The 230,477-nt window shown below is 38.8% G+C and overlaps 1 protein-coding gene and 1 pseudogene across 4 annotated transcripts; one reads left to right on the top strand and one right to left on the bottom strand.

Moving 5' to 3' along the window:
• Positions 1-13,559: 13,559 nt before the first annotated feature.
• Positions 13,560-216,910, top strand: LOC127633782 (protein TANC2-like). 4 transcript variants are annotated; one of them, XM_052113089.1, is made up of 28 exons: positions 13,560-13,808; positions 73,796-73,898; positions 106,095-106,166; positions 109,431-109,622; positions 161,391-161,539; positions 163,731-163,893; positions 164,331-164,573; positions 176,263-176,388; positions 182,088-182,123; positions 185,981-186,262; positions 187,878-188,002; positions 194,675-194,906; positions 195,253-195,422; positions 195,664-196,271; positions 196,428-196,536; positions 196,639-196,761; positions 197,748-197,984; positions 199,811-200,272; positions 200,906-200,999; positions 201,690-201,823; positions 201,907-202,030; positions 205,595-205,770; positions 205,951-206,083; positions 207,303-207,335; positions 210,635-210,726; positions 210,811-210,957; positions 212,483-212,583; positions 212,665-216,910. In XM_052113089.1, the coding sequence occupies exons 2-28, from the start codon at positions 73,829-73,831 to the stop codon at positions 214,709-214,711; spliced, it is 6,480 nt and encodes a 2,159-aa protein (XP_051969049.1). In that variant the 5' UTR covers positions 13,560-13,808; positions 73,796-73,828; the 3' UTR covers positions 214,712-216,910. The 4 variants fall into 4 exon arrangements, with proteins under 4 accessions (XP_051969049.1, XP_051969051.1, XP_051969050.1 ...); XM_052113091.1 differs by lacking the exon at positions 182,088-182,123 and having other exon boundaries at positions 13,561-13,808; XM_052113090.1 differs by lacking the exon at positions 207,303-207,335 and having other exon boundaries at positions 13,561-13,808.
• Positions 216,911-218,168: 1,258 nt separating this feature from the next.
• LOC127633328 (glucose-6-phosphatase 3-like) lies at positions 218,169-223,302 on the bottom strand (annotated as a pseudogene).
• Between the last annotated feature and the right edge of the window lie 7,175 nt (positions 223,303-230,477).

The raw sequence follows: 230,477 nt of genomic DNA, 5'->3' as shown, positions 1-230,477 counted from the left end.
TAAATACTGGAGATGCCTTTGGAAGATGGAGACAGCTTAAAGACCAGAAATCCTTTAAAACAGATGCTGAGTTTGCTAATTTGCATGTCAACATTCTGGCAACCCACATGAAATTCGAGTCTGGGGTGGGGCAGTCAACTCTCCAATATTTTGAATTTGGACTGCAGTACCCATTTCAAAGGCTTGTTGTCAATCTTACATATAGCACCTTTAAGTGAGTTGTGTTTCAGCACTGCTCTTCTGCGTGGCTTGATCACATTATTTGAGGTTACCAGGACATCGACTGTGATCACGACTGGGAATCTTAATGTTCTATTTTCATGTTGATATTATGTTATTCTATTAAACATTTAAAACCGAAATAATACTTGCCTTGATAAAGATAAACAACAGTCATTACAGTGAGACACTTACAATGGAAGTGCATGGGGACAATTTTTGTAGGGTTTAAACACAGAAATGTGAAGCTTATAATGTTATAAAAGCACTTACATGAATTCTTCTGTTATAACTGAGCTGAAAAGTTATTTAAATTGTCATTTTTACAGTCGTATTAGGGTTGACATTACATTGTCATTGCAACGAAGTTGTAAAACTGGCTATAACTTTTTACACAGAAATGGTAAATCAATTATTTTATCACACTAATATCAAGTTTACACGCATATTGTTTTTGTCTTGTGACTACACTTTTGAAACAGTGAGTGTTTTAACGCCCATTCACTTGCATTGTAAGTGCCTCACAACTTACCCAGATTTTTTATTAAAAAAAATACAATAAAATAGTAGGGACAAGTCAAAAAATAATTTTTGTGGTTATCAATATTATGCCTCAAATGCTGTCGATTGAGCTTAACTTAAATTGAACCTGGAATATTTATTTAATATGATTATTCAATTGTTTTATAATTGTAATAATCTACTTTTATTTCATGGCTATTTTATATATATATGTATCAAGCTTTTGACACTTTTGGGGGACTTGTTCACAACTATTTCACAATGTGCAAATATGAATTGATGCTCAAGAAGACCACACACAACTATATGCATACTATATTTATGTAATTATCTGTAATGTAGATTCTGAAGAGCAGAACTAAATAAAAAAAAAAACTTTTATCTCTTATATTTGTATAAATTATGAAAGTGGTGGGAACATTTATGAGACAAAAGGGAATTCAAACTTATCTTTTCAACTATATATACTGTTTATTAAACCTCTGAGGAATGGGTTATCAGCTGTCTTCCTATTCTTCAGCTTTCTATCTTGTTTCTGAACGGCAATCTAAATCGAGGCAATCTAAACCGAGTGAATCTGTGATTTGGCTTGCCTTAATGTTTCAGTTTAGCTCTGTCTGGCCCATCACTGGAAGTAAAGATTAAGAACATTAAATAAAGGCTACCAAATTTAAAAACTATTGGCAGATTATAATTTCAATACATTATAAAATCAGCACAATCCGATATCTTTCAACCTCTAGTTTGTATATATTTATATAATGGTACGGTATTCATTTTATTTGTTCAGGTCTTGAAAAAGGTCTTAAAAAGTCTTTAATTTGACTTTAAAACTCTGCAGCAACCCTGTTGTAACAGGCTGAATATTGAGGAGTCAGACGCTCATTTTCACAAAATAAATACCAACAGAACTCGGAGGTTGATTCCAGCTGTTCAGTGATTTCTTTCTTCTCAAATTGCATAATTTCAATGCAAATCAATATTTTATGTCCATTTATTTATATGAAAAGTTGCCATGTAATAAGCGGGATAATGTACAGTCAGCCTTTTTTTATTTGATGATAACAACCGGCTGACTGTACATTACCCCGTACTTAATATTTGTATTGTACTACACTTATCAAATTAAGAAGTGAAACTTGTGATATGGCTGATATGAGTTCAATGGAAGACATTTTATTTGATTTTATATTATATTGTGCAGCCTCAGTTGATAATGCAAGTAAAAACTGTAATACTACAATAGTACATATGCACTGCACACAATAACACTAAAAAATAAAACGAGGATTTGATAATGATGGGAATTAAATTTACTTTATTGAACATGAAAATAATATGCATAAATAGGCAATATAAAAATTACAATAATACTTTCAATTAATAATTTCTTTACCAGTAAAATTAAAATAGATTGATGCTTACACACTAAACAAATTAATATGTTACAATTAATAAATTTCTGTGCTATGAAATTGGTACATTTGAAACAACTTGTGATGATTATACTGTACATTTAATGGGGAAATACCTTGTAGTAACTTGCACCTTTAGTGGCTTTAAAACAGACTTGTAAACAGACACAACACACACACTTAGGGAACCTGGAAACTACAGCAATAAAATACTCAGAAGTCATGAATATTAGTTAACAATATATATCCTTCAACAACCCTTCCAAGCATAATAGCAGGTAAACTAATTTGCCAAACAGTTAACAGATAAACATCCATCCAGACGGCAGAGATGCTGTCCTGACTGTGTGACCGTGACTAACTGAACAGCGTAGTTTCACCAGCCGGAACACGTGACAGCCGGTACTTCTTTTCTGTGGTTATGGACCCAAAAGCTCATCAATTGAGGTAAGGTAAGCCGCTTGCCTTGTGCTCAATCAATGATGGTGTTTTGTTCATTTTTAACCTGAAAAATCTTCCGTAGTACATCTATGTCTCTAGTAAAGGTGAAGTGTGTAATTTCTGCACCACCAGTGGCACCAAATGAAATTGCATTCTGTTTGTTTTAGTGGCCTATCTGGCCCGACATAACAAAATTGCTCAACCAATAGTGTAAGTTTGGGGAAGCTATGTCTAAAACTTATCTGAAAATAGTTATTATGCCTGCAGGTCTTTTTGGTGCCTCTACTGGTGCAGAAATGGCATACTTCACCTTTAAAAATGACAACAATGAAATCATCAAACTGGAACAGGTTTTAAATTCACCAGATTCCTAATAAGCTGTCCTTTTATTTGAATTTCTTTGCTAAATGAGAGAAACCTCTTAACTCTGTGTAATATATCAAGCAAAGGAGGGAAGATAACAAGTCTTTGGCTGAAAATGTGTCCTGTCTGCTGGCCCGTAGCTCTCATTTTGTGGACTAAGACTTAGTAGAGTTTCTTAAACAATTGAACTCATTTTGAAATGTATTACATATTATAAAGTGGAAGCTTTTCTGGATTTAGAAATGCAATGGATACAACTGTTTAACTGTTCTAAAACTATTTTTATCAGCTAATTGGAAAAAAAAGTTACTATAAATCTTTTTCACAGATCTGCCATTATATTGTCTGTATTGAAGTGCTTCAGACAGTCCTGTTGGATCTATTTCAGACTCTCAGAACACTGGCAAGGGAAACTGTGTGTGTTGATCATACAGGCTTGGAATGACAAGAGTGTGAGTAAATAGTGACTGAATTTGTGTTCATTTCTATTCTTTTAATTACAGACATTGAGAGAGGAAAGCATAACGCATGAAGACATTTTGAGCAGTCAAATATCGAGTCTATTGTAGCAGCCATCTCTATTTATTTTTTACAGACTTGGGTAATCTTTAGAAAAACTTTATCGATCTTTTCCTTTTATTTAATTATTTAAATCAGTCTTAAACATAATTGTAAGCTTAAAAAGTGGATAAGCTAGTCTTATTTTTAGTTTCGTACCATAATTAACTAAGAAAGTTTTGCAATGTTTGCACTATAGGATCATCAACCTTTGCTCAAAAGAAAGAAAAATAACTAACATAACTATTTTAAGCATCATAGCATCTCACATATCCTCTACCAGATTATTGACCATGAATACAATTACATGCACTGTTGTGAGCATCTTGTTGGCTCAGTTTTTAATCATGTCAGTGCAAATGTGTCTATTGCCATCCTGTATCATGGGGTGAAAGCACATGCCAAGACTCCATCACTTCCATGTGGTCACCATAGCAACCTGAGCCTTTTAACAGTATCTGGGGAATTCCGTTTTTGCATGGCTCCCTTGCCAAGTAAGCATGTCAGCCCTTCAGCCACTTGCCTTTTGCTACAATTCAGCAACCAGTTGCTATGCAGCTATTGTTGCCATGCTTGTGTAGAGGGATTTATGGGTACTGAGCCCCTCTGTGATGCCACCCCACCCCCAAAGTAACTCAAAATTGTTTGATCATGGCAAAGTCTGCGAAGAGAATCGTGCAACACTTGATCAAATAACACATGCATTGAATATAGTATCACTCTGTGAATTGTGTGGGCTTCCACCCACTGAAGGTGAACAGTGTGCTATGATAGGGTTATTTCCTCTGTTAAAGCAACTAATTCTGCTGTTCAGATCTATGGGTTGGTGTCAAAGTAATTTCCATGTATTTCACTGACTTTCTGCAAAAACTCTCTTTTATTGGAAAATAAGTCAAATAATGACAGTTCTGCAAACTGCAGCATTGTATAATGGGACATTATACAATGCAACATGGCGGGACAAAAGTGATGGATGTTTTTATGTAGCTGTTTGATGATGACTGGAATGGAACCAAACTTTGGTTTTTAATGATCTTCTCTTTGGCAAGATGTCTGATTCATAAATGGGAATGTTCTAAAATGGTCTTTAGAAAATTATAGACAGTGGGATGTTTAAAAGAAAAAGAAAGGTTTTAGAGAAAGAATACTCCATTAGGACCATACTTGACTAAGCACAGTTGTTGAGTTTGTAAAGGGAGGGTTTGTGGGCAGGTGGCTCTCTGTAGTATCTTCTTGGCAGAGCTCAAAATCACAAGGGTAACGTGCGCCTCTCAGATTTGTGAGCCACGTGTATTTTGAATGCAACTTCCAAAATATTTTTTGGATAGCACTTTTTGTTAAAATACATATTGTGCCAAAAATTTAAAAATAGAAAAATAGTGCCATACAAAGACAAAGACCCCAGTGAGCAAGCCAAAGGCAACAGAGACAAGGAAAGATTCCTAAGATGTGTATTAAGATGAGAAACAAACCTTGGGAGGAACCAAGACTCCTCAGGCTAACATCAGAGGTTTTGTGACACAATTTCTTTGGGTAATTTTCCTAATTTTAAGAACTTTGATGGACAATTCAATCTTAATGAATAATTATTTATAATTACATACGTTAAAAATTATTATATTTAATTGTTTTTATTTGCCTTGAGAGAGATTAGAGATTACAGGTGTTTGTGTAAAGAGGAATAATTAATGGGATATTGTTAATATATCTGGTTGACCAAATTGCAAAGTTGCAGTAATAAAATCTTTGATATTATTATATTGTATTATAATGGTTCTGATCACCATACTGAGTATATTTATTCTTTGATGGGGTCTATTATATCCATCTGAGAATGGAAATATCTATATATTTGTTAAATGCACTAGCTTTTGTTTGATACCAGATTACATTACCATCTGAATATAAAGGATGACATGTTAATTTCTTCTATTGTGAGCCTAGTAATATAGTATATATAAAACAACCTGGTCTCTTAGAATCATGTTTCTATACCTACATTTTTGTTAAATGATTTTTACTCATACATATCCCAACAGTTTCCTGTGGAATTGAACAATTTGCATTACAACAACATAGACTTTTGTTCCCTTTTGCATAAATCACGATTAAAGCGGCATATTATTGTCATGTATATGGTGTCTTTTCTGATAAGAACTCTTATTTGTAAGTCTTGTGTTTTCTGTTTCCTGTGTTCCTGTTTCTTGTCATTCCCTTGGCCTAATTTTTCTAGTTTTTCATTAATGTCATGTGTATCTAAGTCCTCATGTTTCCTGATTTCCTTGTCTGGTCTTGTCCTGTCATGGCTGTGAGTTTGGTTTAGTTTCTTGTTTCGTTGTGTCTTGACAATCTTTGTTAATTTAAAAACTACATTTGGATCCTACCCCTTGAATCTCTGAGTACCCTTGTTACAGAAGACCAGACCTAAAATTTGGATTCAGCAGCGGAACTCTTGTATCCTTAAGTAGGATTATGACACTATAGAGCAGTGGTTCCCAACCCTGTCCCTGGAGGCCCCCCAACACTACACATTTTGTATATCTCCCTAATCAAACACATATGATTCAACTTATCTTAGGCCGGATTCACGAAAATGTTCTAAAGAAAAAAATTAAGAAAGTTCTTGGGATAAATTATAAGATGTTTGTAAGAAGTGCAATTCTTGAAAAATGAGTAAGACGTTCTCAACTATTTTCTTCAAAATGTTTTTTTCTGAAAACTACACTAACTTTTGGCCCTCTGGCAGTTAAAAAATTAAACCGCAAGGATATTTGCGAAGGACATTATTTTGGTTGTGCTCTGGCTCTGCTCCTCTGCACGAATGACTGTCAAGTCAACCTTTATTTATAGAGCACAACAGAAGGTGACCCAAAGTGCTTTACAGATCAGACAAACAAAATATATAAAAACAGGTTGATTTAAAGTTAAATATAAAACAATAAAATAAATAAAAACATTTAAATACAACATCATGTATCAGTCCATTTCAAACTATTCAATGATCAAAAGCCACAGAATAAAAATATGTTTTTAAAAAAAGATTTAAAAATGGCTAATGATGAAGCTGACCTCACATGGAAAGGGAGACTATTCCATAGATTAGGACTTATCACAGAAAAGCACAGTCACTCTTAGATCTATAGCGGCAAAGAGGTACCCTCAATAGAAATTGATCAGAAGACCTGAGCGCTCTGGTGGGGGAGTAAGGGTATAGAAGGTCACTGACATATTGGGGCGCGAGACCAGATAGTGCCTTGTAGATAAAAATCTGAATTTTAAAATTGACCCTGAATTTCACTGGAAGCAAGTGTGGAGATGCTAAAACCTGGGAAATATTATAACTTTTTCTTGACCCTGTTAAAAGCCTAGCTGCCAAGTTTTGAACTAGCTGTAGGCGAGATAACGCCATTTGGGGCAGACCAAATTTACAATTAGTTGCAATAGTCTAATCTTGATGAAATAAGTGAGTGGATCACAATTTCCAAGTCTATATGGGAAAGAAAATGTTTTATTTTAGCAATAGATCTCAGGTGAAAAAAGCTACCCTTGACAACAGCACTGATCTGCTTGTTGAAAAGTAATGATGAGTCTAAAATCACTCCAAGACTCCTTACATGATCTTGTACATTCAACGAGAGAGGACCTAACTGGGCAACCAGGCCAGGTAAGGAGGACAGGAAGGAACTTAAAATCAGAACTTCGGTTTCATCAGAACTTTCATTTAAATGTAAGAAATTGTTTGCCAGCCAATGTTTAATATTTCTGAAGCAATTTAAAGATATTAAATGTGGTTCGAGGCACCGGTGTACACGTGGATACAGGACATCTTATCAGAGCGAATGGACAAATAAATAATGAAAAAAGGAAAAGACGGATATCCTGAAAACATGAAATCTGAGCAGGTAAGTGCCATATCTTACACTGTTGTTTTGACTTATTGGAAAAATGTATGTTTTAAAATAAATGACGTTACAAAATTTTGGCAACGTTGGTTAACATTAGACATAACGATTGCTTTCTGATAAGGACAAACTTTGTAAAGTTTTCATAACTGCAGGATATTCTGGCCAAATAGACAACGGTAGTTAATAATTTATAGATTGTTGTAGAGCGGAGGAGGGTGGGGCCGGAATGATGCATGCCCGGAATGCAATCAGCCTGATGAGGCGAGCGAGGGATAAAGGTGACCGGAGCAACAGCGAGAGAGAGAGAGAACGGTTCGCTGCACCGTCGCTTGGTCCTCAATCAATCCTCCACCCTCTCAGGCAGACGACAGCCGCTCCTCCCCGTGCAATTGGGGACACGGCTCCGCCCCTGGCTGCGGCCCTACCATTCCAGGCAGTCGGGGAGTCGATTCCCTCCTCCCCTTGAGGACAGCGGTCTTCCCTCTACCTCCACCGCGTTTCCAGTGGATGGCAGGGCACTCCTCTGCCCCTGGCAGCGGCTCCATGGCTCCAGGCGGTCGAGGAGTCCAGTCCCCACTCGCCTCTCGGACGGTGGCCATTTCCCGCATCCAGGCAGTCAGACTACTCCGTCCCTCATCCTTCCCTGGTTTCGGCACCAATGTAAAGGGGTTACAAGGGAAAGGAGGAGGCAAGAACCGGCTTGATAATATAAATGATAATTTAATAATAAACTGAACCAAAAAGACACAAACGTACACAGGTGTTGGACAGCTGCCCGTAACTCTCTCTTGAACTGCTGTCACTCCGGTCACCTTTATCCCTCGCACGCCTCATCAGGCTGATTGGGGTCCAGTCGTACATCATTCCGGCCCGACCTCACCCTCCTCTGCTCTACAATTGTCATTGTTACCAACCAGTGGCCAACATAATTTCAAGACTCACATGTCCTAGGCAAGCCTAGGACTAAAGGATTTATTTAAATAAATTATTGCCATAAATAAAAATACACACGTGTGCTAGCAAATGAAAAGTTCTGCACCAATTACAGTATAATTATTGTATTTCACTACACACACATAGATTTGTGTGATTAAACCATTTGAATAAAATATCTTACCTGATGAGTAAGAAAACAGTTATCTCTGTGTCATTTTTAAATCCTTTCAGATCTCAGAGTTGTCGCCACCTCTGAAAAGCCAAGTAGATATTGATTCAGGTTTTATTACGGACTCTGTCAGTTTCCCTTTTTGTTTATAGACTCTACTCTGTTCTGGGATTCTTTGTTTTTACAAAGTGATGCCCTGGAGGTTCGCCATTTTGAATGATCCATGGTCAATATTTCTAGTTTTTTTATTTTTTATTTTTTTATTTAGATGCTTCTTAATTTTTTTCTTAAGATAAGAAATTTCTTAAGGGAATACAAAGTATTCTTAACTTTTTTCTTAAGTTAAAAATAAAGAAGAAAATGGTAGTTAAGGACGTTTTGTGAATCTGGCCCCAGCACCTTAGTAGAGACTCCAAGACCTGAACTGAGTGTGTCAAGATAGGGGAGATGTACAGTGTTGGGGGCCTCCAGGAACAGGGTTGAGAACTACTGCTATAGAGTTTTTCTGTGCCTTTGCAAGTTTTGTGAACTGGGGGGATTTCGAGTCAAAGGATTTCTTCTGAATGGATCTCAATGAGCCCATTAAATCTTGTCTGCCAGGAGGCAGATGTAGTTTTACACTGGAGCTATACATTGATCATGCAATTCAGTTAAGCTTCTCCCCCTAAAGAGTGGGGAACCACACCCCACTCCCTTTGTGGCTCCTAGTGCTCCTTTGCTGGAGGCAACACCATCTGAGCTGGAAAAGTAGGAGGGGAAAAAAGGAATTGGCTCCGGTAAGGACCATGGGGGAGCCTTCCTCACTCTCCATGGTTGATGCCCTAAGATCTCTATGGCGAAGGCCCCTTTACACCCTGCTGTGGTGGTCTCGGAGGTCCCTATGACAGGGTCTCCTTCGTGTCCTTATACGGTGGTCTCAGAGGTCCCTTTACTCCCTGCTCTGGTGGTCCAAGCTTTGGGAGTCCTGGTGGTCCCAGCCTCTGTGGTACTCTGCTTTGGTGGTCCTGGTGGTCCCAGCCTTAGTGGTCCCATATTCAGTGGTCCCAGAGGTTCCTGGTTCGGTGGTTCCAGGAACAGTGGTCCAAGAGTTTCCTAGTTCAGTGAAATTGCCTTTGTCAGAGTCCTCCAGTGACTTAAACTTGTCAGAGTCCCCTGGTCCGTGGTGAGTCTCCAGATTTGCCAGCTCCACCCTGGCCTCCTGGCTGTCCGCCAGCTCCCCTGTGGTCTCCTGGCTGTCCGCCGGCTCCGTCCAAGAGTCCTGTTTGTCTGCCAGTTTCGCCCTAGCCTCCTGGCCATTTGCCAGCACCTCCCTGGTCTCCTGGCCATCTGCCGGCTCTACCCTGGTTGTCCGCTGGCTCTGCCCTGGTCTCTTGATTGCCAGCTCCACCCTGGTCCCCTGGTTCGTTCACCGGCTCCACACTGTTCTCTGCCCTATTTTGATCCCCCATGGTCTCTGCCCTCTCGTGATCACCCATGGTCTCCATCCTCTCCTGATCCCCGATTAGCCATGTTTATGTGCAACCAAAGAATCAGTTTATAATCTGACTGATAGCTTAATCGGATTGAAAAGCCTTTATGTAAACACAAAAATGAGCTGATTCAGCTGGATCCAAATGTATTTTCCATCCGATTGAAAGGGGTGGTGTAGATCTAATGTAATCTGTTTAAAAGAAAAATATTAGCCATATAAACATTTAAATCCAACTACTTTCTCTATCATATTCTAAAATACCTTACGCTCATGTGCAGAGCACTGGTGCATATGTGTGTTTATACATGATACTCTTCATGGGAACCTAATTTAAACAAAGCAAAGTATACACGCGCAAGACAACGCACATTATTAAGGGTATGCAGACTCACACTGAATATTCTGCATGGCACCTTTCGTGACATCACAAATAAAAGAACATGCATCATTCTCAATAGGGATAGGGCTATTTATATCGTACAAGAGTAAAACTCTTATTCTGACAGTTATTTAACACTGCAAGCTTCCCTTCTCTTGCTATTTTAAATAGCCTACTTTTTTCTTGAATGATTAAATGCTCCGTTCCACCTTCATTATTTCTTTGTGATTTTTGCGTAGCATCCTATCCGCAGCTGTTGCTTGAAGTCCATATAATTTAGTTTCCATTCCACATCTGTAAACTCCTTTAAGGACAACAAGGACAACTCTCACCCACCTGTCTTTACTTCTTACTTGCATCAAAAGATGCTTGGGGTTATATTACAGGAGGAATGGGCATGAGGCAAATGGTTAAGCCATACAGGGTAGACCTGTTTGTTTGCCCAGTAGTGTGAGTAACATAATAAGAAAGCATTTCTGGCATATTTTTTTAGACATCTCAACAAAGCTAAAATGCCAATTACGGACTTTGGTCTGTTATTGCTCTGTTATACAGTATATGGTTTCTGAACTGTTATAAACTCTTTATTTTGCAGTCTTGTGTTAATTGTCACTCCCTTGCTCAGGTGTTTCTAGTTTGGCATTAGTTTCATGTGTATTTAAGTTCTCATGTTTCCTGTGTTCCTAGTCTTGTCCATTCATGGCTGTGTTGTCGGTGAGAGTTGTGTAGTTTCTTGTTTCGTTGTGTCTTGACAGGCTTGGTTTAATAAACACTGATTTTGATCCTATCCCTTTGGTCTCTGAGTGCCTTCATTAAAATGATCAGTTCATAAACACTTTTCACCCTGTTCCTCACAAAACTATGTATTATGCAGCCTGGTCTCATGAAATTTACTTGAGCATTGTAATGTTTTTGCAAACTTGAAATCACTTTCTTCATTAAACGTTTGGCTACAGTTTCCAAGTGAAATGTCCAGCTGGGGCGCCAAAACCGAGCTAAATGAGGTTGTAATCAGACAAGATTTTTAAGGTGAATTTTAGATGGAGGTTTAAATAGAAAACTACCTCCCTAACCTAAAACTTGATCCGAAAGATAAATGAGTTTAACAAAACTGTTAAACCATTTTTATCAATTGTCAAATCATGAGTTAAAGTAAAAGTGTTTTGATATCATAATGTTGCGGGGGTGAGTAATAGAGTGAAAAATATGTTATATTAAAGTCATAATCAGCAGTTGTACTCGTGATTTGTGTGACAATGAATACAACGCACTGTTGTTGGAGCGCCTCTAGTGTTAATTTAATCTGGAAACTGCAGCGAAATATAAAAGTCAGTTTAAGTAACGTTCATTCTGTGATATCTAATCACTTTTACAATGCATGACTTCAACATTTTCTGTACACAACCAGCTACATTTACAAACTTGTTTGCGTGTGATCAAACGAAGTTAACACGTGAGCCGAAAGTGTCATAGAAGCACCACAAAATGACATGATTGCTTCAGCAATTGTGTTTTTCAAGGTTTAGGTTTAGGGTAGAATTAGGGTAGTTTTGTTCATTTACATCTCGATAGAGCATTAACATAAAACCTAATCTGTTTTTCATCTCACATTTGCTTTTTCTGACTTTATTGGTTAGGTTTAGGGAGTTTGGTTCATTAACAACTCGATGGAGAGCATTACCTTAAAATCTGCCTGGGACAAAATTTGACTTGCTTTTAGCACCTCTCAGTGAACATTTTACCACGTAACTTCAGTGAGGAACCACATACAATAATTTCCCAAAATGTTGCACAATCATGTATTTTTCATGAGATCAGGCTGTATTAAACAGTTGATGCTGATCATGGAACAGTTTGCTATTCCTGTTAAATAATTAAATAGTTACTTAGCAAGAGAATTAGGTTAGGCAGCATGCTTGTGGCCTGGCTCATACCATTATTCTAAACACGCACAGATGCGTGGCCAGTGACAGTAAGCTGATTACCTTATTTGCTCCATAACAATGTGAGAATCCCTAGACAAGAAGGGTGAAAAGTAAACTAGTATTTAATGAGAGAGGTGTAATGGGCCTCAAGGGGAAATGAAAGAACAGATGGATTGAATGAATAATGTAATTTTATAATCTTCTCTTCAAGTCAACAATGGGTTTTCTGACAGCTGATGTCATTTAAACCTCTAGTCCTCCAGGACCCTAAAAGAATGGAAAGCAGCACATTTGGGGAAAGAAATCAAAAGACATTGTCTGTGTTACTCTGAATGATAGAAAACTGTTATCTTTTTGATGGACTACAAAGACTCAAATTTGTATTACTATGTACCTGATTCTGTCCAGCTGTCCTATAGAGATAACAAACCCCTATGATTTTATTTCTTCCATTTAATACAAGGGAAGAAGTTACTAGAATGACTCGGCTCCTTTTTTTCCATACAAAAATGGAGACCAGGGGTTGTCCACTCCAAAAAATGGTATCAAGAAGTAGTCCATACAACTTGTTTAATATATTCGAAATGGAAAAATAAGTTGTTATTCACTCAAAACCTTGACGTGGTCACCACTTACTTTCATTAAATGAAACAGAGCTTGGACATTTTGCTATATTTGAGTCCTTTTGTGGTCCTCAGATGAAAGAAAGGCATGCAGATTTCGAAACCCATGATGAGAAGTTTCATTTTGGGGATAACTATTCCTTTAAAATGACAAAGATTACAATTTATTCATTATTGTAATCATTATCTGAATAACACACTATTCCCACTGTCATCTTTTGCTTGCTCACTGGGGGTTTGCAAGGCACTATATTCTTTCAAGCCGCTTGTGAAACAAAATGCAATAGGTCAAGTGCTATCCAGATAGAAAACTGATATAACACAAGAGATTGTTGCAAAATTTGGACCTAGCGGGATTTTACTTCACAAGAGGAGTTGAAACAATAACAGGTGGGTGCTTTTGTGCCTGGACACTGTAATTACATCAGTTCATCTGTCTCTACAGGGCTCTTAAGGTCAGAAACGATCCTTTGATTGACGTCGACCTTGCGCCCCCCTCTTGCATGATAAAGAGCGACTCGGACAATAGTCCCTCCCATAGTTATGAATAAAACATGATATTAGAGTTGGTCAAGAGGCAGAGGCTGTGCGCTGCTGTCTGTGCAGCGATTAAGATTCAGTATGCTAATAAAACAATTGAATCGTTTTCAAATTGCAGTAGAATCACGTTGATTCTCGACCAGTCCTCTGAGCACTCTTATAACAAATTACTGGCGTTTATTGATATGTAAGAGCGGATGAACCGGCCAATTCAGCACAAGTATGTGCGGAAGGGAAGGGGGCTGTCATGAGAAAAACACCCACAAATCTCACGCAGGTTACGCGGAAACCGGTGCCGACGCGGCTGAAGGAAGGTGGGACGGAAAGTAAAAGATAAACGAGGTACGTCTTCGCCTTTGGTATGTGTGTGTGTGTGTGTGTGTGTGTGTGTGTATACTGTGCCAGACAGTGGTTGTGTTCGCACTCGTTCACTATTTCCTATATAGTGAATGACAGTGAGTGCTCTAAATCAGCAATGAGTAAATGAAACGAGTGACGTATACACCGAGCGTCGAAGAGAGTGATAGAGCTGTCGCAGAAACGACTTCATCACATAATAACTTTTATTTTACATGTAGGCCTACATTACTTTGCAAAATAAAAAAAAATATATGTGTTATTCTTAAATAGGATGGTAGATTAATACAATAAATCTTCATTGTGTTTGTTTTTTACAAATGTTAATGAATAAAAAATGACATACGTTTAGTAAAATAGCTACATAATGCATACATTAAAGATACTGTAATATAACAAATAAAATCAATTAAGTCCGATCCTACCTGGGTAACGTTTCTGGGCGCCGAGATGGGAACATAGCACTTTTATGTGACCATAAAACAGCACTTAAGTTATCCTAGGTGAAAACCTATTTGAATCATCCACTAAATTATCATTGCCACCGTGTGCAGTCTCCTGATTTACAATAATATCACCTCAGTGAATTATTTAGTGAAGATGAATTCTTTATCTTAATGGCATAATAAAACACCATAACATTATCTACATAAATAAATTATACATTTTAAAATTTGTTATAATATAATTTAATATATTTTCTTGTTATTTTAATCAAATATTATTTTTCAAAAAGTAAAACAATACAGTCAGAATGAAATAAAACATTAGAGTAATGAAGCTGTAGACTGGCGTCTCTCGCTCGTGCTCTTTCTCTCTCCCGCATGCACTCCCTCTCCTGCACGTCAGTCCTCCCCGTGGTGGATTATGGGCAATAAACCGTTGTCGAGTGTATATCCGATGTACACTCAAAGCCGGAGTGCATTGTGGGTAAGATTGATGAACGAATGTAGGGAACAAATAGTAAACGAGTTAACTCAGAATTCGGATGCTACTACAAAATGGCCGACACCCAATATAGTGCACTATATAGTGGATAGGGGCGATTTCGGACACATTAAGTGTGTCAATAGCCAGCATGTTCCCTAAACAAGGCCAGCAGGAAAAACATCTGTCATTCACCGATTCTCAGGGTGCGACTCCGATTCGGAACGCACTTAGCATTAGTGTTTATAAAAATGTACTATGGTAACCATATTTACTGCAGTTACCATTACTGAAAACCACAATGAACTAATATGGGATCAGTTTGAAGAATCCTTCAGATTTTTTATTGTTTTGGAAACTGGAAACTGGACTTGGGGGGGACTACTCAAGTTTGGACTTGATTCCGAGTCACAAATCCAATTTTAATGGACTTGGACTTGGATGCATTTTTACTCGGACTTGAGCCTTTCGGACTTGGGATTTTTTTCAGGGTCTGGCTAAGTCCATGGCATTTGTGATGCAATGAAAAACAAACAAACAAACAAACAATAAAAATATAACATAGGGTGACCATATGTCCTCTTTTTCCCAGACCCATGCTCTCTTTCAGACCTGAAAAAAGCATCCAGACGGGATTTGAAAAATTGCTTCTAAATGTCAGAGATTTGGTTTTGTCTTCATGATGATGAAGACTCTCTAAAGTTAGTACTATCATACATTCAGTGTATTTGATACTGCACATCAGCTTTCATGCATATATGTTCTTACGTGTGATTATTCTGGCTGAGAGCATCAGCGCATACTCTTTCTAAGTAAATTTTTTACTCTCTTGCCCGTGCTGTATGTGTGTGCGGGAAAGAGATTGCCATTCACCAGACGTGCTCTGCCGCCCTCATCCAGAAATATCAATAATGTAAGTAGACTTTAAAAAGTAAGTTCCCCAACTCAGCAAATTATTAAATAGAACAAATGTTTTATCAGACTCAATATGCAACTAATACGCAAATTCATTTCTAACTGAAAATGTTGACTAAATCGAGACATATCAAATTTACTACATATCAGGCACATTTAAACTAATATTACGGATGAAAATAGACCATGATGGAAATTGTACAACTCAGTGCATTGCATATTGCACATTGCACATCACAATGAAGAACACAAGTGAGGGGGGATAAGTCTCTATTCACCTATTATCCATACTAAATATAATGTGAAAATATTGAAAAGTCAGCCCAAGGTGAGTTTGATCTTTACTGTAGGGAAGTAGGCTACACCTGGACACAGCAGGAGGACTGAAAAGTGTGAAGTGTAGTTGTTAAAGGGGGGATTAAAATGGGAAAGGAGGTGGCGGGAACCTGACGAACCATCAAAGTAATATTTTAATGAAAACTTAAACAAAAAAATATTTATATACAACAGTACTACTGTGATGATGAGGGTGGGGCCTGGCCGTGAGTGCGCAAACCCGGCCCTCAATCGGGCTAATCAGCCGGGGAGGGATAAAGACGAGCCAGATGCAGCAGTTCGGGAGCGAGAGAGCCACACTCAGCTGCCGTGTGTGTGTTTATGTTTGTGTCTTTTGTTCAGCTGAGTGTGGCTCTCTCGCTCCCGAACTGCTGCATCTGGCTTGTCTTTATCCCTCCCCGGCTGATTAGCCCGATTGAGGGCCGGGTTTGCGCACTCACGGCCAGGCCCCACCCTCATCATCACAGTAGTACTGTTGTATATAAATATTTTTTTAATGGCTAATCTGATCTTTTCTGTTTTTTATTTTATGTTGTTGTAATGAATTTTATGGGCATTATTACATTTTTTAATATTACCATTTATTAAATTTATTAAACACATTAAATGTATTTCACCCATAATTTTAGATAAAACTAAACTAAATTGAAATTCTAAATATTAATAACCCTGGTTGTAATGACTAACACATCTTTCACTTTCTTTAGTATATGTTTAAGTGGAGGGGAAAAAGCAACAAATAATTGAAATATTCAACAGAACACAATAAGAAATGTGTTAAAGGACATTTTTGTCTTCATACACCTAAAGCATGTGCTTTCATTCTGAAACCAATTTGAAATTTGTTCAGCAGGATACTAATCATTTGTTTTTTGCATTTAAATTGACATAGTTTTTCTTAGTAGTGAAGGTTAAAATAAGCTTAAAATATTAATGTTGAGTTACGGTTACAAATTTAATTCAGTTTCTTGAACAGATTTATTCGAACTCGTACTTGACTCGGCCTGTTATTGACTCTATCTTGAGTCTGACTCCGCCCTTTTTGGACTCAGACTTGACTCAGACTCGATTGTTTAAAGACTTGGAATTGACTCAGACACAACATAGGTGGACTCGAACCCAACACTAGTGGAAACTAATACTACGTTTGCAATTAAATGTTTACAGCATATTGTAGTAGGATAAAACCGTAGTGTAGTTGACGTTTTGGTGGAGGTTTAGATTAATTTACAGATTTTGCTGTTTCGGAAGGTAATTGGTACTTTATTTCACCAAAGTGGCATTCAACTGATCACAAAGTACAGTCAGGACATTACTGATGTAAAAAACTGCACCATCACTATTTGAAAAAAGTCATTTCTGATCAAATCTAAACAGACTCCATTTCCAGCATACATCACTCCAACACTAAATTGCTAATTTGGTACTAGAAAATCACTTGCCATTCACAGTTTAAAGTTATTTTGTTTGTTAAATGAAGCGTAACATTGTCTTTGTGTTGGTTTTTGAGTTGCCACAGTACACAATGGACTGGCATGTCAATATTATGTCAAAAATTGCAAAAAATAAACCAATTTCTCTAGAAACTCGTCAGTCAATCGATGCTTGAAATTGCCAAAAAACTGAAGATTTCATAAAAAGGTGTACACTACAGTCTTCAAAGACAAAGAACAACTGTCTCTAACAAGGACAGAAAGAGATGTGGAAGGTCAGATGTTCAACTAAACAAGAGGATAAGTACATCAGAGTCTCTAGTTTTAGAAATAGATGCCTCACATGTCCTCAGCTGACAGCTTCATTGAATTCTACCCGCTCAACACCAGTTTCATGTACAACAGTAAAGAGAAGACTCAGGGGTGCAAGCCAGGAAGAACTGCAAAGAAAAAGTCACTTTTGAAACAGAAAATTAAAAAGGAAAGATTAGATTTGGCAAAGAAACACAGACATTGGACAACAGATAATTGGAAAAGAGTGTTATGGATCTTAACCCCATCGAGCTTTTGTGGGATCAGCTAGACTGTAAGATGCATGAGAAGTGCCCGACAAGACAGTCACATCTATGGCAAGTGCTACAGGAAGCGTGGGGTGAAATGTCAGTATTTAAAAAAAAAAAAAAAAGAAAAGCAGAAATTGAGATTACAGTGAGGCACTTACTATGTAATTGAATGGGAGCCAGTTTTTGAATGTTAAAATACTCACTTTTTCAAAAGTATAGACACAAGAAATAAACAATATTCATGTTAACATGATTTTAGTGTGATAAAATCACTTAATATCCTTTACTGTGTAAAGTTATAGTACATTTTATAACTTGTCAACAAACCCTAAAACAACCATATAAATGACAATTGAAACAACTTTACAGCTCAAATAGATAAGTTTTAACAGAAAAAATTAAGGTGACTGCTTTAATAAAATTAGAAGTTTAAAATGTTTGCCTCTAAACCCTCCAAAAATTGGCCACATTCACTTCCTTATTCACTTAACTTTTATTGAACCCAGAATATTCCTTGAAGGGCTGTTCAGGCCAAACGCATTCTTGTGCTAAAAAAAACTAAAAACCAGCGCCCCAATTAGAAAAGAACGCAGATGTCTCAAGATGGTTTTAAAAAGTTGCAAAGAAGAATCAGAGAATACAGATAACATTGGATATGAGAAACCTGGTTTTGACCGTAGGATTGAGAGCATTTAAATGTGTGGTAACATTTAGTCTGTGAGAGAAAGAATTTATAATGTGTACTCCAGGTTCTCAATTTTATATTGAACATCAAGTGGCAACCCAGAGCAGTATCAAAATTGTTAATTATACAAAAGTAAAAATACAAAACGTCCTTAATTTAAACACAGTTATGTATTTATAATGCCATAAGTACCATAAATGTACTCATAAAGCCATTAACCGCATATGCAAAAAAAAAAGTGCATAACGTCTTGACCCCTGATTGTCAATAGATTAATTCTCTCAGTGGCCAATAAGTCACAGCTCAAAATACATTGTGGCACAAACCATGTTCAAAACATGGTCATTGCTATTCCGTATTTAATGTAGACTAGGTCATATCTTCCTTTAACGTGCATTGTTTTTTAATGGTTTTCAAGTATGAGGGCATGACACACAATGTTGGCATCTGCCTTATTCCGCTAGTTCCTACCATGTGACCTGATAAATTTGTTCCTAAATACTATAATACTATATATAGCATATCTCCCTTTTCTGACACACTCAATTCAGGTCTTGGAGTCTCCACTAACAAGCTGATAGGTTGAATCAGGTGTGTTTGATAAGGGAGATATTAAAAATGTCTAGGCAAGGAGGTGGCGGGAACTGGCAGAACAGTTAACGTAAACTTTAATGACAAAATGTAACTTAAAACAACATAAAACACATAGATGCGCACACACAGCGGCCACTTGTGTCTCTCTCTCGAACTGGCATCTCCGGCCCACCTTTATCTCTCTCTCCCAATAATTATGTGACTCAGGGCCGGCCGTGCACCCTCGTGGCAAAGGCCACGCCCTCCTCTTTGTCACGCTCATCCCCCGCCCAAATCTGGCCAGGGCGCAATCCGGACTGGCTTACCCCCCCAGCTCTGGAGGGGAGACGTGGCCCTTCTGGCCATTCCACCAGCCGATGGTCCACCCCGGCTCCTGGGAACCTGGGGAGAGACGAGAGGAGGGAGAGCGAAAACGAAAGGGCAAATGGGAGGGACACGGAGAAGGAAAGGGCGAGCGGGAGGCACACAGAGAGAGAGGAGTGAGGTAGAAAAACTTGCTCGCCGGTCCTGACACGTCGTCACCTGATCCTCAGCCACTCCTCCTCACTCTACGACAACAGGTGGAAAAATACCACTGCAAATTTGATCAAAATTACAATTGTAAATTTAAAAATAATAATAATAATTGAAAAATGAACCATGATCTGTAAATAGTTTAACACAAAACTCATAAATATTTGTGAAGAAGGAGAGCGATGTGAAAGGCGAGCCACGAGACCGCGTCAGCCGCCCCTCCAGTGCTTAACTTGGCATGGTTTCGCACCCCCACTCAATCCCTCTCCAGAAACCCCCGGATAAGGGCCGAGTGGGCCAGTTGAAATTATTCCTCCCCACCCCTTTTCCTCTTACACGTACTACCTCACCACATATCACAATTGTTCCCTATTCCTAATGTCTCACTTCTGCACACCCAACTTTTCATCTTTCCTTCTTAACTATTGGCTGAAGCGCCCTTTTTCTACTTCCTCTGCCATTTCCTTCAGAGACCTCTTCAGCGGTGATCCAAAGATACCAATGTCTTTCAACAGGTGCTGCATTGATGTTCCCATAAACCCTCGACACCCAACCTCCACGGGGTAAGTAGCCATCCTCCATCCATTTTCCCTGCACTCAGTGGCCAGATCAGCACAATTTAGCTTCTTCCTGTCACTTAAGGGATTCTCCCTCTTCCCATGGGACAGTAAGTTCAATAATTATGACTTTCCTTGCTGATGCCATCATATCACTATTTCCAGCCACAGAAGGTAATGACAATATCAGATGGAAATTCATCACCAATCACTTCCATGTGCCGGATTGATCTTGAATCCCTCTGTGCCATGCCTTGCGCGGCAACTTCCTTTTTGAACAAACTCAATGTGCTTCCTCTGAGGAGCATGATGGCCTTTGCTTGCCTTTATTCTACACACCTCTAGGATCTCTGCCTGCTTTTGCTGGACCTGATCATGCTGCCACCTGTCCTTGTACCAAGGCGGTTTTGCATCCAGCCAATATGCGTTTCAGATTTGACTCATAGGGCACAATTCTCCTCTTTACCATACCACAAAGACAAATTTCCAGGGCTTGGAAGGGTGTCATAGTAGGATCTTATTAGAAAACATTGCCTGGCCTGTGGTATCTTAAACAGCGCAGCCTATTCTTAAAAACTATTAGATGTACCCTCCCATTCGGTCTAGCCCTTGCTGCTTCTCGCTGACTGCTCAGATCAAATACCCTTCTTCTTCCATCCTAGTTCTGTCACTACCATCACACCTATGTTTTTTAGAGGCAGCTCAGTTTGGAAGCCATCCCCCATCCAAGGCCCACTCTTCCTGATTGGGTTCTTTCAACAATCTCTTGTTGCTTCAGTCTTGAAACTGCGCTGTTTACAGCCTCCTCTGCCTTCCAAGCATGGCCTGTTTGGACCCGAGTTTGATAAGCCCTCACAGGCTGGTCTGTTGTTTCCTTTAGTTCTAAGAACAACCTGATCTACATGACATCCGTTGCAGGTATCCCTGTTCTTCTATTCTTTTTTTTTCTCTTCTATTTGCAAAAATAATGTTTGGGAGTTTAACACTGAACTCTTTGCTGACGTGTACATGGCTGGATGGCTGAGGTTAATATGATATTTTTATTAATTAATGTCTGGTCTGGGCTGAATGTAGTTATGGGAAGGGGTGGGATGAGCCCACCCAATCAAACATTTGGGAAACACGGTTTTAACAAAATTATTTAAGTTTTTACGACTTGTGCATTGGTTAAAAGCATATGAGGGTGGGCTGTGTCTTGCAAACATTCAGGGTGGGCTGTAGACCATCCAACCAATCACAAAACAGCACCAGAAATGTTTCTATATTTGTCATTGGCCGAAAGTAACAAGAGAGAACTACTGCAAACCAGAGAGTCAAAGTCTGAGACGTCACGTGAGTGAGGTTGGTAATGAGAGATATTTTTGTGCAGTGCATATGTTTTTAGTGCTCATAAAGAGACCTGGTGGCAGAGGCAGACTGGCAATCGGGAGAAACTGGGACTTTTTTCAAAGGGCCAGCCGGAAAACAGGGCCGAACGTGCTGCGATAAGCTGAAATGGGCCGCCTCGTTATGCAGAATGGGCCGCAACATGGTGCTGCGATATGCCGAAGGGGGCAGCGATATGCAAAAAAGGACAGAGGCACATGACCTTTATTCTTGATGGAAGTTTTTCCAGACTTTTTATGGATTGCGCATTCCTTTTATCAAAACATGTGAATCTGTACTGTCCAGCCTGTAAGCCTTATTTATGGTTGTTAAAGTTGTCCGAGTGTCTGAAGTGGATGTTAGCCAATGAGAACATGCATTTCTTCGCAAGTTTTCAGGCTAATATACAGATTAAAATATACTTAAGAGGAAAGGGTTATGATCAGAATGAGATTTATTGCCAAGCATGCTTACACATTCAAGGAATTTGTCTTGGTGACAGGAGCTTCCAGTGCACAAACAATACAAAACAGCAACAAGACAGATAATGGCAAAAAATGATTAAAGAAAATTGAATTACAAAAAACAATAAAAAAAACGAATAATAATAATAATAAATCAATAAAAATTTAATAGACAATAATGTATATAGAATACACAATAAGACTAATATATTATATATACACTCACCTAAAGGGTTATTAGGAACACCTGTTAAATTTCTCATTAATGCAATTATCTAATCAACCAATCACATGGCAGTTGTTTCAATGCATTTAGGGGTGTGGTCCTGGTCAAGACAATCTCCTGAACTCCAAACTGAATGTCAGAATGGGAAAGAAAGGTGATTTAAGCTATTTTGAGCGTGGCATGGTTGTTGGTGCCAGACGGGCCAGTCTGAGTATTTCACAATCTGCTCAGTTACTGGGAATTTCAAACACAACCATTTCTAGGGTTTACAAAGAATGGTGTGAAAAGGGAAAAACATCCAGTATGCGGCAGTCCTGTGGGCGAAAATGCCTTGTTGATGCTAGAGGTCAGAGGAGAATGGGCCGACTGATTCAAGCTGATAGAAGAGCAACTTTGCCTGAAATAAACACTTGTTACAACCGAGGTATGCAGCAAAGCATTTGTGAAGCCACAACACGCACAACCTTGAGGCGGATGGGCTACAACAGCAGAAGACCCCACCGGGTACCACTCATCTCCACTACAAATAGGAAAAAGAGGGTACAATTTGCAAGAGCTCACCAAAATTGGACAGTTGAAGACTGGAAAAATGTTGCCTGGTCTGATGAGTCTCGATTTCTGTTGAGACATTCAGATGGTAGAGTCAGAATTTGGCGTAAACAGAATGAGAACATGGATCCATCATGCCTTGTTACCACTGTGCAGGCTGGTGGTGGTGGTGTAATGGTGTGGGGGATGTTTTCTTGGCACACTTTAGGCCCCTCAGTGCCAATTGGGCATCGTTTAAATGCCACGGCCTACCTGAGCATTGTTTCTGACCATGTCCATCCCTTTATGGCCACCATGTACCCATCCTCTGATGGCTACTTCCAGCAGGATAATGCACCATGTCACAAAGCTCGAATCATTTCAAATTGGTTTCTTGAACATGACAATGAGTTTACTGTACTAAAATGGCCCCCACAGTCACCAGATCTCAACCCAATAGAGCATCTTTGGGATGTGGTGGAATGGGAGCTTCGTGCCCTGGATGTGCATCCCACAAATCTCCATCAACTGCAAGATGCTATCCTATCAATATGGGCCAACATTTCTAAAGAATGCTTTCAGCACCTTGTTGAATCAATGCCACGTAGAATTAAGGCAGTTCTGAAGGCGAAAGGGGGTCAAACACAGTATTAGTATGGTGTTCCTAATAATCCTTTAGGTGAGTGTATATATATACATGCATAAATTCCAATCTCTTTCAAAAAACAACTGCAGATTATACTGTCTGTTATGTATGGAATAATGCAGTGTTATCAAGTGTTTATTTACACATGTAAAAAAAGAAATGAGCGTGTTTATTTATTTATAAATTTTCTTTTTTTTTTTTTTAAATTAGAAAAGAACATAAACACCTAATTTTGTGACTTGAGAAATGTGGCAAGGAGTGTTGAAGCTCCGTGTTTCACAACATATTTTCTGCATGGACAAATAAAATTACATGAGGTGAATGGATTGTCCATATTTTAATTCAGGAATGTAATATAGGATTTCAGGCTTCCTAATGCTACCAGTTCTGTTGCATTTTGCCAAGTTTTCCAATCAGTTTCTTCTATTAATCCCAGATGCAGACGAGCTATTTCTCAAGTTCTAAATCATCTTCTGATATTTCCTACCATTGTAATTATGTGAAATTAAACAGTAAGATGGCCAATTCCAATGAATTACCTCAATACTCTCTCCATTTTACACACATGTGGGGATATCTGGGAGGCAAACACGTTGCAATATACTATAGGCTACATAAAATTATGTAGGGAAATATCTCAAGGGCAGATTTATTTTGCGCTAAACCAAATCTTATATGAGAAAATGTTTTTTTGTTTTTAAGAATGAGGTCATGACGCACATAATTTTATCGGCAAAAGGCCATTTGAATGGAAACTAGTAGGAGGCAGCAATTTTCTACTAACTGTTTAAAGCATTTTCACCTTTTCAATAACAGAACAGCACAAAAAGTGGGTGGAAACTTAGTTATTGCCAAGTATCTGACAGACCTTTTGTTGGTTTCAAAGTTTTGTTTGTGCATTTCTTTAATAAAGCTTTAAAATCCATAGCACTAAGGTACTTTCCGCACATGGAGCACGAGGAAGAATTTGTATGAATTAGCCTCCAACCCTGCGCCTGTATATCATTTTTTTATGTTTATTTATTTTTTACTCTTGCGCAATTGACGAATAACATGAATACAATTCTGTATCTTAAACACATAAAATAGATTTGAGGAACATCTGTTTTATTCTTTATATATGTATATTTAGCAGGAGTCACACACATCATCCCGCCTGCATCTGCAAAAATATCAATAGGCCTACCCTTTACTACCCTACAAAGGCCATACTCATTAACTAACATTGACAAAGAAACAACTAACAAACAGAATAGTCAAACAGAAAGAATTGTCATAATTTAATATAATATAATCACTTCTTTAAGCAGTTCCCATCTGTGTCAAATTGTATGTGCTTAATCTTTTATTTTATTGATCTCTCCATTTAATATATTTCTTTTGAAATTTCCACTCAAACCTTTCATTCACGGGGACTCTGATTTGTCTTTGTAATTTGCTTTAAGGCTGTAATTCTGAAAGTGTATGGCTTTATTGTGTTTCTTAGTAATGGAGGTAGTATACCAAGAATGTGTGAGGGCCCACTTCAGTCTTATAATTATATACAATGTTTATCAATTTATTTATTTCAATATATTTTTAATATGTGGTATAAGTGTAAAATATAATAAAATTTGGCCTTTTGATCTTAACAATTATGCCATGTTATGCCAATTAAAGACATCCAATTAGTAGTCTGAGACCCCCCCCATCCCAAATGCCCACCTATGATATCCCCTACCCTAGCATAGGTGGCAGGAGCCGGGCCTGTGTCTGTAAAGTGCTTATATGGGGTTACATAAGGCCAAAAGCTGTCATTTACAGCTATCTTGCAAACTTATAAATATGATATGATTTGGGGGAAGTTGCTTTAAAAACAAAATATTAATAATTTTTTTTAAGCCATTAAGATAAAAATAGCTATTTCTAATTTTTGTGTTTTAGACAGGGAAAATTTTGCACTGATAGTGAAAAAATCTGCACTGACCCAATCAGGCCAGTAAAAAAAATCCTTAGTGTTGAGCCGTAAATCAGCTTAACATGCCACATTGGGTAACCTCATCATGGTCGCAATTAGTGGTTCTTGCTCTCAGTGGGGCTCGTGGTAAATTGTGTGTGGATCACGGAGAGTAGCATGAGCCTTTACATGTGGAGTCTCCGCGGTGTCATGCACAACGAGTCGTGATAAGATGCGTGGATTGATTGTCTCAGAAGCGGAGGCAACTGAGACTTGTCCTCCACCACCTGGATTGAGGGGAGTAACCGCACCACCACGAGGACCTACTAAGTAGTAGGAATTGGGCATTTAAAAAATTTAGTAAATCACTTTTATATTATCAGAAGTCAAAAACAGTAATAGATAGCTGCAATTACTTTTGCTTCAAAAAAGCTTGAAATAGACTTCAGAAGTGGTAAGAGGTGTGAGTGGTTAGACATGGGTAGGGTGTAATGAGGAACATTGTTTCCTCTCCGAATGCCTGGAACACTCTATAACCTCTGACCTTTTGCTGCAACAGAGCTAACAACATTTACTGCGACCTTGTGTAGGGTGCAGGTCAATCAATTGACGAATCAAACACACACAAAGACAATTCCAATGGTATCTCAGCCCTTCTAATGCCTCCTACGCACAACACGACTTTCAAAGACATCGGATCGTGGTACCGTTCATATTACATGACGAATCCGTGACAGGGGTGAACACATTACAAAACATTTCACTATTGACGAATCCCCGACGACTCTGCCTGAACTCAAGATTACGTTTCACAACAGAATACATGCGAGAAGTGATGCAAGATACAAAAACAAATGCATGATCATATGTTAGGCATTTCAGAATATGATGTGTATGTTTTTAATCGCCTCAAGTCATCATATATTTTATTGGATACAATATGAAAAAGTTCCTCCTACTGTAAAATCGAACTACTTGCTTACCTGACTGTCCAAAAGAATTGGCAATTTCTCTCCAACTCTTCTCTTTCTCAACCCGGTTGTGGTACAGATCAGATGAAATATCAAATAGGTGCTGGTGCTTCTGCCAATGTTCAACATTTTTTTCCTCCATTTCTTCGGTCCAATGAGACTTTCTTGAATCCGCAGCCATGCTAGTTGATGTTCTGTTGCAGGTACATCAGGATTCCTCCCACTGAAACTGCCCGTGCCCCGGTTCTTGCTCTCTCATTGGCTGTAGGTCAACGCTACAGTTGTATTCAGTCAAAATATATTTCACATTGCGTGATTTGTAATCGCAGACGGGTCCAGATATTTAACATTCTAGATATCTCGCTTCTCTCAAATCACGTCTTTGATAGTTCATTCATTGTGATCGTCGCTCACGGGAGTGAGCTCCGATCTGCCCACGATTTCAGGCTTTTGTCGGCGAGCGAAAATTGGGCTTAAAATTGTGTAGTGTAAACTCTGCATAAGTTTTAGTGCCTTCCTAGCTCTCCTGGGCATACAGTATAGATAGACACAACCTACAAATGCATAATCTTTAAACAGAGGGCTTTGAAATGTAAACTAAATATAGTTGGTCTACTCATGTAAACAATGTTTGTGGTCAGTATAAAGAAATACTAGCAGTCATGTCTCGATGCGGTTCTGCTTTCCAATTATCCAGCCCACATTTGCTGTTTGTAAGCATGGACAAGAGCCATGGAGTTCTAAAAATACACTGTACAACACTAGCCCTTTATAACACACACTCACCTGGCCACACCTGGTCTTTCTCAGCAATACTAATACTGTAAATCCTGTTGTTTATTGTTCTGTAATAGTCTGCTCCATGCAATTCAATTACTGTGCATGTCGAGTCCATTTTGATGGCCACTTTGATATTTCCTTGAAATATTTTAATGCTTTTTCCAGGCATTGCAATTGCCAGATTTTTTTTAAACCTGAGTACAAATAAAAGCCAAAACCTCCTGTGGCTTCGCAGGGGGAGGAGGGGCTCCTAGCTGAACACCTGGATCGGTCAGGGCCGCTGAGAGGGGTGGAGGAGACCCCTGCCAGCCGCTAAAATGCGGCGTGGTCAGAGAACCACTGACCGCGAGCGGGGAAGGTGCTCCTGGCCATCCGCCTGGAGTGGGAGTACCGCTGCCAGGGGTCGGAGGTCTGCCTCTGATCCGCCCGGGGAGGCCCGGCTGTCGTCATCTAGAGGGTGGTTGTCCCCCAGATATCGAAGGGGGTGTACGTCATGCCGGGGGCACCCCAGCCTGAGAGAATGAGGGAGAAATGTGATAGGGCAGAGGGCATGCCGGGCCGTGATTCCACACACCCTGCCCTGTGCCCCTAATTAGGTTGATTAAGCCCAAGAGGGATAAAGGCGACCGGAGACGGCAGTGCGACAGAGAGAGTGTTATGGGCAGCTGCCTGACAGCTGTGTGTGTTTGTTTTTTTTTGCTTAAGTTTATTATTAAAATATTATTTATACTATTAAGCTGGTTCTCGCCTCCACCTTTCCATTGAACGGTGTTACAGTTCTTTAAGGGTATTTCCCACAGGTCGTGTTCTGTTTTTAAATAGATTTTCTATGTAAACATGTGCTATATAGACATCTTCAAATGTTGCAACACTTTTCATTATGTTTTTCAGACCTGAGATTCCTGCGTTTTTCCATTCTGTTGATATCCGTATATCTTTTTTAAAATGCATAATGCATAATACATTCTGCGAGAACGGCCTCATATAGTGCAAAATGTCAAAGCATGCTGCCAGCCCTCTAATTATATCACCGCCGTTATCTAAACAAACGACAACAAAAAATATGTGTGGATACTTATATTGTAAAATAGGGATAAACTAGATGACCTCACTAATCGAGTTGGCCAACGTGATCCTCCCTACTTTTAATTTTTTCAGACAGCGAGCTGTTATTTATTTGATTTTTTTAAGATATCCCAGAGCAGTCTTAGAAAGATGGTTTCTTTGATTTTTAGGGTGTGATTGAAGATAAGGGTTAGTCCCCACGAAGAGGATGTGTGTTTTAATCCATTTTTCATATATCACACATTATGGTGAACTAACATGTGGAAGGAATAGAAAAGGGACTTATTGATTTGTCAGGGTGAAGGTGTTAGGAGACAAAAGGAGCCGACATTCCTTTTCTCTTAGGGTCAGGGTTGCTTCTTCTCTCTGTGGGAGCCAACAAATAGAAAAGCTTCAAGAATGTTGCCTCACAATAACTAATGAGCTCCTAATTGATCTCTTGCTGAAGTCCCCTTTGAGTCACTGGGAAGGAGAGAGAAAGTAAGAAAATATTTTATTTTAACTTCTGCGGCCTTTGCCAGGGTTCCATATACACCCCATGTTTGCTATAATCTCTGGCTGATTTTATATAATCCTTTTTATTACATGGCTACCAAATAAAAGCATTACCAGTCAAAAGTTTCTACACACTTGACAAAATTATCTTGTCTTGAGTAAATGTAAATATTAATTTCTGTCATTTGATTTAAATTTTTTTATCAAATTAATTACAGGCCGTTGCGATTAGTTAATTGAATTAATCGCATATATAAATATTTTCTGGTAAAAGCCCTCAAATAGCAATATTACATAATGATAAAACAATTATAGTTATATTTAAGAACAATAAATATATATTAAAGATGTAATAATTAAAAAGCAGTACACTGTGGCATATGAATAAATCATTCATAATACAAAACAAAAAGTGGCTTCAGAAGGCAGTATATTGTTTATTTCCATGTTATTTTCAGTTTTTAAATGCATTATTTTAATATAATAAATCACACTAATATATATATATATATATATATATATATATATATATATATATATATATATATATATATATATACACACACACACACAGACACACTGATCTGCCACAACATAAAAACTACCTGCTTTATTTTGTGTAAGTCCCCATCGTGCCGCCAAAACAGCCCCAACCCTAATTTCAGAGTAGCATTCAGAGATGATATTCTTCTCACCACAATTGTACAGATCAGTTATCTGAGTTACAGTAGACTTTGTGTGTGAATATATATATATATATATATTCACATATATATATATAAAATGATATAAATATTGATAACATCTAAACTTATGTATTTGTTTATGAAGGAGTTGAAATTAAAAGTTAATAAAGTTTAGACATGTCATTATTTTTGGTCACTACATATTTCCTATGTTTCACTGTTATTCTAACATATGGAAAATATTAGTAATAAAGACTGTGTAGTTGTGTCCAAACTTTTGATTGGTAGTGTAAATGCACATGAAATATTAATCTGAGTTCAAATATTTTTTTGAGAAGAAAGAGACCACCTAATGATATCAGAGACGTGAAACTAGCACAGCAGGAAATAGATTGCTTGGTAGGAACAACAATCATTTAAAGAGTTTAGTGGGCATTATACAAAATAATAATAATAATAATAATTGACCGCAGAGTGCCCCAACTGACCAATCTGTATCAAGTGTTCTAGAGGGCCATATCATAATATGTAGTAGCCTAATTCACAGATATCAAATCTCTGTTACCTCTGTCAACTGCAATATGGCGACTCCCAATAAAATCAGTAAAACTAAAAAACAAATTTATTGTAATAACAAGTGAAAATATATGCCTGATATCCAACAATGTCCTTGATTGTTCTGATTTTTGTTTCTTCCATGGTGATTGCGACCACACACACACACACACACACACACACACACACACACACACACACACACACACACACACACACACACACACACACGGAATAGATCCAGGTCTCCCCTAGGTAGCAGGACTGATTCATGCATATTTTAAATGTGAATATAGTCATTATCATCACTGGCTGACTATCTGTTTGAAGTCTTCGCATTTGGTTTCTAGTTATATGACACAAATTTACAGGCTCTCGTCCAGTGTTGATAGTGAAATTACAGTGCTTGTCAGTGTCATGGTAAAATTACAGTACCGACTGTGTTTGTACACATTGTTGATGGCCGAATAAATAGAACATTAGAGTGGTTATGTAAAATAGGAAAACAATATGTTTTAGAGCATGTGGATGGCTGAAACTTGTGTATATTAGGGTACACACACACATAGAGTAAAATGCAGCTGTTTATTGCAGTGTAGTGAGGTAAGACTCATTGTGAGCTTAACACTTATCCACCTACAGAACTGCCGTCATCTCTGATGGGCTGATGGGTTTTATATCAGTCCATGAGTCACTCAATCTCTGAGAAACACTGCAACCAACCCCTTCCAAATAGCACTGCACACAACAGATTATCTGATTCAAAGCCTCATTGTAGCTCTTTAAAGTATAATGGATATGGTCTATTTTCTAGGATTGCCTGAAATCTCCATGATATCTCCTCCTTTAAAGGGACAGTTCACTATGTTGTCATAATTTGTTCACTTTTATGTTGTTCCAAATTTCAGTCCTGTTGGCTGAATTCAATAATTGCAGTATATAGGGACCTGTGTGTGGTCCAATTGCAAAGTAATACATTACTTTAATTGAATTACTTTTTAGTTACAAAGTAGTGTCACACATTACATTCTAAATTCTTGCAATCAGATTACATTTACTGACCACATTTACAAGCACTTAAGAAAATGTTTTATTCCAGGGTTTTTGCAGAAAGCAGCATTCTGTTACTTCATGTAAACTAGACTGCCGGTTTCCATATGCCGTTTAAGGGATTAAGAGAAAGCAGTTTAACACAACTGGGTTTCTCCTGGAGAACGCAGTTTAACGTTTCCATGTAAATACATAAGCGGTGTTCTAGCCAGTTTTTGAGGAGTTTTCATGTGCATGGAACAGACAAAGGATAACAAACGTCATAGAATGGAGCCCAACAGCAAGTCAACAGAGTGGAAAGAATTCAGTACAGTGGGAAAATCACATATACTATAAACCAGTGTTTCTCAACTGATGAGTCACGACCCAAAAGTGAGTTGCAGGTCTATTCATGCTTGGTCACGGACAGCAGGGAAAGAATGATGCCATGGTTCTCCCATTGAAGATTTTTGTGATAGAGATTATTTAATGATATTATAATATTTAATGATTATTTAATAACAATCTCACATTTAGCTAAAGGCTTCTCATTTGCACTGCAATATTTTCGCGGTGCGATTAAAACATTCATGCGAGTGTAACTCGGGCTAATGATCTGCTTTGCTCTCTGACATCAACTGGGCTTCCCTCGATATTTTGGCGCGCATATCTCAAAACTGATGTGACCCATTTAAATTATATTGAGACTTCTAGTTTAAAGTGTTATGGAGGAAGTCAAGTCAAACCTCTCAAACAGTAGGCAGCCCTGACATGCCAAACAGCCCTGAGGAGGAAAAGAGCAACACTGTGCTATGTGCTTAAAAAAAAAATTATTTACACATCATCACCTTTACAAAACTGTTTCACAATTTTACATGAGTAAACATACTGTTATATTTTGACAAAATATTATAATTTCAAATGAAATAATCTGTAGGTAGAATCTATTAGACCTCATTTTAATATCAACAGTGGCAGTTGTAGTTAAAGTTTCAAAAAGTGTTTCTACTTGTATTTATTTACATCAATATTATAATTTATTATTATTATTATTAGCTTACTGTTATTTAAGACTAGCTACACTGACATATCCATGATAATGAGGAGCCTTTCCTCCTGTGATATTCTTTTTGAATGATGTTTGAAATTAGGAAACAAATGGGATAATAATGGGCTCATAGCCTATAAATAAATATTGTCTTCAATTTTGAAGGGGGGGGGGGTCCTGTAGCTTTTGTTGTTGACATGAACAACAAAAATAATGTCATTGATGCATGCCCTTATACTTGAAAACCATGAACAAACTATGCAAGATAAATGGAAATGCATACATTTTCTGAAAGATTTTCTGCGAGGTGCTCGAGCCTCTGCAGTTAATAGAGCGTATGTCTAGCTACACAGCATCTCGTTCCTTCTCAGGGAATCAAGCTTATGCACATAACCTAGACCTTGCCTTTCATAGAAACTGTGTTCCGTATGAATGCTATAGGAAGGATATACATTCATGCCATGCGCACAGTGGCAGCCAGCTGTCTAAGCCTGTGTGGCAAGCATACAGTGTTGCACAAGTTAGCTAAAGCATCTGAATTAAATAAATTATGGATTACTCCTGTTCCAACAGAGAGAACCTGGGAAGCACGAGTCAAACCAAATCAATAAAGTTATCAATCAATCCATCAAACCCTCATCTACATTATAAAATCTAACAAATGTATGCAGAGTGGACCACCTTGTGCCATAAAAATGTCCTCCAAGGACGCACCTCTAGCCAAACTGGGGAAAGCATATGTAACCTTTCATGCTCCTCTGACTCATATGGGGGAGGAGAGAAAGACTGTAAATGAATGGTCTGCAAGCAAAATTACGTAGAAATGACCCTGAGCAAATAACCCAAACAAGGTCTTAACACAACCATTGAACACCCTGAAATCAAAATCCAGCAAAATCCATACACAAGGGATTGATCGACAGGGCATGCAAATCACAGACTCTCATAAACGATGCCAATGCCACTAGCAGGGCCACTTTAAGTGTCAAAAACATACAAAAATAACTGTTGTCATGGGCTTAAACGGGGCACCCGAGAGCACCCCTAACACAATAGATAAATCCCATAAAGGGACGCGGACAGGATGAAAAGGTCTAAGCCTGTTTTCCCCACGCATAATACGAGAGACAAGAGACTATCTACCAACAAAGACTCCATTGATTAGCGCATGTTCAGCCGCTATAGCGACAACATAGATTTTAGGCGTTGACAGGGTAACCATGGCCCCAACACGCTCCTGCAAATGTCCAGTACTGTACTGATAGGGTAGTGAACTGGATTTTCACTTCATGCTGTACACCAAGAAGCGGGAAAAAAATGCCACTTATTGCAAAATGTTCTCGCAAGGAGAACATGTCCCATTCTGAATATCGCTAGATTCTGGCATATTGACTACACAAGCTGGAGACATGCACGCCTGCATCGCCCGCGAGTCTAGCTCGATACTTAGAGACATAATCTGTTGTCTTGGCAACAGGATGCTCTTGTCTTGGTTCACTTGCAGCCCTAGATCTAACACCAACCAACCAGCCTCAAGGGTGTCAGAGCTACATCCATGCATTTCGTGTGGTGCCAGAGTTAGTCCGTATGGAAGGAGGCAAAATTGGTTTGCTTTGCCCCCAAACGCGAATCGAAGAAAGCACCTGTGCTTCGATGAAATCTGAATATGGAAATAAGCATCCTTCAATCTACTGCCAGAAACCAGTCCACCTGCTGTACTTGTGAGACTACTTGCTTCTGCGCCAACATTCTGAGTTGACATTTCATTAGAGTGAAAATCAAAGTCTCAAATCCAGAATGGGATGCAAGCCGCCATGATATATCCATGATCTAACCATGATCTATTGTTTGAATTACCCATTCCAAAACATTTTTCAACTGCTGCCAAGTCACCAGACGGGAAGACAGAGGAATTAATGCATGGTTCTCTCCTGTAGCGTAATGAGTAACCACTAGATGGCACTCTTGGCTTACTTTGGCAACTGTTCTACAATCAGCAGCACATCAGAAGGAGGCCCCTGTGCCTTCGCTACTGTGGCTGATTGAATGAAAGTAAATAATGTTTTGCCTGTATTATATCCAGGCATGTATAAAAAAACACTCTGAAGTATCTAGCGCAGGGACACTCATGGAATAAAACATCTTCCCTGGCATGTTGAATGGGGAATATTGTAGGGAGAATTGCCTTTATTATATCTAGGCATGTATAAAAGTCACCCTGAAGTGTATATACAGCAGGAACATTCATTGATAAAACCTCTTCCCTGGCATTTTGAGCAGGGAAGAGTGTGTGAACATGGGGGGTATTGGGAACAAACTGGTCAGCCACAAAAACCCCAGCATTCCTATGGGTGGACAGCTTGTGACTGTGTGTTTGGTGTACACTAGTTGAACATCGAATTCTGTTATGCATGCCTCGAGACTCTTGGTCATGTAGACAGAGGCTGAATTCGAGATGCAATCTCTCAATGTTTGCTCCCCAGCGCAAGCTGCTGGAGGAAACTGAACTATATTCTGGTTATCGGGCTTTCGAGACATATACAACGGTGAACTTATCCGATACTGACCAAAGGGCAAACGGGAGAAATGGATATGTTTATATGGTCCAATTCCGTTCACTGAATGGTGGCTCACCTTTAGTTACATAGCAAGCCCCGTAAGGCTTGTGTGTAGACCTATATTTATTGTACTTTGAGTTATATTAAGGCGTGCCATGAGACCCTTGGTCATGTAGGCAGAGGCAAAACTCAAGCTGAAAATCTGTAATGCTCATTCGCCAGCACAAATTATAGTGGGGGAAGCTGAGCTAAATTGGTCTACTGAAAAACTGGTTAGACACTAAACCGGTCCTAGCATATACAATGGTGGAACAACATGTTTTAGACAAAGTGCTTTTGCACACTGGATAGAGAATTTAGTTGAGAAAGTTCAACATTAATTCACAATGTTATACACAGTGGGAGACAGACACAATTGGGGGATTGAGGTGTGAAGAATGGCAAACTTGTCTTGATAGTGAACTCCGCTTCATCAATAAATACTTTAGCGGGCTTTGGCTGGTCAGAATATGGTCCTCTGAACGTCACCGCTACGAAGCCCCAAGCACTCGTCTGTGAGACGCGATTCACGTGGGGGGAGCATTTGCTAACCTCGATTCATAGGAGGTGGCACAAAGTCTGTTGTCTATCACCCTTGAAAACATAAGCATCACCTTTTTTTCATTCCCCAGTGTGAGCCGCATGGGGAAATCGAGGGAAATTCCAAATGAATCTGGTGAACTCAAAAAGGCACTCCTTAACGTGATGTGCTGGTTGGACTGTAAAACCATTGTGTGTAGATCCAATAGCTCTGAAAAGAGTGACATTCATGCTGCCATTGTAAAATCGGGCAGAGATAGCAGTGCACATCTCTTCTCTTGCCAGAATGCCCACGTGATCCATGAAACGGGCAAAAGAAAGAGTCACCCAGCACACCCTGGATTCGAACTTGCGACGCAAGGGGTGATAGTTAGCATCAGGACTCGCTGAGCTACCCAGGCCACCAACAGGCAGAAATATTTGTTTTTAACTCTTAAATAAAATTATTAATAAACTATGTTAAAAGTGTTGATTCCAATACATCCAATTTGTAACTGAAAACTAGTTCGTGTATTACTGCATATTGCTGTGTCCATGTCTCTAGGTATCAGTATCAAGTACCAATACCAGTACCAAGTAGGCTTCCATTTTGGCAACATAAACACAAATTACAGATTTAACTTTAAGGTGCGTACACACTGCCAGCGACTTTGTCGCTGCAGGTCGCCAGTGGCTGGCGGTGAAGTCGCTAGTGGGTGTTCCCACTACTGGTTGCCTAGTAACGTATATAAATGACATTCACGGATGTCATTCCATTGCTGTTGACAGCGAATCTCTTTTCTTGCCACTAAAAACAAACATTTTGGGGGGAAAAGACTAAATATAAATGGAATCAGTACATAAAATGCTTTATATCAAAGATGAATGAGAAACAAGGCGTGCTGTTTGCCATAGCGGCTGTTTATCTGTGGCGAAAATGCAAATGCCGGTCTGTCTGGGTCCATAAAATCCCCGTAATCTCAGATACACCTTTCCATGCAGTATTTTTCTTAAAAATGTCCTTGTACGTGGGAAGAGACATATCATAGAGCACTGGAAAATTTCTAACAGCAAGAATTAGCCTTTCATCCATCTTTCCGTTACTGCAGGAGCTGAGAGAGAGAAGGATCACATGAGCTCTCCCGTCTTCTCGCCTATTGGCTGTCACTTCCTTTAGTCGCTCTTCATTTGAATAAAGTTGAACTTGTCTCAACTTTGTCGCGTCGCTGGACACGCCCACATCTAGTCGGCAACAGTCGTGACAGCTCGTGTCGCCGGAAGTCGCTGTACTCTCATTGAAAATGAATGGGATGGAGTCGCTGTCGCGTGCGATGGCGCTGGCACTGTGTACGCACCTTTAGTGCTAGAGTAAATGGGATCAATGATGATTTCATGTTTACTTTAACGATAAACAATTGTGTTTCTGATTTTCCTCATAACTGTTTGAGGAAAACTCTTAATAACAGAAAACTATGACTATTTGGTTAAATTCAGTTGCGTATGCATATTATTAATAATATTTTTTTTCTGCTAAACCTTGTTACATATTGTGTTTATAAATGTTGAAATGCATCTTGAGATCTTTTACACTTTTCACTGGTAATTTCTCAATAGTGCATATTTGTGAAACAGAAAGTAACCCTGTAAGATTTGGCTGAGATAAACTGAAAATAGAAAAAAACACCTTTATTTCTCTGGAGTGTGAAAGAAATGAGTCAAGGAACTAAAAGTACAGGACTTGTGATATTGCATCAGTCATGGAGAGAGAGAGAAAGAGAGAGGTTGTTTTGAAGTAATTGTGTTTTTTTAATGAATCTGGTAGTTTGGAGTGCGTTTCCTTTACAATGACGTAACTCACTGTTTAACCACCATAGTACGATGCGTCATTGGAGACATTAAAATGCTAGTCACTTTTATCTCTTAAACGGCTGCAATCACATTTGCATATCTTTTCAGAACGCTTTCTGCAAAACCCTGGAATAAGCCGTTTTCTTTAATGCATGAAAACAGTCAAAGTCTTGACAGAATGAAAGACACACTCAATGACCACTTTAATAGGTACACCTGTATACCTACTTATTCATGTGATTGTCAAATCAGCCATTGGTGCGGCAGCAGTGCAATGCATAAAATCATTCAGATATGGGTCAGGAGCTAATGTTCACATCAACCATCAGAATGGGGGAAAATGTGATCTCCGTGTTCTCGACCGTGACATGATTGTTGGTGCCTGGCGGGCTGTTTTGAGTATTTCTGTAACTGCTGATCTCCTGGGATTTTCCCCTCATTTAGGTCTCACTAAAATAGAAATGCGGTAACCAGCTTGGATTTTACAATGCAACACTTATCACCACCAGACTCTGAGTTGAAGAGGAAAAACCTCAATTGTTTGTCCTCAAATGGATGAAGGTCTTCTTTGTCCCAGACTGACTGTTAAAATTCAGCAGAACCCCAGGAAAAAGGGGCACTATCTCTAGACTAATTGGCTCAGTGATGGATACAGGTTTATGAGGGGCAACGGCTACAGCTGTAACTCAAAGGGTTACTAGGGAGAAACAGAGAAAATAATTCTCTTACCTTTGAACTTTAACCTCTGACCTTTAACCAAAGTTGTGATTAAATTAACTAGTAAATGGATTTACTACATCTGGTGCTGGTGTGTGCAGCTTAAATGGTTTGTTTGCCCAAACAGGAATATTTGGCCATTATTCACTCAATCTCATGCGGTTCCAAACTTGAATGATTTTCTTTCTTATGCAGAACACAAAAGGAGAAATATAAATGATACGGTCTATTTCTTCTGTGATGGTCACTATAAATGTATATACTATTGCTAGCGCTGCATAATAAACGTGATCTCATGAGAATTTTTAAGCAAACGCACATTCTCTTACATTTGCATAGACATTGAAACGTACAATATTGTTGGATTGACAGCATCTAAACTTCATCATTTTACATATTAATGCCTATAGAAACGTACAAATGTTTACAATTGATTAAAATTGAATAATTCATAGAATAAAGTTAATTAAATCAGATTAGTTAAATGCCATCACATTGATTTAATGCAGTTGACATAATATGACATTTTAATGGTTTCATTCAGTTCTGTGTGATTTCTGCTGCCCTATGCAACATTTTAAAGGATTATATCACTTTAACCAAGAATAATCTTTCAAATGTGAAAACGAATAAAACTCTGTAATCGTTTAATCATTTAGTAAGGATTTAATTTTAATTTTGTTTGCCATAGAACACAGAAGGAGTTTTCAGAATTAGCCCAAAAACTAAATAAACCACAAAAAGCACCATAAAACATCAAATTAATCCATATATTTGTTAGCTATAATCCAAATCTTCAGACTGCTTTCTTTTTTGTAAAGAAGCGACCCGATTCAAGCCTTTTATTCAACGATCTCCATCTCCATCTGCCGTCAACCTCGTGTAACCGTCAACCCGTGTTGGCTGGTTTAGTTTTCAAAATAAAAAATTTGCCGCCCCAAAAAGCATTACGACTAGCCATTTTATGGCAGTGATGTTGAATGCTCAAGTGTCTCCTGGCCTTTGCAACATGCCATATTCTGAGATGTACATATTTAAATGAGATATGACAGCACCGTTATGGAGAGCATCAGGAGAAGATTTACAGCGATTAATAATTTAGATATCACTCTCTATCTCACACAAAGCTATTGTACGCTGTCAGAGAGCACATTGGATGCAGTGCAAAAACCTCTCATGTCTATAATTGTTAGAGTCTCAGACACTATGAAAGACAAAAAAGACATCCATTTATGAAATCAACAAAAGCACTGAGCATTGAATCCAGAGAGGAGAGTATGAATATGAATGTGCTTGACTGTAGTGCTGCTTCAGTAAGAGTATATCTGGCGGTACCACTCATCTACGATAATAACCCAGCTTTAGCATATCTGTATGACTAAGGGATATCACTATGCTAGTGAAACGATAGAGAAAACACCCATCAACTCACAGAAAGGCATGTCTGCTACTTACTCAGCTACACAGATGTGCAGCAATCTGGGTTGTTTTATTCAGCAACGTCTGTTACCTTTGGAGAATTTGGCATATATTAATAAAGTGAGCCCTTTAACTAATATAATTTTTTATGGAAAACTTAATATTTCTGTATCTCTGAATAAAGGCATTCTCACGCCAACTCTGGTGTGCCTGAACTGACCCTTAGGATTAAACGGTCTGTTTCTTTGCTGCTGTGCCTTCAAAGGGATAGTTCATCCAAAAATGAAAATTCTCTCATCAGTTACTCACCCTCGTGCTATCACAGATGTGTATGACATTCTTTCTTCTGCTGAACACAAACAAAGGTTTTTAGATAAATATGTCAGCCTGTAGTTCCTCACAATGCAAGTGAATGGGGACCAAAATTTTGAAGCTCAAAAAGCACATAAGCCAGCATAAAAGTAATCCATAAGACTCCAGTGGTTAACTCTACAGTATATCTTCAGAAGCGACATGTGTCGGTGAGAAACAGATCAATATTTTAGTCCTTTTTACAATACATTCTCCTTGCCCATTTTGTGGCGATATGCATGAAGATTGTGCTTCAAACACAAATTTCTGAAAATATGGATTTTACCACTGGAGGAGGGCTTGGCGATATTTTAATAAAAAAATATTGTGATATCCCATTACCTTGCCAATCCCCACAGTTGAGGGATCTGTGAATATTATTGCTTTATTGATTTATATCTCCATTTCACTTTTACATCTGAAAGTCACATGTGGTGCCTGTTTAGTTTCACTTTCACATCTGGAAGTGAAAGTTATCATGAAGATTTAGAAAAAAAGGACTTTTTATACTATTCTGGGAGGAAGGGAACCGTCCTTGTAATCCGTCACTACCGCCTGGGCGTGGGTGTGTTTGTGCCACAGTAGCGCCGTGCCTGCCGTAATTGCACGGTGTCCGGCGATCGTGATAATGATGGCCGTAAACACCGGGTTTGTGAACCATTTTCTTTCAGAAAATGTGGGTACCGTAGCCCCTTGGCATGCGGCAAAATTAAAAGAAAAGGCAATAAAAGATACTCCTCCCGGCCCTCCACCAGGGAATGGAGTGGTCTTCTTGCCAGCTCCAGGTGCCTCCACGTCCCTGGTTTAGTCCCCTTTCATCCCCTAGAATACTTCCTTGGGTTCTTGGTGGCAGGCCATGAGACGTGGGGCATCTGTTTCCTGCAGGTGGCTCTATGCCAGGGATCTTGAGCCGGACCGATTCAGGATATGTTGAATAGCCTCCATCTGCTTCTTAACCGCTGAGAACTGCTGGTCAAAGTCCTCGACGGTGTCATCGAATAGGCCAACCTGGGAGATGACGTAAGCTTAGAGGCCCTGGATGGGAGTCTCGGACAGTTCTGCCAAGAGGCGCTGTTTTGCAGGCACAGGTGCACCGCAACAGCCTTATTCACCTGGGGAATCGCTGAGTACCCCCTGGCATCCCCACCATCAAGGGTAGTGAGAGCAGAGGAGCTTAGAGATAGTGTCTGGGCAGTAAAAGGTGCCTGCCATGACCTCGAGGGCTCCTCATACACCTCTGTGATTAAAAGTGGTGGGGCGCGACCGTGAGCGGCACTCCGAGCACAAGAACCAATCATCAAGCTGCGAAGGTTGTGCGTATGTCTGGGGAAGTGGCATGCAAATTCCACTCACCAATTTCCATTGGCCTTTTCTCAAAGATCAGAGGTGTTTGGGGCTCCCAAGGGCGACCCCTAGTGTCACTACATCAACACAACTTCGAGTGAGTGACAGATAGGGAACAATTATATCATTCTGAAGACATGGATTTAACCACTTGAGTCGTATGGATTACTTCTATGTTTCCTTTATGTGATTTTTGGAGCTACAAAGTTCTGATCACCATTTACTGCATTGTATGGACCTACAGAGATATTCTTCTAAAAATCTTGTTTTGTGTTCTGCTGAAGAAAGAATGACTTAAACATCTGGGATGACAAAAGGGTGAATAAATGATAAGACAGTTTTCATTTTTTAATGAACTATCCCTTTAAGGGACATTGTTAAAAAATAAACTTCAGCCACTCATTTCTTATTGGGATATTTCAGAAGGATATGCAGAGCGACAGGTCATACACACTGCCAGTAATGAAAGGTTTGGTAAACTTTCCCATATTTTACTCTTATAGTTCTTTTGGTTTTTAAGAATAATATATATTCCAGTTCCACCCTATTACTCGGTTTTTTGAGGTGTGCAAAATTGGTGAACATTTGAGAAATAGACATTTGAGAAAGTTCAGAATTAGTTGTTTTGCAGCTTATTTTCAAAAAAGGTCTTTGCAAATCACATGCAAAGACCTTTGCAAAGAGCTATTGATGTTAGTACATCAATAACTTTTTTTTCAAAAGATCAAGAATTTTATTTGAATTTGATTTCTCATAATTTGTCCAATCCCTTTAAATCTGGGAAATATCATAACTTTTTTGACAAAATTCAGACAAAAGCTGTCTACTTAATAATCATCCTAGTCAGTATACCACAGAGATCAGGCCAATCTGTATTCATTCTCTGTGAGCACTTTTATAGACTTGTTGAGCTTGGCGGTAAAACTTTCGTAGCCTCTGGCTAGTGTCACATTAGCCTTATCTTCAAAGACAAAAGCATTTTAAATGGGAAAGTCCCTTTGGAATCCTGAAACAAAGAAGCGCAGTAAAGTCTGCTGCATGACTGAGGAGACATTAATAGTGTCCATTTTAATGTGAATGGTTTGAGTCAAGTTTGAAGGGTCCTTTTGTGTGACTGTTGCATTCTGTCATTGTCCTCCACATTTGTTTTATATGTGTGTCTGTGCGCTGGCATTTGGAGTGGGTGTTGGATTTGACAGCCCCAGCGTTAAGAGAAAAGTGGATTGGATAGGACTGCTCACACAGACAGTGGGGGAGGGAAAGAGTAGAGAACGTTTTTGGTGTTTAAAATGACTAGAGAAAACGATAATGTTTTATACAGATGAGGAGTCATTTGAAACCTACACTATGATGTCAGACATGAAATAGATGGCATCATAAGCAGACTCATTCATTAACTGCCAGTGGTGAGTGAATTGAGAAAATTCATCAGCTCTTTGATGTACTGATATTTCTGTCAGTACAACTGTATTTTGCATTCAAATCTATTCATATTTAGCTGTTTTTCTTTAGTATCAAACATTGGAGGGCATTGTGTCACTTACGGCCTAATAAAAAGTCTTGCCCATTATGTTCTTGATTCCTCATTTTTTCGTTTTGGTGGTTTAATATGAGGAATATTCCACATGTGTGTTTGCTACCAAAACCCTTAGATATCCTAGAAAAACATATAGCTTTTGAATGTATATGCATCACTTATGTCCTTTACATCACATAAAAAGTTTTTGAATTACATTTCTTGTGAATTAATCCATGCAATATGACTAGTAAATCCATTTGATTTACTTGCCAAATACATTTTTTATTTGCATATGGTGGCTGACGAGTGTATTTTGAATTTGACAAATCATGTCACTTCTCCAAAGCAATTATGAATAATCAGTCAGTCACCTACTGCCCCCTTTGTGTGTCTCAAACTAGAGTTCTTTGAAGGTGAAGGCTTACCTTCCTAATCCATTGAACTCATGTAGGACACTGTGTTCCATATTAAGCCCCAGGAAAAGCGCTGCACTCTGTACCGTTCCCTGAACAGTGCAGACACAATGATTCACCCTTACCCCTCAGACTGGGTCTGGTTCCGCAGATGGAGCGGAGCAATGTGTCTTTCTAACCATAGTAGCTAGATGAGTCATGTTGTTGCGTTTTCCTTATTAGATCATATACTGCTGCAGACCCACACTGAACCTGCAGCTGCAGACTTCCAGAGATAGAACGGCCTGTGGCCCAACTACTGTAGGATCATGTGAGCCCAGGGGTGCCCATAAGGGGGAAAACAGGGGACTGCTTTCAGGGGCCCAGCCACTGAGGGGGGCCCAACTGAGATAGATCAACACCCCCGATAGTGCTACAACGTATGGAGATTGCGCACGCATTGCCCATGACAAATTCCGGCATTCCAACATATAACAGCACACGCGTCCCCATCCCTCACCCCATGCTCCGCTTGACTGAAGGGGGCCCATTAGATATAAGTTTTCAGGGGCCCAGTCGGGAGTTTGGGCAGCTTGAATGAGCCCCAGTGCAAAACACTAGATGCTTTATGCTCGGTCACAGGACAATTCTTTGCTGCAAGTTTGTGGAAAAAAGGGGAAAAAAGACAGATAGACAGAAGAAATTGTCTATGTTTTTGATTATTTCACAGCATTGGCAGAAATTTCCCCTGAATCACTGTAGTGCTGTATTATACCAAAATGCATAAGTAGTCATAATCTAAAGTCAGCCGGTAGTTATCTCAAAATAAACCTGACAGTGTGGTCATGTATTACATTGAAGAGGCTTATTTTCTAAAAATCACCATCTGCCTGTAGATTATCCCACTTATTTCATGGCTACATACCCAATAAATATGAATTCAATAATTAAATGGAGATGAAATAATGATTTGAGTTAAAATAACATTTTGCTAGAAGAAAGAGACCACTTAGTCTCCAAAAACAGCTATATATTTAATCTCCGGTTTACATCAGAATTCTAGTGTTTATATTGTAAAAATGACCACCTGACTGCTCAATATCCCTCTTATTAAAAGACTACTCATCAAATGAATAAATAAATGGTCATGAAATTGATTTAAGTTTAAATGAATTCGCTTTCTTACATCATCGAGGCTGTCTCGTTTCAGAAAATGGAGTAGGAACACTACGAATGCAACCTCCAAATGCAACCTTTCTTTCATTCAGAGGATGCATGAGGTGTATCCTTCACTGGCACTCGAAACCCACAGTTGTTTGCTTCAACTGAAATGAACATCGTTTGTATGAAAAAAATGACGCCAATTTGCCCAAAATATTTTCAAACACAAGTAATGTTAATTAATTTGAAGTACCTCAGTAGACGGGTGCAGAGTGTATAATATGTATACAGTCATTATAATAGTATATAATTAAAATAAAGTATTATAGACTAAAAGTACACCTGTAAAATATATTTCCTTTTCTCTCTACATCATTATAACTCTCCTAATATTTACCTCACACATTCCCTTCCAAAGGGACTTTTTTGTTCCCTTTTCTCTCAAAGTGCTTGCAGATGTTAAAGAGTGGCATGCTGTCATGGCAACCACGATAAGTTCTCTTTCCTTTTGATCTACTATGGCCATCTCGTTTAAACAAGGCTTGTTTAAAGTAGGACACTTGGTATACCGCTGCCTTCAAAGGACGCATCCTAGCTAGCACGCAGCCTTCGAAATACAGCTATATACAGTGTTGAGTAAACTGATTAACAATTATACAGTTAAACTTGTAATCAGTAGGATAATTTTTTTAGTTTACACTTTTCAGGTAATCAAATCTAATTTCATTAGATTAGAGTTTGGCTGGTCATGTGATTCTAGCATGGCCGCCGCCCCATAAGGGGATCCTCTCAATGTAAAATAAAACAGCTTTTATAAGGTTATGGATATGACTGGAGTCTTCATCATATGTTAGTGCCCATGTGTTTATACGTATGTTTCAACATAACATTCATTTATTTAGGAGTAAAAATTTTAATGAGGAAAAAAATTTAAAACAAGGAGTAAATACAAATGGTACTTTAAAAAGTTTAAACAAAACTAACCCTGTTACCCAAAATGAATGACAATGATAACATACCTGTATTTTTAATTTTAAGTGTCTAAAATTATTTATTAATTTGCGGCAGTAGGGGGCAGTCAGTGCAACTCCAGCTGTACAGGCAACATGCCTCATCAAATCAACATGATCACACAGGAAGTTGGCTTGCTGTTTCAGAAACTTCCAAAACTCCAGGATCGGTGACATTATGCATACCCACTGACAAGCTTAATTTCCCACTAGATATTTTTGCATCGGTTTCAGTGTGTTTACCTTCCCACGTGGCTCTACCGGCAGTGCGTTGCATCAGCAGCGTGATGCTGTGTCTCAATGTGCACACTATCCACCCTAAAAAGTGTATGAGATAAGAATTAGTATATATCAAATGGTAGTATGTTTAGCAAAAGGGTTCCAAAGTAGCCTGGATGGCCCACACATCCTTGCTCGACGGAAGAGGAGTTTGATGGTTTGCTTCAGAACTACAACTGTGAAATGTGAAAAACTACAAACATGGTGGTGACGATGGCGCTTCGTCAGTTCTTAAATGTTTTCACATCTTTAGCGTCACGTAGGTTTAATGGTTAAACGCTGTGAAAAGAAACTTAATTGACACTGTAGGATGTCCTAATGCTCCTCGTTAAATTGCGAACATTGACTGCTCCATTTACTCAATGAACAAAAAAGGGTTTAAGTGATTATCATTGTCAATGCCATAGCCTAGCGGACTGCACTCTTGACATGTGGTGCTGATGCATAGTGGGTCAACCGAGTTCAAGTCCTGGCTCATGAGGTCCTTTCCTGATCCCATTCCCAATCTTCTCCCTCTCATTTCCCTTCACCTCTCTACTTTCCCTATCCCAGTAAAAAGCAAAAAAGGCCATAAAAAAAATATTATAATCTTACATGCAAGCTTTCATGTCCATCTACTGTATTTGTATTGCTTAGCATAAGTGAAATTAAATAATGGATGAATGATAGTAAAAATGAAATGAGGAATGTGTATGTCATGGCAACTGTAACAGGATGATTGACAGGTCGGTGTGTGGTTTCAAGACACAATTTTATAATGTGAGTATGTCTCAATGCTTGCACACTCTCTAGCTGCACACTCAATTGTGCACTTTTCCAAACAAAAAAGTAGATACTCTAAGGGCGTAGTATTAGTAGGCCATTTGAGACTCAGGGTATCGCATCCACATTGAAACAAGAAAGTTATCGCTTTGCATAAGCGCACTTCCCCAAACATTTCATTTTTACTCCACTTATTGTATGGTAAGGTTTAGGTTTGTGTGTGGGACTACAGTTTATAAAATATGTATTTCTCTTCACAGTAATACATAAGTGTACAGTTGAAAAGAACTTGCTTAAAAATAGCTTGGCGACCTCTCCTGGGCGTAAATTTTGCTCACACATGCCTATACGGCCTACTACACTTCACACTTTTGCCACTTGGGGCAGTGTTTTAAATAATATACTGATATTTGCCAAAGAAAAGTTGACCTACTCTTTCCGATTTCACTGTGAGATCAGGCTGATCAAATCAACAAGAACAGGCAGCACTTTCTCCACAGATAATGTGCTTTTGTGCTCAAAGATAGCTGGAACGTACACAACAGAATGCAGGTATCTCAAGATGCGCTTTTCAAAATTTCAAATTACATTTACCTTTACACAGCTTCCAAAAAATACAGCCCTTCTGACCAGAAACTGAAAAAAGAGTGAAACGCAACCCACCGAGCAGGATTTACGCCAAAATAATTGTTGATAATGCAAAAAGCAGGTTAGCTCACCCCATTTTGGTTAGATTTTAGTGACCTGGCATAATTATTGTCAAACTTCTTTCACAATCTCTTATCTCTTCCAAATTCATTATTATTTTTCTCCTTCCCGTGTTCATTTTTACTCCATTCACATGGATCTGGCTCTTTGTCATGCTGGTGGTTGGCTGTTTGGGTTGAGTTGCTGGTGAGTGACTCTGTGTGTAATATCACACAACAGAAACTGTCTCAACACCCCACCTCCATTCATCATTTTGTGAACAGTCTGACTGTGTCACTGTGCCACTCCCATTATCAAATGTTCGGCAACACACATTTGGCCCACTCTGTAACAGATTGCTGTAGTTACTCAATGGGACCGACTGAATACTGTCATTGTTGGGTTATTAGTATTGAGTAGTCTGATGTCTGGAAATGGTGTGTGTGCGCCTACTGTGAGAATGTGAGGAATGACACTGCTTGCAGACAAACTATTACCAGCATGAAAATAAAGAACTTATCTAATTGTCTAAAAAGCTTCAATCAAAATATAATCATAAGAAGCTCTCTTTTCCTTCACAGTCAAATTTCTCTGACTCCCTCTTAACAGACTTGCAGAGTTAAGGGCCATTAACTTTAGTTTCTAGCAAGCTTTATCACAATTTTTTATCAAAATACATCCAAACTGAATGTTTGGTCAACGTGCACATTATTGACTTGACCAACATGGACAAAAGAGTGCAACAGTTTGGTTTTTGAAGTAAAAATCCTATTCATTTTCTCCATAGTTGAGTAGTTTTTAACGAGAACTTTTAACCTTTAACCTCATGCGACCCGGCGTCCACATGCGTGGACATTGTATTTGAGCTTCGCTATACATCAATGCATAATTTAAATTAATTTATACCTACTGTATACTGTTCATAGAACTCTAGACTGTCATTGAAGGCTTAAACTTCTGGCACACCGAGTCACATGACACAATGGCATGGTGTCGAGTTCTTTGAAGTGTTTCTATGGATGCAGAGCCAACAAAAGTGCCTCTGGTAAGAAACCAACCGTCTCACTTCACTGAAGCGGTTCATACGTCCATATGTCGTTGCTTTTTCAGAGATCTAAACTTAAAGTTCCATTAGTTCCAGGCATCCAGAGAGCATCCAGCCACTGAACAACATGGTCCACATTTTAATAATGACATTTTATGACAAATCGTGTTAATGTTAATAATAGTAATCATGTTGAAGTCAATATCAATGAAGAAACTCCTGCTGTTGTTTTGAATAAGGGTGCATTCCATTCAGAGGTGATCATCCCTTTTATACCCTAAAAGGTGTGAGGCTCAAAAGGAAGGGTCATTCAGAACTCCCTTTTTAAGTCATTTTTTTGGAAATTCTGTTTGGAGCGATCTTACAGCATGGCTATCATGAGTGTTCTCCCTTCAAAGTGCCCTTCGGAGGGTGATTTATCAGATGCAGTCTGAGTTCAACAACAAGCAGGAAACTTTCAAGGAACAAATAGATATTACTTCCTTAAACCGACTTGAAATGGTCTATACCTATAATCAGCAACTTTAAATCAATAGTTTTATATTTTTCCATCGTTTTTAATTCAATTATGTCATTCATAATGCTTCATGGGATTGTTGTTCATTCCCTCATGAAAGACGTTAAGAACGCAGTCTTATATCATTGTCTTTTTATACAATTTTCAAATTATTTTTTCTTCTACAAATAAAAGTTTCTAATGATTGACCTCGGAGCTGGTTCATTTGGTTAAACTGTTTAATGAAGGATTTCATGAAATCCCTATGAAAAAATGAATTGGAAAAATATTTCAGGAACCAAGGGACTGAAAAGTGGGTGGGCACTGTTGAGCACTATGCCAATTAGATTTCACCATGATTCTTGAATTGACACAATTCCAGCTCGGAAAGTCTGAGCTTATTGAAAATCCTGAGTTTCCCCAGTGGTAATTATGACATTTTCCAATAACACGTCCTGTGTGAACGCCCCCTCAATACTGTTACCCTTTTGGTTGCTCTCAAGAGACTTTTCAACCTTCAATAATTGGAGTAATCTCATCTATTGCTGGTGTACAAATACCAATATTACAAAATTAACATTTATCTTTCTCTGTCATGTAAATGAATATTTTCTGTGTTAATTCAACGCTGTTTCATAATACTTACATATATAAATTCAGTGGATCTGAGAATCTTTGTTGAAAGAGGTCTTTTTGCAGTTGCAGCCAAACCAAGGCAAGTTGCTCAAAATAAATGAGTGGCCAATAGGTAAATTAAAGATTTCTGTGAGGATTTTGTCAATTTTAAATGAGAGCAAAGCTTTTTCAGAGAGAAAACACTCTTTTGGTGTGGGAGGAGTAATGTATGCAGAATTGAAGCCTGAGGACAGGATTAAATGAGAGATCGGGGGAGTGAAAGAAAAAATAGATGAAGCAGAGACACATTTAACTGTGCAGGGGTGGAAACAGATGATTAATATGATGATTGATTATTAATTTCTGCATTTATACATGTAGACTCTGTTTACGCTGCTTGTAGGCAGAGGACATGAGAAATCGGTAGCAGGAAGAAAAGAGCTGAAGAATATGAATGTGACGGCAGCCGGGTGGAAGACGTTTGTGAGAGAAGTAGAGGAAGGGTGACAGATTTTCTAGGAACAACTTTAAAAAAATCTCCCTTTCACATAATACTGTTGAATAATGTATACTAAAAGTTTTAAATAAAAAGTTTTTTTTTTCCTGAAAAACTGCATTTTCTTTCAGTTCTATGTCACTGTTAAATAATGTAAAAAGTTGAACTTTTATTGAAAAGCAGTGGAAACATTAACTGCATACATTTGTTTAGTTGTCATGGCAAAATGGGGACAAAAAGTTCCAAACAAAAGTAAACAAAAATGTCCTTAAAATCAAACATTAGAGATATTATTGTCTCCTGTTTTATATCATCAGTTTGTTTTTCTATATGGTGGATGGCAAAACCATATTTAATTAGTCTGGGTCATATATATATATATATAGTTTACCTTGCATAATTGTCTTCATGGTTTTCAAAGATGAGGACGTTATGCAACCTGTCCATGTTTGACAGGTTTGACTTGCTTTTACGAAGCAACAGATCAATTTCCCATAAAATACTGAAAAGTGTGATTGGTCACAGCCTTAAAACTGCCATTTGTCTGTTGTTTTTCTCATCAGTGCAAAAGTAACTAGTCCTTGGTGTAAATTTCACTCCATGTTGCTATTATTCATTATCATCATTTTTGGGCCCAATTGAGTTTAATATGGACCAAATAAACAATGCATTAAGGGGGTTGTTTTTTACAGCACTGCTGTGAGAATATTTAATTAACTTAAATTGATTCATATTTTTTTATAAAAAAAATAAATATTATTAATAATTTAATTAATTTCTACCAAGCATTGTATAACACATATCTGTATGTAATGTCAGAATATTTGTCTTATTTTCAATTAAAACAAAATACTACGCTGAAGTCATACACCAACTCAGTATGTACATATATTTTTTTACATAAGTTAAAGTGAGTATACTTTCTGATTCAACTGAACTGCACACATCCATTTTTAGAGACTTTTCAGAATATAACTATTGTTATATTCAGCAATATATGAACGAATGTGCATCCTTAAATGCACGCTTTTCTTTTAGTGCGTTTACCTGAACCACTCAGACAATGACAATGGTATAACCCGTTTTAGGAGTGGCCAAAATTACTACTGAAATCAAACAGAGCTATAAAAGTGTATCTTAATACTATATTTAGAATGAAACTTCCCATGATTACCTTACAACACCATCTTGTTTTGATGTCCTTGAGGGGGGAATCAAGCCTTAATTAGGGAGGTCAACCCCTGTGGAACCCAGGTGCATTCCCATCATCAACTTGCATCATCAACGTGCACATGATGGAGTACACGATATGGGTTGCAATATTTGTGCTTTTTTGGTGTCATTATGCACACCAGAGTAAACGACACTTGCGCCTCGGTGCTTCGCATGTCGTAATTCATCAGATATTCAAGTCCACGAGAAGTCGACAGTGTGATTTCATGCAACTGATGATCTTGTTATTCTTACATAGGGAAAAAATTTATTTTACTTCCTGAACATGCGTGACCCGAGTACAGGCTGCTTTCTCACATATATGAACAAGTCCACCTCTTTCAGGTAGTCTCGTGTTTGTTACCATGGTCCGCTCCCTGGTCCACAAAACAGCTTTCACATTCCAAATTTCTCATGTGAACCGTGCTGTTTCATACTACACTTTTTTCTAATGACGTGGAAGTATATGCCCGTTAAACTCTTTCCCTTCATAAAGAGGAGTTGGCTTGAGGAATCTGAAAGAGACAATTGAAGAGGGAATTCTAATGACAGCCTTGCCACTACTTGTCTTTTTGCATGCACACACAGTTTTGGCAGAATGACTTGCGACAGTGTGTTAAGAGCACCAGAGCTGGTGTGGGGAATTTGACTGTGCTTTTCTGGAATAAATGCTGGCCTGCCTTTCTTCTGCAATGTCTGGGGGACATGGAATAAGAGCTGACAGCATCTGTAGGCCAACTGAGCCTTGCTACACAGGTGGCATACCACACTGATCATTAGTACATCGTAGAGCTGGCTGATACAGCTTTAAAATGAGTCTCTCATACAGACAGTGTAACCGTTTCTCACACATCTTTTGACACATCACAGGCATGGACTTGGCTGCTGCTGCGGGCATCGGCATTGTAGTTAAGCAGGGAGGCAGCCGTGGAACCACTTTGTTGGGGCTAATTTGCTCAGGGGGCTCATAATCAAAGGCACACATGAAAGAAACACTGATAGCTTTACTCATCAGCTCCAGCCCCAGACAGCTCACATTCTTTCCCTCGTTTAATACTTCATTTCTCACAGTGGAAGCATATATGGCAGACTCACATACAGTGCATTGCAGTATTCACAGCCTGAAGTAGTATTCTCACTTCTTGGAATTATAAATCCTATAGTAAAATTTGGTTCTTTGTGATGAATTTATTTCAAAACACGAAAACCCCTGATTAATACAATTTCCTTTTTTTTTTTTTTGTCGAATATTTTTTCTTAAAATATGCATAAAATCATGAGCACTCAAATGAGATGAGAACTCCGATATCAGTCATATCAGTAACCTTAAAAAGCTGTTTTATTCTACATGAGACAGGGGCGCCCTAATGTGGGCTGCCATTTTAGAATCACTTGATCAGCTGAATACTACTCGCTTAATCCCAGAAAATGTCTTGTTATTGGATACTTTCACTCTTGGTTTAAATTAATCATGGTTGATTGTGAATAGTGTTTTTTTTAATGGCATCTGAAACTACAAACTATTGATTTTGAATAATGCTGCATCCACACCACTAGGTGACACTGTCCAAGAAAACACAAGCAAAAAGTTACTGACTGCACCTTTAAAGGAATAGTTCACCTAGAAATGAACATTTTGTCATTATTAACACCCTCATTTAGTAGTTTTTGAAGAATTTTCACGCAGCTCTTTTCCATGCAACAACAGTTCAGAGTGACCACTCATGTTGAGCTCCAAAAACAGACAACAACACCACTGAAGTAGTCCATACAACTTGTGCACTGTAATACAAGTCTTCTGAAGCCATACAATGGCTGTATGATATATGAGCTAAGTTGTTATTCATTGAACATCTTCCTCTCCATGGCAGCTCAATAATTTAATTTTCCATTCCGTATATTCAAAGTGGTGGACCGGATTCCTTTATTATATAGCATCTTTTCGTCAAACCTGGTGTGATGCATTTGCGCACCTTTTTTGAATCTGAACGTGAATGTGAATACATTCACAGACATTCACAATAAGAGAAGATTATCAGTGAATAATGACTTACATTTTTGTCTTTTCTTCACACTAAATTTTAAACAGAAGTGAACTGTAAATGTATACCGGTCCACTGTTCCAGGCAGATTTGCTCCACATTGTTTGGGCTAGTTATTCTTGCAGTTTTTAAAAAGTGTTGCTGCATGTTTGGGAATAATTTTCCTGCTGAAAATTATTCAAATTTATATTTTTTATCACTTTAAATTGTAAATTATTTTTTTTACATCTCATATGAAAAATATAAGTTTTCCACCATCACAAGTGGGTCCTTTTTTATGCTTTTTTGGCAAACTTAAGATGTGCTTTCACAAGGCTCTTTTTGAGTAATGGCTTCATTTGTGCCCTCATGCCATACAGGCCAGTGTGCCATGTAGAGCACTTGACATGGTTGACCTTTACTCCATTTTCAGCTGCTGAAGTCTGTAGCTCCTTCAAAGTGATCATTGGCTTCTCTCACTGATCTCATATTTGTTTGCACAGAGAGTTTTGAGGAATGACCTTTTCTAGACAGAGACTGTCTGGTTGGTTTGATTTTGCTTCTGCTACATGATAATTGCACCATCAGTGGCACTTGGATGTAGTTTTGTACCCTTTTCCTTTGTTATCTTTACAACGCATCATCATGGATCAGTCCTGAAGTAGAAAACCTTACTAATTTGCTAATTGTTGTAAATTACACAAGTTAAAAAAAAAGTTACATTTACTTAACTTTTCAAAGCTAGTGTTCTTTACTTGATCAAGAAAAATTGTCTGTTGATTGTTACCATCATTGTTATGTGCATTCAAGTATGCATCTCTAAACCTTGTTTATATTGTCAGTAATGCAAGATGTTGTCTTACAGACTGCATAGCATGTATTAATCATTAAGCCGTTGTTTCGCTTTGTCTCTACTTCTTTTGAGTGTATGAATTTCACATCTGTCTTCATATTCACAAGCTAAGTAATGATCTTTTTAAAATATTTTTTTTTTTATAATTTGTTTTCCTGGAAATGTATTTATATGATCATACAGCCAATTACTAAATATGCTTTAAAAATGAACAACAACACAGAAAATGTAACCATGTTAAAGATGGTTTGATGCAGAGTAATTAGCAGATATATAGACGTTATGCAGATATTGAATCTGGCTTACGAACCGAAAGGTGTATACGACATGTGCATCTGAGTTTAATCCTTAGTTTTATTTTAGTTTAGTTTAAGGTTCAGGTGGCTTAATCCTTCTTGTTCTTTCCACCTCTCATTTGATTTTCTACAACTCATCCTGTTTTAGGTGGATGCTTATAAAGACAGTCTGAAGGGGGCAGTATAGACAAATCTACCAGAACACATCTCCCAACTCTCTTTCCTCATCCATCCTATCCTCCAGCCTATCAGTGCCTTCTTATCAAACTCAGGCTTGTCTGGCTTGTATGAAGGGTAGAGGCTTTCTACAACTGAAAACATGTAAACCCTCAAAGTAATTATGCAGAGTCAGAAACTAAATGTTTAGAAGCCACTTGGGCTTTGTCTTTAGTCTTAGATCAGAGAACACAGCTCTGCACAATAAAAAGTGAGGGAGAAAAGTGTGCCAAGCTAGCTATCAAGTTTTCAGTCCTCACCCTATCGCTTTCTCTTTTCGTCTTGCGTTCTCTCTCTCTCTCTCCTTTTTGCTATTTTCGTCCTCTCTGATGTTCCTGATATTGCAGTGCCAGACCAGGAACCAGCATCTTCAGTTCTGCCCTTTTGCTCACATCTCCATATTACATAACAGACTCTGCTCTGAAGGATAGATTAAAGAAATGGCTCAGAGGTGCATGACTACCTACCATCACTAAACTCACTGTTTCATCAACCGTCAAGATGTTGTTCGTCAAGCTCAGACAGATATCCATAGAAAAGAACAACGTGAAATCCGGTTGGAACTAGAGATGGGGAAATTAATTTGAGTAACAGTGATAATTTGGTTTAAAGTATCCTCCCCTGAGGAGGTATAGAGAAATTTGTGTTTCACTGATGTACTTTGTGATTTTAATCCTCTAAATCAATCACGGCAGTGTTTTTCTTACACAACCTTGGTAAAAATGATGGAGCAAATTACTGCAAACTCGGGGGACTTCTGATGAATTATAATGGTGTAAAAACGTGGTATTGCAGTTACTGTATATTTGCAATAGATCAAAACAATTTTGGTTTTCTCCACGCAATTAAAGCTGTTCAAAAGTTAAGACATTGTTGTTGACAGTAACAAATAGGTTTATTGCATTTTATTGAAAATGCACTAACACTGTTATTTTAACTCCCAATGTAAAATATATATCAATGTCAAATTTAATTTCAGCAAAGTCATACTGTACATTTGGTTGAACCAATGTTGCTATGTTGGGCTGGTCATCATTCTCACAATCTAAAAGACCAACATTTCAATTGCACAACAGAGCCACACTGTTTACAATTGTCAGGGAAATCAGCATACTTGTGTCTCTGCTCACAGAAAAACTAAAATCACACATCATCTTAACATGCTCAGCAGGATATGCTTTACATATACACACCTCATTTGACTTGCAGTTTCAGGAGGACATTAATTTATGTTGAAGAGGGTAGAAAAGACGTTAACGGTTCCATCAGGTGTATAAGCCACTAGCTTTTAGTCTGCTGTTTTCTTGTGCTCTCTCTTGTGTGAGACAGAGGTGAGGCCTGTCATCTGGGGGGTCTTTTAATGAGAGAGAACTTACGTAAGTAACACACTGAAACACTGAGGCTGCTGGAATAATCTTCAGTCCATGTGGGAAATGCTTAAGCGAAGAAGCAAAATTAAGTTGTTTTACAATATGAGGGGAAAAGCAATGAACTTGATAAGCTAACAGAATGATTATCCCTTTGAGTCGACATGGCCTTGTAATGACATTGTCAATGTAGCATTATTGAAGTGACATTTTCCAAAAAAAAAAAAATACATTTAAACCAGCCTAAGGTGGTTCACTGGTCTAAACTGGTTTAGCTGGTCTCACAGCCTGGGCAAAGTGGTGGTTCACTGGTCTAAACTGGTTTAGCTGGTCTCACGGCCTGGCCAAAGTGGTGTTTCGCTGGTCAGTCAGCTGGCCCCTCAGTCTAACCAGTTAATGAGAGCCCAAAATCCCTCTAAAACCTTCAAAACAGACTAGCCTCAACAATTTAGGCAGGCTGGGAGAGCTAGACCAGCTTAAACTTTGGTCTCACAGCCTGACCAATTGACAAGACCCCCAAACCCCTCTAAAACAAACCAGCCAAGCAGCTTTGCCTATGTGTTGGTAGGGGCGTGGTTGAGCGCCAGCTTGTGTATGGAGAGCGAGATCAGGAGATGAGAACGTTAACTTAGGATCATCACCTGGAAATGATTGTCTCTAACAGATGTTTGTTATTGCAGTGAGAGTTGGAGATGGATTTAGGAGCAAGCCAGATGCCAGTGAGGGGAGAGAGAGAGAGCTACCACACGCACCCAGAAAAGCGTGATTTTGAGTTTACAATTAAAAAACATTTGAGTTGTATTCGCTGTCCCCCAATTCCTCCTTTCCCCTAACTGCCAACAAGTAACACCGGTGCAGAAACCTGGGATCTAGGAGGAAGAATGCTGCCATGGATGCCTCACCTCTGGAGGATGTATTCAAGACCCTCGACATCATCCACCAGACACAACATCAGGTCCTCCTCGAGCTACGCACAGAACAGGAGCAGCGGTTTATTACGCTCCTCCAGGCCCAAGCGGAGGACCGGCTGGTGCTCCGGAGCTTGCTGCCCCAGCAGGGTGCTGCCACCATGACCCTGGACCCTCCATGTTTCGCTAGTCGAGATGGCTAGTCTTTGAGCGGATGGCAGGGGTCTGCAGATGGCCGAGCACCCAGTAGGCAGTCCGGTTAATACCATTATTGTCTGGGGAAGCCCAACTCGCTGTGCAGCAATTACCAATGGAGAACCTCCTGGAATACGGCGACTTGAGGAAAGCCATCCTGCAACGGTTCGGCTGGACACCCGAGCAACAATGCCAATGCTTCTCCTCACTGACCATTGACAAGCACGGCCGCCCATTTGTCTTTGCCCAGCAGCTCCGGGACACCTGCCGGAGGTGTTTGCTGGCTAAGCAAAGTGACGTCGGAGCTGTGATTGACCTGGTGGTACTGGAGCAGTTTATCGCTCGACTTCTGAGAAGTATGGCGGAGTGGGTCCAGTGCCACCACCTAGCATTGTTCCAAATGGCCATCCAGCTGGCAAATGACCACATGGCAGCGTATTCGGAAGCCGGCGATCCCCAAGATCCTTCTCTGTCTCTCTCTCTCCTGTCTCCCCTCCTTCCCCTTCTTTCTGTCCTGATCCTCCTTCCTGGAAACTGGGGGTGCCCCCTCCCAAACCGGCTCCTTGGCTTCAGGGACTGCACTACCCTCTGTATTCCCTTTTCTGCTGAACCCACTGTCACAGGAGTGGCCGTGGAGTCTGGGCCAGTCTGCTGGAGCTGTGTGAAGCCCAGGCATTTCCAGGACCAATGCCTGGTGATGGAGGTGGGGACATTGGTTCGGGTCCTGAATGCACTGCAGGCCACCTCCGATCGAGCTGTGATGAACCACATACCCGTGAGTATTAAAGGGGGTACATACCAGGCCTTGGTGGATTCGTATTGAAGTCAAACCTCCATCCATCAATGCCTGGTTCAAGTCGAGGCTTTGGGTGGTAGTCACAAGGTGAAGATAAGGTGTGTGCATGGGGATATCCATTATTATTCTGTAGTGACTGTGACGATTCAATTCAATTCGAGACAAAAGCATAGTGTCGAGGCTGCAGTTAGTCCCCACCTTGCCAATCCGCAAATTTTGGGCACGAATTGACCAGCGTTTACCACTTTATTAAGGGAAATATGTGCGGATGTGTCCTGTAATGAAGCATCTCTGTGTGGGATTTGTTATGCGCTGGCTGGGAAGGCTGGGCCAGGGCCGTCTACATCAGCTCCATGTAAGGATGATGTAAGGGAGAGAGATATCTCAGCTTCCCAAATGCTTAGAGGATTCCCTATCAGGGATTTCCCTCTGGAGCAGATGTGATATGAGACCCTTAGACACACCTTCGACCAAGTGAAAGTGATCGATGTTCAACATCTTCAGCCAGACATTGCGCTCGCATATCCATACTTTTCTATTATAAATGAACGGTTGTATCGAGTGACGCATGACGCTCAGACAAAAGAAGATACAATCCAGTTGCTGATACCGAAGAGCCGTCGGGAAATGCTATTCCAGATGGCTCATTAAAATCAGATTGTGGGCCACTTAGGGCAGGAAATGACACTGAACCATCTGATGGCCCGTTTCTATTGTCCGGGCATTTGTGGGGATGTTCGCAGGTGGTGTGCGGCATGCCGAAAATGTCAGCAGGGGGAATCTGCTGGCCACCCCAAGAGCGACTTTGCACACACTTCCTTTGATTGAGGTCCCATTCGAAAGAATTGGTATGGACCTCATCGGCCATTAGAGTGGATGGCACACGGGCATCACTTTGTGTTGGTTCTGGTGGACTACGCAACTCGATATCCTGAAGCAGTACTTCTACGCAACATTTCAGTTTGTAGTGTTATGGAGGCACTCTTCACAATCATCTCCCGAGTGGAGATTCTGAAAAAAATCCTCACTGATCAAGGCACTACTTTTATGTCACTTACACTACGTGAGCTGTTTGAATTATTGGGTATTAAATTGATTTGGACAAGCGTGTACCACCCGCAAACAGACGACTTGGTCGAACGGTTTATTCAAACCCTGAAAAAAATTATTCTTAAGTTCTATCACAGGAGAATTTGCTACAGGCTCAAGAACGTCAGTCCCAGCTGTATAATAGGGGAGCTCGGCTATGGGAATTTACACAGGGAGATAACATCCTTGTATTGCTACCCACATCAAGCTCTAAATTTCTCACAAAGTGGCAAGGGTCCTTTTGAGGTCACACGGCGAGTTGGGGAAGTCGATTATGAGGTTAAATTAATGGATAGGGGCAGAGCACGGCAAATTTCTTAACCACAACTTCTTAAAAACATGGAGGGTGGTGGTCCCCGTGGCTTTGTCGATGGTGGTACCGGAGAGGGAGGAGCTCGGGATGGAAATGAACTTAAAAGCCAATCGAGGCACCCCGGTCACTTGCGGGACCATGTCTCACCGTTGCAAGTCAAAGTCATAGCCCGGTTAAAGAGAATTCTCGGACGTGTTCCCATCCCTTCCTGGTTGTACAAAACTCATAAAACACCATATCGAAACAACCCCAGTGGAAGTAGTTCACAGTCATCCCTACCCGAGTACCCGAGCACAAAAAAAGTGGTTCGGCAAGAATTAAAGGCTTTGCTCGATATGGGAGTAATAGAAGAATTACACAGTGAACGGTCAATGCGGTGTCTAAATTTGACACATATTGACAAACTGCTCGACTGGTTGGGTGCGGCTCCCTTTTAATGCAACACTGGATTTAATGAAGGGTTATTGGCAGATTAACACCAATGTCCTGTGAGAAATGGTCTTCTCCACAGCGTTTGGCTTCAACCAATTCGTGACCCATCCGGTTTGTTTGGGGCCCCGGCTATGTTTCAACGCCTTATGGACCAAGTCCTCAGACCACACTCTGCATACACCGCTGCCTGGATGACATTATTATATACAGTAATTATTGGCAGCGTCACATGCAGTATCTGAGGGCGGCTCTGTGGTCGCTGAAATGGATGGGACCCTAAGAAGTGCGCAATTGGACGGGTGGAGGTACGGTATTTGGGGTTCCACTTGGGTCATGAGCAGGTGTGACCCCAAATTGATAAGACTGCAGCAGTTGCAGCCTGTCTGAGACCCAAGACCAAAAAAGGAGGTGAAGACAGTTCCTGGGGCTGGCTGGCTATCATTGAAGGTTTGTGCCTAATTATTCGGATGTCACCAGCCCGCTGACCGATCTCACTAAAAAGGGGGGCCCCAGACCCGGTCCATTTATCGGAGTTGTGCCAACAGGCTTTTATGCAGGCGAAAGCGGTGCTTTGTCGAAGGCTGTTGTTACATGCTCCTGATTTTGCTCTCCCATTTGTTGTACAGACCAACACGTCAGACAGGGGTTGGGTGCTGTGTTGTCCCAGGTGGTCAAGGGTGAGGAGCGCCCACTGCTGTACATCAGCCAGAAGCTTTCAGCGAGAGAGGCGAGGTACAGCACCGTTGAGAAGGAGTATTTGGCCATCAAGTGGGCAGTCCTCACCCTTCGGTACTACCTCCTGGGACAGGCTTTCACCCTCTGTTCCGACAACGCCCCGATCCAGTGGTTCATTGCATGAAGATTACCACCGCGGGGATAACCCGTTAGTAACTGGCTCTGCAGCCTTTTAAGTTCGAGGTGTTCCACAGGCCGGGTGCAAATGGCTTTTGCAGACTTCCTCTCCAGAAATGGTGGGATAGTTCTGAGCAGGCCAGATGGCCCTCTGGCCTGAGTTGGGCAGTGGGGGTATGTGGTGGTAGGGGTGTGGTTGAGCACCGGCTTGTGAATGGAGAGTGAGATCAGGAGATGAGAACAGTAAAGATCATCACCTGGCAATGATTGTCTCTAACAGTGTCTGTCATTGCAGTGATTTAAAAGGGAGCCAGATGCCATTGAGGGGAGAGAGAGAGCTACCACACATACCCAGAGACTATGCTGAACTGTTTCTGAGTTGTTGATGCTGAGAAGCGTAAATTTGAGTTTAAAATAAACATACTATTTGAGTTGGATTCGCCATCTCCCGCTTCCTCCTTTCCCCTAACTGCGAAATAGTTATAGCAAAGTTGGGAGACCAACTAATCACCGTAGGCTGGTTTATATTGCTGTTTTTAAACAGGGTGCAGATTGTAGCCAGAGTATTGGATTAGTCCTCATTTGAGTCATTGCTTTCAGATTAAAGCCATAAGACTTTAATGGCTGATATGCCGTGTTTCAGTCTATGCAATGCTGTTCAAGGTTGCAGTCAAGATTATAGCAGCTCAACAGTGTTGTTCTCTTTGTTTTGCTCATGATTTTTAAACATGCTGTAGCTTTGTATTGATCTATCTGATCTATCTCTGATTCCACATCCTCAATGCCTTAATATTTAGAGCTTAGCCCACATAGCTCACAAGTCAATTAAGGTATTTGGTAGAACATAGAATGTTTGTAGAATAGGTGCTTTTTTTCTTACACCTCATTATCGCAGAATAGAGAAGTTACATGTACCCCTCTTATACTCTACAGTATATAGCTACACTGAAAAGTTATTTATATATTTATACTTTAAATATCCAGTTAATAATTTTGACATGTTTCCTCAAATTTTTCACTAAATGAACATGATATTTAGTGTAATATTTGTGTAATAATGCATATTTATAATTGACAGTTGTTACCTATATATAAGGGCTGAAAGGAATAGTCAACATTATCGACAACATCGACAATACAAAATTGTTGACAAAAATTTTCTTTTCTAATATTCGTCTTATTTCATTAAACACAATAAAAAATATTTTAGTGAGCAAAATAAATGTAACACTTTACAATAATGTTCCATTTATAAACATTAGTTGACTACATTAGTTAAAGTGAACTAATAATGAACAGTACATACAAATGTTAATGCTAATTTCAATATATAGTAATACATTTTAAAAATTAAAAGTTGCATTTTGTAATATTAGTTAATGCACTATGAACTTAAATGAACTAACAATGAATAATAGTAAATAACATTAACAAATATTAATAAATGCTGTAAAAATACAGTATATTGTTAATTGTTTGTTTATGATACTTAAAGCATTAACTAATGTTAAGGAATGGAACCTGGATCATCCCGTTCAGAACTGTTTAAAGATAGATCTGTTTAATAACGTGTCTTTTGTCGTTCTCTACATTTTCCTGTTCATGCGTAGAGGACTTAGTCTAAGAAGACTTAGACTGTTACACTCCTTTTACAACCCAATAGGGTCCTTGGAGTATGAATTAATACACTAAACTGGACTGATGTGGTGGATTGCTGTAAAGATGAATGAAATTTCTCCATCTCCATGCTAATGTTGTTCCTGCCAGTGTTGATTACTTGTCCTTATTGTGGTAAAAGCCTGCTGCCCCAGGTCACAAAGTCATTTGCTCTTTCAGAACACCTGTCAAGAGCATAGCCTTTCGTCTCATTCTCTCTCTATCTTTCTAACTCTTTTCCGCTTCCTTTTCTCTCTCTCGTTCTCCTTCCTCGCTGTCTCCCCCATCACTTTCTCTGTTGCTGTGGCAGACACAGGGCACTGGCGGAATACTAATAGATTCGTATTGAGTCAATGAAGTAAATCCATATTTCCACTAACAATCATCTTTTCTCTCTGTACTTCTCAGCTGAAACTTTTAAAAACTGATATTTTTCTGATTGCTTGGGAAACATTTACTGTGTAAATTTAGATGATTCATTATTATTAAATATGATTCATTATTCAAATTTGGCATTAGAACTCTAAATCTATTTGCATAACAAAAATAAACTTTATTGTTTGGACGTGAATGTGATTAATAAGAGAAATGACTGGCATTGGCGGTGTTATTTGGCTCTTTAGATAAAATGGTCTTTGAGAATTTCAACACAGACTTACCCCTGGATTTCTCAATTCAGTTGATTTATTGTTAGTGCATTAAGCACCTTTGAAACTCTCTAACCTTTCCAAACATTCATTACTGTTCACAGCGGCAACTGAGATCCTGGCCATTCTCACTCCTGCTGTGTGTTCAATATTAATTAAACTCAATATGGTACTGTCACTGCTCCAACTAATGTATCTTACCAGAATATTGCACACCCTGCTGCGCTAAAAGAGATATCACTCTCAATTTAGTTTAGCCTAAAGCTTATCCTAAGTTTTGGACCAAATGCAATTGATAGTTGAGGCAACACATCCATGGACTTTTAACTGGTGGATAATACATATTTTTTTATTGTTTCTTTTTGTAAAAAGCTTGATTTATCTTCCTGACCTCTCTTGTTTTCAGTGACAGGTGTATCCAGTGCACCATGCTTGAGGGACTATGGGATTTGGTTTGATTTCCTTTTCTAAATAAGCTGTAAACCTTTAGGTTAAGAGCTGTTGGAAAAAAATTGTTTCAGCTATGCATCGCAATTCATACTCAAACGATTCTGAATCGATTCTAAAAAGAATATGCACAAACATGACTGTTTGCAGTCCAGCTGTATCAAACACATGACCATTTGTGCCCGAATTAAACTACGATCACGAAATTCTTTCACAAACCCACGCACATAGCAACGGGAGAGTTTATTCGTGATAAGAAGCCAACAAACAACATGAAAGATGAGCTCGCACCCATAATTGCACTGATTTGCACACAATGGGGGAAAACACCGAAGAAAATAATGATGAGGCAGCAGTTCGGGAAATGTTGGTGATGTTTTCATTTAATGAATGCATTTCTTTACTCTTGCGCGCCCTTCATTTCATTGGGTTTTGTCATTGCCGGTCACTCGTTTGTCAGGACAGTGTGCACATCTGATGATAAAGGTTTTATCTTCTACTCGCAGAGCAAACAGATAGAACAGTGCATACGGGACGCTTGAAACATTTCTGAAGCAACAACTGCGCTATTTAAAGCGCTTTACTATCACCTAACCTAATAGGTTAGTGCGGTAACTATTAAAACTATTTCTAGCTATTAAAACAGCACTGTTTTCTTAATATGAATTTTATTTTGTTGTTCTATTATTTTTAATTGCTTTAATTTTTGTTCAATTGTTTCTTATTTGATTGCAGACTATTGCCTTTTATTTAATTGCTTTATTTTGATCAATTATTACTTGAGAACTTGAAACAATACTTCATAAAAAAAAAAGTTTTATTTGTTATGATATCAAAATAGGGTTAGAGAATCATCAAATTTCTCTACCGACTATGTATATATTGTGTATGGTAGATATTGCTACAATTATAATGTATGATAGAGAGAACAAACAGACCCAAAAAGCAGATGAAAAGTTCAAAGTGTTTATTAACATCAAAGTAGTCACTGGGCTGTGGAATGTAGAAGATCCCGGCACTGGCTGCAGCAGAGGGAAGCGATCTCCGAAAGCATGCACACCATTGCTGCGTAAGGGGCAATCCGTGAAAAGTATGTTCTTAGGATGAGTGTGTGCATTGTGGAAGTCAGGAACAGATTCATACGCTCCTCCGTTGAAGCTTAGTGAGGTGCAGAACAACGCCCAGCTGAGATATTACTCCTGACATGTGGGCATAAATGAGGTATCCTCAGTGGAAGACCAGGTGACATGCAGCAAAAGTGGAAGGCAACCACAAACCTAACACACAGGCAACCAACAGATACACGAGACAGGACCAACTAGGCAGAAGAGTGAGGTTAGTACTCAACATCAAATAACAATCTCATAACATTGACCCACATTAAACATTCAACGTCTAACTACATTTAACAATCCAGCAATGGACATGACACATGAGGGGATTAATATAGGCATGAACAAATAAGGGGCAGGTGCTGCTCGCAGCTGAAAGTTGGCATGATCAGCGTTCCCATGGAAACAATCAGTGTTCCCATGAAAATGCTGATTCCGTGTGCCAGCGGCACCTGAAACACATGAGGGCAAAAACAGGGAACAATAATGCCACGGTCCTCATCAGACAAAACCCAGCCTGACAAGGTGACATCACTGGACGTCCGTGATATCACCGGCTCACACAAAGAACGTACATGTAACACGAGACAGACAGGGGACGATGATGCCACAGTCCTCGTCAGAAAGAAACCCAACCAACGACAATAATAACAATATGAATAAGTAGATCCTATTCCATAAAAGTGTGAGCATTCCTTTGTGACTCCATCAACAATCTTTTTTCAAAGTAACAAGGGAAAATGTATGTTTGCCAAGAAACGTCCTCTTTAATGTATGATGGCAAAAGAGTTGGAGAGAGTTTGCTCTGTGTGGTTCATGTCGGTCCAGTACACCTGTGCTGGGCTTGGCCTTTTGTAGGAATCTGTATTTTTGCACACATGAGAGAAGTTAATTAAGAAGTTAACTAAATCTATCCAGGCTGCTGTCAGAACTTCACCACATTGCAAAGGTGTTCTACTCCCATTTAATAGAACACTACTTTAAGAACAGATGAATCACATTTCTTTTCTTTCAAGCCTCACAGGCTGAACAATTCAATTTGACAGGGGCTTTTGTTATCACACATATGAAAACAGCGATGTTGGGCCTAATGTACTTAGTGGTAAACCACGTAAGGTCTTATCAGCTTAATAGAATTACATTATTACACTTATAAGCTGCCAGCTACCAGTCTTGCAAGGTTAGGTTTCTGTCTTTTAATAATTGCAATACTGACACTTTTCTTTTATTTAGCATTGAAATTTAGAGTTCTGCTCTCTCTCTCTTTCTCTCTCTCTCTGTATCGCCTTTAGTTTCTCTCTTTTATGTATGCAGTCATACCGTTAGGGTCATACTCCTTTTCTAAAGAACAACACACACTTCACTAAACACAAACAGAATATACAAACAATAAATAACAATAGAACACTAGAGAATATCATGCATAAGACCGTTCAAAATAGCTCCTTAAGGTAACAACAGCACATCTCATAGAGAAAGGAACGAGAGACAGAGGGGAGAAGGTTAAAAATGAACTAGTGTGTTAGGAGAACCCAAGAGCATAAAGAGCTTTTGTTTTGGTTATAAATACACCACTTCAATTCCCTAAATGTGTTTTTAAGTTTGACACAAGGGCCTAAATTGTGCCTCCTTTAATGTGCTTTATTTATGATGCTGGTTATGTGTATCTTAAAGCTGTCAATGGTAAAAACAACAAAACCAAATTCATTTTGAGACAGACAGCATTGAAAGCCCAAAGCTTCGCACCAGAGCGTCACATTACTCTTCAGATCCACAGTAAGCATCATTTGTGTCTCATTAATTGTGTCTTTCGAGCTTTTGAAACATAAAATGCAATTAGCTGATTACATGATGTGAGCACAGTCTGTATGTACAGATATGCAATCACAGCATTCACTAATGGTTTTCTGTTAGAGGGGAAATGTTTAATTGCATGTCTGGTGTTTTGGTTGGAGTCCGGGTGTAATATGTCATATCTACATTTGTTTATTGTGTCTATTCAGATAGAATTCATTTTCTAAATGATGTTTGAGGTGCGATTGTCAGCATAAGACACCTGTCATTTCATGTATTGATTGAGAAAGGACTGGAATCACGTTACTTCGTTTTTGCTAAGGTGGCAGTGTCTAATGTTAAGATGGGACGTTATTGAAGATCATGTGTTTTTAAAGTCTGTGCCTCACAAAACCCATTGAATTAAACAAGACTTAAATATGTGATACATTTGTAACTTTGTCATATCGCAACCCACCCATTAAAAGTCATCACTGTTAATAAATGTGAACATAAGCATTATTGTATATTCAATAAGAGACACTAAAAGGCAAGGCAAGTTTATTTATGTAGCTAATTTCATACACAGTGTCAATTGAATGTGCTTTACAAGATACAATTAATTTTAAATGATATTAAAAGGTGCAAATGATTAAAATGCATCAGTAAGTGCAGCACAGTGCTCAGTCAGTAAATGCACAGTTAAACAGATGTTTTCAGTCTGGATTTGAAAGTAGCTAATGGCTATTGAGCGGTTTATAAACAAGTTATAGTACTTTATTATCAATTTTAAATGTAAGTTGAGGAGGACTGGAGTAATATATTCTGATTTTTTGGTTCAGATGAGAATCCTGGCAGCGGCATTCTGAATGAGCTGCAGGTGTCTAAAGGTCTTTTGGGAAGGCCGGTGAGGAGTCCATTGCAGTAGTCCACCCTACTAGTGATGAATGCAAGTTTCTCTAAGTCTTGACTGGATACAAAACATCTAATTCTGGCTTTAATTATGATGACCTCTGTCTTGTCCTTGTTTAACTGAATGAAAGTTTGGCACATCCAACTGTTCGTTTCATCAGTGCACTGGCACAGTGAGTCTATGGGGCTGTAGTCATTTGGCGATAGGGCTAGATAGATCTGGGTGTTGGTATGCAATTTTGTTCTTTTTCATAATTTGGCTTAGTGGGAGCATATACAGGTTGAACAGGAGCGGTGCAAGAATTGAGCCTTGTTGGACTCCACAAGTCATGGATGTCCACTCCGATTCATAGTTGCCAATGTTCACATAGTAACCCCTACCTTCTAGATAATACCTGAATCAGCTGAGGACCATCCTAGAGAGCCGTAACCAGTTTTCAAATCTGTCTAGGAGAAAGTTGTGGCCAGCTGTGTCAAAAGCAGCATTGAGATATAATAATACCAGCACTGATATTTTGCCTGAATCAGTATTTAGCCGAATATCATTAAGGATCTTTATGAGTGCTGTCTATCTATGATGCGGTCAGAAACCAGACTGGACATTTTCCAAGTAGACATTCGAGATTAAGAATTTGTTCATCTGATTGAAAACAAACTTTCAATGATTTTGCCTATGAAAGGAAGATTTGAATTTGGTCTGGAGTCGTTCAATATTGAGTTATCTAGATTGTTCTTTTTAAGAAGTGGCTTGACAACTGCAGTTTTCAAGGACTTTGTAAACATGCCTGAAAGGAGGGACGCATTTACTTTTTTAAACAGATCTTTTTCCAGACAGTAAAACACATTTTTGAAAAATTATGTGGGCAGTGTATCAAGACAGCAGGTTGACGTTTTAAGATGCTGTACTATTTCTTCCAGGGTTTTCCCATTAATTGTCTCAAAATCAGACATAGTGACTTATTTCTTAAGTTTTTGTGGTGGGTGCTGTCTGACCTCAGTGCAACTTGAGGATGAGCTGGACACCATTCTAATATCATTGATCTTCATGAAAAAAGATGCAAACTTGTCACATTTTCTGTCAGACAGCATTTCACAGGCAACCTATGTTGGGGAGTGTGTCAGTCTCTCTGCAGTGGCAAAAAAGTGTGGGTGTTTTTTATATTGCTGTTAATAATATTTGAGAAGGTCTGCCTAGCTGTGCCTAATTCCAAATTGAAATCACGAAGGCTGTGTTTATAGATATTATAATGGACTTCAAGTTGTGTTTTCTCCAAGGTGCTTTATGCCTGCCAGTGATCGTCCTGACCATTAAAGGAGCAATGCCATCAATAGCATTTTTAACTTTTGAGATAAAGTTATCGAGGAGAACAGTGGCGGGCCGTGCATTAAAAGTCTAGGCCTTCAGTGTGATTCATGCCATTAAGAAAACACAGTTTCACAATGAATAAGACACCCTATGCCTTTGAGCGTCATACATTATGTCGCAGCTAACTAAATACTAAAACTAAATACAAATTGGCATTTTAAAAACACGTCCACGCAAGAAAGCCAGAACATGAAATGGCACTTATTGCTCAAGCAAGCCTAATTTAACTACAGCATGACTGTTTTGTGAAATGAACGTCTCCTGAACAGACATTCAAAAATCATAATTTTTCATATGAATCTACCAAGGAGGACTATAATACCTGGAAAATCTATCAAATAATATTTGCGATTTAAAAATTGCTTGCAATACATTTTGTTTCATCAGGGTACACGGTTATGCTACGTTCCATTCAAGTAGGATGAGGGATATTCCTACTTGATATCTCTGACCATAAATGCATTCCATTCCCCGATATTCCGAATATGACGTTTAAGGAAACAAAACTGCAATGCTCCCGTTAGCTTAGCAGGGGTTTGACTCTCATTAGAGATGTCTCCTAGCAACCCAACTGATAAACAATGCTGCAGCACTAGTATTTGTGCTACAGGTGTACGATTATCAAAAGAGCTCATAATGTTTTATACACCTGTTTCTGCAGTCGTTTGTTAAACAAGCTTTAATATCATGTAATGTGGAAACAAACTCATTTATCGATATTACTTAATAAAGTGAATGTTTATCACTTACTTTGTATATCTCCCTGAGTGTCGACATGTATGTGTAACATCATGACCCTGAAACCTTCAGAAACCCCAAAGAAAATGCACGTCGGGAAAATATAAACTTTTCAGCGATTGCCTATACATGATCATGAGCGACTGAAGCTCTGGCTTATCGCGTTGAACCTGGATATCAGTACACCCTGACATTCTCTTCAGTATTGGAGGGTGTGCAGTGAACATTTTACCCCTGAGGATTTCAGACCATTGAAAGAAACAAAGGGTTCATTCATCGGCTGTGCCTGTGTCACGCCTCCCTCGGGCCCTGCACCTCCCTCAGCGCTCCTCTCCTCATCACCCGATGTCTAATTCACCGCACCTGCACTCAGTTCACTCACTCATCACTGCCTGCATGAATAACTCACCTTCAAGCCACTTCACTGTCAAGTCTCACACAAAGGATTCTAGTTTGATCACACTGCAAAATATTTTTTTGCTGCTGTTTATTTGCTCTTGATCTTGGTCAAGATCTCTTTAGTGTTTACCCTGTTTTTTCACCTTTTACCTCTTCAGTTTGTGAAGCTTCTCTTCTGTGTGATATCACCTGTACCATTGATCTCAGTGTGTAAACCCTGTAAATCTTGTGAATCTCAGTAAACGCTCTCGCACTTGGTTTCACTAACTACAACTTGAGTGGCTTGAATTCCTGACAGTCATATAGCCTATATATTTCTGCTAAAGAAAAACACAAGTAGATAATACAATGGCATTGCTCCGAATTAAAGGAGAGATATTTACTGCAGTAATGTTTTTTTTATTATTATTATTTGGATTTTTACAATTATTTTTATTTTATATATATATATATATATATATATATATATATATATATATATATATATATATATATTGTTTTGAAATTCTTTTGGACTGTTTTGGTTTTTGAGCGGTGCTTGGTCCATGCAAGTTTCTCTTGTAAACCATGACGTGCTTCCTTCCTCCTCCTCGACCTTACCAAAAAGCTTATTTCATCCCTCTTATGAGCGCAAGTCACAGAGATGTACGGAAGCGAACCTTTGCTGTTAAAAAGTATATTATAAAAGTATAAAAGTATTGTTTTGTTTAAAAAAAATTATCAATGGATTGGGTTCAGAAGAACTTTATTTGTCGAGTCGTGTGAATTATTTTGATGCACCCTAAATATGAATTTTGGACCGTCAAATAATGGAGTACATTCACTTGCATTATTTAAAGGAGGAGGCCTGAAATGATATATTAAAAATCTTACATTCTGTTTTGATGTAGAAAGAAACTCGGATACATCTTGGATGGCCTGAGGGTGAGTAAATTAGCAGCAAATTTGGGGACTATTCCTTTAACATAAGCTACTGTCACAACTGGTTCCAACTTGTTCTGGAAACATTTGTGAGTGTTGCTGCTACCGTAGCGGGGACCCGACACATATCACTGAGAGCTGTTATCAGTTGTTTGTTGTTCACCGAGAGCAGAAGGACGATGTGTACCCTGGCGTTGTGGCAGTGGCCAGAGAGCTCTCTCAGAGGGAGGGTGAGCTGGGCCTGCAGGCTTTGGTGGTAGAGGGGCCCGCAGTTTTTTGGTTGCTATCAGAGCAATAGAGTGGAAGAGGTTTCTTTCAGCATGTTGACAAGAGGGAGACAAGTTGTAACAGAATATATATTTAAAAAAAAATGAATTTTAGTTTAAAATGTTCATTAAAATAACTTCAGTAGCAATCAATAGAAATAACTGTGTGATACACAAACATATACATATTTAAGTCAATTGAGACTGTGTATGAATAGCATTAGAATAGAACAGATTTTATAGAGATGAAAAAAGTAAAAAAATAGCTTGGCCCAAAATTTGAGGTCCATGCTAGGGTTGCAGTGGTATACCAGTTTCATGCTTTGCTGTTGCCACCCCTCATAGTCTGCATGCCACCACCTTGCATCCCATAAAAAATGTCAACATCCGCCCCTAGTTAGCATCTCCTCCACGTTGTGTGTTCACTATCAAAATCCTTCTAAACTTTCACAGCACCACAGACAGCACACATACATCGCAGATAGCATTTAATGTTCACCCTGGGTGCTGCAAATGAGACACAAAACCGAATTTATATAGAGAATCCCTAACATCCACTTAAAATCCTCATTAGTTGTGTAATAATATGTGATTATAATTTGAAGTGCTATTAAAATAGTAGGCTACAAATCTGAAAATGGCAATATATGCTGAACACTTATATGCTGAAAGTAAATGTTTTTACTGATATAAAAAGGTCACTTATCTAGAAATATGCAATATACTGTATAGGTCAATTTGACATAAATGGCAATTTTCATATATGTAAAATGTTTTTTAAAACCTTTTTGGAATTTAAATGTTTACATAAATGCTCAAATATATGAACTCTAATTGTGATTGTTCATATATGGCCATATACCAATAATAATTGCAACAGGCCTAATTATTGAATCCTCATTTGCATTTTTAGTGTACAGATTTATTGTCTATTTTAACCTTAGATAAGTTTTCTTGCATTACCTAACTGCACCGTAATTTGATGACCAGTGAATTTTATGATCCTTGCTCAGTAGGTTGTGTTTTGTCTTGTGGAGATATTCTTCTGTGTGAGAGTTTTTATGACTTGCATAGCCATCTCAGTGCTAGCAGCCTTTCAACAAGTATACTTACACATAAAATGAATTTGTCTTGGTGACAGAAGCTTCCAGTGCACAAACAATACAACAAGACAGAGATAATAGTAAATAGAATAAAAATAAAAAGCGAATAGAAAATATAAATTTAACAGTAATGAGGATGTGTGGTTCAGGTATCTTCAAACTCTTTATTTACTGAAATAAACACTAAATGTAGGGTTTAAACACTGGGCTCCTCTTATCGCTTTCCCCTGATTACTGCAACAAGAAACGGTTGTTAGACCTAATTATCACCCAGGGATGAATCCTTACCACTTCCCATCTCCACAGACGGACGCTCAACCACGCCCTTGCCACTATCAGTATATATGGAAATACATATATAATATGTGTGTGTGTGTGTGTGTACAAATACAAATCTGTTATATGCAGATCGTTCAAGGGAATGTAATGGCAGAGGAGGTAGGATATGTTGGATAAGTATAAATAGACTATGCTGTGTATTGCACATAATTATTGCTCAATGGGGCAGTTTGAACTGTTCATGCGGTGGATAGCCTGAGGGTAAAAAATGTTCTTGTGCCCGACTGGTGCTCAATGCTCTGTAGCGCTGGCCAGAAAGCAACCGTTCAAAAAGATAGTGGGCTGGGGTGAGTGGGGTCCGGATTTATTTTTCCGTCCCTTTTCCACACTCTGGAACTGTACAGTCTTAAAGAGAGGGCAGGGGGCAACCAATAATCCGTTCATCAGTCCGAACTGTCCTTTAAAGTCTTCTGATTTTGTAGCTGAAGTGATGAGAACAGACACAGTGACTGCTTAGTAGAACTGTATCAGCAGCGTCTGTGTCAGGTTGAACTTCCTCAACTGGTGAAGGACGTACAACCTCTGCTGGGGCTTTTTCACAATGGAGTCTATTTGGGTCTCCCACTTCAGGTCCTGTGAGATGGTAGAGCCCAAGAACCTGAATGACTCTACTGCTGCCACAGTGCTGTTCAGAATGGTGAGCGAGGTCAATGTTGGGGTGTTCCTCCTGAAGTCCACCTTCATCTCCAGTTCTGATCATACAGGTGCTGGATGTGAATTTCCCTAGTCTCACTATCTGCTGCATATCTTTCAGAAAGCTGGTGATCCACTGCATATGTCCCTGGCCTGTCCAGATTTGGCAGGATATGGTGCAATCTCATGTTGACTGCATCATCCACAGACCTGATTTCTTGATAAGCAAATTGAAAGGGATCCAGAATGGGTCCAGTGATGTCCTTCAGGTGGGCCACACCAACATTATGTTAGTCTCATTGTCATATGGCTCATATAGCTAAAAGTTTTTCGTTTCATGAAAGACTAATGTAACAGGGAGTGATGTTTCTACGAAAGAACATTTATTTAGGGGCTAGAGATCTCTGTTTGCTTTCCTAAATGTTGAGGGAAGTGGTTTCTGATTTCATGTCTTCACACATCACTTAATACACAAGTACTTAATGTCACCACAGAAGTGTCTGCAATGCAGATTGTGTGAAACACGCACAATTGAAATTAATTTACTACAGGCACACGACTAAACAAATGCTAATACATGGGGCCTCAATCCTAGCCAAAAAACCATTGGCCTCACTTGCAAATGCACTTGGTTAAAAACTTGTGATGACATCATCAAAACTGATGAGCAAAGTATTTGCTTATTTATTAATGTATTTTTAATGAGAAAAGCTTCATTATCTTCTGTCACATTGGTGGCATCTGTGCGATTTAATTGTATCAGGAACATTCTGTCACCATTTTAGCTTAACAATGACATAAGCAGACAGGCAACATCCTTCAACAAGGCAACATAACAGGCCGTCTACCTCACTGTCTGGGGTTTTCATTAGTCATCTTGGAAAGAGAGATAGAGACTGTAATAGGGAGTGCAGGAAGAGGCAGTCAGTTAGTTTGTATGCTAATGTTCCTTGTATATATGCACATAACCAAACAGAAAGCTCTTTCGACTTGTGGCGGATTGTTAATGACTATCTTATTGGGTAATATAAAAGTATATATGTCTCTATGCTGTACTTAACATCACAAGCATTACATTTCCAATTCATCCAGTCTAAACAAGCTCTAGAGTTTTGTTTTCTTTCTTTTTTCTCTGTACTTTGCCTGTTTCTGAATGAGATTACATGGGAGTAAGCAATAAGCCTGTGTAGTGCATTACACATAGAGGTCTTTGGGAAGTCTTATCCACCCCAAAAGCCATTGTCATGCCTCGGGTTGTACGTTTGTGTGCAAGTTATGCAAGGTCTTTTTTCAATACATGGTTAGAGCAAATTGTCAACAGCACTTTGAATTGTGCCTTAGAACATACATTTTCCAGGGCTTTTGATACACGTTTTGCTTTGTCAGCATTGCATTTCACACCCATTGACCAAATTAATAAAAGATGCTTTTGCTGGGAAGGTATTTGCTCCTCTCCAACGTCACCAATCTCTACTTTTGCAATACATAAATCTGAAGGTTTGAATAACTAAGCGAATTCTCTTATCTCCTCTGCAGGTGTTTGTTTAGACCCCACTGCCCGTTGCCGCCATGTTTAGAAACAGCTTGAAGATGCTGCTGACAGGGGGCAAGACCAACAAAAAGAATCGCAACAGCAGCGGTCAGTCTCACCTTTCATATTTAAATTCTCAGTGATATGTACTGTATATCTACTGTGTTATGGCCTAAACATGAATTTGCTCAATGCAGACTTGTTTACATAAGTCTTTTTCAAACCAACATGATTAAATGGGAAATAGAAAAGTTGCTTCCAAAAGTACATCTTCCGTGAAATAAGACCCATTGTGCAGAATTACTGACAAGCGGCATGCCAGAATCATACATTTTTGTTTCAGTTCATGCATGAACACCTTTTTCTGTAGCAACCTCAGAGACACGGGTTCTGGTCCAGTGGAAACCAGAAAGTAATTGCATTCAAATAATCAATGGTGAGCGTGATTCGAAGGTTGTATTCTTGTTCTAAAACTACATTTTTACCACACTGATGTTTAGATTAAGGGTTAGGGGTAGAGTTAAAGGAATGATCCGGGATCAGTTCAAGTTATGCTCAATCGACAGCATTTGTAGCATAATATTGATGACCACAAAAAAATACTAAAATTCTGGGTAACAGTGAGGCACTTACAATGGAATTGAATGAGGGCCAATTTCTTTGTTGAAATAATCTGTTTCAAACATATAGCCACAAGACGTAAACAATATGCATGTTAACTTGATTTTATTATGATAAAATCACTTACTAACTTTTTCTGTGTCGATGTACCTAAAATCTAAAACCTAAAATCCTAAAATGACTGTACACCGTAAAGTTGTCATTACTGTAAAAATCAAGTTTTCTTAATTAAGTATTACTTGAAATGTTAAGTTTTGGACTCATAACTCAAATATTTAAGTTAATTGAACTTATTTTTCTTAAAAATCCATAGACTTAAGATTTAACGTGTTAATAACAAACTATTGAGTACAAAATTGAGACTACGGGGGATACCCACAATCCCTTGCTGCTTGAATTATTTTTCCTTGGTCAGAGGGAACAGATTGGGGAATTTAAATAATTGTTATTAAGAATTCATAGATGTTTTAGCTCTTTTGTTGTATTATTTATGCTTTGTTGCAAAGAGATGTTTGGTGTAATGTTACCATTAGGGTGATCTGTGTCTCTTTGGTCAAGTTGGACCCTGGGCACACTATCTCAGTTCTCTTTGTGCATGTGCAGCTGAAGTGCATATATGCTTTACTGTAAAGAATTATTTAATAACTGACCTATCATCTTTATTTGAGCTGTGCTGTTGTTTTGATCTCAAATTGAATCAGTTCAATGGAAATGTACAACAGTAGAAACAATTTAAATTCAAATCTGAGTTACTGTAAGTCTACAGTACTTGCATGTAGTTAACTAAACATAAATAGTTAAGTTCACTCTACTTTAAAACCAAGTTAATTGAACTTAAATACTCAAGATTTGGGAGACCCCATTACTCAATGGAATTGAGGGAATGAGTTTACTCAATCAAATGAGTGCAATGAACTTATTAGGGTTTTCAGTATAAAAAACATTTTAAACAATTTTACATCTCAATTAATACATGAGTTTTAACAGAAGAATTAATGTAAGGGCTTTTATAAAATTATAAGCTTCACATGTCTTCTTCTAAACCTACCAAATATTGGCCCCATTCACTTTCCATTGTAAGTGCCTCACTGCAACTTAGATTTTTACTGTTTTTAAAGAAAAGGAGGGACGAGTCGAAATACATTTTTGTGGTAATCAACTGTGGCATGGGGGGCGTGGTCGTGTGTCGGTCTGCGGGAGAGAGAGAGAGAGAGAGCGGTAATTACAAACCAGGTGACAAGCCTTACCGCTCTCTCTCTCTCCCGCAGACCGACACACGACCACGCCCCCCATGCCACATCAACATTATGCCACAAATGCTGCGGATTGAGCTTAAGTTGCATTGAACCCGTAATATTTATTTAATGAAATATACATTTTGTTAACTGTATTACATAATTTACAACTAAACATACTGTACAGCTCACATTTGGTGCCACTCTGTGCACATTTCACCCTAGCTCATGTGCATATATGTTCAACTACACTTCCAGCATTGTCACTGAGGGACAGTGATTTGAATTTTGGTAAGCACAGACTGATTTCAGAAAGTTCTACCCCCTGTTGCCGAATTCACAGTGCGCATTCAAACGGGCATGCCTTGGACAAAGTGCTTTACAACATTTTTCTAACCAAAAGAGGATATTTGAATAAGCATGCAGTGTTGTTAAAGCAACTATGAACCTGTCTTTTCCATAGAGTAAATTATTTATTAACTATTCGGAAGTCAGTATCAAATGCAGTCCATCTAGGCTTGCACTCCAGAAGCATATAAGAACAAGAAACAGCCTAAAGCCTTTGTAATGCATCATGCCTCACTGATAGATCTTATTTCTCTTTGGAATAGTGTTGGACATACTGCCAATACAATATATGGGTTTCCTGATATAACTGACAAATCTGAATTAGGAATTCCTGGTCATGAAGCACAAATCAAGGGAAGAGTGGGGAAAAAACAAGGTTTCATAAAATGCTGTTCTGATGTTCCTGTAGACCCTTATTCTACCAGTCATATGAACTGTGTCTCAAAGCTCCCTGTGCAATTAGCCCAAATCACAGTAGAGTCAGCACAAAGCTTCTCGAATAAATGTGTACTTCAGCTGGAGATGACTTCATTATCTAGTGTGTCACAGAGATCAAACACCCATTTTGAGTTTTACATTGATGTTAAAGGAATAGTCCACCCAAAAATGAAAATGTGCCTATTACCCTCAGGCCATCCAAGATGTATCTGAGTTTCTTTATTCATCAAAGCAGAATTTAAGATCTTTAGGATTTCATTTCAGGCCTCTTTTAAACAATGCAAGTGAATGTACTCCATTTTTTGACAGTCCAAAATTCATATTTAGGGTGCATCAAAATAATCCACACGACTCCAGTCGACAAATAAAGTTCTTCTGAACCCAAATGATTGATTATTTTTAGAAACAAAACAATACTTAGATCCATACATCTCTGTGAGAGGGATGGCGTAAGCTTGTTGGTAAGGTCACGCATCAAGTGGAAGAGGAGGCAGGAAGGGCATCATTGTTTTGATTTGTATAATTGTATTGTTCAAAATGGTTGTTTGGTGTGTGTATCCTGGATGCTTCAACCTTCAGAAACCCCAAAGAAAATGCACGTCAGGAAAATATGAACTTTTCAGCGATTGCCTATACATGATCATGAGCGATTGAAGCTCTGGCTTATCGCGCTGAACCTGGATATCAGTACACCCCAACATTCTCTCAAATATTTGAGGGTGTGCATTGAAAATTTTACCCTTGAGGATTTCAGACCATCGAAAGAAACAAAGGGTCGATGTCTGAATTCATCGGCTGTGCCCGTGTTATTTTTCCAGCAAACTCCGTGTGTATGTGTGAAAACTTTGTCATTGTCACGCCTCCCTCGGGCTCTGCACCTCCCTTTTGTTTAAGTTTATCATTAAAATATTGTTTATATTGTCAAAATAAAAATAAAAAGACGCAAACACACACATGACGGACATGCCGTAAACGATCTCTTTCTCCCGCACCATCCTCCGCAGTTGGCCTTTATCCCTCTCGGAGGCTTGATTAGCCTGATAAGGGACCCGGCCCTTCTCCCTCTGCCCTGCCACAGACGCACTTCCTGCCTCCCCCTCCACGTGACGTGTGACCTTACCAAAAAGCTTATTTCATGCCTCTCATAAGTGCATGTCACAGAGATGTACGGGAGCAAACATTTGTAGTTTAAAAGTATAAAAGTATTGATTTGTTTCTAAAAATAATCAGTCGTTTTGGTTCAGAAGAACTTTATTTGTCGACTGGAGTCGTGTGGATTATTTTGAGACACCCTAAATATGATTTTTGGACCGTCAAAAAATGGAGTACATACTTTTACTTTTATGCATTTGGCAGACGCTTTTATCCAAAGCGACTTATTACAGGTACAATCCCCCCTGAGCAACCCTGAGTTATGTGCCTTGCTCAAGGACACAATGGTGGTGGCTGTGGGGATCGAACCAACAACCTTCTAATTAACAGTTGTGTGCATTAGCCCACTGCGCCACCATCACTCCATTCACTTGCATTATATAAAGGAGGAGGCCTGAAATGAAATATTAAATATTAAAAACATTAAAAATCTTACATTCTGTTTTGATGTAGAGAGAAACTCAGATACATCTTGGATGGCCTGAGGGTGAGTAATTACATTTTTATATTATTAATAGTTAGTTCATTTTTATTTTTGGGTGAATTATTCCTTTAACATATATTTGAAGGCTTTTCTCTTTAGGCTGAAGTAATAGTCAACGCATGTGGAATTTTTTTATGTTAAATCCAAGCCTTTATATGTCAGTGCCAACAGACCATACATGTTGCAGGATGAAACTAATGAGGTCAGTGGGCAGATTGGGCTTGCTGCCGCAGTTGGAAGGATTCAAACCTCCCCTGCTGTGCAACTTTGCTCATGGTAAAGGCATTATTGAGCATTATTCTAGAATCTTTTTACCCTTCCTTTTGGTTACATGAGTTTTGTGGTCATCTACTACCTAAGCTGTGTGCAAGTGTGTGTAAGTGTTTTTCAATATGTTGTGGTCTTGGCATACAGTACTGTAGCAGATTATCATTGCTCCAGAGGAGTAAGGTTTACCTAACAAGAGTAACTCAGTATTTTTGTGTTGTTTTCGGTGAAAATATATAAACAATCTTTAAAGGAATAGTTCACCCAAAAATGAAAACTCTCATAATTTACTCACTCTCATGCCATCCCAGATATGTAGGACTTTCTTTCTTCTGCAGAACACAAATGAAGATTTTCAGAAGGTTTTTTCAGCTCTGTAGGTCCATAAAATGAAGTGAATGGTGACCAAAACTTTGAATCTCCAAAAGTAACAAAGTCAGCATGAAACTAATCCACACAACTCCAGTGGTTTAATCCATGTCTTCAGAAGAGATATGATTGGTGTGGGTGAGAAACAGATAAATATTTAAGCTTTTTTTTTTATTACGCTCTCACTTCCACATTCTTCTTTAGTTTTTTGCATGCATATCACCATCTACTGGGCAGGGAGTAGAGTTTATTGTAAATAAGGACTCAAAAATGGATCTGTTTCTCACCCACACCTATTATATCACTTCAATGGATTTAACCACTGGTGTCTTATGGTTACTTTTATGCTGCCTTTGATTTCTTTTACGCTGCTGGTGATTTTTGGAAATTCAAAGTTCTGGTGACCACTGACTTGCATTGTATGGACCAACAGTGCTGAGATCTTGTTATAACTATTTGCCAATGGGGTAAGAAAAATGCAATATTTAGTTAATTTTTCTTACCTAATTGGCAAATCTTTTTTTTTTTTTTTTTTGTTTGTTTGTTTTAAACATAACCATCACTAAATTCATTAGATTTCTTTGAAAACAAGACTTAACATATTATTATTATTTTTTTTTTGTAAATGTATCTTTTTTAAGGATCTGTAGATATTTTCACTGGAATACAACACACAAATACTGAGAAAGAAAAATATTTTATTTGCAGTGAAGTAGAAGCTCAACAGCCAAACTACGCTTTGTCTTGGGACAGAGGAATAAGCAGTGTGTCTACCAGCCTGAAATGACTGAAAAGTTTTGAGATGAAATGTCCACTGTGTGGAGTTTTAAATCAACAAAAACACCCTCTATAACCTTAAACCTAAACCTTGCCGAAAGTGTCATAAAAAGCATATGTGAGATGAAATGCGCAATTGCAGAAGCAACCACTTCATTTATGTCAGTATTTTGCTTTGTGTTGTGTTTTGGCCTCTAGAGGTCCTAATGGTGCTCTCATGCCCAGCTTTCCACTTGTAATTAGTGTTATTAGGTTCACATGTGTTTCAATTAGCTTTGTGTATTTAAGTGACTCTGTCCCCAAGTTTCTTTGCTTGTTGTTTAGTTGTTGTGAAGCCAGTTGCCTGAGTAAGTGTTTTCTAAACTCTGTGACTTTTTGATTATCCCTGCCCTTGGAGTATACCTTTCTCTGTTTAATTTTTTGTGGACTTTCCCCTCTGGAGCTTTTTGTTTAAAGATCTTTGGTATTTTTGTATATTTTGTGGAATGCCCTTTTTGACTGGTTTTGTTTTTTGGAGAATTACTTTTTGCTGTTTTTTTTTTGCTCCAGCTATAGATTTTTTTGTTGTGAGTCTGACTCTCATGCCGGAGACCCGGGTTAAAGTCAAACATGAACTCAGAGATTCCCAGCACACAAGAGCTTTTCACTACCATAGCTCAGCATGAGTCCTCAGTCCAACATCATGAAGCAGCACTAGTCCAACAGGAGATGCTTCTTTGCAACGCTTTTCAGGAGACCCCAGTGCTTGTTGTGGGTTCCTCACTCAGTGTTCCCTCACCTTCATCATCCTTCCCTTCAGACAGGGCCAAGATTGCATATGTCAACACTCTCCTTTCTGGTAAGTCCCTCTTCTGGGCAACAGCTGTTTGGAAGGCCCAGTCTCCTTTCTGCTCAAGTTATTCTTCATTTAATGGACTGTAACAGGATTTACTCGCATTGACCCACCTTCTAACTCCGGATTGTTTCTCCCAATCACACTCACTTGGGGAAATCACAAGCATCAACTCAAGGCCTTGGTTGATTCAGGTGCAGCCGGGAACTTTATTGACTTCTCTCTTGCTAGGAGTCTCCAGATCCCCCTTGACTCACTCGCTACCCCTCTGAAGGGCAGTCTTCTGTAAAAATAAGGCCACTTCGTTACCACCACATCACCCTTATGATTGCGCAATTGACCTGCTTCCAGGTACTTGTCCTCCCAGAGGCCGCATCTTCTCCTTGTCTTCTCCCGAGCGTGCAGCCATGGACGGTTACATTGAGGATCCCCTCGGGCAGGGATCATTCGTCAGTACACTTCTCCTGCTGGTGATGTTTTTTTCTTTGTAGGTAAAATGGATGGGGGCCTTCGACCCTGCATAGATTACCGAGGCCTCAACAAGATCACTATCCGGAATCTTTACCCTTTGCCACTCATTTTGAGTTACTGCAGGGAGCTTCCATTTTCACCAAACTCGACTTGCACAACACTTACCATCTTGTGCGCATTAGACAAGGGGATGAGTTGGAGACCACCTTTAACAATCCCACCGGGCACTACGAGTACCTAGTTATGCCCTTCGGCCTCACCAACACTCCGCTCTGATAAATGATGTCCTTAGATACATACTCAATTGGTTTGTATTTATCTACCTGGATGATATTCTAATTTTTACATCACCTATGTCGAACCCGTGAGGTGTGACCCAAGTACAGTTCCTGGGATTCATCATTAAGCCTGGCCTTATTCAAATGGATCCCCAGAAGGTTAAATTAGTCATGGACTGGCCCATTCCCTCGTCTGTGAAGGAGGTGCAGCGATTTCTTGGTCTTGCCAACTTCTACCGCAAATTCATTTTAAACTTCAGCTATGTGGCAGCTCCCCTATCTGCTCTCACTAAAGGGAATAATGTTGGGTTTCGCTGGAATCCAGAAGCAGACTCTGCCTTCAAGGAACTTCTGCACCCATTCTTACTCTCCCAGACCCAGCCAAACTCTTCATTGTGGAAGTCGATGCTTCATATTCGGGCGTTCGAGCAGTACTTTCCCAGAGAGGGGAGGATAACAGTCTTCATCCATGTGCGTTCCTTTCACACCACCTTACACCAACAGAGAGGAATTACCATGTGGGAGACCGTGAGTTACAGGCTGTTAAATTGGCACTCGAAGAATGGAGACATTGACTTGAGGGGGCCAAACACCCATTTGAAGTACTCACTGACCACAAAAACCTAGAGTACATTCAGCAGTACTGAATGTACATTCGTCAACCCTTGTGGTAGCGCTTCTGGGTTCCTGCCAGAGACATCTTGGACCCCAAATTAATTCAGGACTTCCACATGCTTAAACCTGATCATCCTGTCAGTATTTTGCTTTGTGTTGCCTTGGTATTTTTGTATATTTTGTGGAATACCCTTTTTGACTAGTTTATTTTTTTGGAGAATTACTTTTTACTGTTTTTTTGCTCCAGCTGTGGATTTTTTTGCCTGAGTGGATCAAGGGTTGAGAGTCCGACTCACATGTCAGAGACCCGAGTTCAAGTCCCGGCTCTGACACATTTTGTGGTTCTTCAGTGTCATTTTTGCCTCATGTGGCGACTTGCATGCTCTGGGGGACTCATACCTCGGTCCTTGACATCGCTAGTGCAATGCTCTATCAGTTGAGCTACCGCACATTACATCACACTTGAACAAACTTGAAAATGTGAAGTAGTTGGTTATGTAATACAAATGCTAAAATGTATTGCCTTACAAGTCATGTGCTAGAGTAAAACGTTTCAATGTCATAAGATATTTTTGAGGAACAGGGTGAAAAGTGCATGTTTATGAACTGATAATCTACCATTTTAGTTGTGATTTGTGTGAAATGGAATAAAATGAATTGTTGTTGTAGCACTTCTAGTGTTCATTCCACCAGAAAATGTTTACAGTACATACAAGGGGCAATGTAAAAAACATTTTACAAAAATGCAAGTATAGTAACGTGATTCTACGAGACTACTGTAGGTTGGAGTCTAAAAGCGACATTATCCCTGCCCCCATGACCTCATCATCTTGAGTCAGTGACAGAAAAAAACACAATGGAGCTGTTACTGTGTTCATATGGGTGCATTTATATGGTATCAATGTAATGTAGCACAGCACAATTATAGAATTATTTATCTCTTTCTCTCTCTCTCTCTCTCCCTCTCTCTCTCGTGTGTGTGTGTGTGTGTGTGTGTGTGTGTGTGTGTGTGTGTGTGTATATATATATATATATATATATAAGTGTGGGTACTTTAGGGTCTCTTTCATCTGGTTTAGTGCTCTTGACCCATATAATGATGACGTTCAGCCATTCAAATGCCACTTCCAATCTGACCTACTTTTCTACAAATTTCACTTTATCTGCTCTTTAACACTCTCTAAATTCTCTTTAGCGCTTTCTTTCTATGTCTGTCTCTCATTGCCTGTTTCCATTTGTATCATCTTTATTAAAGGAATAATTTGTCAAAAAATTAAAAAAATTAAATTCAGTTTTTCAGTGAATTTCAGTGAACCTTTTTCAATCAAATCAAAACATTATCAACCCCTCCCCTCCAACCACCTATCTCCATTCTGGTATAGAGTGCCCAATTTTGCAATCCAATAATTTCCCATTTAAGGAAGTTAAATGTGTTGTGAAGTGTGTTTTATTTTCAATTTTAGAGGGTCTGTGTGTGATGTTCTGTAGATCAAGGACATTGCTGTCTGGCACCAGCTTTCACAGATCATTTTAGGTGGTAGTTGCATGACATCAGAGAGACTACTCACATGGCCATGATTTCATGCTTTAAACGTGTTGATGTTGACACTTTTATATATTGAATTTCCTCTTAGTATTTAACTTGAAAGATAGAGGTAGTTAGAAGCATCAATGACTCCAGCATTGTATCAAAGGAGTGATTCAGCCACATTCAAAAAAGATGGCAAGAAAGGAGGGACCTTTAATACATTGAAAAAAAAGGGTTGCTTCTGTGTCTGTTATCTACTGTTTGTTCATGTGTGTTTATGTATGCATGCACATACATTCAGACAACAGATTGTTCACTAGAGTGTTGAAAGTTTTCTTTCTGTCTTGACCCATCTTCAACATTCTTCGATTTGTTTTAAAGGCATCTGTTTTTCGGTAGTTTCAAAATAAAATATAATTTTAACATCAATATTATAGGTAAAAAATTATATGAATATATAAGGGAAGTGCTCTAATGCTGTAATAGCAAAGGCAGCTCTGTTATGCTTTTTAAAGCCCTAAAAATATAGGGCACTGTCAAAACATGTACTATAATACTCTATAAAAATATAAATTGTACCCTATTTTCAAAATTGACGTATTTTAATTTAATAACAAAATTCTATCAAATAAATTGTTTCTTTTTTCTATAAAGATTACAATTAAGATTATTGATGGAAAAATACTATATATATATATATATATATATATATATATATATATATATATATATATATATTCACACTCACCTAAAGGATTATTAGGAACACCTGTTCAATTTCTCATTAATGCAATTATCTAATCAACCAATCACATGGCAGTTGCTTCAATGCATTTAGGGGTGTGGTCCTGGTCAAGAAAATCTCTTGAACTCCAAACTGAATGTCAGAATGGGAAAGAAAGGTGATTTAAGCAATTTTGAGCTGGCATGGTTGTTGGTGCCAGACGGGCCGGTCTGAGTATTTCACAATCTGCTCAGTTACTGGGATTTTCACGCACAACCATTTCTAGGGTTTACAAAGAATGGTGTGAAAAGGGAAAAACATCCAGTATGCGGCAGTCCTGTGGGCGAAAATGCCTTGTTGATGCTAGAGGTCAGAGGAGAATGGGCCGACTGATTCAAGCTGATAGAAGAGCAACTTTGCCTGAAATAACCACTCGTTACAACCGAGGTATGCAGCAAAGCATTTGTGAAGCCACAACATGGCACAACCTTGAGGCGGTTGGGCTACAACAGCAGAAGACCCCACCGGGTACCACTCATCTTCACTACAAATAGGAAAAAGAGGCTACAATTTGCAAGAGCTCACCAAAATTGGACAGTTGAAGACTGGAAAAATGTTGCCTGGTCTGATGAGTCTCGATTTCTGTTGAGACATTCAGATGGTAGAGTCAGAATTTGGCGTAAACAAAATGAGAACATGGATCCATCATGCCTTGTTACCACTGTGCAGGCTGGTGGTGGTGGTGTAATGGTGTGGGGATGTTTTCTTGGCACACTTTAGGCCCCTTAGTGCCAATTGGGCATCGTTTAAATGCCACGGCCTACCTGAGCATTGTTTCTGACCATGTCCATCCCTTTATGGCCACCATGTACCCATCCTCTGATGGCTACTTCCAGCAGGATAATGCACCATGTCACAAAGCTTGAATCATTTCAAATTGGTTTCTTGAACATGACAATGAGTTCACTGTACTAAAATTGGCCCCCACAGTCACCAGATCTCAACCCAATAGAGCATCTTTGGGATGTGGTGGAACGGGAGCTTCGTGCCCAGGATGTGCATCCCACAAATCTCCATCAACTGCAAGATGCTATCCTATCAATATGGGCCAACATTTCTAAAGACTGCTTTCAGCACCTTGTTGAATCAATGCCACGTAGAATTAAGGCAGTTCTGAAGGTGAAAGGGGGTCAAACACAGTATTAGTATGGTGTTCCTAATAATCCTTTAGGTGAGTGTGTATATATATATACAGTATATCAAATCAAAAACTTTATTACAGACTCAAGGTCCAAATCTTACCCACAACAATACATGAATATACCATAACACACATGCATACATACCTACACTTAAAAACAAACAAAACAAAACAAAATAATAATAGAGAGTCATTGTTCTACCAACAGACAGTTATTCCAGTGCTTCCACATACGAGATTGGTAGCATGTAGTACTTAGCCGTATGTTAGTTAAGCCCATTATTATTTCATTTTGTGACCCATTAAGCCGGCACATGAATTTAAACATTAAGTTTCTTAAAACAGCAAGAAAGGTCCTCACTCTTGCAGCCACAAACATCTCACTTGCACTACACCATCTTGGTCTTGTGAGTAACATTCTCATTGCGTCGTTATATGCTACCTTCAATTTTAAAAGACTTGTCTTTCTATAATTTGACCACAAGTGAGCAGTATAGAACGGTGTGCAATACGCTTTAAAAAGAAATATCTTTACACCAACCGTACATGCCCTAAATTTACGTAAGAGAATATTGGCTTGTGCATACATCATACGACATTGCCTGTAGATATCTTCATCATCTGTCATTCTATCAGTGATAAAATGACCAAGGTATTTCACCTTATCACAGACACTAAGCTGATTGTTAGCCAATTTAAAATCAGGGTAGTTCAAACATTTATCCTCTTTAGTTCTACAGATCATGACGACACTCTTATTGGCGTTATATTTGATATCATGTTCCACACCATATGCCGAACAAATTTTAAGTAGCTGCTGTAATCCAGCACTACTTGGACTAAAAATCACAAGGTCATCTGCATACATCTTATGGTTCACTATTGAATTACCAATCATGCACCCAGTATTACAGGCCCTCAACTGCCTAGACAGATCATCCATATAGAGATTAAAGAGAGTAGGTGACAAAATACCCCCTTGTCTGACTCCATTGCCAACCCCAAATAAAGCTGAGACACTATTGCCCCATTTCACTTGCATAGTCTGGTGGGCATACCAGTAAGCCAAAATTCTCACAATATACTTGGGCACCCCTCTTTGCCTTAATTTGTTAAACAATTTACCATGATTTATACGATCAAATGCTTTAGAAGCATCAATAAAACACATAAGAACTGATGAGTTTTTATCTCTATATTTGTTCACAATTTCCTTCAGAGCATATATACACAAGTCAGTGCCATGTTTAGCTTTAAACCCAAACTGGTTATCTGTGGTGTTAATAAATTCATTTAATCTGTCCAACAGAATTCTTTCTAGCACCTTTGATAATATGCTCGCTAAAGCTATAGGCCTGTAGTTATCTAAACTACCTACATTCCCAGCTTTGTCCTTAATTACTGGAACTAATAGAACAGCCAACATTGAGTCTGGCAATACACTGTGCATCATAAAAACAGTAAAGGAAATGGCAAGCAAAGGAGCTATTCTTATATATATATATATATATATATATATATATATATATATATATATATATATATAAATACAATAATTAATGAATAAATATAATTAAATAAAATAAAAAAAAATAAAAAGATTGGTACTTTGGAATGGAGAAAAAGAAATTTTTTTAAACATTTAAAATACTGGCAATAATGTATGTTGGCCATGCATTCGTGTTTGCATTTTAGTTGTGTACCATTGGTTTCTGGCCTCATTTTTGTTGAAAATAAGTGTTGGGAAAGTTACTCAAATTACTTATTAATTCTCTAAAATTTTAATGAAATTAATTTACAGAAGTCATCACATAACTAATTATTTTAATTACTTTTAAGTTACTTTGTAAAACCCTTTTCACAGAAAAGCTTTTGTTTTTCTGCTTAACCAGTTAAAAATAATAATGTTTTAATGTTAAAAATGTTCCTCCTCGTCTATTGCCATAAGCCCTTCAAGGCCTCCAAGTAATGTACATAAAAGTAATATCCTTAATTGAAAGTAAGTAATCTGATTACAATAATTTAAAATGTAATTTGTCATACTACTGTACTTTTTGACTGTATTACATTTTGCATAATTATGTACATTAACATTGTTATCAGATTATACTCAACACTGTTCATTATTTTCATGGAACTATAACTGCTGTATAGCTTACGACTTGTGCATGGTCCAATATGTTGAATCAAAGCTTTCTCTTTAACAACTTCCTTAGTGTTGTTTTATTTTTTTTATACCTCCACATTATTCCCACCCACTCACATCTCTTGCTGAGGAATTGACAACAAAAGTAGTGAGAAGGAGAAAGAGAGAGCAAAAGAAAGAGATCATAAAGGTTAATGAGCATCTGCACAGTTTATCAGTCTTCTCTTTGGCTGTTGATTAAATCTCAGTGATATCGTCTCCTGTATGACAGTCTGTTTCTCTCTGCATTTCATTTGCATTTCTTATAGGTGCTTCATGCTTACTTTTAACTTTCCACCTACCTTCATCTTCAACCCCGACCTTCATCTCCCCTTTTGCCACAATCTTTGTCACCTTTCTGTGTCTGCTCCTCCTACACAGCAGGTAGAAGGTTTGTTTTCTCTGTTGAGAAATGCTGATGAAATATTGGTTGGAATGATGATGTTTGAGACTCTTTGTCTCTTTAGCTAACATTCTGTTACACTATTTTGTTTCTGAGTATATTTATTTTTCAGCAACATTAACTCTCTCTCTTGCTCTGTTTACATCTGATATTAAAATATGTTTCGGGCAATCTGATTCCAATTGAACAGTGGTTAAATTTAGGTGTAAACAGGGTCCAAAATGTTTTGTGATCTAATCACTCAAATCACATTCAGAGATAAGCTACAATATTTCCTGTCCTTTACAATTGTGGCTTGTGTGATAAGGGCCGAGTAAGGCAGACTGTCACTTATGTCAAACTGTGTGATACACATCTTAACTGTCAAATGTCACCAGTCCACGTCAGTTCTGTCATCCTCATTTGCACACAACATTTTTAAACCTCACAAACCATCAAAAATACAAAACCAAAGTCTCTTGAGTCAGTTGCAGTTGTGCAAAATATGAACAATTAAGTTCATAACATGAAGGGAATGCTAAATAACAAGATACTTATGTTTTCATTACGGTTCATTCTGAGCAGAAACTAAATTTTTTCATTCCATTCCGGTGTTCCGCAGCCTCCTTTCCAAATAGTAACCGTAAGAATGAAATTAATGAATGGTTAATAACGTTCTTTTTAAAATGATATTACTCTATACTAAGGGCGGGTGATATATCAGTGTGTTTCCAGCTCTTTCAAGAGAAACATGTCACCTGTTTTGAAAAACATTAAGCAAAAATTTGCAATTAAATATTTTCCCACATTGGGGATCTTTCAGCATTGAAATCATAAAAAGAAAAGTATATAGTAGCCTATATAAAATAATGTCTTTTCAATAAATGTAATATTCATTTTAAATATATCCCCCTAAATATTTTAAATATTAATTTGGCCACCTAAAGTCAATTAAATAGGCAAAATCTCTCTCCTGTATGCATGCACACACACAAAGTTCTCATGACAAAAAGTCAGCTTTTGCGGGCCGAATGATTTATAAGAGAGAAGACACATTTTTTTGGGAAACAGGAAGTAGTTTAATTCTGAAAACTTACTATAAAAAAACTATGTAGATTTTGGTTTCATGTAGAGAAAAAAAGTAACACATTAACCTGTTACAAGTAACCTGTTGGTTATAAAAATAATGTTTTCACTCAGGAACAATTGAAAAGAATTTCAATCTGATAATGGTAAAAAAACCAAAAAAGTACCCTTACATGTATTACATTTAGAATAAGTACACTGGTGGTACTTCCTGTAGCACTTGCCATAGATGTGGCTGTCTTGTCGGGCACTTTTCACGCACCTTACAGTCTAGCTGATCCCAGAAAAGCTCAATGGGGTTAAGATCCATAACACTCTTTTCCAATGATCTGTTGTCCAATGTCTGTTTCTTTGCACACTCTAAACTTTTCTTTTTGTTTTTCTGTTTCAAAAGTGGCTTTTTATTTGCAATTCTTCCCATAAGTCCTGCACCCCTGAGTCTTCTATTTACCGTTGTACATGAAACTGGTGTTGAGCGGGTAGAATTCAATGAAGCTGTCAGCTGAGGACATGTGAGACGTCTATTTCTCAAACTAGAGACTCTGATAGACATGCCAGTCTATTGCATAATGTGACAACTCAAAAACAAACACTAAGACAATGTTAAGCATCATTTATCAAACCAAATAGCTTTCAGCTGTCTTTGATATAATGGCAAGTGATTTTCTAGAACCAAATTAGCAATTTAGCATGATTCCTCGAGTATAAGTTGTTGGAGTGATGGCTGCTGAAAATGGGGCATGTCAAGGTTTGATCAAAAATGGCTTTTTTCAAATAGTGATGGTGCAGTTTTTTACATCAGTAATGTCCTGACTATACATTGTGATCAGTTGAATGCCACTTCTGAAACACCACTTCCAAGCTTTTGGCCAACAGTGTATCTGTAATGTTTGCGTCAAATTTATGTAATAAAGTTGAAGTTACATAAACTCACATCAGCCAATTGTATTGTAACAGTTTCAGTTGTGTATTAACAGTTTGGATCTGAGCTTCTCTAAATGACTCACTCCAATCTTCTTTAGATATTCCCTCATTACTATATTTCCTCCATGCCTCTAACCGAGGATCAGCAGAATCCTTGGAACCTGCTGCCAAGTTTTATAGTAGTGATATCAGACCCCTACAATAACAATCTTTAGAGATTTATTTTTCAAAATCGACAAAGATGGCATATAGAGTGCGATTCTGAGATGAAAATACAAAACATCTTGTAAATACCTAAAAAAAATATTATAGTTCTGGGTATATCAAATGTATTAACTAATTCTTTAAAAGACATAAATTTGCCCGACATTTTTAGACTTCTATTTTTTTAATACCCTTCTCTGCCCATAATTTAAACCCTGCATCCACTCGGCCTGGTATGAATTTATTATTTCCCCATAGGGCTATAACAAGATCGAGAGATTGTACTGGAAATGCCCAAATAACTCTGTGTTTCATGCCACACATTGATCATGATCAAAACAATAGGATTAGCTAAAGTTTTTTATAATGCAAAGCATAAAGATATAATTGTAAAGTTTGGTCTGATTTAACTTAACTCATTTCCATATCTAACCATGAAGGTGGGTTTTGATATGAAAAATAAAATATAATAGACCTTAGTTGGGGAGCCAAATAATACAATTGAAGGTTAGGGCACTGGAGTCCACCCCTGTCAAACAGTAGATAAATGAGATAATCAGATTCTAGATCATCTATTATTTCAAATGAATTTAGTGAACAGTTTTTGGAGTCTACGAAATAAGCCACTAGTAGGTGGCAAGGGGATATTTTGAATATATTTAATAATTTAGGCAATGTATTCATTTTTAAAATGATTATCCACCCTAATACAGAGATGGGTAAATAAGTCCACCGTTCAAATTAATTTGAGGTATTTTCAAGAACAGGATCATAATTTTTTGGAACAATAGCTTCCATCTGTGGGGTTATCTGAATGCCCAAATATGTAAAATATTTAGTTGTATTAAAAATACTAACATAATTACTGGGATTCTCTCTTTCTTCCTCATTCAGCACCATAATAGAAGACTTCGAACTGTTAATCCGATGTCCTGAAATTTTCTAGAATAACTAAATAAATTGAAGAGCAAGAATAGATGCATCCAGATATTTTCTGCAAACAGGGCTATTCTAGGTTCCATACTACCATTGGTTATACATTGAATATCCTTGTGACCTCTAACTGTGATTGCATATGGTTCAATGGCCAATTTAAAGAGAAGAGGGGAGAGAGGAGAACCTTGCCTGCAACCTCTAGCTACACAAAATTGTTTTGACATCATGCTATTGGTCAGAACTTCAGCAATGGGGTTCTTATACAGCAACCGAAACCACTCACAAAGTTCAAAATGATAGATGTCTCCTTGCTCAAATTTTACTCAAAATATTTGTGTCAGAATTTAAAAGACTTATAGGGTGTATGTTTTCACACTTGTTGTTAGTTGTTCCCTGATTGGAAGAAGTGTAATTAAAGATTATCTCATAGAAGTAGGAAGAATACCATTCTCAAAGGCTTCTATCATCATTTGTAAAGAGGTTTAATAAATGTATCTTTTTAAATTGTTTATATATATATATCTATGGGGAAACCATCTGGTTCAGACACTTTTCCCGTCTTCATTAAATCAATAGATTCCAATAGATCTTTTTCTAATTCATTTTTGCACACAGCAAGCCTAATTTATCCAATAATTTTTTCTGCATATATGTGCCTCATGAACATTCCAAGCTGTATAGTTCTTCATAATAACTCCTGAATAAATTGTTGATTTTCAGTGGATCTAATATGACATTACCTTTGGGACTGTTTTAATCTGCCACTCAAGCACTTTTGCTGCTTTCTCTCCCTGATTGTAAAAAAAAAAGTTTTTAACCTCAGTAATTTGGTAGCCATTCTATTGGCTGACACTCTATTATACCAAGAGCTAAGAAGCAAAAGTTGTTTATGTGTATCTGCGCAAACTCCATCCTTTTGAAAGATAATGTCTTCCAATTTTTTTATTTTGAGATCTAACATTTTCAACTCTTGCGGGGCGGGGCACCCCCCCCCCCCACCCCCACCCACGGTCAACAACTTTGGGGGCGTGTTGAAGCGGGTTTTGCGCAGGGCGCAAACAAGCTAGAACCACTACTGTGTTGAACGAAGTGTTCCACATCCTCCGGACTGTCGAGTGTCATGGTACGATCATCATGAGTAAGAAGCACATGAGCAGGGAAGATGATGCTATGCTGGTTGATTCCCTTTTCATGTAGATTTTGGCACACCGCATCATAACTTCTATGTTTTCCGGGACTTTGGCAGGTAAATCAGAATTAAATCAAAGATTGTGATCTTTGTACTCAATTGTTCCCATGGACCTAGCAGCCTTAAGCACCTGTTCCTTCTGCTTAAAATTGAGGAAATTCATAACAAGTGTTGTCGGATGCATTTTACCATCTTCCCTTCTGTTACCTGTCTGGGGAGTAGTAATCCGACGTGCTGTCTGGGATGATTCCATTTCCAAAACATCTGGTAATCAATTTTCCTGAAAAGAGCATGTATCCATTCCTTCTTCCTTCTCTGGAAGGCCGACTAATCTGAGATTATTTCTGCGGGTTTGGAGTCGCAACTTCTCACATCCACACCATAACTGGAAGGAAGTCTTGTCCAACAATATTAAGTGCTGTGAATGTTATAATATCACAACCTTGTGGTCTCCCAAAGCTATGACGGCAGACAACATTAAACTGAAGGACAACTCACTGTGAATTGGAAAGCACACAAGTTTGTCTTCTAATTTAAATGTTGGCTAATGTAATATATACATGCCTCAAAAATTTATTGAGAAAATAACATGCCGATCAATAATCAATGTACCAATATTTTATGACATTCCTAATAATTAATATGATATGGTAATATTGTAAGAAAAGCAAAGTATAGGCTGCTCCCCTGACCTTTTCTTTTCTTTTTTTTTTTTGCTGTTTATAGAGCCTCGGGCTGTCACAGAGGCAGATGTGATTTCCTCAAGACACCTTTTATGTGATATCTGTCAGGCAGTAGGAATTCCAAATCACTTGCAGCACCTTTAAATCTGCGAACATTTTTCTGCAAGGAATGGAGAGCTTTTTCGGTAAACTCTGGCAGACTGTAGTACAGTACCGGACATTTGTCAGCTACCGGCTTGGATGCGCTCTGTGTGAGCGTGTCTATGTATTTTTTTGATTGGGCTGACAATTCTTCCTTTCAGAGGTGTGTATCTGTGCTGTGCGCTTTCTGATCGCTCAGCTCAGTCTCTGACGCACACACAGACCTGCGTCACCACGAAGAACCCACAGAGTTTATGGTTTTCTCAAACAGACAGACTTTTAAGTTTCTATCTATCTATCTATCTGTCTGTCTGTCTGTCTGTCTGTCTGTCTGTTTCATGCTTCCATAAATGATCTGATTAGAATAGGTAGGGAGTTTTGCTTTATACTTTGATCTTGACACATTTTTTACTCTAAAAGAAGCACAGGTTAGGTGCAATATATAAATAAATGCATTTATTTCCCTCTGCTTCTTCCTTCACTTTGCAGTTTGGAGAAGTCCCGCTGTTGCCTCACACTGAAATAACATTGTGTAAGTCATGACAGTATAGTCTTTCTGCTGTCACACTGACTGAAGAGAGCACAGACTCTCAAGTTTGACATTGCTCATCTCTCTCTCTCTCTCTCTCTCTCTCTCTCTCTCTCTCTCTCTCTCTCTCTCTCTATCTCTCTCTCTCTCTCTCTCTCTCCTCACACTCAATGCTGGACTGAAATTTTGACCTTTATTGCTGATATAATCAGGGACTAAAAACAGATCAAGGAACTAAAACTGAAAATGAACTAAATATTTTGCAAAGCGGAACTGAAAATAAGAACAAAGTGATTTTCAATTGTTCTAGAGTGAAAACGTTATTTTTAAATGCTGGAAACCAGTTATAACCAGTTAAGTTTGTTCTTATCATTTTTAATGGAACCAAAAGTCTAAGGGTTTATCACAGTACATTTTTGGAACTGCACTTCATGCTGCCCGACAAAATGAAACACGTGCTTTGATCCTGAAGGAACACACTGCATCACTTATTTCTGTAATTAATTGCCCATTGTGGATGTTGCATTCTGTGAATGAAGACCTTTTTAACAACTATGTATAAGTTCTACATATACATGCCTGGCTAATCCAGATACAATGAAAATATTATTAGATATATATATATAAAATATATAAAAATTACATTTCTCAGTTGTTTCCAAGTCTTCACTAAATTTATTGCTAGGTATGATGCATTAATACAGATTTTATACTGCCAGGTTTTGACTGAATTTTGAATTATTCTTTACTGTTTATCCACTTATGATATCTATGCTGATAAATCCACCACACAGGAGAACATTTTATTTCTCATTTTTAGGCTCGTTTATCCAGACAGGTTGTGTTGCGAGATCTGGCAACACTGCAACTGGTATTTCACCCACCCCTTAGCGTAGAGTACTGTCATTTTAAAAAGAACATTATCAACCGTTCTTTTATTTTTTCCTAACCAGTTACCATTTGGAAAGGAGACTGTGGATCTTCTGAACTGGAATGAAAAACATTTTATTTTTAGTCCCTGGAAATAACACAAATGAGAATAATATAGAAGAGAAAGTAATATGGAAAATAATTATAGGGAAAACAAAGTAGCACTAGAATAACACAAACCTTGAGAAAACAATTGCAACTGTGAAAAGAAGTTCTCTTGAAGTTCTAAGCTTCCTATATCTTTGCTCTGACAAGGCCACTCATCCAAACCCATAAAACAAAACGTTGCTGTGATGAATTGAATCCCCACTGAGGGCCCATATTTCTCCCCTAGCCAAGGCAAGTTCAGCCATTCTAGATCATCTCTTATTGTCACTCTGGGTCAGATATTAACAAGGGCTTGAAGCAAAAATGACACTGAAAGTGACAAATGCCCCAGATATTAAAAATGTAGTGAATTCAACCATTATCTAACAATGTACATATTTCATAACATTTTATTCTAGGCCTATATTGTTTATAATGAGATTTTGCCTTGGCAACCACTAATAATTTGATGTACAGTCCGATATACAGTGTCTTCACCCTGTCTTGGATGAAATGGAGCCTCATTCAGCCTGTCAACCCACACTTCTCTCTCCTCTCCACCTCCATGTTATTGGCCTCTCCTCTGCTAGGAACAGATTGAAGAGCAACTCATATGTGTTAAGGGCCTATTGAATTTGCTGACACGTCCATCACTGTCTTGTCACTGATGCAAGCATCATGTCTGCCAGGAGTTTCAGAAGGTGGCAGATCTGAAACAATCTGTCTGATGTATGAGTCTGATGTGGGAGTCCTGCTCTGGTGTTGTCACTTTAGGTAGACTGGATCTTGGATTGTCATCTGTCGTGCTAGCCTGCTGAAACCTACATTGCATTTGAGATAGTAGAGCATCTTTCTTCATAATATTTCCAATAGTCCTCTCCGTAATGTCTGGTAACATTTTAAGCATAGTGGAAGGTTAAGTTATTGTCTTTTTAAAGGGGTGATGACATGCCATTTTTTAATTATCGTAATATGCTACTTGAGGTTGACTTGTAGTATTAGCAAAGTTTTTTAACACACACACACACACACACACACACACACACACACACACACACACACACACACACACACACACACACAAAAACCATCATATATTTGTCAAACATGATCATTTTCCACCCTCATTCTGACCCTCTGGCAGAAACACTCTGTTTCTCCTTTAAGATTTGACAGTAAATGCCCACTGTTCTGATTGGCTCTCTGCTCTTTTCTGGCCTGCTCTCTCCTTGTCATAACACTGCTCACCACTACTGGGTGGGGCTTCAGAGCTAACAAGGTGAAGTAGGTGTTGATGTGTTGTTGTAGAAGCGGTCAGATGCAAATTTCTACCACAGTGTGACATCACAATGTAGAGGAAGTGGAGAATGAGTCGTTTTCGGAAAGGACTGCCAACCTCATTCAATATGTAACTGATTAAATTAGGGCTCTCAATTTAACATGTAACTGATTAATTACGTAAAAAATAATACATTGAAGAGCACTTATTATGGTATTTCAAATATTACCTTTCATGTAGTGTGCTATATAGCTTTTTTGTGAATGTAAAAAAGTCTGCAAAGTTTCAGAAATCAAAGTGTACTACAAATGGAGTTATTGACTCCCAAAAGAAAGAACCGATTCTGAACACCTGAAATGAGTCATTCGTAATTCCAGACTTACTTCCTGTACTAACCTATGCAATTTGGTAACAAAAAACCCACCTCTGGTCTTCAATGGCTGCTCGCGAACAGCTTTGACCCGCCCTCAAACACTACACTAAGCGGTAGACCAATCACAACAGACTGGGACATCTGACCAATCAGAGCAGAGTAGGCTCTCTGAAAGGAGGAGTTTAGAATGAATGCTTTAGAACGGATCATTGAACAAGTCGCTTTTGACACTTGGAAAAAAATGGTAATGTTGCAATTTAAATTATGAGCAAATTAAAGTGTTTTTTGACCTTGGATGCATGTAAATCTATTGTATGAGACCTTTAAAACAAAATTAGGCACATTTAAAAACCATAATAGGTCCACTTTAAAAGATTAACACAATTAATCATGCTCCCTAATCTCTGTAATATGCCTTAATGATTTGCATTCTGCAGTCAACAGTGGCAGCCTAGAACTCCTTGAGCTGTCCAGGCAAAGCGCCTCATCAAACCAACGAGTGCAGGCAGCACAAAATGAATACGGAGCCTTTCACAGATGACATGCTTTTGTGTTCAAAGACAGTTGGGCAGAGCACAACAGAATGCAGGTTTCTTTAGACGTGTTTTTCAATCTGATGCATGTTCAAAGTATGCATACTACATAGTCATAGACAAACATTTTAAACTGCACAAACAGAACGTGTCCTGTGAGAGACTGAGAGACTGACAGAACTTGACTGTAGTCAAACTACTTTTTGAGTAGCTTGTAGATTTGGAAGTTACATGTTAAGTAGCTTCCCCAACTCTGACCATGTTTGTCATGCTCCAAAAAGGCATAAAATCCATAAACGCAATTTCACAAACTGAAAAGTATTTGTGCATAACAGAACTTTATCTATAGTGCAATAATTATTAGTTGAAATGAAGTTCTCTGTAATATTTTTAACCTCTGAAATTCCAAATTAATTATTCTAATGTAGCATTATTATGAAAACTTAAGAAATGTTGTTTGCATAAGTATTCAGCTGCTGTGTTGAAAAAGGTCTGAGATTGCACAGATGAAAAACACAGAACACAATTATAACAATTGTCTTCTAATTGGCTTCTGCCTGCATGTGTATAATTAAAATCTACAGCTTTTCCTGGATAAATCCCCCACTGTTAAGGGATTATTATTCAAGTTGTGAATATTAAGGGCAGCTGTGAAACTAAAGACAATTGAACACTAATTAGACCTAAAGCAAAACACGTGCATAAATTGGGTACACAACGATGTCCAATTATTTTGATGTTCCATTGGGCACTCCTGCTTCAGTTATTTTAGGAAGTAAGTTTATAGTCAATATCAAACCATTCAGACACTGAGTTCAGTTCTTTAAAACCCAAAAAACAAGTCTTGTGAAAAAACACGACGGCCCAGTGATCACTTTGAAGGAGCTACACAATTCTGTAATATATAATGGATAGTGTTTACCATATGAATTGGTCAAACATACCAAAAGCTCTGTTGAACAATGACTTTAACCTTATGTTACCATGTGTCCACCTGTGTGGACTTTGTATTTTTTTCACTATATGCAACACATCATTTAAATGAATTAAAACTGACTTAATACTATTCACAAGAATCTAAACTGCCTGTGTTGAACTTCTGACGCACCGCGTCACATGACACAACAGCGTGACATTGATTTCCAGAAAGCGCTACTACTTATGCAGTGGCACCAAAAGTGCCTCTGGTAAGAAACCTTTAAGTTTCTAGTCTCTAGTTTCATTTAATATGCTGCTTTAAAAAATTGGTTCATTTTTCATTCAGCGTGCTGATAAAAGGATGTCCACATATTCATGCCAAAGCCGAAATATTTTGCTTTCAGAGGCTTTATATGGAGTTAGGATGAAAATAAGGTGAATTTCTAACTGTCCTGAGACCAGTGCAGATAGACAGCACACTGAAAGTTAAGTCATTCACTAAATAGGGAGCAAGGGTGCATCCTATAACTTTCTATGCAGCCAAGTGCATTCACTCCTCAAATCCAACCAAAAGTTCAGTTTCAGGCTGCAGATGATGTTTGTACCGCTCAACATGTTTGGCAGACATGGGACAATGACAGAGTACATAGATTCAGAATTTTATAATGCAGAATTTAATTGTAGCATGGATGGCAGTGATTTGATGATGGTGGTCTTTACTTTTAATAAGAATGATAAATTCAGCTTTATAGAAAAATCAGCTGTTATGTCTATAACTTCTCAAAAACCTGAATAACCAACACTCCTGGACACAGAATAAATCTGATGATAGAAAATCTGACTTTCTATAGCTTGGTATTATAACAATTTTACAGCATTCTGAGATGATATTCTTCTCAGCACAATTGTACAGAGCGGTTATCTGAGTTACTGTAGACTTTGTCAGCTTGGACCAGTCTGGTCATTCTCTGTTGACCTCTCTCATCAACAAGGCGTTTCCATCTGCAGAACTACCACTCACTGGATGTTTTTTGGCACCATTCGTACTAAATTCTAGAGAGTGTTGTATGTGATAATCCTATGAGATCAGCAGTTACTGAAATACTCAAACCAGCCCGTCTGGCACCAACAAACTTTCATGCGGTTATCTAATCAACCAATCATGTGGCAGCAGTGCCGTGCATAGAATCATGCAGATACGGGACAGGAGCTTCAGTTAATGTTCACATCAACCATCAGAATGGGGAAAAATTTGATCTCAGTGATTTGGACTGTGGCATGATTGGTAGTGCCAGATCTCTGTAACTGCTGATCTCCTGGGATTTTCACACACTTCAGTCTCTAGAATTTACTAGAAAACTTTTTTTTTGCTTGTTTATTAGGTGCTACTAGTTACAAATCAAAAAGGGGAATGGGAAATGCACACAGCACGGGGGGTCTCAGGAAGTTAATGGCATAATGATACAACTTTTCATTTGTCAGATGCTGTTATCCGAAGCAACTTACAATGCAGTCGGGGTATACATTTTTCCAATTTATATGGTCCCTGGGAATCATAACCATGACCTTGTTGTTAGTGCCACATCCGCTATGCTCTATGAGTTGAGTTTCCGGAAAACAAATGAATTTAGCCATTATTTCAAAACGAACCATACGAAGCACAAAATAGTTTCCAAGTTCTGCTGAGGCAAAGCATTTATTAATGAATAGAGAAGCACTGCTCACACCTCGAAAGCGAGTGTTTCATTAACAGGGACTGAGAAAACTTATTAAAGTACAATGGATGGTGCACAATTCTGGGAAATACTGTACTGCAGAGGCATCTTGAGTCTGCTATGAAAATCAAGCTCCACTGAAAGTCAAACTTTTTCTTTCAGTTGGCAAATGAATTCAAACACAGTGCCAAATTAATATTTTATTGTGCAATATTATAGTTAAAGGTGTACACAGTAATGTTTTTATGTTGGTTTGGATTTACTCTGACAAATAGGGACGAGAATGCAGCATCATTCAAACGCAATAGTTTTCAGCTACCGATGCTATTTTAGAAATGAGAAATTCTCTATTCACAGTCAGCCATGAAATTAAGAGTGAGAGTGTCCAATAATAAACAAGTACTGAGATTAAGTCAGTAGAATTCGGCTGGTCATGTGATTCTAACATGGCAGTCCCCATGAGGGGACCCTCTCCATGTAGAGTAAAAACAGCTTTTATAAGATTACTGATATGACGGGAGTCTTCATCTCACATGAGCGGTCATTATTTTATGTATATGTTTCAACATTTTATTCAATTTCTTTAGAAGTAAAACAATTTTATTGAGGAAAAAATTACTGAGTGCACCTTTAATGTAATGTATAGACAGTTATCATTAATTGTTTTAAGTAAATATATCATTCTTTTGGTTGTGATCGATTTTTTTTTTAGCGAGTTGAGTCAACCACTAAATTACTCTTACAAAAAAAGCATATTTGTCACTAACTGCTAGTCACAGTGCAAAGATGTAACCAATAGAAATGATCACCGAACAAATCTCTTTGTGCACAGTTTCAGTGTTTAATCCAAGTTAATCAAAATCACAAACACAGACAAGCAGAGTGACACAAAAATAATGGTGCCTACTTCTACATAAAACAATTTCAGTTTCTCTAAATATACTTCCATAAATAGGAAAGCATTGAGTGGGAAGATTTGTGTGTGTAAATGTGCCAGGGTGGTAATTGACCGGTCATCCAACAACTGACTTGTCGATTAAGCTGCGTTCACACTGCCAGCGACACCATCCCATTAATTTTCAATGAGAGCACAGCGACTTCTGGCGACACGAGCTGTCGTGACCGTTGGTGACCAGATGTTGGCATGTCCAGCAATGTGACAAAGTTGAGACAAGTTTAACTTTATTCAAATGAAGAGCGACTTACAGGACCGACAGCCAATACGAGAGAAGACGGTAGGGCTCACGTGATCCTTCTCTCTCTCTCAGCTCCTGCAGTAATGGAAAGATCAGGGCACCCAACCTCTGCAGCAGCTCATCAAACTGGGTCCTGTCAAGCCTGAAGTACTACTGGAACCGGACTTCATCCAGCCGCAGCTCCTGCAACAGCCGGTGGTACTCACCATGCTGACCCTGAGATTGAATGGTTTTGTGGACCCAGACCGGCATTTGCATTTTCGACACAGATAAACAGCTGCTATGGCAAAGCACGCCTTGTTTCTCGTTCATCTTTGATATAAAGCATTTTATGTACTGATTCCATTTATATTTAGTCTTTTCCCTCCAAAATGTTTGTTTTTGACAAAGTCGCTAGCAGTGTGAACGTAGCTTTAGTGGGGTTGACTACTAACATTAATATTTTTAGTGGTGATGGTTTTAATGGGAGATGTAATTCTCAAATGAATTGAGACGCAACGTCTTACAGAGCATTTTTGCGTGATGATCGCTTTCTATGAATAACAGCCAGAACAGTAAAACAGAATGTATTTTCTCTTTAATGCTTTAGGTTAAGTCATTTTATGCCCGGTTGTTACAGCACAGCGAAACATCAACGATACTGTATATTTCAAGACGGTCAGTCCTCTGTCTGAGTAATGTTCCCGTATTTGTGAGGTGCTGATTCTGTCCGACACTGCTTCAATAAATATTTGCAGTAAAAAGTTTTAAGCTGCTGTATTGCGCCATCATCTTGCAGTTCTGCACTTTTGAATGTGCATTGAGCACTGACATGCACAGAACGGGGCTACTGGGGCGTAAGACCCAGCCCTTTCGTTTACGATTCTAAAGATGCCCTTGACAAATCTAAAGGTGCCCTTTTGGTGGAGGGGAGATTTAAGCCGAAGTACCTTTAAGAATGCGAGCTACAGCACAATCCCCTGCTGACAGGCTGAAGTGGGCAGCACAAAACCCCCCTCACCATGTATAAGTGCTACGCTTAGCATCCGTAAATCCACTGAAATGCATCTGATTGGGGTCAAGTAAACAACACAATGGAGCTTAATTAAAATGTACATTATTATTATTATTCTTAACACCGACTAGTCATTCAAACAAGCAACTGACTAGCTGATTTTGAAAATTGGATTGCACATCCCTATAGGGTGTGAGAGGGTGACTAATATGAATAAACCTATACAGTATTTGTGCTGTTGTCTTAGCAGATGGCTGTGTTATCACTTTATCAGTGGTGATTCATTCAAGTGCATCTGTTTACTTTAAAGTGAGTCTTCTACTCATAACACTTTTTGCTTGTATGTGGTCACACATATAGTACATTAGCGATGGGCAATATACATGTTTTTTTTGCGATAATCGGCTTAAAATGTTTTTTAACCCCCCCTGCCGAGGGTCGGTAAATATTTTAGCTTTATTGATTTTGCTTAAAAATTGTATTCATTTATTGAAACACGAAAAACATAGACAAAAGACACTTCTAAATTCAAATAGCTTTTTAAACGAAAAAGCAATAAAATAACGATGTGATCCAAAAAAATCTTATTTAACCCCTCCCCAAATCCAAACATTTACTGTCTCCAGTGGCTCCATTTGCCATCATGCAAGCATCCATCAGTAACAACAGGTGGAAAATTACTAATAGCCTACAGATTAAGAACTAAAGACAATTATAAATGTAAAGACAATAATAATCTAAATAAATAAGCCTATTGAATTCCCTTGTGTTCCCAAAATAATGCTGCCAAATCTGTGTTATCATCGAATTTGTGTTTGTATTGCGTTTTGGTAATAGTAAAGCAGCCAAAATAAAATAAAATAGAACTCAATTTTAGGCTCAAGGTGAACCTGTCTTGTATTTCTCTATGACTTAATCACTTTTGTCTTTGATTCTTTAATGCAAAGATACCTGTATATATTACTGAACCTGAAGAGTTGCGTTCACAATGAAGATGATCAGAGATAATTTGCAGCATTCTCACATATGACATTATTCTTGCAAACAGTTTTCAGACGAAGGAAACAGAGAAAAAGAGTGACATTTCTTTACATGCGTGTTTTCCACGAGACGCCTCTGAACAAACAGCAAAACAGACATAAGCACTGACGGATTTTCTTTTGCCCGTTCTTGAAAGTATAATAAAATGTGTTTCTTAAAGAAAGTGTCTTTGTGACTAACAGCATTTCTTGTTGTGTTACTCCGAGACATCTTTCAGGTCACCCACTTGTTGCAGGTAAATGAGCAAAATTACCTGCACGTGAAATACATTTAAATACATTTGGAAGAGGAGCTTGCGAACTGGATTCAGCCTCGTTGCATTTGGCAGGTCCTTACTATATATGGCCACCCTGGCCACTTTTTAATATATATGTCGACTTCCCAGATCCATGGTTTTGCTATTTCCCGATAATGTCGATCATCGTCTGTTTTTTTGACTGTGGCAATGGGCATCGGGATCTTTGTAAGACATTCTTGATATCCGATAACATCGTCCTACAGTACATGTCAACACACATATACAGAAACACACAAATAATTGGACAGCATGGAAGAACCTTAATATTCAATGATTTCAAAAGCTGTTTTTGAAAGAAGTAATTATCTGCACATTGCATGAGCGCTTTAAATCTGATAGCCTTGAGTAAGCATTAGAAATTATCTTGATTTTGCTGATACGTAATTAAACTCACTCAACCGAAGACATTACCCAAATCACTCCTGTGGCACTAACGTGTGATCAGACTGCATGTAATCAGTTCTACTGTAATGAAAGATAAAAGCAGTTAAAGATCTGCATTACATGTCAAGACCAAAACCCAGGGCATCCATTTAATAATGAGTGCATCATGTAACCACATTGAAATGATTATTCATGCAATATGCAGTGGGAATTATACAGTTCAAATTTAAATCCTTGCACTAAATCCCAAACCAGTCTTAGTCGTAATCGCTAACAAAAATGAAATTACAACATTTCCGCTAACTTAAATAAAACAGAAAAACTGAAAATAAACTAAAGTATATAATCACTCCAAACTACAAAAAAAAAAAAAGAATAAATAATGCCACAGATTCAATTTTGTTTCAGTTTTGTCAGTAGGATAGTATCTTCCAGTCGAAGTGGGTGGTTCTTGGCCAGAATAAGCTGCAATGTGGACCAGAATTTATGTCGATAAAGAAAAACCCACATATACCCCATGAACATCTGGGCCTTTTGAGTAGTGATTGTATTAATATGTTTATAATGTACTGTAGATGAATCAGCCCTGATTGTTTAAAATGTTGTGATTATTCTCGTCTTATTTCCTTGCGGTGATTAAAAGAAATGTATGTCTTCATCTCACCCGTACCATCCTGTGCTCTCTTCTTAATGGAAAATGGATTGTTGTGACAGTAAATTACTGTTTGATGTGCTGTAACAAGACAGCGATTTCCTTTGGAGAATGAGAGCAAACAATCACATAATGGCTGAAGCTAATTTAGCATCGGTTAATTGAAAGTCCTGTGTTGAGATACGTCCATGCCTTTCTGTAGTCTGCAGAGCATGTAAGCATCGCTCTGTGGTGGCTTAAAGAAGTTGTTCATTTGAGCTTCAAACTCTGGGCTGGATCCTAGGAAACAAGGTTGTTGTTGTTAGCCAAGCTGACACTGACCTACATTGCACGTGCATGCCATGGTACAGTGCTTGACCCTCAGGCATGTAATATTCATGTATCGATTAGTTTGATCTTTCCACCCTCTCTGATGGGCACTGATGTTATTTATTTATTTATTTTAAAAAAATCTTCATTATTTTAATTTCTCTGCTTAAAAACAAGGCTAAACCTGCCTAAGGTGTTTTGCTGGTTTTGGCTGATTTATCTGGCCTCCCAGCTTGGCCAAGCTTGTGTTTACCTGGTTAGGCTGGTCTGTTTGGATGGTTTTAAAGGCATTTTGCTACTTGACAGCTGGTCAGGCTAAGCAACCTGCTAAATGAGCTGATCACCAGTTTAGCTAGGATGGAAGACCAGACTAAACCTTTAGTAAACCTGGTTTAAGCTGGTCTATTTGATTTTCCTGCCTGGCCAAGCTGGTGTTTAGCTGGTTTCGGTGGTTGACCAGCTATACATTTGAAAAGTGCCCATAACCCCTCTAAAGCCATCAAAACCTAATCTAGCCTTAAGTGGTTTGCTGGTCTTAACTGGATTATCTAGTCTCCCAGACAGCTGGGAGACCAGCTGGCTGACCACTGAAACCAGTTAAACACCAGCCTGGGAATGATTAGAGACCAACTTAAACCAGAAAATGACTTAAAACCACAACAACAACAACACAAACCTACATTTTGCTGGACCTTTTTTAAGCTGTTCTAAATGGTCTCCCAAACTGGCGTTTAAATGGTTTCGATGATCGATAAGCTTGTCTCTAGTCTGAAACCTAAACCAGCCTAATGTGGTTTGCTGGTCTTAGCTGGATTACCATGTTTACCAGCCTGGCCAACTGATGTTTAGCTGGTCTGTTTTGATGGTTTTTAGAAGGGGTTTGTGCACTTGCCAGCTGGTCAGACTGGGAGACCAGCTAGAAAATGACTTTTTTTTTTTTTTTATGAAAATAAGGACATTAAATAAAGAAGAAGAAAAAAAACTAAAGTGGTTTGCTAGTCTTAGCTGGTTTGAGCTGGTCTCCCCTCTAAAACCATCACCAAACCACCACCAAACAGACCAGCTTGGCCAGGCTGGGAGACCAGCTAATCATCTTTTGGCTGGTTTAATATATATTCTGGTATATTCTGTATATTCAGCTGGGTTGTGATTCCTGTATAAAATAATCTACTTAAAAATACACCGGATATTCAAAACATGACAGTATCACCTTCCATTTCTGTTAATACAGAGAATAATGGATCATGAACAAGACCTGGCCAATGTTTTGGTTGTTCCACTTAATAAAAGCAGTACTCTTGTGAGATTCCCTGTATGATGTGCTGGCTTTGTGCTGCAACTGATCAAGATCTTTAAAGAGGTCTATTCTGCAGAGATGAAGCTAATGCCCATTGACGTACAATACTCCTGTCCTAATAGGCCAGACCGGCCTCTCCAGTCCCCTGGGGCCCAAAGTAATTGATCCTGCTATCAATAGCTCCATGCTAATCCATCAGTGAACAGCTCATGTACAGTAGGCTACTGTTCTCTCTACCTTCACGCTCTCTCTTTCTCCAATTATGTCTTCCTCTATGGCAAAACCACAAAAGTGGAGCAGTCTACAAGAGCTTGATTGTTTCCCTGCACAATGCTGTACTTCCAAAGATGTAGACCCATTGCAGTTTTGGAGCGTATCACTTCCTGCTCATGACATCAGTCTGCATAGGACTAACTTCAGGTTTTGATTTAGTTACGTTTGTTCACTGAGCGATTATGGGGAAGATGAAGAAATGGCGGTTTCCTTTAGTCCCACACTTTGCCACCTTGAGGGGCAAGATGCTCTCTCGGCGGAAGAGCGTCGAGGGTCTGTGCGCGAGCACTCTATTGGGGGTTTTGCACACTAGAACCTGGTTATTGGATGCCCACTTGGTGTACCTGCTGGAACAGACTCAAGCAGGTCCCACTCCACCTCCTCGTACTCACTCGCTCTGCTCTTTCTCTCGAACTTCCTCTACAGATGGAGGGAACGAGGACACCTCAGATCAACAGACCTCCATCCATGATCCCCTTCACACATTTACTGGACAAGGTAAGATATGGTTTAGCTCTGTCTGTATGTTTCCCATATCTTTCAGAATATATTCCAAGTCTCATACTAATTCATTGTCTTAAGAGTAATTATGTAAAACTTATGCATGTTAATTTATGTGCAATATAAATGGAGAAATTATGAAGACTATGCACATCTTTATCTAAATGAGCACAGCTGTCAAGCTCCAAAAAGGACAAAATGCAACAAATAGTATCCTGAAGTAGTGCGCTATATTCCAAGTCATAATTTAAGACTGTATTCACTTATAATCTTCACCTGCACTAAAACTCGATTCCCAAAAAACTTGGGGCCACAATACAACTTTGTACTTTAATAGCATGCTGTTGATTTTGTACTTGGGTTGACAAGTACAATTATTAGGAAGATTACCAATATTTTTTGCACTGAATCTGTTTAGGCACGTGTACTGGTACATTTTGCCTGCAGGAATTTTGTATTGGCTGTGCAATGATTCGTGCAGAGATCATTACATTCAAATACAGATGATAAACAAAATATAATTTTCAACCATATTACTTATGTCTGCTGTGTTCTTGTTTAAAGGTAATTTAGTCTGCAAATCAAGTAGTAACAATATTTTATTTGATGTAAATTTTAACCATTTAAAGGTTACTTATTTGTAATCTGTGGACGCATGAATTTTCAATTTAAGAAGTTTATTGCCTCAGTTGGTCATGTGACCCGCTTTTTGTAAAATAAAATAGCTTTTTTTTTTTCATTTTAATATATTTATTTTATCATTTTAAGTTGTTAAAAATGCAATTCATTTCTTAAGGTATGGAATATTTTTACAGTGAAAACATATACTTTAAAAAACTTTTGTGATTTTTCCTTTTTCTTTTTTTTCTCTTATTATTATTATAGCTTATATAGTTTTATTTGACAGCTTTAAAATCCATTGTTATAACATCATTTAATATGTGAACTGAAAACACTGTCTATTGTAATCATACCAGGAACAGTTTACCCAAAATTCCTATTATTTACTCCCTCATGCCATCCCAGATGCATTGTTCTTGATTGGCAGAATTTCGTGAAATGCACTGCTGAAAAAATACAAAGACAATACTTCTTTTAAGCACACATTGTAAGTGGAGTTTATATCAGTGCCTGAGTCTTCATTAAGTTATGATTTTTACATTATGTTTGTGAGGTAATAGTTTGATCGGTTGTTTTGCCAATTTAAGCAGATTACTAGATTTAATGGTGTTAAATATGTAAAGCTATTTTTAATATCAGCTCCTGTTTTTTAACTATGTTGTGTGCAGTCGACAAACTGTGGGAAAAAGATAAATCTGCTGTGTTCATTTTACTGACACTTTTTTATACATGAAAATTTACGGACGTCATTGAACTCATTATAATTATTATTAGACTATTATTGTTGTCTTTTGATAAAAGTCATGTTTAGCAGCTCACAAACTGTAGAGAAATGATAGATTTGCTTTGTTCTTATAATGCTTAAAACCTCTACCAAAATCTCTTTGTAGGTCTGCCCAGATGTGTATGACTTTCTTCTTCTGAACAGAAATGAAGATTTCAGCTCTGTAGGTCCATACAATGCAAGTGAATGCGTGAGTGACCAGAACTCAAAAAAGTATATAAAAGGCCACATAAAAGTAATCCATATGAATCCAGTGGTTAAATCCATGTTTTCACAAGCAATATGATAAGTGTGAGTGAGAATCAATATTTAAGTCATTTTTACTATAAATGTCCACTTTCACTTCAACATTCTTCTTTTGTTTTTGGCAACTCGCATTCCTTGTGCATATCGCCAGCTTCTAGTCGGGGAGGAGAATTTATATATATATTAGGGCTGTCAATCGATAAAAAATGTTAGCGAATTAATTACATGGTGTCCCGATTAATTAATCGCATTTAATCACATATACAAATATTTGCTGAGAAAGCCCCTCATATAACAATAATCCAATATATAATGATGAAATTATACATAGTTATCTTTAAATATTTCAAAATTAATATATATAAATAAAAAATATTCAGATAATTAAAATGTATTACATTCTTGTGGCAGAAGAGTAAATCATTGATAAGACAATTCAAAAAGCATCTTAAGAATACAATGTATTGTTTACTACCATATTATTGATCATAAGTCAATTATTGGCATACAGTTCACAGCAATCCATTTCACAAGAGAATTTGTCAATCAGCTGTTTAAGGACCCGTCAATTTACACCTGCGTCAGACATGCTTGTGTAGCGTCTTGGGTGCGTTGTGTTATAAACATAAATTTTTTAGGTCACTGTGTCAAGTTAAATATAGTTTTAATACTTAGAACAAATCTTGAGATCCTTTCAAGTGTTTTGAACGCAAGAACATAACGCATGTTTGTGTTCTTCTGTCTGCTGGATGGTTGTTTTCTTCACTGTATAAACTGCTTGTTGCTCATACAGCTGAAATTTCACTTACTGCCCTCTGGAGTAAACAGGTGGTACTACAAGCTTGCATTTCTCAGGAATCTTCCTTATTACAATCCGGGGGCATTGCAATTAATTGCGTAATTTATTTTAACACGTTATTTTTAATAAAATTAATCAGAATGGGAAAGAAAGGTGATTTAAGCAATTTTGAGCGTGGCATGGTTGTTGGTGCCAGACGGGCCGGTCTGAGTATTTCACAATCTGCTCAGTTACTGGGATTTTCACGCACAACCATTTCTAGGGTTTACAAAGAATGGTGTGAAAAGGAAAAACATCCAGTATGCGGCAGTCCTGTGGGCTGAAAATGCCTTGTTGATGCTAGAGGTCAGAGGAGAATGGGCCGACTGATTCAAGCTGATAGAAGAGCAACTTTGCCTGAAATAACCACTCATTACAACCGAGGTATGCAGCAAAGCATTTGTGAAGCCACAACACGCACAACCTTCAGGCGGATGGGCTACAACAGCAGAAGACCCAACCGGGTACCACTCATCTCCACTACAAATAGGAAAAAGAGGCTACAATTTGCACTGGAGTCTTTTATATATCTTTTATGCTGCCTTTATGTGCTTTTTGGGGTTTCACATTTCTGGCCACTATTCACTTGCATTGTGTGGACCAACAGAGCTGAAATATTCTTCTAAAAATCTTAATTTGTGTTCTGCAGATGAAAGAAAGTCAGACACATCTGGGGTGACATGATGGTGAGTAAATGATGAGAGAATTTTCATTTTTGAGTGAAATATTCCTTTAATTCCATATTTTGGACACGTGTCGTCCAATCATATAGGTGGCAGTATAGACAGTGACTGTGCCTTTGAGGGTGACTATGCTGTACCTCCCATCTCCATGGCTGAGGGGCTGCAGCACATCCATATGATGGAGGGGATGTCCCGTTCTCTCCCCTCATCCCCTTTACTTGCCCACCAGATCATCAGCTCAAGAATGCCTCCCATGAGGAAGGTCTTCAGCATGACCAGAGGTACATACGCAACACTGAACATAAACTATGATGTCACACAAAGTGACAGACTCACAGCCAATCAGAAGTCATTTGATGTACAATGTACAGTTAAGAGGAGCAGAATTGTGGACGATTGAGATTTCACAGTGGGCAGTGCGCAGTATGCCGCAAAACAGAAACCAAGCGGCCAACAAAATGTCCAATAGCTTGTTGTTGTCTCTCGGCTGGTAAGATTTACATGCAAAGTGGCATTCATACTGAAAGCACCATTCCCCCTTACAATCCCCTTAAGATCAATGATGTCATGTATTATTTAGAACTAATCATGCAGGTAAAATATTACATTTTCTACGTTGGATAAATAACAGATTTTAAATAAGGGCTTTTAACTGGTCAGAATCAGATTTCAACATGTTTTAGGTTGCCAGAGTTCTATAGGTGAAATCCGTCAGTTTGATCTGGACATTTGCACAGTTTGGAAATATTCTGCCAGGGAGACACTTTAGTCACGCAATCTGGCAACCTTGAGCATGCAAGCTCTCTCTCCACTGCAAAAAGATGCAGTTTTTCTGAAAACACTGACAAACAGGTACATCGGAGTTTAGCAATGGGTTGACTTGTCCTTCCTAGTGTCTGGCAAACAGATTTTGTTTTCTTCACAGCAAGAGCCGTAAAGTCTGGGATAGCTGTTGCTTTAGGGTTAGTCTGTCTGTTTTTATTTCAATATAATGTATGTAAATTTATTTTTCACATGAAACTTACGCCACTGAAGGTAATGCAAGTTTGAAAACGTTTCGCACACTTTCAAAAATGGCCAAGAAAACAGTTCAAGAAAATATTTTGTCTTTCTTTAAAGAGAAGGAAACAGAAGGTAAGATATTGCTATGACGAGTGTACAACATGTACATGTTTTTAATTTAAATCATTTTCTGCATTTTGCCCATAAAACGCTTTTGTCTGTATTCCATGGTCTAAATCACTGAGATAATTTTTTTCCACATTCTGATGGTTGATGTGAACATGAACTGAAGCTCCTGACCTGTATCTTCATGATTTTATGCACAGCACTGCTGCCACACGATTGGCTGATTAGATAATCACATGGAAGTTTGTTGGTGCCAGACGGGCTGATTATTTCTTTAACTGCTGATCTCATAGGATTATTATTATAATGTGGTGCAAAAAATAAAAAACATCTAGTGAGTGGCAGTTCTGTGGATGGAAATGCCTTGTTGATGAAAGAGGTCAACGGAGAATGGCCAGACTGGTTTGAACTGACAAAGTCTACGGTAACTCAGATAACTGCTCTGTACAATTGTGTTGAGAAGAATATCATCTTAGAAAGCAATTCTGTGATGCAGGTTGGCATTGTTTTGGCGGCATGAGGGGGACCTACACAATATTAGGCAGGTGGTTTTAATGTTGTGACTGATCGGTGTAATTATTCTGGCAACCATTTTTTTTGCAGTGTGGGGCTTCAAGTAAAAAATGTCATGAGGTGTCCAGAGACAAAAATAGAGTCAAAGCATCATTAAAAGATAAAATTCCTTCCTTGAAAAAATGTGTTTGAAAACTTTTTGGAAATTAATTATTGCATTGTTTTATACTCTCATGTATTCAAGGTGCAATTAAAGTATTATAGTAGTTTTTACTTGACAATTTTTAAGTTTTATTTATTTTTTTGTAGAAAATGCAATAGTTTTTCAAAAATGTATGACAAAAAGATTTCATTTCTGTGAACATGACAAGTGTTTTAAACAACATTTCAACATTTTGTCTCATTTTAACACCTTGAACTATTATTATATAATTATACAATTGACAATAATATAATTATATAATTATAAATATATGACAACACCAGCCTCCTTGAATTGTTTTTTTTTACAAACACCACTGGTGACAATAATTGCAAAAAGAGTGCAGACAGTGATCCTCCTATTCAGTGGGAACGCCTACTAGAAACCAACTGCGCAGAGACATGGCGACCTCTAAAATGTAATGGCTGGCAGTGTGAACACCCCCAAAGAGAAAGGTTTAATGGCTTTTTTGCTTTATCACCAGACAAAATTCATACTTAAAATGTTCCTAAGGGACTGGTTTCAAGATTGTTGTTTTAATTATGGTGCCATTATGCAAAGATGCAAAAATGCTGCTGTGCCAGTAAATAGCTGGTGTTGCATGTGTCCACTAGGGTGTGCCAGTCTCATATTCCTGTTGATGCTTAAAACACTTCATAGCAGCGTCAGAAATGAAGTTTTACATTAAGGGGGAATATTTGGCACCTGGATTTGATTTCAAGGTTTTTTGTCTTTTTTTTTATTTAAGTCATATTTTATTGTGACCATTTAAATCATTCAAAAACAGTCTTATCTGTTTTTGTGAAATAGGTTAATTTGTAGCATTTTTGCCTCAAGCAGATTCATTTGTTGAACAGATTTCATGTTGATGCTTTTTGTCTGTAATAAATATGGACATGTCCCGCTGTTCATCGTAGCCTCAGGTAGAGAAGGAAATACGGCTGTAGGATGGCAAACTTTCCTGACTAGCATTCAAAGCGTAAGACCTTCTCCTCTGAGTTCTGAAGGAGCAGATTGCTAGCGCCCAACCCCCAAGGAGAGAATAATACATTTGATTGGTCTGATTGTCTGTCACTCTACTAATACAAGTGAATAACTGAACCCTTTAGAATGTACTGTGAGGGGGACGCAGTAACGTAGAGTTACAGAGCAATAATGAGCTGTTTTGATTTGTTGCCAGGGACAGCTTACACTTACACTCTTACATCAAACAGGAACAGTGCAGAGATATTTATGGTAGTCTAAGTCTACATTACATATAAGTTGTTTTTGAAGTTGTATATTTATATATTTTAATGCATTTATTTATTTAATGCACATTCTACATTATTAAATAAACATGGGAAAGAATGTTTCATAATTTTAATAACATTTCCGTCTCTGTTTATGTGACCCCTTCTCTGAAGGTTTTGAAGGGGCTGACTGCACGCCACTGCTCTCCATGTAACTATTTTTTATGAATGTATGCAGTTGTGTGTGCGTTTGCTTGTGTTTGAGCCATTTAAGTTTAAATGCATTAAACTACTGTTAATAACTTTCAAAACAGCTTTATTTTCATTCCATTGCCCAGTTTGCACCATAAATCTGAATAATAAATCCATTGCGTTTTTTTATCATCAACTACCTTTTTTGTGCATTATTATATGGATTTTCCAACACACTCTCATGGCGAAATCATCAGGATTCATATGACTTTTCTAAATTTGGCTATTCGTTTGATATCGTGCAACTGCACTCGTTTGAATTCCAATGACTTTCACTACAGCCAATGGTAAATGGTCTGCACTTATATAGCGCCGACACTTCGGCATGTGTAGTCATGTGGGCCGGGATCCTGCGATTAGTGGCCGACCCGCTCTACCAACTGAGCCGACGTCGCTGGACATCGTTTCCATCTAATATGCGACAATTACATGCTTCTGTGGCATAATATTAATAAGTATTTCCTTAACGCCTCGTGCTCGGAACTCGCGTTTACTTCCGCATTAGACATCCGGGAATTTGCACATGATGAAGTCGTATGAGTTTATGTGAACAACATCATGCGAGACTATACGAAATAGCCAACTCGTAAATTATGTGTTAATTTTCATGAGATCGGTTTGGGATTTCCTTGTGTAGCCTTAACCTTCTCACCATGTGGGTGGCTTAAAGATGCATTCAGTAGTTTGGAGCCAATTTAAAATGTTTTACACATAAACTAATTAATTGTGTTTTTGTTAAGTTTGATCGAAATGGTGTACACTCACATGAGATAAAGACAGAACTCATAATAGTTTTCTATAAAAAGTGTTTTATTCTGCATGGTGCAGGTCACCCCCTTCAATGTGTTTCACCATGTTGAAATCCCATGACCCGTGTTGTTTCAATAAACATCAAAGAAGAGAATCCTCACACTCATTGGCTCCCGCCTGTGTAGATACTCTTGGCTATGCATAGAACATTGTAGTTTGATGACGCGAAGAGCGAAAAGAATCAGAATGAGTTTTATTGCTAAGTAGGAATTTGTCATGGTGACCGAACACAAAGAGACATACTTATTTACCATGCTTTACCAGCAGAGACAATGGGAGGTCCAGTAGCTGTACTGCTGAAGAAGCAATAAAAGGTCTGAAGCAACTTGCTTCAAGCAAGAAGACAGAAAGACCAGCAAAGGCAAAAAACTTGAGTAAAAATTGGTAACGGTAAGGCATCTACGTCTTCATTAGTTTAGTGCAAAGTAGCTTTTAAATTTGATCATCAAAAACAATTCTAATCTTTCCTTTTCCATAACATACTGTATTACTAGATAATTGAGGTTCATTTTTATGCTAAGCAGTTCTTTATAAAGATAATAACTGTCTTTAGAAATAATGTGAAATTTAGACAGTCTCCAAAGATTAGTGATATGAGGGACAATAAAAATCTGTCCTTAACAGTAGAGCATGTTCACTTGATTTCTGATGTTTGTTTTTATGTAAAGCAATTATATTATATGAGTAATAAATAACTTCAGAAATTACCTCAAACTCCGACATTTTCCAGATGCAAATATATTCCAAAGCTGAATGGGGTAGCAGAGACGATCGTGCTGATCCACATCGAATGATGGCAGTATAGCATCTAACACCACTGACACATTGGTACTGCTCTGGAAGAGCAGTGCTAATGCTAGCTAGAGAACTAATGAAAGCCTCTTTAATTGTATATTTTATATAAAGAACACCCCTACAATTTGCAATGTTTATCAAATAGGCATGTGTCTTACTGTTGGTCTAGAAACAAAAAGATTGTTCTTGTCCTGATTATGAATTCTTACAAAAGAAAGTGTATCCATTAATTTTCGTTTGCTGTGAATTAAAGTTCATTTGAGAATTTAGGCACCGAAAAAGACAGCAGTATTACTGAATCACTGAATGGTCAACAAGTCACTGAATGGTTCTTTGATTGCTCTTTATGATGTTAATATGTTTCACTGCTATGATTTAAGGTTCACTTTCATTCAGATTGGATGATAAGTTTCAGAATTTGGCTAGTTTACAGAAAACAAAATGGTAGCACCATCATTTGTTTAAAGCTGAAGGGGGGAAGGGAAAATGATAACACTCACACCCATACAGATGACATAACATCAAAAAGGGTATTTTTAGGCAGTGTTAAGCGGTGTCTTCACGGAGTCGCATGGCGCCATGAGAGGTTCAGAAGTGTGAACAGCGAGCTCTGCGCACTTCGCTAGTTTTAATACTTTTTGTGTCATAAACCGGTGAGATTCGATACACTCTGATTCTTAACTGTTCTAGGAAGACAATATGTCAAAGAATGCCAAATCCTCTGGCTCTGGAGACGTTAAAAGACTTACGAGCTGAAGCCCCTGAGCAGCAGGCTGAAAGTGATGGACAGTAAAGTGATGGAAATTCACCATCAATTGATGAACGTGTTGGCAATGCTGACGAAGGTCATTGCTGACTTGGAGGATCTTGCTGTAATACGTCAATTGATCACTGCCATGGAGATGAATTCACTGAGATGTTAACAAGAGTGGCGGATATCAAGAAACGGATCGATTATTTGGAGTCATCGGAGAGAGAAAATGAGCTGCTAAGTCACTAGTGACCAAGACAGATTGGAGCGTGTCTGGGAAAAGTTGGAACACATGGAGAATCGTAACTGGTGAAATAACACAGAAATTGTTGGAATTCCTAAGGATGAAGAAGGCAGAGATTTGGTGAAATTCCTAGATGGGCACTTCCTGAGTCCACTTAACATAACAGGCCATAAGCTGGAAATTGAGCAAGCTCACAGAGTTCCAGCTCAGAGATCCACGGAGGGAGACAGGCCCCGATCAATTCTGACCAAATTTCTGAGATTATCCGATAAAGATCTTGTGTTATGTGAGGCAAGGAGTAAATGAAGGCTTTCTCAGAAGAACCACAGCATTTTATTGTTCCCAGACTTTGCAAATTCGACAAGAGAGAAATGTGATCGATTCAAGGAATGAAAAAAAAACTCTTACATCAACGGAAGGTCGCTTTTGCACTGATTTTCCGGGCCAAATTCAGAATAGATACTAAGGATGGCTACGACATTGGAGTGAATAGGTTACATGTCGCACTCATGAAACAGCATGGAATGTGCCGGATCACTGAACATTCGTTTGACTGCTCGAGGAAACTGAATGTTTTTTTTGTGCTGGTTCCACTAGCAGCTGGAACTTGTTTTGTGGAGGAACACACCTTTTGGTCATGTGGATGAATTTACACATTCTTTGTGTTTATTCCACCTATTGGCTGGAATTTGTTTTATTGATTATTTTCTGTCTCACAAAATTTGTATAGAAGTACCGGACTTGAGTAATCCTACGGCAAAGTTGTTGCGGGGGCTCTCGTAGGCATACATGGACTGTTTGAATTTAGAGGGAAGGATGCCTGTTGGCGCAGTCGTTTTACTTTTTTCAGTTTTTTTTTTTTCTGGGGGATGTCCGGGGTTTGATTGTTGCACCTATGTAGGAATGTGGTCTTTCTAATTTTATTTTTGACACAATCTATTTTTTCTAAAATGTCAAAATGTGAAATTTTAATATGAGTGGATTGTCTCTCTCCACGTGGAATGTGAATGGGTTGGGGCACCCATAAAAAGTGTATTTTTTTCTTAAACGTGAGAAATATGATATAGTGTTTCTTCAGAAAAATGCTTCTTTCCCTGAAGGAAGCTGAAAAATTTGGGAATATATGGGGTGGACATGTTTTCTTTAGTGCTGGCTCAAGTAAGAGTAGGGGAGTTATTATACTGATAAATAAACATCTACAATTCAAATGTCTCAAACAGATTAAAGATAAATTATTAAGTAATTTTTGTTTTAGCAGAAATTCTGGGGCAAAGGTTGAATTTGGCTAATATTTATGTACCTAACACTGATGATCAGGGCTTTTTTAATTGATCTTGAAGGGATGTTGCAAGCCGCTGGCACCCCTCATGACATAACATTTGAGGAGACTTGAATCTTTTGATTGACTCAGTCCTTGATCATAGTGAAGCAAAAGTGTGCAAGCACCCTAGAGCAACAGTGACGCTTCACAGGATGTGGTCTTACAGATATTTGGAGACTTTTGAACACATCTGGTAGGGGACTATAAATTATTTTCATCAGTCTATAAGATTTATTCTAGAATAGTTTTTTTTTTTATATCTAAATCCCTTATTTCATCTATTGTTGAGTGCTCAATTGGAAACATATTAGACTCAGATCACACCCTGGTGAGTTTAGAGATGTTGCCACATACAGAGAAAAAGAAATGAAATAGTTGGTGTTTTACTTTTTGTAAAATCCTGAATTCAGATCATACAGAACAGATCATACAGAGGTGTGCCTCCAAAAAAAAAATCCAAAGTACGAGAACATGTGGATTTTGAAGGAATTATTGAGCTGAAGTGCCAAATGTTGTCTGATGGCCAGAGAGAGTCTTTTTCTACCATTCCCTCAGTGAAATCTGCAGGTGGGGATATATTTACCTCATCCGGTGATATTAATAATGCTTTTAAAGAATTCTATATTGATCTCTATAGTTCCACGTCTTCGTCTACTGATGAAGATATTAGAAAATGTGTGGAACCATTAGAACTCCCTAAACTGACGACTGAGCAAAAAATTATCTTTATTCTGTGTTAACATTGGAGGAGCTTGGCGAGGTAATTAAGGAGGCTCCGGGGCCAGACGGCTTTGCCACTGAATTTTTTAGATCTTATGCTACAGAACTGCCTAGCCACTTTTGCTAGAAGTTTATACAGAATCATTAAAGAATGGAAAGCATCTGCCAACCATGACACAAGCCCGGATCAGTCTGATTCCTAAAAAGGACAAAGATACAAGCGAGTGTAGGAGTTACCATCCAATTTCCCTGATACAGCTAGACATAAAAATATTGTCAAATATTTTGGCTGACCGATAAAGTTATGACATCTTTTATACATATAAATCAGGTGGGGTTTACTCTGGGCCGCAGATCTTCAGATAACAATAGGTGTTTCATCAATATCATGTGGTCAGTGGCGACTCCGGTCGCTGCCATCTCACATCTCACCGAAAAGGTTTTTGATATTGTAGAATGCGATTATCTTTTTAAGATTTTGTAAATATACGGGTTCGGGAATACTTTTACTGGATGGATTAAGTTACTTTATAGACACCCGGTAGCAGCGGGTGACTAATTTCAGATTATTTTACTCTGGATAGGGGCACCCGGTATGTTTGCCCTATTTCCCCATTATTGTTCTGTCTTGCCCTGGAACCATTAGCAGCCGCGATAAGAAAGGAATGACTTTCCATGGGTGGTGGCGGGAGGTATGGCACAATTTATTATTCATCTCCGCCCCTACTAGATCTGTGCCTTGCCTCCACAGAATTAATATTTCCTTTTCTAAGTTTCAATTGGTCTAAATCCGAAGCTTTGTCTCTGATAGCGTACAGCCCGATAACGGCTTTTCAGCCAGGTGCCTTTCAGTGGACCAAACAGGGCATTAAGTATTTGGGTATTTTATTCCCTGCAAATTTGTGTGATTTAGTTAATGTTGACCCTTTAATAAAAAGGTTTTCAAGTGATGTGGGCAGGTGTGCTTCATTACATTAATCTAAAATTGGGAAGGTTAATGTTATTAAAATGAATTGTATTCCAAAATTCAACTATCTGCTACAGTGTCTCCCTGTAGATGTCCCCCTCTCTTATTTCAAGCAATTTGATAGTATAGTGAAGTCCTTCATTTGGAATGGTAAACATCACAGATTACATTTCAGTAAGCTGCATAGGCCGATTGACAAAGGTGAGCTAGGCCTATCCAAGATTTCTTTGCCATTGCAAAGCCTTTCTATCACACTAACTGGAGAAGTTAAGTTACGCCCTATTATCTCGCATTTGCACTCAGTATGGACATAAGTGTCCAGAGTGATTCATTCAGACATTTATTTAAATGTTGCCTCGAGCATATGGCTGAACCCAAAATTATGTATTAATAAGTCCCCTTTCTGCTTGTCAGAGTGGATTGTGATGGGGGTTTCTACACTCTGTGACCTACATGAGAGTGGAGTGTTAAGATCTTTGAAAATGAATGCGTAATAGTGGGGATTACTTATTGGTTCTGTTTGAATACGTTTTGCTGTTCTTTGTTTAATATATGAATCAATAAAAAAACAATTATCACAAAAAGGGTATTTTTAGACTCTGAAAGGAATTGTTCATCTAAAAATGTAAAAATAAAATAAAAATAAATAATCATAATTTACCTCATTTTGTTCCAAACCTTTATTACTCTCTAAATTCCATAGAACACAAAGGGAAATGTGAAGTACACACTGACAGCCTCAGTCACCATTCGTTTTCATTATATGGAGAAAAAAAAAAGTGAATGATGACCAAAGCTGTAAGTGCAAAGAATGAGAGCATATGGGGTTGGAACAGCATCAAGGTGAGTAAATGATGGCAGATTTTTCATTTTTGGTTGAACTTTCCCGTTAAATGAAATTCCAGGAAGGCATATACTGTATGAGATGAATGGTAGAGAATCATCTAAGCCTTGTTTATGAGCAACAGAAAAGTAATTTTTACCAATTTGAGGGTGTAGTGGTACAGTCCCAGCATTAATTGCATTGTTTTCTTGGTGGCTGATTTTTAATTCCCCAGTGTAAGCAGCATAGCGAAGCTTCTCATCTAGTCAGACCTCTTCATGAGCGCTGTTTTATCCACTTTTTAAATGCATTTTCTGCATATTTATAAGAAACTAATCAGGTGTTGCTTTTGCTTTTAGCCTCTGCGCAGCTATTACAGAAAGAGAAGTGTACCATATGAACCAAATAAAGCAATTATTAAACAGTGATATCACTCAAAAGCTTTGAAATTAGATCTCCAGTAAAGATCAAAGAAAACCAAGCCCTATGTGATATGGCACTTTAAGATATCACCGCCTAAAGTCTCATGTTATAAAGGATGTATTTGGATCTTTTCCACTCTACTTTGGTCAACTTGGTCTAGAGATCCTTTTAAGCAGTTCAAAGGCTTCATGAAGTCTTTTTAAAATAATAAATTATGAAAAAATTACTAGTAAGATTTACTTGTAAAATTTGGGTTACTGTGAGGCACTTACAGTGGCCAATTTTTGAATGTTAAAATACTCACTGATTCAAAAGTATAGCCACAAGTCATAAAGGATCAATATTATTCCACAAATGCTCTAGACTGAGCTTGAAATTGTATTGAACCCAGAACATTCTTTAATAGAAGGAATCCACATACAATGAGATGAAGAGGTCGTTGTGTACACTCAGTGGGGTTTTGTTTGAAACAGCAGATATAGTTTACCTTGTGTAAATTATTATTTGAACATTTAGCTTTGTGCTAAGCTAAAATGCTATTTACATACATAAAAGTAACCCTCCCAACCCTGCTTGTGGCCCCCCTAGTTTGAAAACCACTGGTCCAGTGTGTCAGCATCTTTAGCTTGCTGTTGATTTCCCTGATTGTATCACAAGAATCATTCGTCCTGCATTTCAATCCTCACGTCCCCTCTTTTTCCAAATCCAAATTAGCTACCACAATCAATACCATTACTGCCGTACTTATAGATCCCATTCGAAAGAAGCTAAATTACATTTTCTCTCAATGGCCATTAATTGGCTTGATGAAATTACACCACCACCATCAACACATTTTCTGTCTGTGTCCTTCCACTTTTCCTCCTCAATCCATACCACAATTACACTGCTTAGCTCTTACAGCAAAGCTCAGGCTTTCTGTTCCCAGTAAATCTTTGTGAGAAACAGGTGGTTCTTTCTCCATCCATGAAGAAGGATTTCCTTTCATGCACCTGAAAGAAGAGGGTCTTGAGATGATTCCGTCATCATTTACTCACCCTCATGTTGTTCCAACCCATTTGACTGACTTTCTTTCTTATGTAGATTACAAAAGGAGAAATATAAATGAATATCCCTGTCCATCTTTTCACTACAATAGCACTGGATAGTGGATGGTATAAAAATGGACAGAAAAGTATCAAATGTAGTCCGTGCGACTTGCACCTCATATTCTAAGTCCACTGAAAGCATATAATAAGTATGTGCGTCGGCACAGCCATTGACCAGGAAAATCTAAATTGGCACTCCATGTCAAAAAGGTTGCCGACCCCTGATCTAGACGTTTATGAGCACTAAGAGAGAAGCTTGTTCACTGTGGAATGTATGTTCATTCAAGTTAGTGATAAACAACTACTTTTAGATCCCTTTTTAAGCTTTAAAGTGAGTCACTATAAACGGCCATTGTAAAGATGGACCAGGAAATGTATTAAAATGTCTACTTTTGTGTTCCACACAAGAAAAATAGTCAAGGAATTACATTGTTTGGTTTGGAAGAATTATTGAGTAAATTATAAGTTTTCATTTTGGGGTGACCATTACTAAAATCTTAAAAGTCTATAAAGGAAATTTCTATATCGAATACATATTTTTCTAGTTATGGTCTAAAATATTTATTGGCATGAGATTGCATTGAATTTCTGAGCCAATCTTTTTTCTTTTTTTTTTCTTTTCTTTTCAATAATCCATTATTATTAAGTCAAGAATTACAATAAATCTCAAATTACAGTCAATCAATTTCAAATGGGTATGAATAATTATGTATGAATGATTCTTTGGCTACTCTGTCTACATTTAAATGTTATACAGGGTTGGGAGGGTTACTTTTGAAATGTATTCAACTACAGATTACAGAATACATGCTGTAAAATGTCATTTGTAATATATTCCATTAGATTACTCAAGGTCAGTAACATATTCTAAATACTTGTTTTGACTATAAAAATATCTGCCAGTACAGTTAAACAAAATACACATGTTAAAAATACATTCTCTGAAAAACTGAAATATCTTATTCAGCATTGTTTCTAAAACAAGATAAATCAAATTGATCTTGTTTTAAAGATGTTTTTATATTTTTTACAGGAAAACAATAAAAAAAGTATTATCAAGAATGTGATTTTTGCCCTTATATCAAAGGAGTTACTGGAAAAATTGAAATTTATGATCTAACGTGAATTTTCTTGATAAAAAAATATGATCGTGTCTGGTAACATGTGCATGTAAAATGGCTTGAAATAGCATTTTAGCTTAGCGTAAAGCTGATAATTAACACAAGGTTTATTTCTATTTCTTCTGCTCCAAACTTACTTCAAACGTACTTCTCTGTCTGCTTGTATGAATGTAACGCATCATAAGAAAGTGTTTCACCGCTGTTCAAATGCACTTTGGATCATTTATATGTATAAATGTTTTCCATCTGAAAGGACAAAATATTAAATGAAACAAATGACAATAAAATGCAAAGTAATCTCTTCAGTAATCAAAATACTTTTTGAATGTAACTATATTCTAATTACCAATGATTTAAATTGTAACTGTAGTCGAATACAGTTACTTATATTTTGTATTTTAAAAACACAATCCCGTTGCATTTATTTCGTTACTCCCCAACCCTGTGTATATATAAATATAATCTCAGCAAAAAAAGAAACGTCCTCGCACTTTCAACTGCTTTTATTTTCAGCAAACTTAACATATGTAAATATTTGTATGAACATAAAAAGATTCAACAACTAAGACATAAACTGAACAAGTTTAACAGACATGTGACTAACAGAAATGGAATAATGTGTCAAAATCAAAAGTAACAGTCAGTATTTGGTGTGGCCACCAGCTGCATTAAGTACTTCAGTGCATCTCCTCCTCATGGACTGCACCAGATTTGCCAGTTCTTGCTGTGAGATTTTACCCCACTCTTCCACCAAGGCACTTGCAAGTTCCCGGAAATTTGTGGGGGGAATGGCACACCCTCCGATCCAACAGGTCCCAGACGTGCTCAATTGGATTGAGATTCGGGCTCTTCACTGGTCATGGCAGAACACTGACATACTGTACCTGTCTTGCAGGAAATCATGCACAGAACGAGCAGTATGGCTGGTGGCATTGTCATGCTGGAGGTTAGGATGAGCCCGCAGGAAGGGTACCACATGAGGGAGGAGGATGTCTTCCCTGTAATGCACAGCATTAAGATTACCTGCAATGACAACAAGCTCAGTCCGATGATGCTATGCCACATTGTCCCAGACCATGATGGACCCTCCACCTCCAAATCGATCCCGCTCCAGAGTACAGGCCTCGGTGTAATGCTCATTCCTTCAAAGATAAACGTGCGTCCGATCATCACCCCTGGTGAGACAAAACCATGACTCGTCAGTGAAGAGCACTTTTTGCCAGTCCTGTCTGGTCCAGCTAAGGTGGGTTTGTGCACATAGTCAACGTTATTGCCGGTGATGTCTGGTAAGGACCTGCCTTACAACAGGCCTACAAGCCCTCAGTCCAGCCTCTCTCAGCCTATTGCGGACAGTCTGAGCACTGATGGAGGGATTGTGTATTCTTAGTGTAACTCAGGCAGTTGTTGTTGCCATCCTGTACCTGTCCTGCAGGTGTGATATTTGGATGTACCGATCCTGTGCAGGTGTTGCTACACGTGGTCTGCCACTGCGAGGATGATCTGTCAAAGCTCTGTCTTAAGTGTCTCACAGTACGGACATTGCAATTTATTGCCCTGGCCACATCTGCAGTCCTCATGCCTCCATGCAGCATGCCTAAGGCACGTTCACGCAGATGAGCAGGGACCCTGGGCATCTTTCTTTTGGTGTTTTTCAGAGTCAGTAGAAAGATCTCTTTAGTGTCCTAAAAGTTTTTAATAACTGTGACATTAATTTCCTACTGTCTATAAGCTGATAGTGTCTTAATGACCGTTCCACAGGTGCATGTTCATTAATTGTTTATGGTTCATCGAACAAACATGGAAAACATTGTTTAAACCCTTTACAATAAAGATCTGTAAAGTTATTTGGATTTTTGCAAAATTCTCTTTAAAATACAGTGTCCTGAAAAAGGGACGTTTATATATATCCACTAATCAGTAGAAATCTTAATTATTATTTTTGTCTTGTTTAGCAGTAAAGATGTTTAAAAAAAAATTCAAACAAAATAACAAGTAAAATTAGTACAAAATTATGACTTGTTTTGAGAGAATATATCTTATGTTAACTTTATTTTGATTAGATCATTGGCAAATTGTAATTTTCTTGTTTTTAGCAGAAATCTAACACAATTTAATGACGTGCTGCTTAAAAATAAGTCTTATATTATCTCACTTTTCCTATCAAACAAATGTGTCCTTTTTTAAGGATGTTTAGATATTTATACAGGTAAACAAGCAAAAAATACTGATTAAGAACATCTTTTTTGCAGTGTAGAAATGTCATGGAAAAGTCATGGAAATGCATTGTTTGAAAAGTGTGGGACCTTGTCAGCAGGTCAGGGACCACTTCAGAAATGGTTGACTTGATAGTTCACCTTCTTCTCCTTCCATATCACTTCCCAATTACACCCCCTTCCTCCATCTCCCAGCCCTCCTAGGTTTTCCTACACACAGTCATTTGTTCAGCTAAATGTAAATGTGACATTTACAGTTTGAAATCGTACTCAGGTGAAGAGAGTTGAAGAGAAAATGGGCCCAAATGATAAAAAGATGGCCATAAAATAAGAGAGAGCTCAAAAAGGCAGAAGGGCACAGGCAGTGATGTAGTTTCCTGTTAGAAGGTAGTTGCACCATTTAAGTAATTGTAGGCGTAATGCAATGTATGGATTACTGTACATCTTTGATGCATGTGGGAATAACTGGAATTGCAGAAGCTGTTTTATCATTGATTCAAAGGTTGCTACAGCCAATGACACTCCCAGCTGATGGATGATGGGTCAGGATTAGGCTTGCCAACTGTCCCGTATTTGCCAGGACGTCCCGTATGTTTGCCAAATTGAAGGGGGACATTCAGCTTCCCCAAACATATTTGATTTCCTCTTCAGTTATAGATCAAATGACAGAACCAGTATGTGACGTGGAGGATGGTTAATCAGCCAACGAGAGGGATGAAGGCAGCCGGATGCGGCAGTTTGGGAGATAGAGAGGCATACGCATCTGCCGTGTGTGTGTTTATGTTTCTGTCTTTTGTTTAAGTTTACATGAAATATTACTTTGATGCTTCGTCCTGTTCCCTCCTCCTCCTTTCCCATTTTAACCCCATTACACAGTATTTTATATTGTTTTTTTGTTTTGTTATTTGATTTTTGCAAGGGTTTAAGTACATAGACAGCTCAGTGCACCATTCAGTATGTTCTCCATAGCATACAGTACATGTACAGTGAAGCGTTTATCATGCAGGACTGACGCTTGACATTCAGAGGACAGAGAGACATGGAGTGATATTAAACCCATAAATCTCTGTCCATTTAACCAGAACAAATATAGAGCAGCCAGTGAAATCAAGGTTGTCGAAAAAGTTTGAGAAATCCTGGTCAGATCACATGCTAGCATTCAAGGCATATTTGGAACAGTTTGTAGAAATCAATGATGCATTTCAACTTTTTGATTTTTAGTATTGTTTATTATTTAATACTGCACAACACTAGCAATGGCAAGGTTGTTGGTTTGATTTCTGGTGAGCACACATACTGATAAAATGTATATAGTACCTTGAATAAAGGCTGGGCAATATAGCTAGAAAATTATATCAATATATATTTATGGCAATTCTATTGAAGCTCTCTCACTTTTTTTTTTTTTAAGTGTGATTTTAAATGGCACATTTGTCATTTAATCAACTCATTGCTCAATTGCTCTGATGTTTATCAAGTTTGGATTAAGAAAAAGATTGCTACATTATAATTTCAAATAAAACATTGGTGAGATCATCAAGAGTCACTAATGATCTCTAGCTGTCATTAGATTACTAAAAACTCACCATGAGAAGAAGTGGCGGGAAGTGCTGGAGAAACAGCCTTAGTTTTTTTAAGTTGCCATTTAAATTTAAAAATTCTGATGTTTACTCCCTCATGTTGTTCCATACCTTTATGAATTCCTACCACGTTTGACACCTACCTTAATGGACCTTATATAATTTGACTCAGATGAAAACAACCGGTAGAAGGAATAGAGGTGATTTATAGTAGTACATGTACAGTTCATTCATTATGTTGTAATATATGATGTACTTCAGCGTCAATTGTTCAGTTGAACCAACAGCACACCTGTCCATCACAGCCTTGTTTTCACTCAAAGTTCAGGCATCCACCCTGACTAAAGGCCAGTTTATTATACTGCGTCGAACCTATGGTGTAAACTCTGCGTAGGTGGTTTGCATTTATAGTTCTACGTTGGTGTGTCTGCATCATTCTGTGAGTACACAGCCAAAATGCAAGCTGTATTGAGAGAAAATGCCTTTTTTCAGGCAGACAGAAAATAAATCATGCATATACTGCTTGCTTTTGGGTCATTTCAATAATAATAAATAAATAATTTGTCATACTTTGACGCTGTGTACTGGAAACATTTTTTTGGAATTAATTATTAACTACACGCTTGACCAACACAAAATGGGGTGTCGTTTTAAAGCGTTGAAGCTGGACTTTACCGTGCATATTGGCAATAAAACCATCTAAAAAAGGTGCTTTTTAGTGTTACATAATTATTATTTTTTTTAAATAAATATCATTATTTTACTGTACACAATGCTGTCAAACAAAAGGTCAGCATACAGACCGGAAAGTTCTCGAGCATAATACAACAAATATTATGTCACTTAATACATAATAAGAAAAAGACCAGAGAAAAATGGGCTTAGAGTCTCTGGTTACAAAGTGGACAAATAACTGCTGCTTTGGTCTGCATTGCACTTTGTTACATTTTTAAATAGGTGCATGTTAGGCTACGGCGTAGCAGAAATATAAATTGCCGTTAAGGTCCATGATAAGATGCAAAAATTTGGATATTTGACATCAAATCTAGCATCATATGGCTTGACATGATATATTTGAATGAAATGTGTGTGAATGTGATTTGAGAATAACGTGAAGTGTGAATATGAATAACGACTTCAATTTCGGTCTGTTTCTCATGCAAAGTCATTGTATGGCTTCTGAAGAGTCGTATGCACTTTTAGCATACCATTGTGTCGTGTTCGTGTCCCCTTTAAAAAAAAAAAAAGAACTCTTTGGACTTTCTGCTAAATGTCTTCATTGTGTTCTATGGAAGAAAGAAAGCCATGCGGATAAGTAAACGATGACAGAATTGACATTTTTCTATGAACTGTTCCTTTAAAAATGTGGCTCGAATTTCCTGCCATGTTTAAATATAGCGCAAAATTAAAAGTCATTCATGATTTGCACCCCTTCATAGAGCCAACAAGGATAATCAGTAGATGGATGAATTAAAAGAGCCCGAATTACATGAATATTAGGAAGTACAGACGGATAATTTGATGAATGGATTTGTAGATGAATAGATGGCATTTTCAAGGGAAACAAAAGGTCACGCCAGTGGATGGATCAGACCTGTGCACCGGCATCATCTAGAGCCCCAAGTTATAAACCAGCTACAATTACCACCCTCCATGCACACACCACTGGCCATCCCAAAGCTACAGTGTCCCTCTCTCTCTCGTTCTCTCACTCCCCCTCACCACTTTACAAGCCTCCTCCCCAGTGGTTACCATGACAACAGCAGCACTGCACCATTCATGGACTGTAGCGCCAGACACACACACTCTCTCTCTCTCTCTCTCTCTCTCTCGCTCTCTCGCGTCCTCTGCTCACGCTGATCACTGCTTTCCAGTTTTATCGAGGGGTTCTCCCATGCACACTTCAGCTAGATAAGATGGTCTAGAACATGCGCACAGAAGACAAGTATTCAACCTTCCTCTGGAAATGAAAAGAGCGGTGCATTGAGTGAGGCAGTGAGCATTTTCAACCTCCTTTACCATCTCGTGTGCTTATGTATTTATTTGAATGCAGTTGTTCCAAGCCAAACCGAGGAGAATGATTCTTCCCTGATGTTTTTCCACTACGCCACCACCGTTACTTCCTTTAACACCATACTTCCTTTGGATCTTGAGGGGTGAGAAGGCATCGTTTCTAAGAGGAGATACCCCTCGTGTATGTCCGAACTTTAGAGTGTGTGTGTGTGTGTGTGGGCACACAGTGAGGTGTTGTGGATGAGCTGGCCATCGTTAAGGCGCTCGCAGGGGCTGTTTGTGTCCGTGGACGGAGAGGGAGGACAGATCTACACCCGTCTGCCAGCCCAATGCGGGATTTGGGTTGAGCATGGTGAGCTATTGCTACCCCACCCTCTACATATCTCCTTACCTAACCTCTCTTTCTCTCTGCCTCTTTCTCAACCTCTCTCCTCCCACACACTTAAACACACATTCTCCCACTTTCTACCTGTCCTAAACTGGCTGCAATGTGGATATATAATGAAATGCATTAAGAGTGTATGAGTTAGGTTTTTGTTGGCAATATGGGCATCTTAGTTTTGTGTTCCCATTTCCATATTTATCTGTGTATTGGACGTGCCAATTTCATTCCCATTCCCACAGCCAGTTTTAATGTAAAAAATCGTACATTTTTGGGAAGCTATAGAATCTAGACTAGTCCAGACTTCTGTGTGTAATTTAGGGGATTCGGTTTAAACTGTCATCTGGTTCAAAAGGCTTTCTCGGAGATGGGTTGGGGTGTTTATGCTGCAGAAATGACAGGTTGCAACTAATGATGCTGGTTGGAAGACCTGTGGGAGGGTGATCCAATGTTCTCAATGTTCTTCTCAGCTTGAAGATGTTTACCAGTATGGACTTTTGTTCATTTATTTCCATTTGAGCCTTTACGTGGACTCGTGAGCGATTGGTTAGTTAGTTGAATTGTACCCTTGTACCCCTAGATTGTTTCCTTCCTCTATCTTTGTTGGTTTGAGTGTAGGAGGGTTGATATATATGTTAGCTTCTGATTCATAATGGTGTGTTTGGTCACAAAGTCTCAAGAAGGCGGCTCTATTGCTCACAATAAACAAATATTTGGTAAAGTGCAGCACAAATTGCTTCAACCTGAGACACTTCTGTCAAATGGTGATCTTTATTGGGGCTTCAGTTTCCAAGGTCATTACAAACATGACAGAAACATTGGTTGTAGGTGTTTGTAGCTTTATTATGAAGAATCTTGCTTGCTGGTTCTCAAACAGGGTGTGACCTAAGGGCACAATGATGACGGAGATAGACAATATCTTGCTCTTTCACCATTTTGCCCTTTGAATTGAACACTTTTCCCCAGGCTTACCAGTAATGACAGTCCCCAAATCCCCACAAATTAAAATGTCCTTATTTACTTGCCCTCATGTCGGGCTTTCTTTCTTCTGGGGAACTCAAAAGCTTAGGAAGTATTTGCACATTGTCCAAGCTGCTCTTTTCTGCAAAATGAAAATGAATGCTGATTATACTGACAATATCCAGAAATTAAAAAAGGCACCATAAAAGATTCCATACAGCTTGTGTGCTATATTCCAAATCTTCTGAAGTTATCCCATTCACGCTCCCGGTCAGTTTGAGCCTGTCAAAGCACATGCAGAACCAGTTGTTTTGGGGGTAAGTGCGAATGAGAGTTGACAGCAAGATTTGATTTCAAGGGTGAAATTTTCAGTAAATAACAAAAGGCGCTTTCCACCATTGGGCCGAACAGTTCTGAGCACTATGAGGAATGGTTTTAGTTGCATTTGCACTTGAACATGATTCACCATGGCCCAGATTTCTCGGCATGGTTAGCTGACTGTGCTTCACTGCGCTCAACCATACTGGTGAAATAGTTTTAGTTTGTGGTGACTTACGATTGTAAATTTGCCAAGGCCATGGTAACTAATTTCTTTCTACATGTAGGTATTCAACAAAGTTCGCTATGGGGAGGTTGATACAATGTAATTAAGAAAATAGTCGCCGCGTCGGAAACTGCATACTTTCACAGTATGTACTGTATTTGATGAAGCACACACTTATCTGCTGGCAAAATAGTATGTTCTTTTAGGTATGTATGCAAGTAGTATGAATTGGTTTCAAACATACTTCATCTGGGGACGTGGGCATTGTCTCATGACCAGAATATATGATGCAAGAACAACATCCGTGAAAACTGTCTGCTCTGGTTTTGTTAAAAAAGCACCATTTAAGCACAAGAAACAATTATTTTGGCATATATAGCACTTAAAGTTGCGAAGAGCCGTCTGGCTAGCGATTTACCCTCTGTTCTTTTAAATTCAGCATTTTGAATGTGACGTGGCCTTATCTCCAGTTAAGTGTTAAGTCGATTCGCACTTCAAAATCTCGCAGGAAATAGGAGGTCATTTCTCGCTTGCTACTTCATGATTACTGTGGATTTGGACATAATACTCCATTAGCATACTGTTTTTGGCATACTATATAATAGAGAAGTATGGATATTCCTACATGTATGTTTTGTATATCTTTGTGTTTATATGATCATATTCGAACTAATTCAAACTACTTTTTCTACATGTCTTTTTTCATCAGGGAGGAAATTTAAGCTAGCTAGTGGAACCTTTTTTGTCCTGTGGGACATAACTCTGTATTTCTTATGTCCTCGGCACAAAAACGATTAGAACAAGGATCCATTTCAATATCTCTCCTCTCCTTCCCTGTCCTCTGTTTTACCTTTAAAAATCCACTAGAATGTACAGCATTGTTATTGTAGTGCTGAAGTTGCCCTGGCAATGTATGAACAAAAATGAGTAGGTGGCTGCCATCCAACATTTGCAAACACGTTAATCTCAAAAAAAGAGTTTTCGAAAAGAAACAGAAGCTCTGTTCCAAAACCTAGCAAGCTTCCTTGCTGCCTAATACTTATGAGGCAGCATCTTAATCATCATGGAACTTCATAAGTGACCGATTTTGAATGCTATACGTCTACATAGGCAGCTACTCTGGAAGACTCAACTGGGATTTTCAGTTCAAGACTGACATGCACATATTGCTAACATAAATGAAAAATACTCTACTCAGCATAAAAATACACAACTCACAAACATATTGAGTAAAATAATAAATTTGTATTATTACATTGAACTATCTATATTGATACTTTTCAGTACTTAATAAAATTTTTTTTTATTTATTATCAACATTTCTGTCTTGGATTTAATTCTTCATTCATCTTGTTACAATACTTAATGGGATTGCCTAAAACAAAGCATTATTAAGATACCTGTCTTTTGGAAAAGCTTTTGCATTGGGAGCTTGCCTTTGATACAGCTCACTAGGTTTTGTAACAGAAGGATTGCCAAAAATTAAGCTTTTAAAAGAAAGCTCCATAGAATTTAAAATGTTCTCAGAGAAAAGGCTAAGAGAACCGAGAGAAGGAGAAGGTGGGAGAAGTGGACTGAAAAGATAGACTGAGTGGGAGCAAGAGAAGGACAGAGAGAAGGGAGGGAGGGAGGGAGAAAGAGAGAATTCTGCAGTGTGCCATTAATAGTCTTAATAATGATTTGCTTACAAAACAGAGCCGTGGGATTAACAGTGTGTTGGATCTTTTGCCACAGCTACTGATGCTACTGAGCTGAGCTTCCGTTCACTAGCGTACGTGTGTGTGTTCACGTTGATGATTTATAAAGATACAATTTGTACACGGCTCTAAATAATAAATGTAGTTGTATATCAGTATTATCAGTGGTGCTCGGCCGCTTCTGATTAAAGTGGCTGGGCAAAAGATATGATAACCCGAGTTGTGAGTCTGCAGTCTGAATGGAATGGAATGAAAAAAAGGAAGTACACTGTGAAATAATATTAAGCTAACATGTCTTTCTATTGCATTGTCCTCACTGGGTGCAGTTGAAGTCAGAAATTTACATACACTTAGGTTGTCAATAAAACTTTTAACCACTCCACAGATTTCATATTAGGAAACTATAATTTTAACAACTAATTTAGGACATCTACTTTGTGCATGACACGATTCATTTTTTCCAACAATTGTTTACAGACAGATTGTTTCACTTTTAATTGACTATATCACAATTCCAGTGGGTCAGAAGTTTACATATACTAAGTTAACTGTGTCTTTAAGCAGCTTGGAAAATTCCATAAAATGATGTCAAACATAATTTAGCTTCTTATAGGCAAATTTTAGTCAATTGGTGGTGTACCTGTGAAAATATTTAATGCCTGCCTTCAAACTTAATGCCTCTTTGCTTGACATCATTGGAAAATCAAAAGAAATCAGCAAAAACCGAGGGTCACGTGACGCCATGCGAGGAGCAGACGTATGAATGGCGAACTCTGCGCACTTTGCTAGTTTTAAAATTATTTTCATGTTATAATCTGGTGAGATTCGATACACCCAGCTTCATATTTGTTTTTTGAGGTAAACATGGCAAAGAATTCAGAATCCTCGGGCTCTGGAGACATTAAAAGACACTTACGTGCTCGTGCTGAAACCTCTGACGGGCCTGTGGACCAGGGACTCAATTTGGATTGTGCGGCAGGAGAAATCCTGCGTCAACTGTCCAACATGTCTGTGATGCTGACGAAGGTTGTTGCTGACTTGGAAGATCTCTCTGTAATACGTCAATTGATTACAAATATGGCGATGGAATCAAAATTCTCTGAGTTGTTTACAAGAGTGGCAGATGTTGAGAAGCGGATCGATTATCTCGAGTAATCAGAAAGGGAGTTATCTGCTAATCTGCTAGTGACCAAAATAGACGTGGGAAGCATTTTAGAAATGCTGGAAGATTTGGAAAATAGGAGCAGACAAAATAACATATGAATTGTTGGAATTCTTGAGCATGAAGTAGGAAGAGATATGATGAAATTCCTAGACAAGCTCTTCCCGAGTCTGCTCAACATAAAAGGCCATAAGCTGGAAATCGAGCGAGCGCACAGGGTCCCTGTTCACAGATATGCTGAGGGCGAGCCCACAGGGTCCCGGTTCGCAGATATGCTGAGGGCGAGCTCACAGGGTCCCGGTTCGCAGATATGCTGAGGGCGAGCCCAGAGGGTCCCGGTTCACGGATATGCTGAGGGCGAGCCCAGAGGGTCCCGGTTCACGGATATGCTGAGGGCGAGCCCACAGGGTCCCGGTTCGCAGATATGCTGAGGGCGAGAGGCCCCGATCAATTTTGGTTTGGTCCAGCTGTTTTGTGGAGTATTTTTGCAGGACATTGGAATTATTATGTAATCTGCTGCACTCATAAACTGCCAGCTCACTGAACACTTGTTTGTCTGTCTGAGGAAACTGAACGGCTTTATATTGGCTGAAATACATTTTTTGGAGGAACACACCTTCGAGACAGTTCTGTGAATGAATCTACATGTTCTTTGTGTTTATTCTGCCTATTGGCTGGGATATGTTTTACAAAGTATTTTCTGTTATGTCATTTTGCTTCACAAAATTTGTGCAGAAGCACTGGACTTGAGCAATCCGACAGCAAAGTTGTCACAGGGACTCGTAGGTGTACATGGACCTTTTGAGTTTAGAGGGATTGACTCGTGAATGGGTTGGGGCACCCCATCAAAAGAAGGAATGTTATTTCTTTTGTAAGCGTAAGAAATGTAATATAGTGTTTCTTCAAGAAACACATCTCTCCTCGCAGGAAGCTGAAAATTTTCGGAAGATATGGGGTGAGCATGGCTTCTTTAGTGCTGGCTCAAGTAATATCAGGGTAGTCATTAAAAACCGATTAAAGATAAATTAGGGAGAATCATTATTGTTTTAGCAAAAATTCAGAGGCAAGGTTGGTTTTGGCTAATATTTACGTGCCTAACGTTGATGATCAGGGCTTTTTTATAGATCTTGAAGGGATGTTGCAAGCCACTGGCACCCATCATGATATAATATTGGGAAGAGGCTTTAATCTTTTGATGGATTCAGTCCTTGATCATAGTGAAGCAAAAGTGTGCAAGCCCCCGAGAGCAACACTGACGCTTCACAGGATGTGTAAAAATCTTGGTCTTACAGATATTTGGAGACTTTTGAACCCATCTGGTGGGAACTATACTTTTTTTTTTTCATCAGTCCATGAGATTTATTCTAGAATAGATTTGTTTTTTATATCTAAGTCCCTCATTTCATCTGTTGTGGATTGCTCAGTTGGAAACATCTTAGCCTCAGATGACACCCTGGTGAGTTGTTGCCACATACGGAGAAAAAGATATCATATAGTTGGCACTTTATTGTATCCTTTTTGCAAAATCCTGATTTCCAGCAAATGTTAAAGACTGAAATCAATGTTTATATGTAGACCAACTGGTCCTCAGTATCTACTGTGGTTTTTGGTTATTTAGGGCAAGACAGTCATACTTTGAGTCAGGGGATAAAGCAGGGAAGCTTTTGGCTAGATTCATAAAACAGAGAGAGTCTTTTTCTACCATTTCCTCAGTGAAATCTGCTGGTGATGAACTTTTTACCTCGGCCATTGATATTAATAAAGCCTTTGAAGTGTTCTATATTGATCTTTATAGTTCTACGTCTTCGTCTGCTGATGAAGATATTAGAAAAATTGTGGAACCATTAGAGCTCCCTAAACTGACGACTGAGCAAAAACATTATCTTGATTCTGAGATAGATTTGGAGGAACTTGATGAGGTAATTAAGGCCATACCTACAGATGGTTTTGCTGCTGAATTTTTTAGATCTTATGCTACAGAATTGGCTTCACTTTTGTTAGATGTTTATATGGAATCATTAAAGAATGGAAAGTTTCCCCCAACCATGACACAAGCCCAGATCAGTCTGATTCTTAAAAAGGACAAAGATCCAAGCGAGTGTAAGAGTTATTATTAGCAATTATTAGTTATTATAGCAGTTTCCCTGATCCAGCTATATGTAAAGTTATAACATCTCTTATACATATAGATCAGGTGGGGTTTATTCGGGGCCACAGCTCTTCTGATAACATCAGGTGTCTCATCAATATTATGTGGTCAGTGGCGAATGATCAGACTCCATGCCATCTCACTTGACGTCGAAAAGGTGTTTGATATGGTAGAATAGGATAATCTTTTCAAGATTTTGGAAATATACGGGTTCGGAAATACTTTTATTAGATGAATTAAGTAACTATATAGACACCCTGTAGCGGCAGTTCAAACTAATGTATTAATTTCAGATTGTTTTACTCTGGATAGGGGCAACTGGCAGGGTTGCCCTCTTTCCCCACTATTGAACCATTAGCAGCCATGATAAGATAGAAGGATGATTTTCCAGGGGTGATGGCGGGAGTTGTGGCACAGAGGATGTTTTTTTATTCGTCTGCGACCCTACTAGATCTGTGCCTTGCCTCCACAGAATTATCAATTCCTTTTCTACTTTTTTGGGATACAGAGTTAATTGGTCTAAATCCGAAGCTATGGTTCTGACTGCATACTGCCCAATAACAGCTTTTTAGCTGGGTGCCTTTCAATGGCCCAAACATGGCATTAAGTATTTGGGTATTTTATTCCCTGCAAATTTATGTGATTTAGTTCATTTTGACCCTTTAATAAAAAAGGTTTTCGAGCAATGTGGGCAGGTGGGCTTCATTACATTTATATATGATTGGGAAGGTTAATGTGATTAAAATGAATTGTATTCCAAAATTAAACTACCTGCTACAGTGTCTCCCTGTAGACGATCCCCTCTCTTATTTCAAACAATTTGATAGCATAGTGAAGTCCTTCATTTGGAATGGTAAGCATCCCAGTTTACATTTCAATAAGTTACATAGGCCGAATGACAAAGGTGGGCTAGGCCTGCCCAAAATTTTGAGATTTCAGAGCCCCTCTCTGGTTTCATATTGAACAGGATGTCTGTGCCCCTATTTTGCCATTGCAAAGCCATTCTGAGAAGTACCAGAGAAGTAAAGTCACACCCCATTATCTCGCATTTGCATGTGGTTTGGACAAAAGTGTCCAGACTGTTTAATTCGGACATTTATTTAAATGTTACCTCAAGCATATGGCTGAACCCTAAATTACATATTAATAAGTCCCCTTTCTGTTGGCCAGAGTGGATTGGGTTACCACAATAGGTGACCTATATGAGAGTGGAGTACTGAGATCTTTTGATGATTTGGTTCAACATTCTAAGATTCCTAGATCCCAGTTCTTTTGGTATTTACAGCTTTGCCACCTACTCTGTACTATTTTTGGGAGTATTGCACACCCCCCTAAAATGGCAGATACTCTGGAAATGGTAATTACTGCTTTTGGGAAAGGTGATGAAGCATCTGTATATTACTCCCTGTTAATTCCGAGTCTGGGGGATGAAACTTTATCTTCTCTCAAGAGATTATGGGAGAAAGATTTAAAACTGGTATTGGAGGAGGGAGTGTGGGCTAGGATCCTAAAAATCATCAAGTCTGCATTTAGAGATGCAAAGGTCTGTCTGATGCAATTTAAGATTTTGCATCAGGTCTACTGGACCTCCTCTAGATTAAATAGGTTGGGTCTTAAAGAAACACCCACCTGCTGGTGGTGCCAATCAGAAGATGTGGAGAAAATATATGTATTTTGGGGATGTTTACAAATTTTGGTTGGGGGTTCAAAACTTTATGTGTGAGGTGTTGAACACTGAACTTTCATTTAGCCCCAGACTCTGTATCCTGGGTGATGGGATGACTCTTGAAATGTGGAGTGGTGGTGTAGTGGGCTAAAGCACATAACCATTAATCAAAAGGTCGCTGGTTCGATCCCCACAGCCACCACCATTGTGTCCTTGAGCAAGGCACTTAACTCCAGGTTGCTCCGGGGGGATTGTCCCTGTAGTAATGTTACCATTCCCTGTTGTCCGCCCCGCATTCCACATGTCACTGTAATCACTGTCATTGTTCTCACCTGTGTCTTGTTTGTAATTATCCTGCCTTGTGTGTGTATATAACCCTGCCCGTTCCTGCATTTCCTTGTCGTTCGTTGTTTCCACTGTTGTGATGTCCCTGATCTCTCCGTGTCCATTCCAGCCGTGTATTCCTGTGTTTATTCCAGCCGTGTATTCCTGTGTTCCAGTGTTTCGTGTTTTAGTTTCGTTTTACCCATCGTGGTTGTTTCTTTGTATCAGTCTGTTTATTTCCACTCCTGTTTAATAAACCCTGCACGTAGATCCCACCTCTGTGTCTGCCTCCCTGCAATCGTGACAGAACGAACGACCATAAATGGATCTAGCAGCGGTTTTCACCACACTGGCCCAGGCGAAGTTGCCTGTTCGCGAGTGCTCGCGGCTCTTCTCCACGGTCGCCATCCACACCGGGTTCGACGACGCTTCCCTCAAGCTCATCTACCGGGGCGTGTTATCATCAGCCCAGTTGCGGGAAGCGCCAGAATTCGGAGAGCACACGTGGAGGGAGTACGTGAGCCTCACCCTGAAGAAACTCGCGGCCGACGAACCACCCCTCGAGATTCCGGCTCTCGAGCCTGAGCCCATGAATACCCAGATCAATGAGCCAGCGCTGCCAACTTCGTCTGCCCGGAGGAGGAGGAGAAGACAGGCTTTCGCCTCCCGGCTTACGCCTATCACAGTGAGCGAACCAGTACCCACGCAGATCACTGTGAGCAAGCCAGCGCCCACGCCTTCCACGGTGAGCGAGCCAGCGCCCACGCCTTCCACGGTGAGCGAGCCAGAGCCCCCGCACATCACCGTGAGCGAGCCAGAGCCCCCGCACATCACCGTGAGCGAGCCAGAGCCCACGCACATCACCGTGAGCGAGCCAGAGCCCACGCACATCACCGTGAGCGAACCAGAGCCCACGCACAGCACGGTGAGCGAGCCTGAAGCCATGGTCGTCCTAGAGCCTAGAGCCGTCCTGTAGCCTCCGATGTCAGCGAGCCAGCGCCTGTAGCCTCCGATGTCAGCGAGCCAGCGCCTGTAGCCTCCGATGTCAGCGAGCCAACGCCTGTAGCCTCCGATGTCACCGAGCCAGCGCCAGTCGCCATGACCGTCCAAGAGCCAGTGCCAGTGGCCATGACCTTCCAAGAGCCAGTACCCCCCGAGCTTTCCAGAGCTCCGCCTCCCGAGCTTTCCAGAGCTCCGCCTCCCGAGCTTTCCAGAGCTCCGCCTCCCGAGCCTCCCGAGCTTTCCAGAGCTCCGCCTCCCGAGCTTCCTAGAGCTCCGCCTTCCGAGCCTCCCGAGCTTTCCAGAGCTCCGCCTCCCGAGCTTCCTAGAGCTCTGCCTTCCGGGCCTCCCGAGCTTTCCAGAGCTCCGCCTCCCGAGCTTTCCAGAGCTCCGCCTCCCGAGCTTTCCAGAGCTCCACCTCTCAAGCCTCTCGAGCCTCCCAGGGCTCCGCCCCCCAAGTCTCCAGAGCTTCCTACGGCTCTTCTTCCAGAGATTCTCGAGCCTCCAAAAGCTCTGCCCCTCAAGCCTCTCGAGCCTCCCAGGGCTCCGCCCCTCAAGCCTTTCGAGCCTCCCGGGGCTCCGCCTCTCAGGCCTCTCGAGCCTTCCAGGGCTCCGCCCCTCAAGCCTTTCGAGCCTACTAGGACTCCGCCCCCAAGCCTCTCGAGCCTCCCAGGGCTCCGCCTCTCAGGCCTCTCGAGCCTTCCAGGGCTCCGCCCCTCAAGACTTTCGAGCCTCCCAGGGCTCCGCCTCTCAGGCCTCTCGAGCCTTCCAGGGCTCCGCCCCTCAAGCCTTTCGAGCCTACTAGGGCTCCGCCCCCCAAGTCTCCAGAGCTTCCTACGGCTCTTCTTCCAGAGACTCTCGAGCCTCCAAAAGCTCTGCCCCTCAAGCCTCTCGAGCCTTCCAGGGCTCCACCTCTCAAGCCTCTCCAGCCTTCCACGGCTCCGCCTCCAGAGCCTCTTGAACCTCTTACGGCTCCGCCTCCCGAGCCTCCTTCGGCTCAGCCTCCTGCGGCTCTTCTCCCCGAGCCTCCCTCGGCTCTGCCTCTAGAGCCTCCTACGGCTCCACCTCCAGAGCCTCTTGAGCCTCCTACGGCTCCGCCTCCCGAGTCTCCTAAGGCTCCGCCTCTCGAGCCACCTGAACTTCCGACGGCTCTGCCCTCAGAGCCTCCCGAGCCTCCTACGGCTCCGCCTCCAGAGCCTCCTACGGCTCCGCCCCCAGAGACTCCCACGGCTCCGCCTCCAGAGCCTCCCACGGCTCCGCCTCCTGGGCCTCCTGAGCCATCCTCGGCTCCGCCTTCCTCAACCACGTCTTCTAGGTCTTCCAGGGCTCTGCCTCCAGAATCTCCCGAGCCTTCCACGGCTCCGCCTCCCGAGCCTCCTTCGGCTCAGCCTCCTGCGGCTCTTCTCGCCGAGCCTCCCTCGGCTCTGCCTCTAGAACCTCCTACGGCTCCGCCCTCAGAGCCTCCTACGGCTCCACCCTCAGAGCCTCCTACGGCTCCGCCTCCAGAGCCTCCTACGGCTCCGCCCCCAGAGACTCCAGAGCCTTCCTGGTCTCCGCCCCTAAAGCCTTCTAAGCCATCACCTCCCTCGGCTTCGCCTCCCGAGCCTCCCTCGGCTTCGCCTCACGCGGCTCCGCCGGCCTCCCCAGTGGCCATTCCTCCTCCCAGGCCCCCCGAACCGGTCCTTGCCCTGTGGCCTCTTCCCAGGCTCCCTGACCCGGTCCCTGTCCAGTGGCCTCCTCCCAGGCCTCCTGACCCGGTCCCTGTCCTGTGGCCTCTTCCCAGGCCACCTGACCCAGTCCCCGTCTGGTGTTCCCCTTGGACTGTCTGTCTGCCCCTTGTGTCCCCCTGGACTGCTCGCCTGCCCTCTGTGCCCCCCTGGACTGTTTGTCTGCCCCTTGTGCCCCTTGGACTGTCTGTCTGCCCCTTGTGCTCCCTTGGACTGCCCCTGTTGCCCCCTTTTGGTCTGCTAGCCCCCCTCCATCTCCTGGACGATTCTGTTTTTGTGTTTTTTTTTTGTTTTAGGATCGTCTGGAATCCGATCCTTTGAGGGGGGATTCTGTTACCATTCCCTGTTGTCCGCCCCGCATTCCACATGTCACTGTAATCATTGTCATTGTTCTCACCTGTGTCTTGTTTGTAATTATCCTGCCTTGTGTGTGTATATAACCCTGCCCGTTCCTGCATTTCCTTGTCGTTCGTTGTTTCCACTGTTGTGATGTCCCTGATCTCTCCGTGTCCGTTCCAGCCGTGTATTCCTGTGTTTATTCCAGCCGTGTATTCCTGTGTTCCAGTGTTTCGTGTTTTAGTTTCATTTTACCCATCGTGGTTGTTTCTTTGTATCAGTCTGTTTATTTCCACTCCTGTTTAATAAACCCTGCACGTAGATCCCACCTCTGTGTCTGCCTCCCTGCAATCGTGACAAGTAAATGCACTCTAAGTCGCTTTGGATAAAAGCGTCTGCCAAATGCATAAATGTAAATGTAAATGATATTGGGGACAGTTATTTAAAAAGTTGGGTCCTAGCCAGAGTCATGATTGGTAAGAAAATCATCCTCAGGGGATGGAAGTTGGCTGGGGCACCCTCATTTAGGGAATGGTGCAAGGAGATGGATGAGGTGGCGGCGTATGAAAAGATGTTTTTTTAGAAGGCTGGGGAAAAGGGATACATTCGACAGGAAGTGGGGGGGGGGGAGTGGCTGTGGAGAGGGATTTGTAGTTTAGTGTTTGTAGTAATGTGTTTTATTGATTTTGTTTGAATGTATATCTTGTTTTGTAATAAATTTTACCTCCCCCCACAATATAATTTTTTATGTTGTGTTTGTATGTTTTATCTTTTGAATCAATAAAATTGTTAATAACAAAAATAAATCAGCCAAGACCTCTACAAGATGATGGACCTCTACAAGTCTGGTTCATCCTTGGGAGCAATTTCTAAATGCCTGAAGGTATCATGTTCATCTGTACAAACAATAGTACACAAGTATAAACACTATGGGACCACGCAGCCATCATAGCGCTCAGGAAGGAGATGCATTGTCTCCTAGAGATGAATGTAGTTTGGTGCGAAAAGTAGAAATCAATCCCAGAACAACTGTTAAGGACCTTGTGAAGATGCTGGAGGAAACAGTTAGACAAGTATCTATATCCACAGTAAAACAAGTCCTATATTGACATAACCTGAAAGGCTGCTCAGCAAGAAAGAAGTCACTGCTCCAAAACTGCCATAAAAAAGCCAGACCACAGTTTGCAAGTGCACATGGGAACAAAGATCTTACTTTTTGGAGAAATGTCCTCTGGTCTGATGAAACAAAAATGTAACTGTTTGACCATCGTTATGCTTGAAAAAAAAGTCTCGCGAGCGGAAGAGCACCACCACAACCGTGAAGCATGGGTGTGGCAGCATCATGTTGTGGGGGTGCTTTACTAAAGGAGGGAATGGTGTAGTTCACAAAAATAGATGACATCATGAGGAAGGAAAATGATGTAGATATATTGAAGCAAAATCTCAAGACATTAGCCATGAATTTAAAGCTTGGTTGCAAATAGGTCTTCCAAATGGACAATGACACCAAGCATACCTCCAAAGTTGTGGCAAAATGGCTTAAGGACAATAACGTCAAGGTATTGGAGTGGCTATCACAAAGCCCTGACCTCACTGAAAAAGCTTGTTCGAGCAAGGAGACCTACAAACCTGACTCTGTTACACCAGTTCTGTCTGGAGCAATGGGCCAAAATTCCAGCAACTTATTGTGAGAAGCTTGTGGAAGGACACCCAAAACATCTGACCCAAGTTAAACAATTTAAAGGGAAGGCTATCAAATACTAACAAAGTTTATGTAAACTTCTGACCTACTGGGAATGTGATGAAAGAAAGAAAAGATGAAATAAATAATTATCTCTACTATTATTCTGACATTTCACATTCATAAAATAAAGTAGTGATCCTAACTGACCTAAGACAGGGAATGTTTTTTACAATTAAATATCAGGAATTGTGAAAAACTGAGTTTAAATGTATAACTTGGCTAAGGTTTATGTAAACGTCTGACTTAAACTGCACATGCAAAGGCAAACATTCAGCATGACTAGTGTAGGTCCATAAACAAACAAATTACTCCCATGAGCTGGTTCCTTTGTTCAAACCCACAAATGTGAGAATTATCAGTTTGTATCAGTCTAATAATTCCAGTTAGTAAATTAACATCTTACTTGCATGGAAAGCTGGCTTGTTGTTGCCAAGAGTTCTGTTAAACTAGAATCAGCCACATTATGCCAACTCACTGACCAGCAGTTTACCTTCCCTTGTTGCACGACCAGAAGCATGTTGCATCAGCAACGTGGAAGACCCGGGTTCGGTTCCCTTGTTGAAAACAGTAAATAGTTGCGTTTGCATAATCATTGATGAGCACGATTTGGAGGTTGCACTTTTCTCTCTAACATTACATTTTAATCCTCTGATAGTTAGGTTTAGGTTTGTGGGTTCAGTTTATAAAATATGCATTCAATTTTACTGTATTACAGACTGTACAGCTGTAAACAACTCACATTCGGTGCCCATCCATGGACATTTCACTTACAGCTTTAGCCACTGGGGGCAGTGTTTACAATTTTGGTAAGCACAGACCGATTTTAGCCAAAGAAATGTCAACCAACTGTTTACGATTTCACTCTGGGATCAGTCTGCTTACAAAGCTGCAAGCAATGTATACTTTTTTCATGTCAGACTCTAACTGAACCAATAACTGTTGTGCACTTAAGGTTTGTAAAACTTAAATCTGAATCATCACTTACTGGTTGTTCCTACAACAACATGTAATTAAAGATATACATTTGCAACAGAGCTTTTGAACATTAAAATAAGTAAATAAAGTAATTAAACAGTTTCAGATCTAACTTTACCTAACTAGTTTAATCCAACTATGTTTTAAATCTTAATATCAAATATTTAATGACAAAATATGGCAAAAACAATGTGTGTAGACCGTAATATAAGTCGTATGGACTATTTTTGTCCCTAAATTGAGCTTGACATTGGCATTCTGCAGAACATCTGCTTTTTGTGTGTCATTGAACAATTCTGTAGAAAACACTGTTATAAATATAAATTATATAATAATTTTTTCATCTGCTCTGTATCATTTGTAACGGTAGTTACTCTGAATCTTTAGAGTGTCCACTTGGTTATTACTGCCATCTTGGTGCATTAAACATTATAGTGAAGATCCGTTTACCAGCATGTTTAATTAACCAAGTCTCACCTTCATTATTTCCACCTCCTCATTACCTCCATGTTACATAGTAATAGCTGTTCTGTGTTTAATGAAAAAAAGGCTGATAGACAGGTGATTTGAAATGTACCTTTTTTGTCAATTAAAAAAGTTGAATGAGACTTCGATAACCCACAAAAAAAAAAAAAGAGCTGACTGAAATCACCAGTTTCAAAGTGTGATTGTAACCGTTTTATATCAGTTTCAAAATGATACAATAAGCACTTCTCAGGAAGAACTGGCCTCTTGATTTGCTGAAGAATCCAGGTTCATGGCATCAAATCTTTAAAAGATGTTCAGAATTTTGTCTGGATTTGGAGAGCTCACCACAGAGAAACTCCCCTCGCTTTCATGAAAGTTTCATCTACTGCTGGAATCATTCTTATCAGGGCTAAGTGAATAGGCTTGAAATAGTGAACATTATATATCTGCAGATCCAAAGTCTTTAAGAAGTTTGACTGATTGATGGGGCGATGTCCCATGGAATGTTAAAACAATAACATTCCATCTCAACCCTTTGCAAGGGTCAGTTCAGATTGAGTAGTTCACACTTAAATGAAGTAATCATTTACTCACCATCATGTCACTCAAAACAGACTTTCTTCTGTGAAATACAAAAAAAGATAAGTAGCTGAATGTCCGATCTGCTCTTTTTATTTATTTATTTTTTAACACAAAGTGGATGTCGACCAGAGGATGTCAAGTTCCAAAATGGAAAGATTTTAAACACCGAGACCAGCGAACAGCGAAAGCTACTGGGTTAGCGCACGTTGATGGGATAACTTTGTAAATGGAAATTTGACTGTTTTTCTGGAGAATGTGCACAAGGACCTGCTGGAGCTCCGTCCTCTCCCCGGTTACCATGGTGATCTAGGCCGCACATTCATGATCTAGCTGTGCTCACTGTGTGGAGCAGTGTGCTTAGTGTGCTGTTATTGTGTGTGTACATGCGTGCGCGTGTGTGTGTTTGGACAGCCCACAGGTGTGAGTGCTATTGCTCTTCCAGGTTTCATATTCACAGTGTTTGCAGTGTTTCGTGCTGCTGTACTGCATCACCATTACATGTTACTGTATATGACTATAAAGCAGCCAGTGTAAAGCATCTAGGGGGTACATTTTAAACAATGCAGCCAACCATGTCAATTGCTTTAGCTTTGTTTGTTGTTTAGTTTTTCACATTTAAATATCCAATGATACTCACAGTATGTCAGAAAAAAAATACAGTATGTGGGTATGTGGGTACAGTATGTGAGTTTTTTTATGAGTACTGTACCCAATATGAACATGCTAAAAACTACCTGATGTCATTGAAACAGGTTACTATACCTACATTTTCACAAACATATTTTTACGTGTACGTTTATGTACATATAAGGAACATGTACATTTTAAGTTCATTTTAAATGGTCCTGCAGTGTACAAATAGTATTCCAGGTAGTATATCAATTACTAAACCTTTGTCCCAAACAACACATTATACACTAAACAAAATATACTATGCACTCAACCATGTAGTGTATGAATTGTAGTATCGTTCCAATTAGAACACTTAATGGTTTTTACACGGAAGTGTTCACCGTTTAACAGCTGACAGACGTGTCGTTTCAAGTGGAAGTGATATGTTGCCGCTAGCTTTAGCGTATTAGCTAACCTCAGTTCTACACTTGAATCTTAGACAACGTACATATTTAAACTGGGGTGATGATAAAGCATTAAACTCACATTTGTAAGGTGCTTTATCCACTGAAGTTTTGCTAGCTGGTACATTCGTCATTATTTACAATTATCTTGTCAGACCAGCAGCACAGCCAGTTAACTCCGCCTCCACCTTCTGCTTTGTGTGGGAGTCGGTGTTGTTCTGTGAGCCGGACATTTACCGGATTCCATCTCTAAGATAATGTTACCTAGTGTTGCAGTCGGGGCCGACACATTTTCCCAGTGGGCCGACTCACTTTGGGGCCGATCAGGGGCGGACTGGCCATCGGGAGAACTGAGCGGGCCAATGGGTCGGCCGCGAAAAGGGCCAAATAAGCTAAAATGAGCCACCGCATTATACAGAACAGACCACAAAATGGCACCGTGATATGCAGAAAAGGCCAGTGAACACCACCCCCCCTCTCCAAATTTTTGACAAGGTGCTATGTAAAATCCCTGGCCGATTTCTCTTACCAGTCCAGCCATGGTTGCAGACTGTCTGTTGACGCTGTTGCATAGCAGAAGCACTGAGACAAGGCTCTCGGGAGTGCGCATAAACATCAGTTCCTTTGAATTTTCCCGGCCAAAGCGACCCGCTCCCTGTAAAGGTGCCCTTTTAAGCGGAGGTGCCTTTAAGAGAGTGGAGATTTAATCTTGTGTCTTTACTACAGCACAAAACACTGTAGTAACTTGGGTGTGAAAACATAAAGAAGGTAAAAACATATGAATTAAAAATGTCATAGTAGGCCTAGTAACAATAATTGCAGATATTTTAGCAGAAACGATGGTTAACATATTAAATATGTTAACATATGAAAAATTAACTGCTTCACATACACACATACTTTTTAACCATTGAGGAACTGCTTTTAGACTTGATCTGACAGAATTTTAAGAGTTTTCTCTCGAGTTGCGGGAGCTAACATCTTATTTTGTTAATAAGAGCGACCCATTATTTTGAGTTTGAAAATGATCACTAAAATGATCTGTTGAGCAACTCAGTATGTACAAGATGAATGCTCCATAAAAGATTAGTATCCAGTGTTGAATCTAACTGTAAAAATTTATGAATTTAGCATGTAATATTATATGAAGGCATTGGAAGAAATCTTACCATGCTAATGAAATTATCTGAAAATAATCAAATCACTGGCCTAAATATAATTTCTGCACATCAACACAATTTCATTATACACTTCCAAAAATAAGATTGTGATATTGTGCATATTACTGGGGTAATTCAGTGGCAGGCTCATTAACGTGATAACGGCAGGGCTGGATGCCCAGGCTTGAACAGCAAGCACATTAAATAGCAACACATCTTTTTAATATCCTTTCTGTCTTCTGCTCTATTCACAGTCAAGTCCAGTGGAAAGATGTAATTTTGAATAGCTCACCAAAGCCACAGTATTCAGTCCTTCCAAAAGAAAGATTAATCCTTAGATTTGTGTGGAGATGTGTGCATACACACACACACACACAGAGACAAACACACACACGTAGGCCTCAGTTAGCTCCATTGACATTTTTAACTGTGTTTTTGTTAGCTCATTAACACTAAGGATGAGCTAACTGTCATCTATCAGGGAATTCCAGGACAGAAATCTAACACATACACTGTTTTCATTTCTCAATATATATCCTCACATCACTAATTGCAAAACTTGCCTCAGTGTTTGTGCGCTACATTTCTGCCACTCTTGTATTGTTTTACTATGTTTATTTTAAGTTCTGAAGGACATCATTTAATTAAGTTTCTCATGAAGTGAAACCTTGTAGTTTGTTGTTTTGGAAATCTATTTAAAATATTTTTTTTTACAAATCAATTACAAATCTATTGAGGATGTGCAGATTACTAATAAGTGGTTAATAAATGTGTTCTCACTTCAAAATATATGGCTCAAGGTGCACATTTCATCTCTGTTCTTATGATTGACAGAAATCCATATGAGTGAATCTTTTGTTCTTGTCTTGTTCAATTGTGAGGATGTGGTTCAGAGGACTCATAGGAATTTAAAGGTCTCTCATTGAATCATCACAGGCTGTTATGTTTCTCAAGCAGATACAATGGACCCTTTTAACATTTCCGGGTAAATGCTTACAATGCTGTAAACTTCTATAGTGGTGAATGCATATATATGTGTAGCAGCTACAAATAGCGAAGCTATTAGCTTAACTACATTTCTGAGGCTACCGAAACTTCCACCTCACTAGTTTTGAAATCAAATAGCTTTTCAGTAGCGAGGCTATATTTTTGAACAGGGAGCGCAGTAGCGTTGACAAAGGCTACACCGCTACATCATGCCTAGTACCAGGGGCGTAGCAGTCATTTTAAATTGGGGGGGGGCAGACCCAACACTTACAGTGCAGTATTAATATATTACAGTATATATTCATAAGTATTATATGAATATATACATATTATTTACTTTTAATATTTTTTGTATTTTAAAGAATCAAGTATTGCAAAATATTGACTACGTTCACCAAAATTCGTTCAGATCCATTTAATGATTCAGCGACCATTTCTGGTGATGCTAGAAGGTGGTGACAAATGAGTGTCTTGTGTGAAATTAGTAGCAAATCTATAATTTCTCTACAGTTTGTGAGCTGCTAAACACGACTTATCAAAAGACAACAATAATAGTCTAATAATAATTATGTGTCAATAACGTCCGTACACTTTCATGTATAAAAAAGTGTGTCTACATATCTATTGACTTCAGTAAAATGAACACAGCAGATTTATCTTTGTTCCCACAGTTTGTCGACTGCACACCAACATAGAGGTAAAAAACAGGAGCTGATATTAATAGCTTTACATATTTAGACACATGGGCTGATATAAACTCCACTTACAATGTGTGCTTAAAAGAAGAATCGGAATGAGCTTTATTGCCAAGTATACTTACACATACAAGGAATTTGTCTTGGTGACAGAAGCTTACAGTGCACAACAATACAACAACAAGACAGAGATAATAAAAAAATATAAATAAAATAAATAAATCTAAATCTGAAAAATACAATTTATAAATAGTGATTTTTAATTTTAAACGTGTTTGTAGAGGTAGTAGTATAAACATACCTGTCAACACTCCCGTTTTTCCCGGGAGTCTCCCGTATTTCACACCAATCTCCCGTCCCCCTCCCATTTTGTTATTTCTCTCAGGAAACTCCCGTAATTTGTATGGCCCAAACCTCGTTATATGAATAATCACATCAATATATTATTCCAAGGTTGTCCTGTTGCCAGATCTTGAATGAAACGCATTCTACTCACATAAACGACACATCATACAAATTTCAACACATTTGCAACCTACAACCCAGTTGCGCTGTCAATATCTGTGCAGGTAGTAGATGCGGGAAGTTGAATCAAGCATCACTGGTAGATGGGAGGAGAATACTCAGATGGTGCTCTGGTGAAAAAAACTAAATATACATGTAAATTTAACAACAGCTGGACGGAAGAATTTAATTTCATACCTCGAAGCCATATCGACAATTCCCACACCTTTTGCAAAGTGTGTCACACTGATTTTAATAACGGACACGGTGGGAAAAATTACGTTTCTCAACGCATTAAATCACAATGGCACAATTTGTATGTATTTAGACTGCCTCTGCAGCACCCCATCCCCCCCGCCCCCCACCAACATTTTGGTTTGGTACCAAAATGTTCAGAGGTATGAGTATAAATATGAAAAAAGTATATGTAAAATAGTAACTTTAAATGTTGAACACTGCTTTGTATAAGTAGCTTGTCTAAATATGAATTTACATGTTTTTTGTTGTTGTTTTTTACATGTACATACTTGTATGTGCTCTATACTTGTATACTGTATTGCACTAAACTGTAATATACTGCACCATGGCTTTGATAAACATCATGTGAATAAGTCTTTTAGGTGCTTTGTCTATGACAGTATGCTCAGTGCATCTGCAGTTGAAAAAATATGAAGTAGCTTAAATGTATCAAGCTACTTTTGGTGTGTAGCTTGTAGTGTAGCTTTTAGCTTAGCCAACTAATTGTTCTGTTGAGATGTTTGTAGCTTAGCAAAATTTTTGAGTAGCTTGCCCAACACTATCTATAAGTGATTGAGATCAGAATGTACCTTTCCCTAAAACAATGAGGGTTTTGAATGAATGAAACTATTTTAGTGTGGCAGCATTAAACTTGAAACGATATGCACAATACAGTGCTTTGTCACGCTAAACTGCCACTTATTGGAAAAGTAGCTTGTTCGTGGGAAGGCCACATAATTTCAGAAACAGCTGAATGACATACACGCTACTGAAAAATGTAGTTTTGGTTTGTAGTATTGCTAAATTCACTGTACAAAAGCAAACCAATTCAACAACAAACACATATCCAAGCCATGTCACAATAACATTGGGAACCAAGTTCATTTATTTTAACACGCACATGAACAGACAGCCCTGCATGATGTCATTGTTTTGAGACTTGACATTCCTGACAGCGTCTTACCTCAAATGAACTTGAAACACACGCAATCGCACACTAGTGCAGCCCAGTTGTTTAGAGATGTACTGCAGCAGATGCTACATGTGTGGATGTGTGTACAATGCACTGCACTGCATCTGAATAATAAGGACGTATTAGATGTGCTCTGCTGAGCTCCATCTAGGATTTGGTTTGTTAGGAGTGTTAGTTCTGTCTCCTTTGACGTGTGTGTATTAGTGAAACAAAGCTGAAACAAAGACAAAAGAAAGAAATTACAATTGATATTTTCTGAATGAAAAAATGCATCTACTAATGCATTAGGTATAAAAAACAATAACATTAAACAATCATTTTTTAATAGCACTTACTAATTTTCATCTATGTTCATTTATAACAAAATACTATTGTTCTGTGTTAGTTCATAGTATATTAACTAATGCCAATTGTACAACGTTTAATTATAAAAATGTATTAGCATAAATTTGAAATTAACATTAACCAATTTTATTAATTGCTGTTAAAGTATTGTTTATTGTCTGTTGTTAACTAATATTAACAAATACATCCTTATTGTAAAGTTTTGCCATAAAGCCTGTTTTTTAAAAAGGAAATAATAATAGGAATTATTATACAATATCATTGTATAGTACACAATTGTGTTTTTTAAAGGTTTTTTAAAGGTTAACTTTGCATTATTCTATTTTGTATTATTTTGTTTAAATAAAAATTAAAAGATTACTGTAAGTATCATCTTCATGCGTATTTCTAATGTTGGTCGATCAATGTGGGTTTTGCAATGGATGTTGTTTATCCAAACTTTTACATTTGTTCTCCCCCTAATTGTGAATATTTGGTTACGTCTTTGTAAGGATCAGTGATCACATAAAGAGAGCAGGTAGACATGGAATGACAGCGTTCTAGTTTGAAAACAATAGAATGTCTTGCATAACTGTGTGTAGGGTCATCGTCTGTAAACAGAATTGAAACATAGCTTTCATATATATGCAAACTCATAGTAAGGCTGCTTGATGAACCACAATACAACTACATTCATCCATCCATACATCTTAAATTCATCCATGTTACTCCACTTTTAGAAATTATTTGCTGATTGCATAAAACTGTGATGCAAAAGCCTCTGTGATTCAGTGTCTTTTTTATAGTGGGTGAAATACACAAGAAAACATGCAAAAATATATTGTCGCAACAATGTTTTGGCTCGTTAGTACGTTTTATCCTTTCAAATGGTATGCCATTTGAGTGTATCCATGGCAACCAGGTATGGTGATATGGCTTGAGAAATGATATCTCTATATTTTTCAGCAAATTGACGGTCGCCGATTTTTATCTTGATAATCCTGTTTTAGCTCTGAAATGGCATAAAAAAAAAAAAATGTAATTTTTTTAAATCAGAGGAACCATCGTTTCATCTAAACAGCCATTGTAGCCATGTAGAAATAATATTTCACAGGCATTAAATAAAAATCTATTTAAGGCACGTTTCCTACAGTTTTTCACTAAATGAACACAAGGGAGAGTAAAATTATCTTCATTAATTTGCATGTTTATACTTATATTTAACATGCAATTATGTATGGAAGCTTATTAAAAATCTTATTTATCTTCATATATTTTTACTAAAACATTTTTCTTTGTGAATGAACAAGGAGTGAAAAAACTGCTTCACTTATTTTTTGGAAACCAGATGAATATTGCATTACTGTGGAACTGTGGAATAATCAAGTTAATTATTCTAATATAATACTGAATTATTATTATTTTTGGGGATAAGTTTTGTTAAAGATAAATTTATATATTTCTGTCCTGTTTACTTCACCCCAAACTGGGTTTTTTATTTTGACACTGCAATTGCTGTCGTGTTTATTTCTCCTTTACTGTTCCGCGTTTGTAGATTTGTATAATAACTTTATAGCGGTTACTAATGTTTGGAATTGCACGAATGCTTGAACCTGCTGTACTTCACAATGCAGGTGAACTGCACTAAAAACACTAGGCCATGAGCCCTGCCGCCCCGCGCGTGCACACAGATCAGCACATCGCCGGTTCATTCTAAAGCGCACACAGACCTAGTTTATCTGTCTTTAATCCAGCCTTTGGCAGATAAATAATCACATATGATCATATCTTCACTTTCATGTTATTTTGATTAATTATACAGCCCTGAAAGATCATGAAATCAGTCTACTGATGCACTCTATGAGACTTAATGGCCAAATAAAAGGCTTGTTAAAATCATCACGATATTCACAATGTTGTTGAATTTTAAATTGTCAGTAAAACCATCGCAGTTATATGGAGGGCATTCAATGTATCTTCCAGCCCTTCAACCAGGCATTTAAACCCATGTCATACTTCTAACAGAGGTTGATGAGTATAATGTGTCCCCCACTTTTCCGATCACCCCTGACACCCCTGATTTTAACACTCTGTTATGCTCTTGAACATAAGGGGCTGTGTCTTTCCAGAGAGCGCTGTATCTGCTCTGCTGTTGGAAGTGAAGTCTCCTGCTGTTGTTCAGGCATCTGTCAGTGTGCATTCTGTGTGAATGCTTCACATTTCCCTGTGAGCTGGTTTTATGTTCAGCTATTCCTCGACCATCTAAACCTCTAATGGAATGCAGTTCCAGTTATGCCGAAGTCTCAATTTCTCTCACACTTGTAATACAGTAAACACACAATGATGGTTTAGATGTAAACATGTTAAATTATATTATCTGCTTTTCACCATCGGGCTGAACTATTACCATTGCTGAATGTTGCTGTTCTGTACCCATCCAAGCTTGTTGACTTAGTAAAGTTTTCGTTTTCCATCGTGACCAATGGTGATTCGCCACGTCACTAAAGCTTTTCCACCAGCACGGTTGAGAAGAGTTAGCTAACTGTGCTGTGAAATTCATCCCGAGAACAGTTTGTGACCATACCGAACCGTGCTCAAGTACCGAACCGTGCGCTTGGGTTTTCTGGGTGGTTGCCAGGGCGTTCGTATAAGGTTGCGAAGGTGTTCTTACTGGTTGTTGGTGCATTGCTCTGTGGTTGCTAGGGTGTTCTGAGTGTTTTTAGCGCATTGCTAATCGGTCACTTGGGTGTTCTGGTGAATCCATCACTAGTCTCTGTGTTTTTGTGGTCCCAAGACATCATCTTCGATATTCGATAAGATGTCTAATGGATTTTCTTTAACCTATTATATTGTAATTTTTTTCTCAAACAACACATTTTCAGGTGTGTGGCAGGGCGGAGGGAGGGGCCGGGTCGTGATCCTACACACCGGGTCCCGTATTAGGCTAATTATGCCTCCGTGAGGGTTAAAGGTCAACTGCAGAGGATCATGCGGGAGAGAGAGATCGTTTACGGATATGTCCGTCGTGTGTGTTTGTGTCTTCTTTTGAGTTTATCATTAAAACTATTATTTATATTGAAAAGCCGGTTCTCGCCTCCTACTGTTATTACAGTAACGAAAGTCAAAAGAGAATCACCATTGAGAATAATGAAAATAGAAAAAAGGGTGAAAGCTAAAACATCTGGACGCAATATAGTAATGAGAAATTGAGAGTAAAATGTTTGCAATTTCTGATACACTTTCTGATACCGTTTCCTTTGCAAAAGCTGCATAGAGCACGTAAAACTGCTCAAACCTCCAAACAAAAGCCATCCAATCAGGACCCGACGGTGTCTGTCTTAAAACTGAATAGAAAGTTCATTGGTTGCTCCCACGTGTTAGCTGTCCAATGACAATTTTAAGCCCAATTTTCAAATGGAGAAAGAAAAGGAAAAGTCAAATGAAAAGAAAAGATTATGGTAAATGATTTAAGAAAAGCACTTGCTAAATGCTTTTTAAAAAAAGCAAACAATTTAAAAGGTGCATTTAAAATGACTTATTCATACTATACTAATTACTTTACATATACACATACTAATTTATTGTTTCATTTAATATCATTTTATCATGAGTGGGCCTGGGTAGCTCAGCAAGTATTGATGATGACTACAACCTCTGGAGTCGTGAGTTCGAATCCAGGGTGTGGTGAGTGACTCCAGTCATGTCTCCTAAGCAACCAAATTGGCCTGGTTACTATGGAGGGTAGATTCACATGGGGTAACCTCCTCTTGGTCCTGATTAGGGGTTTTTGCTCTCAATGCGGCGCGTGGTAAGTTGTGCGTGGATTGCGGAGAGTAGCATGAGCCTCCCGTGCTGTGAGTGCAGTGCCATGTACAGCAAGTCACGTGATAAGATGCGCAGATTGATTGTCTCAGAAGCGGAGGCAACTGAGACTTGTTCTCCGCCATCCGGACTGAGGTGAGTAACCGCTCCACTTTGAGGACCTACTAAGTAGCGGGAATTGGGCATTCCAAATTGGGATAAAAGGGGATAAAATAAATAAATAAAAGATTCATTAAAAAGGCCTATGTGATTTATTAATGCACAATTTTAGTGTTAAATATTATGACATTTTTAAACATGAACTAAATAAACAAAATTCTAATTTGTCCATTTGTAAATGTGTTTATTTAATTAGCACTCCTCAGCTTCCATACTAGTTGAAAATAATGTAACAATGCAAAATATTCATCACATGTGATGCAGGATGAGTTACCCACCAAATTTATATGAGCAATAGTAAACATAATGCTAGTATTTTAGGCAGGAACAGTAATAATATGTAGAAATGTGAATTGATTTTTAGATGAATGTATCTGCCATTTCAATCTGTCCTGTCTGAACAAATCCAATGTTCTACTAGCAATAGTGAAAACCTATACTCCCTTTACACACACACACACACACACACACACACACACACACACACACACACAAATTTTACTTGATCCATCTGTTCTCTGTTATACCCTTGGCTTATGACCCCTCTCTTTCATCACCACCCCTTTCTTTTCATGGTGTGTGTTTTCAGTTTTCCAACGTCATCGTTTTCCAAAGAATGCGGTAATGGAGAGTGTTTTCGAAATGCTAAATTTTCAGTGGAGAAAAACAGCGTTCTAGTGTAGATGGGTATTAATGCGTTTTCAAATGGAAGCGTATTAGTTTAGACATGGTCATAGCGGTAAACAGCAACATTTGATTTCTACATTTAAACCTGTTTGGAGTTAGGGATTTTTACCAAACTTGTGTTAGCGACCACATATTATCATCCGGCCATTGCTAGTAAACAATCTGTTGACAGTGGTACCATGTTTTTAAAAAAGTACTGGAATACCAATTTGTACCCTATTCAATTAACCCAATGTTGTTAGCTATTTTTGAACAAGCTAACATTAGCAACCATAGTATTATTCTATATATTGTAGGCAAACAGCTGTTGACAGAGCTGCCATGTTTTGCAAATGCTTGTTAAATTTGTGTAACTTTCTCAAATGTAAAATGATTTCTCTGATCCCACCTTGGTGTGCGACAACCGTAATTAAGCCATTCGTAGTTTGATTTTCTGGACAACTGAAATCCCTGTGGCGGTATAAAAATATTGCTCTGTTTGTTTGACCACTTGACACTGCAACATTGACTCAACCAATGGTGTGAGTTTTGGATAGAAATATCTGTTTGTTCAAACAACGTCAGAAGGGTGATTATTTGTGAAAACTGTTTGAAAACAATGTTTATGTTGGCAATTGCGTTGGTGGTTCGCTAGTGCATGCAGAAATTACACACTTCACCTTTAAGATGCTCATTTTAATGCACTTTCTGTGTCTCGTGCTTCTAATTATGGTACTGTATTAACAAACATTTGCACAGTTGAGATTTTATGTAAATGTAATTGTCATTAACTGAATTTTTTGGAAGCCAGTTTAGTTGATTGTGTCACTCCAATGATGTGTTACTCCTAAAGTAACTGAACTATGTTTGTACAGAACAGCTTTAGCACTCAAAAGATCAGTGACAACTACAGTTAGCTGTAGTGTGTACATGGTTATAGTGTACGCAAAATAACTATATACTAAAAAGTGGAAAGGGATACATTTTTCAAAGCAATGAGTGTTCTACGCCCCACCACATCTGGTTTTTTTTTTAACCGTCTTTGCTCTCCTCCCTCAGTTCACCTTCATAAATACTCTAATTGTGTGTAAAGTTTGCAGTAGTTTGTCTTGGCCTGTTTTGAGAGCTCGGTAAATGGCCTCTGAAATACAATGTCGATTTTAGCCTTTCCTCATCCATCTTAAACCCTCTCAGTGATGCCACTCTCCCAAGGACAGGATGCCAGCAGCATACTGTACTATCAACACGCTGCCGTGAGGTGTGACAACTCTCAGCAAAGTATCTGTGATTTAAAGTTCGGTAACATTAAAAATTCTGCATTGTTTAACCATCTGAGTTAAATACACTAAGAGTGAATTGCACCCACTGATAGCAGTGTGTATATGCATGCACTGTAAGCATTGTTTCAATACCTGTAATGATCCAAATCAGGCATAAAAAAATCACACAAAAATTTGAGAAAGCAAGGAATATGATGAGTTTGTAAAAGCTAAATTGGAACATGCTTCATCTAAAATTTGTTGGATTTTCAATCTATCAATGTTCACAATGTCGGTGTCAAATATTTTAGAAATCTACCCCAGTCTATCCTGGGGCACAGCTGCACTGTGTGTACGAGACAGTTGAGTAATGACTGGAATCAATTACAACCTTGAATCAGCTGGCCTCTACTGTGACTTTTGTGCCTAGCTCCATTCACTTTCTCTGTCTATTTGTCTGTCATCAGAGGCACACTGTTATTTAGGATGCTGCTCAGTATGCTTTTTCATTACCTACAGTGACTCACTGTAGTTGATAAATCTGAACACTGCTTCTGATGGGCGGCCCTTGAGCCAGACTTCAAATCTCTCATACTCGCACCTGTGCAACAATGCTGGCTTTTGATGCCCAGCGGCCACTCCTGCTGGGCGAGCATGCCTGGAAAGGGTAAAACAAAAATACACACGTAATACACAGACACACTAGCTCACCGGGAGAAAGACAACATGCTCACTCTCAGGAAACTACAGCCATCCTTCCTACCCTATGGCCTGTTGCCATAGCAACCATCTGTCTTCTCCATAGCACAGGAATGCAAGGATCGGGGGGCAAGGAAGTGCTTTATGCTCTCTTTTCCCATCCTCTCACGAGGAATGTCATTTTGGTGAATCGTCCGATGAGAAATTTGGTTTGGGTGTTGAATGATCATTCATTTCATAATCCCATCCCTTGCTCAATTCAATTTACAGTTATCCACTCTGATCATAAGTAGACGAGTACAACTATGAGTACCAATAGCACCAATTTCTATAATGCCACATGTGTTCACCCATTAATATTGCTTATATGTGGGGTTAGATATTTGAACAAACACCCCCTAACCCTAAGTATTAAAGGGATGGCTAATCCAAAAATAAAACTTCTGTCATTATGTACCTTCCCTCAAGTTGTTTCAAGCCCCTATGACTTTTTTTCTGTTCAGTTAGGAAGAACGACAGCTTAAGTAACTTCACTTTCATTGCTTCTTTTTTCCATTCAACGAAAGTTTACATCCTAGTAACTGCATAGCAACACCATGGTAGCCATTCAGAACAACCTAGCAGCAGCATAGCAAAACTCTGGCAACCACCCACAACACACTAGCAACTGCATTGCTGTGCCCTGTTAACTACCCACAACAACAACACTTACCAGCAATAGCCTTTACAACCATCCTCAACACCAAAACAACCACATAGCAATGCCCTGGCAACCACTCACAACACTCCAGCAACCGCATAACAATGTTATTACAATCTAGAACACCTTAGCATCCACAAAGCCACACCGTGATAACCACCTACACCACCCTAGAAACAACATAGCAACACCCTGGCAACCAGCCACAACACCCGAACAGCCACATAGCGATGCCGTGGTAACCATCCAGAACAACCTAGCAACAGCATAGCAAAACTCTGGTAACCACCCACAACACAGTAGCAACCGCATTACTGTGCCAATGCAACCACCCACAACAGCAACACCCTTCCTGCAGTAGAACTTACAACCATCCTCAACACCAAAGCAACCACATAGCAATGCCCTGGCAACCACTCACAACACCCCAGCAACCGCATAACAATGTTATTACAATCTAGAACTCCCTAGCAACCACAAAGCCACACTGTGATAACCACCCACACCACCCTAGAAGCTACATAGCAACACCTTGGCAACCAGCCACAACACTCGAACAGCCACATAGCAATGGCGTGGTAACCATCCAGAACACCCTAGCAACAGCATAGCAAAACTCTGGCAACCACCCACAACACAGTAGCAACCGCATTACTGTGCCATTGCAACCACCCACAACAACAACAACACCTTACAACCATCCTCAACACTAAAGCAACCGCATAGCAATGCCCTGGCAACCACTCACAACACCCCAGCTACTGGATAACAATGTCATTGCAATCTAAAACACCCTAGCAACTACAAAGCCACACTATGTTAACCAACCACACCACCCTAGCAATAACATAGCAACTCCCTGTCAACCATCCTCAACACCAAAGCAACCACATAGCAATGACCTGGCAAACACTCACAACACCCCAGAAACCTAGATCCAAGCAACTACATGGCAATTCCTTGGTAACCATCCAGAACAACCTAACACCAGCTTAGCAATACCCTGGCAACTACCCACAACACCCTAGCAACCACATATAAGTTCCCTTGCACCACATCACCCTAGAAACTGCAAAGCAACACCATTGCTACTATCCTCAACACCTAAGCAACACCCTGAGAAAAAGCCACAACACTCAGGCAGCCAAATAACAAGACCCGGGCAACCACCCACAACACCTTAGCAACCACATATCAGTTCCTAGGTAACAACCAACAACACACTAGTAAACACTTACCATAGCAACACCCTGTCAACCATCTACAAAACCCTAGCAACCACATAGCAATCCCCTGGCAACCTCTCAGAACACCCTAGCAACTGCATAGCAGCACACTGTCAACCACCCTCAACTCCCAAGCAACCGAATAGCATCCTTGAATCATGGCGGCGGACATGCACAAAAATCTAGTTACTTTATAAGATCTAATGTGGGAAGGAAAAACATTTGTGTTTTTCTACGTAACAAAGCTCATGTACATGAGCGTGTTGCACTGGCACATTATGTATGTCCTATAGATAGCATCACTGCAGTGTATTTGAGTTAGGCGCGTGGGTGCTATGACTGTCTATGTATAGACGCACTTCCAGCTCTGACATTCTCACTGAAACCTGCGCACAAACACAAACATACACTAAAAGCTACCTCGACACACACGTTCATTTTTATATAACCAATAAATCCAGAGGCTGTGGCACAGTGCTGTGTTTATTTAAAAGAATGTTTCCTGGAGCAGAATGAACAGGAATTTGCTGCCATGGTGCTGCCATGAAGGAAGCATACTTTTAGATTTGAGTCATTATGAAATGAGGTCTCTCATCTTTTCATGCTTGATCAAGTCTGTATTGCCTGTCAATCATGTCTGACCTGTCCATTACACAGACTGGGCTGGATGAGGTCCTCTAATGTATTTAATGGCTCAATGTTATCTGTGAAAGGAATGTCATTGTTACTGTAGCATACAGACATGCAGTTTTAAAATATCTTCGTAGTAATCTCTTTTGAGAATTTAGAATTGTTTTTTGTTTTTAGCTTAGCATATACATGAGCATTTTAATGTGCCTGTGATGCCCAGAAATGCCATCTAGCAACACAGCTCTCTAGGTTTTCAGACATAGGCTATGTTTGGAATGGAATATTACCTGACTACTAACTAATCACTGTGTGCATCAAAGCTGATATAACTTCCAGTTCATCCATCACAACTTAAATGGCAGGGTAAGTAATGGAATACAGCTTCACACAGGTGTATACTACACATTTTGGCAACTAGGACAACTTGGCATCTATGAAATTCACATACTGTGCACTGTATACATACTATATGCAGTGCTTCAGCAACAGTTATAGAATCGAGTAGTATGGTATTGTACAATTCAGAATACATCCATAGCCGTTGTGTCCATTGAAAGTTCTTTGTTTTAGCTTGTTATTATGCTAATGTGAAAGGCTTAAGGAGGATGTGTCTGCTAGACAAGTTGAGACACCTGTTTGATGTTGCAGTTTTGGGTCAATTGATCCGTCTTTTAAGATTGTACCGGATGATCAAGCACACATGTTATTGCTAGAGGCTCATTTGGAAAGGCAGTTTGTCTGGTTTGTCTGTTGTTGTTGTTGTACAGGAATTGGAATTTTGTGTTGTGGTGTGTTAGCTGGTAGCTTTAGTACTGTAGCAAATAATGACTTTGTTACTTTTTGGAAAAGGTAGATTAAGTCACATACAATTCAATGCAAGTTATTTACAGTATTTGTGTTAAATTGTTACCAATTTTCAGATGTAGCATTTCATAAGAAAGTAAAACAACAAAAAAGATCTAAAAATGTTCAAGACCAAGCGATGTTATTCACATGAATTTTATAGCTTTATATTTTTACTTTGTTTTCAGTTGGCTTATTTGGCATTTTTCTCCAAATGCATTTATGAAAAACAGCTGAGACAAAGTAACTTTTTCATAACCGAGAACTTAATTCTCTTATATATTGTTTATGGGGTAGGGCAGTCCACCACTGACCTTCCCAAAACAGCTGAATATTTCACAGAAGACTCTTTAGAAACAAGCTGCACCACACTTAAGTACACACACACACACACACACACACACACACACACACACACACACACACACACACACACACACACACACACACATACACACACACATGCTCTGTCCCTCCCAGACATGCAGCTCTTGTTGTATGGTATTAGGTGTGTTCTGTTCACATTGCGCTCCTTGTGTGTACACACTCTAATATTCACTGACTGTTGGACGTGCCACACAGGGATTAATGTTTGATGTGCCAAAGGTATGGCAGGCCAGGGAACAGGTGTGTTGTTCGTTCGTTTACGTTTCATTTGTTTTTCTCAATTTGTGCTGTCTTTCCTTGAATGAACATTTAAGAAACACTGATGACTATTAGTGACCAGAGACATTAATGGGTGAAGGAGCTAGACCACTTGTAGAAAATTACATAGGAGAAATTTTAACTATGGCAGCTGTAGGAATAGAAGTGCCATCTTTAAAGAGACACATTAACTGGGCTAGCCAGATAAACAGTTTTAATTCCTTTCTTTTTCAGTCTTTCCGCATTTAAGTGAATTAGGAGATGTACTTGTGTATGTATTTTACCTACATGGAAAATATTGCAGCTGCTTAGGGGCGCTACCAAGATGGCCACGAGTGAACTTAGTTGACTTAAATGAACTCTACTTGTGAATAGTTTTTCTTGGTATTTTTGTTTTCATTATGTTGGTTTGGCAAAGCCTTCCCATTATTATTTTACAAACTTTGGTTAAGGGTTTTCAAAATCCTTAATATGAACAGCACTTACAGCTTTCAAGCTTCATCCACTAACCACCAGTCTATCTATGGCTTTTTTACACTGCTGGGAAATAAAAATGTTCTTAAAGCTAATTTTGTAGACTGAATGTACAAACTGTATATGTGGCCGGATCAGATTTTTTTTTTGTTCAGACTGCATTCGTTTTTGCTTGCACAATGGTTGTCATAGTAATGACGTAAACTTGTGCAGGCATTTATGGCCATGTTCACACTAATACATTTTCATTTGAAAACACATTAATTTCACTAAATTTACACCTCTCATCTCTATATCTATCTGTCTATCATTTGTCTGTCCATCCCTGTCTATTCATCTGTCCATCTGTCCATCCATCCACCCATCCATGTCTGTCTGTCTATCTATCTATCTATCTATCTATCTATCTATCTATCTATCTATCTATCTATCTATCTATCTATCTATCTATCTATCTGTACATCCGTTCTTTTGTCAGTCGGTCTGTATACTGTATCTATCTGTCTGTCTTTCTGTCTGTGTGTCTGTCTGTCCATTTATCTGTCTGTCTGTCTACTGTATTTATCACTCTGTCCATACGTCCACTTTTTTAAACTATCAGGCAAGGCTTCAACATCATCTCAAGTTTCTTTTGATGAACTTTTCTAGATCTCTCTGTCTGTTTTGTTCTCTCTGTCTTCTGTGGTCTTGTTAGCTGATTATATACCGCAGTGTGAGCTGGTTGATGTAGTTTGTGGCTCTGGAAGTCTTGTTCCAGAGTATTTTCTCTGCTCATACTCATGTAGCCGCACTAGACCGCAGTGTGATTTGTATTGCTAAGAGAAGAGAGAGAGATTGATGTCACTGTGAGGGTGAGGTGTCATTTAAGATCTGTGGGAGAGTATTGTTGAATTGTTGTATGTTTATATGGAATGCATAATTATTATATAGTAGTCATCGACTGTGAGAGATGCAGAAGCATATAATGAACTTGTTTCTGCTTTGTTGAGCTACTTTTGCTGGTTTTACTTTTAACTTCATTTCATTTTCTCTGTCTCTTTCTCTCCTGCCTTCTTTCAGAGAGGTTAGGTCCAGAGCTAGGCCCCCCTCCCTGTGTGGACGAGGCAGCGAACACATTGATGACTCGCCTTGGCTTCCTACTGGGAGATAAGGTGATCGAGAGGTCTCAAGGGCCACAGTACAGCATGGAGGAGCCCGATGACGCACAGGTGGGCTACTTAACCTCAACTCTTGCTATAAATACAGTATATGTCTACTTAAAAGTGAACTGAGTGCACTAAACTTTTAAACAGAAAGAAATAATAATATAATGAAGACTCTGGCTATATCAGTCATAGAGAAAAGGCTGCTTTATTCTACTCATGGTGCCATGCAGACATTTATCAGCTCAACTATGTTGAGATCATATGACCAGACAGATATTGTTCACTTTATCTATATAAACCCTGTAACTTGATGCTTTTTATAATTTCAGGAAAGGGTAACCAAAATATGTCCGGGTCATATTTAATCCCAAAATCAATAATGAGCAATGTTTTTTTGCAAAAAGTAAAGGGACCGTTAAGATTTTCTTGCCGTGTGTCCGGACATGTCTTTGTTAAGGGAATATTCCTTTAATTCTCCTTTTTCAATTGTATTATCAATGGTGATTCTCATTAGACTCTACTATACATTTTTACTACATTACTGTAATATTACTGTAATACAATTTTTTTTTTATTTTTATTAGAATCAGCATAATTAAAGGCATTACAATTACTACCATGAAGTATATATTTATTATTTTATATTTGATGGTCCTTAAAATAGGCTTCATTTTCTTATTTCCCATTTCCTTCTTTTAATTTTGTTATGAAATATGGCCTGGACATGATCTTTATGTGAGATTCACTCCAGAAGAACTTTAAAGCAGAAATGTAATATTCAAACCTCAGTTCTTTGAAGTGTCAAAAAGGATCTTTCAATCTTGCAGTGAAGAGGCCACATTTGGAATTCAAATGAGTTTACCTCTAATTAGGGAATTACATAAAGACTGCTACTTTACTATTCTGCTCTGTTGATACAGCAGTTTTTAGAATGCAGTCATCTTTTTTCCTCATGTTTGCTTGCAGCATTGAGCTTCGGCACAAGAACCGTTTAAGTGTGCTCTGGCACTCTGATTCCTCTGCTCTGCAGCAGAGATGATTTGTTAGTTACCTTTAAATCCTCCATAGAACAACTTACCTGTTCTATGGGATTTATCAAATTAGATTCTTGTTGCAATCATTATGTTGGTCCACCAGTAATGAAGTTGATCTTAGGCAGGTGAGACAATGAGTTGAGACAAAACAGTTGCACCATGCATAAAATGACATATTTGGAAATATAGGGGTCAATTCATTTGACAAACTTTGCAATTTGAATTGTGATATGAGAAACATGTGCCATGTAATATTGCCGCTGCTTAGCATGTGATGCACTCCTTCACTCGGACCAGAGTGGTGAATGCAGACTATATTTGAAAAAGAACTTTTGCAGTTAGAAGGCCATATTGCGATTTGAGTCTTAATTCAATACATTTCTCAGAGGTCAAAGTTTGCAGGTTTCAAAGCGTTTTTGTATGTTATTTCCATGTCCGTTTTTGTCAAAATTTCATTTCTGGATCTAAACTGAAAAAATAAATTCAACTTGTTCTAGACTAAAAACTTTTTGTTATATAGACTCTATCTGCAGTGGTTTGTGATTGTAGCATACAAATAGTTTAATATACTGGTAATGAATACATTCTATGAGAAGTTGAATTTCTCGTTTAGACTGCAAATATCACGTCTGTAGCGTTGAGGTGATGCGTGACCTTAAATATTTGATTATGTGTTGTGACAGACAAGTAAAGTCTGAAGCTCTACTGCACAAAAACCCCTCTGTGACTTGATTATAACTGCACATGTAAGCATACTGAATGTGTGCAAATGGACTATCAGTGGGCGCAACTCATTTATAGTGAATTACCTCCGTAGTGTTGCATAACTGCAGAGAGCACTGGAGTACAAGAGTATCCTTATTACTCCTGAGCTCAGTGTGTGTGTGTATAGACTGTCTCTCTGACATTAAGCAGTTGTGAGTGTTTTAAAGGTGAGGTGCACTGCCTGTTGTGATCTTTGATGTTAACCGTGGGAGTGGGCAGATTAGCCGTGCCATGCTTCATTATGTCCTGCTTTAGGCCTGAGTGCCACCTAACCTGAACAAACACCAGCTCAGCCTGTCACATAGCGCCACAGTCGCCCAATCATTCAGCAACCAGCAGATGGGGAGGAGAAAGAGGGCTTCCTGCTGTAAGCCTATGGACTTCCTGCGCTGATAGAGATTAATTGGTCCAGTACAAACACAGGCATGCACTGAGGGCAAAGGTTTTGTGTGCAGGATTTAGGAGCCAGTGGGAGGATGAGTCCGTGTTCCACTTTGACCAGCAGTACTGCCTCTCCGCCCGCCTGCAGTCCCTGCTCCACACTCCCTCCAGCAGCTCCGGGACAGGCCGTCACCAGCCCCACATCCACCCTCGAGAGCAGAGACAGCGGCATTATCGGTGAGCGACAGGCACGCTTGCACGTGAATATTCTCAGAAACATACACTGAGATACACTGAGTAGTACTTACAGTACACACATACAGTGGTGCCAAAGAGTATTTAGAAACTCATAGTAAATTTTTTTAATACAAACTTGTATAAGAATAAAGCTTAAATGCTAAGATTTAAGTAATTCATTTTAGGAAATAACTGTCAAATGTTTTAAAAGATCAAAATCACAGCCAAGATTTGAAGTCAGTTCAGTCACACTTAAAAATATATGAATGCCAAAAACTAGGTGGCATTTGTTTGAAAGAAATATTCTCACAGAAATTCTAGCTGAATTTCCTTTTGTGTTAAATTCACACAAAAAACATTGCAGATATGAATCAATGAGCTGGAATGTTCACAGTTTTGACACCCTGCATTTTTATGCTTATTGCCTTGTGTTCCAGCCACCTTGACCAGTTACTCAGAGCCCACGAACAGGAGTAGAAAGCACAGCGATGGCTCTCGAGGCAGCAGCCTGAAGCTCTGGCACTCACACAAATCTACACTGGACTCCGGTCTGTACCGTGTGGACGAGAATATGGCCGCTTCCACCTACAGCCTCAACAAGATCCCTGAGCCAAGCTCCACCCACTATTCCTCTCATCCCACCCCCCTCTACCTCATGCCCCGCCCAAACTCTGTGGCAGGTGAGTTTTAAGCCCCACCTCCTCCTGGAACCTCTGGTTGTGGATGTGTGTGGCACTTTCCATGGATAGGGTTCAAAAAATGGCTTGAAACTCCAAGTATTACTTTGTATACTTGTTTCAACTTATACATCAATACTTATACTGTATAGTTATATAACTTATACTGTATAGTAATATGGTTAGTGAAAGTTGGTGCTTAACCTTCAGAAAATGTTGATCATCAACCTGTCAAAAAAAAGAAAGAGAGAAAATTATATGTACTGACATATCTAAATACAGTTCTAAATAGGGCTGTTGATTTAACAGGTTAATTTTGTGCGATTATATAAAAAAATAACGCGTAAAAAAAAAAAACAATTAATCATGTACCTGGACTGTAATAAGGAATATTGCTTCTATCTGAGCAATTCAAGCATGGTGTACCACCTCTTTTCTCCAGGGGGCAGTAAGCAAAACTCGCTGTATATGCAACGCGCAGCTAATACAGACAGAGAACAAACCGCATTAGACAGACAACACAAGATGAGAACATATGGCAAACCACGAGTCTCAGAATAACACTAAAACGGTTTAACTTGCGCCGTTCTAAACAACCATAGTCGTAAAAAAACATGCAAAATTAGGTTAAAAGGCCGTATTGGACGGTGTTTAGTGTATGTGAAAAGCGCTGTTTTTTTATGCTGCTTGGCATATGACGGCATAAAAAATGAAATTTTGCACAAAAGCAGCGCTTTTTACATAGTTTTTTTATGTGGTATAATGAGCCCCGCCTGCTGGTTTTTACAGCCAGTAAAGTTTGAGGTGTTCTCATCCAATCAATGATTAACTGAGACAGGCTAGATCAGTTCACTGCTGCAGGTTATTTCTACAAAAGTGCACTGGAGATGATTTTATAAGAAGAGATTATATATATATATATATATATATATATATATATATATATATATATATATATATACACATGACATTTTGAACTCAGAAAACTGTACACAGAGGAAATTATAATAAGATGTATTATTCAAATAATGGGTTATCACCTGTAGGTAATGTATTCATCTTATTAATGATTGTTATTGATAACATCAGTACTGTTTGTGGTCGGATGAGGACACTATGCACCTGTGATCTTTTCTCTAAACTGGTAGAGTTTGGATGGGAGAGTTTCTGGGATATCTCCGCAGCCATCTGCGATGCACAGAGTATATTACGTAAGTGTTGCTCACACTTTTTGATCTCTCATTTCTAAAATTGTGCACTTACGTCTGCTATTTTAGTGAACGAGGGGATATGGGACGATTTCGGACATAGCAATGGTCTATTTGTAGTAAATTGCCATTGTTATTTTTACTGTATGAAAGAGTTAAATTTTTTAACAAAACATTATCATATTGGCATATTGTGATAACTTATCACATATGAAGGCATATTATTATATCAAAAGAATATGAACATGTGTGACGGGGCAGAGGGTGGGGCCGGGTCGTGATTCTACACATCCAGCCCCTTATCAGGCTAATCAAGCCTCCGAGAGGGATAAAGGCTGACTACGGACGGTGGTGCGACATAGAGAGAGCTTTTACGGGCAGCTGTCCGTCATATGTGTTTGTGTCTTTTGGTTTAAGTTCTTATTAAAAATCGTATTTATATTATATCAAGCTGGTTCTCACCTCCTCCTTTCCATAACTCCCATTAATACCTTTACACTGGTGCCGAAACTCGGGAAGGAGGAGGGCTATGCCGTAGTGGAGTTCTCCCCGCTACATCCACCCCATGGAGCAGCCGCGGCCATCTGCTGGGGGATGGAGGAGCCCGGCCGCCTGGAAGCGGAGGAACATGGTTGTATGATTTTAACAGGCCAAAATCAAAATTTTCATTCTACGTTAAATTCATGTTAGATAATAGTTAACTTATCTAATAGTTCTCACAACAAAGAATATGGGATTTGTGCCTCTGAAGCTTTAAAAATGGGACACCAAAATGTACCGTATTCATGGAAAATGCCTTGAGAAATGTTGTGCATCTTTTTTTATCATCATGATTGTGCTTTCCTTTTGTCCTACTCAAACATATAACATTGTTGCTCCTTGGGAAACAGCTTCCTGTGGCAAATCCCCAAAACACAACAAAAGATGTTTTGAAGTCATGTTGACCGCTAAACCATGTCCTGGTAAATACACACCAATCTGATAACACCATTACAGCATGACACATACATTTCCCTCTCTTCAAAGCCATTTACGCCCAAATAAATCTTTCAAGTACGTTTGCTTGCAGCCACTCAGCGCCATCAAATTGCAATGAGTGACAAAAGCAGTTCAGGTCGTGGACTAAATGCTTTCAGTCTGCAGTGCCGGGGATGGCATTAACAGGAGATACTGTAAGAGGCATCTAATAGCGATGATAATGATGAGCCTTCTGGAATAGCGCTCCCTAAAGTAAATGCTAAATCTGTCTGATGATGCTGATATGTCTCTTACATAACACAGTGCCTCTTCATTGCTGGCTGAGTATGTTATTGTCCAAGTAATCAGCATTGTTGTATTTATGAGAAGTTTTTAGGAGAGAAAGTAATGAGTAATGGTTATCTTAAAGAAAAGTGGCTTTCAAAAGGGCAAGTGATCTAAAAGATTATTTGTTAATGAAGAAAGTGTGTGGCATTCACACTTGGTGATCGTGAGTGATGCAGTTGCGCCCAACTCTGGCGGCGACATGAATCGTGTTGCAAATCTGACTGCAGCAAGCTGTTTGAAATGGCCTGTAAAATATACAGGGGGAATTCACTGATGATTTTGTGACACTGATTTTATTAGTGGGTTGTTTTCATGTGCTGTCTTTGTTGTTTTAGCACCTTTTTCACAAAAGGAATAATGCATATTAGGCAACAGCACAAACATGCCCAGAAATTTGGGACTGAACGCAATAGAGAATGACAATTCCCACTCTTGCAGGTTAGCTGTGCAAAATTGCTCAACCACTGTGATCCAGACACCTGAATTGGCTCCTTAAAAAGTTGAAAGTGATTGAAGCCTTATAAAAGGAGATAAACACAGAAAAGATGTTTGTGTAAGCTAAAAAGAATGACAATTACATTATATGAATGCTCACGGTGCAGCATTATGCCAGTGCATATAGCAGCTGGTTTAACTGGATTGTGGGTGTTTTGGGAATAATATGTAGAGTGTTGCAATCTCGACTGACATGGAGGGCCTTTTGGAAATACTTCAAGTGACCACATCTATGGAGGTGAATCTTTCCACCCTGATCACAAGAATGGAAGAGGTTGAAAAGCGAATCGAGTCTCTGGAAGCAGCTGCCCAACAGTGTGATCGAAAGATGCAGTAGCTACTTTTTTTGTTCTGCCACAATGTCTACCGTTAAACCTAAAAGAGGAATTACATTAAAATTCTGGAAATATATTCAGCTCATTAGGTGGTCTAGGTCACAGACAGCAATGATTGTTTCTTCAGTTCGGGCAGTGCTGGTAGTAATTGTTTGAGCAGATGTACTCATTAAACATGTATCGTAACGTGTCTTTTTCATAAGTCTACCAGAATCACAATGAGATAAATCTCCATGGTGGCCGCCTGGTTCTCTTTTCTATACTCAGCCTGAAATAATGCAGGGCTTAACACAATCTAAGAGTATTTGAGCGAGCAGAAGTAATAAAGGTGTATGTTTTCTTACATTTAAAATTACCATGTAATTTCAACTTAAATACGTCAAGGTAGAGGGAACCAAACTGAATCAAGTAAACCTATCTTGTCAAAATAATTCAAATGAACTAATTTAGTGATATACTGGCTAGTTACAGAACATATTAGCATGCTAAACACATGCTCGTGGGAAGCACTACTGAGTGCAATATGAGTCACTATGCTATGGTTAATAAAGCAATTGCTCAATGAATAAAGAAAAATGTAGAATACTAAATATGCTCCTCAACCTAAGCTCAAGCCCCACTTCACCATGATGGTAACCCCCAAATCTACAACGTAATAGAAATCCGGAATCACGTAACGCTATGCAGACTAGTGGCGAGCTCCGATACACTCTGCTACAGTTATCCTTTCAATCAATATTACTTTTAAATTGTTTAACTTGGGGCAAATATTTTGGGTAGCCTTACACATGCTTCTTACAATAAGTTGCTGAAACATTCAATACTGAAGTCAGGTTTGTAGGCCTCATTGCTTGCCCATGCTTTTTCAGTTCTGTCCACAAATTTTCTATTGGATTGAGGTCAGGGCTTTGTGATGGCCACTCCAATACCTTGACTTTGTTTTCCTTAGCCATTTTGCCACTACTTTTGGGGTATGCTTGGGGTCGTTGTCCATTTGGAAGAACCATTTGCGACCGAGCTTTAACTTCATGGCTGATGTCTTGAGATGTTGCACAGTTCTGATGTAGTACATTTCACAAATGTTGATATTCAGATGAACTCTCAAGATTAAACGTCAATGGCTTTTTCAAACAAAAATGTATTAGACCACATTCACACTAATCCGTTATCATTTGATAAATTCGTTTTCAGTTTCCTAGTGTCATTGCTTTACAAAGTATGCAGTAATGCATTTTTTAAACGCTCTGTTTTCTGTAGAGAAAAACACAATTTTAGTGTGGATGAGAGGCAAATATGTAGCAAAATGAAAGCGTTTTCAAGCGGAGGATGAATGCAAACTGATGACAATAGTGAGGTAAGGGATTATGGGTGAGAAATGGAACCAGAGAGATGAAGATAAGATGAAGGGAGAGGTTTTTGCTGGGATGCAGGGAGAAGAAGAGGGTGCAGTGGGGTGCAGAATAATGCCGGCTTCGGATTGGCTGAGCTCCCATGGTGGAGGAGGTCAAAGCTTCAGGCTTTAACCAGCTCAAACCCGCCAAGCGCACTGCCAAATTCTCAACTGCACAGAGAGAAAGAGACTGGGGAGTTGAAGAGGTGTGAATGGAAATAGGGAACCGAAGATTATGTAATGTTGTAGAGGTATTATGTAGTGTATAGTTGAAAAGAGATACTGAAGAAGATATACTGAATACATGATAATGCACTAATTAGAGGTTTCTAGAAGAGAATAAAAAAGAGGCAAAACTATGTTTTATAAGTATGATGTAACAACCTGAGCATAAAGGGATAGTTCACGGCATAAGTAAGAATGCTATCGGGTTTGGAGTAAATGATGACAGACATTTCATTTTTGGGTGAACTATCCTTTCAACTCAAGGTAAACTAAGCCTGGCTGTGTTCCCTGGCTGCATAATTTCCATTGTATTTGTATTTTCTTTGATTGCATAATGAGGGTATATGAAGTCAATTAAGAGCGGCTCAACCTGACTCAGCGTGATTGTAATGTACTGGAAGGCACTCGTGAGAATAGAACATCTGTAATTCCCTTCTACAGCTGCTGTAATTGCTTGTTTTCTAGTCTCACTGCATGTCTCATGCCACACAGATCCTGATTGCACATGAGTCCACATGCAGTTTCTGGGAATAAGATGCACCTGTGGCATTGCACTCACACAAACACACGCACACACTTTTTCACACACTCAAACTCAATTTCAAAGTATTACCTCCAAACAAGACTATCTTGTCACATACACGTAAACACACACACACACAGATAACACTCAGACTTAAACATCAATTTCAAAGAAATATTTTTTCTGGGGAATGGTTTCTATTTCATCTGATGCACTCACCAAGACATCCACTTGCACAAAGTCCTTTTGAGGAGAAGCCTTGAGCACTGTGGAATGTGTTATAGCTGTCAGAAATAACAATTGAATTGAAAATAACACAACCTCCCTCTCAAACACCCAGAAATATCTCTCATGGAAAATTGCAGACCTGTGATGTGTGAGCACAGGATTTGTGTTACAGTAGTGACAAGGTCTGTTGTGAATATTACATCATAATATAATGATAATATTATTAATAACAAAAACAACAATATTATATCAAAATGTTAGTACTGTAATATTTAATAGCTTGCTGGGTTACAAAATAACAATAGTGTCATCGGAAAGTGGATTTAAGCCGCGGTCACACTGCATTTCACAAACGTTTTACAAAACTTTAATTTCTAGTGAGAAAATAAAATAATTTTGAAACACGCAAACATAACCCTATAACGCTGTGTATCAAATATGAAACATTTGAAAAGCTCTTGTTTCACTCTCTGTTCAAGCTAAAAAGCCAAAAAAATGTATATTGTGTAAGTTTCACATGTTTATGGCACCATCTAGTGGTTATTTGTGAAAAAAGTGGGTTCAATGTTTCCATCGATCTATTTAAAATAGCAAGGGACTTGCACGAAAAGTGACTCTTATGTTGCAATAAATGACAGCTTATTTTAATTGAGTATTTGCTGAATATAATATAAGCAACTTGTTGCATATTTATTGAAATTACATGTATCAAATACAGCGGGCTTTTGTGGTATATCTCACAATCACCATTACATTACATTCATGCCCCCCAAAAAAGAATAAATAAATAAATATATAAAAATCTGAACTTTGAAAATTCGGACATATCTGACATCTGACTTTTATAAGATATATTTATATTTGTTCTGTCATTCTAAAGATTTCATTATTTTACATTCCAAGCTATTATGATGTCATCTTGGAATAAGTTCCTGAGATCCAGGAAGTTTGACTATTTCCCTTTTTTAAATGTCATTATAGTGTTTGGTGCATAAAATACATATGATTAAAAAAATTAAAGAATATTGAGAATAAAATATATATATTTTATTAATATTGTATTTGATGTGCTGTGATACATCAACTGCACTGTGATACATTTTAATCCATATTTATAGGCCAAAGAAAGGAAGTTTTCATTGCCAAACTCTCAAACATTTGGTATCTCTGAAAAGCCCAGTAAGTCCTCTGATAATACCCCAAGATTTACCACTGTAGCTTGTATGGGCTAAGACAAACTTAAATAACAAATGTCCTAATAAAAATGAATTGCTGGGCCTCAGGAGAATGAAGACCTTAAAAGCCTGATGTATCAAATATGATACATAAAAAAAGCATATATATATATATCCGGTTTCACTTGAAACGATCTTGAATGGCAAATGTTCCTGTTTCCAGGGACGGATTATGACTAGCAAGGGCCACATGGCCAATTTTCTTTTAGGGACCCCTCAGTCCAATTATCTTTTAAAGTTGAGATCTATGAAATCAATTTTCATTGATTTAAGTCTCTTTAAATACCTGTTCTAAATTTACAGTTAGATTTATTCAAACACACAGCACAGATGTGGTAAAGAAACCACTCAACCGAAACACATTAGCTGAACAGCCTCTGTTCTTAAAGAGACAGTACCATTTTAGCATTTGTTATACGTAATATAAATTCAATGTAAATACTACAAATTATGCACACAAAATGAATATATTTAAAGGGGCCATAATAAAATATTAAATATTTTAACTTTATCAGACACTTTAAATATTGATGAATTTAACAAATACAGTAGGCTCTTACAGTATCTATGCAAGGGTTTGGGGAAATTTGGCAAAGAGTTCAGGCAGTTCTGGCTCACGCTGTTATATCTTTTTTTTAACTCATCTGAATGATGGGGTGTATTTCATTCAGAAGATATTATCGCTACACCCTATTACCTTCAAAGACTTTACCCTCAATTGTGAGAACTTTGAAGGGCTAAAAGGTGTTGGGAATTTCCCCATTTTTGGGGAAATTCTGTTTGGAACAACACTACAGATTGGCTACCATTATTATTCTTACATTGAAAAGCTCTACTAAAGCATCATTTAAGCTCCAAAAATCCCCTAGACAACATTGACAGAATAATTAAATGTGCTTTAAGTCTGTTTGGAATATTCGTAATTTCAAACTTTAGCTGTCAACTTTGCACACAAGCCATTTAATCTGCTTTAAAATCCTCTCTTCTTTCTTTCTTTCTGTTAAACTTGTAAAAAATATCTAACTTCAAGCATTTTAAACTATTTTAAACTTTCAGACAAGGTTTTGTCAAACCAACATTATAGTTTGTCTCAAAAAACTTTATGTATCTAATTTAAAGGGGTCATATAATGCCATTTTTGTACAAGTTAATATGAATCTTTAGAGTCTAAATGAAAACTTTGTAATATACTTTTATTAAAAATTCTCATTAGTATTTTAAGAAAACACTAATTTTTCCTGCTCAAAAACAGCTCTGTTTTCAGCACGCCGTTTCAGAGCATATGACTTTAAATGATAATGAGCTTTGGTCACCCCGCCCCTCTGTTCTGGAGTTATTCTTCGTATAACTGTTTTTTTGACATTACTTCTTAATCAGTAACATACAAGTAAACCAGATGTAACTTAGTGTTACCATGTTAACTGTAACACCTGCGTACACAGTTTTTAATAACACAATAACCATAATGCGTTGTTCATTATAAATGTGGGATTATGAATTATATTGAGAACGTCGTAACGTTATGGAAAACATGCCGTAATGTACCCTGAGTGTAAACATTAGCCACATTCATTGTGAGGCGTGCAAGCGATTTGCAAAGATTAATATAAAGGTTAATAAAACGTTACACTTACTACTTCTGGAGGTGCAGAGGGAATATAAATAGTTGGTACCGAATCTTTTTTCAGCAGCAGCTTCTTAGCAAACCAGCTTTATACTGACCCTCGTTTATAAAGCAGTCTGGTGAAAAATGATTCGCACAAACATGAACACATTGACGTTGCTCGTGGGGAATATTCCCATCGTAAACAAAACTCAGCCACTGCGTCTTCAGCGGTTCAGATTTAGGAACATCAAAATGACTGCTGTGTTCGTTATTACACCGAAGAACAGAACACCACAATCGCTTAGGCGCCATTCTGCTCCAGTGTATCAACAATGATGACGGACTATGATTGACAGCTCGCTCACGAGCGAGGGCAAGTCTGTGTTGAAACACTGCTGTCAATCAACAATCCTGGGAGGGGCGTCCGACTGTGTGATGTCACACGGTCGAACGGCTCGATTTGAGGCAGGGGAAAATATATAAGGAGATTAAAACAAAAACACTGGATGGATTTTTATCATAATAGGATGGTTGTGTACAGGCACAGCCAACACACATTTCAGTACAATCAACTTGAAAAAGTGCATGTACCATTATATGACCCCTTTAATCAGTACTTTTGAACCACACAAAGTAAATATCTATATTTTCTTTTCCCCCCAACTACCTAAGCCAAGTTAATTTTTTTTTAATTTAGGGCAAACATACAGTTCTAGCACTGAATAATATAATAAACGTTTTTGTTCAAAAGCCCTTTTATACAAAGAATAAAGCTTAACCATATAAAGCCTAACATATGAAATAATAGTAAGAACATTGCATGAATTAAATACATACTAATTTTGAAATATCAGTAACAAGATAAACATTATTATTAATTTTACTTTATCAAAATCAGCAAAGATTTCACATAAAAAAGATGAATGCATTAAAATATGAAGGTAGCTATTTTTTTAATTATTTTACAAGGTCTTGTACTTCCAGAAGAGAATGTAAACTTAACCTGGCAGTGTTATAAGATTAACTACAAGAGTAGCTACATTTTTTTTATTAGAAACAGGAAACCAAAGGGTCCTATAAGAGGGCTTGGGGCCCTCATAGTCACAGGGTCCTGTTGAGTGGGCCTTGTATAAGCTGTGGATCCACATATTTAAGCATATACAAACATGTTTTCAAAGTTGATGGGTCACGAGACCTTGTAGCCATATTTTAAGTACTTAGAAATATTTTTCATGTCATTCATACGTTTTTGAAGCCTTAAAAGGAAATCACATATCCCTATTTTATTATTTGATTTACATGTATATTTCAAGTTAACTGTGTAAAAACGATTTCTTAAGGTGTATGAAGCACACATGCAGAAAAAAGCACATCTTAAGAAATATCACAATTTATATGACAATTAATCATGAAAGCCCTTAAAGAGACAATTAATCATCGTAGCCCTAAAAACAGACAAGTAATTGTCATAATCACAAATATTTGTTTGACAATTAATTGTCAGCCAAATTTCATAATCGTGGCCCTAGTTAAAACTATGCGTTGCATTGACTTAGGTCGCACATCTGACTTTATAATATAGTTGCAAATCTTAGTCTTTATCATTGCATTACAGATATTTTAAATGGGCAAGGTGTTTTGTCAATCTTTATTCAGTGAAATGGTAAACCAACTTAGTCTGGTCTTGTCCTTGCATTATAATATGGTATATATGTATCTACCAGAGGTTAGTTAATCATGTCCTAAAGGGATTAGGACTATAATCACTGGCTTCCAGTAATGGCCATCCACACACTCACTGACTTCCTCTATCCTCTGCGTATTCGAGTCCGTCACTTATCACCAGAGCTTATACTGTGCTTATGTCATATGCCGGAACTCGACTCTCTTGTGAACATGCGGACAGCCGTTACTGGAAGCCAGTGATTATAGTTTATAAAGATATAAATATGGATATTTTTCTTATAAAAACACATCGCTTCACTTCTGAAGGCCTTTATTAACCCAATGGAGCCTTATGGATTACTTTTTTGATGGATGGATGTGCTTTTTTGGGCTTTAAAATCTAAGGTACCATTCACTCCCATTATAAAGCTGGGAAGAGCCAGGATATTTTTAATATAACTCCGATTGTGTTTGGCTGAAATAAGAAAGTCATATACACCTACGATGGCTTGAGGGTGAGTACATTATGGGATAATTTTCATTTTTGGGTGAACTAACCCTTTAATTTCTATATGCAGATAAATTAATTGCAATTAATCACATATCTAAATGTTTACTTTGTTATATACGTATGATATATGATTAAATAATTATATTAAAAATAATTCTAATATATATTATAAATCGAATAATTCAGATAATTAAACTGCATTACATTATTGTGGCAGACAAGTTAAACATTGATAAAGAAAAAAGTGGCTTTTGAAGACAATATATTGTTTATTTCAATATTATTGAACATAACCCAATCTTCGGCCTACAGTTCACAGCAATCCATTCTGCAATTTAATTCATCAATCTGTCCAAGATAGATTTAATATAAGGGCATTTCTAAGGACACGCATGCATCAGATGGATGCTTTTGGAGCATCTTGTTGTGTTATGTCATAAACAGCATTTTTAGGTCGCTGTGTCAAGTCAAGCGTAGTTAGAAACATAAAAAAACACGACCAATGCCATTGGAATTGCACTCCGTCCAGCTGTGTTTGAACTCAAGAAGGTTTTGCTATTGTTATTGGCAAGCAAGCCTGAGTGTGGTTTGTTCCCTGTACAGCTGGATGTTGTCTATACAGCAGGAGTTTGCTTACTGCCCCCTGCTGAAACATGAAGGTGGTGCTTCAATCTTGAATTGCTCCGGTAGTAGGAATATTTCATATTATGGTCCTGGGGCATGATTCATTTTGTCAATTTGTTTAAGACGTTATTTTTTAAATAATCAATTGCACTGAATTGCACATTAAATTGACAGCCCTAATATAAATATAAAGCAGCCGTTTTACATTCTCAATTTCATTTAGTTTAATGAGCTATAACAACAGCAGTGCTGTGCAAACATCACCAATAAGACAACATCAGTTGATCTTAAGTCTTTAATTCTGATTTCTCTAACTCCCATTATTGTCTTCTGTCCCTTTAGCCACCAGTTCAGCCCACCTGGAGGACCTGGCCTATTTGGATGAGCAGAGACATGCCCCCCAGCGTACCTCCCTGCGTATGCCCCGACAAAACATGGCCATGGGCCGCTCCGGGCAGGACCTGAGAGGTGAGTAGCATCCTGTGTATCGTTTAGCAGTTTAGCTTTGTTTTACAGCACCCTGAATCTTTCTCCATGGATACTAGCTTACAAGAACAGTTGGGTTCAAAAGTCTGAGTCCACTTACAAAAATACTTATCTTTTGCATTTTTTTTTTCATTAGAAATTATATTATCATTATATCAATGTGAGTTCAAATTCAAATTTTAAAACATACATGAATTCCAAAATACAAGTTTTCCAAAATGTAAGGTCATAAATAGTCTTAAATATCTTAAATGTTTCAACAAGTCTTAATTTAAAGAGGTCTTAAATTTAGTGATGGAAAGACAGGAATCGTGATATGACCTAATGTGATTATGAAACTTCAAAAGAGTACGATCTAATTAAATAAATGCTTGCGCTACGTCCTTTAGAGTGAAAACGTGGCACTGATGTATTTCAAGCTTGTGAGTGTTTCCAGCTTTTGCAGAGATGTCCGAAATCATTAGACATATCAGAAATTTATGACAAGCAATTCCTAATGATCAACTGTTGATGATGATGATATAGTGCTGAGGAAATATGACAATGTTTTCTTTTAATTGTTTATATGTAATGTGTTGTAGATTATTGAAGGAGTGCATATTTTTTTAGAAACAGGGAAGGGCTTACATTTCAAAATAACAGTCCCCGGTGTATTATAGCCTTTAAAGTTAAATGTTTCGCGCTATGTATAAAAAAATATTCTCCCACTGGTTATTAGTATTTTACAGGTTTAAATTAGATTTTGAATCCAAATTTTCAATGTGGTCTCAGAACCCCAATTAATTTGATTTGATGTCAAAATGTGCCCATAGATCACTCCATCTTTGCCCCAAACAATATGAGGCCTCAATTTCTCATTCATCTGTCTTAACCTTTCTTCCTCTCACGGTCAGTTACACTTCATCTTTTCCATTCAAATATATTTGTACGAGGCTAGGTTGTGTCCCATTCTGCCCTTTGTCTCTGTGTGTCAGTGTCAGTGTCCCCACTGAGATTAACCACTCTAGAGAACTACACACACAGATAAAGGAAGCAGAAAGAGATTTAAAACAGACATTATGTCCACTGGGTAAGGACACAACTCTCACCCTTCTCATCCTTTACCTTCATCTGCTAATTAGAAAACAAGAGGCCTTGGTGTGTCCTAATATCATCCATTTCCCCTGTCATCCACCCATACACACCACACTCACACACTGCTCAGTCAGTGATGTAGAGCTGTGTTATTCCTGCTGGTCCGGTCAGCCACTCGCACCTGTCGAATAATTAAAACAGCAAAAACACTGTGCATCCAGATAGCGAAGGTAACTCCACTCAAAACATGCTACAGCATGTTATTTAATATTGCCTTGAGGAACGATTGTCCTGCCCACCACTAGCCTTCAAAGGAATGTTCCGGGTTCGATTCAAGTTAAATGGATAGTTTAAATGGATAGAAGCCAAAAAGGAAAATTCTTTCATCATTTACTCACCCTCATGTTGTTCCAAACCTATGTGACATACTTTCTTCTGTGGAGCACAAAAGGATATGCTAGGTAGAACGTTAGCCTGAGTCACCATTTGCACTTTGCCTCTTTTTCCCTTAAAAATTAAAGTGAATGTTTATAACTGGTTGCATATGTTATTTCTAAGAGTAGGTATTACCACCCAGATATCATCTCAGAGATGTCTGTGTTAGATATTTTCTTCTGGAAAGCATAATTTAAATAACATCTGCTAAACATCTTAAAAGATCAGGTTTACAAACATTCTAAATCATAAACGTCTCAAAGACATCTGTTGAATGTCTTATTGACATCTGAGAGGAAACATCTTATAGATGAGCAAACAACGTAAACAATACATCTTCCAGATGTAAACAAACACATCAAACAGATGTCTGGGAGATGTGCGTGTTCTATCAGGGCATGCTATTATCTTGATAGTGTCCAGAGAATCATGTTTTTTCCATCATATATTTTATGGAATTACCAGTTGGTGTAGCAACCATTATAACTAAATTCGCTGCCCTCCAACTTTTTAAGAACTAATCATTATTATTTTTTAAGAGATTAAAAAATCCTTTGCTTGGCTGCAGTTTGAAAACAAAAATTGTTGCTGGCTGTACAAAACAACAACTTTAGGACCAAAAAGGTGTCTCTGCTAAACGGCCTATGGTAGCCTTTATCCCTTGCTCGCCATCACGTTGATTGGGGTCCGGGCGTGTGTCATTCCGGCCCAGCCCCACCCTCCTCCACGCTACAATGGGATAACAACTGGTCATTCGGTTCATTCAGGTAGTCAGCTGACTTCATTTTATTGCTGCATAATGTTGCTGAGCCTAGACCTGACCAACTGAAGCAAACCTAGATCATAACACTGCCTCCAGAGGCTTGTCCAGTGGGCTCTATGCATGCTGGTGCATCGCTTCATTTGCTTCCCTTCTTACCCTGACGACCATCGCTTTGGAATAGGGTAAATCTGGACTCATCCGACCACATTACCTTTTTCCATTGATCCACAGTCCAATCTTTATGCTCCCTAGCAAGTAATTTTTTCGGATTGTCCTCACTAACTTTCTTGTGGTCACACAGCTGTTTAGTCCCAATCCTGTAAGTTCTCGTCACATTGTGCATGTGGAAATGCTCCTACTTTCACTATTTATCATAGCTGTGAGTTCTACTGTCTTTTTTTACAATATGACATCACCAAGCATTTCAGTGATCTCTGATTATGATCATTCAAGATTTTTTTCTGACCCTTTTTCTTCCGTTAAGCTGACGGTTCACCACTATCCTTCCAGGTTTTACATAATGCCATGGACAGTTCTTTATCCAATTCCAGTGATTTCAGCAATATCCTTAGTTGTTATCTTTGCCTGTTGCAGGCCAATAATTTGCTTCTTCTGAAACACAGTAACATCTTTTCCACGACCACAGGATTGTCTTCCGACATGGTTGTTTAAGAAATGAGAAGCTACACACCGCATCAGTTAGTTTTAATAGAATTGTTGCCATGCAGCTTATACATATTAATCACTGCAATAATGATCCAATCATAGGCTCTTAAGTATCTGCTTATTTAAATCCAAACACCAGGCAGGCGATCGATCGCTGGATAATAGCTGTGGAGAATAGCGTGAAGCCTCCACATGCACTGTTTCTCTGATAAACGTGATAAAATGCTGGTATTGACGGTCTCAGACATGGAGGCAAATGAGATTCATCCTCTGCCACCCGGATAGAGACGAGTCACTACGCCACCACGAGAACTTGGAGTGCTTAGGAATTGGGCATTCCAAATTGGGGAGAAAAGGGGAGAAATTATTACAAATAATGAAAAGAAAGAAAATTAAGTGCATGTGCTTTTAAGAGCATACACTTGAGCAGATAGGGTGTGGATTCCAATCGCAAGTGATCCTCCCTATGGCCTATACTCTCTCGGAACTGCAGAGCCCTTGAAGTGTTTACTCTGAAGGAAACATGGCATTACTGTATGAATGTACCCTTCGCTAACAGTCTTGTGGAAGAGCCCTCCGAGAAAATATTCATTTTCTCACTTATGTTTTGAACAAGCTTTCAAGTGGCATCCCCTCCCGCTCGAGTGCCCATCAAAGAAGCAAAAACATTTCGTTTTTTATTCGCCCCGCAGCATCGAAGCACCTTTACCCCAGACGAGTAACAGGTCAGATAAAAAGTCCACTGCATGTATTGTGTTGTAAGTTCATCAAAATAATAATACTCGATTGCTTCCGCATTTCTAGCATTGTGCACCACTAGTGTAGACAGATTTATTAATTATAATGGGAGCAGATGCGTCGCTTTCAGAGATATAAATTAAATTCATATTCTATAGAATATTAACATAAACTGAAGGAGCTGTCAGGTTCAGCCAAAGCCAGTTTGGTTTTGTTGAAACCAATAATCCATTAGACTAATCACTTTCAGAAAAATACCATTAGGCTACCACAGTATCGATGCATATTACAGAGACTGCGTAAGGGCACCAACTCCCTAGGGGTGCACCATCATACCCAACGGGGGGCACCAGAAACACCACCAGTTGCCTTACTCACATGTTATTCAAGTTATTCAAGGACCCTGTTGCATTGAATGTAGTCTGAACACAGTCGATCGCCTCAGACTCCCACTTTCTCTTCACGCCTTAACACTGTGCACTATGTTACGTGGGTAATACCATGGTATTGAATAATTGATCATGTTCATATTTCATGACTCCAATGCACTTTAAAAAATACTATGGGTTTACTATGACATTACATAAACATGGGGTTATCACAGACCATGTCTGAAAATAAATAAATAAACAAGTGTATTACCAAGTGTATTACCATGGTGCTTTTTGTGAGAAATATAACAGAATAGACTATTACTTGTGATAAAGGAAAAATATGTACAGTATATACTGAATATACAAGAAAATGGATAAATACTCAAAAAGCAAAGAAATTAGTTAAGTATTTATAATTACTACTCATTAAGAAAAAAATCTGTGCCATTTTTTTTTATCCTTCTACCCCTGTCGCTGCTGATGACACTGCTGTGCACGTCACTGTAGTCAGGAGCTACAGTTAATGTTCACATCAGCCAAAAAAATTTAATCTCAGAGATATCGACCTTGGCATGATTGTTGGTGCCAGATGGGCTGGTTTGAGTATTTCTGTAACTGCTGATCTCCTGGGATTTTCACATATAACTGTCTCTAGAGTGTATAGAGAATGGTGCCAAAAACAAAAAACATCCAGTAAGCGGCAGTTATGTGGATGGAAACACCTTGTTGATGACAGAGGTTAAAGGAGAATGGCCTGACTGTTCCAAGCTGACAGGAAGGTGACAGTAACCCAAATAACCACACTTTACAACAGTTCTATGCTGAAAAGCATGTCGAACATTGAGGTGGCTGGGCTACAGCAGCAGAAGACTCCTGTGGGTACCACTACTGTCAGCTAAGAACAGGAAACAAAAGCTGCAGTGGGCACAGGCTCACCATAACTGGACAGTAGATGACTGGAAAAACATTGCCTGGTCTGACAAATCTGGATTTCTGCAGAGGTACACAGATGGTAGGCCCACTGCGGCCTTAGTTTTTGTTCTTGGCTGACAGAAGTGGATATACTCAAACTCAATACTCAAACAAGCTCGTCTGGCACCAAAAATCATGCCATGGTCCAAATCACTTGTATCACATTTTTCCCCATTCTGATGGTTGATGTGAACATTAACTGAAGCTCCTGACCCGTATCTGCGTGATTTTATGCACTGTACTGCTGCCAAACAATTGGCTGATTAGATAATTGCATGAATAAGTAGATGTACAGGTGTCCCTGATAAAGTGGTTGGTGAGTGTATATAGATGAATATGTACATGTGGTTTGTTTTTTGTTTGTTTGTTTTTGTGATTTGAGTTAGACAGAAAATATAATACCATTGTTGTCAGATTGTATTGCTGATGCCTTACATTCTGTCTGATTATGACATTCACCTTTAACTTCTGATCATCACAGTTCCTCTTCAGGCCGTATCTCACATCCTCACATCTCTTTCTCTCACCTATTGTCATCAAACACTGTGTTTTTTTTTGACTGATTTGCTTTTTTAGAGCAAGCTCTCCCTCTCTCTTTCTCCTGTCGCCTGTGTGTGTATGTATATGCGTGTGTGTGTGTGTGTGTGTGCGTGCCTCAGCTTCTGCTAACAGCCATGCCTGGCAGTCACAGTCACGTAAGTGTGGGTTCTTGCGAAGGCTGATCTCTGTCCCTTCACTGTGCTGTGTGAAATGTCCCTTAATAGCTCTGTAGCAGTAGTGGTCTATGACCTTGTGAAATGACAGTATTGAACTAGGGCTATAGTTTGTGATGTGGACAAATTAGTTGTGTGCAGTATCAAGGGGCGTCCACATTGACAGCAAATATATCACTAGAAGGTGGAGTATTTTTAACAGCATTATTTATACAGGTGTTGAAGTTAAAATTAGGGATACACCGATTCGCTACCTGGATCAATATCGGCTCCAATACTAACGTTTTTAGACGGATCTTGAATTGGTCAGACAGGTCCGATCCAAATCTGATACTGTGTGGTACTGTGTTGTTATGGTCAAGCTCCAAAACTGACATAAAAGAACCATAAAAGTAGCCCATGTGACTCGTGCATTTTATTCGAAGCCACCTGAAGACATGTGATAGCTTTGTGAATCGCAAAAGCTCCATTTAATAAGTAAATATATAGTATACATACTCCACACGTTAGTGAATGGCACTGCTCTATTGACACACAAACATAACACGCGCAGGCTGGTGATGCGCTCGTGGTTATTTTCATATGTGAGTGCTACTCACAGACAACATCTCAAATGTAGATGCTCAATAGTTTGGTTCACTTGTAATCAGGGGTGGAAAGAGTACTGAAAAATCCTACTCAAGTAAAAGTACTGTTACTTCCCAAAAAATGTAGTGTGAGTAGAGTAAAATTACTTGTCCTAAAAACTACTCAAGTAAGAGTAAAAGAGTAGCTTATTTAAAAGTACTCATGAGTAGTGAGTATTGAGTACTGAATTGCAAAAGTTATGCCCCTTTATAATAAAAACTGTATGCTGCAATTTCAAAGTTTAGCATGCATACCATAATTTACATTTCCTTGTATGGCTGTTTGCTAGAAAGAAGGAAAAATATAGGTATTTTATTTTCAAAAATAGTTATTTTTGACTGTCAACTTTTAAAATACATCACTTATCTATGACAAACACTACATGAATCTGATTCAAAAAAACAACAGGGAGACATGAGTACAGAGATTAAAAGCTGAAAATATCTTGAATACACTGATCACTTTTTAAAATCGTAATATATTAAACAATTTCATGAAAATCAGTTCATGTGCAGGTTCTAAATTTCCTTTAATGTCGACAAAGCGAGTTATTGTTGCACATAAAACATGTTAAAACAGTGCAAGGAATGCAAAAAAAAAAGCAGGGTCACTTGCTGCGTCATGTCCCGCACAATAGAGGGGGTAGAGCAGGTGTGGGAAAAATAGTTTGGTACAGGGGTCACATTAGGCTTTGAAGGAATAATTCACCCAAAAATGAAAATTCTCTCATCATTTAATCACACTTATACCATCCCAGATGTGTGACTTTCTTTCCTCAGCAGAACTCAAATTAAGATTTTTAAAAGAATATCTCAGCTCTGTTGGTCCATACAATGCAAGTGAATGGGTGCCAAAATTTTGAAGCATTCAGCATAAAAGTAGCTTTAACCATTACCAGGAAAGTAGAGATGATACAATAATTCACAATTATGCTTAACCTTTTTAAAGATATAAAAGTATCAACCCTTGTACAGCACTCTAGGAACAGTGTTGGGAACCACTTGTCTATATGTAGAACATTGTCTAAATATAGAAAATGACTCAAAAGTTTATCATCGATATCAAGGACATCTCTTATTTTGTTTTTCAGATAAACATCGAGACACCAGACCTATTGAAAATATTGCATTAATCTCTCACAGCAACCCAATAATATAATTAATTTACAGGCTTCATTACAGACACACAGAATCTAGTAAGCAGAATTATTACATTTACCTCAATATGTTTCTTCAAATTCAAGGCAGGATTAATGCTGATATCTGGCTTGAACAAGCTAAACTCACATGACACAATCAAGCAATTGGCCTTTTTCACTGCAAAAAACCCTTTCAGGTGCTGCCTTGATGTTCAGGAGTTGAAATCTGTTTGAGGCATCCTCCACATCCATAACAGTTGGCGCCCGATCTCCAGCTGGGTTAAGATTTTTACGTTTGATTTGACGGGAGTCACAAGACTCTCCCTAGCCAATCACTTTGATGGATTAAAATAAGTCTGGACAGGAAATTAGCAAATACAGATGGTGGGAAAATAGCGCAGTAAAAGTACAGTTACAACACAAAATGTACTCAAGTAAAAGTATTTTTAATTCTGGGGAAAAGCTACTTAATTACAGTAATGTGAGTATTTGTAATTCGTTACTTTACACCCCTGCTTATAATAAGCATTTTGATGGCACCATACGACCATTATACCAGAATTTGAAGAAGCAAATAAAACTACACAGACAGGACTTTCTGGAGTGTTATGATAGTCAAAATAAAAGCCTGAGGGTTTTCAAGTTAAAGGTGGACAACTGAAATATATTACTGTTGTATTTTAAAATTCTAAAAGTTGATAATAATTGTAAAAATAATAAAAAATATTATTTATTATTATTTGTTTACAATTTTAACAATATTTAAGTTTAATTGGTTCTAAAAAATAACTTTGTGAATGAAAAGTGGACAAAAATGTAAATGAAAAGTGGAAAGAAAAAGTGGTATCGATCAAATTATTATTATTATTATTGTTGTTATTATTATTATTATAAAACAGAAAATGTAAAAAATGACATAATTTCAGAATTGTATTCTTCCATTATATTCCACTCTTTAGCCAGTAAAATTGTAGATTTATATTTATAACTACTCAATAAACAATATAGATTTAGATTTGCCAAGTTTGCACTTATTAATGTATATTAAATGTATCAAATAAAACCATATGGTTCAAAAATAAAATGCATAAATATAATTTCAGAATTCATATAAATAACTACATCTCTGCAACTTATCTCAACTTCATGACCAGTAAAGTAAAACATTTTTTTTTTAATTGTATCTAGCTCCTTTAAGGCGTTTTTATTGACATCAAGAAATGTTAACAAAATGTAGTCACAAGAGCATTATGTAAATGTTATATATATATATATATAAATGTAAATGTTCAGTATCTAACTAATTTTATTGGTGACAGATTACTGTCCACACTCCCATACTTGCCACATAGCGTCAATGCTCATTTGCATAAAGTTGAGCTCTGCTCTGATTTCTGAAAGTGATTTTATTGCTGGTGTACATCAGGTCATCGCACTAGTGGTCATTAGTAGGTGTTCCTACTTCTGGATTAATCAGTTTTCATGCTTCTAAAAATTACAATTCTGTAGGTGAAAGCATTTGTACAGCAGTACATAATGCATTATATCATGATGAACGATTATCAATGCAAGAATCAAACACACTCAGAACGCTGACAATTTTCGACAAAGTTTTTCATGCAACATTTTTATTACTGTATATGTGGGACCAAACAAATCAAATAGAACAGTAAAAATGCTCACAGAAGCATGATGTTTCCCACAGATCATGTAAGCTGATGTCTTCACTCCTATTGGTAGTACCACAATATTGCTCATTAAGTTCAACTCTATTAACTTTGTCCAGTCACAGGATACACCCACATTGCATCCCCAACAGTTGCTGTTGCTCATGTTGCAGAAAATTGGCAACTCTCATAGAAAACGAATTACTAATGGTCACATTTTTCCTGCAAATTGCTGTCAGTGTGAACGTTAATTGAGGTGTCTGTCTGTTTGCATATGTATCTGTTGTTTTTATGATTGTATTGTGGGTTATTTTTGTGTGTTTGTGAAGCCTTGTGAGGGTGCATGCATATGGTAGTGTATTTTTTCAAAAAATGTTTAACTGTTTATTCTTTCTCTCCATCCACAGTGCGATTCGCTCCATACAGACTGCAGGATATAGCACTTAAGCCCTTGCTTTTTGAGGTGCCCAGTATCACCATGGACTCTGTGTTTACTGGCCGTGATTGGCTTTTCCAGGAGATTGACGCCTACCTGCGCACCTCCCACTTTGCCACCAACAGTGGCGTGGTCCTGGTGGGCAACATCGGCTATGGCAAGACAGCCATCATCTCACGCCTCGTGGCTCTCAGCTGCCATGGCAATCGCATGCGACAGATTGCCTCGGACAGCCCACAGGCGTCACCCAAACGTAAGCATATGTGACATTATGTTAAGTGTAAAACTTTGTATAAAAAATATTTTTATTAAAGGCCAGTAAATATAGAACGATGAAAATCCATGATTCTTGACTAAAAGTTTCACACTCTTAGCTGTCTTCCAGCCATGGTGGTTCTACGCCACATTGAACCATTCTAAAGCTAATTTATACAGAGAAGTGTGTGATTTCTGATCCACCAAATGGCATTGCAAAAATGTTATTTCCTGAACGCTCCCTCCATCTGTTGTTGATTTGACAAAAAGTTAGTCCCACCCCAAACTCATGCCATTGGTTGAGCCAGTCAAGCTGGATCTGGCTGGTTGGGATGCTCTTACAAACAAAGCAATGTTTTGATAGCGCCGCAGAACCTTAATCTTTACACTTTTATTAAAGAGCTAGTTCACCACTCACCCTCATGCCATCCCAGATGTGTATCTGCTGAACTCAAATAAGGATTTGTAGAAGAATTTCTCAGCTCTTTTGGTCCATACAATGCAAGTGAATGGGTGCCAAAATTTTGAAGATCCAAAATCACACAAGTCAGCATAAAAGTAATCCATACGACTCATTTTTACATTTACATTTATTCATTTGGCAGATGCTTTTATCCAAAGCGACTTACAAAAGAGGAAAACATAAGCGAATCATCTTAAGGAGACAGTGGTACAAAAGTGCCATATTACAAAGTTTCACTTGCATCAGAATAGTATTCAAAACATATATTGAACACTGTGCAATTATTTATTTATTTTTTGGTTAGTGGTTAAACCAATGTCTTCAAAAGTGATATGATAAGTATGAGTGAGAAACAGGTCACTTTTACATTCTTCTTCTTGTGTTTTTGGTTATTTACATTCTTCATGCATACCGCCCCCTACTGGGCAATGAGAAGATTTTCAAGTAAAAAAGGACTCAAGTAGCAATTTCTGAAATAATTGATTATTGGTTTCTCACCCACACCTACCATATCACTTCTGAAAATATGGATTAAAGCACTGAAGCCTTATGGATTACTTTTATGATGCCTTTATGTGCTTTTTGGAGTATTGGGTCTGTCAAAGTACTTTAGTAGGTCAAAGAAGTTTAAAGCAGCCAGTTCAAGCTCAAAACACTATGCTGGATACAACGAATGTAGAGCTGTCATGGTCTGTCAACACTGAATTTTCTATTAGAAAGTTTAACATGTGCTCTAATTTACTGGCTCTGAGTAAAGATAAAATGTTGGTACATCTGATGAAGCGATATGTCATGGGAACTAAATCTTACATTATCTGAAGAAAAAGTGAGTGGGACTTACTCGTGCAAAACTTGGGGGTTGTGATGGCGGTCATTGCATGGTTGTTGCTATGCAGTTGCAAAAGTGTTTTGAGTGTTTTTAGCATGTTGCTAGGTGGTTTCCAGTGTGTTCTGGGTGGTATCAGGACCAGAATATCATCAGGACTTGTGGGTGGGCTCTTTTAACTGAAGTCAGTAAACAACCACCCCTGAAAACCCTAACAACCTGCTATAATATACTCCGAAAGATTTGGCAGTGACTTAGCATTTACTGGGAAAGGGGACGACATACACAATAATGGGAAAATGTATTGTTTTCGTGTGCGGTCAGATGGCGATGGTATCCCTCTCACACATCCCCAGCCTTCCTATGGTACACTGGGAGGAGGAAGTTGCCCTGGAACTCCAGAAATGAGGAGGAGACAGGAGGAGGCCATGAGGAGGCTTGCGTCACAGGTGCAAACACACTCACAGTTGTCCATTTGTTTTCTGGGCCATAATGCAGGCACACAAATAGATAGTGTTGACCATTATAATTGCTTTTTCATCTCTCTTCACAAACACACACACACCCACCCACACAAAAGCCCCATTTAAACTGTCCAAACTTGCTGTCTCAGTCACAGCCATTGCATTATGCAGATATGTTTAAAAAAGAAAAAATAAATTTGCCGGTGAGCCTCACAAATTATTTAGCCAGGCAGAAAGCAATTTCTTTACCAAGCTATTAGATCTAGTTACTGTAAATAAATGCATTAATAATCTCTCTCTCTCTCTCTCTTTCTCTCTCTCTCTCTCTCTCTCTCTCTCTCTCTCTCTGCCCTTTATGGGTGATTTAAGTCCCTTTAAACACAAAATTGTAAGTAAATTAGTATTCTACAGTTGATTCTCTCTCTGGTTGGCACTCCCATGACTCTGCGTCTGAACTCTCTCATTTCTCCAACATCTCCACATCCACCAGTAGTTTGTTTTCACTTTCTCTGTTGCATTCAAAGATCTGTGTGCTACTGGACCTGAATGACCGCAGCTTTTCTTGTTAAAGCATTACACAGTGGTGTACGGGACTTACAGGTATATAATTTGGCATATATGCTGTGTGTAACACATTCCAATTGAATTTTGCAATTGAATTTGTCAATGTGTCCGAGATAGATTTAATATAAGGACTTTTCTAAGTACATTTTAATGTACACTTGTGACAGACGGATGATTTTGGAGCATCTCACTGTAGTTATGTTGCATCATAAACAACGTTTTAGGTCACTGTTTGAAAGTTAGATAAACACATCTCGAGATCCCTGCATTCTGAAATGCGCTTCCTCCAGCTGTGTTTGAACGCAAGTTCACATTCTCATTTGTGCTGCTGCTAGCATCAAGCAAGCCTGACTTTGGTTTGTTCTCTGTACAGCTGCACATTTACTGCCCCCTGCTGAAAACAGGTGGTACTTCAAGCTTGAATTGCTCTAATGGAATTCCCTTTTATGGGCTAGGGACATGATTAATTGCTCTTAAAAAAAAGAGAAACATATTTGAACTCTAGTGTTTGTAGGATGGTCGTAGTAATCACAGGTACCACAAGTGTGGGGAAAACTGTGAGTAATTCCTCTTTGCCATGCTTTAATAAATCTAAAAATGTCATTGCTTTCATTAAAACAACCTATGTTGTAATTATGAAAAAAAAATTTGTTTTTGCAAATCACAATATATGGATTACATTATTTTAGCCAGAAACCATAGGTACCACATTTATAATTACTAGTAAGTGAAAGGAAACTGGTACAATCTTCACTTTACACCATTATGTCATGATTATTCCGTGATCTGTGTGTATGTAAAGTCAACTACTTGATTTCTATATTTTTCTTTATTCAGTAACAAAAATGTAATACATTTATGCATGTAGAAGGATTGTTTTTTACAACCCCTATAGCTTTTCATCATGGAACATCAGCACAGGTATTGGTTTAAAGCTCTGATATGTTCAATGAGGTCTGGATGTCTTTTTTTATTAATTCTTTAGGAATAACTGAAGCGTTGCGTCCTCCAGCGGCTCTGGTTACATTCTCCACCACCGTATGGTACATATCTTAGAGACAGGCTCTGAACACCTGAATACCTGCAATTAGGTGTGTGTGACAGTGAATGTGGAGTGGGGACCAATATTTAAAATGTCAAAAAACACTTTTACCCACCTCATTGAACTTGGGCTACCTCTGAAATGTGTTGCCAAGCTACTGGGAGTCTCTTGAGCAACATTGTTTAGGAGGTTGGCTGACAAAGATATGTCAGTAAGAGCATTGTTTAGCACATTTTCTGATGATGAGCTGGCGACAGAGGTGAAGAACTCTATACAGATGCTGGATAACAGATGGTCCAAGGGGCTCTCCTGACATAACCACAAACTAATCTGGTATTTCTGCATGTTATCCAGCATCTGGTATAGAGTTCTTCACCTCTGTTGCCAGCTCATCATCAGAAAAGTTGCTAAACAATGCTCTTACTGACAAATCGTTGTCAGCCAACCTCCTAAACAATGTGTTGCTCAAGAGACTCCCAGTAGCTTGGCAACACATTTCAGAGGTAGCCCAAGTTCAATAAGGTGGGTAAGAGTGTTGTTTGACATTTTAAATCTTGGATCCCCACCCCTCTCCTGTCACACACACCTAATTGCAGGTATTCTAGTGTTCAGAGCCTGTCTCTAAGATATGTACGGTGGTACGGATGTACCATACGGTGGTGGTGAATGTAACCGCAGCCGCTGGAGGACGCAACGCTTTAGTGATTCCTAAGGAATAAAAAAAAAAAACCATCCAGGATGACAAGCTATAGGGGTTGTAAAACAAACAACAATCCTTCTACCTGGATAAATGTATTCAAGTTTTGTTACTGAATAAAGAAAAATATAGAAATCAAGTAGTCGTTGACTTTACATACACTCAGACCAGTGAATAATCATGACATAGTAGTGAAAAGCCACACTTATTAAAAACAAACCTCATAATGTATTATGAATTATAAAATTCCATGAGACATAGACAGTCTGCTTTACTAACTTGTGGAGTGTGGTTTGCTGCAATGCTGAAACTGTCCCTCTCTGGCACATTGCACAAAAAAACCCATCCTTTATGCTTCTCGAGTCAGATCAGCAAGACGTGTTATGATTGGTGGATTAAAAGCTCTATGTGATTAGCTAAAGAGGACTTCTCCTAAAAAAAAGTTACATTTATGAATCACAACCTGGCAGGAAGGTCTCAAAAATAGCCACATACAAGTCCAAAGTGATCCACACACACGTGAATATTTGCAAATGCAGATTTAACAATCCATGAATAAATATATCAACATTCACAAATTTGTGATGCAAATTAATTCAAGAACTTTGTGAAAACATTTTGAATTTATTAAAGTGAGATGTATTTGTGTGGGCAATCTGGGAACTATCTATGCTCTCACTTGTGAATTGTATTTTGAATTCATGAATCAGATTTTGAGAATGTGAAATGTACTGTGCATTTATGAATTTTATTTTGTATATATATTATTTTAGAGATCATTCTGGCTCCATATTCTATGAATACTGATAGTCTCACACCATCAGCACGCTTTTCTGTATGTATCACTCTGCTTGTGTTCCTGCTGTTCTAAACTAAAATGTAAGATCAGTGCAGATGTGTTAAGAGCTATCTGTCTCTTTGCATTTAATATTGTGACATTACAGCAGGTGGTGGCAAAAGACCATTTTTGTGTGTAATATGAGCCAGTTGGTGGCGTGAAGTGTGTCAGCGTCAGTCAGTGTTTTCATTCATCAGCACTATGTGATCGCTCATATTACTACTACACTACTAAAGCTAGGAAATAGCTTTAAATTACTTTAAACTAACAACTTCAGCATGAAGGCTCATCAGAGTTGAGAGATAAAACAGAATACGGTTTCTATAGTGAAAGACTCTTGCACACCAGCTACCATGAAATAGGGAGGAATACCCCCGCTTGGAAGGCTATATTTCCACTGAGAATGTAGGATGAATTTGATCAAAATTACATTATCATCAGAATGCTGACTAACAGAATATAGCATCATCAACAGGTGATCGCACATGCTCCATCTCTGTCTCTTTCTCTCTCTCTCTCTCTCTCTCACACACGCACACATTCTTGTTTCTCCAATAACTTGGTAGAAACAGCACAAGTCACAATACTATTTCTAAATTTACTTTTTTAATTACCAACGAAGGCTTAGACACATCATTTGTTTTAAACCTGCAACGGCAGATTCTGAGCCATCGCGTAAGACCGTCCTCAGTTTTTCCATTTTTTTTTAATTTACTTGTTCATTGAACTGTTGTTTATAAGCAATATCACACTCGTAGTCGTGCTATATGGCCCTAAATCAGCACTGCTGTGATTACCTGCAGCCGAATCTCAGCAGTGCTGATTTAAGGCCATATATATATATATATATATATATATATATATATATATATATATATACACACTCACCTAAAGGATTATTAGGAACACCATACTAATACTGTGTTTGACCCCCTATTGCTTTCAGAACTGCCTTAATTCTACGTGGCATTGATTCAACAAGGTGCTGAAAGCATTCTTTAGAAATGTTGGCCCATATTGATAGGATAGCATCTTGCAGTCGATGGAGATTTGTGGGATGCACATCCAGGGCACGAAGCTCCCGTTCCACCACATCCAAAAGATGCTCTATTAGGTTAAGATCTGGTGACTGTGGGGGCCATTTTAGTACAGTGAACTCATTGTCATGTTCAAGAAACCAATTTGAAATGATTCGAGCTTTGTGACATGGTGCATTATCCTGCTGGAAGTAGCCATCAGAGGATGGTACATGGTGGCCATAAAGGGATGGACATGGTCAGAAACAATGCTCAGGTAGGCCGTGGCATTTAAACAATACCCAATTGGCACTAAGGGGCCTAAAGTGTGCCAAGAAAACATCCCCCACACCATTACACCACCACCACCGCCTGCACAGTGGTAACAAGGCATGATGGATCCATGTTCTCATTTTGTTTACGCCAAATTCTGGCTCTACCATCTGAATGTCTCAACAGAAATCGAGACTCATCAGACCAGGCAACATTTTTCCAGTCTTCAACTGTCCAATTTTGGTGAGCTCTTGCAAATTGTAGCCTCTTTTTCCTATTTGTAGTGGAGATGAGTGGTACCCGGTGGGGTCTTCTGCTGTTGTAGCCCATCCGCCTCAAGGTTGTGCGTGTTGTGGCTTCACAAATGCTTTGCTGCATACCTCGGTTGTAACGAGTGGTTATTTCAGGCAAAGTTGCTCTTCTGTCAGCTTGAATCAGTCGGCCCATTCTCCTCTGACCTCTAGCATCAACAAGGCATTTTCGCCCACAGGACTGCCGCATACTGGATGTTTTTCCTTTTTCACACCATTCTTTGTAAACCCTAGAAATGGTTGTGCGTGAAAATCCCAGTAACTGAGCAGATTGTGAAATACTCAGACCAGCCCGTCTGGCACCAACAACTATGCCACGCTCAAAATTGCTTAAATCACCTTTCTTTCCCATTGTGACATTCAGTTTGGAGTTCAGGAGATTGTCTTGACCAGGACCACACCCCTAAATGCATTGAAGCAACTGCCATGTGATTGGTTGATTAGATAATTGCATTAATGAGAAATTGAACAGGTGTTCCTAATAATCCTTTAGGTGAGTGTATATGGCCATATATATATATATATATATATATATATATATATATATATATATATATATATATATATATATATATATGTATGTATGTATGTATGTATGTATGTATGTATGTATATGTATATATATATATATATACAGTATATATATCTAGTAGGCATGGAATTCTACATCCTTCAGAAATCCCTATAGGCAACCAGCCTGACTGGAACACATTGCAGTAATTATCTGCTTCTCTCTCTGTGTAAAGTTGTGCTGAATTATGAGCAGCACCGGGCCCTCTGCTCTGTCTGCTTCTCGCTTATTTCAGAAGTGCTGAATAATGAACACTAGGACAGACGAAGGTGAAATCTGAGCTGGGAAGGTGTCACTACATTGTGCTGTTGAATGCTGTGGAAAATTACAATGCTTCTGATGTGTTCAATTTAAAGTGAAATAAACGTGTTTGGAAAATATGTACTTGAACGACACTAGAAATCCAATAGTCCTTAAAGGTGCTATTTTGCTACATGCTAGCATAGGTGCTAACATGGTTGTAAACAATTAGGGATTATCCTATTTGCTATTACACCTATAACATTCTTGCCATGCTTAAGACTAAAACAAACGCTGCTTCTTTGTGATACTTTATCCTCTGGTGTCATTGTTAGTGTTACTTGGGAATAGATTAAACAGACAGTGGCTCCCTTGCCTCACAGAGACAACTTCTCTGCTACCTGCAATATGGGATCCTCAAAACACTGTTTGTTTCCTCTATCCCTTGTGTTGTTTTTAAAGTTTACTTCATTAGTCTGGACCACTTCAACATGACTTTACATTCTTTAAATCAAGTAATAAAGCAGCTAATTAAAATAATTGCTGCCGTAATGCGGCCAATTAAGTGCACTTGTCTCCATGACTGGCGTCCCACAGAAAATCTATACGAAAGGCTTGTCAGGCCCCGTTCCAAATTGGGAGAGAAACAGTTTGCAATTCAGCACTTTGACACGCATACTGTACTTTTTAGGGCGCCAATAAAGATGCTCTGCTGCAGTCAGATATTCTTTTGCTGCTCTTAAAGGAATAGTTAATCCAAACATTTTAATGATGTGATAATTTGCTCGGTCTCATCTCTTTCCAAACTTATATGACTTCCCTTCTTCCGTGGAACACATGAGTTTTTTTTTTTAATAATGGTGACTCTGCTCTTTCCCCATACATTGAAAGTGTACTTTTGTGTTCCAAGTATTTTGAACAACAGGAGTTGAGTAAATAATGACAGACTTTTCATTGTTGGGTGAACTATAATTTGGGTACTGTTGTCTTGCTTGGTATTTTAAACGTCAGTATTATTAGAAAAATGATTAGTACCAGTAATTGTATTGTCAATACAGTTAACTAGCTCTCTCTCACCAGCTTTCCGTTTTGCTGCCCTCTGCAGGTCGTGGCGTATCACTACTGTCAAGCAGATAACGCCTACACCTGCCTGGTGCCGGAGTTTGTGCACAATGTGGCAGCTCTGCTGTGTCGCTCGCCACAGCTCGCCGCATACAGAGAACTGCTGTTGAGAGAGCCGCACATACAGAGCATGCTCAGTCTGCGCTCCTGTGTCCAAGATCCACCCACTGCCTTCAGACGAGGGGTGCTCGAACCACTGGATGCACTTTATAAAGGCATTGCATCTCAAACATTCATAAACAAACATACATCTGTCCTTTAAAGTATTTAGACACTTATGCCACTTAATAATGTTGTCAAATGTGGAATGTCCATAGTGAATTTGATTAACTACACCTGCGGTTAGTTTGAACTTGAGGGGAACTGACTTCATACATCTACTAATAAGTAACTGCAAAAATGGCTCAGGATAGTTAGTTTGTTTACAGATGCATGACATGAAAGATTTACAGTAAAAGGATGTAGTATTTGGATGCAGTGTATTCAATATGCTCTGCAACACTGTAGATTGCTATGGTGTATTACTATATGTGTAAAGTTTGTGTTATATGCCATATTCAGAGAGGAAAATCACTCCAGATGAAGACCTCATCATCCTCATTGATGGTCTAAATGAGGCTGAGTTCCACAAACCAGATTATGGTGACACCATTGTCTCTTTCCTCTGTAAAACCATTAACAAGTTCCCAGTCTGGCTCAAACTGGTGGTGACTGTCAGAACATCCTTGCAGGTACACATACAAACTAACAATGGCTTTTTTTTTTTTTTTTATCTGATCTTTAGGATTCTCAGTCCTCACTGTCATTTTGTGTATCTTGAAATGGGATCAGTTTACTAAGACAGTGTTGTCAATATAAAACTAATTTTAAGGGTTATATCAGGTAGAAATAGCTCATTAAGATAACAATTGCACTTTTTATTGTATGATCATGACTCTGATTGAATACTAAGCTCTAACCTCTTCCTGGCAGGAAATCACCAACACTCTCCCATTCCACCGAATTTCTCTGGATGCTCTAGAGGAGAATGATGCCATTGACCAGGATCTGCAGAGTTACATACTGCACCGCATCCACAGCAGTGCAGAGATTCAGAACAATATCTCCCTTAATGGCAAGATGGACAACAACACCTTCAGCAAGCTCAGTTCCCACCTCAAGGCTCTCAGTCAGGGCTCTCTTCTTTACCTGAAGCTCACCTTTGATCTGATCGAACGCGGCTACCTGGTCCTCAAAAGCTCCAACTACAAGGTAGTCCCGGTTAACCTAGCTGAAGTCTACCTTCTGCAATGTAACATGCGCTTCCCCACGCAGTCGTCCTTCGAAAGGGCCCTTCCGCTGCTCAACGTCACCCTGGCATCTCTGCACCCTCTCACCGACGAGCAGATCTACCAAGCCATTAATGCCAGCTCTGTGAAGGGAACTCTGGAATGGGAAGACTTCCAGCAGAGGATGGATAACCTGTCAGTTTTCCTGGTGAAAAGACGGGATGGAACGCGCATGTTTGTGCACCCTTCCTTTAGAGAATGGCTGATCTGGAGAGAGGAAGGGGAGAAGACCAAGTTCCTCTGTGATCCCAGGTGAGCACAGCCACTGCAGGTTCATTGTTAGTAAGAAGTATTTATGGCTGGTAAATTTTCTCAATCCACCAAACATTGTCATCTGTCACTATAAAATTGTAGCTTGAAGTTTTACGTGTTTCTTACACTTTCTGCGTGTATTTTACTTTTTTAAAGGAATGGACACACTCTTCTTGCTTTCTGGTTCTCCAGACAAGAGAACAAACTGAACAGACAGCAGACAATTGAGTTGGGTCACCACATACTGAAAGCACACATATTCAAAGTAAGAACGTTATGCAAAGTATGTGATAATAGATCACCAATATGCCCATATTTTACAGTTAATGCTTTTGAGCCATTATAATTTCCTTCTATCATGCTTTAGGGCCTGAGTAAGAAGGTCAGGGTTTCCTCATCCATCTTGCAAGGGCTGTGGGTGTCGTACAGTACGGAGAGTTTATCTACTGCTCTTTCATCACTGAGAAACCTTTATACCCCTAACATAAAGGTACTCTTCCACTTCAAACCAACTGTCAGTGATACTGCAGCAGCATGCTTGGGTCTTACTAGAGATAGACCGATAATCGGTTTGACTGATATTTTGACCAGTATTCACATTTTTGTATGATTATTGGATCTTTAAAGGAATGTTCTGGGTTCAATACAACTTAAGTTCAATCGACTGCATTTGTAGCATAACATTTATTGCCACAATCAATTTCGACTGGCCCCTCTTTTTCTTAAAGAAAAGCAAAAATCTGGGTTCCTGTGAGGCACTTACAATGGAAGTGAATGAGGGCCAATTTGTTACGTTAAAATACTCACTGTTTCAATAGTTTAGTCACAAGATGTAAACAAAATGCGTGTAAACATGATTTTAGTGTGATAAAATCACTTACTAACAGTTTCTGTTTAAAGTTCTAGGCAATTGCACATCTTCGCTGCTATGATGATGTAATGTCAACAAAACCTAAAATCCAAAATGACAATTTAAACAACTTAGCAGCTCAAATAATTCACACAGATTCAACAGAAGAATTAATGTGTGCTTTTCTAAAATTATAAGCTTAAATGTTCTGCTTTTAAACCCTCCAAAAATGGTCCCCATCCACTTCCATTGTAAGTGCCATTTTTGCAGTTTTTTTTAAGAAAAGGAGGGGTGGGTCGAAAATAATTTTTGTGGTAATCAACATTATGCCACAAATGCTGTCGATTGAGCTTAACTTGTATTAAACCCGGAACATTTCTTTAAAATCTGGTCTATTGATATATTCCATTATTATTTTGCTAAAATATTTATATTGAATATTCTAAAAAAAGAAATAAAGATGTTTATTGGATTTACTGGTTATCGGACACTTAAAAATAAAAATAATTATTATTGTACCTGTCATAAAAACAATATCAGTTCATCTCTATATTTGATTGAATTTGTGCATCAGCGTACAGTTGCACTTTTACCAAGGTTTTTGTTTTTTTTTTACTTTTATGTAGGTGTCGCGACTGCTCGTTTTGGGAGGTGCTAATGTGAACTACCGTACAGAGGTGTTGAACAATGCTCCAGTGCTGTGTGTGCATGCTCATCTAGGCTACGTGGACATGGTGAATGTGCTGCTGGAATATGGTGCCAGTGTGGACTCAGCATCTGAGAGCGGCCTCACTCCGCTGGGCTACGCAGCTGCTGCTGGACACCTGGGGATAGTTACTGCCCTCTGCAAGCGGAAAGCAAAGGTACAAGAGTGTTTAACTCTTTGACTTAAACTTTGTATCTGTAGCTTGCTAAGCTACTAGCTACTCACCATTTTAAAGTAGCTAAAGGTGCTGAAAGAGATTTCTGCACCACTAGCTGCACCATGGAATGGAATTGCAAATATAATAAGGGTAACTTTGCATATGTATGGAATTTGTAAATATAATGAAAGCACTGCAACAACACATTATTTGATGTTTTACCTTGTGACTTTATTTAAATGTTTGGAAAATATGCACTCATTTCAAATCACGTGATTGCAACACGCTCCAGAAAGTTGTGACAGGCTAGTGTTTACCAGTCTATAACATCACCATTTCTTCAAATAACACTTATTTTGTATTTGGGCACTAAAGACACAAGTTTGTTCAATTTAGCAAGCAGAATTTCCCCCATTCATCCATTATGCAGGTCTTCAGCAGCATAATTATACAGGGCCTTCATTGCCATGGTGTGTGCTTCTTAATGCGTCACACATTCTTAATTGGAGACAGGTCAGGACTGCAGGCAGGCAAATCTAGCACCCACACTCTCTGCTTACGCAGCCATGCACTTTTAATCTGGACAGTGTGTGGTTTGCTGTTGTCCTGCCGGAAAATGCTGGGACGTCCCTGAAAAAGACGGCTTCTGAATTGCAGCAAATGTTGCTCCAAAATTTTTACATATATATCTGCATTAATGGTGCCCTCACAGATGTGCAATTTACCCACAGACACATCTCCATACCATGACAGACACTGGCTTTTGGATCTGATGCTGGAAACAGCTTTGTCTGCCCTTTTCCTCTTTGGCCAAAAACCATCCCATTTTCCAAAACCGATTTGAATTGTGGACTCATCGGACCACAGAACATGATTCCACTGTTCTACTTTCCATCTCAGATGAGACAGTGCCCAGAGAAGTTGATGCTTCTTCTGGACAGTGTTGATGTATGGCTTCTGCTTTACAAAGTAAAGCCTTAACTTGCATCTGTGGATGCAGCGGCAAATTATGTTGATGGACAAAGGTTTACTGAAGTATTCCCGAGCCATTGTTATGATATTTATTACAAAGCATGATGTTTTTAAGACTGTGATGCCTGAGGGATCGGACAGCACATGCATTCACGAGCATTACACATCAAGATTTTACTGGATTCCTTGAATCTTTTAACTATACTATGCACTGTAGAGGATGAAATACCCAAAATCGTTTAAATTTGTCTTTAGGGAACATTGTTCTCAAAGCACTTGGTTAGATGTAGACGCATATGTTGGAAAATTGGCGAGCCTTGACCCGTTCTTGCTCTTAAAGGACTAAGCTTTTTTTATGCTCTTTTTTTATACTATAACATGATTACCTCGCTTGTTTCACGTTACCTAGTTATTTCAACAGATTATTATTAGGCTAAATTGCCTCTGTCTGGTTTTTTGAAACCCGTTGCAGGCAATAATTTCAGAAAACACTTATTTCTTCAAAAAGCAATGCTGTTGATAAGGGAAAAAAATTAAGTACCTTTTCTTTTTTACTGTTTTAGTTTGAATACAAGTAATTTACATTTACAAATCACTACTTTTTGTTTTTATTGAGATGTTGTATATAGTCCCAACTTTTTTGGAATTGGGGTTGCAGTAATGTGCTAACTGTTCCATAAAGTTATCAGTAACAATTTCAAAGAAATAACTGGCAGACTGTAGTGGATTACATTTTTGAGTAATGTACCGAACACTGCTCCACAACACTATAAGTACTACAGTTTGAAAACAGCATTTTATTTATCGCAAAGATAACGTTAGGACTTCTTATTATTTATCTATCTTCTCCACAGCTCGACCACTTGGACAAAAATGGTCAGTGTGCCCTAGTGCATGCTGCTCTTCGGGGGCACCTGGAGGTGGTGATGTTCCTCATTCAGAGTGACTGGGGCTATGGAGGGCATCAGACACAGCTCCTGACCCCCTCTCCTACAAAATCACAGGACACGCCCTCTCCAACCCAGACACAGGCCACGCCCTCACCCACACCACAGGCCACGCCCTCTCCTACAGAAGCCATAACCCAGCAGTCCCAGCTCTCCAGCCCTGAGCAGATAGAGCAGCAGGACGATTTGACCCAGACGCCGGAGGAGTCCGAGCAGAAGGCTGAGCCTCAGATGGAGGAACAGGAAGAGACTGAACAACAGACACAAGCACAGACTCAGCAACAGACATCAACACAACCAGTGACCTTCAACAAGAGCATTGCAATGCAGCAGGCTCTTGCAGCAGCAGCCAGCATGGGTTATACGGAGGTAACTTTCTGTTTTACACCACCCCTTCGTTAAACTCTGCCTGCTTTGGTTACTCTTACTTGCTTAGACAAGCTGTATGGAATCTTCAATATAAATGAATTCTAATCTGTGAACAGCAGTGTTTTCTGTAAATTGTGCTCATATAAATTGGTAAAAATTGGAATGGATGTGATTACATGGGCTGGAATGTAGCATGGGGTTGCAAACCATTTTATTTACTGTTTTTCTTTAAAGAGAATGTAAAATGAATCAAGTCAATTCATTTATAAATAAGTCAATTCATATACAAGTTAATTTATGCTAATTTATCAATATTAATTTAACTTGAAGCAAATGTAGAATACTTACTGATGCTATACCTGTTCATTTGAGAGTAAGGGCTGAAACCCTCAAGATTTACTTAAATAATAATGTTTTATGGTATTTCTGGATAATTTCTGTAAAATTCATTGTAAATCTATCAAAAGACACAGGACGTCTGTAGTCTTGCATTAGAAGAGAACAAAAGCTTTTCTGATAATATGGCAGATGGCAACAGTTGTTAGGTATTATAGGTCAGAATTGTTTTTGGTAAATTCCTTGCTTGCTCCTTGCTCATATACTGTAGCTTCTAATCGTTTCTATGTCTTTCAGATTGTCTCTTATCTCTTGGATTTGCCTGAGATGGATGAAGAGGAGGCACAACGTGCCCAGATTAACAGCTATGATACTCTGTGGGGAGAGACAGGTAGAGCTTTATAAATCTGACTCTGTTTACATCTGATATCAACATCCATTTTGGATTATCAGATCACAAGTGGTCAATCCAGACACATTACCAATTATACAATAAAGGGATAGTTCACCCAAAAATAAAGATTCTCTCATCAATTATTCACCCTTATGCCATCCCAGATGTTTATGACTTTCTTTTTTCAGCAGAACACAAACAAAGATTTTTAGAAGAATATTTCAGCTCTGAAGGTTTTCACAATGCAAGTGAATGGGACCAGAACTCAGAATGTCCAAACAGTACATAAAGGCAGCATAAAAGTCATCCATAAGACTCCAGTGGTTAAATCAATGTCTTCTGAAGCAATATGATATGCGTGGGGGAGAAACAGATACATATTAAAGTCCTTTGTTACTGTAAATATAAACTTTCATGTTCAGCCAGCCACTTGTTGGGTCTATTCAAAGGTGGAGATTTTAGAGTAAAAAATTACTTAAATATTGATCTGTTTCTCACCCACATCTATTATATAACTTCTGAAGACAGACACATCAGGGATGGCATGAGGGTGAATAAAAGATAAATTTTCTTTTTTGGGTGAACTATCCCTTGAAAATGTTGTCTAGGTAGGATGCTCTCTAGGCTTTGGAACAGAGCTTACTTCCTTCAGTGTAACTGACATCTATCTTCTTTTCTCCTCCTCAGCACTGTCAGCAGCAGCAGGACGGGGCAAGATGGAGGTTTGTCGGCTTTTATTGGAGCGGGGCTCTTCAGTGGCTCAGCCCAACCTGAGAGGATTGGTGCCACTCTACAGCTCTGTGCGACAAGGGCACTGGCAGGTAATGAATAACAATTTTCCCTCCAACTTTCCTTTACAAATAGACAGTGTGTGTACATGTCTCCGCTGTACCCGTTCTTTCAGATTGTGGACCTCTTAGTGACCCATGGGGCAGACGTCAACCTGGCTGATAAACAGGGACGTACTCCACTCATGATGGCCGCCTCAGAGGGACACCAGGACACGGTGGAGTTCCTTCTGTCTCAGGGTAAAATAATCCTCATATGTCTACAAATGTACATCATATACACCCTTATGCCAATGAAGAACAAATTTTCCGTATTTATTGATATTTTTGAATGAGACTCTTAGGACAGCGGAACTTCATAGCTTCACGTTGTCATTTGAGTCGCGTTCAATACTACAGCAGCAAGCGTTCAAAACAAACATTTCTTCACTTCACACAATGCTTTAAAGGAAACCTATTATGCCCCTATTTACAAGATGTAATATAAGTCTCAGGTGTCCCCAGAATGTGTCTGTGAAGTTTCAGCTCAAAATACCCCACGGATCATTTATTAAACCATGGTGTAAATGTTTTACACATGGTGGAAATGATTTCGTGTATGTCTCTTTAAATGCAAATGAGCTGCTGCTCCCCGCCCCCCTTTCAGGAAGAGGGCTGTGTCTTAACAGCTTGTGAACAGCATAAAAAAAAAAAAAGTCTGCTCTCTGCCTCACATTACTTCAGGCGGGTTTTTCACAAGCGAAAAATTGTCTAAAACCTATTGATATTTAGTTAAAAATGTACCATTATTGCTAGCTAATGTTTATTTAGCATGTTTCACAGAAACTGCCAAAACAAACTTTTATATAAAAAGAAGAGGCTCGCCTATGACGGTTACTACCGCATACTACATATACGATAGCAATAACAAATCAGAACCATATGACTGACAGCGTAAATACTGGAGTTCAGCCATATATGTATGAACCAGAGTCAGACACTGATGAAGGAGAGACTCTGGCAGAAGTCACAACTATGAGAATGAACCAGGACGTTTCTGAATGTTTTATTGACACTTCACCGATGTGATGAGTCAGTCTGGCAACAAACATCCCTCGTGGTACTGATATATTGTGCAGAAGTGCTGGCCTTTGCAAGTAAACATTCCACTTTTAGTACAAATCTCTAATGTTCACAGAAAACATACATAGTTTTCAAAAAGACAATCACCTTACTGTATTGTGCATAATAAAGGTGCGGTTATGAATTATAGAGACAGTAAGCTAAAAAATAACGACATAGCTCTGGTCTCCATGAATACAATCAGAGACAATGGCTTTAGCTGGAACACGAACAGGTGGTACTGATCCATGCTTGAAAATAAAACAAATTGAAAATCCTGATTTATATTGACACTCATTCACAAAGCAGTCCATTGTAAAATGTTTTGCACAAACAGACACACATTTTTGACTCTAATGTTCACTTTTACAGCCAACAACAGAACACTTATGAAGCTTACGAAGCTGAGACATTATTCTTCTCACTGTATCTGCTCCAGTGCTGAAAACAATTTCAGACTGTGTGTAGATCACTCAGGGGAGGATCTATGATAATAGGGTGGAGTCCGTCACCAGTTGTGGGCGAGGCCTGCTCTAACGTGATGTCACTTTAGAGCAGAAACAAAAAAATATTCATTTTGACACACTGTTTTTATTAATAGAAATATAAGAAAGAGGAGTGGGTGGACTTTTAACATTGTAGAAACACCATGTAAAAGTGAATTTTGCATAATAGGTCCCCTTTAATTTTACACCTAGACAACAATATTTTCCAAGATTAAAATTGCTGCTCCAATTTAAGAAAACCCAGTGAGGTAAGTTGTAGAGACTGTGACAATGTGGGCTTGTTTGTGTCATGGTGATACTCATTCATTTTCAGTGTGAATCTGTGGGTTCTTATGACCTCAGTTTCTAAGTTTACATTTTTATATCAGTGCTGCAACATACCTTTGCCTACTGTATAAATCATTGTAAACATCCGCATGAAGTGCAAATGTCAGGATTGTGAGCATTTCTGCACGTGCAAGGTTGGCATGTGAACAGCTTTTGACAGATGCGTGTGGCTTTGTCTTATGGAGAACAAGCTTCCAAACACAGAGATAAGGTGCAATTTACTCTTATTGTAAAAAACCGAATTATATAAATTCTTTCGACACTGAAAATGCTGGAACTACATTAAACTAAATTCACGCAGGATGTAAAAAACTGTGAAATAACAGCAGGATGCATGAATAAAGCATGATATTGCTTCAGTATATAATTAAACTTTATATATATATTTCAGGACTGTGTGACACTGTTTCATATTATTTCATCATAATAATTACTAGAAAAAGTTTCTCATCTAATTGACAGATTCGGCCAAATCTGAGAAGCATCCCTAAAGTGATAGTTCAACATTTAATTAATATTATATCATCATTTCCCTGCCCTCATGTTCTTCCAACCCCATGAAACTTTCTGTATTAATGCAACTTTACTTTCTGAAGATGTTAGACAGAATGTTAGCAACTGACAGTCTCAGTCACCATTCTCTTTCAAAATAAAGAGGGGAAAAAAACATGCAGTGAAAATAAATGATGATTAAGGCCAGCATTCTGTCTAACATCTCCACATCCTAAAATGGAAAATTCTCCCATCATTATTCACCCTAATGCCATCCCAGATGTGTTTTTTCTTTTTCTGCTGAACACATATATTTAGAAGAATATCTCAGCTCTTTTAGTTTATTCTAGAATGCAAGTGAATGGGTACCAAAACTTTGAGGCTCAGAAAGCACATAAAGGAATTCAAATGACACTGGTTCAATCTATGTCTTCAGAAAAGATCTGATAAGTGTGGGTGAAAAACAGATTTATATTTAAATAATTTTTTCACAAATAAATCTCCACATTCACATTCTTCTTGTGTTTTTGGTGATTCAATTCCTTGTGCATATCACCACCTGCTGGGCAGGGAGGAGAATTAATAGTAAAAAAAGGACATTTTATATGTTATAAAGTTATAGATATTTACCTGATTCTCACCCACACCTATCATATTGCTTCTGAAGTCATATTAATTACTTTTATGCTGCTTCTATGTGCTTTTTGGAGCTTCAAAGTTTTGGTCACCATTCACTTGCAATGTATGGACAAACAGAGCTGAAATATCCTTCTAAAAATCTTCATTTGTGTTCTGCAGAAGAAAGTCAGTCACACATCTGGAATGGCATAAAGGTGAGTAAATTGGAGCATTCACATTTTTGGGTGAACTATCCCCTTTAATTTGATGCATGGAAGAAAGAAGTCTTATGAGTTTGGAACAACATGGGGGTGAATGATGACAATTTCCATTATTAACAATTATATAAATAGTATTATTATTATTATTATTATTATTATTATTATTATTATTATTATTATGAATAATGCTGAATGCTATAATTTACTGGAATATAGGAGAGCAAACATCCATTACGTTATAAATGGAAGTAATTAGTTACTCACTACGTGATTATTCTTTTTACTGGATACATTCTTACTCTTACTGATTCATAAATCCACTAAAAAGTAATTGCAAAAATGGCTCCGAAATCTTACATTTGTCCTGAGAAAATATTTTGCACTAATTATTGATTACAAATATATTTGATATTTTGTTATTTAATACAATGACTTTCAGGCATTTCAAAATGGGACATAATTTTCCAAATCATTTTGCCACTGTATGTCTAAATATGATGACACTTACTGTTTGTGTATGATGTCTTGCTCATGTCCAGATGCATCTATGGATCTGATGGATAAGGAGGGGCTGACTGCGCTCAGCTGGGCATGTTTAAAAGGACATCTGTCTGTGGTCCGCTGTTTGGTGGAAAGGGGCGCGGCAACAGACCATGCAGATAAAAATGGAAGAACCGCTCTCGATCTGGCTGCCTTCTGTGGAGACTCAGATGTGGTAAGTACTTATTGTCTTTTTTTTTTACATTTGAACACTGACTAGCAATCTTTCAAATTCACAATAATTTTTATGATTTTACTTGCATCACTCTAACATATCCACTACAGAAAGCTTACGATATGCTCTCTATTGCTAAATATCTTTTGTTACTCCACTAATTCTCTCTCTGTCTCTCAGGTGCAGTTCCTGGTGGATCATGGGGCTTTGATAGAGCATGTGGACTACAGTGGGATGCGTCCTCTGGATCGGGCTGTGGGCTGCAAAAACACGTCAGTGGTGGTCGCCCTGCTTAAGAAAGGAGCAAAAATCGGTACGTCAAAGTTCACAGGGTGTATAGTGTGAGTGTGTGTTTTCATGTAGCTCAGCTTGTGCTGTGAGTGTTCTCGGCTGCTCTAGCGTGCTGCTGCACTGTGCTTTACTTTAGTTACTGCAGCTGTTATCAGTTAACATGTCTCTCTCTGTTAAGTATGACACTTTTTGCTCATGTTGAATGTGTTTTTTTATTCTGTTTATTTTATTCCTGTTTTTCTCTTGCGCTCTTTTTTTCTCTCCTTTCTCTCTGTTTATTGGTAAGAGATAGCTCAGGGGTCTCAAACAAGCAGCTCACAAACTCAGTTTTGAACATTTTGTAAGTTTGCATAACTTATAACTGCATTTAGGTTTGGCCTTTAATGGTATCATGTAGTTCCTAAAGGAACAGTCAAGATTTAATACAAGTTAAGCTCAATTAAAGCATTTGTGGCATAATGTTGATTACCACAAAAATAATTTGTACTCCTCCCTTGTTTAAAAAAAAAAAAGCAAAAATCACAGGTTACAGTGAGGCACTTGCAATAGAAGTGAATGCAACCAGCCGAAAAAAGCTATTACACAGTCTTTCAAAAGTGTAACTACAAGATATAATATTATACGTGTTAAGTAAGGGATAATGTACAGTCACCAGCTGTTATCACAAAAGAAACCTGTCAGGGTTCGCGGAGGGTAATTGTATCAGCCTGAAGGGTTTTATTTTGCAATAATAACCGGCTGACCTTTATCCTGCTTATTACACGGCTACTAAGCAGGAAAAATGGCTTGCAATATACGGATAAGCGGTCTGATACGTGGAGATGCGGCTGTTACTGAGAAAATTCCGACCACTAGATGGCGCCATTGACCAGTCAGAATCAAGTATTCCAGAGAGCTGCATAATAATATGATTTTAGTGTGATAAATTCAGAGCTTTACTACCAGTGTTTAGGTTTTAGACCCCTGAGATAGGTGATTGCTGTTAGTGCTGCTGTTATTTTGTTGTCTTATTTTAAATTTTTGATTATTTCCCACCTCTCACTGCTGCTTTTTTGTGTCCCCTATCACCTTTCTTCCTAAACCACTACATCTCTCTTCACTTCCTCTTTCACTCACCTACACACACACACACACACACATCACACTCTTCACCACCTCTGATTGTGTCATTCACTCCATTCCATTTTCCTAAACCTAATTCTCATTTACTCGCTCTTACATCCCTTGACCTCTGGCCACAGGATGTCAGACACTGCCGAGTCCTCACAAAGGAGGTAATGCTTACGCTCAGGCTGTTAGGATCTTGTTACCCTTCAGGAATCCTGACAGCTCTCTCCTCCTCTTTGTTCTGTGTTCTGGTGCTGCAGTTTTAACTAGCACTGTAAAAGTCCCCAAAAGAGTATTTAATATATACCCTTTTATAGGGTAGACAGTTACATTGTTAGCACATTGTAAATGGGAAACAGTTAAGATACAGTGAAGTTGCAACTGCCCTTTTTTTCCTGCTTTTTTCTGCGGTCTGCCTGCTTGCTGTGTCACCACCTGTCTCAATCGATCGATATGTCTGTTTGTGTCTATGTAGGGTGAACACAGGTAAAGTGGCACACTTTTTTTTTTTATGAAAAACTTTACTGTCCCACTTTGCCTGTATTCATCCTATGTATTGTGTATGTTGTGGTATTGTCTCAACGACCTTATGCAACTTTACAACATTTATTCCCATCCGGCGTTGCATTAATTTTTGCGTGAGATATTGTATTGATGACGGGAGAGTAGAACCACTCCGTAAAGCCTTCTCCAGCACATCGTAAAGACTTTCAATGGAGTTATGGTCAGGAATCTGTAGTGGCCAATTCTTGTGTGAAATTGATTCCTCATGCTCCCTGAACCACTCTTTCACAATTTGAGCCCGTTGAATCTTGGCATTATTGTCCTGGAAAATGCCCGTGCCATCAGGAAAGAAAAAAATCCATTGATGGGATAACCTGGTCATTTAGTACATTCAGGTAGTCAGCTGACTTCATTTTATTGCCGCATGACTTGTGCGTGAAATTCCCAGGAGATCAGCAGTTACAGAAACACTCAAACCAGCCCGTCTGGCACCAACAATTATCCATGTGATTATCTATTCAGCCAATCGTGTGGCAGTAGTGCAGTGCATAAAATCATTCAGCTACGGGTCAGGAGCTTCAGTTAATGTTCAGATCAACCATCAGAATGGGGAAAAATTTAATCTCAGTGATTTGGACCGTGCCGTGATTGTTGGTGCCAGTTGGGCTGGTTTGAGTATTTCTGTAACTGTTGATCTCCTGGGATTTTCACCCACAACAGTCTCTAGAATTTACTCTGAATGGTGCCAAAAACTAAAAACATCCAGTGAGTGGCAGTTCTGCAGATGGAAATGCCTTGTTGATGAGAGAGGTCAACGGAGAATGACCAGACAGGTTCGAAATTCAAGTCTACGGTAACTCAGATAACTGCTCTGTACAATTGTGGTTAGAAGAATAGCATCTCAGAAAGCAATTCTGAAATGCGGGTTGGGACTGTTTTGCTGGCACGAGGGGAACCTACACAATATTAGGCTGGTGGTTTTAATGTTGTGGCTGATCTGTAAGTGATTGTAAGAGTGCATACTGTATTTTGTTTCCCTTATCTGTTTATTAGAGCACCTGGGAGCACAGACATTTCAAAATAAGAGTCCCTGGTGTATTATGGGCTTGGTTCTTATTAAAAGTCTTGTTATGTACCAAATATTGTTTCTGGTTATTATTGGTGTTTTGGTAGCTAATGTAGCCACTGTGTCTGGGCCGCACTGTCACAGTGAGGAAGATTGTGATTTTTTTTTTTTACCACTATTAAAGTATCTAATAATCGGTCAGTCAGACTGAAGATGTTTTTTGTGTTTAAATGTCAGGTTTATTTTTTAGCAAATCTATAACACAAGTTGATATACATGGAGATAAGATACACTCAGTAGGCCTATTGTTCCAATTGGCAAATCTGTTATAAAAGTAATTATGGGTGTGCATTACCCAGTGATTTTTAACAAATGTACTTAACACATGGTAAATACAGTATGTGTGATGGCAGCCACCTACTGTACTGGCATAAAACAGCTCCCTGTTTAGTGGCACTTATTGTTAAGTCATGAATGTGCTAACATTGATCATTTGTGTCGCTTTCTATGTGAAAGTGCCATTCGTCGCTGATTTGCTCTCATAATCGCGTTGCCTTAGGTGGGCAAAGGCCTTAAAGACACACTGAAGTGCCTAGACAAGCACTGTTTGATTTGTTTTTTTCACATATTTCCAACTGAAAAAGGAACTGGGAGCAGGACATGTCAAACAACTCATTTAAAAAAAAAAAATAGCATTAGGATTTCGTTTACAGCCACACATTCACACGCACACACATAACCCTCCCCACCGCACTGCACATGGTAGGGCCACTTACCAGGGAAACATAAAAAATTATCTCAAAACCGGCCAGCTTTTCCAAAGTTTTGAGAACCAAATGATCATCTAACATCACGGTCTTTGCTTAAAATGAGGTTGGAGCCAGAGTGCCAATACAGATGAATGAGAAACAAGCTAGTACAAGATAATATATCCATTTAAATTACTTAATGAATAAACAACACTTACTAAAACTGTACATCCCAAGAAATCTCCGGCTGTGTAAAATAACAATTTGACTCATAAATGTATAGGAGCCAGATGCTCCATCATATTTTTTTTTGTCTGGAGCCCTGTTCAGAAAATAGTGGTTGTTGCTCTGTATAAATTGGAGGCATAATGTAATTCTTGCTTTTTTTATTGTTTAATGCTACCAAAACAACATAATATTTAGTCCACAATTTACACTGCCTTCGGTTTAAGAAATATTTTTAAAATGTACAATAATTTATAGATGCGTTCGCTGTGCATTAATTCAGAAATCCATGTCGGAAGATGTTATCCACAACCGTTGAGCTAGTGTCAATTTTGCAATTCCAAACAAATGCTCATGTGTATGTTGGAGGCATGAAAGCAGAATGCTGCACCTCCAAATTAGGACACACTGATTTGCAAGATTATACATGTTTATTTGTTTTGATGCAGGGATTTTGTGTGTGTGTTTGCCAGGATTCAAGGGAGTTTGCTTTGCCAATATACAGTTTATCAGGCTTACATATTTTATTGAGGGGGCTCTTATGCTAGTTTAGCAACCCTGTACAACCGGGCTTGGTTGATCTTCATGCACTCTTCAGAAGCTGTGTCAGGAGTCGACGGTGCGGCTCAGTAATGCAATTAATTAATGCAGGCCTACTAAGGGGACACTTCCCTCTAATTAGATAGTGGGTTAGGGGTTCAGCTGGCAGAAAATGTTGGGAAATCCTGTATTAGACATAGCACCCTTTTTAAGATTTTATGTTACAGGGAATGAAAGCTGAGTTCAAGCAGAAAGCATCTTTTTATCCTCATGCTGTTGTCCATACCTTCATGTGTTTAGTGTGACTTCTTTCACCCTCTGTGTTTTTCCTCTAAAACCCTTGGTTCCATTTTGACCCATTAAACATCCTGTTACCCCATAGGTCCTGCCACCTGGGCCATGGCGACATCTAAACCGGACATATTGATTATCCTACTGAGTAAACTTTTGGAGGAGGGTGATGGCTTCTACAAGGTCAGGTTTACCCCAAATTCACCTACACAGTTGTTTGCACAGTTTTACCTCCTTGGTTTATGTTTATCATCTTTTCACTTGCAGAAGGGAAAAGTGAATGAAGCAGCTCAGCGCTATCAGTATGCTCTCAAGAAATTTCCCTGTGAAGGATTAAGTGAAGACCTGAAGACCTTTAAAGAGCTCAAAGTGTCTTTGTTCCTGAACCTGTCTCGCTGTCAGAGGAAAATGAATGTGAGAATGGGACATAAATTATTTTTGTAAAATAATGATTACAAAATCTCCTTCTGATTCTTAGTGCAGCCAGTAAGGATCTGTGTGTAATACATCTGTAATACCTTATCATATCATAACATAACATAATTTGTTTTTGTTTTTCAGTAGTTTGTATTGTTGTGATACCTATTTTATTGTAAATCCTTAACTTTGTCAAATACACATCTAGAACAGATGTGTAAAATAATTATTTAATCAACCATGATAAAGAAAGAAATTACACTATATGACCAAAAGTATGTGATCACTCCCTTCTAATGAACAGGTTTTGCTATTTTAGCTAGGCCCATTACTAATAGGTGTATAAAATCAAGCATACAACCAAGCAATCTCCTTAGACAAACACTTTCTGTTCCAGCATGACAGCGAGGTCCAAAAAGTAATTATTTACTGAGTCTGGTGTGAAAGAACATGACTGGACTGCACAGACATGAACCCCATTTAACAGTTTTGAATTAAATTGGAATGCAGACAGCAAGCCAGACCCCATCATCCAACACCAGTACCTGACTTCACTCATGCTCTTTTGTCTGATTAGCTGCTTTTCCGCTATCACGCCAGTGCGAGGCAGGGTTACAAACTGGCAAGCCGAGGCAAACAGCCTCAGACCTAGAGCCACAAGACCAAAATAGATTTGCATCCCCATCATCTGGCCAATAGACCCACAGCGTTGCCCTAAAACTCACCCCTATTATGCCGCCCTGGTGCCAACTTCACACACCTCGCCCATTTCACAAGCAAAAAGAAAGCTCAAGCTTAGGTATCATGATATCTAGTTATCTAGAATATTGAGTTTATATCGAATGTAAACATTAGCTAGCTAGCCAGATAAATTAGTGATATAAACTCACCGACTGTAACTGCCATGATGTCCCGAGTGGTCTCTCCACTAACAGCGGGAAAATGTCCAAGCACACCATCTATGAAAGTTCACCAAACAATGGAATGTAATTTCTGGCACATTGTGAATTTTAACGGATTTGTACTATGCACCCCCCTTCCCTCACCTCCCCCCGAACCTGTACCATTGTGCACCAGATACATATTCTGACAAGTTCTACGAAACTCTGCCAATGACACTGAACCCGCCTCAATCCCCGGTTGGCCATTGGCCCAGAGACAGCCCCGAGCCAGCACGATGAAGCCTGGAAGTGTCAGTGGGAATGCAACTTGCCCTGGAATGCACTAGCACTCCCTCATTTGGCCCAATTGTGGAAATTCGTCTATTGAGAGCAAATCCATATAGTCCAGTTCTAACTAGTAGAAAGCCCTCTCAAAATAGTGGAAGCTGCAAAAGAAGGATTTACTCCCTATTAATGCCACTGGTATTTAAAATAAATGTTCAAAAAGCACCAGCAAGTTTGGGTGTTCACATATTTAGTAGATGTAGAGTATGTCATGTAGGGTAGATTCCTTGCTTAACTGAGGATAAAATAATTTAAATTATCAATATCTGGTGGAAATTTCTTGGTTCTGCCCACAGGACTTTGATATGGCAGAAGAGTTTGCTACCAAGGCCTTGGAGCTGAAGCCCAAATCATATGAGGCTTACTATGCTAGAGCCCGTGCTAAGCGTAGCACCAGGTAGGGGTCTTCCATTACTTTCATTATTTTCACATCAAGTTACTTCAAGGTGGTTATATATTCCCATTTTCCACTCTAAAGGCAATTCGTTGAAGCACTAGAAGACCTGAGGGAAGCCATAAAGCTGTGTCCAAACAATCGTGAGATCCAGCGACTTCTTCAGCGTGTGGAGGAGGAACTCAGACAAGTTACCCAACCCGAGGAGCTGGAGCTTGAGCCTCCTCCATCTCCACCTCCATCTCCCTTACCAGTTGAGGAGGATGAGGAGCCCCCTCATCATACCCCTCCCCCAGAGCCAAGACTGGATGACATGGAACCTGTTCAGGACTTGTTTGAAGATGACGACTTTTTGGAACAAGAGCTAGAGGCTGTGTCTCTTGGCCTTGCCTCTGATATTCGCTCAAACACCTCCAGCCTGGCAATTATGCGAAGTCCTCCCCTTTCTCCAGCCCATCATGACACAGGCTACCTATCTGGTAGGCAGGCTTTTGAGTTCCACCCCAGCTCCTCCTCCATGTCATCCCCTACCCATCATAGTTACCAGTCCACCTCCCCGTGCATCTCCCCTACATATCAAAACTCCCACTACCGCCACAGTCCACCCCATACATCGCCTGCCCGTTTCAGCCCTCCACCCATGGGCAGTGGAGGGAACAAGGCGATGGACTACCAGAGGCCTCCACCCTCTCCTCTTCCGCGTGGATTCAGGGCAAGCCCTCCAGTAGAGAGTGTTGGTTTATATCGATCCCAGTCTGGCTCTCCAGTCCGCTACCAGCAGGAGCCTCTAACTAGCCGACCTAAATCACCACTGTTGAAGATGAGTAGCCAACGTTCCTTCCAGCTCCAGTCACAGCCTTCCCAGTCCAGCCAGCACCACCAGGCTCAGGGTCTCCGCCTGCAGCCCTCTATGGCACAGATTGTCCGCACTAACCAGCCCAGTAACAATGCATACAGCCAGATGGCTCACCCACTCAGTAGTAGGTACCAGGGTAGTTCCATGGATGTGGACAGGGAACGAGAGCGGGAGGCCAGACTGGTGTACCAGCCCTCCCTGGATGGCCGATCCATGTCACAAGTGCAATCCAGCCTTAGAGTGGGAGCACTTTGTCAGCATGGAGGCCGAGGTGGACCTGGTGGGGTTCTAGAATCAAATTTGGGGAAAGAAGAACATCCTCAACGTCCTGCTTCAGCTTATCGTTCCACCACAGGGGGACCTGGGGGCATGCGCTTCAGCCAAACACCCCAGATTAGTCGCAGTCAGTCAGCGGCATACTACCCTGTCTTAAAGCATGAACATGAGAGGGCAGTGGCAGCCTCTGCTCTGCCATCATGCCAGCTGGGCTCTCCTGAGATCCCTCACCTTGTGCGTAGGCCTATCAGTGCCAACACAAGTGACCTGAAGCAGCATGTGCCACCCCCCAGACCACTGATACATTCCCAGAGTGTAAATCTTCGCTTCTCCCCATCTAGCACTAATATATCCTCAGGCTCCAGCTGCAATCTAGCCCCTGGCTTTAGACCCTCCTCCTCCATGGCCCAAATGGAAATCCCATTGCAAGTTGCATATGAACGAAGCTTTGATGAGGCATCTGCTCTGTCTCCCTCTCAGAGCGGGCTCTACGTGGGTGAACCCGCTCGATCTCGGTCCACGCCGTTCATGGGAGTTATTGACAAGACTGCAAGGACTCAACAGCAGTACCTTCACCAGCCTTCCCGTGCTTGGCCTGTGTCATCCCTGGAATCGGTCATCACTAGCCCCACATCACCTGGCAATTTGATCCATCAGGCCTCCACTGCTTCCTCCTACAGCCCACCTACTTCTCTAGGCAATATTGCCTACTACAATAAGACCAATAATGCCCAAAATGGACACATTCTGGAGGAGGACTTCTATCCCCAGCCGCAGCCCTCCTCCCAGGGCATGCTCGCCAATGGAGGGGCCCGTGATCGAGACCTCCTGGAGCGGGTTAGCCAGGTGCCCACATACCAGGATGTTAAAGTGGCACGGACGATGCCTGTGGCACAGGCATACCAGGAGAACATGTACCGCCAGCTTTCCCGTGATTCCAGACAAGGTCCCACCTCGCCCATCAAACCAAAGAGACCCTTTGTGGAGTCAAACGTTTAATAGACACCCAAAAGTGTGGGCACAAAGATGTGTGTGGAAGTGAATATTTATGTCAGTTCTTATGTGAGGGACTGTGTAGGTCCAAGATATTAAAAACAGTTTTTCTTATATATAGAAATAAGCATAGGAAATATACTTTTAATGAACTACAAAAAATGCAGTGTTAAAAGTTCTGTACAAATATCTGTGCCTATTTAAGGTTAACTAAATCTATTGTTAAAAACCTAGTTTTTAGAACTTGGGTGGTGGGCAGGTTCCAAAAACCCTGAAAGCACCCATTTGGAGTGTTAGAATACAAGTAAAAATGTTCTTTAAAACTGCACATTATAAAAAAAGCACATTTCTTGACGTTTGGCGAGGCCTACAAAGAGGATTTGTGTATCTTGCCATTGTTCCCAGTACTAAAATGTATTATAAAGGGCATCTATGTGTTAAACTCATTCCCTTTCTTAATCTTTCTCGCTCTTCCCAATGAAACTAAACAAAACTGCTTGGCTTTCTGGACATCACAATGTTGGATTGTTCAATACTGTAAAAAGTGAAGAAAAAAAATATGTTTCAGAAAGTCTCAACTGTAGTTACAGAAGGAAAAATACATATTTATAATTAAGTTATATGATGTATAGAAATATTAGAGCAGTTTTTGTGACAGTTGTATTTATTTTATTTTTTTATGTATTGATTTTGCCTTTGGAAAGGGTATGAAATATTTTCAAAATGATGATTTAGAGTTTGTGACAAGAGATTATTATCTTTACAGTTATTAACTTACAGTTCTGGCTCCTAGGCAAAAACGATGTGTGTGTCAATAATATTATTGCCTTCTTGGGAATAAGCTAATTTAATATGGTATTTTTCAACTAACCATCAAATTCTGTGGATATCTCTTTTGTTCTTATTAACAAGATTAGCTCAGTTAATTACCAAGCACTGGAGTGGCAAAACTGCCATATTTCAAGTAAAACGAATGTATCACACCATAGACGTCTTATAAACTCTACAGTATGTATACTACGCAACACAATGTTTCAGGGGAGTTTGAAAAGTTAGTAATAGAATTTCTTTTTATTTCTTTATTGTTTTAAGAAATTAATTATTACATTTTCAAAGAGAAGCATCAGTATATCAAGTGAAGTATGTTTGTTTTAACTTGAACTGTTTTTGTAATTTTGAGCTGCACTGATAGTCTGTGACATTCTGGAGAAAGAAAGCACTTTATTCATTTGTAAGGATTGTATGGAATGTGAATACTGGGGGTTTGGAGATGTTTTTTTTTTTTAATCTGGGATGAAACATAGTTACTAACAAACATTCAGTGAACACTGGAGAATAACCTGTGATTAGTTGTACTAGAAAACAAAATAGCAGTCATTGTACTTGGTGCAATTCTCATTTTTAAAGCAAATGAATGAACAGTAATATAAAATAACAGAATTATGTTTTTAAAAAGATAAAAATGTGTATATAATAGCCTTTATAGAGCACAGTGTACTTGCTGTATATAGTAGCCAAATGTGTTTATGCATACAAAATCCTGCTCTCTGCAAACGCCAAATGCAACTTAAATTATTCTCAAGTGTCAGTTTAGTGGCATCACACACTCTCCCAAAATGCAAACCAGCTGTTTTGAAATAGTGTATTTGTGGTGTAAAATACATATTCAGCTAGTTCCCTTTGAAGTTCTCAGCTTCAGAATGCAGCATTATTAACATGCAGAACTAACTGTGGCTTTGGTCAGATCTCAAAAACGCAGTATATGGACAGATACCATATTCACATTTCCACTGTTGATAGTGTAAACCTGCTTAAATCGAGAGGGGAAGATAAGCTAAGTAAATACAAAAATAGAGGCAACACTTCTTGAGAATACAGGACTCTAGTGATGGTCTATTTAGCAGTTTTCAGTGCAAGCTATTTTTGCTGTACATAATTTGATGCATGATTTATCCTCCATCCCCCCCACAAAGCTGACAGGTACAGATATTCAAGAATCTGTTCTATGTCTGAAGCCGAAAGAGGACAGAAAATCTCACCTCTCATCACCACCAAACACAACAGTAGAGACATGGCCATTCTTTTTAGTTTTCAGTTGAGATTTGAGTTGACTTTATTGTATTTGCTTGCTAAGCAGAGTTTCTCATCTGTAAATGTAAGCTTTCAGAGCGCTGTGACAACGTTCAATGACTTCAATAAATCAGAATGTGGTTTTATCATGTCATTGGTCATTTTTATAGAGTTCATTTAAAGTTCATGTATAAAGAAATACATAACAGTAGTCAAGCTTAAATGTGTCTTTCACTTATTGAGACAGACAGAACTACAATATTTTTCCCTTCAGTGGCAATGAATCAAACCATTAGTGACGGACGACAAAACAAGAAAAATAATCCCATAGACTTGCATGGACAGAGGACCACCAGCTACGTAAATGACATATTTTGGCTTCAAAAGGCAAAGAATTTGTAGCACTTTATCTAGGAACTAGGACATCATATAAATTTGGGAATCGTTTCTTTTCACTCTGGGCAGTAAGCAATGCTCTAGAAACCACATTGAACATCTTAGCAACTGCCTAGCAGCAGAGCACCTTGGCAATAGTTTAGCAAATACTGGTGTGAAAAAAAAGTTATCAGGCCAACTCCAAAATCAGAAAAATCTAGTTTTTTTTTAGATAGATTATTTTGCTATTAAAAAGAAGAGAGAGAGAGAACATTTTAATGTCTGTACATGTATTCAGTTTTTCTCAAACTGAAAAGACTAAATAGACTGAGTGAAAAATGTATTTAGAACACATTCTGTTCTTCAAAGAACAATAACTTAAGAAACATTTTTGTGCTAATCAAAGGTCACGGTTCTCTTGGCACAAGGCACAATCTAAATTTGAACTTGTAAATAGAACACCAGAAATTATTTATTCTCGAGCTGCTTCTTTTTGGGTCATGGACTTAATTTTGATGGCTAGTTACCTGTTGCCTGTTTTTTTTTCTTTTTTTCTCCCAATTTGGAATGCCCAATACCGAATGTGCTCCATGTCCTCGTGGTGGCATAGTGACTCACCTAAATCCCGGTGGCAGAGAATTAATCTCAGCTGCCTCCATGTCTGAGACCGTCAACCCGTGCATCTTATCACGTGGCTTGTTGAGCGTGTTACCATGGAGACACCGCACACGTGGAGTCTTCACGCTATTCTCCGCAGCATACACACACAACTCAACACGTGCCCCACCGAGAGCGAACCACATTATAGCGACCACAAGGAGGTTACCCCGTGTAACTCTATCCTCCCTAGCAACTGGGCCAATTTGGTTGCTTAGGAGGCCTGGCTGGAGTCACTCAGCACACCCTGGATTCGAACTAGCGAACTCTGGTAGCCAGAGTCTTTTCTACTGAGCTACCCAAGTCCCCTGGTTGCCTGATTTAATGATGATCAGTAGCGTACCATCTCTGGTATTCACTTTTAATCCCTATTGGTTTTGGCTGTTAGAAGATGCACAAATCCTGGTACTAAAACCATGACTACCTGTGGCACAATTGTGTGTTTAATCAGAATCAGAAAAAGCATTATTGCCAAGTATGTTTTTTACGCATAGAAGGAATTTGTTTTGGTGTTGTAGGTGCGTGTCACACATTCTCTAATATAAAAAAACAAGTATTAAAATATAAGCAATATAAATATGTCCACACAGAATATATTAAAAGTAAGAATAAAAATAAAAGAGCAGCAGAGTAAGTACAGTGGCATGTAGAGCCAGAGGTGGAGAGTGTCAGGGTGGGTACCGGGCCTTGTTGAAAAGGCAAGTGGCGCATGGGAAGAAACTGTTCTTGTGGCGTGAGGTTTTTGTCCTGATGGACCTCAGCCTTCTGCCAGAGGGGAGTGTCTCAAAGAGATTGTGGCCGGGGTGGGAGAGATCAGCCACAATCTTTCCAGCACGCTTCAGGGTCCTGGAGGCGTTCAGGTCCTGGAGTGGCAGCAGATTGCAGCCAATCACCATCTCTGCAGACCGGATGACACGCTGCAGTCTGCCCTTGACCTTGGCAGTAGTAGCAGCGTACCAGATAGTGATGGAGGATGTGAGGATGGACTTGTTGGTGGCTGTGTAGAAGTGCACCATCATTGTCTTTGGCAGGTTGAATTTCTTCAGCTGCCGCAGGAAGTACATTCTCTGTTGTGCTTTCTTGATGATGATTCACTTGAGGTCCTTGGAGATGATAGTTCCCAGGAAGCGGAAAGACTCCACAGTGTCGATTGTGGAGTCACAGAGGGTGATGGGGGCAGGTGCAGGTGAGGCTGAGTTCTTCCTGAAGTCCACAACCATTTCCACTGTCTTTAGAGTGTTGAGCTAAAGGTTGTTTTGATTGCACAAGGTCACCAGGTGGTCAACCTCCCACCTGTAGGCAGACTCGTCACCATCAGAGATGAGTCCGATGAGGGAGGTGTCGTCCGCGAACTTCAGGAACTTGACAGACTAGTCACTGGAGGTGCAGCTGTTAGTATCCTGGGAGAAGAGCAGAGGAGTGCTAATGGTCTGTGAGTCGGAGACGTGTTTCCCCAGCTTCACATGCTTGCACGTGACGTGTCTCCAGTGAGGTGTTGAAAATGTCTGTGAACACTGGAGACAGCTGATCAGCACAGTGCTTCAAGCTGGATGGGGAGACAGCATCTGGTCCAGCAGCTTTCCGGGGGTTCTGTCTCCTGAAGTGTTGTTGACGTCCCTCTCATGGATGGAAAGAGTCGTCACTGAGGTGGGTGGGGGGGTGGAGGGGGGTACCTTTAAGGTGGGCATTGGTGGGGGTGCCCAGGCCCCTGCTGAGGTGGGGGAGGTGGAGGTGATGCACTGTAGCTGGAGCTGTTGGAAGGTGTCGTGGGGGATGGTTTCAGGACTGTCCCTTTGTTGGGAGGTGTCGTGGGGAATGGTTACAGGACTGTCCCTTTGTCTTTCAAAGCGGCAGTAGAACTCGTTCAGGTCATTGGCTAGGCATTGGTCGTTGATGGCCTGGGGGGCTTTAGGCTTGTAGTTGGTGATCTGCCTGAGTCCTTTCCAGACAGATGCAGAGTCGTTGGCTGAGAGCTGGTGTTGGAGCTTCTCAGAGTACCGTCGCTTAGCCTCTTTCACCGCCTTGCTAAACTTGTACTTCGCCTCTTTAAATCTGTCTTTGTCCCTACTCCTGAAGGCCTCTTCCTTCTCAAACCTTAACCTTCTGAGTTTGGCTGTAAACCAGGGTTTGTCATTGTTCTAACTCACCCTGGTTCGTGATGGAACACAACAGTCCTCACAGAAGCTGATATATGACGTCACAGCCTCTGTGTACTCATCCAGACTGTTTGTAGCAGTCCTGAACACGCCCCAGTCAGTAGAGTCAAAAAGAACAGGGAATAGAAGAGAAGAAGAGGAGCATTGGGCAGAGGACAACTGCTGATGTGGTGAAGGGCCATGGACAAGCGGGCCAGACAGAGAGTCCTGGGGACCCAGGGAAGAGCCCATCCACCTGGCTTCCAATACTGTGCAAGTTCAAAGCCCAGTTGAAGGTTCAAGGCATCAAGGTTCAAAGAGGAGAAGGGAGTGGTGTCCATACGGACACACTGTGGGTGAGAACCCCACCTCTTAGCCAGTGAGACAGACCTGTGGTTCAGAGTATAAGAGTGTTAGATAAGATTACGATGAAAAAACAGACTTGTCCATACAGATTAGCCTTCGACCAACTAATACAAATACACAACATGTCTTAATTTCTGCTTGTGACTTTTAGAGGCCTTATATGTCATAATTAAATGAATAGTTCACCCAAAAATTTTAATTATCATAGGAGGATCATTCTGCTGCTTTACCTGGGCCAGTTTCACAGGTGGACTGGAACTGTTGAATTTTTGGTGGGTTTTTAGAAAACAATCCAGATTCTCCTATAATAGGACCCTGTCATGTTGTGAAGATTAAAGAAATATTTCACCCAAAAATGAAAATTCTCTCATCATTTACTCACCCCCCTGACATCCCAGATGTGTATGACTTTCTTTATTCTGCAGAACAAAAATGAAGAATGTGACAGGGTGGAGGGCGGGGCCGGGTCGTGATTATACACACCCGGTCCCTTATCAGGCTAATTAAGCCTCCGAGAGGGATAAAGGCCGATTGCGGACGGTGGTGCGACGAGAGAGAGATTGTTTGCGGACATGTCCGTCGTGTGTGTGTTTGTCTTTTGTTTAAGTTAATCATTAAAATATTGTTTATAACGCCAGGCCAGTTCTCGCCTCCTCCTTTCCATTGAACTGCTTAACAAAGATATTTAGAAGAATATTTCAGCACTGTACGTCCATGCATTTCAAGTGAATGGATTCCAAAATTTTTAAGCTCCAAAATCCCCATGAATCATGACTTCATGAAGCTCAGTTACAATGCTCAAGATCATCAATATCAATATCATTATTTACCAAATTAATCTTTTTACAGCCTATAAATTCACCCGATTAAGAATTGTGTGTGTATATATTTCACCAGATGAGGTTTTTTATTATTATTCACAAAATTTGAAGTTAGAGACTAAATGTATGCGCTGACAGGGCACATTTCCATGGCCGCATTTTTCTTTTCATGGCCTCTCTGCAACTTAGACCACTTGCATTGTTCTAAAAAAAAAAATAATTTGCATTGAAATGAGGATAAAATTATGGATGAATAGACATTGCTTGTTTTTAAATGATCTCCAGAGGCTGCTGTTTTACTGTAGAACCAATTTGTTCTAACTGTAGAATCCTCTGGAGAAGGACCATGAATGGAATAAAAAAAGAATATTGGGAACTATAAGCATTGATTTTTGTCAATAACTGACGGTTCCAAAATGCAACTATCGGGGCACAGATTCATCGGTAAAACCGTTTCATAGGTCAACCTGTAGTACTCACCAAGACAGATCAATCCCAATGTTTTGCAGGGCAGCGTGCAGCAGATGTGCTCCAAAGAGCAGAGACATGCTGTTGCGTAGGAAGAACAACAGAGGGCGACATACAGGCACGGTTCGGCTCAGATAAACCTGTGGAAAAGTACATGAAGTCTCCAGACCTGTCCTGTCACTGTTTTATCTTACCATGTCTAAAATAACTACAGCCTCACTCCTGTATTTATGCTTTTTGGATTTTAAACAACGACACTTGAAAAATTATTACATTGTTATTCATGTGTAATAGCCTCCCTAAATAGGTATCTTCTTATGTGACAAAGGTTTTACCTGTCAGAAGACCTGCAATGGCTTGATGAGGGAAGTGAGCCAAGATGAAGATTCGAGAAAGACCAACACATCCCCAAAAAAAAATGCATAGAACAGATACGGCAATGCAGCTTAGACTATACTGTAAGAGAGAGAAAAAGGATTAGATTATCTTTACATAAAGGCCCTTATTGATCTCAGACATGTTTTGACCCCACTGTAAATACTGCTATTTGAAAACGATTACATTTACATTTACATTTATGCATTTGGCAGACGCTTTTATCCAAAGCGACTTACAGTGCAATTATTACAGGGACAATCCCCCCGGAGCAACCTGGAGTTAAGTGCCTTGCTCAAGGACACAATGGTGGTGACCGTGGGGTTTGAACCAGTGACCTTCTGATTAACAGCCCTGTGCTTTACCCACTACGCCACCACCACTCCAATGATTACCAAAGAGCGTGATATGTGAACCCTGGAAGACAGATCTGCCTGTGCAAGAATGAGAGAAGGATGCCAGGGAAGAGATGATCACCTACCAGACAGCTCCTGTGACCATGGCATGATCTGAGGGACTGCCTAAAAGAGAGAGTCGCCTGGACACTTTGTCTTGACATCTGGAAATGGTTCACGTAGTGTCATCCAGAAAAGAGGATCACTCTGCTGCTTTACCTGGGCCAGTTTCACATCTGGACTGGAACTGTTGAACTTTTGGTGTTTTTTTAAAAAACAATCCACATTTTCCTATCCACCAATAAGGCCTCTCCCCAAATGGGATCCTGTCACGTTGTGAAGATTAAAGAAATAGTTCAACTAAACTTCTCTCATCATTTACTCACCCTCATACCTTTCCAGATGTGTATGACTTTTTTCTTCAGCAGATCATGAAGATTTTTTGAAGAATATCTCAGCTCTGTAGGTCCATACAATGCAAGTGAATGGTGACCAAAACTTTGAAGCTCCAAAAAGCACACAAAGGCAGCAAAAAATTAATCCATACGATTTCAGTGGTTTAATCAAAGTCTTTTGAAGTTACCCAGTCGGTTTTGGGTGAGAACAGACTAAAATGAAATTTATTTTTCACTATAAATCTTGAAAACAGCGGTCTCCTTTAAGATCATAATTTCAAGCTTCATTACACTTCCTAGCACCATCTAGGACTCTGCCGGAGATCTTATAGTACTAAGAAAACATCCTTTGTGGTTCTATCTAGGGTCTATTTTAATGAGAATTTCAATTTAAAACAAACGTAAACAACCATAGACACATATGCCACACGGCCGCATCCATCTCTCTCTCAAACGGGCGTCTCCGGCTGCCCTTTATCTCGCTCTCCCGCTGATCAGCTGATTCAACGGAGACCATGCTCCATCATGGCCTGGCGTCATACTCCTCCCCCGCCCGATTCAGGCCAGGGTGCCACCAGTCTGACTAACTCCATCTCTGGAGGGGAGACGTTGTTGCCCCTCCGTCCCCAGGCAAATGACCGCGGCTGCTCCTTTTGAGGGACAGCAGCAGCGAGGACTCCGCGACAGCACATCCCTCCTCCCTCCCGGGTTTCGGAGCCAATGTAACAGGGTAAGGGCTGGGCAAGGAGAAGGCGGGAACCAGCTGAACAGTCAACGTAAAGTTTAATGATATAAATGAAATTATAACAACATAAAACATAAAGAAAGACACACACAATGCAGCCATGTGCATCTCTCTCTCTCTCTCGAACTAGCGCCTCCTGCTCGCCTTAATCCCTCTCTCGGCTGATTAGCCCGATGCAGGGCCGGCCCTGTGTCCTCCTCCTCGTCACTCACTCACTCACTCACTCACTCACTAACTCACTCACTCACACGCGTTGGTTTTGCTATACTTGTGAGGACATCTCATAGACTTTCATTGATTTTATAGTAGGCTAAATATATATTCTATCCCCTATCCCTACCCCTAAACCTAACACTCATAGAAACCTGTGCACTTCATTAGATATAAAGATAAACACAATTTAGGTGATTTATGAGCCTTTTTTACTAGTGAGGACCAGCTAAAATGTCCTCACAGCTGGGTTCTCTAGCATTTTTTACTAAACTTGTGAGGACATTTACAAAAATTTGGCTCACAAGTGTAGCAAAATTTGTGTACACACACACAATTAGACACACACACTGTAGACTGACAAAACTCTCTTTAGAAAACTGTTACCGTTTGTTTTGTATACTACATATCCAAAAATATCATCATTAAACTGATGTTAAACTAAGAGGTTACTTCAGTTACTTAAACCAGCAACTTGCTGTATGTTTCCTTCCAACATTAAATACTGTTTGAGATATTTAGGTAAATACATCTGAATTTAATATTTGTAGTTCCCCTATAACAAAAATAAAGTTATGATTGAATTTGAAAGGACTTATTTTTGAATCCACTCAAACAGCAGCGAAAATGTTGAAGGAGGAAAAGTACATGCTCAGAGACAGCGTGTGTTTGAACAGAAGTATATTCCTTCTCCAAAATAAAATTAGAAGCTACATGCATTTAAACATTAAATACATGCAAACCGATTTGTTCATGTATGTTTCAATAAATAAGAAGATATTATACACAAATGAATATGCTCGAAACATATGCTATATGCTAAACAACAGCTACATTTTTTTTTAAATTTAGCTTCAAATGTGACCAAAATCCACTTCAGTTTGGCTATTTTTGGCCCCATTCATTTTCTCATTGGACTGTAATAATTCCTTATTTGGGAATTACAATTTACATCACACTTTACAGGTCTATGACTGATTAGCATTGACTTGTTTTTGTACTTACAAATCGTAAGTAAATTGTCACATGAGGATTTCCTGGGAGGAGTGAATGGGGACATCTATCAGCTAATTCATTATGATAGCATTGCCAAAATTTCTGCTGTAACTGGTGGGTTAGAGCATCATTTTATATCTGAATGGTGCTCTGGTACATGTTGCACTAATGGACTATAATACCTTTTTTGTATTGGGGAATGTAGTGATGGGTAATTTATGCTTGATTTGCATGTCATATAAATGTAAGGAAGCATAAAACACAGTTATTTACTTTGCTATAACTTTTTAATTTAATATGGTTTTACACAGGGTGTTATAACATGAAATGTACTTTTAACAATACAATCTTTAAATTAATAAAAATACATACAGTGATATCAAATTTGATCAAATGTAGTTTTTATCTGTCTCTAGGATAGTCAATACATGTGTTTTTTATTCAGTTTATTTAAAGTAGTGGTTTTGTAAAATTACAGAAAATGAATCTACTTTTGTCAATAAAGAATACTTTATTTTTACAGTTAGTTTTGTTAAAATTATAATTTTAAAGCTATTAAAAAAACATACATTCCATTGTAAGGCGGGGTGCCAATGTGTTTGCATTCAAAGGCAAAGAGCAAATGTACGATCATTGAGAAAATCAACATATGAATTAGCAACTCTTCCTGAGGCACCACACCCCACTGAGCGAAGATTGCAAATTCACACCTCATTGTTGCCTTCCACATCTGTCCCATTCTTTCCCCTCTCCTCCTCATCCATTTCCTTTCAGCTCAGAATCACCTGAAACTCACCTAAGATCTGTATGTAACAAAAGACCATATCTGATGTATACAAATAATGTAACTAGTGTAACATGTTTGGTATCATTTAAAATGTCTTGGTGCGTCTGGTATAGTGGTCTTTTTTTCCAGGTTTGTAAAACTTAATGACAGCAAAGTTATAAGGTCTTTGCCAAATACTGAATAATTGTGGAGGTTTATCCCCCTCCTTGAAGGTTTAACACCAGGAAGTCAAGAACCCATTCACCCCAAAATTATAATACCATTTGGTACACAATGTGTATTCCGTCTGGATATTTAAGGGAAGCTGACTCAGAGCTCTGATGATCCCACACCTCAATGTGTGTAACTGTAATAATAGGAATCTGCATTCAGATTACCAATGCTTTGCAATTACATGTAGTTTTCTCAACTGCTAGGTATTTTCTTTGACTTGTTTCTTTAACTCAAATCCAAGCGGTTGCCAGCGGTTTAGACATTAATGGCTGTGTGTTGAGTTATTTTGAGGGGACAGCAAATGTACACTTATACAAGCTGTACACTCACTACTTTACATTGCAGCAAAGTGATATAATCAAATATTTACAAAAATGTGAGGGGTGTACTCACTTTTGTGAGATACTGTATACCACAGTTAGTTCTGGTCCTCGAATCTGATTGGATGAGAGACGTTCCATGAGCACTGATGGTGTGACGGCATCAGCATTCAGACGCTTCACTGTGTGTATCACTCCACTTGTGTTCGTGCTGTTCTAAGTGTGAGCGTATTACATATGTGGAGTGGTGTGGCGTAGTGGGCTAAAGCACATAATTGTTAATCAGAAGGTCGCTGGTTCGATCCCCTCAACCACCACCACTGTGTCCTTGAGCAAGGCACTTAACTCCAGGTTGCTCCGGGGGGTATTGTCTCTGTAATAAGTGCACTGTAAGTCGCTTTGGATAAAAGCATTTGCCAAATGCGTAACTGTAAATATGTGTTAGGAGTTACTGTCTTTATTTTTGAAATGACATATGTTAGCCAGCAGGTGGTGGCAAAAAATAATTTTTGTGTGTAATATGAGCCAGTTGGTGAAGTAAAGTGAATTCATTAGTCATTGTTTACATAGAACAACACTCTGTGAGTTTCCACATTGGATACATACTGTTTAAAATAGTGGAGGACATCTCTGTTTCTATAGGTAATGACATTTGTGCATGAGAGGAATACCCCACTTGGATGTCTATATTCCATGGAGAAAGCTGACCTTCAGAAAGCTGTAAGCATCTCTGTTTGGGTGTGGCAACAGGTGATCGCACACACTCCATCTCACTCTCTCTCTCTCACACACACAGACAAACACACACATCCATCCGTCTATCCTTGTTTATCCAATGACTTGTTAGAAACAGCACAAGCTGTGATACTATTGCTGAAGTAAACATTTTGAATTACTAACGGAGGCTTGGATGCATCATTTGTTTTGAACCAGCAACGACAGGTTCTGATTGGTCCCGTAATAAAGTAGATGCACAAATGTGTTTTTATGACCGTACTCCATTTTTCCTAATTTTTTTAAATGTACTTGTTCATTGAACTGTTGTATATAAGCAATATTGCAATCGTGCTATATGGCCCTACATCAGCACTGCAGTAATTACCTACGGCACTCGGCCGGCGGCCGAATCACAGCAGTGCTGATGTAGGGCCATATCACACTAGTCATGATATTGCTTAAATATACACACACATATATATATATATATATATATATATATATATATATATATATATATATATAACTATAAGAACGTGTCCTACCAAGCATGCAGCCTTCCAAAGGAGACAAAGCCTGTGTGTCTCTGTGTGTGTGCATCGTATATATTCTTTTTAACTTTTTAAGTATAATATAAAAATATTTTGTATGCGTTATATTGGGTTGTTTTACGTATATCACGTCTAATAGTAGGCCTATTTATCTATTGTTTATCGATGTACAACATAAATGGTGTAGGTAATTAGATAAAATGCCGATTCGAAAAGTTGCAAACTCTAATGTTAACAGCAGAATTTTTAAATTTAGGCCAAATTCATATGAACAAATTCTTAACCAGGATTTAAGTTAAATCAATACAGTGCTACCTTGCAAATATACAGCCATAGTATACAAAGTATCCAATCATACTCTACATAAAAAAAAAATCTATGTTTAACTAAACTATTTTCGTCATTTATTTTATAATTACATTTTCCAAACTGCTTCTATAAAAATTATGCAAGGCATTAACTGCTAAATTAACTTTTTATAATCCTTATGATAACATACAAACATGCAGTTTCAGAACAGAAAGAGAGATAATATTCAACACCAAGGGGATTAAACAAATGTGCTAAAATGACTAACACACAGATAAATACTACAACTACTACCACTAATAGCCTAATAATAATAATGATAGTAATAATAATAATAAATATAATTATAATTATAATAATGATGATGATTATAATACATTAATAATAATAATAACAATACACATTATAAATATGGGAGAATTAAATTATTTTAGAAATTAAAAAAAAGAAAAACAAACATATAAATAGTCATCAAATAACAGAGATGGTGCAACGATACAATTTATGTCTTTTTTTTTGTTGCTGAGAACATTTGACAAAAATAAATAAATAATAAAATAAATGCATAGCACATAATATCAACAACAATAACATTTATTAAAAAAAACAACAATAAAAAAATACAATTGTAAAAATAAGAGGGCCATTATATCACATATAAAAGATCACATGAAGAGCCCAAAAGCAGAGCAAATAGTAACAGTCCTTACAGCTTTCTTATTAACAGATACTGATATCACATTTAAATCATTTTCCATTTATTTTAAGAAGACAGATAAGACAGGTTTACAGTTTGAAAATTCGCATTTGTGAATGTAAAATTTGCTTAGGAAAAAGATTATTATATATTTTTTTGTGGGGTCTGAGTCAAAATACCCAAATATAATGTTTCTCATATGTATTGAGAAGCCTGGCACAATACCTTTGACAAAAACCACAATATTATTCCAAAGCTTCTGAGTATGACATGACCAAAATAAGTATACCAATGTTTCATCAGAGTTCAGACAAATAGAGCATAAATTAATGCATTAATTTAAATTAAAACCTGTGCACCAGCTTAAAGGAAACTTCTTTCACTTTGTTTGTGAGAGAATTTTTGCTATAAAGACAAGATTTCACCACCAAGTTGTGAAAAACGAGTTGAGGAAAGACATTCCAAATTGAAGCTGGTTTGGCTAGATATTGATTCAGCCAATCATTTTAAATGTATTGTTAAGGGAATCAAAATCAATAAAATTCAGACCACCATTATTATAAGAGTTTAATATGACTGACTTTCTCATATAATTAGATTTATTTTTCCATAAGTATTTTATTAAAACCTCATTTATGAATTAAACGAGACAGACCCTTTGCCTTAGTCAGTAATGTTCTGCCTTTTAAGGACAGATCCCTTTGTAACAAGCAATTGCATTTTCTTTGTGTTTTGGCAATAATAGATTTGAAGTTTGCTGAACACCTATACTCATCTTTAATTATTTGTATACCAAGATAAGTTACACTATTTTTGACAGCAATATCCTTAATTGAAATGATAGAGCAAATGTTTAATTTGACAAATTTTTATTTTAATATTGCCAATTGTGATACCCTTTAAATGACTACTATTGATATGTGAGCTAAGGAACTGTGTTGCAATTTAGAATAGATAAGGGGAAACTGGACATACTTGTCTAACTCCTTGATTTAAAAAGAATCTAGGTGAAGTACCATTACTTAGTTTGATTGAGCTGTTTCCGTTTATGTTTAGCATTTTAATCATCCTGCAAAAGAAGTCGCCAAAGTCAATTTTTTTAAGAGGCTGAAATAAAAATTTGTGTTCCAATGTGTCAAAGGCTTTATAATAATCTAAAAAGAAGATGAAGCCATCACTGTCTTTTAAATCTGAATAGTCTAACATATCTAGTACTAACTGTATATTATTTGAAATGTGTCTTTCCTGCATAAATCCTGACTGTTATTCATCAATGACAGAGTTCAAAACATATTTTAATATTTTTGCTAGGACTAAAGCTATTATTTTATAATCATTATTTAATAGTGTGATTGGACACCAATTCTCTATTAAGAGAGGATCTTTATTTAATTTTGGGATAAGAGTTATTAACCCTTGACATAATGTGGCTGGAAGTAATGTTTTCCTCTATACTTTTCTCATAAAACTTTAATAAGAATGGTGCTATATTACAACTAAACAACTTGTAAAATTCTGAGCTGAGTCCGTCTGTTCCAGGAGATTTGTTGGCTTTTAAAGTATTAATAGCTTCCTCTATCTCTTTCAATGTGATAGCATCACAAAACTGTTGATCTAAATCACTCAACTGGTTTATGTTAGGTAAAGATTTAAATAAATCATTCATATGTTGTTGGTATAATTTAGAAGTATACAAATCATTATAACATTTGGCACAGAATTTTGCAATATTTTTAGGTCATCAATAATATTACAGTTAATCATTAGCGTTTTAATTTGGTTATTTTTTGCTTGGTGTATTTCCAATCTGAAAAAATAGGTGGAATTTTGTTCACCTTCTTCAATCCATTTTCTACACGATCTAATAAACGCCCCTTCAGCTTTATGTTTAATGTCAGTAGAGGTATTGCATAATTCTTTAGAAATAAGCCACAGGTCAATTCGGGACTGGGAAGAGAGCGAGTTATTGCTCCATGTGAACATCCTTTGAGAAGGATGCAACTCTCTCCAAATATTGATTAAGGAGAATCTTTGCATAAACATTTTCAAGTATAAACTAGTATTGTCAGGGAGTTTAGGAGGCCATCTATCTATTCTACCATCTAAAGCCACACTCAAATTTCCACAGAATTTGGGTATTTAGTCAATAATTTTAACACATGTTCCTCTA

The sequence above is a fragment of the Xyrauchen texanus genome, chromosome 40, assembly GCF_025860055.1.
Source record: "Xyrauchen texanus isolate HMW12.3.18 chromosome 40, RBS_HiC_50CHRs, whole genome shotgun sequence".
NCBI lineage: Eukaryota > Metazoa > Chordata > Actinopteri > Cypriniformes > Catostomidae > Xyrauchen > Xyrauchen texanus.
The sequence above is the reverse complement of the archived record's forward strand: the minus strand, read 5'-3'. Positions and strand labels throughout refer to the sequence as shown.

What these genes read in the sequence shown, in the direction of transcription:
- LOC127633782 (XM_052113089.1), top strand. Translation starts at nt 73,829, where the DNA reads ATGTTTAGAAACAGCTTGAAGATGCTGCTGACAGGGGGCAAGACCAAC. An exon ending in CAGAGACAGCGGCATTATCG is followed by an intron (nt 163,894 to 164,330) that starts GTGAGCGACAGG and finishes CTTGTGTTCCAG; the next exon opens with CCACCTTGACCAGTTACTCA. An exon ending in CGTGCTAAGCGTAGCACCAG is followed by an intron (nt 212,584 to 212,664) that starts GTAGGGGTCTTC and finishes TCCACTCTAAAG; the next exon opens with GCAATTCGTTGAAGCACTAG.